Here is a 288,358-nt window from a genome sequence, read left to right on the forward strand (position 1 = left end):
TCTAACTTTTCAAGTTTCACCTGTAGGATTGTTAGGATCTCACTGTGAGTTTGGGCAAGGACACAGTAGCCCCATGATCCCCTGGGGTCAGTAGGGGGACCCATGAGATGCCCCTGGTACCTTTTTCATAGGCTTTTTTGAGTTTGGGCAAGGACACAGGGGCCCCATGATCCCCTATTGCCCGGGGGCCCCATGAGTTGTCAGTCCGCCCCTAATCCTGACAAAGAAATGCAAGATTGATTCAGCCAAGCACCCATGGTTATACCCCTAGCAGTGGCTTCATCTTGGGTAATTGTGCCAGAAGATCTATGTCAGACCACCAGTTTTTTTTTTTATCAAGTTCTGCTGGTGGTAAGCCAACATTTTTGTTGTTCATAGACATGGTACTAACATTTTCTTCACAATGGTATTTCTTGCTTTCTCAAAAGATATAAATGCTGGCTTCCTGCAATAGGAGACTTATGAATACTTACCTCTAGGCAGCAGCCATCGTTAAAGCGGAACTAAACCCATTGATTTAACAGTTTCTAAAAACGATTAAATTCCTGGCATGTTCAAGGAATGCTAACTGTCATATTGGTTTTTCTCTCAACCATACTGTCAAACCATCAAATGACAGGTGTCCAGGGGCGGACTGACAACTCATGGGGCCCCCGGGCAATGGGGGATCATGGGGCCCCTGTGTCCTCGCCCACACTCAAGCCACACCCAAAAAAGCCTATGAAAGGTACCAGGGGCATATCATGGGGCCCCCTACTGACCCCGGGCCCTCGGGCAGTGCCCGAGTTCCCAAATGGTCAGTCTGCCCCTGCTGGTGTCACAACTAATCACATGCAGGGGCGGACTGACCATTTGGAAACTCGGGCACTGCCCGAGGGCCCGGGGTCAGTAGGGGGCCCCATGAGATGCCCCTGGTACCTTTTTCATAGGCTTTTTTGAGTTTGGGCAAGGACAGAGGGGTCCCATGATCCCCTATTGCCCGTGGGCCCCATGAGTTGTCAGTCCACCCCTGATCACATGTGCAGCACCATGGCAGTTCCAGATTAAGATGGCAGCTTCTTTGGCTGAAAATGATAGGAAGGTTTAGTTCCTCTTTAACCACTTGCCCTCCTGAGGATTTACTCCCCTTTCTGACCAGGCCATTTTCTTTTGTGTTACAGCGCTGCATTAATTTAAGTGACAATTGTGCAGTCACCCAAATTAAATTTACATCCTTTTTTTGCCCACAAATTGAGCTTTCTTTCGTTGGTATTTGATCGCCTGTGCGGTTTTTAATTTTTTGCGCTATAAAAAAAAAGACAGACAATTTTGAGAAAAAAACAATATTTTGGACATTTTGCTATTAAATATGTCCAGTAAAAAAATGTAAAAAATCTAATATTGTATGCCAAAATGTATTCTGCGACATGTCTTTGCTAAAACAAAATCCCAATACGTGTAAATTAATTGGTTTTTGTGAAAGTTATAGCATTTACAAATGGCGATATAGATACTGGGATTTTTTTTGACTAGTAATGGCGGCAATTAGCGACTTTTAGCGGGACTGCGGCGAACATTCGGACACTGGGGGGAACTGACTTGGTGTCCGTGACATCCCCAGTGACACCAATACAGTGATCAGTGGTAAAAAGAAAGCACTGACACTGTACTAATGGCACTGGGCAGGAAGGGGTTAATATGAGGGGCAATCAAAGGGTTAACTGTGTAGGGAGTGTTTTACTAGGGGGCGGGGGGGGGGGTTCTTCACTGTAAGCACACTGCTCTGGATGGCTGTGCTGTGCACAGCCATCCAGAGCAGTGTACCCGAGCCGACAGGGAGGAAGACTGATAGTAAACAAAACAGTCTTCCTCCCCATCAGAGATGCTCAGTAATCACCGGGCACCGGTGGGTAATTACCGGCCGGGACCCTGTGATTGACAGCCGTGGCTGCAAATGGCAGCACGGGTAGGGCGTACACGTGCCCCCTACCCGGAAATGCGAAATCATGTATATATATGTGATTTTGCGCACCCTTCCGCCCTGTAGCAGTATATCTGCTATAGGGCGGCCGGGAAGTGGTTAAGTCTTTAAAATTCTACACTTCTATGAAAATATTGAATGCTTGCATCACTCGCTGCGTGCCATAACATCTTCCTTGACCCCTAAGTCATTACGGGAATCAGTGGTTATGTGGGGGCTGATGGGAGTAACCATGGCATATGGTGGTGCAGACCTAAAGCAGAACGAAAGTATGAAATAATAAAAGAAAAACAAAAAACAGTGAGCAGGTTCTCTATTACAGGGGAGACATGCAATCGCTCTTTTACAATAAAATAAACCTATGTGCCTGTTCGAAGTTATCTGTACACTGAATGTACACAGTGCCTGTGTGCCAGGATGACTGTACTCATTGCACATGTACTGACGTGACTTCATCCTGAACCAGCCAATCAAGACGGTCAAAGGTTCGGCATCCTTAACAAGCCCAGGAGAAGATGCTTGCACCAGTAACCTCGCAGGCATTGGAGTGCTGAGGCAGAGGTAAGTATTTTGGACTTTAAGCTGACCATACCTGTATAGATTTTAACTAATTCCTCCATCCACACTAAGGCTGGCCATACACTATACAATTTTCTTACAATTTTCTGTCCAATTGTTGCCCAATTTCCTAGATTTACCTTCAGCTATGTAGTGCAAGGGCCTGCCTAATTGGATACAATTGAAAGTGTTGTTTAGTTTGACCCCGTATTAAATGGTTTTTTGTAAATCTAAAGCAGAATTCTCAATAATATTGCATAATGTAAGGCCAGTATTACAGCACAGATGGAAAAATCCCCCCAGCCGGGCTGTTGTTTTCTGCCAACAGCCACCTGTATGAATTTGAACTAATTCCTCCATCCACACTAATGCAGGCCATAGACAGGGAGAAAACCAGCCGTTTTTTAACAAAAAATGAAAAATCGGTTGTTCAATAGGCCGACGTTACCACCAACAGTAAAAAAAAAATCGGCCGATTTTCTTCCCGTCTACGGCCGGCATTTGATTGCTGCAGAGAGCCCCGCTATTATATTTGACATTAAAAAGTATTGCGGTTGCAACATTGTATCTATTTGTATCCATTTCGGATACAGATGGGTTTTTTCGGATACAAATAGATACATTGTTGCAACCGCAATACTTTTTCATGTCAAATATAATAGCGGACTGGAATTCTTCTTCTTTCTTCTCTTCCTCTTCTTCTTCTTCCTTCTTTCTTCTCTTCTTCTTCCTTCTTTTCTCTTCTTCTTCTTCCTCTTCTTCTTTCTCTTCTTCTTCTTCCTCTTCTTTCTTCTTCTTCCTCTGCTTCTTTCTTCTTCTTCCTCTTTCTCTTCTTTCACTTCTTCTTCCTCTTCTTCTTCCTCTTCTTCCTTTCTTCTCTTCTTCTTCCTTCTTTTTCTTCTCTTCTTTCTCTTCTTCTTCTTCTTCTTCTTTCTCTTCTTCTTCTTCTTCTTCCTCTTCTTCTTCCTCTTCTACTTCTTCTTCTTTCTCTTCTTCTTCTTTTTCTTCTTATTCTTTTCTTGCAGGTCACGGCTCATGCGCCGATTTTTTATCGGTAAAAAGATCGGCGATTTGCCCATCATTACCGCGAAAATCGTTTTTTTTCCAACTTTACCGATCAAAAAAAATCTGACAAAATCCAGAAAAATGGCCGACCAATTAACCCATTAACGGTGCGAAAATCGGCCGATTTTTTTTTTTCGGCCAAAAAATTGGCCGATTTTCAACCCATCTATGGCCTGCATAAAAGGCTGGCCATACATTATACAATATTCTTACAATTTTCTTTCCAATTTCTGCCCAATTTCCTTTAGATTTACCTCCAGCCATGTAGTGTAAGGGCCTGCCTACTTGTATACAATTGAAAGTATTGTTTAGGTTTGACCTCCCATTATATGGTTTTTAGTAAATTTTGGCTATTGTTTTCTGCCAGCTGGCGCCGCTGGCTGTCAGCATGCCCAAACAGTGCCTGTATCTGATTGGATATGGCCAGCTTTAGGCATTGACAAATGCTGGCCATACATTATACAATTTTCTTGAGAATTATGCTTTAGATTTACCAAAACAATACAATAGGGGCTCAAACCTAAACAACACATTCAATTCTATCCAATTAGGCAGACTCTTGCACTACATAGTTGAAGGTAAAGCTAAAGAAAATTGGGCAGATATTGGACAGAAAATTGTAAGAAAATTGTATAGTGTATGGCCAGCCTTAGTCCTCATGCAAACTGGACGTTCTTACAGCTACTGTTTTTGGCTTTTGATGTTTTTTTCTACAGCCAGTAAACCCCCCAACATCTTATCCTATGTGTCCATACACACATAGACTGTAATTAACGTTTTTTGGCTGGAAAACCCAGGTCTAGTTTTTTAGCTGTAAAAACGCTCTAACTCTGTAAACCATGGCAAAAAGTGGTAACACGTCACAAACTGGCGTTTTTGGACTTTTTTTGACCCAAAAAAAATCTTTTTTTTTTCTAGTAAAACAAAAGCTAAAAAACTCAAACGTGGAAAAACGTTGGAAAACGCAGCTAAACACTAATGCAAAAACGCTAAAAAAAGCTGAAAAACTCCCTTTACACAGCTAACGTTACCAGCGTTATAAAAACATCCAGTGTGCATGAGGACTCAAGCTAACAATACTTAGAACAGAATGGAGGGATGTTGTTCCCTCTGAATAACAGATTGAAAACACTTGTAGAACACTTGTTACTTGCAAAATAAAAACTGTTGAGTATTTTGTGCTGAGCAAACTCATCATCATGATAATAAATGTACAGGATATGTGTTGTTATATTTGTGTTCTACACAAATAATTTACACAGTTTCTTCAAAAACATTTTTTTTTGTCACCTGAAAAGCTGGGACCACAATATACTAAAATGTGTGCAATTCATCCTTACTACTCTCTACACTCCATGTGTACTATATGTGTATTGAGTGATTGCTATTCTTAGCAGATTTAGTATTGCAATCACGTTACTATAAATTGCCCATGTTCTATTAGGCCTGAGGAAGGAATATTCTGGTTTGCAGAAAACTGAACTACAATGTATTCACACAAGGGTGTTTTCTGAATTCAGTGGGCTTGTTTGAAAGTTTATAAGATGTGCGCCCTTCCGCTTCCTGGCCTATTTCAATCATATATTTAAACAGTATAAGCAACACGTAAACATTAAATATACCCATAGTAAAAAGCTATAAAGTAAAAACAATGTGACGAAATGTAAACATGCCAAGGATAATGAAAGACCTGAGGCACCCGAGGATAGAAAACAGATACCAGTTCTTCTGTTCGTGTAGCTCACTGTGGCACATGGTTTGGCAACATTTAGCCCTTCCCAATGTTACACCAAAGTTGGATGATCAAACAGAAGATGTGCCTGTTCCCGATAAACATGGCTCACGTATGCTGTAGTCTTTGTACACACAAAGCACTGCTAAAAAGAAAAGAAAGAAATGTCCTGGTATCAGTGTGAGGGAAAAACATGTCCCTGCATCGACTGTCACTGGAAGGAAGCAATGTCCCTGAGTCAACTGTCACTGAAAAGAAGCAATGTCCCTGCATCGACTGTTGCTGGAAGGAAGCAATGTCCCTGCATCGACTGTCGCTGGAAGGAAGCAATGTCCCTGCATCGACTGTCGCTGGAAGGAAGCAATGTCCCTGCATCGAATGTCACTGGAAGGAAACAATGTCCCTGCATCGACTGTCACTGGAAGGAAGCAATGTCCCTGCATCAACTGTCACTGGAAGGAAGCAATGTCCCTGAGTCAACTGTCACTGGAAAGGCAATGTCCCTGCATCGACTGTCACTGGAAGGAAGCAATGTCCTTGCATCAACTGTCGCTGGAAGGAAACAATGTCCCTGCATCGACTGTCACTGGAAGGAAGCAATGTCCCTGCATCGCCTGTCACTGGAAGGAAGCAATGTCCCTGCATCGACTGTTGCTGGAAGGAAACAATGTCCCTGCATCGACTGTCACTGGAAGGAAGCAACGTCCCTGCATCCACGGTCACTGGAAGGAAGCAATGTCCTTGCATCGACTGTCACTGGAAGGAAGCAATGTCCCTGCATCGACTGTCGCTGGAAGGAAACAATGTCCCTGCATCGCCTGTCACTGGAAGGAAACAATGTCCCTGCATCGCCTGTCACTGGAAGGAAGCAATGTCCCTGCTTCGACTGTTGCTGGAAGGAAACAATGTCCCTGCATCCACGGTCACTGGAAGGAAGCAATGACCCTGCATCCACGGTCACTGGAAGGAAGCAATGTCCTTGCATAGACTGTCACTGGAAGGAAGCAATGACCCTGCATCCACGGTCACTGGAAGGAAGCAATGTCCTTGCATCGACTGTCACTGGAAGGAAGCAATGTCCCTGCATCGACTGTCGCTGGAAGGAAACAATGTCCCTGCATCGAATGTCACTGGAAGGAAGCAATGTCCCTGCATCGACGGTCACTGGAAGGAAGCAATGTCCCTGCATCGACGGTCACTGGAAGGAAGCAATGTCCCTGCATCGACGGTCACTGGAAGGAAGCAATGTCCCTGCATCGACGGTCACTGGAAGGAAGCAATGTCCCTGCATCAGTGTTTTCTTACTGTTTTGGGGTTGTATTCGATATGTGCAAAGAGAGTACACACAAATACTTATAAATAAAACATTGATTACAAGAATCTCTCCTTCACATCAGAGTCTCCCCATCACGTCTGGACCTCCCCTCACATCAGAGTCTCCCTGTCACATCTGGACCTCCCCTCACATCAGAGTCTTCCTTTTATATCTGGGCCTCCCTTCACGTCAATATCTCCCCTTCACATCAGTTTCTCCCCTTAATATCAAAGTCTCTTCCTTTCACATCAGAGTCCCCCTTCACATCAGATTCTCCCCTTCTCATCTGGGCCTCCCCTCACATCAGAGTCTTCCTTTTATATCTGGGCCTCCCTTCACGTCAATGTCTCCCCTTCACATCAGTGTCTCCCCTTAATATCAAAGTCCCCTCCTTTCACATCAGAGTCCCCATTAGGAGCAGTGTTTTACTTTTTTTGCTAGATCACCTTCTTTTGTACATAGTTACTAAGAAGTTTGTCCTCCAGTTCTACAGTTCCTTGGGCATCCTATATACCCCCAGACCCTATCCAAGTTGTTAACCTCTTATTAAAAACAACTAACAAAAACAGCTCAAGGACTGTTTTACTGACTCTGGAAATACAAGTATGGAAAATGTGTGTTGTCTGGCCATGCAAAGTATAGGGGGACCCAAACCAAATCCAGCGGCCCTAAGGAGGGTAGTGCTACATATGTATACGCATCTGCAGTTACGGCAAGAAGAACTCACACTGCCACTTTTAAGAAACATGCCGCCTTGTTCTATACTTTCAGAACATTTCATTTGCTCTTTTCTCATGCACTTTTCTAGGTTTTTATTCCAGTTTAACATACCTGATTCTCTGCTGTCAGACAGGCAACCTTTGTGTCCTAAAATGTAGTATTGGAATGTATAATGGAAAATTGTGCACATTCAAATATTCACATATTCTTTACAAGCAGTAAATTACATATAATAAAGGCCCTCCTAGATCTCTCTAGCTGCAGGTATTATGGAGTAATTCATACTCAAAATTTACAGCAGAAGCACTTTTACTTCCCTAGTAAGCATCACAATTTCCCCAGCTCCCTCTTCCAAGCAGTGATTTGGCAACCTGCCCTTTATGTGCTCTTTAATGGCTTCAGTGCTTCTGTTGTGAACTTTGAGAAGTAATTTCTCTAGACCACCTGAAACTACAGAGGTCAGTGAAAAGTGTATTTCCTGTTAAGAATGTGTAAAATCGTTGAATGTCCATAGTCTTGTGATATGTCCACTTTAGGGAAAGAGGGACATTTGTTATCCACATATTTGTATTCTTTGTCATTGGTATTGGTTTGCATGATTCAGGGTGGGTTTTAACTCTGTCTTGATTTGTATGTAATAACATTGAGAGGTGAAAGATATATAATAGTTATAACTTCACCAGAGTAAGACATGAAGACCCTCCCCATGTTTTATGCAATTCAAGCCCCAGAGTAGTTATTATCCTGCATTTCGCAGCTTGTCATCAAACACTTATAGACTAAAGTAACAGATTGAGAGACAGTATTAGAAATGATCCTCTGTCCATTCCACCATTGGCTCAGGTTACACTGACAGTCCACAGTCATCGTCTGATCTCCCTGCCACTGTATTTCTTTCATTACTAAATTTTCAGACGCACAATCCAGTCATGTAAGTTAAATCCCTGGTGGTGTAAACACAGAGCCAAGACTGTCAGGCAGACTGAGGGAGAATGGAGATGTCCAGGGATTCAGTTTAGAAGATGACAGAGTCTGGCTGACAATCTACACTTCTTAGTTCTAGAGCCAGATATTTAGATTTACTGTATGCTACTATACATTAGTCCTGTACAGCATCACATCTACCCAGAGTTTGCTTTGCTGAATAAATCTGCCCCATAGTAAAATGAATATAAATCCTTGTCTTCCTCCTATCCCCATATTACAGCACTAGGGTCATTGGCTAAATAATCATGGTAAGGTCACTACCTGTATGGACTTTGCATGTTCTCCCTGTGCTGGGTTTTGTCCGGATGCCATGCTTTCCTTCCACACTGCAAAGCTTGCTGGTATGTTAGGTAGATGCAGCGTGGTGTGACAGAAGACATGACACTGAGGCTCAGGATGCACAGAAACAATGTATTAGAAACTTGTAGAACAGTTGCAACAAGGTACTCATCCAGGAACTCACAGTCAATGCAGCGGAGAGTCAATGGTGGTAGGCCCATGCTGAAAAGAGTGCTTGCCAAGGGGGGTGGAGTGGGCATGGCTGTCCAACCCAAGAGGCAGCTTAAGGAAGTGTAGGTGTAGGCCTTGCTCTTTTCCTACTCCTCTGGAATCTTTTCCTACCACTAGTACGGTCCCTGACAGATGGGTGAGCTCTTCCTACACTAGCCATTTTGCAAGAGTGTGCCAAAACCTTGGGGTCTCTCTACTTGACCCACTCTACTTGACCCAAGATGGCCTTCAAGGTTATCTGGGTGCAGTGTAGCCAACCAGAACACTGCTCCAGGGGAAACCATAGAGAAACCAGGTTTCTCTTGACTTCCTCTCCAGCTGCAGTACAGCGCCAGTCAAGCACCACCTACAATGGAGAAAACAGTCAGCTAATGAGAACAGGTAGGTTAAATAGTTTCTGTCTAATTTGGCCCTAGAATGTATAAATGTGAGTTAGGGACCTGAGATTGTAAGCTCCTGGAGGGCAGGGACTGATGTGAATGTATGATGTTGGTGCTATATAAATGCATGTGATAAAAGGAACCTACAAAGATGAATAGTATCAATCTTGCCTGACAAGACAATTCATTTTTAGCCTGGCATGTTGCTGTGATCTCTTTTCTGACTATTTATTTATCACATGTATTTACATAGTGCTGTCAATGTATGCAGTGCTTCACAAATATACTCTATATTTAAAGCCTTTCTCTCAAGGAGCTTACAGTCTAAGGCCCCTAACTCACATTCATATATACACATACTAGGGCCAGGAGCCAATGAACCTACCAGCATGTCTTTGGAGTGTGGGAGGAAACCCATAGGGACAAGGAGAACATGCAAATGCAGTTATTCCTGTGGCTGGAATTCAAACCAAGGATGCTAGTGCTGCTAGGCAGAAATGCCAACCACTAAGCTGTCCTGAATATTAGCATGTATTATGCTACTCAGCCCAATCCATATTGATACACTAGAAAACAGGGAGCACTTGACACCTAAGTGCTTCCTTGTAACATCCATATGTATGAGCTTTCATACTAATCATTTCTTACCTGGCTAATGAAAAACACTCTGTCTTGGTTGGGATTCAAACCAAGGACCCCAGTGCTGCAAAGCAGGAATGATAACCACTAAGCCACTGGGCTGTGGGTACCCCTTGCCTGCAAAGCATTGTCATATAGATCATTTTAACATGAGAACCAGGTATGTGGCAGCGCTCTGGCCTAACTGATTCAACATATGAAGTTCCTCTTTAATTAGATATCATTGGTATTTAGCCCGTGTACAAATGATCACACTGAAACATCTGGTTATTGCTGGGCTTTTGTATGTAATTGCTCAATCATTCTCTATTATTCAGGTATTCCTGGTTACGTTTCTAGTTCACCCTTTGATGATGTCATGTTCATGAGGTCACTGCTAAATGGAAACTTAATCATGAGATTGGTTTCAGTGATACACTTTCAGTGACTGTACTGTGGTAGAGAACTGTGAGTCGTTTTTCCCTGGATCTTCCATTGCTTTGATCTTATTAACAGGCTGATTATTTATCCTACAGATGGATATTTCTACTTATGTTACATGTTTCCTTTGTAAAGTGTAACACTTTCTGTTGCAGTTGAAAGTTTTTGTAATAAAAATTACTTAGATGGGGACTTTACTAACTGTCCAGGATGCCACTTAAATCAATACATTTGTTCAAAGCATTTACAAGTACATATTTACCAGCATTATAAGACAGGAAAGACAGTAAAAAATTAGAAGCAAAATTCAAGGATTAAAATGTATTTCCATGTTTGCAGTTTTTATGTGTTCCCATTTACACAACATGCCTTCATTTTTTTTTAATAAAACATTTCTTACCTTGTTTCTCAGGAGTATGTGTCATGGCTGACTGCAAGGTTTTTGAACAATAGTGTAGCGAGCCTGTCCCAGGTCTGTCCTCATTAACATACAGTGCAAGAATCTCAGCCTCTACACCTTTAACTCTTAATTAGGACAGACAGTGTGCAAAACTAGTTACAATTTATAATGAAGATCTGCCTACACAGTACAGACAGGGTTATTTATGCCAATCACAGCTGTCCAGCCCCCCTCATAAGCAAAGAAAACTAAGCTAGAGGGTCCAGAATAGAGCATTTACAAGAAGTAAGTCTAAATATTTGTGTTTTTTTTTAAAGTTATGCTATGTGAATATTGACAAATGTAAAGTAGATGTTATTTTTTTATTTCAGGTACTTATATAGCGCTGTCAATTTATGCAGTGCTTTACATATATATTGTACATTCACCTCAGTCCCTAACCCTCAAGGGGTGTACAATCTAAGATCCCTAACTCACATTCATACATACACATACTAGGGCCAATTTAGACAAGAGCCAATTAACCTACCAGCATGTCTTTGGAGTGTGGAAGGAAACCAGAGTACCCGGAGAAAGCCCACACAGGCACAGGGAGAACATGCAAACTACAGGCAGGTGATGCCATGGTTGGGATTGGAACCAGCAACCCTAATACTGCAAGGCGGAAGTGCTAACCATTTAGCCCCTGTGCTGCCCATATTTTCCCAATTTTGCACCAAAAGTGGAAATACACTTCAAGTCCGGACACTTTCACCTACTACCCATCCAGACCAATTTTCAGCTTTCAGTGCCATCACACTTTGAATGACAATTGCGCGGTCATGCAGCACTGTACCCATATAAATTTTTTAGCATTTTTTTGAGACAGATAAAACTTTATTTTGGTGGTGTTTATTCACTACTGGGATTTTTATTTTTTTGGTATATAAATATAAAAGTCCAAACATTTTGAAAAAAAAGTGTTTTGCAAACTTTTGCAAATAAATAATTTTTCTTCATGAATTTTGGCCAAAATGTATTCAGCTATCTTTTTAGTTAAAAAAACCCAGATTAGTTTATAACCAAAAATTATAATTTTTCAAAACATTTTTTACATTTTATTTTTATTTTTTTTTATATGATTATTTATGGGGTTTTTTTTAACATACGGTCAACCTAGCAGTACAGTGACACTGTACTACTTGTGGGGAGTGATGAAGATTTTTTTTGTTTTGTTTACACTGATTGCTTTTACACCCATAAAGGCTGTAAAAGCAATAATTTCTCCTCTCTGGCTGCATTCTTGCAGCCATTGAGAAATACTGTGAGAGCTGTGATTGGTCACAGCTTGTCACATGGTACAAGGCTGTTGTGAATAGCCTTGTACCACATTACCTCTGTGATCACTCACACATTTCACTAGTAGTAAGCAATGATGTCAGCAAGTGACGTCTTGCTTACTACTATTCATGTTATCACTGATTGGCCAATCAGTGATCACATGATCGGGACCTCACACAGAGGTCCCGTACAGCGATCGGTGTTCCGTTGTGTCCCAGGGAGCGCGCACAGGCAGTGAATGCGGGAAGACATTTAGAAACAGCCACCCGCTCCTGCACTGCTCCCGTCTGGCCGTTTATGTACATGGGCCGGACAGGAAGTGGTTAAAGTGTATGTAAACCCTAACAATAAGAGTATCCTCTTTGGTTTCTTTTGGTCTTTTAATGTTTTGATTCTATATCTGATTGATAAGATAAAACCTGTTGTTCTTGCCAGAAATCTAATGAGCTGATCAGGGGCGGACTGACCATTTGGGAACTCGGGCACTGCCCGAGGGCCCGGGGTCAGTAGGGGGCCCCATGAGATTCCCCTGGTACCTTTTTCTTAGGCTTTTTTGAGTTTGGGCAAGGGACACAGGGGCCCCATGATCCCCTATTGCCCGGGGGCCCCATGAGTTGTCAGTCTGCCCCTGGAGCTGATAACGTACCATATCTGTGCTGTCACATTGCTCCCAGCTATCTCTGTGAACTGGAAAACTTTGCCCCCCCCCCTCCATGTTATGGAGAATAGGAGAGGGGAGGGGTTCCATAGCCTTACCTTGTTTCTGTTGTCCTGATACAGAAGGGTGAGTGAGCATCCTCATCCATGAACAGGACATTTGTTACTGGCAGATGCACAGGGTGAAAAAAAAGAGAGAAAAAAGCCTGAAAGAGAAAGTTAATGCAACCATTACACCCAAGGACTGGTGGACTGGTAAGCTGCTAAAATGGTTGTTTCTGGGTTTAGCTACCATTTTACATACCGTCCTGGCTGCACCCCTGCACACACATCTACATCTCAGATATTCAAATAAGACAAATAAATAATTGTGGGCTTACACAGTAAAATAAAAACTGAAGCTGATTTACAAAGTGCATACACATGGTACCCAATCAGATTTCTCTTTGCTGTTATATGAGTGAAAGAAGAATTGTGATTCGCTAGTATGGGTGTTGGAATACAATGTTCATGTATTTTGTGTGTGACAACTACTGTACATCAGTATTCAGTAGAGATATATTCCTCAACCAGTAGATGGCAGTGGTTATAAGTTTGTAGCTGCATCTATAGTTGTACTCTATTGTCTTTTTTCTATAATAAAGTTCCTGTTTCCAGAGAAGCAGCAGACAATTACATGTGGACTGTGCATTGTCTGTTCTGTAGGGCTATATTTATTTCAGGTACTTATATAGTGTCCTCAATTTATACAGTACTTTACATATATATTGTACATTCTTATCTGTCCCTAACTCTCAAGGAGTGTACAATCTAAGGGCCATAACTCACATTCATACACATACTAGGGCCAATTTAGACAGGAGCCAATTAGCCTACCAGCATGTCTTTGGAGTGTGGGAGGAAATTAGAGTTTCTGGAGAAAACCCACGCAGGCACAGGGAGAACATGCAAACTCCAGGCAGGTGGTGCCATGGCTGGGATTCAAATCCTAGTACTGCCAGGCAGAAGTGCTAACCATTTAGCCACTGTGCTGCCCATATACCCACTTTCTTAACAATGGGGCTCTACAGTTTTTGTATTGACCTTCGCCTTGCTAAATAAGCCATTGACATGCATAGGGAAAATATTTTCTGTGCATGTGTCTAGTGCGGCCCATTTGTTCCTATCTGTACTCTGCAGGATGGCTGAGGGCTCGTGTGTGTGTGTGTCTGTGTGTGGAACACCTAAAGGAATGAATGGAGCCACAGGGTGTGTGCGCACTAAGCAAAGGACTTGACTGGGATTTTTTTTCGTAAAGGTTGCATAGCACCTAGCAGAGCCACACAGTGAAGTATTCTGGAGTGGGGAAGATATATATAGTTATTATTTTACTAAACGTGAGGTTGTCCTTTTAACTTCAATGTTCTCTTTTTTTTTTAAATAATCCTGGGAATCAGACATTTATATATTTATTTTAGTTATGGATTTGGATCAGTTTACCAGTGTGTGTTAATGAATTACAAAACCTTGTCCCCAGTCATTGTTAAAACCATAAATGTAATATACTGCAGTTTACCGATCCTTAGATGTAGTGGCTATATTACTTTTCTTTTTTTTTTAGGCCTTTTCACCTGGTGATCTGGCCAGTAACACACCTCCTGTATTATAGTGTTCTCACTCTGGATGAAGGAGCACAGGGACACCTTCAGACAGCAGCATTGCTAATCCCAGGAGAGGGGAGTGTTAAATGTACTAGCAGATTTAGATACACTAACAAATTGAAGCCAAACTCCAGCTAATACGTTAAAAAAATTTACAGTAAATAATTTTTTTTATTTTGGGATAAAGATTTTACATGAATAAATTTGAGATAAAGGTTTTACATGAATAAATAAAAGTTGATTATTGCAAACACCCCTGTCAGTGGTCAGTGTTTTGTCTCAATACTCCTGAAGTTTTAATAAACCAAGGACCCTGCATTCACTATATCCGGTCTCACACAGAACATGGAAATGCAATTATTTTAGTCAATATAAACTGCTAAATACCTTTTCTCATCAACAGTATACAGCAGTCTTGTGACTTCTATCAGTGTCTGGCCGAACACTGGTTAATCTTGTAGGAGGAGTTTTCATTCTGCTCTGACAGTCCTCTGAAGCTGCATAACCCCTGACCCTCTGTCTGGACTGTGCTGATTGGCCCTGTGCTGATCACATGCACCCTTTCAAAGGAAAAAAAACTCATTAGCCATACACACTAAACTGAGCATGTGCAGTGTGACTCCTAGAGCTTTGCACTATCAGCAGATGGATTGGGGACTGTGGAAGAAGGGGTGAATCAGAGAAGACAGGATCAAACAGCCTTTTTACACAATGTGGAGGGTTAACCCCTTACATTCCACAGTGAGTATAACAAGCACGCTTTATTACATGTACAGACTGATTTTACTGTTGTGGGTTTAGTAGCTCTTTACCTGATACATTTGCAGACAGGCTTGTTCTGTCAAAACAAAAGACTTACTGGCCAGATTACCAGATGAAAGGAAAGAAAGCTTAGCCTCCCTAGTGGTCTGATTATGTCCATATTTCTGTGCTCAATGCGGTACATTTTCTTGCATGGAAATATGTAGTTTTTTTTATTGTAGGCCTGTAATTTTTAGGAATAACTTACTGAAATCTGTCCGAACAAGAGTCTAGTAAACATCCCGGGTATGATAACATTTGGAACACGAAATCATAAATTATAATTTAATAAATAATCATAAAAAATAATAATATAATAATAAATTTAATTCAATAATATAATCAAACCAAAAACACTGACATTTGAAATATAGCGCCAAGTTCGCACATCACTGAGCAAAGTCGCAAAAATTGTTTTCAGTGTCTGATGACGAATTTCCCCACAAATCATTATCACTCAATTCTGCAAGTGGTTCTAATTTACTATCGCTGTTCTCTAGCTGGTCTAAAACTGCTTTTGACCTAAAGGGACGCTTTTTGGACGCCATGGACTTTTCTCAGTTTCCAGGCAGAAAGAACAGTAAAAATGCAGGCAGGGCACAGGGCAAAGCACTAGGGACAAAATGTATGTGAAATGGTTTGATACAGTACTGTAATGTTTTACTATGTGATTTTAGTGAATTTAGTGAATGTCACTTTTAAAATTTAAAAATTTCCCACCAGTTCCATCCCCGTGCATCCTGACGTCGCAGGGTATGGAACCCGGAAGACAGATGCCGTCATCCGCCGGAGGACATTGCCGGGGACACTGCAGGGGGGACATCGCGGGAGCGCAGGACAAGGTAAGTAAAGAAGAGATCCAGGAGCAGCGCTGCAGGATATTCCCGGGTGTAGCTCGGGGTTACCACTTGTGGTGCTGAAACTGTACCCCGAGCTACACTCCAGGGAGGTTAAAAAATAAAACTAATGCAGCCACCACATCTAAGAATGGGTAAACTGCATTATAATAAATGTATAACCTACATGGGAGTGAACGTCTTTGCTGATTACACATTTTGGTTCATTCTAAGCAGTACTGCACAAAGCTGTGAATTACAGATCTTCTTACCTCATTTCAAATCTATCAGATAAGGTCTGCCTGACTGCAAACAGCAGTCTTTAATAACACGAAACATCCACAATGCTCATGGTAGTTGTAGACCATGTGATCTAAGACATCTAGGAGCTCAGGAATGGTAGTTTTCTATTCATGGCAAATGAGAGGTACACTTTTGTAGAAAACAAGAGCCTGGTTTGGTAATGCTGACATGTGCCCTGCTAATTCATGTGAAGTGTGATTATTAATGGTAGGTCAAGTGGATGCTCTTGTCTGAAGCATTCCTCACCCGGTATACCACGCTGTAACTATTTTCTCACTGTCTCATTTATTTTGATATCACTGCTTTGGATCAGGGGACATTTTTAGATCTGGATGCTGTGCAAAAGTGATTTAAGTGTCTAGATATTTCTATGTACAGCAGGCTGGCAGCTTTTGGGTTAATACCCTCACTGTACTCCTGGGTACAGTGTGACTGTGTCAGGGAAGCAGTGCAAATTCAGAGTGACATATTTGGAGCACTACATTAGCTAAGTGATGTTTATTTTATTTAATTATTTAACAGTATAGAGTCGCAAAATCCCAAAAGCAAGGAAGCTTTACAGATGTAGGAAAAAAAAAAGGGGGACTAAATGAATGGTGCCTGGCAAATTCATCATTAGAAAAGTGTACTCAAGACACATGGGGGGTGATTTACTAAGGGTCCTTTTACACGGGGCACACTTGTTTAGCGTATCCGCTTGCTCAGTGGGGGATCTCTCTGCTAATCCCCGCTGAGCAAGCAAATGACAGGCCTGTGTCCGCTCCGCTGCTGCAGAGCGGACACAGAGCAGCTCGCTGTCCTCATTGGGTGGTCGGATGAAAACGGACCGTCTGTCCGTTTACATCCGACGGACGGAAGGGGAATTGGATCCCCATCCTTCTCTTTTTTGCAGGTCTGATCGGATTGGATGTCAGCAGCCAGTGGCGTCCCTAGGTGGGTGCGGGGGGTGCGCAGCACACCGGGTGACACCTATCTCACGGGGTGACACCAAAAAGTTTTACAGCAAGCCAATGATCCCCACAAGATGGATCGGATCTGTGGTAACACATGGTGTCACCCCTCCAGAGGTGGGTGGTCCCTGATGTGCACACACAGCCTGGCTCTTCCCCTCCCTGTGTCCCCGTCGCACCCCCCCCGGACCGGTGTTGCAAGATCAGTTAACCCCGTATAGGTTGCAAGCCAATGATCCCTGCAAGATGGATCAGATCTGCAGATGGGGGAGCATAATTAATAGGACTCCGCACCTGGTGCCACCAACCCTAAGGATAGAGGAGAATGGAGGGTTCCGATCGGGTCTGCCTGAAAAACTGGCAGGGAGACCCGATTGGAATGTCCATGTGAAGGGGACCTTAAGCTGGTCCACTCATAATCTGGTGCAGCTGTGCATGGTAGCCAATCAGCTTCTAACTTCAGCTTGTTCAATTAAGCTTTGGCAATACAACCTGGAAGCTGATTGGTTTCTGTGCAGAGCTGTACCAGATTTTGCACTCTCCAGTTTGAGCGCTGGTTCACACTAATGCAGTGCGGTACATTGCATGCAATTCGCAAAGGAACCGTACCGCATTCCTGTGCAAATCACATGCGATGTCTGTGCGGTGCGATTTGAGCCATACATTTTGTATGGCTCAAATGGCATCGCATCCGCACCAAAAAGGTGCAGGACCTTTTTTTTTCCTGCACCTGATTCACGTTGCATGGGTGTTCACACCCATGCAATGCAAATTCTGGTAATAACACAGCATTTTGCAATCTATTTCAGGGTGTCATTAATTTAACATTGATACCCATACCAGATCGCATGGGTGCTGTGCGATTGCAATGCGGTGTGGGAAACGCACAGGATTTGTTGCATTTCACACACCGCATTAGTGTGAACTAGGGCTTAGTAAACAACCCCATTATGTCATAAAGATGTGTCTAAACGCATTGCCCCCCGGCATTGTAATTTTAAATTATGAGGGCTATCCAAAAGCTCAGGGGTCTCCAAACTCCAAACAAAGGGCCAGTTTACTCTCCTTCAGAGTTCGAGGGAGTCGTATTGTTGCCAATGGGAGCAGAAAATGTTAAAAAGCAGGTAAAGGTGGTCCTGCTCTGGGGGCCAGTGAGGGTCTGAGCATTCGTCCTTCTCATCTCCACTACCTGTAATAAGCCCCTCTCTCCATCTGGGCCCCCTCCCAGCCTCCTGCCTTCAGCCTCACATTCTCTCTCTGTCTTCCACCCGAACTCTCAAGCAGCTGAGCAGGCTCTCACTTTTAACATGTAAGGGTTAACATGAAAGGGTTGTTCTGGCCCCCTTCCAAGCCTCCTGTTGGGGATTGGCCAGGCTCCCTCAAAAGTGCAGATCAGTCACTCCTCAGATCCAACCACTGCTTCTAGACCTTTCTCCAAAGTTCTAGATTAGGGGGAAATTCCAGAGGGCTGGTTTGCACAGCCTCTTAGCTCTGACCACTGATTGACCCCTGCTAGCTATCACACCCAGACTGCTACTCAGCCATCCTAGCTAACAATTGAGGTCTAGCTCCCCCTAGCTGACTAGGAGGGTGCTACACAGCAATGGGCCAGATTCCTCAGAGCAATGTGCTGTCTGCCCACAGTGAGTGTGGCGATCTCTCCCATGCTGACTAATGTAGTGCCCTGGTTCTCTGCTAGTGTTCTAGGTGGCCATCGCAAACCCAAGACACAATAGGCTGCATGTAGAATGGTGGTGGGCCACATGTTGGGTACCACGACCATAAAGACTGTGGTACTGGTACACTAATGACCAAAGGTTGAGAAACACTGCTGTACACAACTGATGGGAAGGAACAAATTACTAGATAGCAAACAGCAAATAAGCAATGTCATATCTGTCTATACATGCAAAAGAAAAACAGCAGGGTGCCAGGTTATAAACTGATAAAATCATCACTTTAATATGTAGCTCAGTTACAAGTAAATACTCAATATACAGCTCCAATGGCCAAGGTGAAAAGTGCACAGTAGAGCAGAGGACAGCAGTCTTAAAAGACCAATGATCAGCTGCTGAGGCATAGGCTGTAGCCCTTGCTCTGGTCATTCGCTGGAAACCGTGGCAGGTTAAAGGGGACGGGTTGCAACACATTTTTGTTTCAGAGCTTGATAAAGGAGGTGGGGCCTTGGAAATGCGTTGCGGCCTGTTCCTGCAACCTGTCATGGCTTCCAGTGAATGGCCAGAGCGAGGGCTACAGATGCCGCTGTTCACCTCCATCTCAGCAGGTGGTTTGCTTATGCCTCTGCAGCCGATCATTATCTATCGAGACTGCTGTCCTCTGCTCTACTGTGCACTTTCCTCTACATGTAAGTGAGCTACACATTAAAGTAATGATTTTATCTGTTTTTAATCTGGCACCCTGCTGTTCTTCTTTTGCATGTATAGACAGATATGACATTGCTTATTTGCTGTTTGCTATCTAGTAATTTGTTCCTTCCCATCAGTTGTGTACAGCAGTGTTTCTCAACCTTTGGTCATTAGTGTACCAGTACCACAGTCTTTATGGTCCTGGTACCCAACATGTGGCCCACCACCATTCTACATGCAGCCTATTGTGTCTTGGGTTTGCGATGGCCACCTGGGGTGCCCAAAATTTGAAATCACATTTCTGGGGAAGTTCTATAGGCCAATAGTGTATAGAAGCCTCCATGTTGCCATGTTGCTTTGAAGGTTACAGAAAATCACAGTGGCTGCAGATTGAAAAGGAAAGGTAATTTTTATTAACAAATTACATTGTGGTTTGTGTAGAAATTGTATGTGCTCTTTTATTTTTTTTAATTTGCCATATTTTTTCATGAAAATGAAGTTACCCATTAAATATTGATATGGCCTATTGATACAATGTTGTCATCTTCTGGAAATCCTTTGTGAGACATCCTTTGTAGCCATCACTGGAGTGCTTGCCTGCATGTAGACAGGAGTTGGCTGCAAAAAGGCTGCATGAGGTCAGTAGCACTGAGGTGCAGTGGTGTATTTAGGTTTTGTGCTGCCCTAGGCAACACAAAACTTGGGGCGCCCCGCCGCCCCGCCCCCCTCCCCCCCTCAGAAAGAGCCTGATATTGACCAAGAACAACCCTGCCTTCCACCCGAGCCTTCCACTACCACTGCCCCCCATACACCAGCCACCATCCCCCATGGTGAGAGAGAGAAAGACACTCACCTTCACAGCTCCGGACATCCCCAGGAAAACACCTATTTAAAAAAGATGACAACTGTTTATGATATACAGTATTTTAGCAAACTAAATATCATTGGTTGTTATTTAATTTAATACCAGAAAAGATATTCCAACCCAAACAGAACATTCAAACATTATGTGGACTGAGCTGTTGTTGGGAGCTGAACTCATGACCCAGCACTGAAAAACCACAGTACTTACCAATGAGCCTGATTCCAACTGTGTGGCTCACCAAAAAATATGAACCATTTCTAGAATACAGATGTGTATAAAGGTGTCTTTATAACCTGAACAAATAGCTACATTTTCAAAATCTAAGAACCTGGAAATCCTAATGAATCTTAAAGTTATATTAAACCTTCAGTTTTTAGGTGCTCTCTGCAACTGATGTAATCACAAGCTTACTGAGTATGAGACTTCTTTACCTTTAATCCATACCTATGTTCCTGTTTAAGCTGATGCCATGACCCTTGCCCCTGGTTTCCAGTTTCAGGCTGGCTTCTTTTTCTGACAGCATCCTATGGAAAAACCATTGCATGCAGGGATTAGAGTTGTGTCTCTATACATTGTGTGCACACTGCAGAGCCCCGTAGTTTGGATGACAAGGCACTCCCCTACCTTTCCCCCCTTCTTCAAACTATCAGACTGACTGGAGACTGCACTGTCCACTGTTAAAGCGGAGTTCTACCCAAAAGGGGAAGTTCCGCTTTAATGCTTTCTCCCCCACACCCAGGGGCAGACTGACCATTTGGAAACGCGGGCACTGCCCGAGGGCCCGGGGTCAGTAGGGGGCCCCATGAGATGCCCCTGGTACCTTTTTCATAGGCATTTTTGAGTTTGGGCAAGGACACAGGGGCCCCATGATCCCCTATTGCCCGGGGGCCCCATTAGTTGTCAGTCCGCCCCTGCCCACACCCCATTAAGGATTGGCACCTTTGGGGAGCTGGTACCCGTATTTGACAGGTACCCACTCCCACATCCGCTGTGATCGCCTAGGCGATCGGAAGCGGAAGTTGTCCTCCCTCCAGGTCCCAGAAGACTACGGGGCCATTCACAAAGTGCAGCACTTCTTGCGCATGTGCTGTGGGCACCCAGCTGTGAAGCCACAGGCTGTCACAGCCGGGTGCCCACTCTAAAGATTCAGGTGCCAGGGAGAGAAGACGGCCGGTGAAACCAACGGTGGTGAGGACACCACTGGACTGAGGGACAGGCAAGAGCCTGTATTTTAAAAGTCAGCAGCTTTAGTTTTTTTACTGACTTTTTTTTCACTCCTTTGACTCTTTTCTGTGAAGACTGGAAATTCAGAGAAGCAGCACCGAGACAGCAGGAGCTGGCAACAATAAATGCTGGGCTACACATCACTATGTTAAGTTAAAAAAAACTCTCAGGTTTAATATTACTTAAAAAATATCTGCCTTACCTCTATGCTAGAATCACGTATATGTTAGTTCTATTAATTTTACAGATCCATGTGCATCTGGATACCTAGTGTCAGGAAAATGAAGCTAATGTTCTTGGTGAAAAAAAAAACTAGAACTACCCTGGGAACAATATTTTTAAGTATGCAGATATGCAAAAGAAAGATATGCAAATAGTCTGAGCTGGTCTAAGAGTCACCTCGTAAGATGCATTCAGAGGAAGAAAGAAAAGTAGACAAACATAAACATGGTGACAGATATCTGGATCTGCAGACTTACAGTGAATGATGTGTAGATTATTCTGGGTATTTTGGATGTGTTTCATGTTGCTAACCAAGTTTGCATTGAAAGAAAATACATTGCTATATAAATGCATACACATTTATCATCAAGTGCTGTTATAATGACATGGGGCACAAACAAGCTAGGACGGGATGTGGCTTTGACTCACAGACATCAAGCAGGGCATAGGAAGGGCAGACTGGCTTCCTCGCCAGCACTGAGACACAGCCTAGAACCAGGAGATATGGTCTCCATAATCCTTGGCCTGTCATTGCAGAACAGTATGGCACTGTGTGCCCGGCTCTGTGTGCCGCCCTGCGTCTGGGGATCCGGTGGGGCTGACTCCGGGTTGCGTGAATTGAAATCCATCAAAGAGCTGTTGAGCTTTGAGTGAAATGTTTGTTCAGTCAACAGAAATGTGAGTTTATATAAAAACATCCATAAAACCTATGAATGGAAACACTGAGCTGATGGAGGAATAATGGTATTTAGAGAAAGGCCAGAGGAAAATGCTGGAAATACATTTTTGATCGCTGGTTATCACTTACTCCCTCTTAAAGGAGGATTCCAGGCAAAACACAATTTTCGTTCACAAACATACAAAGCAAAAAGCTTTTCATCGACGAATCGCCTGTCTGGCAGCTTCTAACTACACACAACCTAGTCTCACAGCTGCAGAGGGCTGATTTGCAAATTGTGACCTTTAGCGTGCAGAATTTCAACTTGTAAAAAAATAAATCAAAGTGAAAAAGAAAGTCTAAGTTTATCGACAAGACCACCACCCATACCTTATTTGGGTGTCTCTGTACCTCTCTTCTTGAAGACCTATAACCCTCATTTCAGTATACTTGCCAGTAAAAATATTTGGTAGCCTGGACCTCCTGGAGCATAGATTGCAACCAAAATCAGCCACAGAAAGATCTCTGTTAACAGGTGGTGGGCTGCCACTTGTGTGGACATAGAGGGCAGCCGAGCTGACCCCAAGCGTAGAACTGAACTTCAGGGCAATATAAAACCTTTGCCCATGGCTCTCTCCTATATGTGGTTGGCAGGTATAGACCAACCCCTGATACGCCCTCCTGGCTGCGTTCGTCACCCCTCACTCCCAGGGGTTCCAGACACTGACCCACCTTCTCCAGACCTGACAACCCGTCAGGGGCGGACTGACCATTTGGAAACTCGGGCACTGCCTGGGGGCCCGGGGTCAGTAGGGGGCCCCATGAGATGCCCCTGGTAACTTTTTCATAGGCTTTTTTGAGTTTGGGCAAGGACACAGGGGCCTCATGATCCCCTATTGCCCAGGGGCCCCATGAGTTGTCAGTCCGTCCCTGCAACCAGTTGACACCGGTAGAAGTCACTACAAAGCCGTAGTGTAATGTAATTTCTTTACTGAATGTAGTGCAATCAGATATAAATAGCCATATATTTGATATTGCCAGGTATGGAGGAGATGGCTGCAGTTGGGCTGAGGTTCTTAGACTGCTTTACCTCTGCTCTCCTCCAATCCCATGTGTGAGTCCGGGCCTAAGAAGGCCTTCTCCTGGCTTAGCCTTCCTGACTTTCAGACAAATTCTGCTGTACTCCTTTCTCCTTTCAGCTTCCAGGCCCACCTGAACCCCCAGCCCCAGAATCACCCACATAATAGGACTCCCTCCCACTCCTCCCTACAAGGGAGGGATCAAACCTAAAGGGGAACTCTACCATACCACCTGCCTACATCTCCACAAGTCCTATTTTAGGTTCTGAAAAATCCAATACGGCTCTAGCACCTCCCCACATGTGAACTACCTCTACTTCCACAATGAACACAGTCTCTCAAACAATAAACTATCAGGCCTCGTTCACATGGGGTGTATGAATCCGCGACTCATGTGAGGGCCCTGTTTACCTGCATGCACCGAACACTTGCATATCCCCGTGCAGGCAGTCCCATTGCTGTCGATTGGGACTCAATGGCTGCAAAGACACAACTGCTGCTCCCAATGTAACATCTGTGCAGGTGCACAGCTCCTATGGATTTATTGCACCAACAGCTAGCATTCAGAATTAAAGTACAGTTTCCTCACTGACCCTGTTTTTACCGTTTGCAGTTTGTCTACTTTTTATATCCTACAACTTCCAATACGCTAAAACTATGGCTGCTCTGTGCCCCCTCTTTATAGTGAAGGGGCTGGCAAATGGCAAAGCTTCCATTAGCGACCCTTCTAAACCAGTTAGAGTAAGTTCAAAGGCCACTGCAGTGCATTATGATTAGAAAGAATGTGTCCGGGTATATTCTGGAATTTGTTTGCTGGGGATTGTTTGAGTCTTTGAACACACAGAATTCACCTTGAAGTCATGGTAGACATGAACCTCTTCCAAAAACTATGTCACCAACTTAAAAATTGGAGGACACAGAATAATCAAATTGAGTATTTTAAATGCTTACTTGCAGTGTGTCTTATCGACTTGCTATGTGTCTCTGAACATGCCGGGAATTGACACTACAGGAAGTGTCAGCTCCCTAGCACTCCTCCATTCCTGGTCCCTCTCTTCTACTCCTCACCTACCTTCATAACCTTTTATGTGGCTGCCAGGAGTGAAGCAATGAGGAATACAATAGCATGTCATATGAGTGATAGCTCTGATTTGGCTGCGACTGTTGGCATCACAAGCACAATGGCAGTGCCCATCAGCTATTCCAGGGGTTTGGTCGCGTACATGAGGGAGGCTTTTACAGGTAAATAACATGCATAAATATGTTAAATGCATATATAATTTTATGGGAAGATTGTGGTTGAAATCAATAGTATGGGGACAGGGTTTCTATAATATTACACAGTTTACTGGAGGGTGACTTTTCTACAGTGGGAGAGTATCAGGGCAATAGCGTTTTTTTCTTATTTTTAGATCTCTATAACATGCCATGCAGGAGGAGTATCATTTCACAGGGGGTTAAAATCCAACTCCCTGCACTTGTGGGTGGCGGCGGGATGCCAGAATAGTAAGTTTCTTTCACAGAAAATGTTGTTACTAAATTCCATCTTGTAATAGAATCAATTACTGGTGTTCTTTAGGTCTCTCAATTAGCTGGCACTGGTATTTAAATCTTTAATGCAATTACAATAATTTAAAAATGACACACTAGATCATTCTGAGCTGAGCTGTGACATTCCGTACCCTCCTGGGAATTATAGGGGTGGGTGACAGTGTGGCAAAAGTCTTGCTGCTCTGAACTTCAATCATGTTAATTAGCAATGCTGAAAGAATGAACAATTCCATTTTTCAGAAATAGAAATATAGATTGTTGTAATAGCAGAGATGAGTGAATTGTCCCTCCCAGTGTGTCCTTATCTGCCACTGGGTTTATTGTATTCAATCACCAATGCCCTCTCTTCACCCTGTGCACTTTTCACCTCCATAGGGCTCTGTACTCGAGAGTTCTAACATTTGGCTATACACTCCTATTGCCATATCTAGAAGACTCCTTTGCTGCAACCAGGCCAAAATTACTGACTGTATGATGAGCAGTGAAAGAAACTGTGTATTGAACTTATATGGTGGTGGATGTGGTCATCATATAAGCAGACATTACATACTGTTTTGTATGCAAGAAGAGTTTGATTTGACAGGGAATCGGGCTCATCACACTGGTACATCTGGTGGAAACGGCCCATGTTCTGTGAATGACTAGTACAGATGTGAGCCAGTAGTAGTTGATATAGAAATTGCTACAAATATTTTCTTAATATCTGCAACCTATAAGCATTCACTAATACGTATTTGCTGCATGTTCCTAAATGCTTATATCTGCGTGTTTTAAACACTCATTTATCAGGGTCTTTGCAAGACCTTGGGCACCCTTGGTTATACTGAAGTGGCCTAAATGGCTATGGTAAAGTGGATTTTGCACCAAAATGCTTATTCCTGAATTAAACATTTGGTGAAAGAATTAAAAAATATACTTATCTTACGCTCCAGTGTTCTCCCATGGTGTCTAGGAGACGGTGATATCTTTGGGTCTCAATGCAGATTCTTGGGAAAGATAAAGATTCCAAACTTCATGAAAATACATTCCAGCATATAATAGTGCACTCTGTGGAATTTTCAACTTTCTCAGGAAGCTGCAAGAAGACCCAGTGATATCACCCTCATCTACTGGGTATGAGGGAAGAGTTTTTTACATTTTCCTACTAATATTTTATTGGCTCACTTCTTTCACATTTTTATTCAGGGTGGGGGCTGCAAGATAAGTGAACCTTGCATTTTCATGCAAGGTCTGTTTCAGTTCCAAGTGTTTGGCCAGTCTTGTGGGGTAGGGTCCTTCCTCTTCTTGTCTGGTGTTGGGCAGTCTTTACAGCTGCACAGAATGTTGCTCATGTAAACTCAAATAAGCACTATTCTGTGCAGCAATGCTGTGAGTCCAGTGGATATGTTTATGGTGGCCTGGGCTCACAGAAAGGAGGTTAAATGATGTTGGACCACCCCCTTCCCCAATACAGGACAACACCCCACCACCATGGCTTGGCATTCTCTATTTCCAGGGAAGTCTCTAGCGTACCTGCCATTTTACATCCTTAATAACAAGCCACTTTACCACAGTGCCCATTTTAATACCAACAACTAAGCACAACTTCACAAAATATGCACAGCTTCTTGTAATAGTGAATACCAGCTATTACATCCTTTGTGACAGATTGTGAAGACTTTAATTGCTTTATGTCTTGAGAAGGATTGTGGCCTCTTTTATTGGTAAAATTCTTTTTTTATTGTGGCTCTGTATGGTATCCAATGGGTTAGACCGGAGTGACAACATGTAGATGAAAGTATTGGAAGTGCTAATTATCACACATAGATTTTCACAACATTTCTCTAACTACTGGACAGTTGTTTTGCCATTGTTATATGAAAGTGTTAACTGAGTGTCACATCTTAAAGTCAATTGATTCAGCTATAAAAGAGTATGGACAGAAACTGCCAGAACCCTGACAATCTATGCATAGCTTCTTTGAAAAAAGATTTGGTCAGTGGTCTTGAAGTACTTTGGTCATGAGTTTAATAGCCACCAGAACTCTATCTGCATAAAGATTGTATGTTTTTTCATGTTGTAGTGCTACCTCCTAGAGAACCGCTGGCTTTGGATCCCCCTTATTCCTTGCACAGCCAGGCAATACACATTTGTTCAGCTTGAATCCAGACACAAAGAAACAGTCCATGGGCTTGGTTTTTCATATTTATTAGGGATTTCAGCTTGGATAAATAAAAGGAGTTATGAGATGCCCAATTTAACTTGAAGAATGACAAAAACTAGGAAAACTTACTTTTCTGGCATACTGCGGAAACAGACATTTGACTGTATTCCCTCTGGAATAGAAACAGTCTTTAGCAAAGTAATCCCCTCATAGGAGTTTTGTGGATTTTTAGCAAGTCCCAACTTGTAGGAGCAGTCGGTCCCCTTAGTGAAAAAAATACCAGCCAAGCTGGCCACAGTATATGATCCCAAGGCAAGGGATTGGGTAAGCACTAAACTGTCGCCTGAAGACTTACCAAGAAGTTGCATCTAGCAGACTTCTCCATTATAGGCCCTGGGGGTGTAGAGGTACTCATACTGTCCTTGTCCTGCAGCTGTGGATCAAACTGCTTTCAGGCTTCCCTCTGGGCTGGTTCTTTTCCAGGCTATGCAGGCTGTCCTTATACCATGGACTACAGGACAGTGGAGCTCTCTCTTTCAGCTTTTCTCCTTCCTCCAACCTCCAGCCTGAAGCCCCCTCCCAGTCTACACAGCAGCACCTCAGCCACCCATCTTCCACCTGACTCCCCTGCTGGCCAGGCTCTGTCATATTTATGGGCCAGCCTGCCACGGTGCCAGGCCTCCTACCTGCGATTGGTCAGACTACCATAAATATACAGATCAGCCCCTCCATGCCTCCACCTACTGACTTTTAGAAGCTTCTCCAGGCTTTTAGAGCAGGCGGAGGTGCCAGAGGACTGACCTGTAGAGCCCTCCAGCCTGACCTAAGTAACCCTCTGACTCACACTCAGGCTTCTAGAAAGCCTCTAACTATACTTAACAAACTATATACACTCGAGGGAGCAACAATTTGTTTCCCTGGGTTGAAAGGTCTAGTAATAAAACATATCAGGAGAGACTTTAGGAACTTAATATGTACGATCTGGAGGAAAGAAGGGAAAGGGGAGTCACAACTGAAACCTTTAAATACATTTGGGGTGTGAACAAGGTTCAGGAGGGCAGTCAATATGATGCTAAGATACAAAAACGTGGGGACATGACCTCACACTAGCAGGAGGAATGTTCAAACCTATCCTTCCAAAGTATTTAATTGAAAAAGTAGTTGATGCTCTGAATAGCTTTAAAATTTGAATGAGATGGTGGAAGGGATGTTAGATACCTCTTTGAAATGGCAGCAAGGCATTGCCAGGATCAGATGCCTCCTGAGGCAGCCATTTTCACTGTTTACTCTCCTGTAGTTTGTTGCTTGGATGCTGGTGGCCAGGTTACACAGTGTCATTGGTTGCTAGGATGCAGGCGTTTACCAATGAAGCTACAGTATGTGGCAGGGGCCACCTGCATCCTAGCAACCAAGGACACAATAAGGGGGTTTACTAAAACTGGAGCACACAGAATATGGTGCTGCTGTGCATAGTAAATAATCTAGGATTGTTTATCTAGGGTTTGCATCTTTCTGCTGTTTCCTTAGAGAAGGTTGCTATGGGCAAATGCCGTGCAGGATGTTATAAGGGGGTCCTGGACGAGAAACCCACATGTCAGCAGGAACCGGTCGAGATTTTAGCCATCTATGGGCAGGCTGATTATACCCAATTCGATTGTTGTACGACTTGGATGCAACCAGCATGTCGGATTTTTTATGTGATTACTGCCAGGGGCTATAGTTGCTAGCAATAATCACTGTGTTCTTCCGGCAGGGATGGTTCCCCCCTGCACTCCCTCACTGGGAGAACACAATAGCTCCCCGGGAGGGACTTCCTTATCAACACTGACTGTGTTGATGGGGGAATCAAGTGATTTTTTTTTTCTATAGCCCGCGGTTGCAGGAAAGAAAATTGCATCATCTGTGGTCGGTGTTAGTACCAAATTTTATACAAACTCGCTCCTGTTCTTTGTGGCCACACATGCTTTGATTTTTTTTTCACCTGATCAATTTGATCAAAATGATTGAATATGCAAAAAATCGAATGGCTATAACTTCCCTTCCGATCAATTTAGACACAATTTTGATTGGATTCAATCTGAAGAGACTGGCCAGGGCAGAATATTATCGATCTTTTTTGTATCAATCAGCAGCACTGAGAAACTTTGTTCATGAATATGCTCGTATTTTGATCGATCAGATTATGAGATTATATGATGAAAACAGAGATGTGATCGATAATTTCTGATTGTAAGTTACAACTGTATCTTCACTATCAATCAAAATCCACTTCCCTGTGTGTGGCATATCGATCAAATCAATAAATTCCTATCTGAAGAGATTGATTGTAAAATAAATTGATCATTTATTGAAGTGTGTATGGCCACCATTAAGATTCCAAGGTGCTTTAAGTTTATATGCTATCTTTTGTCAGGTCTGTTGACATATTATTAATTTCTAAGAACCTGATATTATTTGTGCAATTGTTTTGCTCATTGTCAAAGTGCATCAGAAATCAACAAATCCCAAACATTATGAAGCTAACAAAAATTCCGCCTCTGCAGTGATAGAAGTTCACACAGTTATTAGTGGGTTAAAAAGGCCAGACTTTGACATTTGGACGGAATGAGCTGAATCAGTGCCTATGCCACTGACACTCTCCTCTTTGTTATATCAGTGAGGTGTGAGTCTGTGTCCAGGGCTTGACATACAGCTGTGAATGGGGCTCGTAGGCCGAAGGGGAGAATGTTGACTCTTTCCAGTTCTCTACGCATTGCTTGTCTGGCTGAGTCGCCTTGTATTGTTCAGTCTGGTCATGGAAATAGAAGTGAAGCCTTGGCTATGGGGATGAAGAGATGCAAAGCAGGGAGAAGGTCAAGAACATAAAAGAAAGATGAGGGCATAGATAAGGAGATAGAGCAAGGGGCATTGAGGAAATAGACGGGGTAGAAAGAGAAATAGAGGGGGATAGAGGAAAGAGAGGGGGGTAAAAAGAGAATCAGAGGGGGGAGAGGAAAAAGAGGGGGGTAAAAAGGGAACCAGAGGGGGGAGAGGAAAGAGAAGAGGTAGAAAGAGAGGAAGAAGAAGATACAAAGAGAGAGATGGGTAGAATGAGATAGAGAGGATATAGAGGAATTACCCCAAGAGAGACAGAGGGGGATAGTGAAATGGGGGAGGGGGTAGAAAAAGAGAGAGAAGAATATTGAAAGAAAAAGATGAGGAGGTACAGAAAGAGAAGGAGAAAAAAATATAAATAGAGAAAGAGAAGGAGAAGAAGATAAAAAGAGAGAGATGGGGCAGGGTGTTGCAGCTGGACCCTTGTCAATTCATCTAGTAGAAGAAAATTATATTGTGTTTACATTTTTTTTAACTCGTGTGGCCACTTCTAGATACCCAGAGATGAGTCAAAAGACTCTTTGTGGCTTAAGTAGTGTCCCTTCATTTCCCCAAGCTCTACAGACACTGATTATTAAGGAAGACTCTGCGAGTACCTGTTAAGGACTGGATGATGAGCTTCTTTGGTAAATTAAGGGCTTAAAGTAGTAGTAAACACAAATGTTTTAAGTAATATATTCTCATATAGCAGGTAAACATTTTCCAGTACATTATTTATATGACCCCAAACCCCTTAGCACAGCTTCCTTGAACTTCCTGTCATGGAGATTGCACTCTGTATACTAAGACAGATAGGACTGCACAGTCTCCATCAGCTGTCCACAGGGGCGGACTGACCATTTGGAAACTCGGGCACTGCCGAGGGCCCGGGGTCAGTAGGGGGCCCCATGAGATGCTTCTGGTACCTTTTTCATAGGCTTTTTCGAGTTTGGGCAAGGAGACAGGGGCCCCATGATCCCCTATTTCCCGGGGGCCCCATGAGTTGTCAGTCCGCCCCTGGCTGTCCATCCACAGCTTCAAGGAGGAGTGAGCAGGGGAAAGGCTTGCTACTCACAATGTCTGCTCTAGTCCCAAGGGGAATGAGCAAACACGGGTGGTGCCAATGTTCCTTGCAAGGAAAGGAGCCATCTGAATATAGAGAGTAGGACAGGCATTGAAGGGACCAGGTGATTGTGGGGAAAAATGACCAGTTGAGTAAATGAAGACACTGCGTACACTGTAATTCTATATCTGAGCATTCAAATTTGCTAAAAAAATAAAACGTTAATATTACTATAATTTACCACAATATTTACCCAAACCCTTTTTTTCCAATCATCCTTCATATGGGCAAAATCACATCCATTTTGTCAAGTTACTCCACTCTAGTTCAAAAAATTGAACTACTATTTAAAAAAAAGTTAGTTTGTATCAGAGATATATACATTTTTGTAACATAGATACCCTTTTTAAAACATTTTTCAAATATAAGATAATATACTCCTATTCTTTAAAGAAATACAGGGGTTGGACAAAAATATGGAAATACTACATGATTTGCAGCTTTGAAAGTGACGAGATGTTTTGTGTTGAAAGCGGAAGTGATGTAACATTCTTTTGCTTCGTTGTGTGATGAGACACCTATCTAACAGGTGGAAAGGCTCACTTTTGTCATTCACTGCGTGCGCTGCTAGTAATACAGAGTAATGTCAAAGCTTATTATGGTGCCTCTGTGACTGAAGTTGCCAATTTATTTGTGGTGTCACGAGGTACAGTATCAAATGTTATGACGGCATATAAAGTTTCTGGGAAAATGTTGTCTGATAAGCATAAGCGCGGTCGACATGGTCAACTAACCAAAAGAGACAAAAGGACATTGCACAGGATTATGACCCGGAATAAGAAAACAACTGCTGCAAAAGTGACTGCAGAGCTCAGTCTCAGTCTTCCAAAGCCTGGGTCCACAAAAACTCTGCGGAGGGAATTCCACAAGCAAAACATTCATGGATGAGCTGCAATTGGCAGACCACTAGTGACCGATATTAATGCACAGAAGAGGGGAGAGTGGTGCAACACCCATAAATCAAGGACTGTCGATCAATGGAAGACTGTAATATGATCAGATGAATCGAGCTTCACACTGGACGTGCTTATGTGTGGCAAACACTATCCCAAGCTTACGGCCAGAACTGTCTTGTGCCAACAGTAACGCAACCATGGTTTGGGCAGCCATATCTTAGTATTCTGCTGACACCATCATCACCTTGAAAGGCAGAGCCTATGTACAAATTGTGGCTGACCATGTGCACCCCATGGTGCAGACATTGGGGTTGATTTACCAAAGGCAAATAGTCTGTGCACTTCAAGTGCAGTTGCTCTAGATCTGAGGGGAGGCTCTGAAATGAAGTGAAGCTCTGCTAATTTCTATCATCCAATCATGTGCAAGCAAAAATGCTGTTTTTTCTTTTCCTTGCATGTGATTAGGTAATCTTTGCAAAGTGAAGATTTACCTCATTTACTAAGCTCTGGAGCGACTGCAATTGCAGTACACAGTATATTTGCCTTTTCTAAATCAACCCTATTGTTTCCCGAAGACAATGCCATTACTAAGACAATAATGCTCAGATTCACACAGCTGGTGTTGTCAAATCATGGTTTGACAAGCATGCAGATGAAGTCTCACACCTTCTTTGGATGCCACAGTCCCTGGTCCTCAATATCTTAGAGCCACTATGGTCATTTGTGGAGAACAAGGTTCGGGCTCGTTTTCTGTCTCCGGCATCTCTGCGAGAACTGGACTGATTTTTGCATGAAGAGTGGTATCGTATTCCATTATCCACCATCCAAGACTTATATTTGTCAATTCCCAGGTAGAATTCAGATCTTCTTGGATGTCAAAGGCGTTCCAACACCATATTAGGTAATAATTTTGTTCTTTTACCTGGTGTTTCCATAATTTTGTCCAACACTTGTACATATTACCTACCAATAAACAGAATGCTTATAAGGTGGAAGATGTTATTATTATTATACAGGATTTATATATATTGTCAACAGTTTGCTCAGCGCTTTACAAAATAAAGGCAGACAATACAGTTCAATACAAGAGGGTTAGGAGGGCCCTGCTCCTTGGAGCTTACAATCTAAGAGGAAGAGGCTGGTGGTACAAAAGCTAATTGCTGTGGGGGATGGACTGGTAGAAGGAATAGAAGTTTCTGTTATTAGCTGAAGGCAGGATAGGCTTCCCTGAAGAGATAGGTTTTCAGCGATCACCTAAAATTGGGCAGAGAAGGCGCTAGTCTGATATACAGTATTAGGGTAGAAAGTTCCAGAGGATGGGGGAAGCTCTGGAGAAGTCCTGGAGACAAGCATGGGAGAAGGAAACAAGGGAGCTAGATTGCAGGAGGTCGTGGGAGGAGCAGAGAGGACGGTTTGGGTGATATTTGGAGACAAGATTGGTGATGTAATTTGGGGCAGAGTTATAAATGGATTTTTACGGTTTTGTTAATGTTTTGAATTTTATTCATTGGGCAATGGGAAGCCAGTGGAGGGATTGGCAGAGAGGGGTGGCAGATATGGAATGGTTAGTAAGGTGGATGAGTCTGGCAGCAGCATTCATGATAGACTGAAGAGGGGATAGCCTGCGATTAGGTAGGCCAATGTAGAGGAATTACAATAGTCAAGGCGAGAGATAACAAGGGAGTGAATAAGTTGCTTAGTAGTTTCAGAGGTTAAGAACGGGTGTATCTTGGAGATGTTGTGGAGGTGAAGTCTTCAAGATTTGGAGAGCGATTGGATTTGGGGCTGAAAGGACAGATGGGAGTCCAGGATTACACCTAGCACCCTGGCATGAGGGGAGGGACTGATGGTTGTATTATTGATCTTGATGGAGAAGTCAGGGGAGGGGGCATGGGTTGGAGGGAATAGTTAATGTGAGGAATAGGAAATGTTAAGGTAAACATATTTTTCTTTTACTTTAGTTTGTTTTGTGAGCCTAATGTGAGGCCTTCTCTAACCCTAAGAGCCTACATGGATGTATCCAGCTTAACTGTCATTCCGCATCTCAGAAAATTAATGCAACTGGCAATAAAGTCTTCCACAATCTTACCTCGCTTCCCTTGATACCTGAAACTGTCAGATTAAACAAGGGCAATGCAAACCTTTCTTTTTAACAGCTTTAAATCATAATAAATAATCTAAGTAAATCACTGCTCTTTAGACATAAAAACATGCTGCTAGTAGGTCACATCTCTTAGGCATCTTTCATACATATTTTATGATTTTGGATCTTTTCAAATATGGCTTCTGTCTTTGGTAGATATATGAATATTGTACAAGTATTGTACAAATAGTCATGTAAATATCAAACATGCACAACACAAAGTGCTGCTGTACTTGATATCCTTGGTGAAATGTCATATTAAAGAGCATGGTTTATTGTAACACACCTTTCCACATACAGTATGTATCGTAAAAAAGGGGGCTTGTAAGGGATGAATCCTAAAAGAGTTGAACCAGACTGTTGCCTTATGAAAATTATATGGACTAAAAATGTTCCTAAATAAAATACTAAATATCTCATGCCATCACATCTAATACTCTATCATTCAGCTTCTTTTAGTGCCAGTTCACATCACAATGCAGTGCGGGAGACCGGCATTCTGTCCACCTTTCCAGCACCATGTTCCAAACGCACTGGATGTGTGATCTGCTGCGGATGTCAATAGATTCCTAGCAACACCCCAAATGCTGTATTTTTGCCTGCACTGGATCATATGGTACCGTAGTGCCTTTTGAAAAGTAGTGCATGCACTACTTTTGGTGCAATCCAATGCAATTTCATCCCATTCAAATGAATGAGCTGTAAATTGCACCACACTGACTAACGCAGAGTGCGGTCCTGTGCGATTCTGCTGTGAACTGCCACTTAAAGCTGAACTCCCCACCCACTACTGGTTGCCTGCAGAAAATTACAGGAAGGGGTGGATCCAAGGCCAAGAAGGGAGAACAGTAATGGCTGGTCTTTATCACAGAAAGCCCCTGCACAGAGGCAGTTTCACATTGGATCACTGCACAGATCTGAAAGAAATAGACAAAGCACCCCAAGATCCAAGTAAGAATATATACACCTCTGTTATTTACACAATATTTGCTTATCCTTGGGTTTAGCTTCAACAAATGAGCATAAGACATTTCATCATTTTGCATTTTTCAAATACTTCCTTTGCAGTGCCCTGTATTCAGTTGCATAACATTTTGGAGCCACAAAGGAAATAAATGCTGGAAGACTTCCTTCTGCCGGGTGCTGTGATCACAGGTCTGAACAGAGGGCAGATAACTATATAACACCCACCATGTGTCAATGACTGTGGGTTCCGCTCTGATTGAAGTCTTCATGGGCACATCTTCACTCAGGGCTACCAGCCTAACATTTCCTATATTAAATGTACTGGCCTGGTGGGCAAATGTCTCCTTTTCCAGTCATTCCTTGGTACATGGCCTATATAGACTTTAGCCTAAGGTAGCAATGTTTTAAAGAAGTGACAGATTACATTTTGATGTGTTATCTTGACACATTCCATTATGCATGTATTAACAACAAAAAATAAAATTATTTCCCTTTTCATTACATGTACAAAGTACTTATTTTTATTATATCAGGTGAAAGGAACTGTTTAGCTAGTAAGATTTGTCATCAAAGAAAAGGTACCATGAAGGTGATATGGGATGCCCAAGCTTCATGTCTTGCTTCAGGTGTTTGCTCCAAGTTACTTTCAATATCTCTGAGGGCATTTTGAATAGAGTTGTATCCATCTAAAAGGGCTTCAGTAGCATCAGCTCTTGCTAACCAAAGATTGTCTGAAAGAGACTTCACAGTTAGAGCTCTTTCCTTTCCTTCCAAAGACTTCATTAGATTGTCTTTGCTTCTGAAGTCAGGTTTAACTGTTCCATATCCTGACACCCACACACACATTGTTAATTTTTGCTATGTTTATAATGATTACTTTTTTTTTTTCAGAAAGAAAGTCTGGGGCCAGGGGCCCCCCTCTGGCAGGTGGGGGGGGGGGCAGGGCAATCACCCATTTTGCCTCCTTATAAATCTGGCTCTGCATGCCTATCCATTGAGCTGTTTGATAAACTTTTACTCTGCTGCAGAGCTGCCAGCACCAATCTAATTAGACTCCTACAGAGGGTAACATATAAATTCCCTCCACTGGCCACTGTAAATCATCATCATCCTGCTGATCACCAGAAGGAACCACTGCAGCCAGAATTCTAATGTAAGTCAAAATAATAAAAAAGTGTGTTCCCATTGAAAAGGAGCACCAGTGCCCTAATGCTTTATATATATATATATATATATATATATATATGTATATATATATATATATATATATATATATATATATATATGAAGAGGAGTGGTCCAAAATTACTCCAGATCGTTGTGCAGGTCTGATCTGCAACTACAGGAAACATTTGGTTGAGGTTATTGCTGCCAAAGGAGGGTCAACCAGTTATTAAGTCCAAAGGTTCACATACTTTTTCCTCCCTGCACTGTGAATGTTTACATGTTATGTGCAATTAAACCATGGCAACATCTAATGTTTGTGTAGTATTATGTTCAGCAGACTGTGTTCTTCTATTGTTGTGATTTAGATGACGTTCAGAGCACATTTTATGCCCAATTCATGCAATACTCCACGTAATTCCAAGGGGTTCACATACTTTTTCTTGCAACTGTATCTGGTCTCCCACAGTACACAGAACATGGAAATACAATTATTTTAGTAAATATAAACTGCTAAATACCTTTTCTCATCAGAAGTTAGAGCAGTCTTCTATCAGTGTTTAGCAGAGTACTGGATAAAGCTTGTAGGAGGAGTTTTCTTTATGTTGTAGGAGGATGTAGAACCCCTGACCTCTGTCTGGACAGTGTTGATTGACCTTGTGCTGATCACATGCTCTCTCCCAAGAAAAAAATAAGTTCTCTAGCAATACACACTAAACTGAGCAAGTGCAGAGTGTCTCCACACAATATGTCTTATCAGGAGATAAGAGGGGGGCACTGGAAGAAGGGGAGGATCAGAGAAGTCAGGATCAAATAGCCTTTTTACACAATGCAGAGGATTAACCCCTTAGTTTCCACAGTGAGCATAACAAGCATGTTTTATTGCATATACAGGGTGATTTTACTGTTACACTTTAATTAGTGTGAAGCCCTTTGCACTCTAATGGACGGGACCAGAGATTTGCTCATTGGCTTAGACATAGATAGAGAAATGAAGGGCCCTCTCTTTAAGTAAACTATTGAGCTCTGGAGCTCAAGAACTACATAGCTCTTTATTTTTAGTTGAAAATAAGTACAGGAGATTATAAGCGACCTTGGAAGCGGACAGTTTACCACAAAAAAGCGATACTGACTCACTGATACTTTATTGTGTAGTGCTCGGCGTCTCACCTGTAAAATGTATTCCCAGCCAATTACAAGGCTGAATCCTCTGGTATGTTTCTGTGCCCTGACAGCTGACGAGAAGAATTTCAGGAATGTCTCAGTGGTGATGCCAGCGTTTTTTTTATTTTTATTGTATGCTAATTTGTTTTACCAGCTTGCTTGGCTGAAGAATTTATACTGCTTGGCCTGCTACAAGAGTCGTGTAATTTTCTCACCTCGGGAAGAAAAACATATTAGAGAAAGACAGCATGAAGGAAACGATGTTTGGCAGGTTTCATAACTGCATGGCATTAGGTCCATTATTCGGTATGTCTAATAAAAAGACTTCTGGGTAAATAATTCTTTTAGCTCACTCTCATTCTGTCAATGAGACTTGACTTGATTGCTGCCCAAGCTGGCCAGTTTGGCCTTATCATTGGGTAACAGAAGACATCCCCAGCCAATCTTTGTCATGGTATCAACCCACATGGATTTTATGACCAGCACTGTTGCCTGGTAATAAGGCTACCACTCATCATGTCAAGATAGGAAGTGAGGGGAAATCTCTCTATCAGGACAAATACATTTCAGCAGAATGTGATAGGATAGAACTTTTTATTTATTTATTTAGTATTTATTAGGTAAAAAAACAATATAATCATACTGTACATGTATTAATACAACATAATCAAACCTTTATTACATTTTCCACAATACCCCCCCCCCCACCTCCCTTCCAATTTCACTATCTTTTCCCTTCTAGTAGTTCATCCACCGCTACTAATTTCCTCTTAGTCAGATATATCTTCTTATCATTATATCATTATGTAAACTTTTTATCCCTGACTTCTCATTCCTATATTTCCTTTTACTCTTCTACTCCATCAATTCTGCAAATCTCCGTGTAGTTTTAAATTCTCCCCATGTTTCCCATATTTTCCTGAATTTATCTATTTTATCTTCTCCTCTAAAATAAAGTTCTTCATTCTTATTAATAAATTCCACTCTTTCTATCCAATTTTTTATTCTTGGGATCTCTTTGGTCTTTCAAAACGTAGGAATCAGCCCCTTTGCTGCATTAAGTGAGGTATCATTGTGTTCTTATATTGTTTCATTGTTAAATTGGTTTTATGAAATAAGCATACCCATGGATCTTTTAATATACTTTCCCTCATAATCTCAACTATTTGTTGCATTATCTCCTGCCAGTATTCCGGAATTGGGGCAATCCAACCAAATATATTTTATTGTACCTTCCATCCCACATCCTCTCCAACAATACATAGAATTCTCTGGGTGGATAGAACTTCTGACAATCATTTTAATGCTGTCTGCACCTACCTGTTCAGCAACTGCACTCCTCATTTCCGGTACAGACTTCACAAGGATGGAAAGTAAAGAGATACATTTTTCAATTGGGTCACAAATAATAATACCGTAGGCTTACTTTCTCTCATATCTCCTGACATGTATAAATATAGCTTTTAGTAACAGTTCTGAGTCCAAAAAACAATAATCTATAAGTCTTTAGTACAACCATAAGCTAGCAGTAGCTTGGCATGTTTAATTATGACCAAGTACCCTGAGCAGTGACAGACAGACATGCGCGATCCGTTCCATTACACATCGAAATTTGGACAAAATTTTCACTATTTGGATGTATCCAAATCTCTGAATCACAATAGTAATGAATTTCAACAAATCTAAAAAAAATATAACAGAAACAACAAACTCACTCATATTCATTCATGTCATTCATTTGCAACTTTAGAGAGTTTTGTAAGTTCACTATTATGTGTCACACCAAAGTTGCAAAAGTCACAAGCAAGTTACATTGAAATCACAAGCAATGCAAAGTTGCACTAGAAACCTAACAAATGAATCTGAATTTTCCGAAATAACTTCAGAAAATACAAATTGATTGGAAACAATGAATATACAAAACAAATCCAAATATATGAAACAAACTGAAAACTAATCATTCTAACATAACAGATATGACGAAACAAAACGATTGACTTAACAAATAAATCTGAATTGAAACAAAACACATTTTTTCATTATACACATCTCTAGTGACAGATTAATTTTACTGTAGGCCTTGGGCTGTTTTCAGGTCGCGGAACCTCTGCCAGTTTAATTGTATTATGCATAAGGATTGGTATAAAAAGATATTTGGGATTTGCTTCCAACATGGGTTTATGAAACATTTCTGTAGGATTTTAAATGTAGTATTTGATTTTTTTTATTAAATCTTATGCAGGGATATATTCTGCACAAATTACGTACTCATATGATGACAGCAGATAATATTTAAAGGTTGCTTCCATGTGCAGGGAGTGTGCATAGGTATCGTCTATAATCAATTGGTAATCATAAAGGAAAGCTTTACCGAAAGAAATGCAAAAGCTGCCACTGCTAATCAAAAGCTGAAACTTACTTACTATGACTAGAACAGAAAAACAAAAGACTTTTAGCATCTCCAATAGCCCCTCTGGAGTCTGGGGCCAGGCAGCTGACCATTCTGCCTATAATTTAAACCACCACTAACCATGAGAAAGAAAGTACTGTACATGAGTCCCCTGATTGCCATCACTTTAATGCTGGGCTCAGACTGTTGTCCTGCAGTGATGGTATTCTTAATGGTGGCCCAACACACCTTGCCAGTGCGCCTGCTCACTACCATAACAAGTGCATTTTGATGGTTTGGGAAGCTCATACAAATAAATGGGCTACCTTAACACAATGCCCATTAAAGAGCAGTGTAATGAACTTTAACATTTGTGCACTAACATTCTTTACCTGCACATACTTTCAAGCAAGGTCAAGCTGAATCATGTGCAGATTGCTAGTTATTTTAAGGCATGTCAGTCATGGAAACACTTCAGAAGATCATATTTATAACTGTCCTCCATAATCAGACATATTGCTATAGCGTTTGTACATGACTGCATTGTAAATTGGTAGTAAATTGTTTCCACTTCCATTGGCAAGTTTAGAGAGTACCGTTTTAGGAAAAATCTGGGTTCTATGTTAGTTTTAGATTCCCTTTAGTGTGGGGAAAACTCCTGTCAAGCTTTTATTGCTTCCTGTTTGTGCTGGTGACTCATGTCACAGAGACAGAAAGTGATGGAAAACTCCAGATCTTACAGTTGTCACCAGAACAAAAGACAAGTGTGAATCTGCTAATGCAAACATCTGTTTTGGTGACAACCTACTAAGTCACACCTCCCAGCTCTGGAATTTGGGAAAGGGGAACACCTTGGGATGGAGGGGACTTTCAGCATGTTAAAAATGGGCATGGATGTATTGCATGAGTATTATTACTATTATTATTATACAGGACTTATATAGCGCCAACAGTTTGCTCAGCGCTTTACATTATGGAGGGAGACAGTACAGTAACAATACAGTTCAATACAAGAGGGATTAGAGGGCCCTGCTCCTTGGAGCTTACAATCTAGGAGGGAGGGGATAGTGGTACAAAAGGTAATTAGCTGTGGGGGATGGAGTGGTAGGAGGAGTAGTGGATTCCAGTATTAGCTGGGGGCAAGGTAGGCTTCCCTGAAAAGATGGGTTTTCAGAGTGCGCCTAAAGGTGAGCAGAGTAGGTGATAGCCTGATAGCCTGGGGTAGGGAGTTCCAGAGGATGGTTGAAGCCCTTGAGAAATCCTGGAGACGAGCATGGGAGGAGGAGACAAGGGAGCTAGAGAGTAGGAGGTCTTGCGAGGAGAGGAGAGTACGGTTTGGGTGATATTTAGAGACAAGATCGGTGATGAAATTAGGGTCAGTGTTATGAACGGCTTTATATGTCAGTGTTAGTGTTTTGAATTTTATCCGTTGGGCAATTGGAAGCCAGTGGAGGGATTGGCAGAGAGGGGTGGCAGATATAGAGTGGTTAGTAAGGTGAACGAGTCTGGCAGCAGCATTCATGATGGACTGGAGTAGGGATAGCCTGCGGTGAGGTAGGCCAGTGAGGAGGGAGTTACAGTAGTCAAGGCGTGATATAATAAGGGAATGAATGAGTTGCTTAGTGGTTTCCGAGGTTAGGAACGGTCGTATCTTGAATATGTTGCGGAGGTGAAGTCTACATGAGATTGTCAGTGATTGGACAGTGAGTAGACAGAGTCTGAGGCTACATATTGCATATACTTGTCAGGAATGGACTCAGCACTGGTGGTGGGACTCACCTGCCGTGTGGGCTACAGTACCAGGGCTGACCAGCGGGTGCTCTCAGCAGCCAGAAGCTCACTCCTGTAGTCAGCCAACACGTGGGCTGATTGCAGGAGGTGTATTTAAGGAATGACCAGGCCTGTGATCTGGGCCTTGGTGTATGTTTCCCATGAGCCCCTGTACCTGGTATCCTGTGTTCCTGCCTCGTTGCTGACCCTGCTTGATCCTGACCGTCTCCTGTTGTACCCCTGGCTTGCCTGACCATCCTTCTGCCTGATCCTCGGTACCACGCTGCCCGCTACCTGCTGAACCTGGCTTGTGACCCCGACCATTCTCTGCTTGCTCCTTCTGTACCACGCTGCCCACACGATACCGACCTGGCCTGTTTGACTACGCTTACTTCACCCGACGATCCATCCATCCTGCACGGATCACCTCTAGTAAGTCTGCCTGCCTCTTCCCATCAGACTCCATTCCTGCACTCCCCTGCCAGTACTCTCTACCACGGCCTGACGCACTCAGGGGTTGCGACCTGGTTCCAGTCTGCACCAAGTCCATTCCCAACATCAGGGGCCCTGGTGAATAGCAGGTTGGGACTTAGACCCCGCGCCCTGAGGAAATCCGTGCTGTGGGCTCGGCCTGCCTGGCCGCTCCATCTCTCCAGCCCTGACTGCACTGTTACCTATTAGTTTAAGGTTTATTGCACCTGGTTGTACATATTTATGTAAGTGTTGAGTTTGATTGTTTTCACTGCGTTTATGTTTGTGTCGTCTTTAATAAATTATATTGTGTTACACGCTATACCTGAAGTCTGTGTTTCCCTGTGTCGTCCACACACCTCTGGTCATACCTGGAGCCCTGACAATACTTTACACAGTCTGCAGTCTTTGTGTCCACAAAATGCTCCATAATTAAACAGTAGTATTCATTGCATACTAGCACATTATGAAAGACTTACCTAAAAAAGGAAACAAGATATACCTGTGCTGAAATCCTGATAGCTTGTACATGCATTTATCTATCAGGTGCTAAAGGGGTGTAACCAAGGCTGGCGCTATCGCTAGGCAAACTAGGCAGCCATCTAGAGCGTGCTGCCACCTAGGGCGAAGACATGTCCAGTGCCACATTCCTCTCTTGTCAGCTCCTTATCCCGGGTGGATGTCACCTCTAGAGCTGCTAGCCCTCCTCCACACACTCCTGCACCTACACACAGCAGAAGTGGGCTGAGATCCCGGCAGCAGACAAAGTCTTTCACTGGACATTGGGGATCGCCGTTCACTGCAGTTGAAGTCAGCCCAAAGCCTTGATCACCACCTGTCATTGCCCACCAGCATTGAGCCCAGGGTGGAGGTGTCGGTGTGGCCGGTCTGTAGGAGTGTACCAGAGGAAGAGAGGGAATGTCCACTATGGGGAACCAAGCAGGGAGGAGGTCAGGTGCAGGGTGCAGAGGCAGCTGGAGGATTGAGTGGGGACGAACAGACCATGCATTGCTTGCTGTGTCTGGCAAGGCAGCTCCGGTCAGTTCAATGAGGGGGCAACACACATCACAGGGGGGTATAGTCGATACAGGGCAGTGTATACAGGAAGAAGGGCAGTGTGTGCAGGAAGGGGGGGCAGTGTATACAGGAAATGGGGTGTAGGGTTAAGGGGCACAGTGTATGCAGGAAGGGGGGCAGTGTATACAGGAAAGGGGTCGTAGAGTTAAGATGCACAGTATGTGCAGGAAGGAAGGAAGGCAGTGTATGCAGAAAGGTGGTGTAGGGTTAAAGGGCACAGTGTGTACAGGAAGGGGGGAGGTGTAGGGTTAAAGGGGACAGTGTGTGCAGGAAGGGGGCAGTGTGTACAGGAAGCGGGCGTAGGGTTAAAGGGCACAGTGGGGGGAAGTGTGTGTGGGAAGGGGGGCAGTGCATACAGGAAGGAGGTGTTGGGTTAAAGGTGGGCAGTGTGTACAGGAAAGGGGGTGCAGGGATAAAAGGGCATAGTGTGTGCCGGAAGGGAGGCAGTGTGCACAGAAAGGGGGGTGTAGGATTAAAGGGTACAGTATGTGCAGGAAGGGGGCAGTGTGTACAGGAAGCGGGTGTAGGGTTAAAGGGCACAGTGTGTTCAGGAATGGGGGTGTAGCATTAAAGGGGGGCAGTGTGTTAGGGAAGGGGGTGTAGCAATAAAGGGGGGCAGTGTGCTAGGGAAGGGGATGTAGCATTAAAGGGGGGCTGTATTTGCAGGACAAATAGGGGGCAGTGTGTGCAGGAAGAGGGGTGTAGGTTAAAGGGGGATATATGTGCAGGAAGGGGGGGCAGTGTGTTCATTTTTTTGGGGGGGCAGGGGGTGCTGGTCTTGCCTAGGGCGCAAAATAGTCTAGCATCGGCCCTGGGTGTAACCACATGTTAACACTAGAAACTTTTGGAAAACCCTCTGAACACTGCTATATACCCTTTCCAGCATACTTTGCAATGAAAAACGAAGGATTTTGCAATACATGTTTAGGCTGGCCAACTGCATCAAAGTAATTCCAAGGCTAGGTCTTGCTACTGACATGCAATGCTTCACATAAGTATCGGTATTGTTATGGCTTCTCTGACCAGACCTAGCTGTCACTCAATGCTCTTGTGCGTGATGACGTCACCATGGGTCCTATCATGGTGACGTCATCATGCACAAGACCATTGAATGAACAACACTTACCTTTCACAATGTTCTGTGAACTTTTATAATGTATTCATTTATTAGACTCACTGAACTTTTTGGAGGATTTCTCCCTTATTTCACTTGCTGTTTGGACTTCTATTTATTTATTTATTTTTATTATGGATTTATGTTTTTGGGGGGGATGGTGGGGGCGGGGGTGGTAAGAACACTAATGCCCATAGTGTCAGTGCTGGGTGGCAAGAAAAATAGTGCTTGGGTCAGAGGAAAACAACATTGCTCAGCTGGGCAGTGGAGAGGACTAAAGTGTCCATTTGGCGTTGGAGGTTTAGATTGGTATTAGTGAACAACACTTACCTTTCATAGAGATATGTGTCCTGCACTGCTGCTCTCTCCCACCATCTCTTGCTTCCAGGATTATATAGATTCTGTTTGGCAGAACTCTGATGTACAGAGTCTGCATAGAGCTGGAGCTATCAGAGGCATTCCAGCACTCAGCTCTGAGACTCGGCCTGGATCTGCGGGATATGTAGCAATATAGCCAGAAAGTCATTTCTTCATCATAATATCTTTATTGGCTCACAGTAGAAGATATAAAACCATGAAATCTGACGCGTTTCGGCCACAGCCTTTCTCAAAGCTTACTGGATCTGCGGAATGCCAGGACTGTGTTGAAACCTCTGGACAGTCCCACAGAATCCTGGATGGTTGGGGGGGGGGGGTGTAGAGTCTGAGAGGTGAATTCCCCTAACTTTGTAGAGATTTGCTCTCACTGTTGCATCTCTGGGACAGAAGCAAATGGAAATCTCCCAAATAGGACAGGGGTGCAAAGAGACAAGGAGACAAGCTGCAGAAGGAAAATATTACAGAAAACAGAGGAAGAACTCAGAAAAGGGATGGTGAAAGATGAGAATGTAAGCGGAGTATGGTAAATCAGAAATTTACAGCATTTAAGATTTTATTTATACTTTCATCTATTTAAATCTTCTCTATTTTAGTGAGTTTATTCTGTCCTAATCTTTTTTTCTCATGCCCTTTTTAATTTTTTGGCTTTACTTTTAAATTTCTAATTATGGTAAACATCAGTAGAAATCCCAGATGGATTTCTCTGTCTTCTTTTTAAAGAAAATCTGTGACTTTGCCCATTCTTGAGTAAGAATACCCCCACCTGCTGATACTATTTTCCAATTGCCATTAGAAAGCTCTGTAAATACCTGATCTTTCCAGATCTGAAGGAGCATATGACCTCCTTCCAGGATGCAGTGCTTAGGCTTGAGCAGCCAGTCGTCAGGCAAGATCACTGTCATGTTAGGAAGAGGAGAGAGAAGCTCACTCTGTGTATGCCTTACACCATCTGACCAGGAACTTATGGGGGTTGGATTTAGCAGAATCCAATGGAGCAACATAGTGGTAGCATTGGTAAAGTGAGTAACAGTGGGTGGGTGGTTCTTCTTACAATGGAACCTGTCATTTTGCTCTAAATTGGCAAAGCAACAGTCTCTTAAGGGCCCAACACCTGCCAAAACCTTTTTGTTATTATTAAATGGAGTAGGGAAACTTTTCATTGCTGTCTGTCCCCCCATTTGGGGATTTCTCTGCACTGCAATATTACAGATATCAGATAGAATGGTAAGTAAAAGGAAATTTTACAGACAGGTTTTCTACTATGCCCTTCACTTTTTGGGGGGAGTAGGAGGGTTTGGATGGTGGAGTGGGGAGGACCTTGACCTTGTGGTAGGGTACAGGAGTGGCAGTGGCTGAATGCTCAGGGGGCCCTTGGGGGGACTGGAGTGGGTTTTGTGGGTACCGATCTATATTATGTTTGCTACCTACATTTTTTTGCTATTATTTTTTGTTATTATTTTATAAATTATTTCTGGACGGTAGCTGTTGTAGTGTCAATACCTTTTTTACCTCTTTTTTTTTGGTACAGAGATTTTACAGCCATATAAATGCCAGCAGACTGAAAGTGTTTATCACTGGGGTTGGTTAACTATGCTGTTAATCTCTTAAGCCGGCCATAGACAGTTTGAATCTTGGCCGTTCAGCAGGAATCGGCAGGAATTCAGCAGGCTGAATGTACCAAAGTGATTGATCGATCAACTTGGGTACAACCAGCCTGCCCGATTTTCAGTGCGGTTATCGCCAGTGGCTGTTACAGCTGCTAGCAATAATCACTGTCTTCTCCTGGCAGGGATGCCCGCCCCACCACCGGGAGAACATAATGGTTGCAGGAAAAAAATTCGCTCCATGTATGGCCTGCCGTAGACAGACCAACAGTAATTACCACCATGTGTTTTACTGAAAACATGTACTTTTCACAGTATCTGTTATAGTAAGTCTTACTTGCGACATTCACTGACACACCATCCAGAGACGAAACAGCGTTCAGTGTATAATAGCTTTCTTCAAGAGGCAAGAATTCTTGGACTTTTATTTAGTGCATTTAGAAATAAAGCTTAACAATTTTTAGATATTGTTTAATGAAAAGACAAGAAATTTTACACAGAAATACGCTGTAGATATATGATAGTCGGGATTTCCTTGTGACTGTAAAGACAACAGCTGCATCGAAGATGCTTTCTGTTTTTTACTATTGCAGTATTTTGATGAACTAAATTGTTGTTATGGTTCCAGTATCTGTTGTTCAAATCAATGTACTTTTTAGCAGCCCCTTTCTGAGGAAAAATGGATGCCTTTTTTTGGACTAAATAGCTTGTTTCTTTAACAGCTGACAATCTGTTACTATGAACAGGTTAATAAAACTGCTTAGCTTTATATAAGAATTTTTTTTTTTGCCAAAGTATTATGTCTGTCAGAGAAGAATGTACACTATATTGTCAAAAATATTGTGACACCCCTCCAAATCATTGAATTCAGGTGTTCCAATCACCTCCATGGCCACAGGTGTATAAAATCAAGCACCTAGGCAGACTGCTTTTACAAACATTTGTGAAAGAATGGGTCGCTCTCAGGAGCTCAGTGAATTCAAGCGTGGTACCGTGATAGGTTGCCACCTGTGCTATAAGTCCATCGGTGACAATTCCCTCCTACTAAATATTCCACGGTCAACTGTTAGTGGTATTATAACAAAGTGGAAGCAACTGGGAACCAGGGGCGGACTGACCATTCAAGCACTCGGGCACTGCCCGAGGGCCCGGGGTCAGTAGGGGGCCCCATGAGATGCCCCTGGTACATTTCATGGGCTTTTTCATAGGCTTTTTTGGGTATGGGCGAGGACACAGGGGCCCCATGATCCCCTATTGCCCAGGGGCCCCATGAGTTGTCAGTCCGCCCCTGCTGGGAACAACAGCAACTCAGCCATGAAGTGGTAGGCCATGTAAAATGACAGAGCGGGGTCAGCGCATGCTGAAGCACACAGTGTGCAGAAGTTTCCAGCTGTCTGCAGAGTCAATAGCTAAAGACCTCAAACTTCGTGTGGCCTTCAGATTAGCACAACAACACTGAATAGAGAACTTCATGGAATGGGTTTACGTGGCCAAGCAGCTGCATTCAAGCCTTACATAACCAAATGCAATGTAAAACGTTGGTGTAAAGTATGCCGCCACTGGACTCTAGAGCGGTGGACACGTGTTCTCTAGTGTGATGAATCACGCTTCTCTGTCTGGAAATTCAGTGGACATATCTGCGTTTGGCAGTTGCCAGGAGAACAGTACTTGCCTGACTGCATTATGCCAAGTGAAAAGTTTGGTGGAGGGGGGATTATAGTGTGGGGTTGTTTTTCAGGAGTTGGGATTGGCCCCTTAGTGCCAGTGAAGGGAACTCTTAAGGTGTCAGAATACCAAGATATTTTGGACAATTTCATGTTCCCAACTTTGTGGGAACAGTTTGGGGATGGCCCCTTCCTGTTCCAACAGAGAGGGGGAGTGAGGGGGAGGTGGTAGCATTATAGGTAACGCTGAAAGGACTGCGCACCAGTGCAGAAAGCAAGGTCCATAAAGACATGGGTGAGTGAGTTTGGGTTGCAGGAACTGTGGCTCTGAGGAAGAGGCAAGTCCTCGAAACGCGTCAGTCAGCCTATTGGATTTCTACACTCCCCATTGCGGACTGTTACTCAGCGCGGTGTTGACCCAGCTGTTCTTTTATGATGTGCCTTGACTTTATTCTCATTTGTGAGTACAACACCTATTTTATTTCTTATTAAACATTTTTTATGGTAATGCACTAGGCCTGTGCGCCCTCCCTTTGTTCTTTCCTCATTCAGGAACTTGACTGGCCTGCATAGAGTCCTGACCTCGACCCGATAGGTCACCTTTGGGATGAATTAAAGTGGAGACTGCGAGCCAGGCCTTCTCGTCTGACATTAGTGCCTGACCTCACAAATGTGCTTCTGGAAGAATGGTCAAACATTCCCATAGACACACTCCTAAACCTTGTGGACAGCCTTCCCAGAAGAATTGAAGCTGTTATAGCTGCAAAGGGTGGGCCAACTCAATATTGAACCCTACGGACTAAGACTGGGATGCCATTAAAGTTCATGTGTGTGTAAAGGCAGGTGTCCCAATACTTTTGGCAATCTAGATTATTTTAACTTTAAAACACAAAAGATGACATCTAAAAAGGGGGTTGTTGGACTCACACATAGAACAAATGGTTCAGGCAGCAATAACGAAAAACAGAAAGCATCTTCATAGCAGCTGTTGTCTTCACAGTCACAATAAGATCCTAACAATCCTACAGGTGAAACTCGAAAAATTAGAATATCGTGCAACAGTTCATTTATTTCAGTTATGCAACTTAAAAGGTGAAACTAATATATGAGATAGACTCATTACATGCAAAGCAAGATAGTTCAAGCCGTGATTTGTCATAATTGTGATGATTATGGCTTACAGCTCATGAAAACCCCAAATCCACAATCTCAGAAAATGAGAATATTACATGCAATCAATAAAACAAGGATTGCACATAGAACAATATCGGACCTCTGAAAAGTATAAGCATGCATATGTACTCAGTACTTGGTTTGGGCCCCTTTTGCAGCAATTACTGCCTCAATGCAGCGTGGAATGGAAGCTATCAGCCTGTGGCACTGCCAGGGATGGACTGACAACTCATGGGACCTCCGGGCAATAAGGGATCATGGGGCAGTGCCCGAGTTTCCAAATGGTCAGTCCGCCCCTGGGCACTGCTGAGGTGTTATGGAAGACCAGGATGCTTCAATAGCAGCCTTCAACTCTTCTGCATTGCTCGGTCTCATGTCTCTCATCTTTCTCTTGGCAATGCCACATAGATTCTCTATGGGGTTCTGGTCAGGCAAATTTGCTGGCCTATCAAGCACAGTAATCCAATGAACCACGTTTTGGTGCTTTTGGCAGTGTGGGCAGGTGCCAAGTCCTGCTGGAAAATGAAGTCAGCATCCCCTGCTCGTCTGCGGAAGGAGGCATGAAGTGCTCCAAAATCTCCGCGTAGACGGCTGCGTTGACCCTGGACTTAATGAAGTACAGTGGGCCAACACCAGCAGATGACATGGCTCCCCAAATCAACACAGACTGTGGAAACTTCACACTGGACTTCAAGCATCTTGCAGTGTGTGCCTCTCCATTCTTCCTCCATACTCTGGGTCCTTGGTTTCCAAATGATATGCAAAAGTGGCTCTCATCAGAAAAGAGGACTTTGGACCAGTGAGCAACAGACCAGGTCTGTTTTTCTTTAGCCCAGGTAACACGCTTCTGACCTTGTTTGTTGTTCAGGAGCGACTTGACAAGAGGAATACGACATTTGAAGCCCATGTTCAGGATCCATCTGTGTGTGGTGGCTCTTGATGCACTGACTCCAACCTCAGTCTACTCCTTGTTAAAGTCCCCAACACTTTTGAATGGCCTTTGCCTGACAATCTTCTCCAGGCTGTGGTCATCCCTGCTGCTTGTGCACCTTTTTCTTCCACACTTTTCCCTTCCACATAACTTTCTATTAATGTGCTTTGATACAGCACTTTGGGAACATCCATCTTCTTTTGCAATTACCTTTTGAGGCTTTCCCTCCTTATGGAGGGTGTCAATGATGGTTTTCTGCACAACTGTCAGGTCAGCAGTCTTTCCCATGATTGTGATTCCTACTGAGCCAGACTGAGAGACCATTTAAAAGCTCAGGAACCCTTTGCAGGTGTTAAGGCTTAATTAGCTGATTAGAGTGGGACACTTTGAGCCGAGAGTATTGCACCTTTTCACAATATTCTAATTTTCCGAGATTGTGAATTTGGGGTTTTCATGAGCTGTAAGCCATATTCATCACAATTATGACAAATCACGGCTTGAACTATCTTGCTTTGCATGTAATGAGTCTATCTCATATATTAGTTTCACCTTTTAAGTTGCATTACTGAAATAAATGAACTTTTGCACAATTTTCAAATTTTTTGAGTTTCACCTGTATACTGTTTCTACATTTCTATATACATTTTAATTACATTCTACATTCTACATTTCTGTATACATTGGTCCTGTCACCATGGTCATTCTGTGCAACTTCTTTGTTCTACCAACCTCTACCACCCAATCTCCCAAAAACACAAAAATGTAAATGTATTCTATTTCACAGGCTCTAGGGTACTTCTCATTACATTTCTCAATGTCAGCTAGAACAACATTGACAAAAAGTGACAAAGTGATAAAGAATATTTTAATAAAATTATAGAGTATTCTAAAAGATGCTCTAAGCCATGGAAATAAAATAGTTAAAGTATTACTAAACCCACAACAGTAAAATCAGTCTGTGTATGCAGTAAAGCATGCTTTTTATCTTCACTGTGGAACCTAAGGGGTTATTCCTCCACATTTTGTAAATAGGATGTTTGATCCTGTCTTCTCTGATCCTCCCCTTCTTTGTTTGTCCCCAATGCATTTGCTGATAATACAGAGCTCTAAGAGTCGCTCTGCACAAGCTCAGTTTGGTGTATATGGCTAGAGAGGTTTTTTTTCTTTGGGAGGGTACATGTGATCGGCACAGGGCCAATCAGTGCTGTCCAGACAGAGGGTCAGGGGCTATGCAGCCTCATAGGTCAGTCAGAGGAGAATGAAAACTCCTCCTACAATCTTTAAACAGTGCTCAGCCAGACATTGATAGAAGTCACAAGATTGCTACATACTGCTGATGAGAAAAGGTATTTAGCAGTCTATATTTGCTAACATAATTGTACTTCCATGTTGTGTGTACTGTGGAGGACCAGATATAGTAAATGCAGGGTCCCGGGTTTAGTAACACTTTAACTGTATGTAAATAAGGATGTCTTTGTAGTAAGTATAACATACTGTATATCTGGCCTTGGGTGCCAAAGGTTATGTGTAATTGTTTTTCCAGATAAGAAGAGTGTCCAATAGCTAAAACATACTCTGTCTATGTGAATACATAGATTTGTTTGTTTTACCAGAAAGATATACCATTCAGCTCTGAATCTATTGCCTTTGTTGATTACACTAAGTTTCAGGTCACAACAGTGCGAATTGTCATGCGATTTGATCATTTCATGTCTGCAATGGAAGTGGTCAAATCAGTGCGAATGCTATTCCATCACAGATGCACCGATTTTGAAAGTAGTTCATACACTACTTTTTTGCAAGTTCAGGTGCGACTTGCATAGACATCTGTGCATTAAGTTGCACAGATGTCTTCCATGTTGCACCCGAAGTCGCACTGATATCCAACTTTGAAATTGTGCAAATTCAAGTGAAGTTGCGCGATTTCAAAGTCATATCTGGAGTGACCCAAGCCTAAGTGCTAAAGCAGGGTATATACAGTTGCAAGAAAAAGTATGTGAACCCCTTGGGATTACGTGGAGTTTTGCATGAATTGGGCATAAAATGTGCTCTGAACGTCATCTAAGTCACAACAATAGAAGAACACAGTCTGCTGAACATAATACTACACAAACATTAGATGTTGCCATGGTTTAATTGCACATAACATGTAAACATTCACAGTGCAGGGAGGAAAAAGTATGTGAGGCCCTAGCTTAACCTCTTGCCGACCGCGCATAGCCGAATGATGGCTTCACCGCGGCCGGCCAGTTCTGAGTGGACGTCATATGACGTCCTCCCAGAACGCGCTCTCCTGCGCGCCCCAGGGGGCGCGCACCCGGCGATCTCCGTGATCGCTGTGTCCTACGGACACAGCTGATCACGTGATGTGGTGAAAGGCCGATCCCACCGGCCTTTTACCACGTGATCAGCGGTGTCTAATGACACGCTGATCACAGGGAAATGCAAGTGCCGGTTCTCGGCTGCACTTTCCTCACGCTGTCAGATCGTGAGGAAAGTACTGCCGAGAACCGGCAGTTGTCAGAGCGGGGATCGGCACCGATCATCAGGGCACTGATGATCAGTGCCCTGATGATCGGTGCCCAGCAGTGACACCCGCAAGTTCTGCCCAGCAGTGCGCCCACTAGCCCCGCCCACCCGTTCCCAGCAGTGCCCCCACCTGTGCCCAGCAGTGCCCTCATCTGTGCCCAGCAGTGCCCCCACCTGTGCCACTCTGCAGTGCCACCTACCTGTGCCCAGAAGTGCCACCTACATGTGCCCAGCAGTGCCACCCACCTGTGCCCACCCACCTGTGCCCACCAGTGCCACCCACCTGTGCCCACCAGTGCCACCCACCTGTGCCCACCCACCAGTGCTGCCCACCAGTGCCACCCACCAGTGCAGCCCAGCAGTGCTGCCAGTCAGTGCCACCAGTCAGTGCCCAGGGGTTGTGCCAGTCAGTGCCGCCAGTCAGTGCCCAGAAGTGATGCCAGTCAGTGCTGTCTATCAGTACCCATCATCAGTGTCACCTATCAGTGCCGCCTATCAGTGCTGCATATCAGTGCCGCCTATCCGTGACCCCTAATTAGTGCTGTCTATCAGTGCCGCCTATCCGTGCCACCTCATTAGTACTGCCTATCAGTGCCCTTTAGTGCTGCCTATCAGTGCCCATCAGTGCCGCCTATCAGTGCCCATCAGTGCCGCCTCATCAACGCAAATCAGTGAAGGAGAAAAAATACCTGTTTGAAAAATTTTATAAAAGAAACAAATAAACTTTTTTTTTTTTTTCAAATTTTTTGCACTTTTTTTAATTTATAGCGCAAAAAGTAAAGCGCCCAGTGGCGATTAAATACCACCAAAAGAAAGCTCTATTTGTGAGAAAAAAATGATCAAAATTTCATATGGGTACAATGTTGCATGACCGCGCAATTGTCAATCAAAGTGCGGCAGCGCTGAAAGCTGAAAATTGGCCTGGTAAGGAAGGGGGTATAAGTGCCTGGTAGGCAAGTGGTTAATGACTTCTCCCAGAGCTAATTGGAGCCAGGAGTGAGCCAACCTTGACTCCAATCAGTGTGATGATATTGGATGTGTTGCTGACAGCTGTCCTGCCCTTAAAAAACACACACCTGTTTTGGGTTTACTGGTTTCAAGAAGCACTGTCTGATGTGAACCATGCGTCACAGAAAAGAGCTCTCAGAAGACCTACGATCAAGAATTGTTGACTTGCATGAAGCTGGAAAGGGTTACAAAAGTATCTCCAAATGCCTTGATGTTCATGTGTCCACGGTAAGACAGACTGTCTACAAATGGAGAAAGTTTAGCACTGTTGCTACTCTCCCTAGCCGTGGTCGTCCTGTAAAAATGACTGCAAGAGCAAAGCGCAGAATGCTGCATGAGGTAAAGAAGAATCCCAGAGTGTCAGCTAAAGACCTACAGAAATCTCTGGCACATGCTAACATTTTTGACGACACATCTACAATAAGGAAAACATTAAACAAGAATGGAGTACATGGGAGGACACCACGGAGGAAGCCATCGCTGTCCAAAAAGAATATTGCAGCACGTTTGAAGTTTGAAAAAGAGCATCTGGATGTTCCACAGCACTACTGGCAAAATATACTGTGGACAGATGAAACCAAGATTGAGTTGTTTGGGAAGAACACACAACACTATGTGTGGAGAAAAAAAGGCACAGCACACCAACATCAAAACCTCATCCCCACTGTAAAACATGGCGGAGGGAACATCATGGTTTGGGGCTGCTTTGCTGCCTCAGGGCCTGGACCGATTGTTGTCATTGATGGGAAAATGAATTCCAGAGTTTATCAAGACATTTTGCAGGAAAACGTACGACCATCTGTCCTCCAACTGAAGCTCCGCAGAGGATGGGTGATGCAACAGGACAATGACCCAAAGCATACAAGTAATTCAACAAAACAATGGTTGCAACAGCACAGAATACGCCTTCTGGAGTGGCCCAGTCAGAGTCCTGACCTCAACCCGATTGAAATGCTGTGGCATGACCTTAAGAGAGCGATTCACACCAGACATCCCAAGAATATTGCTACACTGAAACAGTTTTGTGAAGAGGAGTGGTCCAAAATTACTCCAGATCATTGTGCAGGTCTGATCTGCAACTACAGGAAACGTTTGGTTGAGGTTATTGCTGCCAAAGGAGGGTCAACCAGTTATTAAGTCCAAAGGTTCACATACTTTTTCCTCCCTCTACTGTGAATGTTTACATGTTATGTGCAATTAAACCATGGCAACATCTAATGTTTGTGTAGTATTATGTTCAGCAGACTGTGTTCTTCTATTGTTGTGACTTAGATGACGTTCAGAGCACATTTTATGCCCAACTCATGCAAAACTCCACGTAATCCCAAGGGGTTCACATACTTTTTCTTGCAACTGTATGTACAGTTCTTTTTTACCAGCTTGTTGAATGGAAAAAACTGACAGATCCCCACATAAACACAAGTGATGTTGATGCAGGGGTCTCTCTGTAAAGTATTGTATTCTGTCAGGGCTCCCCCCCTCCCGTTAGCCATTGGCAGTGAGCATTGATCGAATGTTGGTTTTCCAGCATGACCAGTCAAGAGAAGTCGGTCATTATACCAGTTTCTGTTGAATAGACAGCAGTAGGCATTTACCAAAATTTGACCGGCTGGTTTTTGGTATGTATGTACCAAGCTTAAGTGTCTCATACAGGGGCAGACTGACAACTCATGGGGCCCCCGGGCAATAGGGGATCATGGGGCCCCTCTGTCCTTGCACAAACTCAAAAAAGCCTATGAAAAAGGTACCAGGGGCATCTCATGGGGCCCCCTACTGACCCCGGTACCTCAATAGGGGATAATGGGGCCCTTCTGTCCTTGCCCAAACTCAAAAAAGCCTATGAAAAAGGTACCGGGGCATCTCTTGGGGCCCCCTACTGACCCCAGGCCCTCGGGCAGTGCTCGAGTTTCCAAATGGTCAGGCTGCCCCTGGTCTCGTATGTTTGTATCTCCTGACTGAAATAACCATAGATATTTCACCACAAAACAGTGGTCCTGAATTCCTTAACAAAAGCAGTGTATCTGTACAAAAAATACTCCTGAAAATATAACTTATTTCTCATGTTTGCCGATTCTTGGGGTGGAGTTTTATAGACAGCATCTTTGGATAAAAAAACCTCATGAATTACCAGTTTAGCAAGTTATTCATTAGTTGCTCATCTCTTATCAGGATTAGAGAAATTTTATAGCTGATTTTAAATGTAAACAAAACACTGCAGGCAACACTTATTAAACTGTATGCAACCCCTAACAATTAACTTCTCTTATTTGCTCCCTTTTAGTGTGTTCAATACTTCAATTGGGAGTGTTTTGTACTCGTATGTCAATGGGCTTTGAACTTGTGTCAATGGCATCAGTTTGAGACACTTCAGAACTCTTTGCAGATGCATCTTACCTGCAGTTGACCTCCTTCTGACCTACACTGGACCTGACTCAAATAAGTTTTGCATTCTCATAGATCTGTATGTAACACATAGATGTGTAGAAGGGAAGGGGGGGGGGGGGTAATTCAGTAGTTTAGCAAAAGGCACCTGGGTAGGGCTGACAACATTCAGTCCATAAAAATGTTGGGTGTTGTCAGCTGAGAGTGCATTACTGGCAGATCAGCAGGTATTTTTCTGAACTTGCAGGGTCTATAACCTCTTCCTAATGACCTGGCTCATATATTTGGCCTCTAAGTGGGTGGGCTTTAAAGCCAAGTGGCCGCATATATGCGTCTATTTGTAAAAAATTTACTGTGCTGAGAACGTGCTCACCGTGTGCTCTCAGCACAACAACTAACATGTAATGGAAAGCTCCCGATGCATACAGTACCTGCAATTGGGAGCTTTCCGATCATATGACAGCCTGAGCCATGAGTAGGCCATTTGGGCACAGAAAAAAATAGCATAATCCAGGTAAAGGGCCAGGAAGTGGTAGCGGGAAGGGCTTAACCGTTTGCTATCCACATAACGCATATCTGCAGCAGGAACAAGGGTGAATTTTAACTCCTATATGCCACATTTACGCGTGCACGGGCAGCAGCCCTTAATCTGTACTAATGATTGGGAACCAGGGGGACCAACTCCCCAACATGTGATCACTGTGTTAGCCAATCATAGTGGTCGCATGACAAACCAGACCAACCCGTGCCCCAGGCATACAAGCTAGGTTAAAGGGACACCAGGGTGAGCAGGAAGGGGCTTTTTGCCTTGCCATATGTTTTGAAGTGTCCGAAAAAATCTGTGTTGTCCATAGCAATCAATTTGTTTTCATATGTCACATTTCTATAGCAGATCAGAAGGGGAGATTGTAATTGAATTTATCTTTGGCCAGCACTACTGTTTTATTGCAACAAATATATCAGATGTACTTAATTCTTACATGTTAGCTTTTTCTTCCATGACTGTAGTAATCACTTGGTAAAAGAAGCTATCTGGGAGAATGGATACTCCAGTGTGTGCAGGGTATATGTATAGAAATAGCTCATTCTGAAAGGGATGATAGTGATATGATGTGACATTGTAATGCACCCTCAACAATTGGGCCATTCTAGCTCTGACATAGTGGCAGGTCTTCAGAGAGGAGAGAGTAAAGAAGATTTCCTGGCCCTCACATTACATTTATCCGCGGAACAGACATCTCGAGGCACCGAGAGACAAGAGAGCCACCACTGAGATCTAGAGAAGTGATTACTGTTTTAATATTGGGAAATACTGTCTCTTATTTGTTGGGTTCATATATTTTTGTATTACCATTTCTTTTACAGAAAAGCTCTGCATTTTGGACATTAATGCTGTTTTGACACCTAAATCATTTAAAAACTGTAATGCTACTGTGTATGATAAAGCGTTAAAACCCCAACAAATTAAAAAGATTTTGCAAACAGCCAGGGCAAATAAACCAAAATGTCCACTACAGTATGTCAGTTGTGATGATAAAAAAATGGTTTTGAAAATGTAAATGTTAGTAGCCCTGTGATGATGCACATGCATCATGCTGCATCCTCAAGGGGCTGGCTGCAAAACTCATTAATAGGCAGCCAAGCCTCTGATGACGCAGCATGGAGCATGCATCATAGAATCTACTATGGTGTTGGGACCTGTGACATGGGTGACCTATGATGCTGTACGCACAATACACATCATTCTGGCCTAGAATAGAAATTAGGAAGTGTGGACAGGGTCCCCCAAAAAAGTTATTGCCCCCCCCATAAAAAAATCTATTCTGTTAAGAGTAGGGAAGTGGGAGTTAAATTATATAAAGTTGCTAGGGAGGGTAAAGAACCACTTTAAATTTTTAATTGAAATATATATTTATTATACAATCTAATAATCCACGGCGACTGCTGTAGCACTCAAGGGCCCCAATACATTGTCATCTCCCAAGGCAGGAAGAGCTCCTGGAACATACAGTCAGACATGTTGCCCCAGTATTTATGCTTTTCTCCATTTTGGAAAATCACAGACCTCATTTGATCTGTGGCATTCTTGATAGCTCTTCAGTGGAATTGTACTGTCAGGCCTTTGGGAGGGTGAAGCCAATGTTGGGAAAGGGGGGATAATGAAAGGAGTTGAACTGAATAGAGGCAAGAGAGAAGTAAATTGATATGGTATTAATGAATAGACAGCAATCCTTTATTTTACAAGGGTAGACAGTGACAGGGTGGTCTCTTGGGATGCCAGAAGGAGAGTGCTTGGTATTGAGATGGGAAGACACTGGGGCGTGTGAAATGGTGGAAAAGGGGACATGTTTCTCCCACAATGCATAAAGACTCGCAGATCATTTACAGACCTACTTTTGTGTTAGTTCACAGAGTCTCTTGCTGCCCCGTACCCTCTGGTCTGTCAGCACACAGTAATCATAAGCAAACTCTTCAGGCTGTCTCATTACTATTCAATGGAATTATACTCAGGTCTCCCATAGGAGCCAGGTGAACTTTCTAATTGAAAAGCACCGTGCTAAACATGTATACACACAATGGTAAGTAGAGAAAAAAGGTAAGGGATATATTTGGTATTTTCTTTTTATAAGATCTAACAGTAATAGAACAAAAAAGTTCTATTCAATAGCTTGTAGCAACTAAGGGAAATATAGTAGCCAGCTAACCCTGAAGTTTCTTCCTTTATTATTGATTTATTGATTTTCTTCCCTCGCTGTTTGGAATTCTACATCTGCATTCCATAGCTATATTAAAATGACACAGTGACAGCAGGGAAAGTGACACCCATACATACACTAATAACAGCTTTGGCTGTGTTTTACTGCATATTGTAATAGGTTACAAGTATACCAGGCCATGGCTGGTCTAACTCTAAATTACCAAGCCAGCAGGTTGCATTAAAAAATAATGACCTGATTCCTGGGGGAATCCTTTCTTCTGAGTTATTGTATTCTGAGAGAGTGGTGACTTCCCTGCTGTCAAAATATAGCCGCCGGCTATAGGTAGCTATAGCAGTGAAAAGCCTGACAGGGTGGTTGTGCAAAAGTTGATTAATAGATTATTAGTTGAGTGGTACTTTTGTATATCTAGCCCGCTCATACATGGATTGAAATTTGGCTGGTTCAGCAGGGACTGGACAAATTTTGATCCATATATGGCTGGCTTAAGTGTCTAGAAAATCTAGTGCTAGAACGCAACAAAGGAATAGCAAAATATGTTCATCTTCTACCCTACATAGGGATCTATCTCAAGGTGGGTCTTGTCACTATTCCAAGTGTGTTTGTTTCTCAGGAGAAGGCCTCATGGCAGACTGCATGCATTTCTGAACAATGTCAGGGTCAGCCTTTCCCAATGGAAAGGCTTGGGATAGGTTGAGTCTCCTCTTATTAATATACATTGATGAAGACCAACTTCTAAATCTTTAAACCTTTGTTAGGACAGACAGTGTTCAAATCTAGTTTTTTTTTTTGCAAGTCAAATCTAGTTTACAACTGGTAATGAGATCTGTAGGCATCTCAGAGAGCAGTACAGACAAGGTTAATTATGGTAACTCCCCAGGAATTTTTAGATAGAATCAAGTAAAATGTAAGCATCAATTTTTATGGATCCTGCTGCTGTCTCTGAGCCTATGAGCTCTTGTGCAGAGTGCTGGATTGAGATTGAGCTCAGGAAACTATACAGGAGACTGGGGGAGAGCTGCACTCAGATAATGTTTTACCTTAATGCAGAAGTAACATCCTCCAGGTTAGTTAGATAGTTAGGTTTTTTTAAACAAAGGCTAAGTAGCAGCCTGGGGATGAGTCAGCCTGGGAAGTGAAGTAGTGAGGTTACCTCAAGACAACCTGGGAGGCTCTAACAGGTCAGGACTTCTGGAGCCCTCCACCTGTCCAGAAACCTGAGAACTTTCTGGAGAAGTGGTGGGGGAGGGAGGAGGCCAAGATCTGCATGTTTGAGGGACCCTGGCCAATCCCCTGGCAGGAGGCTATGCATGGTGACCAGGGCAACCCTCAAATGGGGCAGAGCCTGGGAGTAGGTGGGCAGTGTTTGGTGGAAGATGGAGTGAGGAAGGATGGAGTTTGGAGCCTGGGAGGGGACCCCAAAAAGATGGCCTACCTACAGGCCGTTGCAAAAAAACAGAACCTACACTGTGCCACTGTCACCTGGGGGGGACATCCTGAGCAGCAGGGAAGGAGACAGCCCAGCAAAAGGCATGAAGGCAGCCACCAACCCATTGACAGGATAGGATAGTGTGAGTACTCTTGAACCCCCTAGGCCAGATAAGGGGAGAGGACAGTCAGGGGAAAGACCCAACTAGCTTCTCTAGGTGTGGGCTCGCTCAGGTCCATCTGCCCTTGGTCTATCCATTAAATACATGTGCCTCTACTATGGGGGCTCTTAAAATTGGAGAGTTATGAACTACAGAATACTGGGGTGCCATGACAAGGCTCTGTAGCTTACGCATGTATTTGCAAATGTGTGCTAACTAAACTCCTGTTTTTAACGCATACTGTTAGACAGGTTCATTCGGTTTGTTTGCAGGCTGGCTGGCAAGTTGAGATGGGAATTTTTCTTTTGTTGTTTGACATGCATTGCCCTTCCATGTGCTCCTTGCTGTGAAGGTCAGTTATAGACTGGGGCAGTGGCCATTTTTTGTACTGTTGAATTGTTGATCGAGGGTGCGCAATGGACACCTTAGCTGCCAATGTGCTACATGCTGGGTGTCCAGTGCGCTCCTGTACCTTTAAGGAGGGGTGGGCTCCCTCAGGTCCATCTACCCTTGGTCTATCCATTAAATACATGTGCCTCTACTCTGGGGGCTCTTAAAATTGGAGCGTTAGGAACTACAGAATACTAGAGTGCCGTGAGCAGGCTCTGTAGCTTACGCTTGTATTTGAAAATGTATGCTAACTAAACCCCTGTTTTTAACGCATACTGTTAGGTTAATTAGGTTTGTTTGCAGGCTGGCTGGCAAGTTAGAGCTGGGAATTTTTCTTTTTTGTGGTTTGACATGTGTCACCCTTCCATGTGCTCCTTGCTGTGAAGGCCAATTATAGACTGGGGCAGTGGTCATTTTTTGTTTTTTCGTAGCTTCTCATCTGGGACTGCTTGTGCTAAACTGGCAGTTTCTTGGGTCCCCTTGCCCAGGGAATATCCTCAATGCAGCTGGATGTGAAGAAATAAATATCCTGGGTCTGAGGAGGTAACTATGAAGTCTTTGAAGCTCATCAAGGAAGGAGACTGTTGCTATCCACATTTTTTGTACATAGTTGGTAAGGAGCTTGTCCTCAGGTTCTGCAGTGCCTCGAGAATTCCATATACTACTAGACCCATCCATGTTCCTAACCCCTTAATATAATCACAAAACCAAGCTCAAGGACTGTTCTTTGACTCCAGTGTGCAAGGTGCGGAAAATGCATGTTGTCTGGTCATACAGAGCATATGGAGGACCCAAAACTCAGCAAAAACCCCCAAAACAAACATTTATTATATTGTAGCTTGTCAATTCTTAGATGTGATGGCTGCATTAGTTTCCTTTTTATGCTTTCTTTCTTTTATTTTCATCTGGTGATCCAACCAGCAAGTCAGTTGTTTTTCACAGCACAAACTCTCCAGCAGAATGTATAAGTTTATATGGATTAGACAAACCATTTAACACTGGAAGGGGTGAATAAAATGATCAGCTTTTATTCATTCATGGAAAACCTTTATCCCAAAAAGAAAAAAACTGTTCTCGGTAGCTGATTATAAAATATTAGCTGCTGTCTGTTGTGCCTTTTCTGTTCATTCCTCCAGAGTTGTGTCTCACTAATACCAGAGGTCTGTTGTTGGCCAGATCATCAGGTGAAAACAGAGAGCAAATAAACAAAGAAAAGAAAATTGATGCAACCACCACATCTAATGATTGGTAAGCTGCAATATATTACAATTTTGGTTTTGGGTTTAATACCGCTGTCAGCCTTTAGAGACACTTTAAGCTGGCCATACATGGCCGGTTCTATCATCTACACAATCGAGCGGATGGGGAAATCCTCCGCACACTATGGTGTTCTTTTATGAAACAGAGATCAGCAGCAATCCTGAGGATCATTGATGATCTCCAATCATTAGTGGTTTAGGAACCAGAGATGATCAACGGAGAACATGTCCTCCGCTGATCATCTCAGCACACAGATGGCCAGTAAATGAAGGAGCGATGTCAGCCCTTCACGGGCGATCTGTGTTCTCCCTCCAGATTCTCCAGCTCAGAGCTGGAGAATCGGAGGAACCGCAAACGAAGCAGCGATAATTTACCGCTGCTTAGTAAACAGTGTTTGACTGATCTCTTACTGTAATCTCGTGAGATTATAGTAAAAGCAGCCGTTTTCCAGCGTTGAAAGCTTCAATCAGAGACGCAATCATAAAAAGGCATTCAGAGGAGAACTGTCTTCTCCGAGAATGCCAGAGAACTGAGCAGCGGTCATTTACCACTTCATGATAAAAGGACACCTATGTCCAGGGGCGGACTGACCATTTGGAAACTCGGGCACTGCCCGAGGGCCCGGGGTCAGTAGGGGGCCCCATGAGATGCCCCTGGTACCTTTTTCATAGGCTTTTTTGAGTTTGGGCAAGGACACGGGGGCCCCATGATCCCCTATTGCCCGGGGGCCCCAGGAGTTGTCAGTCCGCCCCTGCCTATGTCATTATATTCTGAAAGTGGAGGAGTCAGCTGATTAAACTAAAATTTTCCAGCATCTCTGTTGGTGAGCAGTCAATCAGTAGATTGACAAGCTCTTGAACAGAACTGGCCATGGATCGCAATTTAGCTGCTCCCTGCCGAACTGACTGAACTTCAATCCATCTATGGACAGCTTTACTCTGCAGAAGGTCTTAACAAGATTTTGTCTTACCATTTTGTGGTTTATATGTATCAGTAAATAAGAAATGTATGTATATGCATGAAAGTTGTCTGCACGTAGCAGGTACACTTGTATTGATAAAATGTGAACATGAACACTTAGCAACATGGAGCCACACCTCCATTCAACTATAAAACTTGTCCATGAATTAGAGATCAAAGCTGTGTCACACCTGGGCTGTATCTGGTTCCTTCCTCCTGGCATAGTAGCTTGGCTTCCTTTTTGTTATCTGCTCTCTTTTATCAGCTGACAATAAGAGGAAACTTTGTACTACAAGGGAATGACTCAATGAACAGAAAGCCCGCCTTTCTTAGTGGAGCAAAAAGCTGGCCTCTGAAGTCCTTTCCCGGACTAAAAGCAGACTTTGCAAAAAACACCAATAATAGGCCACTTTTAGAGAAACATTCCAGTAAATTCACAAACACCCTAATGAAGATCAGTTTCAATGGAAAACTCAATTACATAGCTGTGATTACCTATTGGCTAGTGGAATATGGTTTTAGGTGATGTTAAATGGGATATTCAGCCAAAACCTTTTTTTTACTTATGAAGTGGAGGTGTTTGGAAGGATTTGAATCACGGTTGAGTTTTATTGCTTTTTTGGGACTCTATTAGGCCTCATGCACACAGGGCTTTAAAATGCCTCTTATACAGGCTTTGAGGTTTTTTTTTTAAACCTGTAAAAGCACCTCTATGTAAATTTATGTGTCCATATACACATAGGCATTTAGAGGCGTATCATTTTTTTCACCTATTTATATAGCACTGTCAGTTTATGCAGCGCTTTACATATATACAGTCAGGTCCATAAATATTGGGACATCGACACAATTCTAACATTTTTGGCTCTATACACCACCACAATGGATTTGAAATGAAACGAACAAGATGTGCTTTATCTGCAGACTGTCAGCTTTAATTTGAGGGTATTTACATCCAAATCAGGTGAACGGTGTAGGAATTACAACAGTTTGCATATGTGCCTCCCACTTGTTAAGGGACCAAAAGTAATGGGACAGAATAATAATCATAAATCAAACTTTCACTTTTTAATACTTGGTTGCAAATCCTTTGCAGTCAATTACAGCCTGAAGTCTGGAACGCATAGACATCACCAGACGCTGGGTTTCATCCCTGGTGATGCTCTGCCAGGCCTCTACTGCAACTTTCTTCAGTTCCTGCTTGTTCTTGGGGCATTTTCCCTTCAGTTTTGTCTTCAGCAAGTGAAATGCATGCTCAATCGGATTCAGGTCAGGTGATTGACTTGGCCATTGCATAACATTCCACTTCTTTCCCTTAAAAAACTCTTTGGTTGCTTTTGCAGTAAGCTTTGGGTCATTGTCCATCTGCACTGTGAAGCGGCGTCCAATGAGTTGTGAAGCATTTGGCTGAATATGAGCAGATAATATTGCCAAAACACTTCAGAATTCATCCTGCTGCTTTGTCAGCAGTCACATCATCAATAAATACAAGAGAACCAGTTCCATTGGCAGCCATACATGCTCACGCCATGACACTACCACCACCATGCTTCACTGATGAGGTGGTATGCTTAGGATCATGAGCAGTTCCTTTCCTTCTCCATACTCTTCTCTTCCCATCACTCTGGTACAAGTTGATCTTGGTCTCATCTGTCCATAGGATGTTGTTCCAGAACTGTGAAGGCTTTTTTAGATGTCGTTTGGCAAACTCTAATCTGGCCTTCCTGTTTTTGAGGCTCACCAATGGTTTACATCTTGTGGTGAACCCTCTGTATTCACTCTGGTGAAGTCTTCTCTTGATTGTTAACTTTGACACACATACACCTACCTCCTGGAGAGTGTTCTTGATCTGGCCAACTGTTGTGAAGGGTGTTTTCTTCACCAGGGAAAGAATTCTTCGGTCATCCACCACAGTTGTTTTCCGTGGTCTTCCGGGTCTTTTGGTGTTGCTGAGCTCACAGTTGTGTTCCTTCTTTTTAAGAATGTTCCAAACAGTTGTTTTGGCCACGCCTAATGTTTTTGCTATCTCTCTGATGGTTTTGTTTTGTTTTTTTCAGCCTAATGATGGCTTGCTTCACTGATAGTGACAGCTGTTTGGATCTCATCTTGAGAGTTGACAGCAACAGATTCCAAATGCAAATAGCACACTTGAAATGAACTCTGGACCTTTTATCTGCTCATTGTAATTAGTATAATGAGGCAATAACATACACCTGGCCATGGAACAGCTGAGAAGCCAATTGTCCCATTACTTTTGGTCCCTTAACAAGTGGGAGGCACATATGCAAACTGTTGTAATTCCTACACCGTTCACCTGATTTGGATGTAAATACCCTCAAATTAAAGCTGACAGTCTGCAGTTAAAGCACATCTTGTTCGTTTCATTTCAAATCCATTGTGGTGGTGTATAGGGCCAAAAATGTTAGAATTGTGTCGATGTCCCAATATTTATGGACCTGACTGTATATTGTATTGGAAGAGAAACATTTACAGGCTGAAAAAAAAAACACCCAACGGGTGTTCAGGAGAGGCACTTAAGAGCAGAAAAAAAGCTACATATCGTCTAAATGCCTCTAAACATGCTCAACACTAGACGAGTAAAGCATATGCATGTTAATGCATTCCAATGGCCAGAATAAATTAATATTCTGGCCAATAGAATGCATTAATGTGCAAACATTAGACACGCCTAAACATGGGTGCAATATGTGACTTTTATTCATCTTTTTGCACTGTTTTTCTGACAGGAGTTCTGGCATTCAGATGGGTTTATACAGACATCCTGTGTGCATAAGACCTTAGATTTTCTATCTCTTACGGTGACAAGGGTCTTACCAAACAGCAATACAGGAAGAGAAATGCTTTTTCTATTAAATTCTAAATGTGGCTAAAATTAAAAACAGAAAAATGTGCACAAGGGACAAGGGGCAGACTGACAACTCATGGGGCCCCCAGGCAATAGGGGATCATGGGACCCCTGTGTCCTCACCCACACCCAAAAAAGCCTATGAAAAAGCCAATGAAAGGTACCAGGAGCATCTCATGGGGCCCCATACATACCCTGGGCCCTCGGGCAGTGTCTGAGTGCTTGAATGGTCAGTCCACCCCTGCAAGGGACACAACTTACAGTCAGTAGGAGGTGTACTTTATGCCGATTCTTCTTCTTTTAATTGAAATCCTCATCTGCCCCTGCTCAACAACCCCCCCCCCCCACCACCACCAACGCCACTGCTGATGTAAATTTCCGGTGTAGTGGGGGTGAATACAAATAGGGGGCTGGAGGGTGGGCAGATGATTGAAAGATCCTTCCCATCTATTCATAGATCCTATTTCATTCATAGACACTGTAGTAGGTGGCAAGGACGTGCAAAGTCAAGCCCTTGATTATAATAACCCATGATGCATGCCACTCCTCCTGCCTTCCAAATACCCCCTTTGCATGCTGCTTAGCATACAGACACTAATGTGGGCTCAATCCCAAGCCACTCTGTGTTCGTCTATTGATACACACAATGCAGCTCAGCCCCACCCCCTTTTCTATGCTTACTGGATATGATTGGCAGCAGCGGGATCCAATGGCTCCTGCTGCAGCTGAGCCTCCTGTTTGTAGAGGGGAGAAAAGAGCAGCACTGTTGCATATGGGCACAGCAGACTAAGGTCTGGCTCAGGTACGTTAAGCCTTTACAGTCATTTTAGGTGGGGGAAGGCTAGAACTATTATTAACTTTGCATTGCTATCTGTGTCTGTTGCAGATTTTCCATCACTTCCTTTTTTTTTAGTTTGGCCACTGTAAACTAAAAAAATTGAGTTACTGTAGATAAAAAGTCTATAAGTCTATAAATGTGTATATAGACCGCGCTGCCAAAAATGCACACAGTTTGCCACATGTAAAAGTGCAATAAAAATAGATAAATAAATACCAGCAGAAAATTCAACTAATGTCCACTGTATCAGTAAGCCCCATTCAAATAATAGTTGTTTGAAAACCAAAAGATAGGTGAACGGGTGCTGGTCCCATTAGTAACAGGGAAACAGGTGACCATTTCCAGGTGCTCCAGGTGACCCCATATGGATTTGCACTTACCACAATGGATGGACCTTTTATTATTAGATAGGTCTATGGTTGGACCCACTGTGTGTTTTGCCACCAACTTGACCATTCATATGTATCTGGAATGCGATTGCTTCCAATACAATACACTGCCGCTCAAAAAACAGTATCAGGGAAAAGGTTCATTGCGTCAAGCAGCCAACTTTATTAAAACATATAAAACCTTACAATTAAACTGCACTCACATGTATATGTGCCTACATGGTTCACAAGTGTGGAAGCTAGACACGTTTTGAAGAATGAAGCAGCCTTAATTACATTCATCTGTTTCCTTATTTATGGTTTCTTTTTGTTTTGCCTGTGGCACAGAGTTTGTATTATTATTTGTAGTAAGTGCCATTTTTTAGGTTTGAATGTGTCCTGTTTACATTTAAATGGTACAAAAATCAAATGATAGCTAAAGGGAAGAAAGGATTAGTAAGGACTGAGTAGGTTTAGCAGTGATTAAGAAATTTACTAATTTTTAAGATTTCTAGAACTGACATAATGTGCAACTTCATGGTCACTCTTCTGATCAACACCTAAAAGCACCAATCAAAATGCATTGTAACAATATAACAACATTAAGTGTTTATAAATTAAGCATGTAAGTGCTGCTCGCAAAGTTAATATTTATTTATTTCAGGTACTTATATAGCACTGTCAATTTACGGAGTGCTTTACATATATATTATACATTCATATCAGTCCCTGAACCTCAAGGGGTATACAATCTAAGGTCCCTAGCTTACATTCATACATGCACATACTAGGGCCAATTTAGACAGGATCCAATTCACCTACTAGCATGTCTTTGGAGTGTGGAAAGAAACTGGAGGAAACCCGCACAGGCACAGGGAATACATGCAAACTCCAGGCAGGAGGTGCCGTGGCTGGGATTTGAACTAACAACCCTAATACTGCCAGGTGGAACTGCTAACCATTTAGCCACTGTGCTGCCTTCATTTACACAGGTGTTGTTGCTATTGCTGCTGCTCTCAAAAAGTCAAAAAAGTGAGGCCCAGTAAGTTACCCAGCAGAGTGGATGCCCAGGGTAAGGTATTTGGATGGGATTTTTTAAATGTACCTAATACACCAGTCTATAACTGTTTAAATGGGTTTCAAGAGTTGAATAGAACTTTTCTCTGTTTTATGGTGTGTTTTTTATTTATTTTGGCATTTTTGGATTCAAGCTGCATAACTTTCAATTAAAGGGTGTAATCTCTCCAGTATTTATTTTAGATATACATGCATTCAGCTTGATGTGAGTAATTGTATCAGTGTGAATTAGTGTTTTACAAACCTTGTTTATATGTGTGTGTGTGGATAGATAGATAGATAGATAGATATAGACACACACACACACACATACAGTACATACAGATATGGGCAGCCATATTTGCTTGTAACATGCAGGATCTGCTTTCTGCATTGTATGGCTATATAATCACTGTGCTTTATTGTTCCTTCTCACCATGCAAATCCATAGGTCATCCAAATCATTGGAAACAGTGCACTCCATGGTTAAAATTAATTACACTGAGCTACTAAGAGCTCCCTCTAATTGACAGTCTACACATTTCTGTTGGTATAATTAAAAAAAATAGAAAATGTTTACAAAAATGTCACAATCATGTCAAAAATTGTTTGAAGGTACAAAAAACAACTCAAACATGGGCCTGTGTTAAAAGGTTTTTTTTCCCACTTCAAAGGGGTTTTGTATGCTTATGCAAGTCCCATACAAGTCTGAGATTACAAAACCCGTTGAAACAGGCCGGAATGTGGTCAGTTGCAAGTCAAATACACCTATAAATGAATTCTGAATATTCTCAGTGGCGTCTCAAACCGATAATAATCTGATGCAATCAACCCAAGTCCAAAGCTGGTCAACACAGGCCAACATGTGCTTACAGGCTGTTCACTGTGCTTTCCCTTTAAAGGAGTCTCTGGTCACAGCATATACTTTCACTTTATAACATCGGCATTGTAATAGCAATACAAACAAAAGGTATTATTGACAATCCATTATATCCTTAGTTAAAAAATCTCCTTTCATGTTGTGAGTGCTGCCTGTCTACTGGCCATCTCTTTCCACACCTTCCTGGATTCCCTGAATGCTTTGCAGCTTCCCCTCTGCTGTTTACTTTCAATATCTAAGGACTCCCATGACACCTTGGAGACTACAAGCAGTGATCCATGTACTGACTCCGCCTCCTGAAACTCCTCCTCCCAGCACCTCTGTAGTTCAGAAGGCAGGCTCTGTGAAATGTGTGACACGGCAGTCCCTACTCACAGGGCATAGTGAATATGTGTCACATAATTCAAGGAAATAAGTGTAAATACTTCCCAAAGTAAGTTTATAAACTTCCCAAGAACATTTATAGCAATAGGAATAGGCTAGAAATTATTACAATACAATGTGGAAATGAATATATGATTTTAAATTTTGACCATAGATATGTTTTAAGGCATTTATGCCCAAGTTATCGCTTCAGCCTTTTCTGCATCCAGCTGATACTAACTGTTCCATGGCAGTAATTAGAACAAGATCACACACCAGAAAGCCTCATCAAATCCCTCATCTATTTTTTTTACAGGTTGCTTAAAAGCTCCTATTTCTCTCTCTTTCTAATAACTACTCTCATAGCTTTGCTAAGCAAATCTAGCCAATGGTGTCCTTTGCCAGCACTAAGAGAAAAGGCGAAGAAGTTCTCAACTCATGCTTGGTTGGGGCAAGATGGAGAAGTCTCTATTGTTACTAAATCTGTACTAAATCTGAACTTGGCGGGGAGATCAACTGGCCAATAGAGAAGAATCTGTTGCTAAGGAGGTACCCCAGTTTTGTGGAATTGCACCCTTCTTTAGCCCAAAACTCAAAAACAAAAGAAAGAATTAAGAACCTGCCAAAATGACTGCAGCCCTCCTCTACACAAAGCAACAACGATACCAAAGGAATTGTGAAGTTTAACTGGAAATTCCCTTCAATGAATTGGAAATCTCCATTTAAAAGTAATGTAAAAGCACATTTACAACTTAGTATGTAAGTATCCACTCCTGTACAGAAGGTATGCTTGACGTATGTGATTTCGCCAATATTAATCAATGTCAGCTGCCATATTGGGCAAAATTTGTAAGCAAAATGATTTAACAGCTTTCCTCTAAAATAATGAACTGGATATAAGCTGTGTTTAAAAATATTTTCTACTATGCACACAATATTTCAAATGTCATTTGGTGGCAGCATGGTAGCTTGGTGGTTAGCAGTGCTGAAAAAGGGGGGATGTGAAAAGAGAATCACAAGAAAAGCAGTTACATCATGAACAGAAAGCGATACCCAAAAATCTCTAAAAAATTATGCTTTATTACAAAGAATGCATATATAGACAATTAGGTGAATACCTCAGTTAGCCATCACCACAAAATGAGATCATACAGAAAAATATGACCTAAAACTAAAATATAATTAAAAACAGACGTCATGACCGGTCATGAATATATAGTGCTGTAAATGTAATGACACTTGGTCTAGTACATGAGCAGCACTGACACATAGGTAACACCACCATGTAGGGGATGTATTAAAAAAAATTGTCCATAAGAGGCTATATGTCAGACATGCAATAAGATATACATTGGTACCAGTTAAGGATGGATACAGGAACCCGATGTTACACATAAACATCCAATTAGGGCAATGACCAATGAGAGACATATGCAGTGAAAATTAAAACTACTAATGCAGGCTTAATGTCCTAAGGCTGTGCTATATAACACTCAGAAAAAATGATTGATGAGTCAAAAAAAGGGCATTAGTAGGCACGATGGGTGGTAAGGTCTTATATAGAGACAATCATGTCCATAATTATATTAGGAAATAAACTTAATGACTGTGGTAACATCTCCATATGACATCTGCCATCTGTAGTTGAAGTGGCAGGGCCCTGCTAATGAAATATAGGGATTCTTCACCTCCAGCATGCAGACTAAACAACTCCCTTCTAACTAAAAAAAAGAAAATGAATTCCTCAGGATTGAGGAATTCAATTTCCCTACCTTCTATATAATCCCTAAAATTCATAAAGATCCAGTTAATCCACCAGGGAGACCAATTGTCTCTGCGATACAGGGTCCCCTTGAAAGAACAGGAACATATATTGATCTTTTTCTTAAGGATATGGTTCCCAATTTATCTTCCTATGTAAGAGATACCAAAGATGTATTAGCAAAGATACAAGATTTAAAAATTGAAGAAAATTCCATCTTGGTTGGAGTAGACGTTGAATCACCTTATAAGTCTATTCCACACGAATGTGTTTACGATCAGCTCGATACTTTCTAGATATGTTTTATCCAGAAATGGGTGGACAATTCATGGGTGGATGAATTATTATTGACTTATTGGATTTTGCCTTACATCATAACTTTTTTCAGTTGGGAGCACCTTGGGCCCCGGCGTATGCGTTTTTACATTTAGGATATTGGTAAGAACAATTTGTTTATGTCACGTATGTTTCTCACTCATGTACAGAGTTGGTTGAGATACATTGATGACGTGTTCCTCGTCTGGAGAGGGTCATTGGAGGAGTTGAGTCTGTTTTTGGAGGAGCTGAATAATAATACATTGAATATTAAACGTACATCTGCAGTAAAGGAAATAAGTATTTGATCCCCTGCTGATTTTGAATGTTTGCCCACTCACAAAGAAATTATCAGTCTTAAAATAGAATGGTAGGTGTATTGTAACACTGAGAGATAGAATAGCAACAAAAAATTCAAAAGAAATACATGTCTACCAAATGATGCACTGATTTGCATGTTCATGAGGGAGATAAGTATTTGATCCCCTATCATTAAGCAGGATTTCTGGCTACCAGGTGTCTTTCATACAGGTAACAAGCTGAGATTAGAAGCAGTCTCTTAAAGGGAGTGCTGCTAATCTCATTTTGTTACCTGTATAAAAGACACCTGTCCACAGGAGCAATCAAACAATCAGATTCTAAACTCTCCACCATGAAAAAGACCAAAGAGCTGTCCAAGGATGTCAGAGACAAAATTGTAGACCTACACAAGGCTGGACAGGGTTGCTGGACTGGGCTACAAAACTATCGCCAAGAAGCTTGGTGAGAAGGTGACAACAATTGATGCAATCATTCGCAAATCGAAGAAACACAAAACAACTGTCAGTCTCCCTAGGTCTGGTGCACCATGCAAGATCTCACCTCGTGGAGTGTCAATGATTATGAGAACAGTGAGGAATCATCCCAGAACTACACGTGAGGATCTTTTCAATGATCTCCAGGTAGCTGGGACCACAGTCACCAAGAAAACAATTGGTAACACACTACGCCGACAAGGATTGAAATCCTGCAGTGCTCGCAAGGTCCCTCTGCTCAAGAAAGCACATGTCCAGGCCCATCTGAAGTTTGTCACTGAACATCTGAATGATGCAGAGGAGGACTGGTTGAAAGTGTTGTGGTCAGATGAGACCAAAATCGATCTCTTTGGCATCAACTCAACTGGCCGTGTTTGGAGGAGGAGGAATGCTGCCTATGACCCCAAGAACACCATCCCAACTGTCAAACACGATGGTGGAAACATTCTGCTTTGGGGGTGTTTTTTTGCTAAGGGGACAGGACAACTGCACCGCATCAAAGGGACGATGGACGGGGCAATGTACCGTCAAATCTTGGGTGAGAACCTTCTTCCCTCAGCCAGGGCATTCAAAATGGGTCGTGGATGGGTGTTCCAGCATGACAATGACCCAAAACACACGGCCAAGGCAACAAAGGAGTGGCTCAAGAAGAAGCACATTAAGGTCCTGGAGTTGCCTAGCCAGTCTCCAGACCTTAATCTGATTGAAACTCTGTAGAGGGAGCTGCAAGTTTGAGTTGCCAAACGTCAGCCACCAAACCTTAATGACTTAAAGAGGATCTGCCAAGAGGAGTGGGCCAAAATCCCTCCTGAGATGTGTACAAACCTGGTGGTCAACTACAGGAAACATCTGACCTCTGTGATTGCCAACAAGGGATTTGCCACCAAGTCTTGTTTTGTGAAGGGGATCAAATACTTATTTCCCTCATGAACATGCAAATCAGTGTATAATTTGTTAGACATGCAGTTCTTTTGAATTTTTTGTTGCTATTCTGTCTCTCAGTGTTACAATACACCTACCATTAGATTTTTAGACTGATCATTTCTTTGTGAGTGGGCAAACATTCAAAATCAGCAGGGGTCAAATACTTATTTCCTTCACCGTATACATGATAGATTGCGAATCCCCCTCCTTAACCTTGATCTTAGACTTGAGAACGATAGACTAGTTACTAAAACGTTTAGAAAACCGACTGCAGCCAATACATTACTTAAGGCAAGGAGCTATCATCCACATTCACTGATTACTGGGATACCTATTGGTCAGTTTTTGCGGTGTCGTAGAAACTGTTCTAATATTAATGATTTTAGATTAGAGGCCCAAGACCTCTATCAAAGATTCAGGGAACGTGGATACTCCCATTCACAGATTAGGAAGGCAAGAAAATGAGCATATCAAGTTGACAGGAAAACGTTACTGTCCCCAAAGAAGGAAGATAATGCTGGTAAACAGGCCCCCCAACCAGTCAGGATAATAACCCAATATGGAGCACAATGGAAGGAAGTTAAACAGGTATTTGAAAAACATTAAAAGATCCTTACACAATGCCCTAATTTAAGAAGAATTGTAGGTGATCGCCCTTTTATGGTTGCTAGGAGAGCACCAAATCTTGGTGATTTACTTATCCACTCAGACTACCAACCTGTACAACAATCTACGTGGCTTACTTCACGCACTAAAGGGATGTTTAGCTGTGAAAAATGTCAGATCTGCAAATTTGTAGATCGGACAGATAGATTTTCTGATTCTGATAATAAGGCCCATTATAATATCCAAAGCCTTATAAATTGCTCTACATCTAGAATATTGTATAAGTTGACTTGTCCATGTAAAAAAATGTACATTAGTAAAACCAAAAGGAAACTTAAAGTGCGTATAGGCGAACACTTTAGGGATATAAAATCCAATGAACCTGAGAGCAATTTAGCTCAACATTATTCAAAGTACCATGGCGGTAAATTAGAGGGCACTAAAGTAAAAGGAATCTATGCACTTAATTTCGTGCAGAGAAGGGGTGATTTTGATAAAGAGCTTTTAAAACATGAAAAACATTGAATATATAAGCTTGACACCAGATTCCCTAAGGGGTTAAATGTTGAGCTTGACCTCCAAGTGTTTTTTCCTAAATAGGGTAGTATTAGAAATTATATTCCTTATATTGCCCCTTTCTACTTTTTGTGACTAAGAGTATCTTTGAATGTTTTTTACTCTAGTGACACTGCTAAAGTATTGGATTACTATTCTCTCTATTGAGAAAATAGGCGTGTGTTTTTTTGCCTATATAGGGTAGTATGAAAAACTATATGGACTATATTGCCACTTTTTACCTCCTGTGAATAAAATTATTTTTGAATGGTTTTACTCCAGTGATACAGTTAAAGCATTGAATTACTATTGTCTCCACTGACTATATAGCCTGGTATTCATATGTCTTTCTATGATGACCGCTTCTTTTTTTTCTCCCCTTCCAATGAGATGCGTTACCTCTAGCACATTTACATATATGGGCGGGAATTAGCCCAATATAAATGAATACTGTTAGCTATGCGTCTTATTGGTCCTGACGAAGCTGAGTAAGGTACGCCCATTGGCATTGACGCCACACGTCAGTGACGTCACTACCGGTCAGACGCATTGGCGCCATACAGGCGCCTGCAGGGGACGCGGATACATACGCCTGTGCTGGGCGTCCATCAGGCTGCACATGTATCGGGATGGTAGCGGAGCCCGTCTATCCATAGTCCCAATGCTGGCAGCTGACTCCGGGACTTCGGGCGTGACTTCATCTATGAGAGAGACCATGCACTGTCATTTTTCCTTAGCACGGGTGGTGAGTGGAATACTGAAAACATAAGGAAGGAAATACGTCTGATTGCCGTTACTGTCTTGATATTCTTAGTGACAACCATATTGACTCTCTTTATGTCACCTATGTACTACAGGATGTGGACATCATGTTACATTTCTTAAAGGTGCACAGCACCCTAATTCTACTATACAGCATGGACACCCCTACATTCTGTACTACATAATAAGGGAGTTATTTAGTCCACATGCTGGCGGTGAAGAATCCCTATATTTCATTGGCAGGGCCCTGCCACTTCAACTACAGATGGGGGATGTCATATGGAGATATTACCACAGTCATTAAGTTTATTTCCTAATATAATTATGGACATGATTGTCTCTATATAACACCCATCGTGCCTACTAGTGCTCTTTTTTTGAATCATCAATAATTTTTTCTGAGTGTTATATAGCACAGACTTAGGACATTAAGCCTGCATTATTAGTTTTAATTTTCACTGCATATGTCTCTCATTGGTCATTGCCCTAATTGGATTTTTATGTATAACATCGGGTTCCTGTATCCAATCTTTAACTGGTACCAATGTATATCTTATTGCATGTCTGACATATAGCCTCTTATGGTACAATTTTTTTAATACATCCCCTACATGGTGGTGTTACCTATGTGTCAGTGCTGCTCATGTACTAGACCAAGTGTCATTACATTTACAGCACTATATATTCACGACCGGTCATGACGTCTGTTTTTAATTATATTTTGGTTTTAGGTCATACTTTTTCGTATGATCTCATTTTGTGGTGATGGATAACTGAGGTATTCATCTAATTGTCTATACAGTTGCAAGAAAAAGTATGTGAACCCCTTGGGATTACGTGGAGTTTTGCATGAATTGGGCATAAAATGTGCTCTGAACGTCATCTAAGTCACAACAATAGAAGAACACTGTCTGCTGAACATAATACTACACAAACATTAGATGTTGCCATGGTTTAATTGCACATAACATGTAAACATTCACAGTGCAGGGAGGAAAAAGTATGTGAACCTTTGGACTTAATAACTGGTTGACCCTCCTTTGGCAGCAATAACCTCAACCAAACGTTTCCTGTAGTTGCAGATCAGACCTGCACAACGATCTGGAGTAATTTTGGACCACTCCTCTTCACAAAACTGTTTCAGTGTAGCAATATTCTTGGGATGTCTGGTGTGAATCGCTCTCTTAAGGTCATGCCACAGCATTTCAATCGGGTTGAGGTCAGGAGTCTGACTGGGCCACTCCAGAAGGCGTATTCTGTGCTTTTACAGCAATTGGTTTGTTGAATTACTTGTATGCTTTGGGTCATTGTCCTGTTGCATCACCCATCCTCTGCAGAGCTTCAGTTGGCGGACAGATGATCGTACGTTTTCCTGCAAAATGTCTTGATAAACTCTGGAATTCATTTTCCCATCAATGACAACAATCCATCCAGGCCCTGAGGCAGCAAAGCAGCCCCAAACCATGGTGCTCCCTCCGCCATGTTTTACAGTGGGGATGAGGTTTTGATGTTGGTGTGCTGTGCCTTTTTTTCTCCACACATAGTGTTGTGTGTTCTTTCCAAACAACTCAATCTTGGTTTCATCTGTCCACAGTATATTTTGCCAGTAGTGCTGTGGAACATCCAGGTGCTCTTTTGCATACTTCAAACGTACTGCAATATTCTTTTTGGACAGCAATGGCTTCCTCCGTGGTGTCCTCCCATGTACTCCATTCTTGTTTAATGTTTTCCTTATTGTAGATGTGTCAACAAAAATGTTAGTATGTGCCAGAGATTTCTGTAGGTCTTTAGCTGACACTCTGGGATTCTTCTTTACCTCATGCAGCATTCTGCGCTGTGCTCTTGCAGTCATTTTTACAGGACGACCACGCCTAGGGAGAGTAGCAACAGTGCTAAACTTTCTCCATTTGTAGACAGTCTGTCTTACCGTGGACACATGAACATCAAGGCTTTTGGAGATACTTTTGTAACCCTTTCCAGCTTCATGCAAGTCAGCAATTCTTGATCGTAGGTCTTCTGATAGCTCTTTTCTGCGAGGCATGGTTCACATCAGACAGTGCTTCTTGAAACCAGTAAACCCAAAACAGGTGTGTGTTTTTTAAGGGCAGGACAGCTGTCAGCAACACATCCAATATCATCACACTGATTGGAGTCAAAGTTGGCTCACTCCTGGCTCCAATTATCTCTGGGAGAAGTCATTAAGCTAGGGCTTCACATACTTTTTCCTCCCTGCACTGTGAATGTTTACATGTTATGTGCAATTAAACCATGGCAACATCTAATATTTGTGTAGTATTATGTTCAGCAGACTGTGTTCTTCTATTGTTGTGACTTAGATGCCGTTCAGAGCACATTTTATGCCCAATTCATGCAAAACTCCACGTAATCCCAAGGGGTTCACATACTTTTTCTTGCAACTGTATATGCATTCTTTGTAATAAAGCATAATTTTTGAGTAATTTTTGGGTATCGCTTTCTGTTCATGATGTAACCACTTTTCTTGTGAATCTCTTTTCACATCCCCCCTTCTTTTGATGTCTGATTTTTGGTTACTAGGCAGATAATATACGTTCAGTGATACGTTAAACTTATGGTGCCTCTTGTTTTTTTGTTACTGGTTTTGATGGTTGCCCTGTAGTACTGGGGTTTTTGTTTGGGTCTGCAAGAAGTTTACATGTTCTTGGTCAGGTTTTCTCCCACACTTCAAAGACTTGCTGGTAGAAAATCACACCTGGCGTGACAAACACCCATAGGGCAGCCCATTCAACTGAATGGACTGCCTTATGTGCAACAGGTGAAAAATGCATGCAAAAGAATTTTGAAGAGAAACAAGCATTCCTGCTACACGAAATGTCAATGGGGCCTAATTGCCCACTCTTTAAAACTGAAAATACTATGATATTATAATGAACATACCCAAGATGGTTGTCTCACCATCTGCCCCAGCAGCAGATAAAACACTTTAAGTTCACAGGAAGAAAGGTCCTATAGAATTATAAATTTACATAAAAATTGTTTTAATAATCTTCTGAAATTTTTTCAACCACATCAACACTGCAGCGTTGATCCAGGATCCCTCGATCACTTCCCTTGTCCTGCGCTCCAGCGATGTTCCCCCTGCAGCATCCCGGGCAATGTCCTCCGGTCGATGCCGGCATCTGTCTTCTGGGTTCCATTCCCTGCGACGTCAAGACGTACGGGGACAGAACTGGCGGCAAATTTAAAAATGTGAAAAAGTGACATTCACTAAATACACTAAAATCACATAGTAAAACATTACTATATCAAACCATTTCACATACATTTTGTCCCTAGTGCTTTGTCCTGTGCCCTGCCTGCATTTTTACTGTACTTTCTGCCTGGAAACTGAGAAATGTCCATGGCGTCCAAAAAGCATCCCTTTAGGTCAGGCATGTCCAAAGTCCGGCCCGCGGGCCATTTACGGCCCGAGGGTCGGTTTAATACGGCCCTCCATGTCAGTGTGTCAGTGTGTCTTATGGAGCGAATATGGAGCGGCCGGTCCGGTATTTCCACCGCGGTTGTGTCAGAATACCGGGCCGGCCGCTCAGCTCTGCAGCGGGACCTTACCTGTTCCTCTATCCAGCGGTGCGCTGTCTTCCCGGCTTCTGTAGTGTGGGCGCTGGGCATGACAGCCGGGTGCCAAGTGCGCATGCGCAAGAAGCGGTGCTTTTTGTGAATGGTAAGGCGGTACCTGGGACACATGACAGATCCCAGAAGCCGCCGGACCAATCACAAAGCGCAAGTGCTTCTCGCTCATGCGCACTGGGCACCCGGCTGTCATGCCGAGCGCCATTACAGAAGCCGGGAAGACAGCGCGCGGCTGGATCGAGGAACAGGTAAGATCAAAGAACAACTGCGGAAGTAAGAGCGGGTACCTGTCAAATTCAGGTACCCGCTCCCCACCTATACTAAGATAGTTATTAAAGAGGTTATTAAATATATTAACGTGTCACCCAATGTATGGTCTCCATTCAGTAGCCAAAAGAGGCATACAAAAAAGGAGGGTTGTGAAAAGAGATTCACAGAAAAGCGGCTACATAATGAACAGAACGTGACACTAAGGGAATAATTTCCAAAAATGCTTTATTACACACAAAGAAATATGACATATGGGCATTCGCCCTGGTTTACCATCACCTCAGTATGAGACAATACACACAGACCTAAAACCATTTAAAATGACACAAAAACCGGTCTAAATGTATGTGTAGCAGGGAAAATGGCTACATGAGTCTAGTGTCCCTGCAGCAAAAACACATAGGTGAACACTTCCCTAGGGAGGTGTATCCAAAAATTATGCCATGGGCATACCATAATAGAGGATATGAGGGATTAAACAGTAACCATAATGGCAAATCCCTATCAAGAAATCCAAAAATTATGCTGTAGATATATATATCACATGTATGCAATGAAGCAAGCACAATATGCGTCAAAAAGGAGAGTAGCAGGCCTCAGGCCTGTATGAAGGAAGACATAAATGTCAAATATATGGTACAATACATTCCTGTGCCGGCACAAGTGGTTGGGGCCCATTCATCTGTAATATAGATAGCTGTTTCCTAGAGCTCTTAGATGGGAATATGCCCCATTTATTTCCAGGATGGAAGAAAAGATGCACGCAGCAGCACTCTGCTTGAAATGGTTTCTTCACCACTACATGTGGACTATACACCACTTTTTGTAGGAAAAAACAAGACACATCCCAAAGACTCTTCTGCCTGTTGAAATATATATAGTGGTATATCTTGTTTCCTATACAAAGCACCATGATGTCCCCATCCTGTAGTGAAACAAACAATATGTGGGAAGTCACTGACAGAGCTCACACTCTATAAAAGATATATAGGTCATATAGATCACAGAGGACCATATATCTAATGTCCTGTAACGATCCACTCACCACCTGTGCTATGGATAACGGGAATGAAAAAGAAATCCTTCATAGGTACTGCCATACAGGGCCAAGGCGGCCAAGGAACCACCGCTGACATCCGCCGATATACCGCGGGTTCCAGCCCCTTCTCGGCGCTTGTGCTGCTTAGGCTTGCCTCATGGCTTGTGAAGATGGCTTCCTCCTTATGGGTCAGCGTGCGTTCCACCTAGTGCGCATGACCGGAAGTGACGTATCTGACGTATGACGTCAACGCGTTTCGCCGATGGGCGTATCTCACTCAGCTTCGTCAGGACCAATGAAACAACCGCATTTCAATTTCCTATTTATAGTGGGTAAAGACCCACCCATTTATGCAAAAAGCCAACCTGCAGTTATTCCTAATGGAAGAAAGAAAGGGCTAAATACTTAGCACAGCTGCTGGTCATTATTGAATATAATTAAAAAACAGATATCCGGAGACAACAGAGAGGGGAGAGACTTTAGCAATTTTGACGATACATATATTGATCAAAAAATCATGAATTAAATATATTCGTCAACTAAAGCACCCGTCACATTCTAACCAGAAGGTGGCGATATTAATCAGAGAATCTACAAGTCTATCCACTGAGTCAAATTATCAAAGAAACCCCTCTGAATTACCATAATATACCACAAGATGGCAATATAACCTGAAAATTCTCATTAAGGGTCACTTCAACAGAAATACCCCAATTTTTAAATATCCATCCTATGGTATGATTATTATTAAAGAAAAAAAGGGTACAAAGGAAGAAATTAGCTCAAAATACCGTCCTGATACATTTGGTTTGGAGCTATATTTAAACTCAAAACTTGAGATCATCCATATTATTTTAGTTGTTTCCATATACATACATACTTTTTAAGGATTTAAGTGACATATTAGTGAAAAAAAAAATCCCACAAATTAACCACCACATGGCAATAATAAAGTACATGGCTATAGCTATTTTTCCAAAAATACTTGGAGATCACATTCCACATTTAACCCCTTAGGGTGCAATGTATCAAGTTTATATATCCAATATTTTTCTTTTTTAAGCAGTTCTCTGTCAAAATCACCTCTCCTCTGTGGAAAGTGCAGTGCATAGAAACCTTTCACTTTCGTACCATCCAATTTGCCTCCATGATATTTAACGTAATGTTGGGCAAGATTACTATCAGGTTCATTAGATCTAATATCTCTAAGATGTTCACCTATTCGTACTTTAAGTTGTCTTTTGGTCTTACCTACATACATCTTTTTACAGGGGCAGGTTAAGATGTATAATACTCTTACTGTAGAGCAATTTATGAGACTCTGAATTTTATAATGAGTATTATTTCCTGAATCATGAAAGGAATCCGTACGATCCACGTATTTGCAAATTTGACATTTTCCACATTTAAACATCCCTTTAGTGCGTGATTTTAACCATGTTGTTTGTTTTAATGGTTGATAATCTGAATGAATGAGAAGATCACCAAGATTTGGTGCTCTTCTCGCTACCATCTGGGGGCGTTCGCCTACAATCTTACTCAATCTGGGGCATTGAGTCAAAATCTTCCAATGTTTTTCTAATATCAATTTTACATCTTGCCATTGGGCTCCAAATTGGGTTATCATTCTAACAGGTTGATCACTCAACTTGGCCTTCACATCCTTTTTAGAGGATAATAAGTCCTCGCGGTCAGTTTGATATCCCGCTCCCCACCTCCCCAAAGGTCAGCAGTCATCTGTACTGTCCACAGTCTCTGGTCATCCCTGTGCTGTCCGCAGTCTCTGGTCATCCCTGTGCTGTCCGCAGTCTCTGGTCATCTCCTGTACTGTGTCTGCAGTCCATTAGTTCAGAATTTTTTTTTTCCTGTTTTCTGCCTCTAAAACCTAGGTGCGTCTTATGGTCAGGTGCGTCTTATACGGCGAAAAATACGGTAACTTGGCATAAAATAATTTATTTGCATTTAATTGTAATGGTTCAAAGAATGTTTGGAAAAATGTTCGGCCCTCCACCATGTTCACTTCATCCAATCTGGCCCTCTTTGAAAAAAGTTTGGACACCCCTGCTTTAGGTCAAAAGCGGTTTTAGACCAGCTAGAGAACAGCGATAGTAAATTAGAACTACTTGCAGAATTGAGTGATAATGATTCGTGGGGAAATTCGTCATCAGACACTGAAAACGATTTTGCGACTTTGCTCAGTGATGTGCGAACTTGGCATTCTATTTCAAATTTCAGTGTTTTTGGTTTGATTATATTATTGAATTCAATTTATTATTATTATATTATTCTTTTTTATGATTATTTATTAAATTATAATTTATGATTTAGTGTTTCAAATTTTAACATACCCAGGATGTTTACCAGACTCTTGTTTGGACAGATTTCAGTGAGTTATTCCTAAAAATTACAGGCCTACAATAAAAAAACTACATATTTCCATGCAAAAAAATTTACCGCTTTGAGCACATAAATCCTGACATAATCTCCTAGATTGTAAGCTCCAAGGAGCAGGGCCCTCCTGTCCCTCTTGTATTGAACTGTATTGTTGCTGTATTGTCTCACATTATATTGTAAAGGGCTGAGCAAGCTGTTGGCGCTATATAAATCCTGTATAATAATAATAACCAGACAAGGGAGGTTAAACAGTCTCCAATAAATTTTCTTGTAGATGATAATAGCAATGTGTTGCCCTCCTTTTCAGCTGGCATACAATTGTATTATTCTCATAACAATTATATGCAGATGTCCAGAGCCCCCCAGATCAGATGTGCCTTCTACCATCAGAGGTCAGGAGTCCCCCACCCTGCCTTGCATCACAGTGCACACTCCTTACCTTGTGCTGCTGCCAGGAAGAAGCTGGGAACAGAGCTTGGAAGCAGAAAATGCAGGGTCTAGAGTAGGACCAGTGGAGGGCTGGAGTCTGCTGAATGCTGAAACCAGGGGAGGCAGAGACAATGGGGTGCTGCAGCTGCACAGAGAGACACAGGATCTGTAAGAGGAGTTCTGTCCTCCTCCCTGCTGCCAACTACTCAACTGCTGAGATGGGGGGGTGGCAAAGAAGAGCCTCTCTGAGGCTTCACAGAGAAGCACAGGATCTGGTGGAGGAGTTCTGTCCTCTCTTCTTCTACCGACTGCCGAGACAAGGTTATGGTGGAGATGAGGATGGTGCCACAGCTGCAAGAGAGGTGCAAGGCTCACATGAAATGGCCTGGCGGGCAGAATTTGGCCAACGGGCCTTGAGTTTGACACGTGGATTGGGCATAACTGAAATGAATGAATGAAGTAAAAGCAGGACTCTTGCACTGAAAGTCCTCAGGAACAGGTTATAAGGATACAGAACAGCAGTGACTAGTCATAGGAAATTGCTTCTTTTTCAGGAGAAATTCAAGGTAAAAGGTAGAATTTTCAGGGTGCTGCTTATGCACAAATAACATTTCTAGATGTTCCCTATAATATAGCCATTTTGCAGTTTTTCATTTCAGGACCGCTTTAAATTGCAACAATCCCAGGTTTGCTGGGACATTCCCGCAATCTAGGTGCTCTGTTCCGATGATGCTGTGGCACAAAATTACCCTTTTATGAGTTACCGAGCATGCACAGTATCTCAAAAAGGGTATTAACTGAGGGGATTGCAGCTGCGAGTGGGTGGTTTTCCCCTAATTAGGGATGTGACCACCCAGAAAGTGGGTGTGGTCTTGGTGGGACCACCTAGACATTGGGCATGATCAGGGCACGACCACCCAGAAAGAAGGCATGTTCTGGACAGGACCATCCAGAAGGTGGATCCGTTGAATGTTGGCCATGGCAAGGGGTGACAGTGTCCAAGAGACTGGGATATACAGTATATTTTGGCAAGTATGAAATTATAGACCCCTTTTCACAAGAACTGACAATAAAAGATGAGATAATATATGTGAAGTAGTGTCGCTTTATTAGTTATAGTAAGGAAAATTATTAATAAACTGTGATGTGCTTGATTTGATGTTTGACTGGAATAATATTCTCCATATCCTGTACGCAAAGCAGTATTTCTAATTTGTAGTTTGCTGTGTCAGGTGGGGCTCATATCAGCCACTTTCCCCCTACTGATGTGCTGTAATTAGTAATCATCCCTGCATATCACCTTAGCACACAGAACTCTGTGTCCTGCATTCCTTTCTCAGGCTAGGCCCTATTACATAATGCGTTTGCCAAATAGATAAGGATTGCTATTTCACTACCCTGTGTTAATAGGCAAATACCTGGAAGCCTGCTGACCTGTACCTGTCTCGCCTGGGAATCACCCACCAAGGAACAAATAATGATTCACGACATAGGGGTTAATAGGATCACGGACGCTAAGAACGTTCAAGGCCTGCCACTTCCAGGTGGGTTGTAAAACCGGAAAGCAATGCAAGGAGGAATTTCACTTCATGCAGAGCTAGTTCTCTGGAAGAATATGATGCTTTCTTAATGGACAAGAGCACTTTGAGTGCATCCCGTAAAATCAGGCCTCCTCCTGCCCTCTGCACAACTTTTAATGTGCAATCACATACCAGTAACTAACCCATTCACGCCTCAGGGTAAAACAAATCTAAATGCCTAAGCACAATTTTGCAACGTAGACGTGTTAGTAAAACCATCCATATCATCACAACTACTTTGTACATCCAGGTAGATTATACAGCGTTTTTTTTAAGGCCAAATTGGGCTTTCATTTGGTGGTAAATGGTAATGGATATCTCCTGATTTTTTTTGTTATTGTCAAAGGAAAACTGGCTCAAAATAGTAAAAAAAAAAATCATTATTTTTATTTAGCTGTGTGTTTCTTGTTACTACCATAACCTACCACAAAGAACAACCCAAATTCTCCAGCTCTTGACGATTGCAGCGATACCATATATGTGTATGTTATTTGTTGTTTGTATCCGTAATACAGCCCAGAAACAATAGTGTGCATATTGTTTTTGTCTTTTTTTTTTTACCTAAAACACACTTACACTGACATTGACACCAACACTATTTTTTTTTAAATCCTGACCTTTGACACTGACCTTTGACCTTGACCTTTGACCCTGACCTTGACCCAAACAATAACCCTAGCACTGAACTAGATCAAACCTTAATCTAGGTATTTTTTCTTTTATTTTTTAATATTTATTTATCTTTTTTTTTTTTAAAAAACATTTTTTTTCTCTCTATGTCAGGAGTTAGAGAGATTCAATGTATCTCTCTTCTTCATTCATAGAGAGAGAAAAACACAAGGGGCCGGGCTGCACAGTGACTGATCACTGTGATAGCCAATCAGAGGCTATCACAGCGATCATGTGACCCAGAATCTGGAGTCCCGGGTCCCGATCATTAGAACGGGACCCGGGGCTTTCAGTGACATTGCGGTCTTTGTGCTGGGAGCGCGCTGTGCGGCGCGCTCCCAGCACAAAGACAGGTATGCAAATATGCGGCCCCACGGAAAAAAGCCCAGTTCCATGAGGCCGCATATTTGTGTGGCGTCGGCGTCAAGGGGTTAAAGTGGAAGTTCACCTGAGAATTACTCATTGAATGGTAACCAGCCGTATAACATCTTATTGTATATGTACCTTGATTAATGCATGGCACCATGTTTGACATCTGTCCACACTCTGGCCATCCAGCAATCATTATTGCAAGCAGGCGGCCATTCACCAGCGATACTATGCAACGCATGGGGAGTTATTTACTAAAACTGGAAAGTGCAAAATCTGGTGCTACTCTGTATAGAAACCAAACAGCTTCCACGTTTTATTAAGAGGAACTACAATGCATCTGAGCATCACAAACCAAAAATTCTATTTAATTCATTCTTAATATTGAGAGCAAACTTGCACATCCATCCATGTCTACATGCTTTATTTTTGCTGGGAAAGCACTTAGAAAAAGACCCCTCGAGCATTTCTGGCAGTGACCAACTTGAGTAAGGGCAGATGATTGTTGTAGCATTTACTTCCTGGAATCCCTCTGTCCTTAGCTCAGACATTCAGGCAGGAGGGTGTGCTTGGCTAAAAAAAACTCCTCCCCTCCTGAAGACTCCTGGGATGTTTGACATCATTTGCTTAGGCATGGAAACCAGGAAATAACCAAATAAATGTAAAAAAATTCAAAACAGTAAATATAATATACTTTCCTATCTATTTACTAATGCTTACAGCATAAGGATTTAAAATAGTCAGTTTTGACTGACAGAGTAAAGTTAAAGGTAAAGCTGAAGTTAGAAGCTGATTGGTTACCATACACAGTTGCACCAGATTCTGAGTGCTCCAGTTTTAGTAAATCTCCCCCATGGGGTTGCTTAGTTCCCCCATATGCTATTTATGTCTTTGACAGCATTAGAGCACAAAGGCAGCATGTTCAGGCAGTTTCCAGTTAGGCTTTGCAACTACAGGATGTAGACAGTATGAGGGGGACTGTGTGACACTGAGTTGCATGGTGTCGCTAATAAGTTGCAGGTTTGAGTGCTGATTGCTGGAAAACCAGAGCATTTATCAATGCACATGTGCCATATGGCTGTTTAGAATTCATTGAGCAATTCTAGGATGAACATCCACTATAGTAAAAGTGCTAGTTACCCAGGACAAGCATCCTCTTCTATATATCCCATACAATATAAAGACCCTTTGTTTTTAATGTCAGCTGGCAGTGATGGGGAAGAGGAATATAGTTGGCCAAGGCCAGAGTAAAAAATAGCACTACCATCAATCACTAGTGTGTCATTACAGATTGAAAATGGTACTGATGTATTTACACATGTATTTATCCTTGAAGGCAACTTTCTGGACAAAGGGCCAGTTTACTGTCCTTCTTATTTTAGGGGGGCCAGACTGTGGCCATTAGGAATAGAAAAGGTCCTGACATCAGTGGGAAAAAACAATGTCCTATTTTTGGTGTCAGTGAGAGGAATTGTGCCCCATCAGTGGTGTCACTGAGCCCCATTGTAGGTGTCACTGGAAGAAATTGTGCCCATTATTGGCATCATTGGGAGGAATTTGCCCCATCATCAGTATCATATGCAGGATTAGTGCCCCATCATTGGTCTCAGTAGGGGGGAATTATGCCTCATCATTGTTGTCAGTAGGCCCCATTGTTGGTGTCGTTGGGAGAAATTGTGCCCCACCATTGGCGTCATATGGAGAAATAGTACCCACTGGTGTCAGTGGGGGGGGGGGGGGCAGTATGACCCATCATTGGTGTCATTGTGCCCCATTGTTGTTGTCCTTGGGAGACATTGTGCCTCATTGCTGGAGTCATTGGGAGGACATGTGCCCCATCATTGGTGTCAGTGGGGGGAATTATGTACATTGCTGGTATCAGTGGATGAAATAGTGCCCCAAGGGCCTGGTAAAAGCTAGCGAAGGGCCGCATCTGACCCTTGAGTCACAGTTTGAAGACCACTGCTTTAAGGTAACAATAGTGAAAAGATATTTATTATTACATCTGGCAAAACTGGCCAGCTGTTATATTTGTAAGTACCAGTGAACACGTTTGGCTAATAGTGATCAGCTGATACAAGTGTAGCGCCCTCCTAGGAAATCATAGAAATTTTGGCTGCACACTCCCCTAAAATGTGTGGATTTTTTTATTTATTTATTGATCTTTATAAAGATCAATATTACAGCATATGAGCACACAGGTGATATAATAGCATGGAAAAAAGTTGACGTGAATCACGCTCCGTATAGCTTATTCATAACCAGGGTTATGTCCTGTTGTCTCCGGAGGTAAGCCGGGCGTGCAACTCTGGGGGTGTTGGATAGGATCCTGTCACACCACCTGGAGCAGTGTTTTTTCTACTTGGAGCTAAACTCCAATGGTTAAACTGAGGCTGAGTAGCAGCCTGGGTGTAATACCCAGAGAGGGGTCAAATTGTGGTCAGGCCAGCCCCTCTGGAATTTCCCCCTGCTCTAGGGCTTTTGGAGGAAGGCCCTGTAGGCAGTGGGTGCTAGAGTCTGCTCAGTAGCAGGAGAGTTCGGGTTGAAGACAGAGAGAAGGATGGAGGCTGCAAGGAGGCTCAATGGGATGGGAACTACCTGCAGGCCTGGAGCTGGAAAGGAGGAAAGCTCAGATCTCACCTCCCCCCTGAGAGAGGACCACCGGTATGCGGTATGGCAGTAAAGGAGCAGCCCAGCTGATAGACCTGGCAGCAGCCACCAATCCACAAGTGGTACAATAGAGGATCTGAGTGAGTACACCTACACCCCCTGGGTGGATAGGGGAAGGAGAACTCTGGTGGAAAAACCAGATTAGCCACCTGCCAGTGACTGTTCATCTCTTAAAATGAGAGGAATCGGATCCCTTTATCAGGGATACCTACAGATTGCTGGGTGAAAAGGAGAAGTTCATCTATGGTCTGGGGTGGTACACTAAGGAGATGCTGGCTAGCTCTCCAACTGAGACTGTATTGCAGAGAAAACTTGTAAATAGTTCCAGGACTTTGTCCTCAGTTTAACAGTACCCTTGGGCATCCTGTACACCTCTAACCCTATCCCAGTTCAAATCCCCTAAATAAAACAACAAAACCTAAGCTAAAGGACTGATTTCTGACTCTGGATGCAAGCCTGGCTGTGCAGGATTATACAGTTGTGACCAAAATTATTCAACCCCCACTGAAATTGAGTGTTTTGGCCAGTTTGACATTGCTTTTGATCATTCAGTCATCTTGCTTACATTTACATTAAAGAGGCACTTGTAGGTCAGACAAATATAACATAACAGTTATAATGAAATAACCACAAATGTCTTTTCTGTGCTCACAGCATTATCAGTTTTATTCAACCCCCAAGTGACATTCAATCTTAGTACTTAGTACAGCATCCTTTTACAGTTATAACAGCTTTTAAACGTGAAGCATAGCTTGACACAAGTGTCTTGCAGCGATCTACGGGTATCTTCGCCCATTCTTCATGGGCAAAGGCCTCCAGTTCAGTCACATTCTTAGGCTTGCGCACTGCAACTGCTTTCTTTAAGTCCCACCAGAGGTTCTCAATCGGATTTAAGTCTGGTGACTGCGATGGCCACTCCAAAATGTTCCAGCCTTTCCTCTGCAACCATGCTCTAGTGGACTTGGAGGTATGCTTGGGATCATTGTCCTGTTGAAAGGTCCAACGTCTCCCAAGCCTCAGGTGTGTGACGGACTGCATCACGTTTCCATCCAATATCTCCTGGTACTGAAGAGAATTCATGGTACCTTGCACACGCTGAAGCTTCCCTGTACCTGCAGAAGCAAAACAGCCCCAAAGCATGATTGACCCTCCACCATGCTTCACAGTAGGCAAGGTGTTCTTTTCATCATAGGCCTTGTTCTTCCTCCTCCAAACATAGCGTTGATCCATGGGCCCAAACAGTTCTAATTTTGTTTCATCAGTCCACAGAACACTATCCCACAACTTTTGTGGTTTGTCCACATGGCTTTTGGCATACTGCAGTCGACTCTTCTTATTCTTTGGAGACAGCAAGGGGGTACGCCTGGGAGTTCTGGCACGGAGGCCTTCATTACGCAGTGTGCGTCTTATTGTCTGGGCTGAAACTTCTGTACCCACATCTGACAAATCTTTTCTCAGTTCCTCAGCAGTCACACGGGGACTTCTCTCCACTCTACGCTTCAGGTAGCGCACAGCAGTCGAAGTCAGCATCTTCTTTCTGCCACGACCAGGTAGCGTTTCAACAGTGCCCTTTGCCTTGAATTTGCGAATGATGCTTCCTAAGGTGTCTCTTGGTATGTTTAACATCTTTGCAATCTTCTTATAGCCATTGCCCTTCCTGTGAAGAGAAATCACCTCTTCTCTTGTCTTCCTGGACCATTCTCTTGCCTTCACCATGTTTGTAACCACACCAGTAAATGTCTAGAAGGAGCTGAGTATCACAGTCATTTTAAAGCTGCCTAATTGGTGCTTATTATGCTTGATTGCTGCTCGGTGACATCCACAGGTGTTTTCAATACCTGATGGAAAGCACCTGTATGAACCTCTGTTCTTCAGAGTGGTAGTCTTTAAGGGGTTGAATAATTGTGGCAATGAAGAAACCACATAAGAACCATTTACTACTGTATTACATAAACAATTGATGTCATTTTAGTTGCATTTGGGTAGTTACAACGTCCTTGTAGGATTTGATTCTGAATACAATTCCAAATGTACACTATAGTCCCTAAACCCCTTTACAGCATTGGGGGTTGAATAATTTTGGTCACAACTGTAGGTGGACCCAAATCTTCTAGCGACTCCTAAGGGGGTGGTTCTATGCAAGCAGGCATGTTCATGCCACAATTAAAAAGTGAAATGTTGATAGTCAGAATATTCTCCCATGCCCAACCTTCCATCTTGTATCTTTGGCTAGCTTTACTGGGTCCCTTGAGAGTTAGCAATGGTGGGAGAGAGGCCAATTCTTTTATCAATTAGGATAGCTGTTATTGCAGTCTGGAATGAGATTTTTTTCCCACACAATAGAAGTGTTTTTTTTAGAGCAACAATTTTAAATCCAGCCCTGCTCGAGACTTCCTCAGACACATTTGGTTTACTTAGCACAGGATGTGATTCTTAGAAGTTCAGGATCCTGATGATGAAATAATTGCCAGAAGATGTGACGCTTACCTCATATTGTGAAATATATTTCCAATAGTATGGTAAAGGGCTAAGATGATGTAAAGACATCCAACATCCTGATTTTTATTCACAGAATAAGAACCTTCACTTTGCTCTTTTGTATACTTTTACATGAAATTGTTGCATACACAACCACAAGATGGTTTCCAGGTGATACATTATCATTAATTTACAGGATAAACAGATTTATTTAGGCAATTTCCTGTAACCAATGAAATTCTTACTAAAATATATTGCAAATCAATGGCATATCAAATTAGATCAATCAATGCGTCTTTACAGAAATAGAGTGCAAGCTTCCTGTCTAATCTTCTTTTTCTTATCCCTTTGTGATACACCATAGGACATTGCTTTGTAAACTGACTTTTGGGCCTGAAATAATTAAAATGAGTACTGCAAAATAGTTACCATAATTGGGTATGTTATGTTTGCAAAATTTCTGGGAAAAACTGCTTGGTCTTTATTGGGTTGGCGCAGGGTTTTTCTTCTCAGGGAGGCTTGGGAACCTTTATTAATTTAGTGAACAATGTCTAATCCCCTATTCTGTACTTCCTAGAAGAATAGGAGCCAAACACTACAAGGTTGCTGGTAAAATAGGCTACATTCAAGAAATTATTTTTGCAATGGAAAAGAAGAAGAGATGGAATAAAGATTCCACCAGATATAGCATACAGATTGTAGGAGGTGCAGCATTGTGTGGGCAGAAAATGCACAAAGTCCGGTTGCAGTAACACTTGGAACTTGTATTTAACAGAATTCCAACACTACAGACACCCAGGCAGGAGAGCACCTTTAGGGGAAATAGCTCACAGTTCAATGTAGTCAGATGTAGAGGAAGAGAGGTGCTGACAGCGTCTGTTTAAGAGGGTGAAAGACGGCCTGGCTGGTCCGGTCCCAAGAGGGAGGTTCCTTTTCAGGATAGCAAGTCCCTAATCTTTCCTTCCTCTTCCAGAATCTTTCCCTACCACTGGTTACTTTCCTTAACAAGTGGGGTCTCTCTCCCTACACTAGCCACACACCAGAAACTCGCCAAACCCAGGGGGCAGGGACTTAAATAGACCGCTGAGCGTCACATGGGCACAGTGTAGCCAACCAGAACACTTCTCCATTGACCCAGGAAACCATAGAGAAGCACTGTTTCTCTTGGACTTTCTCTCCAGGCTGAGGTGCCACTCAATGTGACCACCACCTACAGTGAAGAAAGCAAACTGCACCTGCCTACAAGCTTTCTAACACACCTGCTCCAAACTGGGTTACAGTTTGGTTTTCTTGTGCACTCTGCTGCTTGGTTGCTTTGAATTTTCTTGTGCTAATATTTGGTCCAGATTGATCTGAGCTTAGCTAGAGCTGGGCGAAACCTCCAGACAGACAAGGTTTTTACAGCTGGGATGAGACCTGTCAGTGTTCTTTGAAGTCAGTCTTTACCAGAATATGTCAGGTGAAGGGTTGGTTTAAAAATTATATTTTTTGAGGTCAGTGCCTTTGGTGCTACTATGACTGAGTGTTATGTCCTGCCCATGTGTGGTCCAGGTGTCCACTTAGTAAGCTATGTTTGCAAAGTGACTTGGATTAGGCTGCAGAAAAGAATCATTAGAGTCAGCAAACCCTAAGCCACAAGTGTTCTTCAGTATTGGAGGCTTGTCACAACCCTGTTTCACTTCTGTTCCATGTTAGGTTCTCAAAGTGAGTGGTATCCTTCCTGCCCCACATTTGCTGAGGGATTCTCAGCATCTACACCAGTCTTTCTCAGCAACAGCTCTGTGGAACCCAAGGCTTCCTCCAGAGGTTGTAGGGGTACCTCAAGCAGTGAGTAGTAATGGAACAATATTCTGCCTCACAGTGCATGTGTAGTTCCATTAACCTGTAAAATGTAGTGCCATTTCTACTATATATTTTGTTAATAGAGAAAGACTTGCAGTCCAATTTAAAAATGATTGAAGGCCGTTGTCTTATCTGCTGGCATCCATTCCTGTACCTTTTTTCGTATGTGTTTGTACTCTAAAAAAGCTGTTTAAATAAAGAATGTTCAAAAAAAAGATTGAAGGGACACAAACATACTGAGTAATGATAGAAAAAACTGCTGGGACTTGTTAGGAAATCTGAGCCAAACACTGCTATAAATATTTGATGTTACTCAATCAATTAAATCCCATGTTAAGGCTTGTTTCCGCTTACTGTACTGCATATTTTTTGCATCATAGAACTTACAGAGAAATTCCATAAAGTGATTTGATGTAACGTGTAACATTTTAGTTTGGTTAGAGGAAGGAAGGATTACTGGATGTTTGGTTCTTCACAGGGGACATTTTTACTCACAGCTTGTTCCAATGGACACTGTCAAGGACTGGAGAGATCACTTTGGTGCAGTTGCCCAAGAATCCTTGTTTTTATGGAAAAGTTTGCTGGAAAACATTTAGGGATATATATTAGTGTGCAGAGGGGCAACTCAGTATCTTCACTGTTACAGTGTGGTCACACACCTATACAGGTGCCCAGATAACACACAGTAAAGTATTTACATATTCCAGAAAAGCAGTTAAAGTACTTTGAAAGAAGCCCCCATTTACTGTTGTATGTATAAACATTGTGGAGACAATAATTTTCAAAGTTAAAACATAGGCACCATTTTTTTGTATGAGAACAGATCTTGGAAGGCTGCCAGCTCTCTAATGTAATCAACCAGAAGCCGTTTCTAAACTGTTAGAAACTGGCTGAAATCCAACTTTAGAGTCTTTGTTGTGATCTTTGAGGATCTTTCAAAATAAATATCTTCAAAAGCAGCTAGAGAAGTGAGTGAGGGCTTGTTTTACTGCATTTTAATGTAGCACCCTCCTAGATAGGAACTAGAATTTGTATAGTTAGATTAAGTATAGCTGTGTTTCTCTGTTTAAGGCCTCATGCACACTGGATGTTATAAAAATGCCAGTGGCATTAGCTGTAGAATAAAAGCAAAACAGGGCACACTCTCTTCATGCATTAACATAGTAAACCAAGAATTTATTATAAAGCATAAAAATGCATACTCACAAACCAAAGGGGGATAAAAACAGACAAGAAGAGTCCATAATAACAGTCCAAAGTGACGATAGACCCTTAGTAAGGTAAGCTAACGCGTTTCGGAGACAAACTCCCTTCATCAGAGCTCTGATGAAGGAGTTTGTCTCCCGAAACCCTTTAGTTTACCTTACTAAGGGTCTATAGTCACTTTCTTGATTTACTACGTTAATGCACGAAGAGAGTGCGCCCTGTTTTGCTTTTGTTCACCAGTGTCAAGATTTCCAGATCTTTAAGGGCTGCACCTCTACGAATGACAGTTTCAATTATCTTAGTCTGCATGAAGATTTGAGTGCTGGTTTTGTTTGTTCATTTAGCTGTAGAATGCCACAGTTAAACTGCGAGTTTTGTTGCATTTTTTAGAATTTTTAGGGTTCTTGCATTAGCGGTTTTTAGCAGTTTTTAGCATTTGCATTTTTTAGTAAAACACAGCTTTTGTCAGCATTAGAGCATTTTTACTGCTAAAAAACCTTCTAGTTCTGGGGGGTTTTTCCAGCCAGAAAACACCCCTGTAAAAGAACTGCATGGACACATAAGATAACATGCTGGGGAGTTTGCTGACTGTGGAAAAAAACTCCGGAAGCCAAAAACAGCTGCTGTAAAAACGCCCAGTGTGCATGAGGCCTAACAGAGAGGCTGTTAGGAAAATCTATTTGGGCTCTCTGCTTAAAGCGGAGCTCCACCCAAAAGGGGAATTTCCGCTTTAAGTCTTTGTCCCCCGCTCCCCATTAAGGATTGGCACCTTTGGGGAGTGAAGGGGGGAATTTGACAGGTACCCGATCCCACTGCCGCTGCGAGCGCCTACGGCGATTGGAAGCTGCAGTTGTCCTCCCCCCTCCCTCCCCGTAGTCTTCTGGGACATGTGACAGGTCCCAGAAGACTACGGGGCCATTTATAAAATGTAGCACATCTCGCGCATGCACAGTGGGCAAGCTGTCACAGCCGGGTTATCACCCTGATGATGCCGGCGCCAGGGAGAGAAGACGGCCTGTGAAACCAGCGGTGGTAAGGACAGGTAAGTGTCTGTATTTTAAAAGTCAGCAGCTACAATTTTTGTAGCTGCTGACTTTTATTTTTTTCAGCTAAAACTCCGCTTTAACAGAGTGCTGTGATTGATTAATCAGGTCTGCTAATGATGCTCTGGTACTGCTGAGTTTGACTTGAGTTCTGCCCACCTTCAGGAAACCTGGAAGGGAACTAGGCAAATGAACAGCATGAATATGGATTGCAGGGGAGGGCAGTCCCGTTGCATGCTGGGAGTGGTATTTATGTTCTGTGAGCACATGGGTTCGGTGTCTTTCCCGGGAGAGGATTGAATTGAACCAGGCTGGAGGCAAGCTTGCCTCGCCTGGCATGTGCTACCATGTGGCTTCAGGTGGGTCGACCGGAGGGCCTGAAGTTAGAGAAAGTGACCCTGGTTCAGTCAGTAGGCTGACTGAGGGGAGCTGTCTGCCAACGATCTGCCTGGTTTCACTGGAGGGTTTCGCTTGGAAGATTGGAAGGAGGCAACCATTCTGTCCTTGGGCCTTGCGAGTACTGATATTGAGGTATTTAAGGACTCAGTGTGCTTGCTATCCCTCTGGTGCTTGATAGTCAGCATGGTTCTGAGAAAAGGGAGCACTGTCTAGTGTGCTGAAGAGCTTGTCGAATTGTCGCTACTGGAAAGGACTTTGCTCAGCTACTGTATGTTACCTTTGGGCTGTCATAGTCTGTCATAATGGGCTTATACCTGAGGGGCTCAGCCCTGTAACTACTACTACCGCAAAAAGGGACTTTGCTCACTCCTAAACTACTTGCTGCTACAATAAAACATATATGCGGCACTAATACATCAAGTGACTATGTGCATAACACGCAAGTATGAGACTTGCGTAAAATTGGTGGTTTCCAACAATGTCAACAAGGTGACTAGTGCAAAAGTGAATGGATGAACGTATCCTCAATAATTAAAGTGACAAAATGACTGTGAATATTTCATAACCAAAATGAATCCTAATATAAAACAATATTGACATAGGATAAAATATTGTAAATGAAAGTTTACAACAGCCCTGTACCATGTGACAAGCTGTGACCAATCACAGCTCATACAGTAGTTCTCAATGGCTGCAAGAATGCAGCTAGGGAGGAGAAATGATTGCTTTTACAGCCTTTATGGATGTAAAAGCAATCAGTGTAAAAAAAAAAAAAAAAAAATCTTCATCACCTCCACAAGTAGTACAGTGTCACCATGGTGACACTGTACTGCTAGGGTGACAGTATGTAAAAAAAAAACATAAATAATAATTAAAAAAATATTTTAAAAAATGTTTAAAAATTATAATTTTTGGTTATAAACTAATTTGGGTTACTTTTTTTTTTTTACTAAAAGATAACAGAATAAATTTTGGCCAAGATGTATGATGAAATACTATGTATTTGCAAAATTTTATAAGAAAAACATTTTTATCAAAATTTTTTGACTTTTTCATTTACATAGCAAACAAAATAAAAATTACAGTGGTGAATAAATACCACCAAAATAAAGCTTTATCTGTCTAAAAAAAAATGCTAAAAAATTCATATGGGTACAGTGTTGCATGACCGCGCAATTGTCATTCAAAGTGTGATAGTGCTGAAAGCTGAAACTTGGCCTGGACAGGAAGGGGGTAAAAGTGTCCGGACTGGAAGTGGTTAAAGGGTGAAGGAGGTACTCTCACCTCTGAAAAATATGTTGTCAGTTGTAACATTCCTACTTATTGATTGTGTTACTGTTATGGAACAGGAAAAAAATCCATCCAGATTTTATATCAACAATTTATGCAGTGCTTTCACATACTGTATGTTTAAATCAGCCCCTGCCCCCAAGAGCTTACAATCTACTGTATGGTCCCTATCTCACATGCATACACACTAGGGCCAATTTGGATAGGAGTTTGAATGAGGGAGGAAAGCCACAGAAGCACAGGGAGAACATGCAAACTCCATGCTCCTGGTTGGGACTTAAACCAAAGACCCAAGTGCCTTAAGGCAGAAGTGCTAATTACCTTTGCAAGGACTGTCTTATAAAGTGGAACATTAGTCAGAAAATAAATGAAGTCCTGCTAGACAAGTTCAAGCTGCCCCCCTTTTGCAGCTATAACTACAGTATGTAAAACGTGAAAAATAAATGCTTATACGAGTTAAAATCCAGTAACACACTGGGGTTGAATTACTAAAGGCAAGTAGACTGCACTTTGCAACATGAAGTTGCTCCAGAGCTTAGAGGTAAGACTTTGCAAAGAATACCCAATCACATGCAAGGGAAATAAAAACAGCATTTCTGCTTGCACATCATTGGATGATGGAAGTCAGTAGAGCTCCCCCTTTCCTAAGCTCTGGTGAAAAATGCCCTTGCAGAGTACACAGTCTGGTTGCCTTTAGTAAGTCAACCCCAATATTTACTTTCCCAACATTCTTCTGCTATAGTAATTAATCTTTACTTAAGTCTGGTACACATGGGCCAAAAATCTCCTGGTTCTGAACTGGACAACTTTCGGTTGATTGGATTCACTAAGCTCTGTAGCAACTGCTTTTGCTGAGTGTAGCTCTACTTTGCAAAGTACACAGTCCATTTGACTTTAGTAAATCAACCCCAAGGTCTCACCTGGTTATGCACATGTTCAGTTGCATTCTACTTTTCGGCACTGTGCCAAAAATGTAGAGGTCGATCTGTTGACATCCTATTATTATTATTATACAGTATTTATAAAGCGCCAATAGTTTGCTCAGCGCTGTACATTACAAAGGGGGACAGAACATGTGACAGAACAATACCAATGCAATGCAAAACATGAGGGGATTGAGGGCCATGCTCTTTCGAGCTTACAATCTAGGAGGGAGGGGATAGTGGTACAGGAGGAGATAGCTGTAGGGGATAGAGTGGTAGGAAGAGTGGAGGAGGTCGGCAAGTTAGCAGGGGGTGGGGTAGGCTTCCCTGAAGAGATGGGTTTTCAGTGTGCGCCTAAAGGAGAGGAGAGTAGGTGATAATCTGATGGGTTGGGGCAGGGAGTTCCAGAGGATGGGTGACATCCTGGAGAAGTCCTGGAAGCGGGCATGGGAGGAGGAGATCAGGGAACTAGAGAGAAGGAGGTCTTGTGAGGAGCGGAGTGTGCGTGCTGGATATTAGGTCAGTGATGTAGTTCGGGGCAGTATGGTGGACAGCTTTTTACGTCAGAGTTAGGATTTTGAATTTGATCCGTTGCGCAATCGGAAGCCAGTGGAGGGATTGGCAGAGGGGGGTGGCGGAGATGGAGCGGTTGGAAAGGTAAATGAGTCTGGCAGCCATATTCAGGACTGACTGAAGCGGGGATAGCCAGTGGCGAGGCAGGCCAGTGAGGAGGGAGTTGCAGTAGTCGAGTCGTGATATGATGAGGGAGTGGATGAGCTGTTTAGTGTTTTCTGGGGTTAGGAACGTGCGGATTTTGGCGATGTTGCGGAGGTGGAGTCTGCACGAGTTTGTTAAAGGTTTACTGCTGCTCAGGGGCTCTGGGATACAGCAAAATGGCAGCCTCTGGCAAGAAAACACAGGAACAGTGCTGGAGGCAATGTACAGCACACATTAATTTTGGTAGCATAATTATTAATGTGGAATGTATGTTCCTTGCTAAAAAAAACATTCTTTTTTATCAAGTTTACTACTTTATCACCGTATTCACAAATATTATGAGTAATGCTATCATTAACTTCAGTTAGCAGAGATGTGGAATAGACTACTGTCTAGCAGCTCATTGATTGTAGCTTCATGAGCATAGTTAGCGTGACCATGGGCAATGTCACTCATATATATTTGAACACGGGATCCATGTCCTCATTGCTTGCTGCATTGATTGTCCATTATATCAATTCACTGCTCTGTCACCCAGCCACCCATGTGACTGATTACCACTGAGACTTCACTACATGCTTTTTTCCATCTAAAAATAGCCTCATATACTGTAAAACCAATACTACTCCACTATAGCATCAAATACTATCAAAAGCATATTTTTTCTCATATGTACATGATGTGAACAATTAGGAACTTGAAGATTTCAAATACCGGTAAATAGATATTTGTGGCCACACTTCAGAATGCCATAGAAGAGAAATTTTGAGCTATAAAATTTGGCTCTCAGTAGGGTCCTGTCACATTCTTCTCTGGTAATTAGCACACACATTAATGTTAATTTTCCTAACACAGTGACAAGAAAATTAGGAGCAGGATGGAACATTTGGCAACAGTAAATTTGGTTTTGGTTCAGGAAAGTCCGTTCATTCCAAAATGGAATGCAAAAAGCATACGAAATTCTGAAGGACGTTTGAATGACACTTTTTGCACACTCTGCTCGTGTATGGTTAGCTTTAGAGTTTTGTTAGAATAATAAATAAAATAATAAATAATAATAAAAATAAATGAGCAGACTCAATGGACCACTTGGTCTTTTTTCTCCCATCACTTTTCTATGTTTTTGTTTCACTTAAAAAATCCGAATCGTGGCACTGTGTGGAGTTTGCATATTCTCCCTGTGCCTGCATGGATTTCCTCCAGGTACTCCAGTTTCCTCCCACATTCCAAAGACACAGTAGGTTAATTGGCTCCTGTCTAAATTGGCCCTAGTATGTGTACTATGCATGAATGTGAGTTAGCGACCTTAGATTGTACACTCCTTGAGGGTTAGGGGCTGATGTGACTGTACAATATATGTAAAACACTGTGTAAAATGATGGCACTATATAAGTACCTGTAATAAATAAATCCAGTAAATAAGTAGTGACCACTGTATTCCATAGTGGCTGCTTGAATACTGTTCCATAAAATAATTTTTATTCTGTTCTGCAGTACACAGTGGGATCTGTTTACTAAAGCTGGAAAGTGCAAAATCAGGCTCAGTTCCGCATAGAAACCAATCAGCTTCCAGGTTCTATTGCCAAAGATTAATTGAACAAGCTGAGGTTAGAAGCTGATTGGTTTCTATGCAGAAATGAGCCTGATTTTGCACTCTCCAGCTTTAGTAAATAAACCCGGGGGGTGGAAATAATGTGATGAAGGCCAGTTTTTTTTTATAGCCTGTAATGAGAGAAATAGAGTACGGAGCTATGCTCTACATTCTGAAAATGCACCTTAGTGGACAAATGTCTATGAATTTTCATTATGCGAGAGGAAAATGTAGCATTTCATGCAAAGCTGCATAACAATTTTAGGACTGGCTGATCAAAACCAAAATAAGATGGTTGCATATTATTTGGTAAAGCTTTGTTTCTTATTTACCCCCGGTTCACATATATGAGGCTGTGCGGGCTGAGTTTTGCATAGGCATGAGAGCCCATTCATTTGAATGGACTCCCGTGCCCATGACACGCAGGGAAGAAGTCCCTGCACTGCTTTGGAAAACGCAGCCCGCACGGGAACCTCGGTTCCCAGTATGGTTGCGTTTTCCAGTGCGGAAGGCGTGCCATTAGAACTAATGTCACCCGCCCGCGGGTCCACATTTCTCTGTGTGGGTGGTGCAGCTACACGGATTTTCGTGCGGATCCGCAGCAGCACCACCCGCGCAGATGTAAACCTAGCCTCAAATCATTTGCAATCTTTTTTTTAATAATCACAAATTTGGAGGTTATTGGTTGACATACTTTCAGTTTCAGACATAGTTATTCATTTTATTTTAAATAAACAAAAGACGAAAAGACAGCTGAGTACAAAAATGGTGTTTAATATCCAAGGGTTTTTAAATAACTAATATTCAGCCAATCACAATGACACATAATTGCAATTAATTTAGAATACAAATAAATTAAACTTTAAATATTACCTTTTCTTTCAGTGCAAGATATACATTAAAGTTACCATTTCTACAAAGTGACTGGTTTGTTGAAGTAAAAAACAGATCAGAAAAACATTTTGTTGCTAATACCTGGGGCAGGATTTGATAAAAACGGAAAGTGTGGGTTGGATTAACAAAAAAGTAATATTTTATTAACCAGGGTATAGGAAGCCTTACAGAATTTTTGCAGAGTCAATTTTGGGACAAAGCTGGGCAGCAGCCATAAGGTTCTCTTACCTCAACAGTATTTTTGGGTTTTATTGTATCTAGGTAGTCCTAGGCTTAGGCATGAGACAAAACCTTCAATCCAAAAAAACTTCCACCCTCCACTGTCATTCACTGAATGACCTATCACCAAGCCCAAGCACTGTAATGGTTATAGTCTTTATGGTGGCATCTGCTCAGCATCTTCCTTACTTTAAACTCCAAGAATAATTACAGGCGTACTTTAAAAGATAATATTTTATGCACCTTTTGTGATATTCTGAGTCAGGGAAACAAACATTCAGTTGGTAAATTATATTTATTACCTCTGTTGCCTACTACTAGTTTTGGCTGGGGCCAGCTAATACTAGCTGGAAATTGTAGACACAACATTAAATGCTACTTGAACATTCCATACTGAACTGGTTACTGTTGGCTAGAGACACCATGCTGGTAAGCAAATTTGAAGCCTTTTGATTGGGCACAGCAGACATGCCAAAACCTATGCATAAGTGTACTAGAGTGATATAGGTAATAAATGTTATTTACAAAGTTGATTATTTTGCTGTCCTGGCTCTGAGAATCAGCATAGCCAAAAATTATATAAAAGTGGATTAACCCTTTAAATCCTTTAAGAGGGACATTCTATTCATACTTCAATTTCTAATATCTCTTGAAGAGTACGGTGGTGAGACCTCTGCATCTTGTTTTTCAGTTTTACCAAACTGTTGTGTCCACTTTATATCTTCTTCTTTGACGTCACTTTATTTTATACTGTTAAGAATTAGCAGGAGGGTTAAGACTCCTCTAGCTGCTGCAGAATGAGACTCTATGGCAGGTAAAGATATAACTGGATCTATAATGCTAAGATCTCACCAATGTAGTCCTTGAGAGATCTAAGATGCTAGTAGTTCATTCTGACCACAAGTGTACAATCAGATACTGTAACTAAAATATCCCTTTTGCATCACTAAACTTGCTGCAAAAAACAATGTTTTAATAAGACACCTTTTTGTAGGAAAAGTTGCATTTTAGACCATATCTAGAATACTATTTGTTATACAAATGTGAGAAGACAGCCATTTTGTCAGTTGTATTTCTATGTAGGAGAACTCATCCTAATAGCATATCATGAACAGTGAAGTGATATTTGTCAATGCTAGGTGCATTTTAGCAATTGTGTAAGAACTGAGCAATGGAACTAGTGACATAGACAACATACAAAATAATCTTTTTTCATAATGCAGACACCTGTGGCAATAGTAATCATTTATATGATACCATAAGTCAGCAGGTCACATAGGAAACTGCTGCAGTTCTGTTTCCCAACTTCTAAAACTGTCTACTGGCTCCAAGATTTGGATGTCTGGCTTCCAAATGCTGCAATCATTTGTCCATCCTTCCACATACTGTATATATAACATGCAGGTATTCCAGAGCTCTATTTTGATCAGTAGTGACATAGATAGTAGTACGATAGTAAGGGTTACCTAGCTGAGTAAGCAGAAGGTAAAGGCAAAGGCCTACATTTTGACCATTTGTAAGATTCTGGGTGCTGGGGGAAAACTACCACTGGACAACTTCAAGGACAAATAGAATTTTGTTTCAGATAAAAAATATTTTCAGTTTTGGGAAGACGTTCACTATATGCTGAGGCAGTGTGTGGACGGTCACCATTTTGTTGTAGTCCTTAAAGTAAAACTAAAGGCAAAGGTTTTTTGTTGTTGTGAATAGACTGGAGATGTATTAAAATACCTATTAGGTTTTTATTGCTGTCTGTAACCCCGTTAGGGAGATTCACCCTCTCTATTTGTCCTATTTAGCATTATCATTGAAAGTAAAACTCCCAAGAGAAGTAATAGAGGACAAATCTTCCAATGGGGACACTACTTCTGGTGACTTGGGGACCTCAAGGGATTCCCTTAATTTGCAGAGATTTCCCTTCACTTCCTGTTTTGGCTGAGGAACAAGAAGTGAATGGAAATATCTCCAATGGGTCACAGATGGCAAAAAACTGACAGGGGTTATAACCCTCCCTTACTCTATCCAAAATAAAAAAAAAAGTTTTGGCTATTCAGTACTTCTACTTTAAGGAATTAAAAATATCACTGAAAATAAGAGAGAAAAATTCACCCTGGTGGGGATCTCAAGGGCTGGTTCACACTAGTGCAATTTCAGATTCGACTTGAGTTGCACAGAATCAATGACCATGGAAAATTACATTGTTTTCAATGCTGTCCATTCATATCAATACAACTCAGCATGGAGCGATTTTGCAACTATTTTGGTGTGTTCCAGTGCGATTTTGGCCCAACAGAATAAACAAACCTTATCAAAGTTTCATCAAAGTTGCATCCAAATAGCACTAAATAATCGCACTGAAAGTCGGATCAAAATTGTATCACAGTGTGAACCTAGCCTAACTGTATTCTTGTGAAGAATAAACTAATAGCATATTGAAAATATTTTGGTAGTGTTATTGTCATAATTACTCCACATTGGAGTTTTAAAACCTTCCATTCACTTAATTATATATAAAAATACAGGAAAATGTGTCTGGCCATTCAGTCAAGCTACACAGAAACATATCCGTCTTATAAATTCGTACGCACCTCTTCAAGATATTCATACTGGATAAACATTTTCTTTTTGGTTTGGACAACAAAGTTGCTTTCCATTGGGTTTGGAGGACCTTAGCATACTCCATCAGAAGTACATCAGCTGGGTTGAAAATGTTTACTGTTATCTGCATCACAGAATGTGTCTTAAATATCACTGATTGTATTACATTATTGCATTCAAACCCTAACTAATATTTCTGTACAGTCTACCCCAAGAGGCAAGCTTTCCCTAAAAACTAACAGTGTTTAATTACACTTCTACATGTCCAGCAACAACATAGGCTAAATGCATTGTTTTATCTTATGTTCCCTTATAGTGTTTTAGCTCATTCCTTACAAAATCAGAGTTTTCCAATCTCATGAACTATGGCCATGAGCTGCTCTTAGAGTACAGTAACCTTCAAAGAACAGAAAGGGTCTGGCATGAATAAACTACAAGGATACAGCACAGATTAGAGTAATGTAATAAAATGCTGACAGTCCTTAAAGATCACAAAACACAATGGGCCTCAAGACCAAAAGTGTCTGATGAAGAATCTCTTTTAATTACCATTATAACCAATCCAGTTCTCTCTTCTATGTCTCTGATGTATGAAGGAAAGAAAGATCTGAGTTGCTCTGGGAAACATGGCCAGTTCTTCTTTCAAACACTTTCAATCAAGAGGACCAATATTCTGAAAGTTCACCATTGATGCAGAGAGAATCTCTGTCATATATTTAATTTCATTATTGCTACCAGAATATAAAAATAAGATGTTTCCCCTGAAGAGGTTTCCTACTCATTCTTTGATTCCTAAACACTGGCATTATTAGACATGCTGGAACCTGCTTCCCTGCATTGACTATGACCTCAGACACACGTCATGTCTTTGGAATGGACAGGAGGAAACATTAGGTGGGAAAGAACTCAGTAATGCAGACCACATAAGGCTCATGTCATGAACAAAACAGCTGTTCTTATAATGCCTGGCATACTGGAGTGGGAGGATAAAACCTATTATTTATGACTGGACAACTTAATTTCTTCTATGCCTACAACAAAACTCTATAAAAAAGGCATCAAACAAGTCTACTAGGGCTGAAGCCAAAAACTCCTCAACTATTAAAACTTTTGATGCACTTTCAGGATGATGATGACGTGAGGAGTTTACATAATGAATGTCAGGAAGGAGCATAGACAGGGAAAATCTGCAGAGAGCCTTAAGCCAGCCATAGACGGTTCGAATCTCATCTGGTTCAGCAGGAACCAGAAGAGATTAGACCCATGTATGGGCAGGCAGAATGTACCGAGTTTATCAATTGATCAACTTGGGTACAACCAGCCTGCCAAATTTTACATGCAATTATTGCTAGTGGATGTTATAGCCACCAGCAATAACCATTGTGTTTTCCCAGCAGGGACAACTTCCCCTGCCAGGAGAACACAATAGCTCTGCAGGAGGGATTCCCCTGTCATAGCTGTCTGTGTTGATAGCAGAAATCAAGCAAATTTCTTTTCTGCAACTTGTGGTTGCAGGAGAGAAATTCACTCCGTCTATGGCCTGCCTTAAGCTGGCCATACAGTGTTAGTTTTTTTTTTTTGTTCAGAGGATTAAATAAAAAAAAACACACACAATGAACACATTCCTCCATACACGCAAACGAGCTGGATGGCAGAATCCCCCCTGCCAGGATACTGTGTTCTGACAACAGGACCTGTGACTGTCAAAATACTCTGATCAGCAACAGCAAGTTTTCCAGCATGTCACTTTGGCAGAAGTCAATCAAACAATCGACATTTGTTGAGGGGACAGCCGAACACTAAACAAAATTTGTCTGGTCCCTGCTAAACCAGCCAGCTTTACTGACACAAGCTAGAAATCCACTGAAAATAGAAAACTATTGTTTGTGAAACCTGGAGAAAATAATATACAGAATTGGACTTGTGAATAACCTAAACTCACCTTTGGACAGGTTTCCTAATTTGACAGAGGAACATTTAAAAATGTGCAAAGAAATAAAAAGAATAAAGTGTTTGAAATCCCAAATTCACATCATGCCTCACTGTATACGGTTTTCTTGAACAAATTTGTTTTTACAAATGTGTTACAAAGTTTATTTTCTGGAGATCCTGCCAGTAACAGCACCTCCAGTGCCAGGCTGACAATGTTAGGCTGCTGCCCTATGATTAACCATCAGCGTTGTTAGTCTCTTGTACAAGCTCCTTCACTTGGCTGTATGGCTGCCTGTCAGGTCAGATGGACAACCTAACGGCCAATTGGAGATGCGCATGACAGGCTATTAAACTGTATACAGTGAGGTACACATTTTACTTTAATACATTGTCCATTTTATTGAACTCTCTTTAAAACAAACTATACGGCACAACTATTTGTACATGGTCACTCTGCAATGCCTTGATGTATTTCACTCCACATTTCTTTAGCTATGACACTTATATCACCTACAAAGCAAATTACGTGAAAGTATTTTGCCCTTTCTGTATTTTTTTTATAGATTAAAAGGTCCCTATACTGCAAACTGATATTTTTCAGTCATACATTTTCTGTTTCTGTAGTTTAAGTCATTTAATATGAGGCTATGTTCAAGAAGACAAGGCAAATTGTGTGCCAAGGGTCATTATTTCAGCCTTGCAATTGCTTTCTTTTTAGCTTTCATTGGCTCTTGTAGTTGAAAATAATAATTGTTATAGCTTAGATGTACTTCAGTTGGGAGGATGAGGAATTATTCGCCAATGGTGATTCAAATGTCATAAACTAATGCTAAACAATTAAACATCAGAAGGTGTACTTAACTGAATATTAAATGTTGTCTCATATAAGATAGATGGCATCAATGATGCCCTATAAAATAATGAGGCTTAAAAAAAAAGTTACAAAGCACTGTTATTTTTTAACAAAAAAGTGACCAGCCATTTCTCTGAGACATTGGAGACCTTTCTGGTTACTGTAGAAATGCTGTGTCTCCTCTCAGGCTTTCCAAGTTGCTTTCCTATTACAGCCCGATGACACTATACTATGGCAACACATACGTCATGATGGGTAATGAAAGACTCATGTATGCCTTCCATTACCCTTCTCTGATTATGTGATGTCATGGTAGCGGGAAATCAGTTACTCTTAACAGGAAAATACTGTGTCTTTGGAGACTGGTGTAGCAATGTCATACACGGAAAACTGTTGGTTGTTGTATCACTATGTGCTTCTTTACAACAGCACACTATAAGGGGCAGTTTAAACTATAGGTGCATAGGCAAGGTTGGGTTTAAAGAAGAACGTTGATGAGTACCATGTGCATTTAAATGGACGCATTACATAATCCCAATACAGTTTATGAGAATGAACAATCCTTAGTGATTACTGGTTCTCAACACCTCTAGCTGCCATATATATATATATATAATAATAATTAACAAAAAGTAGGTCTATGTTGGGATACCTTACTTCAACATTTTCATAAAAAGTCTGCTCTCTAATTCTGGTAAGTGTAAGCTGTTCTGCTCAGTTAGCAAAATGTAGTATAGGGTTTCCCAATGTCTGGAACTTGTATCACTGTGGCTCTGCATAATTTTCAGAAGGGTCTTTTAAGACAATATTTTTATTCTAGTGTTAGCCATTAGTGGCATGGATAAAGATGTTGTCTGGACTTGTACTTGTTCCAGTTAATATTTTGGAAAAGATTGTACCGTAACTGGTCGTCAGCAGGTAGGTGGGTTGATTATTAATTGCATAAGTGTCCTTAACTGGGAAACACTGATGCAATAGAAGAGGTGGGTAGTGATGCAAATTATTTAGGTTTGTCAGGTAGAAGACTGACTATTATTTGCTTTTGACATTTCCTCACTTTAAAACATGACCGTGCTTTTCCATTATTCTGAGATTCTACCCAAGTATTTAGAAAACTTGCATACAGTACACGCTTCCAGAGCGTGACTAAGGTTTAACCACTAATAAGTTTAAGCTATGGACGAGTTCCCTTCTACCAGCACTTCTTCTGCTATTGCTAAGCCTGAACTGGATCACCTGTATTCTGCTAATGTATATGAATATTACAGACAATAAAATGAATAGTTTAGAGTGACGTTTCTAGTGGGGTTATCACCCAACACCCAGCAATCTGCATGGAATCAAGCAATGAAGCATAAAGATCTGAAAAACATCAAGTCCACAATGTCCATGCTAAAACCAAAAGCCTTCGTGTGACAATCCAAAGCCATGAATGCTGCTGGAGACCAGATGATGAACTTAGAAGAAGAAGCATTCCAGTTGGTCATAATTCTCTGGTTGTTGTGGACATTTCCAAATGTTAAATAGGAGGTACATTTGCCAGCTCCAGTGGGACTGGATATTTCCAAAACAGAACTAAAGATAGTTTTTAAAGCCGTCCTGTAAGTTTAGCTAGAACTGTGAATATGACCAAGTTAAGAGGTTCTACGATAAGTTAATACTAATGCACTGTATAGGTAATCTGAATTTCAAACTTAAAAATAGCTTTCTGCTCTTCAAAAAATTAACTCAAAATGGATTTTCTACTCCTGTGGATATCACCAGGCTGTCCCTAGATATAATTCTATGTATACTGAAATGCCAGCAGCATGGTATATTAAAGAATGGTCCATGTAAAGCAACATCTTTGCAGTCTTTTTGAAGAATATAAAATATGAATATTCTGCCCATCTTGCCAACAGGTAGACCTATACGGCCACGACTTACAATGTTTAGATGACCCACTTGACAGATGGGTCGTTAAAAGAACAATCAAACCCAAAGTAGACCCTTTGTAACAAAAATAAACTCAACACTTAGAGGGTCAGTCCATCCACCGCTGGCCGCACTCTATGATCCACCCAGACTACTTAGAATCCAAACATGTCTCAATTTCCAGTGTGAAGTGAGCTCCTCCTAGGATCACTGCTTCACATTGTGCAGGGGACGTTGGGTAATGAGTTCCCATTAGTCATCACAGAGTCCAACATGTGTCCGGTTACAATTATGAGTCCCAGCTGTAGTCTGAGAAGTGAGTTGAGCAGGCTGGATCTCTAATATTCTGTAGCCAAGAAGATGCCTTTGGACTCTTGCAATCTCTTTCAGACCACTGAAAAGCAAGACAAAAAAATTAGAGAAAATTATGAGTTACTATGTATTACTTTACATGGCCCAAAACATGTGGATACCTGACCATCACGCCTGCATATAGCTATGTAGATGCTCCTCTAAATTGTTGATTACGGATGTTTCCTGTGAATGGTACTATTAATGCTAAAGCATACAAAAGACATTTTAGACAACTGTGTCTTTCCAACCTTGTGATAACTGTTTCAACAAGATTCTTTTTTAATTCCAGTAAGCCTATGCTTCTGTGCACTCCACTAGATCCATAAAGATGATTTTCATGTGGAGGAAATTAAGTGGTCTTTACAGGGCCCTGAACCTAACCCTAATAAACACCTTTGGGATAAGTTGGAATGTCAATTCTGAGCCAAATCTTTCTGTCCAAAATCAGTACCTGGCCTTATAAATGCTGTTTTGCTTAAGGAGAACAAATTCTCAAAGATACGCTCCATAATCTTGTGGAAATTCTTCTCAGAAGAACAGAGAATGTTATAGACTCAAATGGGGCCAAGTCCATATCACTGACTATGGTTTTGGAAAAGAATCTCAAAGAAGCTCATATAGGTGTGATGGTCAGGGGTCCAGAAACAAAAAGACAATTTACCACAACATAAATCAAACGAAAATGCTGATTTTGTCCAAGAGCTATACCAGGTCCTATTAGTTCAAGCCACATTAAAGAGAATTAGTCAGGATTTGAGTAATGCAAGAATTAGAATTTTCAGTTATATTGACAATAAGCAATTTCTAGTGATTTTTGCTACTCTCTATAACATTTCCTGGAGTGCATTAATTTCATTTTTGGAGAATGCATATACTGCCCCCAGGAACTGTTCCTAGGGGGTCACAGTTTAACCCTGTATAAATAACAATAGTAGCAATATTATTATTATAACAGGAATGTGAAGAACTGTGAGAATTAGTAATTGGTATCTTCCATTTTGTTAATGGTTATTGCTGTTGGTCATAAAGTTCTTGGTGATTCCTCATATAGTTATGGTTTTTGTACAAATAACACAGTAGTTTCAGAATCAGTCTAGGCTAAAGGCCGGTATTAGTGTAAAATACATAGAAAATTCATTATAGGTGTGTCATGAAGCTTATTAAAAGCTGGACTGGAAATGATTCTAAACAGTATAATAGGTCATTCTACTATTGGAATCTCATCTCCACCCTTAGAATCTACTGGTAAATACCACAGCTGACAAACTGCCAACCAATGCATATAGTACTCGTGAATAATAATCAGATGGTTTCTTCATGGCAAGAAAATCCTCTCTCTACAGATGAATGGTTCCTAAGCTGCTTTTTTTGAACAGATCTCTGTTCAAGAACACGGAGCTGGGAAACCAATAAAGAAGGACACCTCAGCCAAGATGCTCCACCATCCCTGTGCAATCTAACGCTGTCTAATTTCACTTCTTGGCTAACTTCTGCTAATAAACAGAGAGAAGCTGTCATACTGTACATACAATAATTATTACAAGATAGAAAGATAAGTGTACATAAATGTATGTTTGGAGAGAGGGAGAGACAGAAATGCAAATATTTGCACACTGTATTTTCTGATGCTCAAAAATGGCTCCTAAGTTCTCCACATCCAGTTTCCCTTCACCTTCATGGGAACGCACTGCAATTATCAGATTACAGTCATTGCATTCTCCTGCATAGAGACTGCTTGTAAGTAAAGTGTACCTGTCATACATGACCACTGCCAGCATCGTTTTTATAAAAGCCCCGCAAAACCGACTGGAGCCACTAATACAGAATGATACATATTTTCCTGACTCAGGAGCCATTTAATACATGGTGACAGGTCTGTGAATCATGTTGTGACTGTTCCATTTATCTTTACATTAAACTGGAAAACAGCAGGTGTGACTTGGCTGATGCAAGGAGGAGATGAAATCACAGCAATATGTATTTGACCATTTGTGTGAATGCGGCGGCTCAGGAAGGAGAGGGCTCTTTCCACATATCCACATGTTTCCATAAGAGACAAAGTAACCTTGTGCAAGTCCCCATCTCACTCGACCTCACAATGGCTGCGTTATTTTCACGTCGGCAGTTAAACGTTCCTCCTGTGGATACTGTAACCTCTTTTTTAACTACATTTGGCAAGATGCCATGGATTTATGGTCTAAGCTGCCCTTTTCACCCCCTAAACCATGAACCTCCCTGGCTTTCAGGCTCCATTTTATAGAACATCCTGTTTCCACTTTCCACTGTACGGCAAATGTTGTGTTGGTTTAGATTAAATGTGGCATACATGGAAAGCCCTTTCTTCTGTCTGTTACATACTAGTTAAAGGTACTACAAAATTTCAAGAGACAAGGATGCTAGATGAGCCCATTTTTAAATTTTAGATTTTATAATATTTTAAAATAGTTTTTTTGCTTTTGCTGTTGATGTTACATTGGAGAAATTCCCATAATTTCCTGTCCTGTAGACACAACAGGAAGTGGAAGGTAATCTCTTCAAAATTAAGACAATCAACTCTTAGTTGTCTCTGTAACAAGTTTCCCATTGGAAGATTTTCCCTCTATTCTAGTTTCAGTGACAACTCAAAATTTTAGATTTTTGTTCACTTTTTGAGTCCTGGTGACAAAGATCAGCAGAACAAAAAATATGATTTAATCAGCGACTGAGAAGGGATTCTAAACCCTCACCACTCTATTAAAAATGTTTTGGTTTTTATATATTTATATATCCAACCTGCTTCTTATACTTGGAGGAAAACTATGTTGCTCTGTCATTTTTTTCTGTTCCCCACCCAACTGTTTTCCATCCAAAATTTTTATTGAATGGCATTGCAATAGGAACACTTCCTGTCTGCAGACATCCAATTTTACAATGTGAAATGGTAAAATAACCCTCATTCTCCTACTCAAGGTTAGTAGTTTACCTGTTTCTGACTTGCAGCAGGATGCTCCTCCTTTGAAGACACCGTCTGGTTTCTCGTGTCGGCATAAAACTGATCGACACCACTCACACTGTTTCCTCCAGCTACAACAGCTACAAAGCACAAGGGAACTATTGTTAGTCAGCAGTAAACTGAAAGGTAAACCTTGATAACCTACAAAATTGTAATTGAATTGGCAGCAAAACTCACACAGACGCAGGATACAAACCTGAGATTTATTTAAATAATTTCTAAATTCAGGATTAGAATCCCATCCTGGGATTGGACACAAGTTAGATGGCATGCTAAGGAAGAACCTGCCCACTTTCATGAACAGTCAATAAAGGACCTCTAATATTGTGGGGGAGAGTAACTAAAACTGGAGAGTGCAAACTCATGTACAGCTCTGTATAGAGACCAATCAGCTTTCAGGTTTTATTGTCAAAGCTTAATTGAACAAGCTGAAGTTAGAAGCTGATTGGCTACCATGCACAGCTGCACCAGTTTTAGTAAATCTCTATGTCCTGTATCACCGGGTCTATGGCTAGTCATACAGATACAGATTTCTCTTTTTAGTCTGTAGGTTGAACAACAGAAATGTAATAAATTCCTTAATCAATGCTAAACATCTGACTGGATGTAGTCAATGTTCAGACAATTTTCCACAGGGCTCCTTGAAAATTAACTTTTTTTGAGCCAGTTGGTGCTGACAGAGCCAACTATGGCTCGAATATTGGCTGATTCAGCAGGAAAGCTGGCATGTAGGGCTACACTGGCTTGTAAAAAGTACACACACATTACTAGAATTGAAGGTAGCCCTGTCTTTGTGGCATTCATCTGATTTTAAATGGCTAGTCTTTGTTCTTTTTCATTCTGAATGAGGACAAACAAGCAAGTAAATTAATTTAAACCAGGAAATAATTAATTTATGAGTCCATGGGGTTGATTTACTAAAACTGGAAAGTGCAAAATCTGGTGCAGCTCTGTATAGAAACCAATCAGCTTTCATTTTTTTTTGGGCCTAATTGAACAAGTTAGAAGCTGATTGGCTACCATGCGCAGCTGCACCAGATTTTGCACACTCCAGTTTTAGTAAATCAACCCCAATAAGTACTACTGTGTCAAGGCCAAAAAACAACAATAATCAGTACATCTCTGCAGTACATGCACATTTCCCCATGTTTAAACCATTTTAAGAGCATTCAAGTACAGAAAAATATGATCCCCTTGTATAAAGACACATACTATTCCAGGGGTTGTCCAAGGAAATTCTCCAAGATTTGGAATATATGGATAGACTCCAGTGCTACTGTTACTTAATCGATTTCCTTGAGGTATACTTCACACCCTTATAATGGAAGTTGTCTGGATAGTTTTATTGTGATGAGAACCTTGGCCTCCCCTTTGACTAGTCAAATTTTATGTACTGTAACATGTAACACTCTACCCTATATTTGTGTGTTCCCCATATGTTATTGTGATAGACACGTTTTACTCCTATGTCTTGCTCCTCTTTGCTGAACTTTGTGAACTCTGAGCACGTTTTGATGCCCCTTGGGCAGATTTCAACTAGTTCTTTGTTTCCTTGTTGTTTTTTTGTACCACTATATGCACTCAGAACCAGGGTATGCCCCGTAGGCTCTGTTTTGTAGCCCTCTTCCATATAAACCAATAAAAACGAATTAAGCACTTGCCCTCCAGAGGATTTACCCCCCTTCCTGACCAGGCTATTTTTTTGAGTTATGGCACTGCGTTACTTTAACTGACAATTGCGTGGTCATGCAACGCTGCACCCAAATTAAATTTACGTTCTTTTTTTCCCACAGAGCTTGGTGGTATTTTATTTTTTTGCGCTATAAAAAAAAAAAAAAAAAAGACTGACAATTTTGAGGGAAAAACTATATTTTTGACTCTTTGCTATTAAACAGTGATCAATGCTAATAAAAAGCACTGACACTGTACTAATGGCACTGGGCAGGAAGGGGTTAACATGTGGGGCGATCAAAGGGTTAACTCTGCTGTGTGCTGTTTTACTGTGTTCTATGTGTGTGTGCTTCACTGTAAGCACAATGCTATGCATGGCTCTGCTATGCAAGCCATGCATAGCAGTGTGCAGGAGCTGACATGGGAGAGACCTCTATTGTTTACTTACAGTTCTCTCCCTCCATCTGTAATCCTCCTTGATCACCGGGTGCCGACGAGTCATAACTGGCCGAGACCCGATGGTTGACAGCCGAGGCCGCGAATAGTGGCGCGGGTAGGGCGCATGCGCGGCTCAAGCTCACCCCCTACTCGGAAATGCAAAATCACGTATATATACATGATTGTGCGCAGTCGTGCCGCCCTGTAGCAGTATTACTGCTATAAGGCGCATGGGAAGCGGTTAAAAAATGCATTCAGCTCCTAATTTCCCTGTGTAGGCTGACAGCACACATTTTCTGGACTAAAATAGCAAGTCATAGTGTCAGCCCTGTCCAGTTGTCTTTTGCTAAACTACTGAATCCCTCACCTTCTTCACAACATAGGTCTAATTGTTTTGTAGTCCTAGATAAGAACTACAAGGGCTGATAATACTGCTAGAGATAGCAAAGGAAATATGTGCAAAACACAGAACAGCTCTAAATTTCTGACAGGACCAACAGGTATTTTCTGCACTTGTTGAACCGATATAGCAAAATGCTTTCAGAGGTATATTTAACAGCATAAAAGGGAGCAAATAAGAGTTATTCATTGTTAGGGTTTACATGCACTTTAAGAAGCAAGGGGACATGTATCTCTACTCAAGGCTTACAAACATTAGGCACCAGGAATTAACAATGACTACCTGGCTCCTGGAATTTCAACTGAGCCACAGTAGGGTACTACAGTCAAAAGGTACCATAATGCAGCCAAAAAGTGGCAAAAGTGGTTTTTCATTACAGAGCATCATATGTTTCTTTCAGATACAATTCTAAAAGTAGGTGGAAGATAGCAAGCAAAGTACAATCTTGTTGAAGTTGATTTACTTACTGCATTAATATACAGGCAACAATCAGCAGAGCTGTGGCTACCACTGACACCACCACTAGTGCAGTGATGGTCTGTTTCTTCTGATTTGCTGCCACTACCGCTAGGAGGTCGGCATGCTCACAACGTATACCCACGTAGCCTGGAAGACATCTGCAAAAACAAAACATAAAGAAGAAACTCAATGAGAAAATCATTTTTTTTCTCAGAAAGGCAGTTGTGAATAGCCTGGTAAACATGTGAAAAGGAGCCTAGAGTTCCATGAGCTAGCTGAAAATTGTAGATATGATATTTTTGTATGCAATATTACCCTTATGAAAATATTTTTTAAAAATGAATGTACACAACATATACATGTAATATAATTATACGCCTGTGAATAATAATCCGCTCTCCCGACTACATTGCCGGTATGTGAAAGATAAATTTTACTGTCTAGTGACATTTTTTTCTATTGTTTTTCATTAATACAAGCAAACAACTGCAACAGTAGCCAAGTAAATGACTTAGAAGTACATATAACCATATCATTGCTGGGCTTTCATAGCTCTTGGCACTGTAGAAAGGCAAAGGTTATGAGTTTTATTGGGGATATTCTGAAGATTAGATGCGACGGTGCATTTGAAGATCATGACGAAAGAGTTTTCATACAGCAGGTCACAGACAAATCAATGAAACTACTGATGATGCGTCTTCATATCACAGTATCTGTACGTCAAATACATTTTTCAAGAACGGTTTATTACAGATCAAAGTGGAGCTTGTTTCTGATAAATTACTACTACTATACTAGTTTCTACAACAGCACTTAGATTTTGATATTTAAAGCTGAACTTTAGGCATACTATTAGCTACACACACATAAATACATAAAAGAGAGATCTCGTACCTAGCTCTTTCACGCAGTACAGCCATGTCTGCCAGGCAAGGAGATCTGATTTTTCTCTACTGCAGTTAAGCAATATTGACAGGTCTTGTCCCTCCCCCACCCTCTGACTGGGCAGTGAAAGGAGAAGTAGCTCACCTTTCTGTTACTCTCTCCTTATCAGCATGTCCCATGTTTTCATATGACCACTGCAGCACAGCTGACTGGCTCCTTATGCTGCTTCTATTACTCACAGTCTAAACCCTGCTGTACATGGACTGCAAGGATCTGATAGCAACTTACACTGCTTGCATTCAGAAAATACATTTAATGACCGCCTGTTTCCAAGGCTGATCATATGCAGGTAATCACTCCATGAGTCCTGCTGGGAACTGCAAAGCCGCTGCACCAAAATCTCCTTCCTGGACTCTTGTTTCATGGAAGAATAGAGTTGATTCTTATAGGAAGAGTGTCTATTATGAGTCCTGGTGGTAGACAGCCTCTCTATAGAATTTAAGGGATCATTTTCTGTGCAAGCAGTGGAGGCTGTGTGGCTTCTAGCAAGGAGCATTGAAGGGAACCTATCATGCTAGAAAAATGGAGCTTGCGTTATCTACCTGCTTTTAAAAATTCACACTCCAAGACTGGCATTCTTTGAAAATACTTGTTATCTAGCTGTTGTACTGGCCTCTTAAGCAGGCCATAGACGGGCCAAAAATTTATTGAAATTCCTGTTGATCGTCAGGTAGTTCGATTTTGGATCATTAGTGTGCCAGCAGCGACACATGATTTTTGTGCCACAATCGCAAGTGCCTGATCCTACATGCTGGATTTTTTTTAGAAAACAAAACAAATGATGGCACAATCGTATGCGCCATTTTAGTTTTTGATCGACAGACCATTCAGTTTTTAACTCGTCTATGCCCGGCTTTCCTGCCACACTTTTTTAGTTAATGACTTGGAACAATCATGCAAATAAGGAATTCTGACTTTTTTCTGACACATCTGATCTTCAACTGGCATGTTCAGAAGGAAATCAGTAGGACTGCTGGCCTAGTAAAGTGACCCCACATCTGTCAGAAGCAGCATTTCATGCAATCATATGAGCGTTCTTAGTATTGTGAGCTGGGCACAAAATGATGACTTACACACAGGATGGTTCTGCCTCCTGCACTAGAAACCTGCAAGTCCCATGGAAGCAGAAGTCATTGTGGGCTTCCGTGCAGTCTAGAAAAGTAGATCTCACTGCTGCTGCAACTGGAGGATCTGCAAATAAACATACAAGAGAATGTATTAGAGATGAAGGCTTTGAGGCTGTCAAAAACTTACATTTAAAGTAGATCTAAGCAAAATGACTAAAATATTATATAAGCTTTACCACTTGTCGGCTGTCTCCTAACTGTACTCCTGTGCTGTCACCCTATCACTTGAACGTCAATTGAAGACTACAATTGGCTGACATACATTCCGCAGGCCTGTTCAGTTCAAAATAATGGTATGAAGATGAGGCAAATGCATGTAGACAGATAGTGACTGACAAAGGATGGGCACAAATAAAGCTTTTTTTATGTTATTTGTTGTTTATGTAAAAAAAAAAAAATAACTCTGAAATAGGTATTGAGGATCACCTATAAGGAAAGCTCATATCGCTTAATGCGGAACTATACCCTCCTATCTCTTTCAGTCAAGGAAGCTGCCATCTAACCCTCTGTTTGATCTGTACAAGCAAATGTGACAGATGCTGGAAATTTAATTGTATGGTTTTGAAACCATTAAATCGATGGTTTGGTTCCATTTTAAGTTTTTTTTTAACAAGTATTGGTTTAGAGCGGGGGTGTCCAACCTGTGGCCCACAGGCCACATGCAGCCCAGGACGGCTATGAAAATCATAAACTTACATAGAAATGTTGTAAGTGCATTTACACTTCATTAACACATGCAGCAGAAGAAAATATTAACTGTGTCACTTTACAGGCCTTTTATAAGTTTTATCTTCCCAAAGAAAAATAACCCACTCTTCACAATCACTCCTTATTCATGTCCTCAGTTCCTAGCAGCACCAAAATTCGTTAACAACTATTTTCAAGGATGAAGCACACAAAGGGCAAAATTAGAACCAAAATATCTGATGACCACCTTGAGAATTAATTGAGAATTGCTACTACATCCATTGAACAAAATATTGATGCATTATTTTATCAAAATCAGTGTCAAATATTGCACTAGCTTTATGTTGCCTTCTTTTACTTTTATAATAAAAAAAATTACAAAAACTGTATGTTTTATTACATTATCTATATCAGTGATTAGTGTATTTTATATGTGGCCCCAGACAATTCCTCTTCTTTCAATGTGGCTGTCCAAGGTTGGACACCCTTAGTTTAGAGCAGGGGTCTCCAAACTTTCTAAACAAAGGGCCAATTTGCTGTCCTTTAGACTTTAGGGGGGCTGGACTGTGGCCATTGGGAGTAGAAAAGGTCCTGCCATCAGTGGGAATAAACCATGCCCCTGCTTTGGTTTTAGTGGGAGGCATGGCACCCCATCATTGATGTCATTGTGAGGAATTGTGCTCCATAATTGTTGTCATATGGAGGATTTGTGCTCCTCCATTGGTGTCAGTGGAGGGAATTATGCCCCATTGGTGTATCAGTGGATAAAACAGTGCCCCAAGGGCTGGATAAAAGCAAGCAAAGGGCCACATCCAGCACTCGGGCCACAGTTTGGAGACCAGTGGTTTAGAGTATCAAATTCAGCCAACATGTTTCAGGGGAAAGGCCTCCCACTTCTTCAGGGCTTGAGCAGTAAATGTTATTAGAAACACAATGTAATATATCAGAAGACCAATGTAAGGGCTTGATAAAGACTGTAATTTCTTAAGCTAACTTGCCGGCTGAGGGAAACAGATGAACTAGGTGTAAATAATTTGATCAAGATAGTGATTTTATTTTTTTTACCTTGTTTATATATATAATTTTAATTGTATGTGTATATGTGCAAATCCATGTTTATTCATTACATAATCAGACTCCTGCTATGCAGTGCTATAAAATGGGTATGATTTAAGGCAACCATAGATGGGGAGATTTTCTTTCCTGCAAGCAGTGGTTGCAGGAAAGAAAATTGATTGAATCCCCCATCAACACTAACCTCCCGAGGAGCCACTGTGTTCTCCCGGAAGGAGGGCGGGAAAACACATGTAAAATATAACAGGCTGGTTGTATCCAAGTTGATAGATTGATCAATTTAGGTACATTCATCCAGCCTATACATGGTTCTAATCTCAGCCAGTCCCTGCTAAACCAGCTGAGATTTGAACAGTCTATGGTCGGCTTTACTGCCCTTTCCCACACTGCAAGTCTGTGAGTCAGCCAACTAATTGAAGATGCACTCCCCAGTGGGTGAGATCTTATCTCAACCATTACACTGGAAGCAGAATGATAGGACTGAGCCTGAGAGGTCGCGTGGTCTCTACTGATGCAAAGAATAATTTTTTGCTGAATACAGGTAATTGAATCCAGTTATGTGTTCTTTAAACATATTACATGTATTTTCTAAATACAGGTAGTATAAATGGTAGAGAGAATGGCAATATTTCACTGACCAGTCAGCAAGCTGGAGACAAGTTTGTAGGCAATATATTTCAACGAGAATTATGGAGTTTGTAAAAAAAAAAAAAAAAAGATTCATCTCCTTGTCACAGTATCCATTTGATACTGTATGGTGCCATGCTGATCAGTCAGCTGTTGGTTTGCTCCCATAGAGAACAATGACTGTGAATCACCGCACCCCTCTCTGCCCCTCCAGCACACACTAGAGTGACAGGTTGGTGGAGGGGTGACTGGCCACAGCTCTCACTGCACACTGAAAGGTGGAGCCAGCTGTCAATCAGGCAGCCGGAAGGATCCTGACAATATTGCCAGGATCCTTCCATCATATGGCGTAACTCTGCCCTGTCAGCTAATAACAGGTAGTAGCCCGGTATCAGCTGACTCTGGGTTACACAAGTAAGACAGTAAATGTGTTCAGCAGTTTGAGCTACAGTAGCTCTTCTATTGGATCAGACTATCAATTAGCCTTGGCTGTTTATGACCCTGTTCTGGTTTGTCAGTTGTCCTTCCTTGATGCACTTTTGGTAGGTCCTGACCACTGCAGACCGGGAACATCTCACAAGTGCTGAATTTTTAGAGATGCTCTGACCCAGTTGTTTAGCCATTAAAATTTGACCCTTGTCAAAGTTGCTCAAATCCTTACACTTGCCCATTTTTTCTGCTTTCAATACATCAACTTCAGGAACAACATGTTCACTTGCTGCCTAATTTACTCTACCCTATTTCAGATGCTAATTTAAGGAGATAATCAATAATATTTAATTTACCTATCAGTAGTCATAATGTTATGGCTGAGCAGTGTATATATACTGTATGTATGTATATATATATATATATATATATATATATATATATATATATATATTCTGTGTCTTTAGCCTAGGGTTCAGCTGTTTACTATGCAAATGATCTCCTTGGTCTAATATATTGAAATAGATTTCTCCAACATACCATGTATGATATAAAAGTACCGTAAAGGCCCAGCAACTGTCTAGATATCTTTTATTTGGAGAGGATTTTGTTACGTCAATTGCATGGGTTAACTTCACCCCATTGTCATTATTTCAGCCACACTTTGCGGTTATATTGGAATTCGCTAAACAGCTTAAAGGTCCCTGGGCCAGGCAGCTGATAAATAAGTAATCGTTTTATACGCACAGGGAGAGACCAGGACATTCCACAACTTCTGCTACAAAAACTTGGCTTATTTTCACAAGATTACAGGGTCAGTTTCTTGTCACACATAACTAAAGGGTGTAAAAAGGAACAGCCATCGCTAGAACAGGTAAAGGACTGGTATCTGAGTAATATAGCCTGAAAAAAGCACTATATACACTGGTATCAACAGTATTTAAAGAGCTAAAAGGTACTGAAATATACACTGATTAGCCACAACTTTATGACCACTGACTGTTTGAGAGAATAAAATTGATTATCTTGTTACAATGGCATCTGGAAGTCAATGGGATATATTAGGCAGCAAGTAGACATGTTGTCCATGAAGTTGATGTGTTGAAAGCAAAACAAATGGGATACACAGTCTGTTGTGTATGGGGCTGGGTAGCCGCAAGCCGGTCAGAGTGGCCAATCAAACTTGTGTCCACAGCCAAAAGCACCTACTGTAGGCATGTGAGCATGAGAACAGGACCATGAAGCAATGAAAGAAGGTGGCCTGGTCTGATGAATGACATTTTCTTTTACATCATATGGATGGCTGGGTGTGTGTACATTGCTTACCTGGGGAAGAGAGGGCACCAGGATGTAGTATGGGAAGGAGGAAGCCAGCGGAAACAGTGTGATGCTTTGGACAATGTTCTGCTGGGAAACCTTGGGTCCCGCCATTCATGTGGATATTACTTTGACACAAACCACCTACAGTACCTAAACAGTGTTGCTGACCAAGTACACCCCTTCATGGAAATTGTATTCTCTGGTGGCAGTGGCCTCTTTCAGTAGGATAACACACACTACCACATTGCAGAAAATGGTTCAAGAATGGTTTGAGAACACAACATGAGTTTGAGGTGTTGGATTGGCCTCCAAGTCTCAAGATCTTAATCCAATCAAGCATCTGTGGTATGTGCTTGAACCATGGAGGCCCACCTCGAAACTTACAGGACTTAAAGGATCTGCTACTGATGGCTTGGTGCCAGATACCACAGCATACATTCAGAGGTCTAGTGGAGTCAATGCCTCAATGAATCAAGGCTGTTTTGTTGGCAAAAGGGGGACCTACTCTATATTAGGTGGGTGGTCATAAAGTTATGGCTGACTAGTGTAGAGTATCATTGATTCTATTTGCCATTTGCCATGCAGTAGGTGCCATGTGAAATCTCACTATAAAAATATATAATCATTTTTTTTACTGAGGATGACAAATTTATAAAAATGTTTGCAAGCTGAAAAAGACACTTGTCTCAGCTAAGCTTAGTCCTTCCAAGAGGCAATGGACTGCTACATTTTCAAACTGAAGTATAAAGTCAGCAGCATGCCTACAAAGTATTCACCAAGAACTGGGTTTATTGGCAAGGATGGTACATGGATCTAGGAAAGTGGACTTTTTACTACAAACAAAATGCAAAAAGGATTTGGAATGTGAACAAGGTTGAAAGTACACCTGTCCAGCACACCTTTGTGGCATACCCTAGCAGCAGGATGTGGTCCATTGCTAGGATACAGTAGAGGAACCTGGATGGATCCTTCTCATGCCCCAGTGTGGTAATGCAAGTGTCTGCTGCCAACCGCCCTGCCGCTTAATCCCCTCTGACAGCTGGTTCTTTCTTGCATCGCTCTGACCCTTCATTTACAGTGCAACAAATGCTTAGAGTGCTGTATTTAACTTAAAGGGAAAAGCATGCTGAGTTTAATTTATAGGTTTTATTATTTAATAATTCGGCATCAAACTTTTTTCTTTCTTTTTTTTTTTAATTTATAAAATAAATTAATAATTCGGAATCAAACTTTTTTTTCTTTCTTTTTATTTTAATTTATAAAATGGACAAATGATCTTATCATTACTTAAAAAGAAAAAAACGAAAAGCACCAGCATATTCATAAAGCAGAGTGATATGCTTTAAAAATGCACTTAGCCTTTTGTTTGCTTTATGACACTAAGGCAAGGGAAGTCCCATTCCGTTCAATAGATGAAATGAAAAGTGATGGGAGGGGAAGGGACTGGTCACATGACATTGACAAGTCACCCAGTGTTCTCTGTCACCATATACGAAGAATACTCCACAAGATACAGCAAGCTCCACACTACAGCCTGCGTTTTATAAAATGCATGTGCGCGTGGACTCAACACTGGAGAGTCCGGTTGAGAATGGATGCCACTATCTACATTATAAATAGACATCTAAGTAAATATAGTTAGCTTCTTAGCTTCTTTTATTAGTGGGAAAATACACAGATTTTTTAAGTAATGGCTCTGATCAATTATTCTCTTTTTACTACATTAATTACTACAGTATATTTCATGAGGATGTTGGCCTGTTATCATAACAGTGAAATTTAAACTCCTCCTTGGGGGCTTCACAAAGATTACAACAGATCAAAAATGGCTCCTGCAGCAGGTTTCTCTAGTGCAGTCTTAAGCCGGCCATGCCTGGGCAGGCTGATTGAACCCAAGTTGATCAACCTGGGTACAACCAGCATGATGGGTTTTTCATCTGATTATTGCTAGCGGCTATAGCCTCTAGCAAGAATCACTGTGCCCCCGCCAAAAGAACCCAATAGCTTTGTGGGAGGAAATCAAGAAATTTTCTTTCCTGCCACCCATGGTTGCAGGCAAGAAAATCTTACCATCTATGGACAACTTTAGTAGTGTATTACTACATGTTGTGCTGTTCTACATCACAGGTGGGTTGGGGTGCCATTCATAACAAATACATTGCAGCACACATACAATCTTTAAAAGTGTAGATGCTCTAACATGTAAAGCCAAACTCCAGTGAGAAAAAAAATTAACCCTTGCAGTGGGGCTGCACCCACACTGCAAGGTTTGATAGCTCTATTTGTCTAGGGGAGAGGAGACACAGTTTTACTTACCTGATCCTCCGCTCCCCCTGGAATACTGCGCTCACCTACCATCTGGTGGTGGACTGCCCCTCGCCATCTTCACGTGCAATGCAGGGATATGATCCCTGCTCTGGTCTTGATGATGCCAGGACCCAAGATCGCTTGAGCGTGCAGATGCAGAAGCTGTGGCGAGCGGACTAGCTGTAGGGAGGAGTGGTGGGTTGGGTTGATCCTTTTATTATTCCTTTACCAACTAACCCTTGCAGTGTGGGAAAAATTTTTATTTGCCTGGAGTTGGGCTTGAAAGACCAACTTCATTCCCAAGTGATATTTCAGTTTTAATGGGTTTCTGGCTAGCTGAATGGCAAGCTCATCTCTCATGGGTTCCAGTTGTCAGATATCCTCGCCAAATTCCCAGTAGCAGCCAAATGGCTTGTGTGTTAAGTCCAAATAGCAGTGCCAAAATACTGGCATTTCAGTTAAACAGTATACAGCCAAATCTTATGTACAAATGGCATAATATTTCAGTAACTTTAACAAAATCAGCTTGAAGTAACACACGATAAAATACACCACACTGAAACACAATGGGCTTTTGTGGAAAATATAAGGCAGCTCGTAATGGCAAGCAACCAAAATGTTTCTTTTAGCATAATGCAAAAGAGAAATACCTATTGTTCTTTTACATTTATTCAAGTTTTAAAAATGAAATTCACAAAAGCATACAGAACAGACTCAACAACATGCTGTATATAAACATTCATTGATGCTTGTTGGTCCATGTGTTTTAATATACGGTACAGTTCCAGATATCACATCCCAGAAGAAAGATTGTCACAGGACACATTTTGTGTCTGATGAACTACAATTTATGGGACTGCTCAGGACTGTGGAGACCAGTAACTGGCTTTCTGTTCCATACTCACAAAAAGGCCTCAGAAAAACCACAGTAGATTAGTAACTGGTTGTCTCAAATGAAGGGTTTATTTTTTTCTAGGGCTGTAAGTAACTGAAGAAAAATCTAGAGAAAATTTTCAAAATGTACAGCCTATAGCAAGGTGACCATGCATAGCATGTATAGCAAGATGACCAGTTGACAGGTTATAGAAAGAAAATATTTAACAGGTGGGGGTGTATAAAACCTTGGTAGAGCCACAGTCTGCTAAATACATTTTCACATGCAATATTCATGGTTTCTCAAAGTAACAAATCACAATAGTACAGTGTAATAGAATTCTGTGTGCCCGGGCACTTGTTAGACCAGCCATTCTCAACCAGGGTTCCATGGAACCCAAGAGTTCCTCCAAAAGTTGCTAGGGGTTCCATGAGCTGTGCATGATTGACCTCCCATCTGATGGTCCCTGGGTAGTTCTGTATCCAAAGCCACTTGGCAGAGCCAGCAACATGGCACTAATGATCTTTAAAGCTATATTGATAGTTGGCATTCTGACTACCACTGTAAGGTGGCCATTCTTCTCTGACCACAAATGTAAAGAGTATCTTCACACTGGGCCACCATAACTTCATTTTAGCAGAGGTTCCCTGAGATATAAATGTTATTTCAAGGGTTCCTCTAGGGTAAGAAGTTTGAGAAAGGCTAGGTTAGACACTCTATGTGTGGCTAAATGCATGCAAGTGCATCTAAATGCAACTAAACCTGCTTTGGCACATTGAAACACAGGAAAACGTAATCTGGGAGGTTTCCCAGATGACTTATGCATTAAAAAGATGCATAGTGGGGTTTATTTACTAAAAATGGAAAGTGCTAAATCAGGCTCACTGCTGCATAGAAACCAATCAGCTTCTAACCTCAGCTTCAATTAAGCTTTAGATAAAACCTGGAAGCTGATTGGTTTCTATTTATATTTCTGATTTTGCACTCTCCAGCTTTAGTAAATAAACCCCAGTGTGATTGAGGCCTAAAGCCTGGTACAAATGATGAAAAATTCAGATGAATGACGTTCATTTTTCTTTTTGAATGCTAGTCTCATATCGAAAATGAAGAGGTTACTGAAGTTACAAAAATGCATCAGAAAACAACTTTAGAAGTGATGTCATGTGTTGTATTGTATTGTAATGTAATGTATTCTTTTGTTTCTGAGCATGTGTGGTCTTGCTCTTTCAATTTTTTTCAGACAAATACTGTACTAATTAAACAAAAATTGTACAATCTGGAATCGTACGGAAACATTTTTTCGTGTTTGTCCCTTTGAATAATTTCGGACGAAAGCTGATGATCAGATTATCGTACGATCGCCTTTAAAAGCGGTATTTTTCATCTGACTTTCTGATCGTGTGTCCTAGGCCTTATGCTACAGTTATATGAGAGTTTTAGTATTTCAATTATGCTATAAAAATTTCTAGAGACTAATCACTAAGAGTAGCAATTGATCACTAAGTGGATGAAACAAATGGATCTTTATTGATTAAGCTATACAAATAGAATGTTATAATAATCAATTTTGTATGATCTCACAATACTTCAGGTTCTGTCAATGTCCACTTATGTCCATTTTTTCTTTTCAATAGTGTTTATTCATTTTTTCATAAGAAAGAAGTTACAAACCTGTACAGAGAAGATATACATCAGTTACCCCCCTCCACCCCATACAAACTGCAGCCCTTTCAGGCCGGAACAGGTGCAAAATACAATTTTTCAAAATAATTATCTGTTGATGGTGACCAAAGGGGTCCCTTAGGGACCTGTAGATGGAAGATCTGCAACAACAAGATAACAGAAAAAAAAAAAACCTGAATCTAATGTAAAACTATTTGTCAGGCCTGGTGTCTCAGACCACCCTGACCCATATAAAGTGGGCAATCGCCCTCAAATGTTCAGCAGGCCCTTGGTTAGTTGGTTAATGTTCAAAACCAGGGATGTTTACTAGACTCTTGTTCGGACAGATTTCAGTTATTCCTAAAAATTACAGGCCTACAATAAAAAAAATACATATATCCATGCAAAAAAATGTACCGCTTTGAGCACAGAAATATGGACATAATCAGACCGCTAGGGAGGCTACAATGCACTGTACTCTGTAACGCACTGGACTCCGCAATGCACTGTACTCTGTAACGCACTGGACACCGCAATGCACTGTATACTGTAACGCACTGGACACCACCATGCACTAGACACTGTAACGCACTGGACACCGCAATGCACTGTACTCTGTAACACACTGGACACCGCAATGCACTGTATACTGTAACGCACTGGACACCACCATGCACTAGACACTGTAACGCACTGGACACCACAATGCACTGTACTCTGTAACGCACTGGACACCGCAATGCACTGTACTCTGTAACGCACTGGACTCCGCAATGCACTGTACTCTGTAATGCACTGGACACCGCAATGCACTGTATACTGTAACGCACTGGACACCCCCATACACTAGACACTGTAACGCACTGGACACCGCAATGCACTGTACTCTGTAACGCACTGGACACCGCAATGCACTAGACACTGTAACGCACTGGACACTGCAATACACTGTACTCTGTAACGCACTGGACTCCGCAATGCACTGTACTCTGTAATGCACTGGACACCGCAATGCACTGTATACTGTAACGCACTGGACACTGCCATGCACTAGACAGTGTAACGCACTGGACACCGCAATGCACTGTACTCTGTAACGCACTGGACTCCGCAATGCACTATACAGTGTAACGCACTGGACACCGCAATGCACTAGACACTGTAACGCACTGGACTCTGCAGTGCACTGTACACTGTAACGCTCTGGGCACCGCAATGCACTCTCTGTAATGCACTGGACACCACAATGCACTGTACAGTGTAACAAACTGGATACCACAATGCACTGTACACTGTAACATACTGGACACTGCAATGCACTGTACACTGTAACACACTTGGCACCGCTATGCACTGTACACTGTAATGCACTTGGCACCGCCATGCACTGTACACCATAATACACTGTACACCACAATGCACTGTCCTCTGTAACGCACTAGACAACAAAATGCACTGTACACTAACGCACTGGACACTGCAATGCACTGTACACTGTAACTCACTGGACACCGCAATGCACTGTACACTGTAATGCACTGGACACCGCAATGCACTGTACACTGTAACTCACTGGACACCGCAATGCACTGTACACTGTAACGTACTGGACACTGCAATGCACTGTACATTGATACACTGGATACCCCAATGCATTGTACCTGGTGCCTGGTATGCTCTCCTTCTCTCTTGTCCTGTTGCTCCTCTGGCTGCAGCAGGTGAAATCTGCGGCTTGCAGGCTGCCTCGTGGACGAGGACCCAGCAAGCAGCCTAGCTAGTTGCCGGCCAGCTCCGTTTTATTTTCAGATTTTTTTTTATCCCTGCTGGCCCGATAAATGTCTGTATCCAGCCCGCGGGCCATAGTTTGAGGACCCCTGGTCTATAGGGTTGATTTACTGAACTGAAATAGACTGTACACATTGCAAGTGCAAGTAGACAGCTTTTGACAATCTCTAGAAGCTAAACACAGATAGTGGATTAAACAACCCCAATTATTTTAAGGATATAAAATGTTTCAAGCCTATATGAATAATTATAGGGCACTATATTGCCAAAAGTATTGGGACGCCTGCCTTTACACGCACATGAACATTAATGGGATCCCAGTCTTAGTCCGTAGGGTTCAATATTGAGTTGGCCAACCCTTTGCAGCTATAACAGCTTGATCTCTTCTGGAAAGGCTGTCCACAAGGACAGGAGTGTGTCTATGGGAATGTTTGACTATTCTTCCAGAAGCGCATTTGGGAGGTCAGGCACTGATGTCGGATGAGAAGGCTTGGCTTACAGTCTCCACTCTAATTCATCCCAAGGGTGTTCTATCGAGTTGAGGTCAGGCCAGTCAAGTTCCTCCACCCCACACTAGCTCATCCATGTCTTTATGGACTTTGCTTTGTGCACTGGTGCGCAGTCATGTTGGAACGGGTAGGGGCCATCCCCAAACTATTCGCACAAAGTTGGGAGCATGAAATTGTCCAAAATGTCTTGGTATGCTGATGCCTTAAGAGTTCCCTTCACTGCAACTAAGGGGCCAAGTCCAACCCCTGAAAAACAACCCCACACCATAATTCCCCCCCCCCCCACCAAACGTTACACTTGGCACAATACAGTCAGGGAAGTACCATTCTCCTGGCATCCGCCAAACCCAGACACATCCATCAGATTGTCAAACAGAGAAGCGTGATTTGTCACTCTAGAGAACATGTCTCCACTGCTCTAGAGTCCAGTGGTGGCGTGCTTTACACCACTACATCAGACACTTTGCATTGCACTTGGTGATGTAAGGCTTGGATGCAGCTGCTCAGCCAGGGAAACCCATTCCATGAAGCTCTCTAACACTGTTGTTGTGCTAAGCTGAAGGCCACACAACGTTTGGTGGTGTTTAGCTATTGACTTTGCAGACAGTTGGCGACTTCTGCGCACTGTGCACTTCAGCATGCGCAGACCCTGCTCTGTCATTTTAATTTGGCCTACCACTTGATGGCTGAGTTGCTGTTGTTCCCAGTTGCTTCCACTTTGTTATAATACCACTAACAGTTGACCGTGGAATATTTAGTAGCAAGGAAATTTCATGGATGGACTTATTGCACAGGTGGCAACCTATCTTGGTACTTGAATTCACTGGGTTCCTGAGAACGACCCATTCTTTTACAAATATTTGTAGAAGCAGTCTGCATGCCTAGGTGCTTGCTTTTATACTCCAGTGGACATGGAGGTAATTGAAACACCTGAATCCAATGATTTGGGGGGGGTGGGGGGGTGTCCCAATACTTTTGGCAATATAGTATACAGATATATATATATACACACACACACATATATATATATATATATATATATACACACACAGGGATATGGTATTTGTAATGCATTAAAACTTTGTTTCCATTTGTTTGTGTGAGTGGTTAGAAAAAAATGCATCAAAACCCGTGAAGAATGTACTTCAATTTGCATCCAAAATGTAGCTACTCTGTGCCAAGGTGTGAACAAGGCTGCTGTAGAAACAGGAACTCCTGAACATGTCCTCCTTAATGATGGATTTATTTGCTTTACAAGTGATTGGCCCTTTATTCCTTCCTGTGTGCAATGTGCTATAACATGGTGGTCTTGGCTGGTTCAGGAGGCCACCTACAAGTTGTATTGTCTTACCTACCTATTCTTTCCTCATTCCATCAACATTCCAACAATAAGCAAACTCTGAACTCTCCATAGCCACCTGTTTACAGCTGCTTTGAACTTTATCACAGTAGACTGTTTCTTTGAAGCCTTTGCTACCCTTACATAATAACCTCATTTGCCACTCTATGGGATTTAACCCCAGCAATACCATATCGCCAATTCAGAGATCTCGGCAATAGGACACATCATTTATCTCAGTAACAGCTTCTATTCAAAGGAATGATCTGCAGGTCTTCACCCACTAACCTTTGGATCTGATGCAAATGATAACATGAAAATACCTTTAGTTTTAGGAAGGCTCTGCTGTAAAGTCTCATTGACCCGTAGTAGCACACATGCCTAGGTGATAATAGCTCCTTACAGATTCCTTCTACAAACACAGTAAACTGCAGCACATAGATAAGAAGCAGTCACATAAGAAAGAATGGGATTTCTAATAGAAATGTATTTTCATGCAGTGAAATAAATGTGTTTTATTGCAGAAAAACATAAAAGTATGAATAGGCTGTACAATTTTCCTTAAAAATCAGTCCTAGTGTGCCAAGAGAAACACAAAGTTCTCAAAAACAAAAATTGCCAGTACAGCCAGATCCAATGGCAAGTTATAATAAGGATTGAATTATTTATTTCAATTACTTATAGAGCGCTGTCAATTTACGCAGCGCTTTACATATATATCATACATTCACATCAGTCCCTAACCCTCTATCGAAGGTCCCTAACTCACATTCATACACACATTAGGGCCAATTTAGACAGGATCCAATTAACCTACCAGCATGTCTTTTTTATTGTGGGAGGAAACCAGAGCACCCAGAGGAAACCCACACAGGCACAGGGAGAACATTCAAACTCAAGGCAGGTGGTGCCGTGGTTGGGCTTCAAGCCAACAACCCTAGAACTGCCAGGAAGAAGTGCTAACCATTTAGCCACTGTGCTTCCCTGATTGTTCTATCAATTTTGAACTAAATTCTACTGATGTATGGACAGCCTTAAAACATTAATGAATACCTCATAGATAAAATAAACACAAAAATATTAGCGCTGCACTTAATTTTCACTGAATTTTTTTGTATTCATTTTTTTCTGTGGCGTTATAATAAGGGCAGAATAGGGAGGTTTCAGGAGGCCAGGGCTATTTTATTGCTATTTTGAGCAGGTTAAAGCCCCATTCCGGGCAGCAGAGAAAAATATCCTTGCAGTGGGACCATGTGTACTGCAAGGGTTAAGTGCTCATTTAGTCTTGAGGGACAGGAATATGCAGTTGTACTTATTTATTTCTAGCCCCCCACAAGCTTCCTCCAAGCTGCGCAACCAGTACCCAAACCTGATCCTCTGAATCAGATGAGCATGAGAACGTTGATGGCCCACAACTCATTCCATAATGTCAGAGAGAAAAACAAGGAATGAGATAAGTATTAATGCTTACTGTAATCACCCTAGACCACATGTGTCAAACACAAGGACAGTGGGTTGAATCCTCCAGGCCATTTCATGTGGCCCTCATATTTCTCCTGCAGCTGTAGCAATCCCCTTGTCTCTGCCCAAAATTGTCTAAGCAGTTGGCAGCAGAGAGAAGGAAAGAACTCCTCCTGCAGATTCTGCACTCCTCTGTGCAGTCACAGAGAGGCTCATCTCTGCCCTGTCTCAGCAGTTGGCAGTGGAGAGGAGGACTGAATGCCTCCTACATATCCTGCCCCTCTCTGTGCAGCACAGCTACTTCTTGTCTCCGCAACAGGGGCGGACTGACAACTCATGGGGCCCCCGGAAAACAGGGGATCATGGGGCCAAACTCAAAAAAGCCTATGAAAAAGGTACCAGGGGCCCCTCATGGGGTCCCCTACTGACCCTGGGCCCTTGGGCAGTGCCCAAGTTTCCAAATGGTCAGTCCGCCATTGCTCCACAATCAGCAGACTGGCAGCTTACTCCAGCCCTCCTCTTGTTTTCCTTCAGACCCTGCACTTTCTTCCTCCCAGCTCCACCCCCAGCTTCTGCCCGACAGGGGGGGTACACTGTGATGTGATCAAAGGGTGGGGGATCCTTGACTTTTGATGATGGAGAGGCTCTTGACATCTGATGTGGGGTGCTGTGGACATCTAGTCTTTCAGATACAACAAGCACTTTGAGGGCAACCAAAATGCTGATGTGGCCTGCAATGAAATTGAGTTTGACACCCCTGCCCCGACAAAACAAGCCTTTAACCCTTGCAGTGCGAGGGGCGTTTAGGGGTGCACAACAAGGGCCATTTTTACAGTCGACTGGCGTTCAGCTCTGTATTCACTTTTGCAAATCTTAAGACTTTTTCCGGAGGTGCAAACATCATTTTTCTCCCAGTAGTGGTCTTCTCTTACATTATGTTTATGCATTATCTAATTAAATCAGTGGGAGGCCCATAAATTACAAACGGGCCTGAGCTGACGATACAATGAATCTACTACTGTCCACACCTTAGGACCTGGTGTAAAGTTGGGGTAGCTCTGATTTTCAACACACAGGATAACATCTGCTAAAGGCATTAATTTTCAAAAACTGCTAAACCCCCCCCAAAAAAGTGCTATTCTAGAGATATCCATTTGTAGCTTTTATCTACCAGCTGTAAAATTCAATATGACATTTTATAACAGTGGGAATTCCACCAATCTGCATTACTTTTCTAGTGCTAAGGGCCAACCTATGTTTGATGGATTGTATATCTTTCACTGATAAAGTGGAAAGCCTCCCAATAAGGTAATACAGAATGGGCAGAAGGGTCACCCCACAAGGATCAGCTTTTTTGGGGTTGATATATAGCACCCCTGAGACAAATTCTGTGGGGGTGCATCATCAGCTGTTCAGGGTTGGCTGTGCTGTCTGGTAGGCCTGTGTAAATCTCCAGAATAAATGTACAGAAATACAATACCATTAGCAGGTAAAGCAACACTTGCATATGTATTTATCTATGTATTCAGCAGTTTGCCTGGCTTTTAGGCCAGGTTCACACCTGTGCATTTTTTTATGCATTTTGCAGGAACACAGTGCATGCCATTTATCATGATTTCCTATGGATCACTTTCACATCTATGCATTCTTTTGCCGGCGTATTTTTTTGAAAAGGATCAGGGAGCAGCAGTTTGCGTTTTAGTCCAATAGACTTCAATGGAGCTGCATTTAAACCTTCAAACGTTTTTGATGCGTTTTGCCCAGTCACAAGTTGGGCAAAAAAAAAGTATAATGCATCAAACCCGCGTCCAAAACACACAGCAAAAAGCACTGCAGAAACAGATGAAACCCAAACTGCAGAAGTGTGAACCTAGCCTTATGCAGGCCATAGATGGGGAGAAAACCGGCCGATTTTTCTTTAAAAAAAATGAAAAATCGGTCGTTCAAGCGGCCAACATTACCGGAATGGTAAAAAATAAACCGGCCGATTTTCATCCCGTCTACAGCCGGCAAAAAGTGTCTGCTATTTCTTTGACAGTGCTTTGACATTTATAGCGGCTGCAACAATGTATCTATTTGTATCCATTTCAGATACAGATGTTTTTATTCGGAAACAAATAGAAACATTGTTGCAACCGCTATAAATGTCAAGGAACTGTCAAAGAAATAGCGGAGCTCTCTGCAGGGACACTTTTTGCCGGACTGGAATTCTTCTTCTTCTTCATCCTCTTCTTCTTCCTCTTCTTCTTCTTCATCCTCTTCTTCTTCTTCATCTTCTTCATCATCCTTTTCTTATTCTTCATCGTCTTCTTCTTCTTCCTCTTCTTCATCCTCTTCTTCTTCTTCATCCTCTTCTTCTTCTTCATCCTCTTCTTCTTCTTCATCCTCTTCTTCTTCTTCTTCCTTTTCTTCCTCTTCTTCATCCTCTTCTTCTTCTTCCTCCTCTTCTTCCTCTTCATCATCCTCCTCTTCATCCTCTTCTTCTTCTTCTTTTTGTCTTCCTCTTGCAGGTCACTGCGCAGATTTTTTATCGGTAAAAAGATCGGCCGATTTGCCCATAATTGCCTCGAAAATCGGCCGATCAGCAAAATCAGCCGATCTTTTTCCAACTTTACCGATAAAAAAAATCTGCCAAAATACCGAAAAACAGCCGAACAATTAGCCCACTAACGATCCGAAAATCGGCCGATTTTATTTTCGGCCGAAAAATCGGCCGATTTTCGACCCATCTATGGCCTGCATTAGTCTTAGAGCATATCTAAACCCAAACAAAAATGTAATATATTACAGGTTATCAAGTCTTAGATATGGTGGCTGCATTCATTTTTCTTTTTAAGCTTGTTCCCCTTTATTTTTGATTGTTGATCCTGCCAGTAAGTCTGTTATTTTTCTACTTCCTTTAGCCGCCCAAGCTGCACTTAAAGTGTTACTAAACCCACAACACTAAAATCAGTCTGTATACACAGTAAAGTATGCTTGTTATATTCACTGTGGAACCTAAAAGGTTAATCCTCCACATTGTGTAAAAAGGCTGTTTGATCCCGTCTTCTTTGATCCTCCACTTCTACTGTCACCAATCCATCTGCTGATAGAGCTCTAGGATTCACTCTGCACATGCTCAATTTAGTGTGTATTGCTAGAGTTTTTATTTGTTTGGGTGCATCTGATCAGCACAGGACCAGATATAGTGAATGCAGGGACATGGGTTTAGTAACCCTTTAATTTGCTGGGATTATTATTATTATTATACAGGATTTATATAGCGCCAACAGTTTGCTCAGCTCTTTACAATATAACGGGAGACAATACAGCAACAATACAGTTCAATACAAGAGGGTTAGGAGGGCCCTGCTCCTTGGAGCTTACAATCTAAGAGGGATGAACCATTTACCACTGAAAGGGGTGCATACAATGGCCAGCTTTTATTCATTTGCTTAAAACCTTTATCCCAAAAAGAATAAAACAGTTTCAGTAACTGGTAATGTTGCTCCTCCATAGATACAGTGCAGGAGTGAATGTAGCCACCCCAATACAAAACTGTGTTACTGGTTGGATCGCCAGGTAAATAAAATAGAAAAAAAAGCCTAAAAGAAAACTAATGCAGCCATCATATTTAAGGACATTACATTTTTATAATGGGGTATAGATACACTTCATTAAATACTAAATTAAATCTGCCTATAATTCTTTAATGACAGTGGTCAATAGATTCTGCTGCAGCAAAGCCCTCTCGCGTAGGAATATTACATTTTCTTCATTTAAAGTGGAAAGCCCATTTCAGTATCCAAGTGAGAACATATAAACATGACTACATTAGAGAACCCGCTGGGTGAGGGGATTCCAAGCCATTACACCCGCACTCACTAAACAAATGTAAGGAAATTGAAATGAAAACAGAGAAAGAAATGTTGCTTATTAGTTTTTTAAACCCTTTAAGTTCCCGGGCTGCCCTTTCAGAGGTGAGGATGCCCCAAACCTTGAAAAAAGGCCTATTTATTGCCCTGCCAGCAGACATATTTGCAAACGGATCTTCCAAAAGACACAGCCTACTTTTCAACATCACGCTGAGCAAACAAGCCGGGGCTGTTAATGAAACGCTCTTTGAACCCTTCGGAAAATAATTCAACTACAAACAAGAATACATGCCTGCCTTGTTTAACCTTAATGCATCAACTGAAAAATAAAAGTCAGGAAATTCTGCGTTTATTGGCAGCCCCTCCTCCCGCCCATGGGGGAATCTGCGGGAAGAATAACACGGATTATCTGGGTTTTTTTTTTTCTTTATTTTAATTTCTCTTAGTGCTGCATATTTATTAGTGGAGGAAAGACGTAAGAAAACCCCTTTCTTTTAAAGCAGGCGCCGTATAATCGGAAACACAGAACGGTTAGGAGTTTCGGATTTCAGCTCCTGACTTGAGATGGGAGGTTTATGAATGAAGTCTGTGATAGCTGGGAGAGTGTATAGAGGCATGTCACTTGTGATTATGGAGCCGAGTCCTCACCCAGTGAAAACGTATAGGTTACATGGTGCAGCTACAATATGAAGGGCAGAGGCTGCAGACCTCCACCATTCTACTGGCCAAATGTTTTCTCTGCTAGAGACGCCATCACAGCCTTGGAAGGCACTGCGTCTTATACATGTCAAGTGACACGAAACACGGGGCCAAAGGCTGATGTGACAGATGGCTGTCTATGTATAAACAGGCCACTGGCACAAGGTGTAGCACTTAAAGGGTCAGTCCACTGAAAACTAGTATTGAAGTTATTTGTACATGCTAGAAAGTTAAAGTGGTATTAAAGGCGATTCTTTAAAGAAAACAAAAAAAAACCAAACATGTTATACTTACCTGCTCTGTGCAATGCTTTTGCACAGAGCAGGCCTGATCCTCCTCTTCTCCGGTCCCCCGCTGGCACTCCTGGCCCCTCCCTCCTGCTGAGTGACCCCAGAGGAAGCAGCTTGCTATGGGGGCACCCAAGCAGACTTGCTCTGCATGTCCATTCACTGCTTGGACACACCCCCTCTCTCTCCTTATTGGCTCACTGTGATTGGCAGCAGCGGGAGCCAATTGCTGTCCCAGCCAATGAGGAGAGAGAGTCCCAGGAGAGCTGAGTCTCTCGTGCACACTGCTGGTATTAGGGGGCTGCTGCACACAGAAGGTTTTTTACTTTCATGCATAGAATGCATGAAGGTGAAAAACCTTGAGCATTCACAACCACTTTAAAGTGGAGATCCACCCAAAAGAGGAAGTTCCGCTTTAAGGACTGCTCCCCTGCTCCCCATTCAGGATTGGCACCTTTGGGGGGGCGGGGAGCGGGTACCTGAATTTGACAGGTACCCGCTCCCACTTCAGGTCCGATCGGCTAGGTGATCAGAAGCGGAAGGTGTCCTCCCTCCCTGTAGTCTTTTGGGACACGTGATAGGTCCCAGAAGACTACAGGACCATTCATAAAGTGCAGTGCTACTTGCGCATGCGCAGTGGGTACCCGGCTGTGAAGCTGCAAGCTGCACAGCCATGTGCCCACACTGAAGATGCCGGCCTCCTGGAAAAAGGACGGCTGGTGCAATGGGCTGTGGGGGACACACCACGGGACCGAGGGACAGGCAAGTGGCTGTTTTTTAAAGTCAACAGTTACAGTTTTTGTAGCTGCTGACTTTTATTTTTTAATAGGGTGAGTGGAACTCCGCTTTAAGGCATATCTAACCCCAAAAACATAAATATATTATACTGCAGCTTATCAGTCGGGTGGCTGTGTTCATTTTATTTTTTTTAAGGTATTTTTTTCCATTATTTGCACCTTGCAGTCTTATAAATTATGCCCTTTTCACATATATGGTACCATCAGGACAAGTTTTTCAGGCTGATCTGATAGAAAGCTCCCAGAGGATGTAAACAGATGTGCGTTCGTTTACATGAATGTATTCGTTTACATCTGTTTACTCCTGAGCCCATCAAGGTTGGGAAAAAATGGAAAGAGTCTGCTTTCTTTTCTGTTTTTGCAGACCAAAATGTCATGGGTCGGAGGTTTGTTGTCATCCAGCCACTCATAGATCTAACAAGGGTCCATACAGCTCTGGTTTGTAAATGCAAAAAAACTAGAAAGGCTCAGATGTACAAAAGTAACATCCTTCTTGTTCTACTCCAATCTGCCAAGCAGTCTAAGGGTGACATCACCAGACTTTACCAGCCATTGTCAAGCACACTCTCCTCTCCCCTGCGGTGCTGCTGGCTGAAACAGAAGAGGCTGTTCTGGTCCAGTCACGTGATTCTGTTCCTCTATGTCAGCCAGCGGCAGCCTCAGGGGAGGAGAAGGAGCACAGACAACGGATGTGCCATAGCTGTCTAAGGGTGACATCACCACTCCAGGCTTTACCAGCCATTGTCAAGCAAACTCTCCTCTCCCCTACGGTGCTGCTGGCTGAAACAGAAGAGGCTGTTCTGGTCCAGTCATGTGATTCTGTTCCTCTATGTCAGCCAGCGACAGCCTCAGGGGAGGAGAAGGAGCACAGACAACGGATGTGCCATAGCTGTCTAAGGGTGACATCACCACTCCAGGCTTTACCAGCCATTGTCAAGCAAACTCTCCTGTCCCCTGCGGTGCTGCTGGCTGAAACAGAAGAGGCTGTTCTGGTCCAGTCACGTGATTCTGTTCCTCTATGTCAGCCAGCGGCAGCCTCAGGGGAGGAGAAGGAGCACAGACAACAGATGTGCCATAGCAGCCTAAGGGTGACATCACCACTCTTGTCAAGCACACTCTCCTCTCCCCTGCGGTGCTGCTGGCTGAAACAGAGAAAGCTGTTCTGGTCAGGTCACGTGATTCCATTCCTCTATGTCAGCCAGCGGCATCCTCAGGGGAGGAGAAGGAGCACAGACAACGGATGGGGCAATGGGGCATAACAGCCTATGGGTCACGTCACCACTCCAGGCTTTACCAGCCATTGTCAAGCACACTCTCCTCTCCCCTGCGGTGCTGCTGGCTGAAACAGAAGAGGCTGTTCTGGTCCAGTCACGGGATTCCATTCCTCTATGTCAGCCAGCGGCAGCCTCGGGGGGAGAAGAAGGAGCACAGACAACGGATAGTGCATAGCAGCCTAAGGGTGACATAGCTACTCCAGGTTTTACCAACCATTGTCAAGCATACTCTCCTCTCCCCTGCGGTGCTGCTGGCTGAAACAGAGAAAGCTGTTCTGGTCCAGTCATGTGATTCCGTTCCTCTATGTAAGCTAGCAGCATCCTCGGAGGAGGAGAAGGAGCACAGACAACGGATGGGGCATAGCAGCCTATGGGTCACATCACCACTCCAAGCTTTACACTCTCTCCTCTCCCCTGTAGTTCCACAGGCTGAAACAGGGGAGATCACATGACCGGATCGGAGCAGGCTGAAAATAGGTAGGCATAAATATCTTCCTTACACAGATAAGTCAGCATAGGTTTAGTAGGGGGAGGGGACAGTTTTAAGAGTAGTTAGGGTTAAGATGGAAGTCCACTTTAACTCACTTTCGTTCATAGGGTGACTTCACTCACTGTTTCATTGTATGCAGACAGGGAGCCAAAGTTGTTACCTCCGGATTGGACAACAAAAACTTCCGCCTCTATATCTATTTTAAAGAAGGGGCGGGAGAAATAGTATTTTACAAATGAAAACTTGGAATGAAGATAACATTGTTTATGATTTCAGTTTAATTCACAGGAAATGACATGGGCAGTTAATTTCTGACAAGATCAACAGTTATGTTTCTGTACTTGCTGCAAATGTTCTTAGCCTGAAAAAAAGAAAACTAATACATCCACCACATCAAAGGACTAGTAAGCTGCAATATGTAACATTTTTGTTCAAGAGTTTCAAAATCCTTTAAAAATACAAATGCCACAATAAGTTTATAGAAAAACAATGACTTGACATGCTATAGTGCACTTTGGCCCTCTTTCAAGGCCCTGATTATCTAAGGTGTAATATAAGAGAAACAGGAAACCCCCCAAAATGTCTAAAGTCTCAGCCTTTATTGAAACAATCCTAATCCATCTTCTTTCATTTACTAGACAAACAGAGGCAAAGTCCCAATTAGTCTTTGCCATCTCTAGGAAAAGTGGGTTTAATATACAGGCGTACCTCAGTTTACGTAATTTTCGGTTTACAAATGAAAATCCATTGAAAATACTGGCTCGGTTTATGAATTTTTTGCGCAATACGAACGGATTAATTGGTTTTCAATGCATTTACAAATTTTTTTTTAGTCATGTCCCTGTACAGTATTATGTCTTTAAAGTGCACTCTATAAAGAGTTTTGAACAGATAAGACTTTTGTTGAATTTTTTCTGACCTTCGGAACGGATTAATTGGTTTTCCATGCATTTTTAAATTTTTTTTTTTAATCATGTCCCTGTACAGTATTTATGCCTTTACAGTGTACTTTATAAAGAGTTTTGAACAGATAAGACTTTTGTTGAATTTCTTCTGACCTTCGGAACGGATTAATTGGTTTTCCATGCATTTTTCAAATTTTTTTTTTTAATCATGTCCCTGTACAGTATTTATGCCTTTAAAGTGCACTTTATAAAAGAGTTTTGAACAGATAAGACTTTTTTTTTACTTTTTTCTGACCTCAGGAACAGATTAATTGGTTTTCAATGCATTTACAAATTAATTTTTAATCATAGCCCCTGTACAGTATTTATGCCTTTAAAGTGCACTTTATAAAGAGTTTTGAATGGATAAAAGACTTTTTTTTAAACTTTTTTCTGACCTCCAGAACGGATTAATTGGTTTTCAATGCATTCCTAAGGGAAACTGTGTTTCGGTTTACACATTTTTTTAAATATGAAAAGTCCCGCAGAACGCATTAAATTGATAAACCGAAGTAAGCCTGTAGTTCAAAGTATAATGGAGAAACCTATGGCAACCATAATTCAGCTTTAGGCTGCATAGAACAGGCACAATGCTAACATTTCACTGGATAAAACCTTTCCCACTACGCCAAACTTTCTCAACCTTTTTTTACCCCAGAGGAAGCCTTGAAATAATGTTATGGTCTCAGGGAACCCCTGTTAAAGTGAGTTTGTTGGGAGAATAGTTGGAAGAATGCCTCTTACATTGGTTTTCAGTATAAAAAAAATCCCCCTTACTGCAGTAGTTAGACTGCCCCAAAGCTACAAAGACCTGGCCGTGTTGTTAGATTTGGAACTATGCAGGTGCCATCAGATGGGAAGTCAACCAGCCTCAGCACAAGGAACCCCTAAGGAACCTCTGATGGAGAATGGCTGATCTACACCAAACCAAGCATATTTAATACATATCCCTATTGTGCTTTCAGTCTATACCTACACTAACTGTGCTGCTTGCTCTTTTATTCCTGCTAAGTGCTAGTCTACATGCAATGCTGGCTTGTACAGATTCATTTAGGGCATTTTTTATACTTGCCAATACTCCTGTAGAAAAACCCCTTTGAGCAGAAATTTCATTTTCTACAATGGGGTTGGTTGTAGTTCTGGAAATAGAAACTATAGCCCATTCACACCTATGTGTGTACCACAGGTGCTGCAAGCACACCAAACAGTGTTTACCTAGCCTTAAATGTCACTGAACAAAATTATTCCAGGTTCCACAAGACATTCTTTGCATAGTGTTTTATGCAATATATTTCACCATAGATGCGGACTGCGCTCTCTAATACAGAAGGCTACTAGAGGGAGCATCTACACATCTGCAAATAAAAAATAGTAACGAGGCACCTGTCTAATGCTCAGAATTACTAAATGAATCCTATAACATTTCTATAAATTATTCTTTGTAAACGATCGTATTGTATGTACATGTATATGTGTGCCACTGTTTTTTCCTTTGATCCCACACGACAGGTTTTCTTGCTTTGAAGCAAGGCAATTACATCCAAATTTTCTGTGCATGGCCACATCAAATAGGTCCAGGGTCATTAATCATGTCTGTTAGCAATTGTGAAAAACACAGAGGAACTCAGACAATGTTTGTTTTTTTTCTGGTTGGAAAAAATATGAACAAACACACAATTACAAAATGTGACAGCAATTAAAATGGCATACCTGCATTATTCTGCCAATTATGACTTTAGATTCTACAATCTCCAGAAAATTGACCCGTTATTAGCTTTTCAGTAAATTGGTAAGGGTCACCAGGAAATGTTGCTTCCATTTCTGAAATCTGATATAACACTGCAAACTCTTTGGTAATGGTTATTGCCTAAGATAGACTATATGGCAAAATATTTGTAAAAACCTGTCACTATGTAGTGGACAGCCCTCCAAATTATTGAGTTCAAGTGCTTCCCGTAAAAGGCACTGTTAATATAACAACATACAAAGACAATGTAGACACCTGTGCATGTCCAACCTTGTGGCAACGGTTTGGGGAATGTTCTTTTCTGTTCCAACATAACTGCTCTTGGGAACAAAGCCAGATCTATTAAGAAATGGTTTATGTGTTTGGTGTAGAGCAGGCATGACAACCTCAAATGAAACTGTTGGCCAAACTGAGTAGAAGACACTTTCAAAAGGGCAACAATACATCTATTAAGGGTTGCATCTTAATTTCAAAATTTTTTTCTTAAAAATAATTTATCATTTTAGTATATCATAGTAACAACTGCAATTTACAAAATGTTTACACAACTAAATTACATACAGCAGTATATATTTTGTCAACTAGAGAATAGCTGGGCCCTTTTTCGGTTACATTGCTTAAACCACTCAGGGCCTCAAAAAGGGCTGAATGTTGTCCAAAAAAAACCCATCAAGTTTATATTATTGGTATAGAAAAACTTGAGTGGCCTACACAGATCCCTGACCTCAACTCTACCAAACACCTTTGTGATTATGCCAATTGCAAGCCAGGTCTTCTCATACAACATCAGTACCTTGGGGTGGGTATTGAGGAGCACCTAGTACAAAAGTTCATATTACTCAGAGGTCTTTTTTTAACATTTATTCATTAAGAACATCAAATACAGCCAAAGTGTTTCAGGGAAAGGACCCTCCCCCACTTCCTCAGGGCTTGACCAGTGGATGTTATTAGAATCAAAATGAGATGCAAAAGGAGACCTATGTAGGGCTTGATGAATACATCTTAATAGTACTGAACTGCCAGTTGTGTTTATAAATGGCCTTATAAATGTCTTTTGGCTGAAGGAGAACACATTGTGGAAACTGTTACAGCCACAAAGAGAACGTGGAGAACTTAACTAGAGTATCAAACTCCAGATTAAATAAGCACCTACAGAAACTGTGGTCCTTCAAGGTAGGCACACGTGCAAAGAGCACACAGCACTCATGCTGGAATTTGACTCTGCTGACAAACACTGGAGCCCTTCACAGTGTGCAAGACAGAGGTGTTGAGAATCCAAGGGAAGCAATGTCTGTGGACAAGGAATGATTGTATTTTAAATTCTACTTGGCATGAAAGTCTCAATCCTGCTGAAGATCTGAAGGCACAATAAGAACTTCCAAGTGTTAGATGTGCTTGTTCCAGATCACTTAGATTGTTCACCTCCTGGCTGACAGAAGGAAGGAACAGAATGAATACAGTGACAGTTTCTTAAAATTGGCCATTTACTAAGCCGATTTTGGCCAGTTCCTGGTGGGTGGGTGACCCAGCCGGCCCGCTCCATACGTCAAAAGATCTCTCAAACAAATGTTGTTCAAGTCAGCTGCTGGAAATTTTTCTAATGACCAGCAGCTGCATCCAATCAGATACAGGCACTGTTTGAGTATTCTAACAGCCGTCAAGGTTGACTGTTACGCTACGTTCACACTAGCGTTGTGTGCAGGCGGCAGAGAGGCATTTGGGAAGCGTTTTTACGGCTTCCCAAACGCCTCTGACAATTCTGCACATTGCAGCACGTGGTGCTGTTCTAATGGGAGTGTTAGTGTCGCGGCAAAACGGATGCCTCTGGTCGAGTCAGGAGGCGTTGAAGCCTCCTATTCTAGTCTATGGTGCCGCGGTTGCGTAGTGTTTTCGGAGCGGTAACACCATTTAAACTTCATTATAGGCGTTTGCAGAGCGTTTTTAACACTCGGCAAACTCCTAGCAACTTCCGCTAAACTGTGCATGCGGCGTTTGTGGAACGTTTGCCGAGCATTAAATAACACTCCACAAACGCCGGACCAACGCTTGCCAAATGCTATAGGGGCGTTTGGCAAGCGTTGGTAAAACAGTCAAGTGTGAACGAGCCCTTAGAATACAATAACACAGTGTGGGAATTTGTCTATCCATGCAGATAGATATCTTTTGTTCCGTTTGTCGAAAGAAACCTCAGAGTGTATGGCCAGCTTTGAACTTCTACTGCATCACTGTCTAGTCAGTAAACTAGGGTGTGATTTATATTAAGCTGTGCTAGTAATGCAGCAGGGGGATCTGCTTTTTTTGCCTGGCAGTATTATCTCAAACTCAAAACTGGCAGAACAAAATTAAAATTCTTTTGCCAGGAAAAACAGTTAAAAGTACTATATGTCACCTGTGTATTTAGCTGCTTGCCTGTCATTCAGCTTTAATTGTTCTGACTGCTCTAAACTGATGAAAGAAGAAAGCAGATTAGTTTTTATGAGTAACTGTCTTCTAATTACCACTTTTGTTTTTTGCATTGCCTAATCAAATACATCAGATACAGATTATATTGAAATGTGGCTAAAAGGCTCAAAAAAATAAAACATCACAATAGTTACATGTATCCAAACTGTTTAAAAATAGGTCAATTGAAAACCAAAATCTAAAAGCAACAATATCGTTCATACAGCACTTGGAAATCCCCCCAACTAACTACAAGCCTAAAACCCAGCCCAGCCTCAGTTAAATCCTCAGACATAATTTTCCCTTAAACTACTAACTGCACTTCCTTCCCCAATCAGTTTAGCCGCAGGATTATCAAGGATCAGCAAGATTGTGAAGAAGTAATGAGAGGGGACCTAACAGACACAGCCATATTACAAGGAAACCTTTAATTAGGATTAAAAAGCTGATTTATTTGTAAGAGACAGTTCTTAGATACACAAGGGAAATACACAATTACTTTTCTTTAGCTTTCCGTGGCTTAAAGGACACATAAAGGAAGGAAACATACTCTACTGATATTACAACATTTAATGAACTAAAATTGTAGTTATGTTTTAGGCCGACTTGTCAGCTGCAATTCTATGGCTTCAGTAATATTCACAAACTTAAAATAAAGACAAGATCAAAAAGCAGTGACACCATTGAAACACCTCACACTACTCCACTATAAAACATAAAACTGCATTTTTTGCTTACCAATGGACAAATATGGCAGGTTTAAACTATGTTGGGTGAGGATCCACATAGCAATGCATAGTTACATAATTACATAGTTAGTCTGGCTGAAAAAAGTCAAAAGTCCATCCAGTTCAACCATTAAAAAAAAAAAAGTTATAATCCTATGCCCACAGTTGATCCAGAGGAAGGCAAAATAAAACCCAGCAAAGCATGATCCAATTTGCTCCTGCAGGGAAAAAAATTCCTTCCTGATCCCCCGAAAGACAATTGGATATTCCATGGATCAACTTATATATGTTAGTATCCAGTTATATTCTGTGTATCTAAGAAAGAATCCAGGCCTTTCTTAAAGCAATCCACTGAGCTGGCCAGAACCAACTCTGTCAGCTCTCACTGTGAAGAAACCTTTCCGTGTTTGGAGATTAAATTTCTTTTCCTCCAATGCAGAATTATACATACGAGAATGCTGAGAGAGAAGAGAATGCTAAACTATCTTGTTGGATGTGTAGCACCCTCCTAGTATAAGTGCTAGGATGTACATAGATTAGTGTACTTTACTCTTCTGCCTAACGGAGTGCTGCAATCTATTAGTCAGGACTGCGCATGATGCTCTGGTGCTGTGTAAAGTGGCAGTAAACTCCCACTGGACACTTACCTACAGATCAGTCTATAAAAAAAAGCTTACCTGTAGGTACAAGGAATACTTCCTAAACATGCACAGTTTAGGAAATACCCAGTGTCCCTGCAGCCGGTGACATCACCCATGGCATACTACTCATGCCATTCCTTCAGAGATCTGTGCCGAGACTCCAGTGCACATGCGTGGGAGTGACATCATTGCGGCTTGCCCAATCAAGCGGCCAGAGCCCGCACACCCGGAAGGAAGACCAGGTGAAAATGGAATCCCTATCAGCGGTGACAGTGCGCTGCTGGAGGGCTTCGTTCTAAGGTAAGTCTTTCATAACGTGTTAGTATGTACTGCATACTAGCACATTATGACATTACCTTGCAGGGAGAAGATTTTTTTTTTTTAGGCTAAATTTACTACCACTTTAAATTTGCCTGGGAGCCACTGCCACTAGAGCTTCCCAGAATATAGGTAAGAGCTAGGTAAATGAACAGCATGAATATGAATATAACTCTGGCCAATAACTGGGAAGGGTAGCCCCATTGCATGCTGGAAGCTGATATTTATATTCTGGGAGCACATGGGCTCAGGGTCCTTCCCAGAGTGGATTACACTAAGCCAGGGTTGAGGCAGGCCTGCCTCCCCTGGCACCTGCTGCCAATATGTCTCAGGTGGGTGATTTGAGGGCCTGAAGCTGGATTCAAAGAGTGGCCCTGGCTCTCCTAAAGATGAGGGGAGTCAGCTGAGATTTCTCTCTGGTATCACTGAAAGAGGCTGCCAATTGCTCTACAAAATCCCGTGAGTACAGAAATTGTGGGATCTCAGGGACCTGGTGCTGTTAACTCCCCTCTGCTGTCCTCTAGTCAGCAAAGGGCCCAGCTAAAGGGATTACTGGCTAGCGATCCAAAGAGCTCTGTCTACCTGCCACTTACTGCAAGGGACTTTGCTCAAGCTTTTTTATTACTACACTGCCATTACAGGCGAAGTCTGCCATCTGTTCCCAGCAAGGGACTTCACCTAAGGCTCTATTTTAGAACAGCTAGTGTCCTCAAGTTATGAATAGTTTTGTTTTGGAGTATCCCACTGCAACCCCCTAACCCTATCCAAATTCCTCTAAAATAAAAACTACAAAACAACACTCTTAGACTGGTCTTTGACTCCATCAAGCCTAAAAGTGTATGCACCTGGCTGTGGGAAAATACCTTGTCCCTTGCTGTCAACATAGTACTGGGGAATACTCGGGCAATACTCAAGCAGCTCCTATGGGGGTAGTACTATAGATGCTATGGGATAAATTACAGTATGGTGATAAAATCCTAACTCTGCAATGGAATAACCTTCAGATATGAAATGGCGCCTATGCAGTTTGGAAGAGAAAGGTTGTCTTCCGCCACCCCTCCTGATACGTATCACTCAGACATTGAATGCTCAGGGTAGAAGATGCAATCGTTCTACAATTGTGTGTATATTGTCTGTGTTGTTTTCATACAATGAGTTTCGCTGGCACCATACCTACACCAAAAGTCCAAACCATCACCATAGATGGCGCAATTGACTTTGGGTGGTACAGACTGCAGACAGGAAGAGGAACCTGATCTGCTTATTTATGTAGGCCTAATTAATTGAATTCAAAATGTTTTAACTTGCAACGTAAATTAAACTGGTCATACTTGTAAAGATTTTGAGAGAAATCCATAAATTTCATCATCCAAACGAAACAGTGTGGAATCTCCCGCTGCCAGGATTCTGATAGCCAGCATCGTGTCTGTCAGAAAATCCCAACAGTGATTGCAGCTGTTTGGCCCACTTTTTTTCAGCTGACCCAGATTTTGGCCAGTTCACATGAATCACACTCTTCCACACCACAACTCACAATGCTTAAACCCTAATTCCAAATCAGGTACATGTGAGACTGATGCTCGAAGGAAAGCCCCTGTAGGCTGTCAAATGCCCATAAAATCCAAACCACTCGACACATGGCAGGATTATATCAATCAAAAGAAAAGCCTATTCCAACACTGGGTTAAAATCCAAAATGCAAACCCACTTACGTGCTTCAACCTTGTTGGCTATAATCATAACTCACATTCATAGGAATTGGCTGAAATTCAGGCCATGTTTGGCCAGCTTGACATTTCAGACTACCTTTAGCTTAATGAAAACAACCATGCTGCAGGATTAGCATTAAACCTTTGGTATAATTCAGAAGCAAAATGGCCCCTATCTGTAGGTGGTAGATTGGCTTTATAATATCTGAACATAGGACCAAAGTTTAAATATTTGCATGAGTATTAGTGTATAGCGCAATGTTATATAATACTTTGTATCCTTCACCAATTCCAGGAAAACTGAAAACACGATGTTCTCACATACAGGAGTGCAATGTGTTTTAATGTTCATTTTACTATAAAAACCTCTTACAGAAATCAGTATTTTCTTCATTTACACAACAGGATCATCGTGTTCTTTGGAAATGGCTATGGCACAGCATAGGTACCTACTATGTGCTCTCTAAGTGGGAAAAGCCTAAACCGAGAAGAAAGCAGAGCACCTCGTAAAATCCTGTGCCTGGGGAAGAGCTAGAACCAGCTAGCCAAACAACACGTGAACAAACACACATGAGAGTGCAGCTTTTAAGTAAGCTGACAATGTTTGCTCTGCGAATTCACATGTAAAGATCTGTCGTAGTTCCCATAATAATCCTTTCAAGACTTTATCAATGCACTATTTGGAAAGCGTTATAGAACTGTGAGGGAAATTGTCATTTACTGGTTAACTAACATTTTGTGTGGTCAAACTTAAGGATTAATAATATAATACGTAAATTACATTTTGGTTTTCACAGTACACTTCCGCTTCCCCATTGAGGGTAATGCCTAAGCCAGAGTTTCATTTTGCTACTGGGGATTCTGCCTCCAGTAGAGATTTCTCCTCATCCTTCCTGTCCCACTCTGCACCTCCTCTGCTTTATTGGCCAAATAAACTGTAAAAAAAAAATTACTGTGTAACCCCTGAAAAGTCCACCCTCCAAACCACTAAGGTCCCAAGTGTCTCATCTCTCTTCCCTGCTCTTCTATCACTATCCTCACCCCCATCTAGACCACCCCACTCCATTATTGGCCAATGAACCCCCACCCAGACCACTCCTGGCGCAATCCCACCAAGACCGGTCTGCACCCCTGCTCAGTTGCTCTGCTACCTCTGCAAACCATGCACTCCTATGTCCCACTGTCTGCTTCTGTACCTGTTGTGGTGCTCTCCATGTGGAGGACCTGATCTACAAACAGGTTCAACTGATGAGCTGTGAGTGGATGGAGAAAGTGGTACTGCAGCAGATGTCTCACCTGGAGGAGGCTGGGCAGGAGGTATAGCTAGGAGGAGATGGTCAATGGCTGATCATGGCAATACACAGTGATCTTTGTCTCAAGCCTTCAACCTTCTTGCCCAGTTATTTGAAAGTAATTAGATGCCTGACTTTCTCTCTGGATTATGAAGCCCCTTCTCCTGTATTCTACGTAAAAGTTTTCTCTACAGCCCCTCCCTTCCCTCACCACCATTCATGCCTAGGCACTCCTTCCCTCACAACCCACTATGTACCTGGGCTCCCCATCCTCACTATCCACCATGCCTAAGCCCACATTCCCTCATCACCCACCGTGCCTGCAGCACCCCTTATTTACCACCCATCAAGCCTGTACCTCGCTTCCCTCACCATCTACCATGTCTGAGCCTTTCTTCCTTTAGCACTCGCCAAGCCTGCAGCTCCCCTCAACACTGTACTGCACTCCACACACTATCCTTCCTTTTTTCACCACCACAGGTGGACCATCACATCTGGCTCATGCCTTTACCACCATACCTGTACTCCTTTTCTCACCAAAACTGTGTGCACTTCCCACTGCTGTCACTCCATATGTATATGGTCCCCAGCTTTCGTCCCCCCCTTTGAGACACAATGCCCCTCAACCTTACCTTATACTTGCTATGACCACGATGCCTACAATTCCCCCCCCCCCCCCCCTTACCACCCTTTCCAACCACACACACTGATTCCCTCACTATCCAAACCTAAAAAAGAAAACATCTAGGTGGCCTTGAGGTGTGTAAAAATTTTACTTTTGGACCTGATACAAAACTTATTTAATAACTCAACCTAACACTGATGGAATGAAGCATCACCTAGTTTGCTTATGAACACCTAACATGTTGCAATCCGAAAGTTCTTTAGATCTCCCAACAACTAAGTAGTGTGAGGGCTTTCGCTTTCAGGACCAGATACAATTGAATGGATTGTTAGTTTGGCTCTTGCGTTACACATTAGTTTTGGGGTACCTATGCAATAGGAAATCAGTATGTAAAAGGTATGGCCAGTTTAAGGTTAAATAGGTAGCTGTCCATTTATTCTCTGTGATGCTCTCAAAACTAGAATGGTTGGGCCTTGGACCAAAAGTGCAGTTAGGACCACTGGATTTGCCAAAAATGGTGGCATATAGGCTTGGAAATGAATCCTCTTATTTCACTTAATCCTTAACCTCCGCAGCCTACAATAGATCCAGGGTAAACAGTGTAGTTTGCATTTTTTTTAAGATTATCTGTGTTACTCAATAAGAATACAAATTCCTAATTAGAGTAATACATGGTATGCAATCAAGAATCAGTATGATTCCTATTCTGAGAGGTTGTTATGTATTACTACACATACTGTAAAACAAAACAATTTACTGAATTGGGTAGAATGTGGTGAACCAAGCCTTGTTTTAGAACAGCCTTTCTCAAACTTTTCAACATAGAGAAACCCTTAAATTAACTTTCCGGGCTCAGGGAACCCCTGCTCATAATTACTGTATCCACAGTTCACTGTACATTATTGTGATGGTCAGTGGGAAGAATGCGCCTTACATTGGTGGTCAATGAGAAGAATCCCCCCCTTACAGATAGATAAAAAGATCATTGGTGTCTGTGGGAATCTGAGAGACAGTAGTAGCTTATTTCTCAAGGAACCCCTAGCAGCCTTTGGAGAAACCCTGGTTGAGGAAGGCTGTTTTAGAATGTGTAAGGGTACTTGCACACAGTACTAATGTATGATCATCAGATTCCTGACAGAAAATTCCTGTGTAAAAACGCAAGGATGGACTTATAGTAAATGCATTTTGGTGCATACGCATACACACGCATAAAAATACTTCTAGCTTTTCTTGGATTTGTGTGCATATGCATGTATGTGCGTAAAATACTTTTCAGCAACGCAGATTTTTGCATTTTTTTTACTGATATATATGCAGCGCAAGTATATGTTCCTGTGAGTTCAGGCACATTACAAATAATGGGCTAAATACAGACCAGTAAAAAAAAAAATGCCTGAATGAAAAATATATTTGCAGGCATTTTGACTCATTGGAGATTTTTCCAAAATTTTTACTCGATTTACAAAAGATTAACCTGTTTTGGGTGGACTGGATCATGGCCACTCCTTCCCCAGGCTGATAACCCAGGGATTTTTTATGGAGAATTGGGGAATCTGATAGCAACACTGTATCATAGATGGACTTGGTCTTTCATTAAACAGTGCAAAGACCAAAAATATTCAGTAACCCAAAGCTAAGCACTATAAATAATTTTGTATTTAATTCCTGATTTTTAGCTTTTACTCCCTACATTCTCTGCTTGGCTTTACAGCTATGTACAGTAACACAGCCCATGTGAATGTATAGTGTTTGTGTTAGGTATGCAGCCCATACATTCTTCTGTGTGACAGGACAGAGATCTAAGTGTCTTTTTAGTTACTAAAAGATAAAATGTATGAGGGCAGGGTATCAAGCTTGGGATTGGATTTCTGTCTTTCTGTATAATACACTTATATAATGTGATGTTGGGTTCTTGATTGGGTTACGCTTTTCTCACACAATGCCCCTGGGGTAAACGCAATAAGTTCTAACCCTTTCTAATATCTATGAAACAGCCCATAGATGGAAAGAATTTCAATTAGGAAAAGTCTTAGGAAAATTCGTACCCAAACTTTCAAAACATTCAAATGTTGTTCGAAAGATTTCTTTTGATTTTAACATATGATTTTGGAATTAATAGACTTTGCCAAACAAACACCACATAAACTGATAGAAATTTGTTTCTTTGAGAAAAATTTTCCATCTTGTTACTTCGAATTTTCTCATTACTGCAGACGAAAACGAACGATGATTTGATCCCAATAGTGATCAGAAAAATCAACTAACTTTTTTAGAACTTTCTTTTTCTAAGAAATTTTGTTTGAAATTATAGCCATCAATGGCCAGCTTAACAGTACTGTAGGCAAAAAAGGCACAATTTCTAATGGTCTGTAGGACAGAAGTGAATGGTGGGTTGTAATAGCCTTACCTAGCCAAAAGCTAGCCTTGCACACATACAGTAGGTTACTCTAATAGATTTCTCCTTCCACATTAGTGGATGGAGGAATGTTCCCTGCCAGATTTTGTATTTAGACAGGCGCTACTCCCACAACTTTCCAACTATATAAAGAGTGGCTGTATCTGATTGGACTGATTTTTAACCCGGCTCCTTTAGTTTTTCAAATAAAATTTGACGAGCTGGGTGGTGCTTATATATCCACCCATGGCTTGAATTTAAACTAATTCCTGCTGAATTGGCCTAAATCCGAGCCATGTATGGCCAGCTTAGTAAATCTGAGTTGACATAAGAAAAAGAAGGAAAGATGGTCTCTTTACACACACTAACCAAACTCTGATCATGCATCTCATATGTTCAGATCATCAGTATTCCATTAGCAAATAAAACATTCAAGCTATCATAAGCTAACAAGCATAATAACAAACACAAATCTCTTAGAACCATTGTGCTATGGTAATAAATACTTTAATAAGTGCATCAACGCAGCACATGCAAGTGCATGGTACATGCTTTGGTGTTCTGCAGTCCAAAAAGTCCTAATAGCACCCCAACACAGCAGACATCTGTTGCAGAAAACCATAATGTATGGTAATGTACTAATGTGTGTTTTGATGTGATTCTTTTTTATTTTAGTGTTTTTAGTTCATTGTCTCTGAACAATGGAGGTTAATACATGACGTTAACGCCCTGCATACAATGTGAACCCAGCACTGAAGTAAGCACATATTAAGATAAACATGATGATATCAAAGATATAAAATATTAGTCCTCTGGCTGCCTCAGGTTTCAATCATTTCATTGCAAGCATGCAGCAAGTCAGACCAAGGGGAAAATTCTGAAATCTTGATCTACAAACTTGTTCTGGGATCGTAGCTCAAAAATATTGAAAATATTGAAGCCGAACTCCAGGAAAATGAAAAAAAATTATTTAGTCTATGGGGCTGAAAAATAAGATGGCAGCTCCTCCAGTTGTACTCCAGCTTCCTAATCATACAATACAATCTCCCTGTATCATCCATGATAATGCCAAGGCTCCACCCATAGACTGGAGCTTTGGGTTGAAGAGGACAGTGCTAGAGCCAGAAGGAATGAGGAAAATGATAGAGCTTGTTCTGCAAACCCCCTAGGGATAATGAGCAATTAACCTTTGCAGAGTGGGGGTGGGCACTGCAAAGGTGGAATTTTTTAATTTTCACACAGTTGGGCTTTAAAGCCTTCGGATCAATAAAACAACCAGGCAAACAAGCATTTACAAAAGTGAAGCTTGGCAATAGCAATCTGTATATTTTCTCAGCTATGGTTCTCTTTAAGAGGTATGTCAAGGCAAAAAAAAAAAAAAAACTTAAAATAAGTTCTACTCTTTAAGGCTCCATGCACACTAGGCTTAAAAAATCATTGACATAGAGCATCTTTTTACACAGTTTAGGTGAGTTTAGTGTTTTTTTCTGCCAGAAAGCTGCAATCAAAAATGCAACCCAGAAGGGTTTTTTCCCTGCCTCTAAACGTTGAGCTTAAAATATGCCTGTAATCGTTGTAATGTACATGAACACATAGGATAACATTGAGCTGCTTCTACAGGCAAAACATAAAAATCCTGTAGAGTTTGAGCCAGTGTGCACACTAGAGTTTTTTAAGCTCAAAAAACGCTGGAAGAAAACGCTGGATAAAAAAACGCTGGTAATAGCGTTTTTAGTAGCATTTCAGTAGCATTTTTGTAGTGTATAGGAGCATTAACTTTTTATTAGTGTTTTTACAATACATGTAGGAAAAAAGCTAGAAGAAAAACTGTTAGGAGTGTTTTAGTAGCGTTTAAGAGCATTTAGTTGCGTTTTAGGAGCATTTAGTGTTTTTTTTCTGCTTTTCTGCTGGAAGAACGCTCCCAAAAACTCTACAAAACAATTTTTTTTCTGCTCCTAGACACTGAAGCTTGAAAAATGAAATAGTGTGCATGGACACATAGGATAACACTAGGAGCAGAAAAAAATAGAGATAACAGCTCCAAGGAGCTTAAAAAAACGCTAGTGAGCCTGGAACCCAAACACGCTTCAAATACAGAAAAAAAACTACTACTGTGCAAAAATTATATTGTGCTCTTCGTTGACATGACAACACAGTGTAATTTTAGCCCCCAAATGCCTTTTCATGCATTGTCAGCCCTGTCTACTTAAATACAAAGAACACCGACCTCTCCTCATCTCCTCCTGTCTCCTCATCTCAATAACGCATCTCCATAACCCCTCCTCATCTCCATAATGCCTTCTCATCTCCATAACCTCTCCTCATCCCAATAACTCCTCTCATCTCCATATCCCCTCCTCATCTCCATAATATCTCCTCATCTCAATGACCCCTCCTCATCCCGATAACTCCTCCTCGTCTTCATAATGCCTTCTCATCTCCATATCCCCTCCTCATCCCAATAACTCCTCCTCATCTCCATATCCCCTCCTCAACTCCATAACTCCTCCTCATCTCCATGACCCCTCCTCATCCCAATAACTTCTCCTCATCTTCATAATGCCTTCTCATCTCCATATCCCCTTCTCATCCCAATAACTCCTTCTCATTCCATATCCCCTCCTCATCTCCATAACTCCTTTTTATTTCTATAACCCCTCATCTCCATAATGCCTCCTTATCTCCATGACCCCTCTTCATCCCAATAACTCCTCCTCATCTTCATAATACCTTCTCATCTCCATATATCCTCATCCCAATAACTCCTCCTCATCTCCATATCCCCTCCTCAACTCCATAACCCCTCCTCTTTTCCATGACCCCTCCTCATCTCCATAATGCCTTCTCATCTCCATAACCTCTTCTCATCCCAATAACTCCTCCTCATCTCCATATCCCCTCCTCATCTCCATAACCCCACCTCATTTCCATAACCCCACCTCATTTCCATAACCCCACCTCATTTCCATAATGCCTCCTCATCTCCATGACCCCTCCTCATCCAAATAATGCCTCCTCATTTCCATAACTTCTTCTCATCTCCACATCCCCTCCTCATCTCCATAATGCCTCCTCATCTCCATGACCCCTCCTCATCCAAATAACGCCTCCTCATTTCCATAACTTCTCCTCATCTCCACATCCCCTCCTCATCTCCATAACCCCTCCTTGTGCACAGGCAGAGAGCACAGAAAGTTATCAACTTCCAAGATTTCTGTCAAAATTTTCATATTTGACACTTTCCGAAGAGCTATAACAAAGCCCTTTTAAAAGATATATTTAGCAGACCAACAGGAAGCAAACAGGAGAAGTTCATTGTTAGAGTTTACATACACTTTAAGCATGCCGGAGACTGTTTATTATGATTTTGTTGCCCATTAACAAATTCCACCATGTTTACATAAACGTTTAAAAAACAAGTGACTAACCTTGTGTTATCAGCGCATACCATTCAGAAAGCCCCTTGCTCATCAGGCTGAATACTTATAAATATGAGCTTCAAAGATCCTTCTTGATTCTTATAACTTTTTAAAGATTTTTCTATACTTCAATATCGATTTACAGCAATATACAGCTTACTACCACCTTACTCCCTCATCCACACTCAGATCATCACCTATATGGACTAAATATATGGATTTGTAGGCCTACTTACCACTCAGCACAGCTGTTGTGTTCTCCAGTGCATGGCAAGCAGCAAAAATGAACCCTAAAAAAGAACACAAATATCTATAAGAACATATTTTACATAAGCTCTCCTATGATACATTTTTTTTAAGGGTTATTCCAAATAAAATGGACATTTCAGTTTTTGATAGTTGAGTTCCTGTGTGTTCATGTGTACTGTAACCATTATGGGGGGTTCACTCTCACTGTGAGATTTTTTTTTACATTTTTAAATATACTATGGAGAATGTGACATCAGATACTGGAACACACATCATGTAGCTGTAAACACGATCCTTGGAATTAATAAAGAATGTCATAGATCTCATGGTACTATGACAAATGGCAGAACTTGTGATAGATTCAGGAAGGGTATACAGTGAAGGAAATAAGTATTTGATCCCCTGCTGATTTTGCAATGTTTGCCCACTCCCAAAAAATGATCAGTCTAAAAATCGAATGGTAGGTGTATTGTAACACTGAGAGACAGAATAGCAACAAACAATACAAAAGAAATGAATGTCTAACACATTATGAACTGATTTGCATGTTCATGAAGGAAATAAGTATTTGATCCCCTATCATTCAGCAGGAATTCTGGCTACCAGGTGTCTTTCATACAGGTAACAAGCTGAGATTAGAAGCAGTCTCTTAAAGGGAGTGCTGTCAATCTCATTTTGTTACCTGTATAAAAGACACCTGTCCACAGAAGCAATCAAACAATCAGATTCCAAACTCTCCACCATGGCAAAGACCAAAGAGCTGTCCAGGGATGTCAGGGACAAGATTGTAGATTTACACAAGGCTGGACTGGGCTACCAAACTATAGCCAAGCAGCTTGGTGAGAAGGTGACAACAGTTGGTGCAATCATTTGCAAATGGAAGAAACACAAAACAACTGTCAGTCTCCCTAGGTCTGGTGCACCATGCAAGATCTCATCTCGTGGCGTGTCAATGATCATGAGAACAGTGAGGAAAAATCCCAGAACTACATGTGAGGATCTTGTCAATGATCTCCAGGCAGCTGGGACCACAGTCACCAAGAAAACAATTGGTAACACACTACGCCGACAAGGATTGAAATCCTGCAGTGCCCGCAAGGTCCCTCTGCTCAAGAAAGCACATGTCCAGGCCTGTCTGAAGTTTGCCACTGAACATCTGAATGATGCAGAGGAGGATTGGTTGAAAGTGTTGTGGTCAGATGCTTCAAAAGTGTTGTGGTCAAAATCAAGCTCTTTGGCATCAACTCAACTCGCCGTGTTTGGAGGAGGAGGAATGCTGCCTATGACCCCATGAACACCATTCCAACTTTCAAACATGGTGGTGGAAACATTCTGCTTTGGGGGTGTTTTTCTACTAAGGGGACAGGACAACTGCACCACATCAAAGTGACGATGAATGGGGCAATGTACCATCAAATCTTGGGTGAGAACCTTCTTCCCTCGGCCAGGGCATTGAATTGGTCGTAGATGGGTGTTCCAACATGACAATAACCCAAAATACACAGCCAAGGCACCAAAAAAGTGGCTCAAGAAGAATCACATTAAAATTCTGGAGTAGCCTAGCCAGTCTCCAGACTTTAATCTGATTGAAAATCTGTGGAGGGAGCTGAAAGTTCGAGTTGCCAAACGTCAGCCACTAAACCTTAATGACTTGGAGAGGATCTGCCAAGAGAAGTGGGCCAAAATCCCTCCTGAGATGTGTGCAAACCTGGTGGCCAACTACAGGAAATGTCTGACCTCTGTGATTGCCAACAAGGGATTTGCCACCAAGTACTAAGTCATGTTTTGTGAAGGGGATCAAATACTTATATCCCTCATGAACATGCAAATCAGTGCATAATTTGTTAGACCTGCATTTATTTTTAATTTTTTGTTGCTATTCTGTCTCTCAGTGTTACAATACACCTAACATTCGATTTTTAGACTGATCATTTCATTGTGAGTGGGCAAACATTCAAAATCAGCAGGGGATCAAATACTTATTTCCTTCACTGTATATGAATCTGACGCAAGTCTGAAATAACATTTGCAATCATCTCTCCTATAAAGTGGTGACGTTGTACAGAGAGGCTTTTTGGTGAAGTTGGGAGAGTAATGTAAAAGTATCAAATATTGGTTCCAGAGGAACGTAAAGACAAATTTTGCAGCACAATTGTCTCATTGCAAAATCAACAATTTCTTCCAACACAACAGAGGTCTTATTCACTTCCATTTTCCTTATCATTGATATGGAGGTATTTCTTTATGAATTTGTTGAAATAATAGTGTTATAGAATAAAAATGTCGCCATTAAGAATTACTTGAATTTGTCGCATACCTCTGTGCTAACAAAAAATTTGTCACAGGGTTCTCAAGCATTTAGTGCAAGATTTCTGACTACATACACAGCTCCAGAAATGTGTCGCAAATACTCTATTGAATCGGCCCCAATATTCTAAGGTGGACAGAAACAGGAGTCTAAATCTCTGGAAGAAGAACTTTATGTTTAAGTGTCCAAGAACAAGAAAGGTCAGGGGCTGACTCAGGCCACCAGGCTCCATTTATATTTATATAATTATTTATTTTATATATATTTATTAATTTTGGGTGGACTAACCCTTTAGGTGAATTAAAATGTAATGCATGTAAATAATAACAATGCACTCTTCTTATTTTTTTCATTTTGGTATGTTAAAAATACAGTTGAAAGCATTTTAATATCTGCTTGATAAGTGCTCTGTCTGTAGACTACAGAACCCCCTCCTCCCTTCCTTCCTATGTTATGGAGAGGAGAAAAGGATATGTGTTCTGTAGTCCTAACACACCTCTTTTCCTATGGTGGTAACACTGCTCCTCCATAGATACAGTGCAATAAGTGAGCATTGTTATCTTAGAACAAGATGTGTTACTGGCAGGATCACAAGGCAAGCTAAAAATAAAGAAAAGAAGGATGAAAAAAACCCCAAAAACAAATAAGGCCACCCCTAGGACTATAAGCAAGCTGCTGTGTATTAAGTTGTTTTTTTTTATTTAAATACAGTTGCATTGACATTAATATCAGTCCATCCCCCCCAAAAAAAACTGTAGTACAATTTACTAGATCCAATTGACAATACTTATAAACCTTCAAACCCCTTCCTATGCAATTTTATAGCCCGACTACAGACCACAGGTCAGTGGGTGTTCTCAACCAGGAGCCACAGCCTACATTATGAAGGTTATTACTCTGGTCATCCAGGTCTGATACTGCAAATGACCACCCATGTCTCATTATTCCCCTTATCCTTATCATTTTAGATAACTTAGCAATACTTAAAAACATCCCACATGGAAGAAAAATATATTTGAAATATATTTTAAAAATATTCTTCCCAAATATATTCACATATATTTGACATACTACAATTTTGGCCATATTCAATATATTTCAAAATATATTTCCATGTATTTATATATATATATATATATATATATATATATATATACACATATACATATATATACATACATACACTGTATGTTGAAATGCGATTTTATTACAAAATATCTGAAAAATATTTTTAAAAATACATTTTCAAATATACTAGTATGTCTTTAAAAATATCTACATTTTTTGAATGCATTTACAAATATATGTAAAAGTATATGTTAAAATGACTTTTTATATGTTAAAAAAAGAATATATATTAAAACTAGAAAAGCTACAATTTCTGGGGAAATTGTGTGAAGTGTTCTTGCCTCCACCAGTAGTCTACAACTGGAGTGGGCAGAGCAACTGAGTGTAGTGGCTTGAAAATGAGGGAGTGATGGCAGTTTAGAAATCATGTCCTGATTTTTCAGCTCACACTCTAGCTTTTGTCAGCTCCCACTCTAGTTTTGAACATTCCACCATTCATTCCTAGGGGACAAATTTCACCACAAAAACACTGATATTTCGTGAACCATTCGGCGAAACGTTCCACAAAGTAATAGCACACCAATCGGGAACAATCCGCACGTTTCGGTATATTACTGTCTATGTAGTGTAAAAACTGTGGGAGGAGTTAGGGTGGTAAATTTAGCTATAATAATAAGAATATATATGTGAGATAACAGTAAGTGGTCTTGCCATGCAAGAACACTTAAATATATATTTTTAAAAATATTTTCATATATTTTGTAATATATAAAAGACGCATTTCAACATGCAGTATATATATATATATATATATATATATATATATATATATATATATATATTTTTTTTACTAATTTATTTATTTATATTTTTAAATATATTGAATATGGCCAAAATTGTAGTATTTCAAATATATGTCAATATATTTGGGAAGAATATTTTAAAAATATATTTCAAATATATTTTTCTTCCATATGGGATAACAAGCAAGCTTATCCAAGACTCTAAAATAATAAAAAAAAAAAGTACAAATGATATGACACTACAGAACTATGGGGTGTATTTATAAAAAATAACAGAGATTTCCATTTGTTCTGTTCGAATGGAGAAAAAATGGAATGTTATTAAGTTATTCCCTCTCCAGGTCAAATAGTATACATTCATACAGAATAGAGTGAATACGGAATATACTGCAATATGGTTGCTAGATAAACCTGATGATTACTGGAATAAATACTTATTTACTATGATCGTCAGGTTCATATATGGGCCGTAATGCGGAATTTTCCAAAACCAATCTAAATTTCAATGAATGAATAACAACTGACCTTAAGAAAAAAATTAAATATTAATCAATTTTGCCCCATTCGCAAAGAACTAAAGTAAATGCAGTTTGACATGATGAATAGCTCTTTTTTTATAAACACACTCCTAGGAAAACTATATTGAAAAAAGTAGTATTCCCCATAGCAAGAAATGTTCTATTTTTTGCTGGAAAAGGACATTTGTTTTTTTATTTTTTGGAAAATAAAAACAAATATCTAACCCATTGCTACTGGCAACAAAACATAATTTTACTTTAGTTTTTAGGACTAACATCAGAATAATCTGCATGGTAGATTTTTTTCCAGCTTAATAATATTACTTATGAAGGGCTATGCAGATTTGATAAGTACGAACACATGTTTCCTCTAACCAATAAAAAACATTCAGAAAATATGTTTCCATGGGTTAAATTGCTAAAAAGCTGACATCCGATTAGTAACTGCCCATCACATGTCTTTGCACTAAAATAATGAATTGAACCCTATATGTATGTAAAATTCCTGCTTCCACCCATTCACTACTGTTTGTAAAGTAAACTTTGTTTTCCCTGTGGTTATTAGTCATCCGGAAACGCTTATTTGCATGGGTGTCACAAGCCGACTTCACCGCCGTGCAGTTTGTTATTGCCAATCAAGCATCATCTTACTTGGAGCTCAAACGTATATGACACATGCCACATGCCTGGACACAATTTATACCTCTCTATAGGCTTTTAGCTAGCTCTCCACCCTCTTCCTTCACAAGAATCTCACTTTCAAGCTCCATTTATGTGTTGGAAATCTTACATAGCCAGGTGCTGTCTGTATCATAATGCCATTCAGGGACATTTACAGATGAGATTATATCTACTCCTTTTCCCCCTAGTGCCCAGTACTGGGACTGCTACATCACTTCCTGTTAGCAGATGATCTTGGGACCTGTAGTTTTATAGCCAATACATACTGTATTTCTGAGTGCTGACTGAACTACAACTACCAGAGAGCTAGGGAACGAGAAGGATGCTGGGAAAGCAGAGATATCCTACAGCAAGGGACTGTCTCTCTCTTGGCATGGGATTCATAGCTGAACACAGGGGTACTGCCGTTCTCCTCCAGAGACTGATTGCTGGCCCACTGTGGTGGAACTCTGCACATCAGTTCAGCACAGCGGTGATGCCAATCGCCACACCAAGATCACACCAGCTTCTTTGCATTGGGACTGTCACTATCCAGTCTTCACACAGACATCTCTGATTGCCGCGCTAACAGGCCGTCAGGCAGTAACTCTGCACTTCCCTGCAAACAGCCGAGAGCCTGGGCAAGAACTCTTGCTCCTTGCTCTTGTTCCTTGCTATCCATAGGATTGGTGAGCTGGTGGATGCCCAACCCCTTTCTGTCATCACTCTACAGACACTGCATGCAGATGCCTTTACACCTCAGCTATCAGGAGACCTTTGCTTTGAGCAGTACCATGGCTTAACTGTTTACCTTCATTGAATTACTAGAATTCACTTTTCCTTTTGGGCCCCACTATTGCTAGCAGAAGACAGTGCATACCACCATATCAGGAACTTTAAATATCTCAGGACTCAAGTTGCAATCTCTATTTAAAGGGACGTTTACTCTTCTAAGGCCATTGTTATTCAATTTAGGTTATTTATATCTATTTACGTCAGAGTATACATTTACACAATTCTCTGTATACCCTGTTGCGGGGCCGGTGGCACAGAGAGAGCTGATAAGTCAACAAACCTTTTCTTCTCCCTCTTGTTGTTGGTGTTGCAAATAAATAGTTGAAGAGTACAACTGTGAACAAGGCTTTTTGCCAAAACAAGTTAGCATTTTACTTACTCCTGTGCAAGCAACAAAGAAGTTTATACGGTTGCTGGAGTTGCCATCCACATTTTCTATTTCATTGGATTTTGGTGGACTGGGGACACTCACGTGAGTCAAAACACTCTGGATTACATGTCTCATTCATGGATCTGTTACCTGCATTGAGCGCTGTATCTGTTCTCATTTCTAGTTGAAGATTACTAGTCATGACTGTATACCCTGTTAAATGTTGCTAATTAATTATTCCTGTTTTATCAGTGTTCTGCTTTTATGTGTTAACTAGGGTTGTATATCCTAAGCCCATTATTCAAATAACCTACTCTTTTGAACAAGTCTAATATAGAGGTGTTACTAAAGAATTGTGCCTCTTGCAACCACTGGGGACAAGCATTATCAAGCGGCCCCTGCAGAGGTAGCACTATACTTATGTGCATCACGGTTACATGTGACTAAACTCCAAAGCATCTGATGTTGCTAAAAATTGTTATCAAAAAGGTTTCTTTTTTGAAAAACTATTTCTATATACTTCTACAAAGAGAATAATGCTCAGTGGGGTAGGAAGTTCACACAAAAGCTGGGCATACTCTACAAATTTTGGATGGTTCCTTTGCTCAGAGGTTGACCTTGCTGGCTGCCTCTTGCCCCACATCTCTCAACTAAAAAAACAGAAGATTACCCGGGCTTAGATACTATCCCCATCCAGTGGATTTAAAAAATGTTACCCCAAAATTTCATATTTCTGATATGTGTCTACTGTGCCATGTACTACTCTTTTGCATTGCTCCCTTCGTGTGAAATACCTAGTGTTCCTTCTGCTTTCCTATTAAAAACTGACTACACTAGACATAAGAGCACACAGTGGTCAGTTCTCCAGCTGTGCTGAGAACTCAGCCTGCTCTCCTCCAATGATCAGACTTGTGCTGACACACCCTCCCCCATACACAGCCATTCAGTAGGAAGACCATTGTGCTACTGTCTCTCTTTCCCTAGCTCCCTGAGCTCCTTATGCAGGTGAGAAAAAAGGGTATGTGATCACATATAAAAAAAGGTGAAAAAAAAGGATTTATAAGGCTTTTTATATGTATGTACATGTTTTGCCTTTCATTTCTATTTTAAACTGAATGGGTTGTTTTACAAGGTGAGGGTTCACATATATGTTAATGTGCCAATCAGCAGATGCTGACACCTTTCTGAAAGCTGTGTTTACCTCTAACACTGCATTCCATAGTGCAGTAGCTTGTCCAGTACCATTTCAGTGCTTTTATAAGGCCATTCAACCACTTACATCTATAGCCCAACTCCAGCCAATTTTTCTTTCCTTTTGGACAAAGTGGGGAAGGGTTACAACTTCTTGTAGGGTTTGATTTCTTTCTGTGTCCTCACTGGGGATATTCCAATCACTTGCTATCTCCCTGTTAAGGACACCAGGGGAAATTTCCCCAAAGGGGCAGTAAAAAATAATGGTAGGAAATAAAAGCTGTGTTCCTACTAGTGAGCTTTGAATATGGCGCATTTTTCCCTATCATCAAATTTTCTCCTACAGGTGCTGAGGCATGTTGTATATTACATACTCCCGAACCCTGCACTCTATTTTGTTTGTTACATGATTTAGACTCCTGCACTATGTTGTATGTGACATATTTTATATTAGGCTCTTGTTCTGTTAAATCCCTCGTCACACAGCACAGAATTTCAGCACGTGGGGCCCCCACTTTAATCTTTGATTACGGCCCCATTTTCTCTAAAACTAGTCCAGACCTCATCAAGGAAGTCTCAAACAGCAGTAAAGAACTGTAGTAGTTGAAACCTTTTCAACTCTATTCACAGAAAAGTTTTGACTAGAGTATGACATTTATATGCTGCAAATCAGTTTAATAATATGACAAAGTCATACTTCATTTGAGATAGAGTTGAGGGTTGTGCTTAAAAATACTCAGGGAAAAAATGATTTAGAAAAGATGTACAATTTAATTTGCCATAAATTCTGCCCTGCTTGTATGTGGACCTCCAGTTGCTTGGGAACTGTGCTGTATCTAAATACTTACAAGTTTTACAATTTTCCACGTCAGCGAAACTCTGCTTGTTCCAACAGATGATAAGTGGCCATGCCAATAAGCACAAAGGGTATCCAAGATACAATGAAAAATCTCCTCAGAAATGAACTCTCTGCAGATATGGACAGCCATATAACCGGGCTATCAGTGGTCACAATGCAAAAGATTTGATGGAAATGCATTTCAATCCATGAAATCTTAAAAGGGGAAAGGTTTACATGACTTCGATTTTGGTGAATATTTTGGATGAATTACCACCTGAACATGCACGTGTCTCCGTCATCCTCTGTTCTCTTTCCCATTCAGAGCGTGATGACGCAAAATCGTTTTGAAAACCCAGACTGTCAAAATGCTTCAACGTCATAGCAGTCTGTTTTTTTGTTGTATTGCAACATCGAAAAACCCAAACTGTGATAACATTGCAGCATCAAATCCCTAGACTGTAATGACACTGCAGTGTCAAAAAGTCTAAACTGTGATAATACAGCAGCACCAAAACACCCATACTGTGCTAATGCTGCAGGGTTGAAAAACCCAGACTACAATAATGCTGCAGTGCTACAAAACCCAGACTGTAAAAAGGCCGCAGTGCAAAAAAATCCAGACTGTGATAGTGCTGCAGCATTGAAAAACCCAGACTGTGATAATGCTGCAGCATTGAAAAACCCAGACTGTGATAATGCTGCAGCATTGAAAAACCCAGACTGTGATAATGCTGCAGCACCAAAAAAACCTAGACCTGTAGCACCAAAAACCCAGACTGTGATAATGCTGCTGCACTGAAAAATCCAGACTGTGATCATGCTGCAGCATCAAAAAACCAGACTGTGATAATCCTGCAGCACCAAAAACCCAGACTGAGATAATGATGCTGCACTGAAAAATCCAGACTGTGATCATGCTGCAGCGCCAAAAAAACAGACTGTGATAATGCTGCAGCGTTGAAAAACCCAGACTGTGATAATGCTGTAGCACCAAAAACCCAGACTGTGATAATGCTGCAGCACCAAAAACCCAGACTGTGATAATGCTGCAGCACCAAAAACCCAGAATGTGATAATGCTGCAGCACCAAAAATCCAGACTGTGATAACGCTGCAGCACCAAAAACCCAGACTGTGATAATGCTGCAGCACCAAAAACCCAGACTGTGATAATGCTGCAGCACCAAAAACCCAGAATGTGATAATGCTGCAGCACCAAAAACCCAGACTGTGATAATGCTGCAGCATTGAAAAACCCAGACTGTGATAATGCTGTAGCACCAAAAACCCAGACTGTGATAATGCTGCAGCACCAAAAACCCAGACTGTGATAATGCTGCAGCACCAAAAACCCAGACTGTGATAATGCTGCAGCATTGAAAAACCCATACTGTGATAATGCTGTACCACCAAAAACCCAGACTGTGATAATGCTGCAGCACCAAAAACCCAGACTGTGATAATGCTGCAGCACCAAAAACCCAGACTGTGATAATGCTGCAGTGCCAAAACGCAGACTGTGATAATGCTGCAGCGTTGAAAAACCCAGATTGTAATAAAGCTGCTGTGCCAAAAACCCCAGACTGTAACAATGCCGCAATGCCAAAAACCCCAGACTGTGATAATGCTGCAGCACCAAAAAACCCAGACTGTGATAATGCTGCAGCGCCAAAAAGCCCAGACTGTAATAATGCAGCAATGCCAAAATCCCCAAACTGTGATAATGCTGCAGCACCAAAAAACCCAGACTGATAATGCTTCAGCATTGAAAACCTCAGACTGTGATAATGCTGCAGTGCCAAAAAACCCAGACTGTGATAATGCTGCAGCACCAAAAACCCAGACTGTGATAATGCTGCAGCACCAAAAAACCCAGACTGATAATGCTGCAGCATTGAAAAACCCAGACTGTGATAACTTTAAATTAATTTTAAAAACATATATGAACAAATATTCATATGAATGCACCTTTTAATTCTATAGCATGTTAGATGCCTATTGGCTGAAAGCTAATTCTGCTCATTAACTCCATTACTATGCATGGTTTATAAACTGTCTTTAGGTTTAAAATTAAAAATAAAATACATGTACATAATAGGCAGCACATATATTTGTATTAAATATACCCCGACATGCTCTCCATTGGTAATGATCCAACTTGTATGGACCCATTTCTATATTATTATAAAGCACTGAGGAAACTGTTGGCACTATAAAAATAGTGTATAATACTTACAATAAAAATAATAATGATAATAATTGTACATGTATTGTTTCCACAGCACAGGAAGTCAGGTGAGGACAATACAAATGTCACTTTTTCATTTTTTTTTTTTTCTCAATGTTCTGATCTGAGACACCCAGACATTAAACGGCAGCAGTTTGATCTCTCTCCAAGAAATCTATTTGAATGTTTCCCCTTAAGGTGGAAAAAATTCCCAGCTTGCAATTTAATCCCATTTGCAACGCTGGATTTAACCCTTTAACCCTGTCACAGCCGGCTCAGTTACTCCAGAGTTTCATGCATGTGTATTTTTCAGTTATCCAAAAATATATCTTAAAAACCATTGAAGAATTTGTCTACCCTGAACAGATCAGAACTGGGCAGACAGCAATGCATTTCATAATCTACCAACTGCACATGAAGCTGTTGTGCGGTGGTAAACACAGCTCCCCACATCAGCTCTAGCTCACTGCTTTAATATCCAACCTGGCTTTTAGTGGAATGACATGGCTCATGCACAGGAGCCAGATCCAGACTGTACTCAGATTTATGATGATGAATAAACAATCAAACCACCCAAGATGTGGTCTATCAGAATTGGGGGGTGGGGGGTCAGTTGGATAGGATTGATATGCTTCACTGCTGAAATTATTGAGATCAAATCACCAAAAGGAACACTGCCACCATATTAAAATGATGCTTAACGATGAACTCCAGCCATACCTTTACTGCACACAGTGAGTTTCTCGCAGTATGTACCAGAATCTGCAGCAAGTCAGAGTCTGCCTAATTTCCTAGCTGGAGGAGTTCTTTCCTGCCCAGCCTAACTGTCCCTGGCCATCCTTTCATTCATTGGATTCCAGTTATTTCAATCATGGGGCTCAGTATTACATGTGGGTATTATCTAGGGCAGGGTTTCTCAACCAGGGTTCCAAGGAATCCTAGGGTTTCTCCAGAGGTTTTCAGGAGTTCCTTGAGCAATGAGCAATATCTTCTTCTAAAATACCTTCACACTAACTCCATTCATCCTTTTAACTATCTGTAAAGGGATAATTCTTCCCAATGACCACAAATGTAAGGAGAATTGTTCCCACTGACCATTGCACTAATGCATCATCAGATGTAGATTTAGTAATTTTTAGCAGGGGTTCCATGAGACCAGCAAGTTATTTCAAGGGTTGAAAATGTTGAGAAAGGCTGACCTAGGGTGCTCTGCGTGTAAATACAGTTGAGGGAAATGGAAAAATAGTACTGGACCCGTAGAGTTATCCCATTGGCATTGCTATTGCTAAGTATTAATGTTGGTTCCCAGGCAGGCGGCTTCTACACCTCAGAGTATCTCCACAGTCTCCTTGGCTTGTAGTGTAATGTAACAAAAATAGAAACTGAAACTCCACATCACTGCTAAGAGATCCAGATACAACTTTATATCAATAATAGTCATCGGGACAATTCAAAGAGTATCCAACACACTTGGGGGGTCCAAAAATACCCCCTTTATCAGGGCTTGATTGACAAAGATGTGAATAGACTATAGAATAGAAGGAAACCTGACCTTCAGTGTTATTTTTCCCAGTACGATTACAAGCACAGGTCTTGCCAGCAGCTGGCTGGCTACTTTTTGGATTGTCCACCTGGCATTTATTGGAATAAAGTTGTACCTGGACTTCTTAGCAGTGGTGTTGTGCTCCAACTTCCATTTTTGTCGTTTGTGAACACAGCCTGCCTAGGAATTCCCTCTCCTCCAGACTGACATCCTCACATCAAAGCACTGTGAAAATTGCATATCTCCTTTCAGAACCTTCGAAATGCTTACAGGACTGAAAGCCCTGAGTGCGCAGATGCACACACACAGAAACTGGGGTGGGGTAAATGAATATCCAGATACGTGAGAGGGAAGGGTGAGGAGGCAGGGCACGTTAGTTTAGGGTGAAGGTCCGCTTTAAATCGACCCAAAAAAGCTGATAACTTCGAAAAAGAAGTACTGTGGGAACAGCTCTGGATTAAAGGTGAATATTGCAGCAAAAGCTGTTTTTTTTTTAAAATTTGCCATTTATTTTTATTTTTGACTGAATGTCTGCTTTAAGAACCATTGGTCTACATACTACAAGTAGACTATACAAACCTACACATAAGATGGGGAGCATTTGGACTGTATATCTTCAAACACTTCTGCGGGATATCTACCTCAAAGTGAACGTGAAGCTTAATGTGATATTTTTTTTCATACAGGTAAAACTAGCTCCATGCAGCGATCATTTTTCTTCTACCGTCTCCTTTAGCTAATTACACCACTGTCGGTAGCCAAATCAAACAAGAAGAGGAGAAAGGTCCTGCTTTACTTGTGTTCTAGGTAACTGCCGAAGAAGTCGCTTGGGACTTCAGGTTCCAGCCTTTGAAGTGGCTTTTCTTGGCTTGTGCCAAGTTACAGAGCAATGTATTTTCTTGACAGGCATATTTAAAGTGCAAGCTCTTTGCTGCAAGACCTATAATGTGAATTTTATGGAGCAGTGGTTGCTAATGGTTGCTATTGTTTACCTGTTTTCCTTGAGAAGGAACAACCCATCTTTTTTGGCTAGGAGTCCACTGTGGGAGCTGATTTATAGGCCAATACTAAATTATAGCCTGGCTGTTAAAATTAAGGTCATTTTAATGCTTGAACAGCCATAAAGGTATGACTTGAATTTAGACATCATAAGAGTATCTATGGTCAAAATGTAAAATCCTTTATTAAAGTGTTACTAAACCCACAACAGTAAAAGCAGTCTGTATATGCAGTAAAGCATGCTTGTTATAATCACTTTGGAACCTAAGGGGTTAATCCTCTGCATTGTGTAAAAAGGCTGTTTAATCCTGTCTTCTCTGATTCTCCCCTTTTTTCTACTGTCCCCAATCCACCTGCTGATAGTACAGAGCTCTAGGAGTCACTTGGCACATGCTCAGTTTAGCATGTATGGCTAGAGAGTTTTTTTCCTTTGGGAAGGCAAGTCCACACATGCTCTGTTTGGTGTGTATTGCTAGGGAGGTTTATTTTGGTAGGGTGCATGTGATCGGCACAAGACCAATCAGCGCTGTCCAGACAGAGGGTCAGGGGTTATGCAGCCTCATAGGACAGGCAGTGGAGATTAAAAACTCCTCCTACAAGCTTTAACCAATGCTTTGACGGACACTGATAGAAGTCACAAGACTGTTATATACTGCTGATGAGAAAAAGGTATTTGGCAGTTCATATTTACTAGAATAATTGCATTTCCATGTTCTGTGTACTATGGGAGACCAGACATAGTGAATGCAGGGTCCTGGGTTTAGTAACACTTTAATTTCTTCACTGTGGGGGTTATTTGCTAAAACTGGAGAGTGCACAATCTGGTGCAAATCTGCATAGAAACCAATCAGCTTCCAGGTTTTATTGTCAAAGCTTAATTGAACAAGCTGAAGTTAGAAGCTGATTGGTTACCATGCACAGCTGTACCAGAGATAGAAAATCTCACCATGTATTTCAATTATTTCTAACCTATTCCTATTTATCTGAACAACCTTGAAGTTTGTAAACTTTCTATGCGAAGATCCTACACATTTACTGCCTTGAATTTTGTGACATGTATTCACAATGTCCTGTGAGTAGGCACTGCTGTGTCACACATTTCACAGAGCCTGACTTCTGAACTACAGAGGCTCTGAGAGGAGATTCAGAAGGCGGAGTCAGTACAGGAATCACCTCTTGCAGGCAGCAAGGTACCATGGGACATGTAGTCCTTAGAAAGTGAAAGTAAACAGCAGAGGGGAAGCTGCAAAGCATGCAGGAAATCCAGGAAGTTGTGGAAAGAGATGACAAGCAGGCAGGAAAAACTCACAACATGAATGGAGAGTTTTCAAGTAAGCTTATATTGGATTGTTATTGATAACTATTGTTTGTATACTGTGACCAGTCATGTAACAAACTCAACAATGCCACTTGGCCCCTGTACAAGCCAAACATGCATTGCAGTTCATGTGCTGAGACAGGGATTGGGAGTCGCCACAGATAAGGGCCACATTTATACAAGGATACCAGCAGGGCTGCTGTTTAAAACCATGGGGTGCCAGACAGCCAACCAAACAGCCCCCTGGAAAAAAAACTTCAGTTATGAATGAACATAGTGAACAATTGGTACCAATCACTCATTGTGTACATTCGGGACAGAAAGGGGCTGGTAAATGTGACATATTTACTGGATCCTTCCCCCACTCTCCATGCTGAAGGATCCTTTTGTGTGCTTGCAGCTGCCGGTAGGAAGCAGAGGAGGGAAGCCAACGTGTAGGGGTGGGGGCACACACGGACACCTTGGCAGCATGGGAAAATGAATGGTGCATAGGGAGGGTGATGGGTGCACGAGGGGGGGAGAATTTAGTGGAACCGATCCCCTGTATGGCTCTCTCTGCTGCAGGTGAAAGCCAGTGGGAGAAGGAGGAGAAGCAGCCAGCTTTAATTGCTGAAAAGAGAGCCACACAGGGGATCGGTTTCAGTAATTGTACCCCTGTGGCAATCAACCTCCCTGCCCACATCCAATTCACCCAACTGCCTGGGCCCCCCCTGCTGGCCTGGGCCCCCTACAAGAGGACTGGTGGTACCCAGTTATCCACAGTCCTGGATACCGGGCTATAGACCTGTGCAAAGGGCCATCTTTGCCCGCACACTGTCTGCATCTGGTAATCCGCTAAACTGTTAAGTTGAGACCAGCGGCTGTGAGCACTGCCTCTCAATAGCCATGAATGAGACTGCCTGCATGTGGATGCATGGAACAACTGTGCATCCCTTGTGGGTAAGGGTGACCCTTGGCAGAGATGTATGGATAGGTGGCCCCTGTGAATGAGACCTGGTTGCAGTCAGAACGCATAGATGCGGACAAGGACTGCTATTATTTGATATGGCAGCTGCCTATCTAAAAGATGCTGCATGCACGATATTGGGCTCAAGAAGGATTACAAGCTGTGCTGGCCCTGGACAGGTAGCCAGTGATAAACTGACATCACCTATTCGCTGACATTCAGTACCCCAAAAAACATTTTGGTACTGTTAAAACACATCCTACTAAATTGTATCCTTTCTTTACCACTTATCCTCCATTATCTCACTTCCTCCTGACAGCGCTATCCTTCTTTTCTTTGTAACTGCAGTTTATTTTTTCCCTTTCACTGAATTTAGCTGGGTGACTGGCTCATGGAACATTAATATAAAATGATGTTGTTTTATAATTAGCCGTGGCTGCTCTTTCGTGGAAAATGCATATCGGTTCTTCATGTCTCATTTCCCCCAGTTCCTTCGCAATGCAACCACTAGTAAGCAGGGCTCCCACACATTTTGTTCTATTGTATAAACTTTGAATATTTTACAGTAACCCCAAATTTTGAAAAGTGGTGACCCTTCGCACAGGTGTACAGATAGGTATGACCCTGTGAATGAGATCTTGTTGCAGTCACGCTCAGGGGTGAGGAAACATTTTCACCTAGGCAAGTATCCTGCACAAAGCTCATAAAAAAAGCCACAGTGGCTAAATGATTAGCACTTCCCCCTGGCAGTACTAGGGTCGTTGGTTCAAATCCCAACCATGGCACCACCTGCCTGGAGTTTTCATGTTCTCACTGTGCCTGCATGGGTTTCCTCTGGGTACTCCAGTTTCCTCCCACACTCCAAAGACATGCTGGCAGGTCAATTAAATCCTGTCTAAATTGGCCCTAGTATGTATATGTATGAATGTAAGTTAGGGACCTTAGAGTGTAAGCTCTTTGAGGGTTAGGGACTGATGTAAATGTACAAAATATATGTGAAGTGCTGCATAACTTGATGGCGCTATATAAGTACCTGTAAAATATAAATATACATATTTATATATAGTATGCCATCAACATCAGCTTTTAGAGTCCTAATAAACACTGACAGCTTCCAAATAATGGGGAACATGCGATATTAAAGTGTTACTAAACCCATGACCCTGCATTCACTATATCCGTTCTCCCACAGAACATGGAAATGCAATTATTTTACTAAATATAAACTGCTAAATACCTTTGTTCATCAGCAGTATATAGCAGTCTTGTGACTTCTATCAGTGTTCAGCAGAGCATTGGTTAATCTTGTAGGAGGGGTTTTCATTCTCCTCTGGCTGTCCTATGAGGCTGAATAACCCCTGACCCTCTGTCCGGACAGTGCTGATTGGCCCTGTGCTGATCACATGCACCCTAACAAAAAAAAACCCAAAAAAACTCCCTAGCAATACACACCAAACAGAGCATGTGCAGACTTGCCGCTGCTGCTCTAACTAGGGCAGATAGATTGGGGACAGCAAAAGAAGGAGAGGAACAGAGAAGACATGATTAAACGTTCTTTTTACACAATGCAGAGGATTAACCCCTTAGGTTCCACAGTGAGTATAACAAGCATTACTGCATATACAGACAATTCTAGGGTTGTGGGTTTAGTAACATTTTAACCATACCTTCCAACAATGTATTGCTAGCTATATGAGTAGCCCATTGTCAGGCCCCCATAACTGTCACATGAGAACAGACAGGGTCTTGCTGAGCCCTGTGCAGTTTTCAACGATAAGTAGTATTGTCAAAGTACAGGTTTGCTTCAATGAACAATCCTAATTAATAGAAAAATAGTGCACAAGACATCTGTTAGTAATAGTGTTAAATATTTTTATAAAATGTAACAAAGTAACTTCAGTTTGGCTTCACTGCTTATGGGAAAAGGGTAATAACGCACTCACTAAACCAATGGTGCTAAACTTTCTTGATATGGGGGGGGCCCAAAATCACCAAAGAACTGCACAGTGAATATTCAATGAATATCAGAGACAGCAGACACACAACAGGATATAGTAAAAGACTTTAGGTATGGTACAAGAGATGAACAGAGCCTGTGAACATAATACAAGAGATGGTCAGAGATTGTGCACAAAATACAAGAGATAGTCAGAGATTGGAGACATGATATAAGAGATGGTCAGAGATTGGAGACATGATATAAGAGATAGTCAGAGATTGGAGACATGATATAAGAGATGGTCAGAGATTGGAGACATGATATAAGAGATAGTCAGAGATTGGAGACATGATATAAGAGATGGTCAGAGATTGGAGACATGATACAAGAGATGGTCAGAGACTGTGGACATAATACAAGAGATGGTCAGAGACTGCGGATATGAAATAAGAGTTGGTCAGAGATTGTGCACAAAATACAAGAGATGGTCAGAGATTGGAGACATGATACAAGAGATGGTCAGAGATTGCAGACATAATATAAGAGATGGTCAGATACTGTGGACATGATACAATAGATGGTCAGAGACTGTGGACATGATACAATAGATGGTCAGAGACTGTGGACATGCTGCAGACGACTGTCAGAGACTGTGAACATGCTATAGGAGTCACTGGAGACAGGACATATATCAGGAGGCACATTACATAAGACTGCTAGAAACCACTACTATAACAAAGCAAAAGAAAAACACAGATTAGTGTCTGCAGAGGCCCTGAGGGCCACACAAAAAGTGGCAAAGGCCAAATGTGGCCCCGAAGCTGCAGGTTAGGCGCCAAAGCGTTAAACCGTTGGCAACAGAAATATAAAAGTAGCTATGTGCCACATGGTGTTTAGGAGCTTTGGTATGGGGATCAATGCCTGAAACCAAGTAAAATGATTTGGACTCAGCCGCACCTCAAACTGTAACTGTCTGCTACTATTTAGGAAGCCTAATCCCTTTCCTTCCAGGTGAAACCTTTTATCTGCTGGTATAGCAGGCCTGGAAAAATGTCTAATGAGCCATGTATCTAACCGGAACTTAACCCTTTCCTCTTGGTCCTACTGGTATAGAATGTTTCTTAGCTATTCAATATAGCCTGCTGTCCTTTAGATGTCACTCTGTACTTGAATTATGGGTAAAATGTGACCGTGACATCTGGTAAGCTCCCAATGCACTGAAAATGGGCTTTGTTTTGGACCCCATTCCTGGTCTTGGCAGGCCAAAGCCAATTTTACACTTAACAGCAACCAGAAAAGCTCTGTACTGCTATTTTCAGTCAACTTTATATTCATAAGGAATTCCATGGTAGGTATTTATAAGACGAGTGACAAAGAAACCGGCTTATGTTTTGCATGTATAAAATTCTGTCTGCCTATCGAGGCTGACAGATAACATTCCAGCCGCTCAATGCAAATCCCTTCAAAGGTAGCAATTATTTGATAGTTCTCACCTGTGGATCAAATTAATTATTTGTGAGATGAAAACTTCAGTCTCAGTCTTCCTTTAGATGTACAAGGAAATGAGGAACAAAACTGTAAAACCAAGCTAAAAAAAAATCCTTCTTCAAAAATCACAAAGATCATGCCAAGGTAGAGGTTGATTGGAATGTTAATGATCTAGGTCATTCTGCCTTTGCTCTCCAGTTAAACTGATTTATCTATTTAGGGCTGGATCCATTGAACACTGGCATATTTTAAGCCAGGGGTGGGTAAACTTCAGTTGTACTCAAGACATGGACAACCACTTCATTTATCATGTATATTCAGCTAGTTGATAAACCATTAATAACCTCTAATGCCTTTATCGTTATCCGTATCCACAAGCCTGCTGCTCCAAATGAAGACATTCACTCACTGGCCACTTTATTAGGTATACCTTGCTAATGCCAAGAAAATATCCCACACGCCATTACACCACCAGCCTGAACCATTGATACAAGGCAGGATGGATCCTTGGTTTCATATTATTTACGACAAATTCTGACCCTACTATCTGAAACAGTCTGCACATTGTACTCTGACCTCTGATATCAACAAGGTACTTTCGTCTACACAACTGCCGTTCACAGGATATTTTATCTTTTTCGGACCATTCTCTGTAAATCCTAGAAATGGTTGTGCGTGAAAATCCCAGTAGATCAGCAGTTTTTGAAATACTCAGACCAGTCAACAACCATTTTGATGACACGTCTACATGCCGAAATGCATTAAGTTGCTGCCATGTGATTGGCTGATTAGCAATTTGTGTTGCCAAGCAATTGAACAGGTGTATCTAATAAAGTGGCCGTTGAGTATACTTCCTGGAAACCTGTATTTTGTCTCATCCGTGTGCCACATCAACAAACACATTTAAATTCACATGGCTACTTCATTATGTATGGTGGCGATAAGGAAGGTCCTAGGTCTGGCATATTTATGTCAGTCTTTTCATAAGTGAAAAGCAACAAGAAGCCTGTGTTCCACCAAGCAGGACTGTAATAGGAACACCATAATACTTACTTGTGATTGACCAAGTTCTTTTACATGAGGCTGGGGAAGGAGTCCATAACCCCGTGGAAACTCCGACAATTCAATTTGAAGTTTATGCAAGGCTTTCTTTTCCTGGTTCGGTGGGGCAAATGGAATGTTGCAGGACCAAGTAAAGGTGAGTATGTACTGCTGGAAATTGGGGAACTTAAATGACGCTTTTAGTTTGCCCTGAATTGGCAAGTGAACCTGATTTGGCCTAATGCCTAGTATACACCATAATTTTTTGTTTCATTCAACCCAGCGGGCTGAACAGAAAAAAAACTGAAGAGCTTGGAAGGAGCTCGCTGTAACTATCCGATGTTAGTACAGCGATCTCCCCGCTGAGCTATTGAGTTCTGACAGGGGGACCAACCCCTGCTAGAACACACTGTTTGTTCAGCCAGCTTCTGTCGGACAGACTGGTGTACACATGGCCAAATGTCGGCCGGTTTCTGACCTGGATGGTACCAGCCAATATTCGGCCCATGTGCACGGGGCTTATGATACTCCCAAAGTAACAATACTTTTGTATTTTTGCGAATCACCAAAAAATACAATTCAAGGCTATACATAGGGCAGGTATGTCTGCAGGGGTCAGGCCCCATCATCTCTTTGAAACATTCATACACATTGATAATATGTAATTCTGACAGACTCAGCATGCTAGCATTTGTATAAAGTAAAGTAAAATCCAATCTAAGGACCAAGGGCGGACTGACAACTCATGGGGCCCCCAGGCAATAGCGGATCATGGGGCCCCTGTGTCCTTGTCCACACTCAAAGCACACCCAAAAAAGCCTATAAAAAGGTACCAGGGGCATTTCACAGGGCCCCCTACTGACCCCGGGCCCTCGGGCAGTGCCCGTGTACTCGAATGGTCAGTCCGCTCCTGCTAAGGACTCTACAGGTAATATTTAATGTGATCGAGCACTCAAAGTATTCTATATGTTTGTTATTTTAGAAGATTTCTAGCTTGAACTTTATCTTCTAAACACCAGAAAAAGCAAAGCAACCCTACCATAAAAGAGGCCCAATCCACAGCTGGATATGGTTTGAATCTACCAAAGTTTGAGTAGTGGGTGGCCCTGCCGACAACACCCAGCATGACAGACTTCAAATCAGCTGTAGCCACTGTTTGGGTATTCTGACAGCCACGGGCACCAGCTGTCCAAATACAATAGCCAGGATTGGGAGATCTGCTCATCCAAGTTATTTAGTATGGATGAGGGAGTCTACAGTATATATTTATCTTGGTCAGCTTTCTGGGCCGAACAAGAAGAATCTTTATGTATATAGCCAGCTTTACTGATTAATCACAATTCCCCCTAGTGACTACAGGGGTATTTTTTTAGTTAAATACCATATAAAATGATTACTATGGAACACGGTGGCACCACAGGCAAATGTTAGAAATGAACACATTAAAATCATTGTGTTATCTTTGAGTCAGCCATACTTAGGTGTCAAATACATCACAACCAAGTAACCCCAAATTGATTGAATTTGGGGGGAGATTTATTAAAACTGGAGCACTCAAAATCTGGTGCAGCTGTGCATGGTGGCCAATCAACTTCTAACTTCAGGTTTGAAGTTAGAAGTTGATTAACTTTGGCAATAAAACCTGGAAGCTGATTGCCTTCTGTGCAGAGCTGCACCAGATTTTGCACTCTCCAGTTTTAGTAACTAACCCCCATGGGGTTCTAATACCGAGCTGAAAATAAATTTAAAAGTAACTTTGATTTTTTAAAAACTGAACCCCAGGAACCTGGGCACTTTTGACCCTTAGCTTTTTTCCCCATACACAATAAAAGCACTTTTAAAAATGAAAAAAGCCTTATTTTTTGAGCAATTAATGCTCTGATTTTGTGTGAGGTCATCAGATATTTTGGCTGATTAAGCAGGCATAAGCTGAATTTTGAACCATGTATGAGCACCTTGGTTGTACACAAGTCGATCTATCAATCGACTTGTTTACAACCAGCCTGTTGGGTTTTCCCTGAAAGATTAGTACCGCTGGCTATAGCCGGCAACACTGATCGTTGGTGTTAATTTACTAAAACTGGAAAGTTCAAAATCTAGTGGAGCTCTGCATAGAAACCAATCAGCTTCCAGGTTTTTTTATTGTCAAAGCTTCATTGAACAAGCTGAAGTTAGAGGCTGATTGGCTACCATGCACAGCTGCGTCGGTTTTTGCACTTTCCAGTTTTAGGAAATCAACCCCATCTGTGTTCTGCAGGCAGGGAAGGCTCCCTGCCGGCAGAACATAATAGCTCTGCGGGAGGTATTCCCCCATTATTTTACTTATTACAGGTACTTATATAGCGCTGGCAATTTACACAGCGCTTTACATATATATTGTACATTCACATCAGTCCCTAACCCTCAAGGGGTGTACAATCTAAAGTCCCTAACTTACATTCATACATACACATACTAGGGCCAATTTAGACAGGAACCAAGTAACCTATCAGCATGTTTTGTAGTGTAGGAGGAAACCGGAGTACCCAGAGGAAACCCACACAGGCACAGAGAGAATATGCAAGCTCCAGAAAGGTGGCTGGGATTTGAACCAATGACCCTAGTACTACCAGGCGGAAGTACTAACCATTTAGCCACTGTGCTGCCCTATCAACGGACTATGTTGATGGGGTAATCAAGCAATTTTCTTTCCTTCTACCCGTGGTGGAATGAAAGAAAACTGCATAATTTTTGACCTGCCTTACTTTACCTTGGTGTCTAGGCCAGGGGTGTCAAACTGGCTGCCCTCCAGCTGTTGCGAAATTACGAGTCCCATCATGCCTCTACCTTTGGGAGTCATGCTTGTAACTGTCAATCTTGCAATGCGGACTTGTAGTTTGGCAACAGCTGGAGGGCCGTCAGTTTGACACCTGTGGTCTAGGCAGATGGAGAAAGTCACATCCGATGGAACAAGGATGGAAGAGTGCACTTTAGAAGCAAATAAAAAGCCTATTGGGCTTATACAGGAATCACTGTGATAATGACATTATATTGCTGCTGGCTGGAGTTGAGCTTTAAACTTGGTCCTGAACAACAGGAGTATTTAAAGTTGATCCAGGGAATATCCGATTGCCTCTCGGTGGGGATCAGGAAGGATTTTTTTTCCCAGCAGGAGCAAATTGGATCGTGCTTTGCTGGGGTTTTTTTGCCTTCCCCTGGATCGACTGGGCAGGGGCGGACTGACCATTCGAGCACTCGGGCCCGGGGTCAGTATGGGGCAACATGAGATGCCCCTGGTACCTTTCATTGGCTTTTTCATAGGCCTTTTTGGGTGTGGGCGAGGACACAGGGGCCCCATGATCCCCTATTGCCCGGGGGCCCCATGATTTGTCAGTCCGCTCCTGACTGTGGGTATATAATTATAACTTTTTTTTTTCTATGGTTGAACTGGATGGACTTATGTCTTTTTCCAGCCAGACTAACTATGTAACTATTTACAAAATGTCAAGTGTTGGTCATGAATACCAAAAATCACCTGTACATGAAATGAGTATTTTTCAGAAAATGTTCATTCATAATTGGGTTTCTTCTATGTATTGCTAAGGCGAGTACACTGTAGCTGTTCTGGCGATTCCTGAACAGTCACACACTGAGTGCATGGTCTGCGGTATAGACCTGTACACCGCAGGCCGGGAGGGAAAGTGATGCATGGCACTTGGTAAACACACTAGCACAAAGGTCAAAGTCAGCTTGGGCCTCTCTGTAAACCCTGCAGTGTAACATTCACGTTTAGTAGTCAAATTTGCAGACAGGCCAGACTGACCTTGTTCTGCTGATGGCACATCAGAGGTACATTTACAGTGCAACTGTGATGACACCTCTATGATGTATTGAGGATGTAAGGTGTGGAGTCTGGAGATGAAGAGCAGACAGTCCACGCCTACACCTGTGATTCACAAGACATACACCTCCTCCTGTTCTCATTCCCAAAGAGGGGAGTTGTCCCTAATCATCATCTCCTCTGCCCCCTCCCAGCCACGTGCTGCCAGGGCTGGTGAGAAACTGCGTGCTTGTTATCAAAGGAATGCAGAGCGATATGTCAGACATATATAGCTAGCTGCATTCTGCAAAGAACAATCAGTGTCTTGCTCTGCCTGTGTATTTAAAAACAGAACTCATGGCAAATATTTTTTTTTATTAAAATGTGCTGTGTGATGAAAAGTTATGGAAAGTCATTGAAGAGGGTGAAGGTCTGCTTTAACTCTCAAAAGATGTATGCCATCTACAGCATCACTGCCCTTTCTTTAATATTTACAGTTTTAAAGACAAATTTGTCTTTATTATTTTGCATAAATTTAACAGTCATAACATGAGAAGTATAAAGAACTATAAAAGAAGAAGTATAAAAAACATGTACAAGTAAATAAACAAAAAAAAAAATCACAGATGAGATTATGATCCATATTGATGTATGAAAATGATGCAGTAAAACTGCAAGAGGAAAGGATCAATAACTTATATTACGGAGGTATAACATAATAAAGTATCAGGGAGGCATCCCCATATACAGTTTTATTCATGCCGGCAAATACAACTCTCGCTATATTTCTGGCCCACTGTGGCTATAAGAGCTATGGTTCACAGTAGTGTCATTTACCCTCCCCCTCTTCTCTTGTCCATTCACAGAACACCTTGTATTTTGTCAACCATTCACAAAATACAAGGCATTCTGTGAATGGACAAGGGGAGAGGTGGCAAATAAATGATAGTATGGCTCCTGTTTGAAAGCTGTACTTCCTGGTGTGATGGACCACCTGGGTGCTTCCGTCAGAGAACTGCTTACTTGCCGCTGGGACTCAGGACCAAGTTAATATAGCTGGGCATTGCACCCAAGGACTAGACAACAATAGCTTAGGTGAAACTGAAACTCTTTACTGAACTGAAATACAGGTTTTTATACACTTCAGAAACGGACAGTCCCCACATGAACAATAAAAACAAATATTACCCATTGGGATAAACATCCCACACTGATTAGGTAACTAGGTGAAGTTGATACCAGACTGATCCTGTCATGTAGGAACCTCCAGGAGGACTAGCCAAACGACAACAGCGATGTAATCAACAGTGAGCTAATCAACAGCCAGGTACCCTGGACAGGCAGCAGCCCACCCCAGACAGCCCGGCACCTCTAACCCTGAATGCACAAAGTACATTATACATGCTGTCTTTTAGGTGTCTGGCCCCCACCTGTGCAAAATGTCCATCATGAGACAAAACTCATGCAATATTTCAACAGTCCGAAAGAGTGGAATTAATTTATCTTCATAGATTTCTTGAAGGGGATTGCTGACAAACATTACTTTCCCAAGTGGAGGAGCTTCTCCAACCCAGTATGCAAGAGGGCCATCATGTTTCTTCTGACCATTAACCTGTGTAAGATTAATATTACACCTTTCCAACCATTCCAGAAAAGGTTTGTTGCAGGTTCATTCAGAGAATTAATCCAAGCCTTGGTCTCAGCATTCATCACGTTATTATCCATAATCACAGACTGATCCGCTCTTTCCATATGATCAGAAGCTGAACCAAACTCTTTTCCATGCTCTGACCGGGAGAAGCAGACAAAATCCCCGGTCTCCTCCATGGGCCATAATCAGTGGGTAGAAGGCTAACCCCTAGTCCCCTGGAATGATTGAAACTGTAAATATTAATGAAAGGGCAGCAACCCTGAAAGTGGCATACACCTCATGAGAGTCAAAGGAGACCTTCAACCTCTTCAATGACTTTCCATATTTTTCATCAGCCCTGGCTGTTACACAAACATTTATATTTGAAAATGTTTTTCAAAATACTCTTGTATAGGACCCAGTCCTGCACTTCCATATTTCTTGCCTAGGTGAGAATGACTTCCCCTGCTACCAATACCACCTGAGATACTCACGTCACCCCAGGAGACTTTGGGGATATCTCCACCACACTGTGAACATGTTGAGGCCAGCTACAAGAACCAGGAGGAGACAGCCGGCCCCTGAAGATGTAACTAGAGAAGATCACAATGTGGGACCCAGCGCGGGGAGATGGAGTGGTGGATTACACCGGACAACGCTAGATTATGTGGGTATGTTTTCTGAGGACAACCCAGCAGAAAGCAAAGCTTAATAAATCATCTTTTAAAAAAAATGGGGGAAAAAAAGCTCTTCTGTTTGCTACAGAGCACATTTAAATAAAAAACATTTTCTGGAGTTCGGCTTTAGGTCTGTTTATAGGAACATACTGTTTATCTATGGGCCACATTTTGCATCTATCTAGGCTAAATGTTTTGAATCTATCAGTCCATCCTCCATGTATATGAGGTCGCACAATATTATAGCAGTGAGAGTCTTATTTCCAGTACTGGAGCTTGTAGGCACACAGCTTTTGTTGTCCCGCTGCTTGGATCACCCCTTCTACCCAAAGCATTTACTTTTTTCCTGGTCCTAACCTGGCTTAGAATTTCATGACACATAAAAACCTTATCTGAAGTGATTTTTTTCTACTGATGATGGTAAAAAAATGCATGGCCAAGAATTCTACAGGAAAGAGCCATCTTTTTACTCTTGCCACCTATCGGCACAGGTTTAATGTGCCTAATTGTAAATCCACCCCAGAACAATTACATGACCATATCAGATTAATTCAGATTGGATCACAAAGATATGCCAAATACCATTTTACTACATGGACATGGCGTCTTATATAACATAGGCTATCATTTTACAGCAGTATACCAACCATGTGACTGACTTTAAAAATATTTGACTTCATTCAAGTATTGTACTGGTACATTACAACTCTCCCGAAGAAACTGATATCACTTCTAAAAAAATAAAAGATAATGTATTTTGATCAATGTCTTCATGGATCAATAACGACAGAGAAAAAGTGAAACATTATTCATCAAAGAACTAAAGAAAACAGTGTGTTGAATGGTAGAAATCACTGCCACTGTTCTGAAAAGTACAGATGTACATAAAAGTTTGGGCTAGTATATGAAAACTTGAGTGAAGGAAATTGGAGGGTTTTACCATCAACAATTTTCTGGAATACTGAACTCCCAACCTATTCTGGTATCCTAAAAACTTTGATTCGCATTGGAGCTCTATGAATTGCAATCTGGGGAATGCACATATCATACACAAATGTTATAACTCCAGAGGAGAGGTGCACTTAAAGGGGAAGTATGGCCAAAGCTCTTTTGGCCATAGCTCTCCTGTAGTTCACAGGAGTGCACTTAGTTCTGAATTACTGTGACCCAGAATCAGCCAACATCACAGAGCCAGTCCAGGCTCTGCAGGGATCCTGACAATAATGTCAGGATTCACCCAGATTCATGACTGACAGCTAGCTCAGCCTCTCAGCACGCTGCTGAGAGCCTGAGCGAGTTGCTCCCGTCCCCTCCACTGTCCGACGCTCCAGTAAGCACTAGAGAGGCAAAGCAGAGAGCAGATGACTGCCAGTCCCCAGATCTCTGCTCAGTAAAGACCAAGAAATGAGCAATCAGCATTCTTTGACCACTCAGTGCTTAGTTTAGAGGAGGCGGGGAACAGCATCAGCATCTGATCAATGCCGCATCTACATAGGTGAGTATGAAAGTTAGTTTTTTATCGAATCCCGCACTTCTCTTTTAATGTTTCGAATATTATGACACACAGACATCTGTTGTTTCTTTGTTATTCGGTTTTCTCACATTGAGCCCTGGTTCACACTGATGCAGTGCGGAATTCCCAGCGTTTTCAGTGCGAATTCCGCACTGCAACAGAATAGCAACCCGTTCATGCGAACCACTGTGGCTGTGTAAGTTAAGTTAACAACACGCCGAAACGGTCCGCAAAATGTGGTGCAATGTGCAGAATCAGATTGCATAGGTGTGAATAACCATGCGATCTGATTCTAGTGTGGACCCAAAAAAGGGTCCTGCATGTTTTTGGTGCGGGTGCGGTGCAAATAGAGCTGTACAAAATGTATGGCTCCAATCACACCGCACACAAATCGCATGTAATTTGCACAGGAATGCGGTATACCACACCGCACAGATGTGAACCCAGGCTGAACGGGCACAAATTGACCACTTTAACCAACAAGCTCAGCTTAAAGTGGACCTTCACTTTCAAAAAATGAGTGCGCACCACTGTAAACAGTTTGTTTTATTTACGTTATTTTTTTTGTCTTCAGCCCTCTACCTCTATTTGTGCCTAGGCTAGAATGACTTGAACACTGCTCCTGGTGCCTCCTGGGACATACATGTCGCATATCCCATGGGACATCGGTTTGACACTGTGGCTGGAGAAGGCAGAACTTGGCGGTGTGTCATCAGGGGCCGAATGGCAGTCCCAACTCCTGATGACGTAGGAAGGAATATGGTGAGTAGCAGATCACAACAAATCGAGGCTGCATTTGCGGGTCATGTTAGTATGTTTATAGTGGATAAGCAAGAAAAAATTGTAGGCGGAGGATATTCAAAATAAAACCATTTTAGCGCTCCTTCCCCTTCGCCTCACGGCCTTCTATGGTAGGGAGGGGTGTGATGCTTCGGTGTCCGGCGGAGAGGGCGTGAGACACATGCTACCCCCCTCTGTCATCCATCCTCGATAATTTAAGTTATGTTTCTTAGCACTCATCTTTCCCCCACCCTCTCGCCTTCCCTACTCTTCCCTCCTTTCCTACCCCTCCCTCCTCTCTCTCTCCCCCCCCATTTTTTTTTCTGTCTCTCTCTTTTCCTTTTCTTTTGCTGGGACGTGCTTCCGGCATGCTAAACTTAACATCTTCATACCTGACCTAGAATCACATTATCAATTAACGTACCTCAGTGAAATTTCTCCACATCCACCGGTCTCAAAAATGTTCTCTAATGTCAATGATTCCATGTTCTGATCTATCATGAATGTACGCACGATATTGACAATAGGTTCTTATGACCATAGTTACTCAAACCCTCTTTATTTTTTGTCCTTCTAGATTCACATCCTCCTCTTAGTTCTCTAAGTTGTTGTTTGGGGTCTGCCCCCTCATTCTTCTGTGTTCAACTTCCATACCAAGTTTTTTTTTCTTTCTTTTTGCCTGACTTACTCTCGTTCTAAGGCTAGATGTTTCTAGCAAACTGTTGTATCGATTCAACCCATGCTTTTGTCTATGTTTATGTTTTTCGATGCTTAATAAATCTTTATTGGAAAAAAAACTAAACAAAAACACATTTTGGAGGAGGGTGAAATACATCTGTAATTACAGTGTTATACAGGTGTAACAAGCGCTGGACACACCTCCGGGTTGCAGCATCACCAACAGTCTAACGTAACGGTGTAGTCCGGAAAGAATTATAGTCATGTAATAACATACATTTATTTTACAGTTTTCAGTCAACTGAGCTTAATAAAAATGCCAAGGTGATTAGTTCTGTAAAGCCGGGGAGGGGCTGTCCTTTAGCTGCACATTACCTGACACCTCTTCCAGACTTTACTGCGTCTGTCTCATAAAACCAGGCCTTCAGCCGGCCTACGTCACTCATTTTATACACACTCTTAAAAATGAAGATTCTCTAATAAACTATAAGACAGTCATCCAGCTTTTAACCACCTAATTGCTGCATAACCACCAGCTAAGGTCTCGAGTACACGATGGCACGAGCAGGGGCAAAGTGCCACTAAAGACTGAAAACGGGTCACGTGGTCGAACCTCAATTAGGCCTCTGTACTGGAGGGGGTCCAGGTCTGGGATGGCTTTTGCCACCACTTTACTGCTCATCAGCATAGATGGTAAACAATGCTTCTGAAGAGGATTTACTGCAGAGTAGCCAGTACAGAGCCAACAAAGAGGATGGATGAGGACACATGAGGCGTATCAACAGTGGCCCTACGTTTCCCTGCATAGTTCTTCTGTGAATCATTTTCAGAAAAAACATCTATCTCTGTTGGTGATCTGCATAGCTGTGCCCCTTCTACCTGGGCAGTAATGTGGGGGGTCCCGGTCCACATTTATTAATAGGGCCCCAATACCATTGACAGCATCCAATCAGAAATCATTTGCAAACAACTCTGAGTACAAAGAAATCAGATTAGTTGCTCTGAGATACTGTACTCTGCATATTTCTGAATAAGGCCATTCATTGACGTGGACCAAATGGGCCACTTGCCATGTAGGTAACATAATGAGGTTCAGAGTCCTGACCCTTCAGAAGGTATCATCTCTGCACTATACATGTTCTCCTTTCCATTGTAATCCACTCTATGTTCATCCACCTTAGAAACCGTATGTTGTGTGACCATTTAGAGTTCATGCTCACGGATGAATAAGACTCTTTTCACACAAAGGGTCTGATCTGATTTTTCAGGTGGACCTGATCAGATGTTCGATTTACCCCTATGGACTGGCGGGTGTAAACTAACTCGTGTCTGTTTAGAACCACCTACCTCCAATCTTATCCAGTCCGCTAAAAAAGAAAACAGAAGGGGATCTGTCGCCCTCCGATTAGGCGAGTCAAAGGACAATCAGGTGTAAACGGACTTGTCCTTCTGCTCCTGGCCACCCATAGAGCAGAATGGACTCTGTTCGTTCATGTCCGCTCTGCATAAAATGAGCAGACATGGACATGTCATCCGCCTGCTACACTCTGATCAGCGGGAGCCACAGGTGTTATGTACTTCCTGCGTACAGCTATATCTTGTATGCCACATGTGTCAAACACAAGGCCCGTAGGCCGAATCTGGCCCTCCAGGCTATTTCATGTGGCCCTTGCACCTCTCCTGCAGCTGAGGCACCTTTCTTGTCTCCACCCTCACCTTGTCTCAGCAATCGGCAGCAGGAAGGAGGACAGAACTCCTTCTACAGATCCTGTGCCTCTCTGTGCAGCCGCAGCACCCCCTTATCTCCACCTCCCCTGGTCTTAGCATTCAGCAGACTCTGGTCCTCCTCTGAACCCTGGACTTTTTGCTTTCCTGCTTCGCCCCCAGCTTCTCCAGGTAAGGGGGTTGCACTGTGATATAAGGGAGGCTGGGGGACTCTTGACTTCTTATGGTGGGGGGCTCTTGACATCTGATATAAGGGGGTGAGGTGAGGTGCTCTGGACACCTATTCTTACAGATACAACTGGCCCTTTGAGGGCAAAGGTAATGATGATGCAGCCCCTTTTGAAATTCAGTTTGACGCCTCTGTTGTATGCCTTAGAAGTCTTAAAGATGAATTCTAGATATGGCAAGTTTTATATAGTTCTATTTGTCCAGCTTGGACCAAACAAAGCATGCATGTGCCATACCTGTGGGGTCCCTGTGGAAGTTGGAAATCATTGTAGTAAGGCACCACTTCTCCAGTGATCTCCAGGTTTCAGGTCCCATGTCTGGGCGACTGCCCTACTGCATTCTGAACACAGAAGGTTGGCCGCTCAACACAAGTGCCATTCTTTGCACTCTCAATGAATGCAAAGTGTTCTCTGATTGTACAAGGGGGAGAAACAGGCACAGTGATATCAGGATCTCCACTTCACCTAATCAAAACTTTCATTCATTGAAAAAATGGAAAGTGTTCTCTAAATGGTGCCAGAGTGTTCAGTAAGCAGCAAGGCAGCTTTATGGCACAGGATCTGGAAAGTAGTGGAAATTGCTTTATTAGCAGTGGTACTTCAGTGATTTCCATCTTCATCAGGGATCCCACAGGTATTACACATATGAGGGACGTTCAAGTCAAACCGGGACTTTTACAGGTATAAAAAGGGATCCTAGCGTGGCAGTACTACATGCAGTAGTAAGTGGCAAGTGTGTCCTATTACTGATAGGTGGCGCACATGTCGCGGGCCAGTCCAAAGACCGTTAATCAAGATAGCAGACAACAGTGTTAGTGTGTGCATGGAACAGTGTGTGGTGATGAAGATTCTTGTGAATGAAGGCGTAAAACCCGATGATATCTACAGAAGACTTCAAGCAAAGTACGGTGATGAGACTCTCAGCCGCAGTAAAACATCTGAATGGTGTAAACGTTTCAAAGTAGGCCGTACATCCGTCAGAGACAATTCCAGCCATGGTGGTTCCCAGCTCACAGCAGTCATTCCTGTGAACATTTAGCACATGGAATGCCTGATCCTGGGGATAATCGACGCATAACCTGTTGGTAAATTGTACTAGTGATGAATCTTTCTGTGCGAACGATGAACACAATGATGACGAAGTGAAGCAAGCTGTCCTAGGATGGTTCAGGCGTACTGATAAATCTTTCTATGCTGAAGCTTTCCAGGGATAAGGTAAACAGTGGGTAAGGGTATAAATGAAGCAGGGAAGTATGTTGAAAAATAAATGCAGTTTCCACTCCTTGAAATTTGCTCTATTATATAAACTCAAGTCCCGGTTTTACTTGAACGCCCCTAGTACATATTTATGAAATATTTCCTATACTTGGAATTCAGCTTTAATCACATAAGGATTCAAATGAATATGATTTCCATCTCAGAGGGCCTCTAACCACCATTAGGTGGTCAGTTCCGGATAAACAAATACTGCATGTGTGTACTGCCTATGCTGGATTATGGGAATTCATAATGTATGTAAATCTAAAGCTGGCCATAGATGGATCTTTTTTTCTGATCAGCCAGCCAGTTTATAAAAAAAAAAAACTGATTCCCCATCCACAGGTGGATGGGAAAATTCTCCTCGCTGCATATTTGTATTATATCAGCAGGAATCCCCACTGCCGAAATACACTGATCAGCGCTGCAGCCCATTGACTGCAACTGCTTACAAGATCGACTCCTCGCAAACAGGATTGGCCACAGATGGATCCAAATTTGGCCAGTTCAGTAGGGCCTGAAATTTCGATCCATTTATGACCAGGTTTACTTATATGAAGTGCAATTACCAAAGCAGCCAAGGAGAAATTAATTTTTATTGGCCAGTTTACACTCCACTTCTGTATGCTGCAAACTGATTGGGCCCTCTAGTTTCACTTACACTGTCCTTTGCATTGTTATGTAATAAAGCTCTCCGGTCTTTCCAGATTTCACAAGTGAGGGAGTTGATGTCCATGACAGGTGCAGAAAGTCAAGGGTTAACATTCTCCTCCGTGGTTGTGTCGGTTTTAATATCTCCAAATTAAAAAACAAACAAGAGCCACACCTCTGGTGTCATCCTTTCTCTGAGTCACCGGGATATGGGACCAAGAAATATACGTGCTTTATTTCCCAGATGAGAAGAGCACTGGGCTGACCACGGAGGAAACAAAAGGAAACCTCATCCCATGTAGTCTATAGCAGAGCTGTCCTTCGAGCCTTTTACACTGTGCCTTAGGCACCTTGGAACTGGGCATAGTATTCTTAGCCCTCATCTGCCTGAGAAGTGGCTTAGGAGGCTTGTGTCTAATGTTATACAAAGTACCTGAACTCCAGGTATGATCTTTATTGTATACTTACATCAGTCCAGCTTGGCACAAGGCAAGTATACACTCACCAGCCACTTTATTAGGTACATCTGTTCAATTGCTTGGTAACACAAATTGCTAATCAGCCAATCGCATGGCATTCAATGCATTTAGGCATCTAGATGTGGTGAAGACGACTTGCTGAAGTTCAAACCAACCATCAGCAATGGGGAAGAAAGGGGATTTAAGTGACTTTGAATGCATAATGGTTGTTGGTGCCAGGCGGGATGGTCTGAGTATTTAAAAAACTGCTGAACTGCTGGGATTTTCACGCTCAACCATCTCTAGGGTTTACAGAGAATGGTCCGAAAAAGAGAAAATATCCAGTGAGCAGCCGTTGTGTGGACGGAAATATCTTGTTGATGTCAGAGGTCAGAGGAGAATGAGCAGACTGGTTCGAGATGATGGAAAGGCAACAGCAACTCTTGTCAATATGGACCAAAATCTCTGAGAAATGTTTCCAACAGCTTGTTGGATCTATGACATGAAGAATGAAGGCAGTTCTGAAGGCAAAAGGAGGTGCAACCCGGTACTAGCAAGGTGTACCTAATAAAGTGGCTGGTGAGTGTACATATCTCATACACCTGATGGGCCCTTGGGAAAGATGGAGTAGTCAAAGCTATTACAGTGATCACAAAGCGACTTCCCCTCTGCACAATGACCACAGGGGGTCACTCAATCAGCACTGCCTCCATTCACAGAACCCCTTGTATCTTTTTTCAATGAATACAAGGAGTACAGTCATGGGATTCCTCCGCAAGCTTAAACACAGCAGCAGACGCTTAAAGCCCAACTCTGGCTCAAGAAATAAAAATGAACATTGCAGTGCCCCCCCCACCTGAGAGGATTAACTGCTTGTTAAGTCTAGGGGTACAGGGATAAGGAGTTAGGGCTCACAGGCAGTTGAGCTGTGGTTTTACTATCCCCTTACTGCCTACCTTAAAAGGTCATGCAGTCGCTCAGGTCTGTACAAAGCAAAAATTAAAACTGCATGTCACAGTTGTTGGGTCGGTATCACCACTGAATTTGACCTTTTTAATAGTATGGGACCAGGCTACAACTGCGTGCAATGCATGCAACTGTGGCACGTTGGTTCAGAGGGCTGCCCCTCTAAATAGAACAAGCCCTAATACTGAGCCCTCTGGAATGAGCTGTAAGGCTGGGTTTGCACTGGTGCCTGGCTGTATGCGCCATTACCATGCATTTATGCCATATTTTTTAGCCACGTTCCCATTAACTTTAATTAGGTAGTGCTCCTTTGTCAAGTTTTCTGAAAGTTAAGTGTACCAAAGATGCGGCACGCAGGACTATTGCTTTGCTTTCAGAAAACGCAGCAAAACATGCGGCCTAATAGAAGTCTATGGGGTTGCAGCTAAAAACGTACAGAAGCTGCGCATACACCTGTGTTGTGGCCACAATGCAGAGCACCAGCATGTACCTGGCTTCTTACCTTACTCCTCGCTCCTGGCCTGATTCACATTAGTGCAATTTCTGATCCCACAGAATCGCATGACTCAGCTGCAATACAACTTTGAGGAAGAGTCTCGTGTGATACAGTACGATTTTGTGGCCCATAGATTTCAATGAAAAAACGCATCAGAAACGCGTGTAAATGTTTTTCCACAAACAATAGTAGTAGTAGTAGTCCCAATCCATAAAAGCATGCCCAAAATGCACATACCTAAAATCACATGACAATCGCAAAGCAATCGCACAAAAATTGCACAACACCTTGCACTGCATTATCCCACCTCAAGTCGCATTTAAAATTCATTGCACCAATGTGACCCCGGCCTAAGGTGGTTTCGGCTCCTCCATATACAATGTAGGGTTACCAGCCCTGGATTGTACATGGTGACACCGGGGGATCGCCCGCAGCCCACAGTGGAGGAGAAAAGAGGACACATTTAACCCTTGCAGTGGGCTTTTCATCTCCACCCCGGAGTTTGGCTTTAATAAACAGTCTAAGGACTTTGGACTAGGAGGGTTAGGCAACGGAATGCGTTATGACATCATACACTGAATATGTTTATCTTTACTCATCTGGGAAGTACAAAAAATTGCTGTGTTTATAATCATTTAAAAAAATATTACTCGATTTCTAGGTGTTTTATTTGTCATTTAACAAAACAACTATAGGACAAGTGGTTATTAGGAACGATTACACCAGCAATTATCGGCAAGGTATAAATCAATGTCTCATCCTTTCCAACCCAGATTTGATGATGATGATAATAATATCCTTGCCTGGGTTACCTATGTGCCTTTGAGGCACTTTCAGCTGTAGAAGCAGTAAAGGTTGTAGACTGTAATACATGATAGTGGGGGCTCACCTGTACAACGCAGGAGAAATACACAGCAATTTAAGAGAAAACACATGGGCCTGTATTTATTAAAAAAAACTGCGACCTCGAGGTATCCCCAATGGCACACAAATGGCAAACAAAAAAAAAACTGACGGGTTATATTTTATTTTATTACATTATCCAAAATGAAAAAAAAAATTGGCCTTTAGTTTTACTTTAGGGGAAAAAAAGAAAAATGCTGCATTTTACTGTGCGAGCTAGTGTGAATAAAGCCTAAAGAATTTTTGTAAGTAAGCGGTTTCACTCATATCTCTTCTGAATGGTTGTGATCTGCTACCGGCATCCGCTACAGATGTCACCTGCTCTGATCTTTGCCTGCCTGTCTGGGCCTTTACCTCTTTACAGACTCCTCTGCTTCTTGTGGATTTGGTAGGTGTGACCTAGGAGCATTATTGTGTAAAATCTATACCTCCCTTCAGTGGTTCTAGACGAAGACTGGGCACTTCTCAGACTCAACTGAATTCACTAAGCTACACTGATTAGCCATAGCATTATGACACCCACCATAACCTGTGGAGGCATGGTCTCTTCTAGACCTCTAAAGGTATGCTGTGGTATTTGGCACAAGCCATTAGTAGCAGATCCTTTAAGTCCTGTAAGTTGCAAGGTGGGTCCTCCATGGATCGGACTTGGATTCCCAGCACATCCCACGGATGCCTGATTGGATTGAGAAAATGTGGAGCTCAAGTCAACACCTCAGAGTCATTATGTTCCTCAAACCATTCTTGAATTCATCAGTCAAGGACACCTTCTTCCATTGCTCCGTTGTCCAGGTCTGACGTTTACATGGCCATAGGCACTTTTGGCTATGGCCATGGGCCAGCATGGGCACCCTGACCGGTCTGTGGCTACACAGCCCCATACACAAGAAACTGCGATGTACTGTGTGTTTTGCCACCTTTCTATTGGAACTTTTTAAATTAACTTTTTCAGCCATTTGATCTACAGTAGCTCTTTTATTTAATCTGACTACACGGGCAAGCTTTCACTCCCCACATGCATCACTGAGCCTTGGCCACCTATGACCCTGTTTTGCAGGTTTTCCTTCCTTGGACTAATTTTAGTAGGTCCTAACCACTGCAGATTGGGAACATCCTATAGTTGCAGTTTTGGAGATGCTCTGACTCAGTTGTCTGGACATTACAATTTGGCCCTTGTCAAAGCCACTCAAATCCTTACACTTGCCCATTTTTTCTGCTTTCAACACATCAACTTCAGGGTCAACATGTTTACTTGCTGACTGATATATCCCACCCGCTTTCAGATGTCATTGTAATGAGATAATCAGTGTTATCCATTTTACTTGTCAGATGTCATAATGTTATAGCTGATCAGAGTATATTGGATGTGTGATTTGCCATAACAAATAAAACAATTATATATGAATATAATTATTATTATTAATAATAAATATAAAATATTATACTATATTTTGTGTGACAGTTATTTCCAACCTTCTCTGAATGGTTAAATGTCACGCCTTGGGGGAACCCTTTCCTGCCAATACTGGCACAGAGAATCTACATGAGGCAATGCCAACTTTTAGCTATGGCTGTTACCATTGTTTGGCTTCTTTTAGCTGACCCTGACCTTTCTTTATACATTTTCTAGTATGTCTAAGCAAAATGAATACAGATTGCCGAAAAATGATGTCAATGTGAAGAATTCAAGATTTGTTTCATTCTGCACGACCTGGGGGCTTGAAGTCTACCTGGAACTTCCTGTTTTGCTGCAGAAATTCAGTCCAGAGGCAAAGGATATGAGTTGGAGAACATAGACTGCACTGTCGGAAGGAAGCCTCTCCTGGGAGAGAGCTAGAAGTGGCGGTACAGATAGACACATGGGAACCTTATGGAAATCATCAAGAGGTGTCAGTCTTAACCTAGGTTCACACCAGTGCTTCTGCATGATGATTCACTTTTCAGGGATTTTGATAGTGCGACTTTGTGTGTTTTTAGCACATTTTTCATGCTTCATGCATTTTTTGTTTGAGAAGGAGACTGGATTTTATACACAAACGTACTAAGGCCCCATTTCAATATCATATTGCGGGAACAGGCATAATCGCTTGCGATTTTGAAAGTGCGATTTACACGTCTTCACGTGTTACGCATAGGGCAGCCCATTCACTTCAATGGGCTACCCTATGGAAGTTTGTCACCCAAAACCTTAGCATGATTTTTTAACGCACATTACCACGTGGTTCTGTTGCGTGACAATCGTGGCAGAATCGCACCACTTTTGGGGGTGCCGTTAAGAAAAAAAACACTGCATCGCACCAAAGAAGCGCCTGTGTCTTTTCAAAAAACACAGCTGTAGCTGCGCTGCATTAATGTGAACGGCCATAGAGAATAACATTATTTCCAGTGTCATGCAGTGCAGCACAACAGTAATCACAGGATAAAACGCATTAATATGAACTGGGGTGTAACAAAAAGATAGGATATAAAATGTCCTAAGAAGTAAGTGATAAAGAGAACTTAAAGTTCTTCGGTAACAAACAGTGAGCACATTTTTTATTACATGGTACACATGCAATGTCTCAACTGTAATATACCCATACCTGTCTGCTCACTGTCTTCTCCGGAGCTGTAAACTGAGTTGCGAGTGCACAGGAGTGAAATCATGCCATGCACAGAAGAAGATGTTGGTGCCGACGAGAGACTATTGGGACGGTAAATTTAACAACTTAAGCCCCAGTTCACATACACTATATTGGCAAAAGTATTGGGACACCCGTCCAAATCATTGGATTCAGGTGTTAAAATTAGCTCCATGGCCACAGGTGTATAAAATCAAGTACCTAGGCATGCAGACTGGTTCTACAAACATTTGTGAAAGAATGGGTCGCTCTCTGGAGCTCAGTGAATTCAAGCGTGGTACCGTGATAGGTTGCCAACTGTGAGATTTCCTTGCTACTAAATATTCCACGGTCAACTGTTAGTGGTATTATAACAAAATGGAAGCAACTGGGAACAACAGCAACTCAGCCACGAAGTGGTAGGCACCATAAAATGACAAAGTGGGGCAGCACATGCTGAAGCGCACAGTGCACAGCTGTCTACAGAGTAAATAGCTAAAGACCTCCAAACTTGGTGTGGCCTTCCGATTAGCACAACAGTGCGTAGAGAGCTTCATGGTATGGATTTCCATGGCCAAGCAGCTGCATCCAAGCCTTACATCACCAAGTACAATGCAAAGTGTTGGATGCAGTGGTGTAAAGCATGCCACCACTGGACTCTAGAGCAGTGGAGACAGGTTCTCTGGAGTGACGCATCACGCTTCTCTGCCAATCCGATGAATGTGTCTGGGTTTTGTGGTTGCCAGGAGAACGGTACTTGCCTGACTGCATTGTGCCAAGTGTAAAGTTTGGTGGAGGGGGGATTATGATGTGGGGCTGTTTTTCAGGGGTTGGGCTTGGCCCCTTAGTTCCAGTGAAGGAAACTCTTAAGGTGTCAGCATACCAAGACATTCTAGACAATTTCATGCTCCCAACTTTGTGGGAACAGTTTGGGGATGGCCCCTTCCTGTTCCAAGATGACTGCCCACCAGTGCACAAAGCAAAGTCCTGACCTCAACCCGACAGAACACCTTTGGGAAGAATTAGAGCAGAGACTGTGAGCCAGGCCTTCTTGTCCGACATCAGTGCTTGACCTCACAAATGTACTTCTGGAAGAATGGTCAAACATTCCCATAGACACACTCCTAAACCTCGTGGACAGCCTTCCCAGAAGAGTTGAAGCTGTTATAGCTGCAAAGGGTGGGCCAACTAAATAATGAACCATACGGACTAAGACTGGGATGCCATTAAAGTTCCGTGCGTGTAAAGGCAGGTGTCCCAATACTTTTGGCAACACAGTGTATTTTCGAATTTGGATGAGCTTTGAATTGTACCAACTCGCATGACATGTGAACCAAAAGGCTTTTCTGTGGAGCGCGTTTACATATTGTATGAGCAGGCCAAGAGCAGTGTGATTTGAAAAAGAGTCCAGTCTGGTTCAGGTGTGATTTTCAGTCTCCTACACTTTAACAATTCACATTGGAATCACACCTGAACCACTGAATGAAATCACACTGGACATGGCTTAAAATCACATTTCAAACTAGCCCTGCTCATATGTGAACCCGGGCTTAGTTCCACTTTAAGATAAGCATACAGATTATACATACACACCCACATGAGCTGAAGGAGAGAGATCAACATGATTGCCCCATGCACGCTAAACCCCATGGATGGGCAGTGCCGGCTGTTTTATTCCTAAGCTTGATTGACATGGGTGTACCAATCCATACGACTATGCGAAGGAGACATCTTCATAGACCTGCATAGATCTCTGTGCAGATCCCAGAGTGTACATCCATGCAGGTCTGATCCAAAGATCAGAACACAGTCTGTCTGCATCCTGATTCATCCATCAGACCCGCACAGATTTATACTCCAGGATGCACGTGCATCCCGCGCAGGTGAAGACGGTCCTTTTGCATGGGTGTGTGAATCGGTACGCCTTTGTGAATGAGGCCTTACAGACGGCGCCCATGGATGTGCGAATATCCAAACAGTTCCTGCATCTGATTTGATTTAGGTGCTGCTCAGCTGAGAATTTTCTGCCCAGCCCTGACAAAAGTCAACTGAAAATCATCTTTGGTCCAGCCGGATGGTCTCAACAGGGCAAGCCTCAGAAACAATTTCGGCCATTGAAGCAGGAATTGGCCAAAACCAATCCACATAAGGCCAGATACTTTCTCCTGAGGAGAGGGATCAAAAGATAGGTGGAGGTCAGGAGGTCCGATCATACAGAATCTCAAAGTAGTGGCATCTGCCATTTGTTACATTTTACTTGTCAACCGTCTATAAGAAATAAAAACCCTGTGCTCAGAATCACTGCGGTCATACATGAATCGAAATTTGTCCAATTCAGCAGTGACCAGACGAATTTCAATCCATGTCTGTGTAGGATGGTTATACAGAAATCTATCGCTGGGAAGAAAAAAAGATTAAAGTATGGCCAGTAAACTACACACACCCAAGATCAAAATCCGCCAATTTAGTTTGATCAGATCATTTATGTGTTAGCAGTCAAATTCCTAGTCAATCAAATTATTTTTCCCAGACATTAACTTCGGATGAAAATGTGACTCCATGATGACTGTATATGAGTATTTACTGGCACGGTACATATGATCTCAGGCTAACCTAACCTATTCATTGGATTTATCTTCTCCAAGAATGAAAATTGTGATTGTGATTATCCACACCCATCAAATTTGGCGTACAACTGTGTATGGTGATATCTCTGAAAACTGGGCTACTAACCCCAAATATAGGTAAGATCATGACATGCATGGCCCAGGAAATAAAACAGTAAAGCCCTGGTGCCCAACCTGTGGCCCGAGGGCCACATGCGGCCCTTTGGTACACGATCTACGGTCAGTCTGTAGAAGGAATATACAGTCTTGACAGTCTGTAGAAGGAATATTGCTTGGGGTAATAGCCTTGATCTCTACTAATCTCATGTAGCATGTTCCCAGTTTCGTATTGTCGTCTGTAGCATATCACCAGCCAAAAATTCATCCTGTCCACACTCTCTGAACCTCATTTCTTTTATTAGGTCTGTAGGTTCTGACAGAACTCTCGAGTACTACATACACTTTCCTCTTTATTAGGTACACCTGTTCAATTGCTTGGTAACACAAATTGCTAATCAGCAATCACATGGCAGCAACTCAATGCATTTAGGCATCTAGATGTGGAGAAGACGACTCGCTGAAGTTCAAACCAACCATCAGAATGGGGAAGACAGGGGATTTAAGTGACTTTGAACGCGTTATGGTTGTTGGTGCCAGATGGGCTGGTCTGAGTATTTCACAAACTGCTGATCTACTGGGATTTTCACACACAAACATCTCTAGGGTTTACTCAGAATGGCCCAAAAAATAGAAAATATCCAGTGAGCAGCAGTTGTGTGGATGAAAAATGCCTTGCTGATGTCAAAGGTGAGAGAAGAATGGGCAGACTGGTTTGAGATGATAGAAGGGCAACAGTAACTCAAATAACCATTTGTTACAACAAGGTATGCAGAATACCATCTCGCACAACACGTCGAATCTTGAAGCAGATGGGCTAAAGCAGCAGAACACCACACCGGTTGCCACTTATGTCAGCTAAAATCAGGAAAGGGAGGCTACAATTCACACAGACACACCAAATTTGGACTATAGAAGACTGGAAAAAACGTTGCCTGGTCTGATGAGTCTCAATTTCCCTAAAGATGGTTGTGCGTGAAAATACCAGTAGATCAGCAGTCTGTCTGGCACCAACAGCCATGCCATGTTCAAAGTCACTTAAATCCTCCTTCTTCCCCATTTTGATGCTTGTATTGAACATCAGCAAGTCGTCTTCACCACAACTAGATGCCTAAATGCATTGAGTTGCTGCCATGTGATTGGCTGATTAGCAATTTGTGTTACCAAGCAACTGAACAGGTGAACTTAATAAAGAGGCGGGTGAGTGTATATTGAACATTATGGTGATGTCAGGGGTTGCATCTGAGGCCCTCTTTAGCTCATAAATTGACAACCACTGCAGTATAGGCTTGATCCCAAATGATGTGTAACATCTAAAATAATTCTCAGGTCTCGGAAAACCCTTACTAAAACCAATTCATCAGGGATCAATAGGAAAAATACCCCTTATGTTGGTGGTCAGTTGAAAGATTGCCCCACCTCCTGACAATGGTGGTCCAGACAGCTAATTGGTGTCATGCTGCTGGCTTTGCCAGGTGGTGTTGTCCCTAGAACTATTCCAGTGTCATCAAATAGGAGATAAAACAGCCACAGCTCCAGGAACCCCTAACAACCTCTGGAGGAACCCTGATTGAGAAAAGCTGGTCTAGATCTATAAGCCTGGTGCAACATATACCGAGATTTCTATTCTAAGATCTCTGAACTCCTCCAGGCATCTAGCAAAACATCCCAACCATTCATAAATCAGTCAATACGCGGCTACGCACACAGCCCCTGCCGAGACTCCCACCAGAATAAGTGAAGGAGAAGTCACCACATGCCACTCTAGCTGTCACCAGTAAACAGGAATTGGACCATGTCCAGCTCTGGATGTCTGTCTACTAGGACCCAACCTCTGATGTTCTCTATACACCATACACTGGGGGGACCTGTGTCTGGGCAGATGAGGGACTAATACTTCCAGCATGTCCTCCAGGTCCTATGACGGACAATCCAGATCTTATTGAGTAGGAGAGACATTTGGACCCGGTAGGCTGGGGCTTCTAATACTCAAGGAGTCGGAGTACCAAGGATGCCTGATGTCTGTCTACTAGGATCCAGCCACTGATCTTCTCTATACACCATACACTGGGGGGACCCGTGTTTGGACAGATGAGGGACTAATACTTCCAGCATGTCCTCCAGGTCCTATGACGGACAATCCAGGTCTTACTGAGTAGGAGAGACATTTAGACACGGCAGGCTGGGGCTTGTAATACTCAAGGAGTCGGAGTACCAAGGATGCCTGATGTCTGTCTACTAGGATCCATCCTCTGATCTACTCTATAAACCATACACTGAGAGGACCTGTGTCTAGGCAGATGAGGGACTAATACTTATAGCATGTTCTCCAGGTCCTATGAGGGACAATCCAGGTCTTACTGAGTAGGAGAGACATGTGGATACGGGAGGCTGGGGCTTGTAATACTCAAGGAGTCGGAGTACCAAGGTTGCCTGTTGTCTGTCTACTAGGATTCATCCTCTGATCTTCTCTATACACCATACACTGGGGGGACCTGTGTCTGGGAAGATGAGGGACTAATACTTCCAGCATGTCCTCCAGGTCCTATGATGAACAATCTAGGTCTTACTGAGTAGGAGAGACATTTGGACACGGCAGGCTGGGGCTTGTAATACTCAAGGAATCGGAGTACCAAGGATGCCTGAAGAGCTTACACATCACCTGTGATCTCGGTGTGTGTGTGTGTGGGGTGTTATTCTATGTCATCCTCGTCTAATGAGCCGTGATGTCAGCATTTATTATTAGTCCCAGTGATGAGAACATTTCCCAGAGGATTAGCATACTAGAAACCTTACTCATGGATGGGAATCTTCAATGAGGCCATCAGCTCAAGTCCTTTCCGTCTGAGTAGACAAACCTATACAAACCAATCAACCAGTCCCACAACCCACTACATTACATAGTTGTTGGTAGATCTAAAGGAGATTGTACAGTGTATGGTCAGCATAACAAGGTGCCATAACACATCGCCAAAACCCGACTCTTCATACAATCAATGGCATAGCACCAGATAACACTTATGTTCACTATAGGCAGTCTACTCCACACATTACTGATGATGATGTCATTGCTTTGATGTGGGCACACATGTCCAACACAATGTCATTGACCCCATGTTGTAAGCAGACGCACAAATATATGAGCGGAAAAACAACGTATCTGATTTCATCACCACCAAAGACAGCAAATCATCGATTTTTGGAAAGGTGCCCATACAATTACAATCTGATTCTACAACCTCCTTTTTTAGAAGTATGTAGTAGGGGAACCTACCTGACTGTACACTAATAAATTGTTCAGGTGGGACTTCTTCTACTACTTAGGTGTGGTAGATCTAGCTAAAGCTGGCCATACACTATGCAATCTGATTGTACATTCTCCTTTAGACTGAATTCACACCGAAGCGACATGGAAATGTTTCTGCCCACATTTCTGGAATTGCATCAAAAACGTGTTGCGTTTGCGAGACCATAATATTTTAATGTGGGTAGCAGTTGCCCGATAATGGTACTTGAGCTTCTTTGGCGCATTTGTTGCGCCACAGGCAGATCGTTCAAGTCCATAGGCTGATCTGCAACGCAAAACGAGATGTGCCACATCGCTCAGGTGTAAACGCAGCGCTAAAGATACCAAAACTATATAGTATGGGGACAAACCTCAACAATCCAATTGATTTGTATCCAATCATGCAGGGCCTTATATTACACAGGGCAGATTGTACAATCAGATCTATATATATATAATATAAGGTCAGATCTTTGGTGGCCGTACACACTTTGATTTTTTAAAAATCTGATCGACTTGATCAATTAGCCATAACTTCCCTACCGACTAATTTAGACCAGATCATAACGAGTCGATAGGGCAGAAGGGAAAATATCGATCGTACGGCATCTCAGCTGATAAGGTCATAAATTTGATTGAATTTTGATTGGCTTGTGAGGTTGCCCAGCAGGCACAGGGATAGGATACATAATTTATGATGATGTCTTCCAACTATTGATCGAATTCCACTGTGTGTGGTATATTGATCGATTGGGTTATCGATCAACTATTCCTATGGGGAGAGATGGATCAGAAAAGAAATTGATCATTTCTCACAGCGTATATGCCCCCCCCCCCCCCATTAGACTCCGGCAGAGATTTCCATCATAGACCTGCGATGATCGTTGAAAGAATTAATCCGATTCTGTACAATCACTGGCTGGCCGGAAGGTGGCCGCAGGACCTACCTAGGAGCAGCAGCATGACGTCCCCGGCAGATGACAGCACCATACTCCTGCCGATCCCCGGCGATGGACTAGTCCGCCCTCCGACTGTCACCGAACTGTCACTTTTTTTCTGCCGGACGACTCTCCTTCCACTTACAGGGAACACACATCCATGGGACAGTCCACGGCAACGATCACCGCCCGATCCCAGCCCAGGATCACTGCCCGATCCCAGCACAGGCTCCGGCCACCATCCTGGGACGATCTCAGTGACACCTTGTTCTGGAGGTGACTCCCATGGTGTCAGGTGTGTGGACAGATCGGGGTGTTAGCAGATCACATCCCCCACCGGAGCTCTCCTTCTCCTCCTCCTCCTCTTGGTCTGCCTGTCCCGGCCGAGAACTGAGTGCTGAGCTGAGCGGTGCAGGTGAGCAATGAGAAATTGGCCCCAGAGCTGAGCTGTCCGGGGGCCCCGCCCCTCTCTGAGCTGTCACACTGCGCTCCACCATGGAGGCGCTATTGTCACCCAACTGTCCGGGGAGGGAGTGACATCCCATTCTGATCAATGGACACATCACTGGAGAGACTGATTCAGGACAAACATCTGACTGGGTCCTATAATCAGGGCCCGTGCTAGTCGATTTTGCGCCCTAGGCAAGATCAGAGACATGCGCCCCCCACAAAAATAATTTTTTTTACAACCATTAAAAAATATTAAATCACCAAAACCTGAAACTGCTAAATTTCTTTTAATTTGCAAAAGTAAGTGCCATAAGATGCCACCAGCACCAATATTAGAACCTTCATGCCTGAGGGTAAAGCGAATCTTAAAGCCGAAGTAAGATTTTACAACTTTGACTTGTGTTAGAAACACCATACATATCACAACTACTTTGTACATCCAGGTGAATTATACCGCGTTTTATTCCAGGACAAATTGGGCTTTCATTTGGTGGTAAATGGTAATTTTTATTATCAAAGGAAAACTGGCCCAAAATTGTAAAAAAAGTTTGTTTTTTATTTTAGCTGTGTATTTCTTGTTACCACTATAACCTACTACCAAAGAACAACCCGAAATAAATCTTCCAGCTCTTGATGATCGCAGCGATACCATATACGTGTTTGCTGTTTGTATCTGTACTACAGCCCAGAAACAATAGTGCGCATTTTGTTTTGTTTTTTGTTTTTGTTTTTTACCTAAAACATACAGACACTGATACCGATTTTAAAAAATAAAAAAAATCCTGGCCTTTGACCCTGACCTTGACCCAAACACTAACCCTGGCACAGAACTAGATCAAACCTTGATCTAGGTATTTTTCTTTATTTTTAATTTTATTTATTAATATTTAGCTTTTTTTTTTTACAAACAGTTGTTTTTTTTTCTCTATGCAAGGATGGAGAGAGATACAATGTATCTCCTTCGTCCATTCAGAGAAAAAAAAACAAGGGGGGCAGGCTTCACAGTGACTGATCACTATGGTAGCCAATCAGAGGCTATCACAGCAATCATTTGACCTGGAATTGGGAGTCCCGAATCCCAATTTTTAGAACTGGTCCCGGGGCTCTCAGTGACACCCCAGTCTTTGTGCTGAGAGTGTGCTGTGCGGCGCACTCCCAGCACAAAGACAGGTACTCAAATATGAGAAAAAAGCCCAGTTCTGTGAGGCCACATATTTGTGTGACGTTGGCGCCAAGGGGTTAAAGACAAAATCAGTGTTATGGATGGAATGTATCTGTGGCTGGCAGTGGCAGGGTGACAGTTGCAGTGAATGGAGGATGATGGATCCACACCAGGGGCGGACTGACCATTTGGAAACTCAGGCAGTGCCCGAGGGCCCGGGGTCAGTAGGGGGCCCCATGAGATGCCCCTGGTACCTTTTTCATAGGCTTTTTTGAGTTTGGGTAAGGACACAGGGGCCCCATGATCCCCTATTGCCCGGGGGCCACATGAGTTGTCAGTCCACCCCTGATTCACACTCTGACAGATCCTAAGCTGCAATTCCCCAGGCAATGGGGGGGGGGGGGGTAAAACACTGTGACAGCAGGCAGCCCACACACACACAACACCTGAACTTAGTGATCCCACACAGTGACAGATCCAACACAACACACCACCACCAACACTGACACAGATCAGCAGGCATTAGAAGAGCAGGCTGTGGGATCGTGATGATGTCATCACTCACTGACACATTGCACATGTGATCGATGTCCAGCCGGGTCACACTCACATAAACACGAGACATCAGAGTCAGACATTACCTTCCTCCATAGATGCAGTTCTGCCTCTGCTAATGAATGGGAAGAGAACGGCTGGAACTCCACAGTGATCAGCAGCCGCCAGTAAAGGACTGAGTCTGAGAGGAACACTGGAAGTAGTGGCAGCTCAGCTGCTACACTGGCTCCAGACACCCCGACATCTACCTCTGTCCTTTCTTTCTCCCCTCTGCCGCCCCTCCCCTCAGCTGAAGAATCATTCATAATGTGTTGGCATCCCACACAGAAAGAGTGCCAGCCTGTACTGCACCCAGGCACCCCTAGGTGGCAGTGCGCCCTAGGCAGCTGCCTAGTTTGCCTAGCGGAAGCCCTGACCCTGCCTATAATCAATCCATTAGAGTGGATTCCAGTATTATCCCATAGCACTCCAAGCAAACTGATACAATGTATCCATGTGACAGTCACTTCACCTGTCAAATAATTTCTATTTCTGTCCCTGCAGAAAGTTTGGAGTTTAACCCTTTTGCAGCCAGAGCTTTTTGTTCTGCACACATAACCGCCTGGACTCTAGAGCAAGTATTTTCATTTTTGCACACATATAAAAACCTCCTTTTTTTGCTATAAAATGACCTACACCCCACAGAACATGAAATATTTTCTGAAATCAGAGGAACTGTAGAATAAAAAGATAGCAGTTTATTTTTATTTACTTATTTCAAGTACTTATATAGCACCGTCAATTTCACAGCGCAGGGACAGTGCTGTCACTAGGCAAACTAGGCAGCTGCCTAGGGCTCACCAATGGCTGCTGGTTTACCTACTCTCTGCCGGCTTCTGAACATTCAGCTGGCTTACCACTGCTGCCGAAGCACTGCTGCATAGGCATCTGGTCCTGATAGAATGGAGATCTATACCTAAAGGAGAGGTGAGAGATGCTCATAATACACCTAGGGGAAAGAAGAAAGGGATACTCATGATATACCTACCGGAGAGGAGAGAGAGATGGTCATAGTACATCTAGGGGACAGGAGAGAAGGATACTCATGATATTCCTACCGCAGAGGAGAGATAGATGCCCATAATACATCTAGGGGAAAGGAGAGAGGGATACTCATGATATATCTACCGGAGAGGATAGATGCTCATAATACACCTAGGGGACAGGAGAGAGGGATACTCATGATATACCTAAAGGAGAGGAGAGAGGCTCATAATACACCTAAAGGAAAGAAGAAAGGGATACTCATGATATACCTACCGTAGAGGAGAGAGATGCTCATAATACACCTAGGGGACAGGACAGAGGGATACTCATGATATACCTAGAGGAGAGGAGAGAGAGATGCTCATAATACACTTAGGGGACAGGAGAGAGGGATACTCATGATATACCTAGCGGAGAGGAGAGATGCTCATAATACACCTAGGGATAAGGAGAGAGGGATACTCATGATATACCTACCGGAGAGGAGAGATAGATGCTCATAATACAGCTAGGGGAAAGGAGAGAGGGATACTCATGATATACCTACCGGAGAGGAAAGAGAGATGCTCATAATACACCTAGGGGAAAGGAGAGAGGGATACTCATGATATACCTACCGGAGAGGAGAGAGAGATGCTCATAATACAACTAGGGGACAGGAGAGAGGGATACTCATGATATACCTACCGGAGAGGAGAGAGAGATGCTCATAATACACCTAGGGGACAGGAGAGAGGGATAATCATGATATACCTACCGGAGAGGAGAGATGCTCATAATACACCTAGGGGGAAGGAGAGAGGGATACTCATGATATACCTACCGGAGAGGAGAGAGAGATGCTCATAATACACCTAGGGGAAAGGAGAGAGGGATACTCATGATATACCTACCGGAGAGGAGAGAGAGATGCTCATAATACACCTAGGGGGAAGGAGAGAGGGATACTCATGATATACCTACCGGAGAGGAGAGAGAGATGCTCATAATACACCTAGGGGAAAGGAGAGAGGGATACTCATGATATACCTACCGGAGAGGAGAGAGAGATGCTCATAATACACCTAGGGGAAAGGAGAGAGGGATACTCATGATATACCTACCGGAGAGGAGAGAGAGATGCTCATAATACACCTAGGGGACAGGAGAGAGGGATACACATGATATACCTACCGGAGAGGAGAGAGAGATGCTAATAATACACCTAGGGAAAAGGAGATATACCTACCGGAGAGGAGGGGGGGAGTGCAAGTAGCTGGTCTTGCCTAGGACCCAAAATAGTCTAACACCGGCCCTGATGCAGTACATTCACATCAGTCCATAACCCTCTAGGGGTGTACAATCTAAAGTCCCTAACTGACATTCATACATACACATACACATACTAGGGCCAATTTAGACAGGAACCAGTTAACCTACCAGCATGTCTTTGGAGTGTGGGAGGAAACTGGAGTATCTGGAGGAAACCCACACAGGCACAGGGAGAACATATAAACTTTAGGTAGGTAGTGCTGTGGTTGGGATTCGAACCAGCTACCGCTAGTACTGCCAGGTAGAAGTGGTAACCATTTAGCCACTGTGCTGACCCATTGTTTACATATCCATGCTCTCCCCAAGCTTCACTGTTTATATATGGGTTATGTGCGGGGATGACAGGGTGCTTTAATTTTTCTATTATTTTTATCGATTTTATGTAATTTTTTTTTTATAGTTTTTTTTTTACTTTATTGCTATCCCAAGGAGGTTGTGTGATAGCATGGGCAGGTGACAGGTACTCTTTATGAAGACATTAGGAATCTATGTCTTTATTGTTAAAGTGGATTTGAATACAATCACCACATTTTCTAGAAGTTTTAATATTTTTGTTCACTCCCGTCAGTTTGTTTTGCCTTTACTTTGTGCCCTATAGACACAACAGAGAGTGGGAGGAAGTGAGGGAAATCCCCTTTAGACTGTTATCACTGTAAGGCCCCATGCACATAGTAGAAGTTTAGCAGCAGAAAAACACAGTAAAAGCTGCGTTTTTGCATGCACGCTCACGCCTTAACGCATTTTATTGGCCTGAATGTTCATTTATTCTGACTATTTGAATGTATAAATACAGAAACGTGCATGAACACGTCTAGCTTTAATGCTCATCTATACAGGTGTAGGTGCTTTTGAGCATTTTTTATGTTCAAAGCTCCTCTCCTGAACGCAACCAGGGGCGGACTGACAACTCATGGGGCCCCTGGGCAATGAGGGATCATGGGGCCCCTGTGTCCTTGCCCAAACTCAAAAAAGCCTATGAAAAAGGTACCAGGGGCATCTCATGGGCCCTTTACTGACCCCGGGCCCTCGGGCAGTGCCCGAGTTTCCAAATGGTCAGTCCGCCCCTGCACGCAACTTTGGTGTGGGGGGGGCTCTGCCCCTAAACTCCCATATACACCTATAGTGTGCATGGACACATAGACTAACATGGAGGGGCATTTAGAGGCAGAGAAAAAAAAAAAAGCTCAATTGCCAGTAAAAGCAGTGTTTTTGAGCTCAAGTGTGCATGAGCCCCAATAAGTGACCCCATTAGAAGATTTCCCCTCCATTTATTTTCTGGTGACAACTCAAAAGTTTGGATTTCCCCTCACTTTCAGTCCCAGTAATAGTAATCACCAGGACAAATAAAGAAGGAGAATCCCTATAATGGGGACACAATCAGCAATAAAAATGCCTTACCAGTCTATGCGAAACTAAGCAAAAAAAATGTTTTGCGTTTGATACACTTTATTGTAATTTCAAAAGTTGTCTTCAAAGTTCATTAAAATAATAACTGTTACTCCTGCAATGAAGGTCTATATTTTGGCACTTCCTGTTATGGGGTGATAGGTGTCTCCCGATTGTGCTCAGAGCTGGATTGAGAGGACATATATACATTGGCCATGATTTTTTTTATCATGTATTGATACCATAGTATCAATATCTGATAAGGCCCCCTTATACAGGTTTTAGGATCAGGTCCACTTGTCAGTTTTTCAGCCAGACCTGATCGTTACTTTCATGCAGGTCTATGGACAGGCTACAGACTTGTGTTTATTTACATCCTTCTATCTTCGAGTTCTTCCATGTCCAGGAAAAAACAGAAAAATACTGTGTCCTTTTCCGTTTTCTGGACCTAAACATGACAGATTGGAGGTAGCCTGATGTAAATGGTCACAAGTCCATTTACATTCAGCAGCCCATAGATCCAACACAGGTTCACCACAGTCAGCTGTCAAAATGTGGACAAAAACTGAACAGGTATAGATGTCATAAAAGTGATATCCATCTTCTTCTGCTCCAATTCATTAGGAGATCTGTTGAGGGTATGAATGGAGCTACCCTTATTACTGTGGCTACTAATATTACTTCTGCTGCTTTCATACTACTACTACTACTACAACTACTACTACTGCAGTAATGTAATTCATAATTCCTGTATTTCAGTTCCATGTCATTTACAATGTAGTTTATACCTATGTGATGCAACCAAAAATGTTACTGCTGTATGTAACTTCATCTGGTGCAAGGTTCTTACTACTAACAGTTATGGGTAGAGTATAATTGATGATTTACATAATTTCCATTGTTGCTTTACAAAGTGTGTAAAATAATATACAAAACATTGAAAACATCTGAACAGTAATAACATTCCACGCCTAGCAAACCATTTACTGCAGAAACAAGATGCATTATAAGTGAAAGCCCTGTCCATCAGAGCTTACAGTCTAAAGGAATAATTAATAGAAAGAAACACAAGATGGGGGAATAAATAACCTGTGTATACTGTAAAGTCACAGTGTGTATTTCAGAGAATGGAAGTGTAAGCAGTGGTGGATAAGTGACCCAACAGAATGCCATAGGGCAGATCATAGTCTTTTCCGTAGAGGTCAGTTTTTAAACTGAAGTAACTACAGTATAGGTAAGTATGGGGATCTTTTCTTTACAGGGTTAGATAGAATAGCATTAGAATATAGGTGGGAGTAGGTTTAGCCTACGTTAGCTTTTGACTGGAATTCCTTTAAATTGCATTTGAACGGTTTGAGCAGCCATTCTCAACCAGGGTTCTCTGGAACTCTAGGGTTCCTCAAGAGGTTCTTAGGGGTTTCTAAAGCTGACTGACCATCCCACCTGATGGTGCATGCATGCTTCCAGCTCCATTCTCATTTGGCAGAGCCAATAGCATAACACCAATGATATTTTAGGTGACTTTAAAGGTGGCATTCTAACCACCACTGTAAAGGGGCATTTTTCTTACTGACCACCAATGTAAAAGGTATCTTCCTAAAGATTAATCTTAGTAGGAGTTCACTGAGACCTGAAAATTATTTTAAGGGTTCTTCTGGGGGAAAAAAGGTTGAGAAAGGTTGGGATAGAGAGTGCCAAAGAGCATAAGAAAAGCAGATCAAGACAAGAATTGCTATAGGAAATTGCGAAGGTGACAGTGTGGAGAGGTGACTAGAGAGAAGAGAGAGGGTGCTGTGTGGAGCAGAAGCTGCACGTGGAGTATAATCTGGACATTTTTAGGTGATCTATGGAGTAGCTGTGAAGAGTGAGCTTTGTAGGATGTTGTACTGTATTCCCTGTAAACCTCATAGCCAGGTGAGGAAATAAAGAAGAATACCTAACTGGCATAGAATATTGTGAGGATGTGAGAGATGACTACCTTTCTACTAAGGAGAAATAAAACGTTTGGCCAATAATAACATAGGGCAATTTTCCTCTTTGCTTGTGGAGCCTATAGGCAGAGATGTACTCTGCCTACTGGTAAATCCAACCCTACGTGTAGCACTCCCAAATTGGGAGAAGTGAATGAGTTGAACAGTGACGTTTAAAGTAGTTTGGAGTAGTGGTGTTAATTAGGCCAGCCATAGATTTGGCCAAGATTAGAACCATGTATGGGCAGGCTGATTGTACCAAAGTCCATCCATGGATCGACTTGGGTACAACCAACATGTCAGATTTTTCATGTTTATTGCCAACAGCTATAGTTGCTAACAATATTCACTGTGTTCTCCTGGCAGGGACAGCTCCCCCTCCGGGAGAACACAATAGCTCTGAGGGAGGGATTCAGTGTTGATTCAGTGTTGATGGGGGAATCGAGTGATTGCATCATCTATGGCCTGCCTTAGTCTGTTCATTAGTGGGCAACATAGGAAGGTAAGAGTCAAGCAGGTAAGCCAGGATTATGGTAGCATCATGTATCACTCAAGTTCCTAAACTTTCTTATCCAAGGACCCAATAAAAGAAATTTGTTGCCATACCGGGACCCAAGAAGAGAAGTTTTACCAAAATGGCAATAAAGCCAAACAGAGACACGTGACAATGCCTGTATAACACATTGTGGGCACTTACTTTTATCCATTTCTGTAAGCTTTATAAAAAATAAGAAATACATTTTTGACATATTCAACTAACCTTGTATGTGTAATCTAGTCATGTGGCGACCTAAAACAAACACTTCCATGACCCATTCAGGGTCTTGACCGATAGTTTAAGAAACACTGATGTATGAGATATGGGTTAAAGGAACATATGTGAGAAGTGGTAGCTAGGGAATGAAGTTGCAATTCAAATGAGAGAATAAACCAATATTACCCCAAGAAACAACAAACTTGAAGTGCTGGAGATTCTGATGTATTATCTGCTGTAACTTTTATTTCAGGCAAAGAGGAAGATTAAGATGGGAAATTGACAATTTTTGCTGATGTTGTTTCCAAGGAAGCAAGAGGACATAAAATATGAGAGAAGCCCATAAAAGAGTCAGAAACAGGAAATAATACAGAGGAGAGCTGATTTCATTACTACATATAAATTATAATAGAATGTAAATGAGCTAATAAACTGGCCAAGACTATAGACTATAATGGCTGTGGAGATATTACTACTCTGATACTAATATAATTACATTGATACCATTATTATTTCTATTGCTGCTATAAAAATAGCAATAACAATATAATATTTATAATAATGATGTGGCACTTTATAAATAACTGATACTGTGATACTACTACTAATAGAGATACTAATACAGCTACAGTGATACAATTTAAAGTGTACGTAAACTTTAACAGTAGTTTTGTTCTTACTTGGTCCCTTTTAGTCTGTTAAATCCAATATACCATTTAAAGTGTTTTAATATGCACTTCCTGGCAGCCTACCTCCCGGTACGTGATCCGGCTCTTCCAGGTAGGGGGCAATACTTGCCTGGCGCCCCTGGTGTGCTGTCATTCACTACAGCACATGCCAATCAGCGGATCACGGCCAATGATTTGGCCGGAACATGCTGATTGGCTCAGCGAATGACAGAAGAGAGTCCTGTTGTTTGGTAAACAACAGAGGGCTCTTTAAAGACAGCAGTGATGTGCCATTATTTTGCTTCCTTTAAAGCAGGGAGTAAAAACCGGCACATTACTTAGTAAAACAGTACATACGGTAAACATTTGTAGGTACACAGCTAACTTTGATTGCCCCTAAACGTTAAACCCTTCCCATCCAGTGTCATTAGTACAGTGACAGTGTATATTATTAGCACAGATCACTGTATTAGCATCACTGCAGATGTCCGTGTCATTTAGTCAGTTGCCCAGGCATCACATGCCTGATGAAGGGGCCCTGCATGGCTCCAAAACATTGCGCCTTTCCTTTGTCATATGATAATTCTTCAATAAAAGTAGCCTTTTGGATGACATTGGTGATCCATGGTGTGCTAGCAAATGTGAACTTTGACCTATTATTGTTCCAGTTTCCAGCTGGATGTTGCTGCAGCGTGATGTGTGTGATGGAAATATTAACATAATTTAGTGTCAGATTGCACTATAACAGCCCACCATAAGTCACTGATCGCTGCCATTACTAGTATAAAAAATAAATAAACATTCCAGTATATATAGTATCTCACAGAAGTGAGTACACCCCTCACATTTTTGTAAATATTTTATTATATCTTTCCATGTGACAACACTGAAGAAATGACACTTTGCTACAATGTAAAGTAGTGAGTGTACAGCTTGTATAACAGTGTAAATTTCCTGTCCCCTCAAAATAACTCGACACACAGCCATTAATGTCTAAACCATTGGCAACAAAAGTGAGTCCACCCCTAAGTGAAAATGTCCAAATTGGGCCCAGTTAGCTATTTTCCCTCCCCGGTGTCATGTGACTCGTTAGTCTTACAAGGTCTCAGGTGTGAATGGGGAGCAGGTATGTTAAATTTGGTGTTATCGCTCTCAATCTTTCATACTGATCACTGGATGTTCAACATGGCACCTCATGGGAAAGAACTCTCTGAGGATCTGAAAAAAAGAATTGTTGCTCTACATAAAGATGGCCTAGACTATAAGAAGATTGCCAAGACCCTGAAACTGAGCAGCAGCATGGTGGCAAAGACCATACAGCAGTTTAACTGGACAGGATCCAATCAGAACAGGCCTCGCCATGGTCAACCAAAGAAGTTGAGTGCACGTGCTCAGCGTCATATCCAGAGGTTGTCTTTGGGAAGTAGACATATGAGTGCTGCCAGCATTGCTGCAGAGGTTGAAGGGGTGGGGGGTCAGCCTGTCAGTGCTCAGACCACATGCCGCACACTGCATCAAATTGGTCTACATGGCTGTCGTCCCAGAAGGAAGCCTCTTCTAAAGATAATGTACAAGAAAGCCCGCAAACAGTTTGCTGAAGACAAGCAGACTAAGGACATGGATTACTGGAACCATGTCCTGTGGTCTGATGAGACCAAGAGAAACTTATTTGGTTCAGATGGTGTCAAGCGTGTGTGGCAGCAACCAGGTGAGGAGTACAAAGACAAGTGTGTCTGCCTACAGTCAAGCATGGTGGTGGGAGTGTCATGGTCTGGGGCTGCATGAGTGCTGCCGGCACTGGGGAGCTACAGTTCATTGAGGGAACCATGAATGCCAACATGTACTGTGACATACTGAAGCAGAGCATGATCCCTTCCCTTTGGAGACTGGGTCGCAGGGCAGTATTCCAACATGATAACGACCCCAAGCATACCTCCAAGAGGACCACTGCCTTGCTAAAGGAGCTGATGGTAAAGGTGATGGACTGGCCAAACATGTCTCCAGACCTAAACCCTATTGAGCATCTGTGGGGCATCCTCAAGGTGGAGGAGCGCAAGGTCTCTAACATCCACCAGCTCCATTATGTCGTCATGGAGCAGTGGAAGAGGACTCCAGTGGCAACCTGTGAAGCTCTGGTGAGCTCCATGTCCAAGAGGGTTAAGGCAGTGCTGGAAAATAATGGTGGCCACACAAAATATTGACACTGTGGTCCCAATTTGCACATTTTCACTTAGGGGTGTACTCACTTTTTTTGCCAGCGGTTTAGACATTAATGGCTGTGTGTTCAGTTATTTTGAGGGGACAGCAAATTTACACTGTTATACAAGCTGTACACTCACTACTTTACATTGTAGCAAAGTGTCATTTCTTCAGTGTTGTCACATGAAAAGATAGAATAAAATATTTACAAAAATGTGAGGGGTGTACTCACGTCTGTGAGATACTGTATACATCATTTGTAGATGCTATAACCTTCATGCAAACCAACGAATATACACTTATTGGGATTTTTTTTTTTACCAAAGACATGTGGCAGAATAAATTTTAGCCCAAATTTATGAAGAAATTTGACTTTTAAATAGATATGGTTTATAGCAGAAAGTAAAAAATATAGTTATTTTTCAAAATTTTTCATTTAAATATATAAAAAAAACCCAGTGGTGATCAAATACTACCGAAAGAAAGCTGTATTTGTATGAAAAAAATAATATAAATTTCATTTAGGTATAATGTTGCATGACTACGCAATTGCCAGTTAAAATGATGCAGTGCTCAATAACAAAAAATGGCCTGGTCATAAAGTAAGTAGTTATATCTGTTCGACCCGTGCAAAAAAAAAATCTGTTCATCCAGCCAGAAATCTTGTGAGCTGATAACTCCCTCCGGTCTCTGCCGCTCTCTGCTATCTTCATGCACTACAAAACACCTCCCCATATTATGGAGAAGAGCGGGAGATGCTATATAGTCCTATAACAGTGTATGTAGTCCTAACACATTCCCTGCCTTAGGGTGACAATGCTACCTAGTATGTTTGTCACCCTAGGTTTACCAGGCTAAAACAAAGAAAAAAGCTGAAAAAAATGAATTCATCCACCACATCTAAGGACCAGTAAGCTTCATTACTATCAATTTTGTATTCTTGGGTTCAGATACACTTTACATTTATAAAAGAGCTGGTTCCACAGATACTAATGACCAGAGAGGAGATTTGTAACTCTGCGTGGCCACCAATACAATAGGAGAAATAATAGAAAATACAATATAAAAGTAAGTGAGGGGGAAACCAAATGATTTTGGGTAGGCAATGCTTCCTAAGGCCTCCCTATGACATCGACATTGGATTCCAGGAAAATATGAATGATATAATTTTGGTGTTTAGCACTGAAAATGTGTAAGTTTCCAGTGTTTAAAATTTCCAGGGACAAGCTTAGACTGTTCCAAGAAATAAGGGTTAGACGGGGACTATGACATTAGCAATAGGGGTCCAAAACACAAATACAAATCTGCTTTGAGCACTTCCATCATAAACTCTTGTTTCATCTGCAGGCAATGTTGTCACTATATAAATAAATTGGTTAATGTCACTTTTTTGGTCCGTAGGAAAATGACTCAAGTAAATATCATGCTGGTGTCTGTATTTACATCATTTATATGGTCCAGACAACCATTCATTACAGTGTTCTTTATGTTCCTTTAGTACATTGCAGATCCAGTATTCCTCAGATGTGAACACCTCAAAAGACTGAGGGAGACATAATAAATAGCACTTTCGCCCCATTAGATGGAGACATAGAGGAGCCTTGTATAAAGTGGAAATAATTAGTATACCAGAAACTTCATAGTATAGGTAGATTAATGCAAAAATAGGAATATGGTTTTTTTTTCGTTTTTTTTTAAAGTAAATCCCATCTAAAATGAAAAGTTTAGTTTCAATGTCATACACAACCCTGAATATAAGATGGTAGTTGTCGCTGATTGTCTGTAGGTGGCATATGGCATATGATCTCAGAGAACAGTTGATCAACTGGGTAGTTGTTTTTCCAGCCAACTGCTAAATTCCCCGGCAATAAGACACTCTGCATACAGTCTACCCACTTCGTGGTCATAGACACTTGGGTGAAGCAAGTCTGCATTCCCTTGCATTTGTAGTTAAAGTGGACCTGTTTTCAAATTCAAATCTTTGCTGGAATAAAAATATAAATCTGAAATACTTGCCTTTCCTGTAGAAAATATGTTCTATGTTTAAATGACATAATACTTTGGGGTAGGTTTACTAAAGGCAGATAGTCTGTGCTCTGTGCAAGTGCAGTTGCTCCAGAGCTTAAAGCGGAGCTCCACCCAAAAGGGGAAGTTCCACTATAAGGCCTTGTCCCCTGCTCCCCATTAAGGATTGGCACCTTTGGGGAGATGGTACCAATTTTGACAAGTACCCCCTCCCATTTCCGCTTCGATCGCCTAGGCCAGGGGTCTCCAAACTTTCTGAACAAAAGGCCAGTTTACTGTCTTTCAGACCTTGAGGGGGCCAGACTGTGGCCATTGTGAGTATAAAATGCCCTGAGTCAATAGGAGTAAACAATGACCCATCAATGGTATCAGTTGCAGGAATATTGCCCCAATGCTCCATCATTGGTGTCAGTGGAAGGAGTTATGCCCCATTGTTGGTATCAGGGGATGGAATAGTGTCCTATCATTGGTGCAAGTGGGAAGAATAGTGCTCTGTGATTGGTGTCAGTGAGAGGAATTGTGCCACATTATTGGTGTCAGTGGTAGGAATAGTGCCCTATTGTTGCTATCAGTGACAGGAATTATGCCACATTGTTGGTGTCAGTAGGAGGACTAGTGACTTGTATCAGTGGGAGGAACAGTGCCCCAAGGGCCTGATAAAGGCAAACAAAGGGCCACATCTGGCCCCTCGGCCACAGTTTTGGAGACCACTGGCCTAGGTGATCGGAAGAGGAAGTTGTCCTCCCTCCCCATAGTCTTATGGGAAATGTGACAGGTCCCAGAAGACCATGTGACCATTCACTTTTGCGCATGTGCAGTGGGCAACCGGCTGTGAAGCCGCAAGCTGTCACAGTCGGGTGACCATACTTAGGATGCAGGCGCCGGGAAGACAGGACGGCCGGTGAACCCGGCTGGTATGAACACACTGCTAGATCTAGGGACAGGTGAATGTCTGTATATTTTAAAGTCAGAAGCTACAGTTTTTGTAGCTGCTGACTTTTATTTTTTGGATTTTGACTATTTTGACTCCACTTTAATAAATGAGCTGAAGGTTCACTTTGCAAAGAATATCCAATCACATGCAAGAAAAAAAAAACAGAATTTTTGCTTGCACATGATTGGATGATGGAAGTCAGCAGAGCTTCCCTTTATTCACTAAACTCTGGAGCAACTGCTCTTGCAAAATGCAATCTATTTGCCTTTAGAAAATCCACCCCGGTGGCATTTGGTCCTGCGGCTAGCACTGGAAAGATCCTGTAGCAGCATTCCTCCATGGGCAGCACAGTGGCTAAATGGTTAGCACTTCCGCCTGGCAGTACTAGGGTTGTTGGTTTGAATCCCAACCATGGCACCATCTGCCTGGAGTTTGCATGTTTTCCCTGTGTCTGTGTGGGTTTCCTCCGGGTACTCTGGTTTCCTCCAGCACTTCAAAGACATGCTGGTTGGTGAATTGGCTCCTGTATAAATTGGCCCTAGTGTGTGTATGTATGAATGTGAGTTAGTGACCTTAGATTGTACTCCCCTTGAGGGTTAGGGACTGATGTGAATGTACAATATATATGTAAAGCGCTGCGTGAATTGACGGTGCTATATAAGTACCTGAAATAAATGAAAGGTCATTTTTCAGTGCTTCTAATACTCCTACCATCATCTGTAACCATATGCAAACCCACTTTGGCTCGGTTGACAGTCCTGCAACTTAAGATCCGAGTTGTGAGATTCAAAGTCACAGGATATGTGAAATGCCATGTATCTCTATGAGAGCCATTCCAATTGACACTACTGAATTCAGAAAAGTTTCCTACACTACTTTGATATGACTTTGACATGGCTTCAGTCCCAGATAGTATAAAAGTCGTATCAAAAGTCACACCAAAGTAGTATCAAAGTTGAACTCCAGAGTTGCACTCCAATCGTGTGACTTTGGAGTTGGCTAGGGTGAACCAAGCTTTAGTGTATAGTCACGGGCCTATGCAAAGTATAATGACAAAATGTAGAAGCTGGACAATCATCCATAGCATGAGAGTAGCTAAATGCAGCACCTCTAATGTAAAGGGTGTTTTGTATGTGGACTCTGAAATTGTAGCCATACCTATTATGTAAGTTATATTTAGAACTGCGTGAACACTTGTCTGGATGTATTTCATTTGTTAAGATGACTAAAGTAGCTTTAAGTTACTGAGTGTATTCAGTGCTCAGAAAGAGCCCACGCATGTGACCAATATCCTATATCTGTGTAACAATAGTCATAGTAGCCCACGTGGCAGCTATAGGCCCTGGGGTAGGAAGAGGGAGCGTTAAGCAGGAAATACACTATTACTTTTTTTCATGAATGAAAAAAAAACCCAGATACCTCTATCCACACAAACAAGGTGGAGGGAGGAATCCCTTCCCAGCAAAATATTATATTCTGACAGTGGCACCCACTGCTGTCAAAATACACTGATCAGTGGCTGCAGCAGACTGGCTACAGCCAATCATGAAAAATTTTCAAACAGATTGATTTCTATCTATTGAGGACATGTCCACACACTGATTATATCTGGCCAGTTCTTGCTGAACTAGCGATTAATGCAAAAGGCATTTCTTGGGTTTCCCAATCGTATGATCAGTGACAGACTGTCACAGTGATCACATGATCAGGAACCCATCTTACCAGCTTTCGGTGGTTCCCATATAACCAGCGACAGTACAGTCACAGTGCTAGGTACACCCTACTGAGCTGCCCATGAATGGGTAATTTTTTTTGTACAGCCAGCAGACTATATGAAAAAAAACCTGATTTCTGCATCCACACTAACGAGATGGATGGAGGAATCTCCCCGATGGGACATTGTATCCTGAAAATGACATTCTCCGCTATCAGAATATAGTGATTAGCGACTGCAGTTACTGATTAACATATGTTTTCCAAGACTGCCATTCAACAGAAGTCGATCTAATGATCGGCTTCTGTCAAACATGGACAACCACACATGAATAGAAGTTTGGCTGGTCAATACTGAAATGGCTGAATTTCAATCCATCTATGGCCAGTTTTAGAATTAGTGGCAAACGGGTTGGGGAAAGGCTGCTGTTGGTGCAGGCTTTCCACCCAGCTAGGTATGTAGGTGACAGGTTCCCTTTGCCAGATAGGACTGCAGTCTACATGGGGACTGCAGAAAGGAAGAACAAAAAGATCATTTTCTATAGACTAAAAAAGGGAATACACAGTTAGAAAATCGACCGATCGGTCATCCGATGACTGAGAGGCGTTCGTCTGTTGGTCAAAATCGTGGCCCACATTAACCAATCTATAAAAATCATTCGTCGGGCAATATTTAGTGTTGACGTCTTCCGTACAAGCGGAAGTGATGCAGTGTGCATGTGACCTTGTAGCCACGCCCTTCCGGGCAGAACAAGCGCTATACACAACAATTACCAGCAATGAATATAATATAGTTTATTACATTATCTATATTATTATTATTATACAGTATTTATAAAGCGCCAATAGTTCGCTCAGCGCTGTACATTACAAAGGGGGACAGAACATGTGACAGAACAGTAACAATACAATCTATATACATAATAGCGATACATAAAATATAATATGCATCATTCTGGTTTCATTATCTCATTAAGCCAATCTACCTTTAACATTTGGATTTTTCGTTCGTGTTTACGAAGACATAAACATCCGTCATACCACCGCATAGAAAATAGGTTGTTCGTATGTGAAACGACAACATTGTTGACTGTTGTTCAACTAGATTTTTTCATTCACATTATTGTTATCGGTTAAAACATCCTGCTCATCAACTCATCAACGAAGAGAAAATCGTTCGATCAGTGGTTCTGCGAAATATTTCAGACGATTTTCTTATGGTGTGTTCAGGCCAGTAGGCCTCTTGATGAACGTCTTGAACCTAAAAGTCTGTATTTTCCAACCTGTCTGGTACAGATAAACAAACTGACTGATTTCATGGAGTCATGAACTAACCATTTCTCATTGCATATATTCAGAAATTCATGGATCAGAGAAAAATGTGCATTTCGCCAATTTGCCTGATCTGATTGATTATCTCTGATTATCTCTGCTGATTGGTGATCTGTGCATGGCCACTGTCAGTCATGATTTGGTTCACATGCCATACACAATTTGTTACTCTTTAATCTGATATAAAAAATGTGATCTCTTTTAACTTTCGGTTTATTTTTCCAGCACGTCTGAACCCATGCTTAAAATTTTGATAACATATATGCAGCTAAATAATGTCCATCCGTGGAATGTTTTGCTGCTGGCATTTGTCCTTGGGGAATTTTCACTCATTCATGATGTGAAAAGCTCCTTCTTATCTAACACGTGCAAATCCACCACACAACAGTACAGTACTCCAAAGCAACAAATCTGGTTATTACTGTTACTGACCTGCCCCCTAGTGGCCACAACATCCCAAAGCACTCACTATTTTGACTAAGCTGGACCAATATTATGCAGAACACGTATTTCAAAAGTGAAACAATATTAAGCAAACTACAAAAAATAGCACCCCAATTCTGATATTTTTTCATCTGTAGAATACAGAACTCCAATGATGTGTCTCAGTTGATGTGTAATATATTATTTATTTGAGGTACTTATATAGCGCTGTCAATTTATGCAGTGCTTTAACATATTTATTGTACATTCACATCAGTCCCTAACCCTCAAGGGGTGTACAATCTAAGGTCCCTAACTTACATTCATACATACACATAGCAGGGCCAATTTAGACAGTGTCAAGTAACCTACCAGCATGTCTTTGGAGTGTGGGAGGAAACCAAAGTATCTGGAGGAAACCCATGCAGGCACAGGGAGAACATGCAAACTCTAGTCAGGTGGTTCCAGGGTTGAGATTTGAACCAACAACCCTAGTGCTGCCGGCTTGAGTGCTAACCATTTAGCCAGTGTGCTGCATATATATGTTCCTAATAGAAGAGAACATCATTTCAATAGCAACACCAAAGTGGCTGCAGAGGAGGCAAATGCCCCATTAAGTGCAGGAAGAATGATTATGACTACATAAGATGCAGAGTGAGCAAATATACCATGAAGACAGGAGGTCCAACTGTGACTACAGGAGATGCAGAAGCTGCAAATGTCACATTGTGAACAGGAGGCCCAAATATGGCTACAGGATTTACAATAAGGGCAAAAGTCTCATGAGGAATGGAGGCTCAAGTCTAACTACAGGAAATGCACAGGGAGCAAGAGCCCCATGAGGCCAAGTGGCCCATATGACTACAGGAGATGCAGAGAGAGCAAATGTCCAAAGATGACAGATAACCCAAGTGTGACTTTATGAGCTGTAGAGAGAGAAAATATACAGTGACAACAGAAGGTCCAAGTGTGGCTATAGGAGATGCAGAGGGAGCAATTGTCCAAAAAGGAAAAAATGGCCCAAGTGTGACTTTATGAGCTGCAGGGGGAGTAAATGGACAATGAGGGCAGGAGAGCCAAGTGTGACTGCAAAATATTTATTGGGGCAAATTTTCCATTGGGGAAGGGAGGCCAAAATGTCACTACAGGATTTGCAGAGGAAGCAAATGTCCCATGAGGACAACAAGTGCGATTGCAGGAAATGCAGAGGGGGCAAATTTTTCATGGGGAGAGGAGGCCCAAGTGTGAATAACAGAGAGGCAGAAGGGAAAAATGCCCCATAAAGACCAGAGACCCAACTGTGAGTACAAGAGATGCAGAAGGAGTAAATGTTCCATGAGGACAGGAGGATTCAATTCATTACAGGAGAAAAAAGGAAGGCAAATGTCCCATGAGGAGAGGAGACCCAAGTGTGACTACAGGAGATGCAGAGTTGAGGAATGTCCAGGGAGCATGAATGGGCCAAGTGTGACTGCAGATGCCCTTTGTTTGCCAGCACCACATTCACACATAATTTTATTCAGAATATAATATATTATATAATTTTATTTTGGTTACATCCTTTTCTATTTTGCTGTGTGCTAATCAAGTTTCTGTTACTGGTTTATTACATAAATTCTCTTAATATATGTAGCATTACCATCTTAGAAGGCACTGAAGTTTTGGGTCCCCCTATAGTCCTGCACAGCCAGGCAACACAAATTTTCTACAGACTTGCTTCCCAGAGACAGAAAACAGTCCTTGAGCTTGGTTTTAGGATTTATTAGGGGTATTGAACTTGGATGGGGTAAGGGGTGTATGGGATGCCCAAGGGAACTGAGGACAACTTACTGGCAACTATGTACTAAGTCTTTTGACAACAAAAAGAGTATCATCCCAGACCAGGGGTGTAGATAAGTGGGGGAGTCAGGGAGGTCTGAATCCCCCCCCAGAGGACAGTTGCCAACCATCCCTGCAGTCCTCGAAATATCCACTTGCCCGCGAGCGGTAAAAATGCAGCTAGCTGCGAGCTGAACCTCCCCCAGAAAAAAGAATTATCTACAGCCCTGTCCCAGACACCACATTAATCCTTTTCTCATCCAGCAAAGGGGATCCAGTGCCTTTCACTTTAAGTTGAAACAGTCCCAGGCAGGGAGCTAGTCATTTCTTTTCACCAGAATGCTGCTTTCCCCTTAACTGGCCCAGGGGGTGTAGGATTACACACTCTTCCTCTCCTGTGTGCTTGTTGGGTTGGTGGCTGCCTTCAGGCCTTTCGCTGAGCTGGCTCCTTCCCTGCTGCACAGGTGATCCACTCTCATAGGACTCCTAAGGTTGAGTGATCCTCCTTTCCAGCACCTCAGCCTGGAGGTAGGCCCATTCCCACTGAGCCCCCTCCCAGGCTTCTGCATTTCAGCCTGCTTCACATCTTCCACCCAAACTTTCCCTACCTCTGAGCAGGCTCAGTCAGTCTTAAGGGCTGTCCTGAACCCATGCCAAGCCTCCTGCCTGGGAATTGGCCAGGATCCCTCAAGTGTGCAGGCCAGCTCCTCCTCACCCCCACCCACTGAGTTCTAGAGACTTCTTCAAGTCTCTAGATCAGGGGGAGGTATCAGTGAGCTGATCTGCAGAACCTCACAGCCCTGACCCAAATCTGACCTCTTTGAATATTACCCAGGCTGCTACTTAGCCATCTAACAAAAAAAAAAAAGCTAACTCCCCCTAGCTAAATAGGAGGGTGGTACAGTAGATAATGTGAACATGAGAATATTTTGGATTCTCTACTTTTTTTTTTCATTTTCACAGTTCTATCTATTTTTTACTAGTGGTTTAATTTTACTTTCAAATATAGTACTTTTAAATTAACATATTTGAAAAAATGTACATGAATCAATATTCATTATTACTAAATCACGACTGAATCTTTATTGTCGTGAATAGAAGGCAGTTGTTCCACAGCTACTAATGTAGTCAGTCCAAGTAGTTTTGTCTATGCACCATTACAGCAGAGTGTATAGTCTTCAATCAGCGGTGACATAAGAGGACTGTAAAATAGAAGCCATACATACAAAACAAAGTTTTTAACACATTAACACACATTAGACTAGTTCACTTGAAATGAGGTGGCCTCTGTTTAGAACTTGTATCAAAGTCCTGTGGTCCTGAATTGTTTTGAGTGGGGTGGAAATTGGTTTACAGTAAACAATCTCTCAGAACATGATCTTTACAATTCACAACACGTTTATACTCAATAAAGAAAAAAGCAAAGAATTGCAACCAACAGCAATCAGGCTCAGTTCATGTTTCACTTATCTGACAAGTGTAGACAGCAATCTGACTGGTTGCTTTGAATTTTTGTACTCTGCATATGATCATTGAACATTATACCTCCTTCATAAATTGGCCTTTATGGACATGTGAACCTCATTAGATAATGCTCTACTGCACATTTCTGCAAATCTGAGTTTACAACAAAATGAAAAATAATCACTGTAAGAAAAACAATATAAATCAATGACTTATGAATATATTTGGTGTTCTGAGTAACATTTTTACCTTTTAGAGGCTGCCCAATGCCAAAAGCTCATAATTTTCATGCTGCCATAAAGAACCATCAAAAAAGGTTGGTAACAGTAGGGACAAAACATCTAGACAGAGAGTAGCTAGAAAACAGAAAAATAAAAGAGGAGTAAGACATATAAAAGAATAATGGAAGAATAGAAAAACTATTGAAAATAAAAGAGAGAACCACATTTAAATGGGGAAAATAGAAATTAGGAAAAAAAGAAAAATTGAGGAGGAAGAATGGAAATAAACATTGATGGAAAAGAAAGAGGGACAAAGCTGTAATGTTAGGTGAAGGTTTAAAACTAGGACATCTAGAGTGCGCACAATATGGATGAAACCTTGACCATGGCAGATAAAGTCATCACATGGATCCTTTTTCCCTTTGGACCTAGTCCCAGTGGAGACCACTATAGAGAGACATATAAATATTTTACTGAGTGGAGGCTGAAATAATAACTACTACCCTTGCCTCATATGTGTGTGTGGTAGAACAGTGGTTTACATGAGATTGTACAGTCTGCTGGTTAGCAGGACCAGGTGTATTCCTTGTACAGATCATTTATGAAAGATTTATTGGCAAGCTATAGTTAATGTATGGGTAGCTGGGCACTGCCAGGGGGAACATGTGCTAATGCTAATAAAAAATACTGATACATGGGCAGAAGGTTTTCTAATGCAGCATAAGAGGCAACTTTGAAAATACACAAATCATTTAAATAACATGCTTGGGGAATGCCTTCAAATTACAAGTGAAGATGCAGAACAGTAGTAGAGTTAATGCTTTAAAACTAACAAAAAAAAGCCACTGCAAAATGATGTATTCCTGGCCAGCTTCTATTTGTAAACTAAACAGACAGAGATCTCTCATTTAACTGCTTTTGCGCCACCCTATAGCAGAAATACTGCTACAGGGTGGCACAGGTGAGCAAAATCACGCACACACACACACACACACACACATATATATATATATATATATATATACAGTTGTGTTCAAAATAATAGCAGTCAGACCTCACTAACCTGATAACCTGATCGATCACTGTTTTTGGTAGAAATTATATTTCTATATGGCAAATAATTTCCTAGCAGGTGTAGTAGAGTAATAGAAATCCAACAGATGCAACAGTCATGACATGCATGCTGCTGATTCTGTGTAATTAAATCACTAATTGAAAGGGGCATGTTCAAAATAATAGCAGTGTGGAGTTCTATTAGTGAGGTCATTCATTCTTTGAAAAACAGGTGGCAATTATTGCCCTTATTTAAGGAAGGAAGGCAGAAAATGTTGTACATGCTGGTTACAGTGCATTTCTCTCTGAAATTCTGAGGAAAATGGGTCGTTCCAGACATTGTTCAGAAGAACAGCATACCTTGATTAAAAAGTTGATTGGAGAGGTGAAAACATATAAAGAAGTACAGAAAATGATAGGCTGCTCAGCTAAAATGATTGCAAATGCTTTAAAATGGCAACCAAAACCTGAAAGACGTGGAAGAAAGCGAAAAACTATTATTCAAATGGATAGAAGAATAGCCAAAATGGCAAGGACTCAGCCAACAATCAGCTCCAGGAAGATCAAAGAAGGTCTAAAGTTACCTGTGAGTACTGTTACAATTAGAAGACGCCTATGTGAAGCCAAGCTATCTGCAAGAAGCCCCCGCAAAGTCCCACTGTTAAAAAAAGACGTGCTGAAGAGGTTACAATTTGCCAAAGAGCACATTGACTGGCCTAAAGAGAAATGGCGCAACATTTTGTGGACTGATGAAAGTAAGATTGTTCTTTTTGGGTTTAGTGGCCGGAGACAGTTTGTCAGACAACCCCCAAACACTGAATTCAAGCCACAGTACACTGTGAAGACAGTGAAGCTTGGTTCCAGACCAACAAGATTGATGTTATGGAGTGGCCAGCCCAATCCCAGGATCTCAATCCAATAGAAAACTTGTGGGGTGACATCAAAAATGCAGTTTCTGAGGCAAAACCAAAAAATAGAGAAGAACTGTGGAATGTAGTCCAATCATCCTGGGCTGGAATACCTGTTCACAGGTGCCAGAAGTTGGTTGACTCCATGCAACACAGATGTACAGCAGTTCTCAGAAACAGTGCTTATACAACTAAATATTAATTAAGTGATTCAAAGGAAAGCAAAATCTTCAAACATTTTTCAGTTTATATCGTGAATGTTTGAGTTTGTAAAGAAGAATACAAACACTGCTATTTTTTTGAACAGTCTAATATTCACTTTTCTTCAATTTGTTTTAGAGGAACAACACAAATTTGATATATTTTTCTTCATGTTTTGATTTGGAATAGAACGTGTCGTGTTCCCAATGCATTTGTGTGTATGGAAATAAAAGCTATTAGAAGGATTTTGAGCTTTATTCACTTTTTTTAACACACTGCTATTAGTTTGAACACAACTGTATATATATATATATATATATATATATATATATATATATATATACGTGATTTTGCAAATCCGGGTAGGGGGCGTGCGCGTGCCCTACCCGTGCCGCCATTCGTGACCTCGGCTGTCAATCACCGGGTCCCGGTTTCTCTCTGGCACCCAGCGATCACCGAGTATCTCCGAGGGGGGTGAGACCTGTGTATAAACAACACAGATCTCTCCCCTGTCAGCTCCTGCACACTGTTTTGTATGGCTCTGCATAGCCATACAAAGCAGTGTGCTTACAGTAAAACACATGACACAGCCTCATAGTAAAACAGCACACAGCACACAGTTAACCCTTTGATCGCTCCAGATGTTAACCCCTTCCTGCCCAGTTCCATTAATACAGTGTCATTGCTTTTTATTAGCACCGATCACTGTATTGGTCAGTTCCCCCAGTGTCAGAATGCCTGCCACAGTCCTGCAGTCCCGCTATAAGTCGCTGATCACTGCCATTACTAGTAAAAAAAATAATAAGAAAAAAATTCCAGTATATATACTGCCATTTGCTAATGCTATAACTTTCATGCAAACCAATTAATTTACACGTATTGGAATTTTTTTTAGCAAAGACATGGAGCAGAATACATTTTGGCCTAAATTTATGACAAAATTTGATTTTGTAAATTATTTTACTGAACATGTTTAATTGCAAAAAGTAAAAAAAAATATATTTTTTCTCAAAAATTCCAGTCTTTTTTTGTTGATAACGCAAAAAAACAAAAAACACACAGGCGATCAAATACAACCGAAAGAAAGCTCTATTTATGGGAAAAAAGGACGTAAGTTTATTTAATTGTCAGTTAAATTAACACAGCACTGTTTTAAAAAATGGCCAGGTCAGGAAGGGGGGTAAATCCTCTGGAGGACAAGTGGTTAATAGCAGTAGCACTACCATACCATATTTGGTCAATGATGTCACCATGTCACCTAAGATCATTGGCTGGTTGTTTACAAACAGCAGCCAGCCAGGGATCTGTCGATTTACAGTGGTAGTGCAGCAAGGTAGATCAACAGCTTCTTCCCTTGAATGGTACCATCCCAATGTTGAAGGCATGTGGCCTGGTATGGGGGAGGGGGTTAATAATGGAATGTATGCACCCCTCTGCACCACACCAGGTCACATGCCTTCAACGTTAGGAAGGAACTAAATCCTCCCTCCATTGCAAGCACCTTGTCCTGGTGTAGAGGAACAAGAGCCAAATCTCTACATTTAGTGTCCCAATAAGATGAGAGCATTTGCAGAGAGGGAGTGGACTGGAATCTGGAAACCCCTTTATAATGAGTGGGCTCCAGGATATTGGGCCCCCTGTGGGAATGAGTACTGGGTACATTAGTACCCCTTCTTATGCACTTACAGTAAAAGTCACAAGCCTATAATAACAAAGTTCTTCCACCCCCCAAAAGAGTAAATATTGAAGGTGCTGCCACGACAACTCACTGCCTGACAAACTGTCCAGGGATGCCAAATGATGTCATTATAAATTATGGTCACCAGCTCGTTTATTTGAAAAGGGAAACCAGCCAGGAATCTGTCATTTTGCAGTGGCAGTGTTACTGTCACCAAATGACAGATCATCAGCCTTATTGCTTACAAAGAGCAGCCAGAGATCCACGCTAAACTGCAAACAGCCTGGGTTCAGATTAAACTCATGACAACCTGAACCTGAACTTCATTCCTGTTCTCCACAGGTTTCATTTCAATGTGATAGTGGTTCTAAAGTCAAAACATGCTTTACCTTAAGGTAAAACTTGTCCCAGTAGTTGTATTCTCTCCCCCCTTCCTCGCTAAATACATACTGAGAAATGCTGTTCTCTTTTCCTCTTCTCACAGGACACAGAAGTAGCAGTGGGATCCATTGGTTCCTTCTGTTGTCAATCAGATCCTATTAGAGGGAGCAGGGGGCATGGCCAAGCTGCACTGTGTGTGTTTATGGATGCACACAGCCACGAAGGTATAACATCTTTTTTTTATTTTAGGTTAAAAAAAAATTACCTTTACATCTATTTTAAAAATAAAGGCAGATTTGTGTACTTTTAAAATGTTCTTTTCTAGATTTTCAAAAGAGGACCAGAAAAGTAAATCATTGTTACATACTTTCGATTCAATACTATATTTTCCCACCACATTTGTGAGACAGTGGGCCTAATTCCTATCTCTGATTGTGAAATGAAAATATTTGGAACGCTGACCAAAACCAAAGTGAATCTTTGATTGCATTTACAGTAAATAGAGCAGTGATGAGAAACATCCTCATGTAATCAGTTTAACCCACAGTTGTCAGCAGTGTATGTCTTTTAATGTGCCGGCCTGATGTATACCTTGTCTTGCAGCAACCTTGGTTTAATATGGGGATGACTGAAGGTTTGCAGGCAACCACTGATAGTTGTCAAAATTGCTGTTCATAGACATCACAGATTTTTTTTCTGTCTTGCTCTGTAATAGATATAACAGCAAGAGAGATCAGATTACACAAAGAGCAGATTCTGAAGGGACACATCTCATTTCTGTCTCCTAGCAGAGATGGAACCATCTTGTGTAGGCAGTTATTCCCAGGCTTCCAACAAGTGTGCCTTAGAAATTGAAAGTTATGGATGCACCTTGTATTAAATGTCTGTTTGCAAAATCAAGATTTTATCTGAATAATATTGGTGATAATGATAAATGTCAGTTTATAAACAGAAAAAAAGGACATTTTTAGAAACTCATAATGCCTTCCATTGTCATAGAAGGAGCACTGCAACATGAGGCAGTAGTGCAGGATACAGAGTGTGCACAGGCTAAGTAATACACTGATACCAATGACCCCAATTGCTTCAACAGACACCCTCAGTGCCCCCTATCCCACCACAGAGTAACAGTGTTCCCTCTCTCCTTCACCTTCAAAGCATCAATGCCACCCTCCCCCCCGTCCTCTTACCCCCCTCTTAGCACCAATGCCCACCCTCCCCGCACTGAGCAACAATGCAACTTCTCCCCCCACTGAGCATCAATGTCCCTCCCTCTCCCCCTACTGAGCACCAATGCCCACTCCCAACATCAAAGGTCCACCTGCACCTTAATGAACACCAATATCTTCCTCCCCCCCATTGGGACATTTTTCCTCCTGCTAACATCAACACCAAGCATTTTTTTCTTCCCACTAACCACTGACTGTCATTTTTTCCTTCCACTGACTACTGACTCTGGCCTTTTTTCTTCCCAATACTGGGGATTTTTTCATTTCCTTGACCACCAACTCCCTTTGACCATCAACACTGGACATTCTTTTCTACCCTTGACCACGAACACTAGGCATCTTCCCCTCTTCACCTTGACCACCAATGCTGGCAACCTTTTCCTTCCCCTAACCACTGCCACACAGAGTTTTCCCCACCCTTATCATCGACACTGGTAAATTTGTTTCTCCTATTGACCACGGATGTGGTCAGTTTTTTTTCCTTCCAACCAGCAATATAAGAGGCTTTAGGACACATAATGTTGACCACCGCACTCTGTACATTGTGTTATACATGGAAAAGTGTTTATCATTGTACATTACAAACCATTGACCTAAGTGTTTATTGTATCAGCATTTGCTGATTGCTAAGCTGTATGGCCAATATGTACTCCTATTTTCTGTAATGGATACTGTAGTGCATGTATTTGGCACATGTTGTGTGGATATGGTAGAACTTCATAGTCCCTGAATTGATTAAGTACCTGCCCAATCTTCCACTAAATCACTTGAAACACTCATGTTAGAGGAAGAGATTTCATCTAAGCTGTTATATTAAGAGTAATCAGTTGGCAGAACTGCAATAGCCTTGGCAATATTTATAAAATTTCTATAAAAAATAATATATATATATACACTCTGGGCATGCTGCAGGCATACTGGAGTTGGAATAATAATAATATATTTGTTATGATACATGATTAAAACATATTCTTAAGAACCTACACAAAACCACTGTGAAAATCGGAAGCAGTTTAGACAAAATATAGCTGTTATAATGAAAGCCCGTTTCTATTAGGACAGGATTGGCTGAAATAGAAACAGAAAGATCTTTGTTATATTGATATGAAAATGTAATTCCAAGCAAGTATAATCATTGCTTCCAGCCCACAGCAAATCTGCAATACATATTTTATTCACAACATTTTGCATTGATGGACAATACTTGCACCCTGCCCTACCCCTCTAAAAAAAAGTGGCTGTAGAATTTGATCCAAAATTTCCCAACAGACATGACTAATCTCAATATGTATGGTGGCCTGACCTATAGTTGGCAATATATCTTTACAGTGTTGTATCTTGCGGCTTAGTGACCTGTTTTTGAATTCCAAATAACAGTATCATAATAAAGTAGGACATGGTTCACTGATAGTTCACTGAACATATGTGGTTTACCTTGGGAAATCTTGTTCATATAGGGTGAACAACTAAAAGTTTTTGTGTGAAAGACACTTGTGCATTTTCACCTTATTTTGTTCTATTTACATTTGTGATTGTAATACTAAAGACTTCATTGGATCTCTGGAGTAAGTGGATGCTGGTCAACCAAGGCAAGAAGGGATGCAGGAATATTTGTTGGCTCTATACTAAAGACTTTACAGGAGCAGAGATAAGATCATGTACATAAACAGAAAGAGACAGAGGTACCACAGTATAGTTACTATAGCCCATTTGACACAATGTTGCTAGAAACTTAAAGGGACAAAACAGTATAGGATAGATAGCTAGATAGCTAGGTAGATAGATAGATAGATAGATAGAAATAGATACTGTAGACACATAGATAGCTCCAACACACAAGTGATCAGTAAAGCATGGAAAACACGTAAACTTTACCCATTGACACTGCAAAACAGGGAATAGCTCCCCGAGTCATCCACCCCACCATCCCCTCTCCTTCAGCATAGGCACTTTTAAAGCATCATTCCACACATAATATTTTACTTAAGTGAAGTCTAATGGGCTGAATCACCAGCCGGCTTTTTATATTTTTTGGAGACTCGAGCAGTGAGGTCTCCAAACCGTATATCCTGATTCTTTTCCTGCCCACACGGGGATGTTTCTACACCTCTTGTTGCCTTTCTTATAGTATCAAATGAATTTAAAACCCAATAGAGAGAATCAATGCCTCTTGTAATGATAGCTGTGCAGACGTAGGCACTTTTGCCACCCTTAGACCTGAAGAGGAACAAGAAACTGGGAGGCCGTTTTAAGTTGCCAGCAAATACCAAATCCAGAAATATCAGTTTTTGGTGGACTGACCCATAAACATCAGAGATGATTGCCTCTTGCTTATTTTGTTGGTCCTAAAATAAGGTAATATGCTATGTTTGGACCTGGCTATTGGCCACTTTGGCTTGAGTAATGGATCCTGGGAGGAAGGGAAAAAGGTCACATGCTCTCCCATTACTGTTAGTAAAATGCATTGCTGAGGGCTCTATCTACCAAATGCAGTAGTGTGGTTAGTGGGAGGTGGTGTGACCCATTAAGAAGACCTCCTACTTTGCCCCAAGTAGACAAAGTGATAGATTCTTTTTAAACACAAAGGTGTGCAATAGGGTTGATATCCCTGGAGGTGTATGTAACATGGAACATGATTTGGCATTGCTGAAAGATTGGTCAAAAAAGTGGAAATTGCAGCTCAATGTTTCTAAATGTAAAATAATGCACCTAGGGAAAAAAGAATCCCTTATGAGAGTACTACATTGGGGGTACATTTTTGGCCAGCACTTCAGAGGAAAAGGACTTGAGGGTACGTATTTCAGGTGATTGCAAAATGAGCAAACAGTGTGGCCAGGCAGTAGGAAAAGCAAATAGAATTCTAGGATGCACCACTAGAGGGATCACCAGCAGGAGGAAGGAGGTCCTGATTCCCCTATATAGATCTTTAGTTAAATCTCATTTAGAATATTGTGTCCAGTTCTGGAGACCTCACTTACAAAAAGATATTGATAAGACAGCATGGCCCTGATTCACTATTGGGCGTGGGCGCATATTTATGGGCTTAAGCCCAATTTTCATGGGCGTCTGTCCATTTTTTACCCTGCAACCTAATTCACTATTGACCAGAGCCCATAAGCAGACGCCCAATCTAATTCACAAAAAGACACACGCCCGGAATCAGACTCACAAAAGCAGACTTGCTAAGAAGCAAGTCTAACACCATGAAAAATCACTGTAGAGACATGTTCACTTAGAAATTTGCTTTGCCAAATATCAGGACTTCACTTTAAACAATATCTGCTATTTCCAAAAAAATTAAGAATGTGTTAAAAATCGTTTTTTTCAAGGAAATCGACACAGTAAAAATCTAGATGCCCGTGCAGTGTCTTTGGCAGATAGAACTGAGCATGTGCAGAACACCTTTTAGACCTCTGCCATGGGCGTTTGCTTTTTAGCCACTGACTAATAGTGAATCTGATTGTGGATTCCTCTGACAGCCGGCACTCGGTCGCGACTACTGTGTTTAATAAACAGCACTCGGCATATCTTCATGTAATCTAATTAGATTTCCTTAGTTTTAGTGATTCTATTTTTGTTTCTTATCCTTTATAATTATTTCTGTTATGATTTTACTTATTTTGAAGGTCTAGATAATATTTATTTTGAAAGCTGAATGTAAAAATAAAGGTCCGCAATAAAAAAAAAACAAAAAAAAAAAACAGCGTGGGTCCCCCCTCTCATCCATACCAAGCCCTTCAGGTCTGGTATGGATATTAAGGGGGAACTCCATGCTGAAATTTAAAAAAAAAACAGCGTGGGTCCCCCTCAATATCCATACCAGACCTTTATCCGAGCATGCAGCCCGGCAGGTCAGGAAAGGGGGGGGGACGAGCGAGCGCCCCCCCCCTCCTGAACCATACCAGGCCACATGCCCTCAACATGGGGGGGTGCTTTGGGGCAGGGGGGCTCCCCCCCCCAAAGCACCTTGTCCGCCGCGATTGACGTTGGATCTACTTCGGGGGACATTGTTTTAATAAAGGACTTGTCAAAGACCCTGTACTGTGTTTTTTTTACACCACACTTAGTTTTTTTGTGAATAAGTCTGCGGGACCATGTACCGCAGACTCGTTCACGTAGGGGGGGGGGGGCGGGATCTGGGGGCCCCCTTGTTAAAGGGGGCTTCCAGATTCTGATAAGCCCCCCGCCCGCAGACCCCCACAACCACCGGCCAGGGTTGTGGGGAAGAGGCCCTTGTCCTCATCAACATGGGGACAAGGTGCTTTGGGGGGGGGGAGCCCCCCCTGCCCCAAAGCACCCCCCCCATGTTGAGGGCATGTTGCCTGGTATGGTTCAGGAGGGGGGGGGCGCTCGCTCGCCCCCCCCCTTTCCTGACCTGCCGGGCTGCATGCTCGGATAAGGGTCTGGTATGGATATTGAGGGGGACCCACGCTGTTTTTTTTTTTAATTCCAGCGTGGAGTTCCCCCTTAATATCCATACCAGATCCGAAGGGCTTGGTACAGATGGGAGGGGGGACCCCACGCTTTTTTTTTTATTATTTATGCAATAAAGGGAATTATTTTACATTCAGCTGTCAGTGGGGAACCCCGCTGACAGCTGAAACATTATGGCTGTCGCTGTCGCTCCTACAATCCCGCATGAGTTATGTTATCAACTCATGCAGCATTTTAGTAGTGAAAACCAATGCAGCGCTCATGTTTCAGCTGTCGGCGGATTTCCCCACTGACAGTTGAATGTCAAAGTATTGCAGTGATTTATAAACAGTTCTTTAAATAACTGGCGTGGGGTCCCCCCTCCCATCCATACTAAGCCCTTCGGGTCTCGTATGGATGTTAAGGGGTAACTCCACGCTGAAATTAAATAAAAAACAGCATGGGGTACCCCCCTAAATCCATAACACATACTTATCCGAGCATGCAGCCCGGCAGGTCAGGAAAGGGGGGGGGACGAGCGAGCGCCTCCCCCCCTCCTGAACCATACCAGGCCACATGCCCATACCAAATTATTCAAACATTTGTAAACAGACCAATTAACTGAAATGGTTTGACATTTGTACCCCAAATATGACGTTCCCTGAGGCGTTGGTAAACCGAGGTACGCATGTATTAGTATTGCAATCCTTTGTATTGGGATACATAGAACCAACATACATGTGAATTGGCAACATAGCACAACATTTGTGTCACATTGGAGATATCTGGTAGTTATACTGACCATGCCCAGGGACCTAGGATTGATTCACAGCACAGAAATACAGGCTGGATTAGCAATGTAGCTCCGTGGGTTAGTGGTTAGCACTACTGCCTCATAACTCTAGGGTTGTCGGTTTGAATCCCAACCCCGGCGAGGTAGTAGCATGATCTCCGTGTGTGGCTGTCTTCACATACATGTTCTGGCAACATCTTTGCTTTCTGTCTAAATGATCCCTAAAATGTGAATTAGAATGAGGCCTTGTCTGTTGAAACACCTTCAAAGCTGCACCTTATGTGAATGTCATACAATGGTATAAGATAAGGGCCTGAATCACTAATAGATTTGATAATGATGGTTTACACTCCACCCACTTTTGTGAAGGATTTGGCAAGCAAAGAGCTGACAGAGAGAGAGAAGAGTGAGCGAGAGATACATATGAAGAGTGATAAAGAGAGACATTCAGAAGAGTGAGCGAGAGAGAAGAGCGAGCCAGTGAGACAAAGAAGAGTAAGCGAGAGATACATACTGAAGAGTGATAAAGAGAGACATTCAGAAGAGTGAACGAGAGAGAAAAGACTTGGTTGGTGAATCCACACATCAAACTTGTCACAAATCCTGGCGTGCATTTTTCCCCCAAATGCATAGCAGACCCTTATCCCAGCAGGCAGGTACCGCACGCCTTCAAAGATTTATTTCCTTTGTTGATTTTCCTGCTTCGCTCACACTATATGCAATTGAAAATTACTCTTTAAGTTGCCAATTTTACTGTGTTTTCTAGAGAATTACTATCTAGTTGTGTTTTCAATTGTGTGTAGCATTGCGATTTCTATTTGAGTCTAGATGTTAAATTGCTAATAAATGGCCACAATTCTCATATACCTTTGAACTCTCGCTGCAACAAATGGTGTATGTTAATACACTCACATTCATTATATCCAATATCAGGTACGATGTCAATGCACAAATCGCACCTGAAATTGCACACCCTGGATGTGACTTGTCATGTGATTGGCATGGCCAGCAGCTTGCTCTTTGCATGGCAAATTGCACACAATGTTACTGGGGGCCAACACCACTGTCACATCTAATCCGATGCGGCAATTGTCCAACTTACAGTGAAGTTCCACGAGTTCACAATCCAATTGGATGTGAACAGAGCCTACAGTGGCCAATAGGGTGCGACTTGGTCTACGATTTGCAAGTCGCCTGTCATGCCAATTGCATGGCAATCGCAAACAATGTTACTGGGGGCTACCCGGTCACATTAAAGCAGATTTCTAAGTGGTGTTATTGACACCACAGTCACATCATGTGACTTGCATAGAAGTTGCATGATTTCAAAGTCGGGGTACATGGTGATTTCAAGTGCAATTTGCAAGACATTCGACATCGATCTCTCAGCAAATTGCATGAAAAGTAGTGTATTCATTACTCTATTATTACTTGCGGCTCCAACCAAGTTTGAACCACAACAATATGAACGCTCCAATAGCGTGCACATTGAGTGGGACTTGGCATGTGATTTGCAAAACATGCAAGTTGTAAATCGTCTGCAAAGTCGCACCCTATTGTCTGCTATTAGAGTGACCACATGGGTGCGTTTCAAACACTGATTTCTATAGTAGTACATGTACTACTTTAGTGGCAATTTGCATAGAGATCTGTGTCAGATGTCTTGGAAATTACATTGAAATGGTCAACTTTACTGTAAGTCGCATGATTTGTAAATCCGCTTTGCCCAGAGTGTAATGTTTGGTGATGTTTGATTTCTGGAGTGTTTTACCAATTGATGGGAAATTCACCATACTAGTCAAATCGATTTGTCATTTTCAGTATTGCATACAAGATGTGGTCATGTGACTGTCTTAACTCATGCGAGAATCTGGAGGGAATTGTGACCATAGTAGCAATAACGGTTCCAATTGGGGTTCCCTTTCACATCCCTGCTCAATGTTCTGTTGTATGCTGCACACGTACATTTCACTGTATATTTCTTTCTGATTTGTGGGGCCTGTATACCAAGGGTTAATGCAGGTAGGAAGCGGATTCATCAGGTGAAAACACTTTCACTGACCAAATTAAGGTCAGTGGTGGGTGTGGCTTCATTGGGTGTGGGGCCTTGTTTGGCGCGCTCCAAATACAACCTAGCTTATATAAAGATGTGCAGTAGGGAGTGATTTGGCCTGTTACTAGGCCGGGTGGTTTGTGACTAAGTCCTTGCTTGTAGTGGTTTGGGGGAAGAAGAGATTTTGTGCTGAATTGCCCCAGACACCACTCAGGCTGTGTTTGGAAGTGGGCTGGAAATGTTTGCATATTTTTGGCCTTGTAAAGTGTTTGTGTGTTATTGCACAATGATTGTGTTTTTTCTCTTTGCATTGAAAGCCTCACACATGTCAATCGTTTTGTTTAAAATCTGCTCTTGTTTTAATTTTGCTTGCTTATTTAGACTCCAATGCATTTTTCTTACAAACCTGCTGACAAATGTATGTGTAGGGGATTTGTAGAGGTGGGAGGGGGTTTGTAGAGGTGGGAGGGGTTTTTCACATATGTCTTGTTTTCTTGATATTTTGATCTGTAGACTTTTTTTGTGAATGGATCTTTATACTAAGTGATTGTGTAAGTAAACCTTATGTGCATGAAAATGTTACTTGATTCATCTTCCCCTTTGTTTCCTGCTATAACCTGAGCACACACAGTTCACTAGAAGTATCTTTAGATTGTAAGCTCTTATGAGCAGGAGTGTTTTATTTTTGCCACATCAATCCTATTTTTGTGACTCGCCAAGATATTGACTGTACCTACTTGTTCCTGCTGACCAAATAAATGAAGATATATTTGATCAATAAATGTTTCACCGATGTTTTTGTGTTTATTTTATGTTCAATATATGAACAACCTTAATAGTTACTTTGTATACTTAATATAATCTGCTCAAATGTAGCTTGTAAGAGTGTGAATATGCAAGTGTGTGCAAACTGGCTTTTTCAAAACCAAACAAAAAAATAAAAAACCTGCTTGCACCACAATATTGTTATGTACTAATGAATGTCACATTCACTGTGCAGCCAGCTACAGGTTTTCTACAATTTGATTTACAGTAATAAAATAGTCCCCACTGTATGTTGATTTTTGGCCTTTGGCAACAAATTTATATTAGCCAAGGTTTAAAAAAAAAAAAAAATCACTAAGAAACACACATTCGCGAAAGCTATCATAGCCGTGCATAGAAATGAGCGATCGCGCACAGATATGCGCGATCGTGCACAAATAAACGCCAAACAGGTATCCCCCATGGCGCACGAGCAGCTATCCTCCCGGAAGTCCGTCATCTGGTGCGCGCGCACCCAGAAGTGGTTGTGGGGAGTGTAAGTGGATGACAAGTGGTTGGAGGTTTTGTGTTGGTTGAAAATTTTGATAACCTTATTGGCATTTGGACATGGCGAGAGCACAGTTCTCAACTGAGGAGATGATCCTTATATGTACAGTAAGTGTGGCCATTGCAAATATGTTTATAACATGTGAGGGACAGGTAATTGCAATTTTGTGGGTGGGGCCTAGCAGAATCTCACTTGGTGCACATGCTACTTATCTGTACATTAGCTCCTGGGTATTGATGGGTCAATGATATTAACCACTTGCCTACTGGGTACTCCTACCCCCTTCCTGTCCTGGCCAATTTTCATCTTTCTGCACTGTTACCCTTTGAATGACAATTGTGCGGTCATGCCACATTGTACCCATCTTAAATTTGTATCAGTTTTTTCAGACAAATAGAGCTTTCTTTGGGTGGTATTGACTTGCTGCTGTGAGTTTTACTTTTTGCTCGATAAACCACAAAATAGCTCATAATGAATAAAAGTCTGTTTATATTATAACATTTGGTAAACTGGTAATTTAGCAACACTGATGTGCGTTGATGAGGCAGCACTGGTGGGTGGCACTGCTGGCCACAGGTGGGCGGAACTGTTGGGTGGCACTGGTGGGCACTGATCATCGGGGCCGACCCCTGCTTTGATAACTGCTGGTTCTCGGCAGTACTTTCCACACATTCTGACAGCGTGATGAAAGTGCAGCCAAGACCCGGCAAATGCATTTCCCGGTGATCAGCGTGTCATTGGACATGGCTGATCACATGGTAAAAAGCCGCTGTTATTGGTCATTACCACATCACGTGATCAGCTGTGTCCTTAAGACACAGCAATCACGGAGAGTGCGTTCTGCCAGGATGTCATATGACACCCTCCCAGAGCTGCCTGGATGCAGTGTAGCGTTATTCGGCTATCTGCGGTCGCCAAATAGGAAACCAGCTAGGCCTTCATGGCTAATCTTTGAATATCTGGACATGTATACTGCGTATAATGCATTACATTCTACAATGTGTTGGTGTACATGGTATTACAATGTGCAATGCGTTGCTGGATTCTGCATGACAGTGGACAGCGTATCACAGTGTGCAATGCGTAGCTCCAGCCTGCATGACAGTGTACAGTGCATTACAGTCTACAATGTGTGGGTGTACACGGTATCACAGTGTGCAATGCGTTGCTCCATCCTGCATGACAGAGTACAGTGCATTACAGTCTACAATGTGTGGGTGTACACGGTATTACTTTGTACAGAGTATTACAGTGTGCAATGCGTTGTACACTGCAGTGTGCACTAAAGCATTTTACACTCATGCACTGTACACACTAACGCCTTTGACATTTCTAGTGTGCAATGCGTTAGTGTGCAATGCCTTGGACAGTACAATGCATTTGCAGTATTGGTGTATGTTTATGAAGCACAGATAATTAATCTGATTTTAGTTATCAAGGAGAAGTCTTCTCTGTCCCCCTGTTTATGAGGTGGAGGACAATTGTTTTCCGAAGAAGAGAGGAGACTTTTTTTCAAGGAGATCTGTATAGATTTCCAGAGATATGTGTAGATGGTTGAGGGGCTGCATGTGATCTCCGGAGATAATTGGGATTAACGATCACCTGAGTTAAACCAGTGAATGAAAAGTGTAAAAAAACATGGATTGAAAATAATCTGCACTGACCACTGTGCTTTGTCAGCCACATATTGGCACATTCTGGTGTCACACAGATGCGATGTGAAATTTGCAGTGTTTTCTGTGCAAGCGCTGCACCGCATCACAACCGCAACCCCTTCATGCCACCTGCTGCGGCTTTCTAGGTGAAGTTACCAACACACCAATATTGGTACACAAAGCGTAGTGCGATTTGCCAAATTGGATGGCATGCCTATTCACACCCATGTGCATACCCTGAAAAAGGGTCCTGCACATTTTTGGCCCGGATGCGGTGCAATTTGAGGTGTGCAAAATGTTTGTCTCTAATTGCAACGCACACAAATTGCATGTGATTTGCCCAGGAGTGCGGTGTTAGACCACAATGCATGTATGTGAAGCCAGAATAAAAGGATGTGGATTTTGTCTACTTTTACTTGCGCATGTTAACATTATGGAAGTGCATTTTTCTTCTGTTTAACATGCTATAGAAATGCAACATGCATTTGGATGTAGTGTTTTTGTATGTGCATTTTGGAAGTATTCTAAACACACATTGACCCTAGGGCCACACCATATCTTATGCAGGCCATAGATGGGTCGAAAATCGGCCGATTTTTCGGCCGAAAATAAAATCGGCCGATTTTCGGATCGTTAGTGGGCTATTTGTTCGGCCGTTTTTCGGTATTTTGGCAGATTTTTTTTTTTCGGTAAAGTTGGAAAAAAACGGCCGAATTTGCCGATCGGCCGATTTTCGCGGCAATGATGGGCAAATCGGCCGATTTTTTACTGATAAAAAATCTGCACATGAGCAGTGACCTGCAAGAGGAAGACAAAAAGAAGAAAAAGAAGAAGAGGATGATGATGATGATGATGAAGAAGAGGATGATGATGAAGAGGATGAAGAAGAAGAAGATGATGAAGAAGAAGAAGAAGAGGATGATGAAGAAGAAGATGAAGATGATGAAGAAGAAGATGAGGATGATGAAGAAGAGGATGATGATGATGAAGAAGAAGAGGATGATGATGAAGAAGAGGATGATGATGAAGAAGAAGAAGAGGACGATGATGAAGAAGAGGATGATGATGCAGAGGATGATGATGATGAAGAAGATGATGAAGAAGAGGATGATGATGAAGAGGAAGAAGAGGATGATGAAGATGATGAAGAAGAAGAGGATGATGAAGAAGAGGATGATGAAGAAGAAGAAGAGGATGATGATGAAGAAGAAGAGGATGATGATGATGAAGAAGAAGAAGAAGAAGAGGAAGAAGAGGATGAAAAATGAGAGGAATTCCAGTATGGCAAAAAGTGTCCCTGCAGAGAGCTCTGCTATTTCTTTGACAGTTCCTTGACATTTACAGCGGTTGCAACATTGTATCTATTTGTTTCCGAATAAAAACATCTGTATCCGAAATGGATACAAATATAATGTTGCAACCGCTATAAATGTCAAAGAAATAGCGGAGCTCTCTGCAGGGACACTTTTTGCCGGCTGTAGACGGGATGAAAATCGGCCGATTTTTTTTTTTACCATTGCTGGTAACGTCGGCCGCTTGAACAACCGATTTTTCATTTTTTAAAAGAAAAATCGGCTGTTTTTCTTCCCGTCTATGGCTTGCATAAGCATTAGTGTGCCTGGGGGAAGGGGGGACCTTTGGCCTTTCCAAACACAGTAGATGCTCCAAGAATGTTTCCTTGAACTCTTGAAATGGTTAAAAAGGAAAGACACTCTAGATAGCCTGCACTGAGAATTGACTGTCATGATGACGTGTCAATGATTATTTGCTCTCATTTTTCAGGAGTGGTACTGCTTGCGGTTGAAGCTGGTAGAAATCCACCTTCACGTCCTCCACTCACCTTCACTTGTGGCCAGTGGATATTTTGTGGCCGCAGGCAAGAACTGGCATCGAGGACCTGCATAATGACCCTGGCATGCCAGAGGTGGTTTGGAAGCAGCACAGCAATTTGACCATCCCTTTCCTCTATGTTGGTTTTAGGGTGCAGAATTGCTTCTCGTTCGTAAACGGACTGTCGCCGGATATCAGAGTCCCCATATTTTCAAGATATGTTTTAGCCATGTTGGCTTATTTTTATGTTATTTTCCAAGTGTGTCGCACCTAACCGCACAGTAGTGTGGTGCCATGCGTATTTGTGGCTGTGAATGGGGCTGTTTTTAATAGACGTGTGTAGGTGCAACAACGTTTTCATCATGGTACCTGCGCACATCTACATAGGGCATTGCATTTCTTTGCTGTGCTGGAAAATGTATGTTCTTGCATGCGTTTCTGCACCACCAATGGTGTGAACAAGTCCTAAGGGCTGGTTCACACTATAGAAACAGTCTAGATGTGTTCCTGATGGGTTTTTTTCATGCCCTTTTGGCATGCATGTTTAGTGTGTTCCAGTACATTTTGGATGCGTTTTGGACATGTTTACATTGCATTTTTGTATCCCTTCCACTTATTTTTTTCTATTTTCTTTGTATTCAATGTAGTTAGGGACATGTGCGTTTTAGTACATTCAAGGACGTTTCAATGTGTTCCAGTACAGTTCTGTGCAGAAACAATGCAGCGTGGTCAACTTTGTTTACAGCACCTGCAATGCATTGAAAATGCAAGCGCTGATGTGAACTATGACATTGACAACCATATAACCTTCTTTCTGTGCGTTTGTGATGTTGAAAAAGCAACTGAAACACATGTAGTGTGAACTGGCCCTAAAGGTTATTAGAGGTCAGGGAACAGGACTGACCAGGAATTGTGAATTCAATCAGACTAGTGGTGAGATACAATCAGCAATTGTATAATAATGTGAGATCTGAGCTGTAGCTGATAGAATATGAGACACATTCACTTGATCAGTAAATAGATAGTTAAAGAGTGGGGCGGTGATCCATAGATTTGCATATGGGACAGGTGATGATGGGGTGGGGGAGGGGGTCAAGTTGTATAAGGAGACAGATTTAAAAGAGAAAAAAGTTACAATGAAATATACACGGCATGAAACTTGCACATGACCTAATTGGCAGAAGAACAGTACGCAAGTAACATTCATCCACTTTCTAGTCATTAGGCAAAATCATAAGTGATTGATCAATATTCCTGCCACAACCCAGAAAAGTGATCTCCATTTTTTTGGGATGTTGCCAAGACTGGGATTAGAACCCATGACCCAAGTGCTGTAAGTTCTGAGCTCTAACCACTAAACCACTGTGGGAGACACAGTTTGAGTTATAATGTAGAATAGTTACATTGTTTAAAAATGATAAAGCGAGCACTGGTCAAATGATATAGACTAGTAAAATGGTATTACACAAGATAAATATAACCACGAACAGTAGTGCATGAACTCGTGAAAGGTCATCCACCCCTGTGACAGTGTACTACACTATTGAGCACCTTTCTGGCTCCTGTGGCTGAGCTAATTCCTCCCCAGGACCATTTGGGCACCCACCCTGATGGATGGATGGATGGAGCTGGATGACTAACCCATAGCTGCCAGCATACCGCTGCACCCCCAGATGTGCGATGTGTATAACCCATGCACATTAATACTTTTGTTCTGGTGAGTGTAGACCAGTCCCAAGGGTGGTTTACCTTTCACGAGTTCATGCACTACTGTCCGTCACGGAGAGAACACACGTGCCATTCATAGGCACTCTCTGAGTTGGTACTCTCACACCAAGGACATTCCATTATTCAGGAATAATTATATGAACTTATTTTAGCACCATTTACCAGTTTACATCATTATTGCAATTCTTTACACTTTTTGGTTTTTACATGCGTTCATTATTGATCACATGCATTTATAGCGCTGCACTTGTCTTTAACATAGAATAGTTATGTGATTAAAGAGAATGAAGATATATAACTATATTGGGAAATTAGAAGTATATAAATTATTTGAGATATAAGTGTGAAAATGTTTAACATTTGAAAATAGAATGTATGACATTCATTAGTAAATGCAATACTTTCCTGATCATTTTGGATAAACAGCAAAAAAAAAAAAATAGCAAAAGAGAATTTTCAGAATGTAATAGTACAGCTGTATTAGAATTTTCTATCAGAAAAACGCCAATGTTAATAAAGCCCGCGCTTGTGCGCCATCTAGCGAATATATCCGGTATTGCACCTAAAAATGTGCCAGACGGGATACCTCATTCACTAATGGCAAGTAGTCAGTAGACGCTCGTTAATGAGCTTGCTAGACGCTGGTCAGACGACTGATTGATTGACCGGAGTCTGCCTGAATGGTCAGTCTCTGCTAGTACACTCACATCTTAGTGAATCAAGGCCCATGAGTCCAGAGACTGGTAACAAAAATGGTGAAGGGTCTGAGGGATAAAACATCAAAATCGACTTTGAGAACTTAACATGTACAGTCTGGAGGAAAGAAGGGAAAGGGGAGACATGATTAAAACCTTTAAATACATCAAGGGAGTAAATAAGGTTCAGGAGGGCAGTATTTTCAACATGAAACCAAGATCAAGAACACAGGGACATGACCCTAAACTAACTAGAGGAAAGTTCAAAACTAATCTCAGAAGGTACTATTTTACTGAAAGAGTAGATGATGCTTTTAATAAACTTCCAGCAGAGGTAGTGAGCCAGTCAATAGCTTCAAACATGCTTGGGACATGCTTGGGACAAGCATAGATCTCTACTCTGACAAAAAAGTAAAAAAAAACAACAACAAAACAGGCAGACTCGATGGACCACTCGGTCTTTTTCTGCCGTCACTTTTCTGTGTTTCTATGGTTTTTACTAGAGCATACTAAAACCCACTGTCACACTAACATGGCATACTAAAGCCCACTGTCACACTAATACAGCATACTATAGCCCACTGTCATGATACTACAGCATACTATACCTACTGTCCTAATACTACAGCACACTATAGCCTGATATCACACTACTACAGCATACTATAGCCCATTGCAACACTACCACAGCATACTATTCCCCTGTCATACTACTAGAGCATACTATAGTCCACTGTCACAACACTAGGCTATGGATTAGTGAAAGGTATTTCCATTGATCATGTTTCTGTAAGTGAAAACATCCTTTTAGGATCATGTGAGAAAACCACAGGGTCACCCTCTGCCCCTATCACTGTGAGAACCAGGACCAATTGCTTTGCTAGTTAAACAAAGTTATCACTTCTCTTTGTCGCTTCCCTCACATTAAGGCGAGGCCGATGTTTCCCCTTGAAACTAGATCTCCTGAGAACCCTTTTGATGAAGACAATGCCATGTCCTTCGTTATTCAAGTGGGGCTCTCAGTCACAAGAAAGAGATGCTTTGCCCTCACACAATCGTGTTTGGTATCACATTTTCATCCCAGTGGGCCTTTCTTTATTTTCATCCCAGTGGGCCTTTCTTTGTCATACATCATTCTCATTCCACTAACCCCAAAGGTTTTCTTTACGTAAGCATCTGATTTCATATCTTTATATCCTCCATAATTAGTGTAGTCAAAATATTATACTTTCATGGCATAAGGTGTGAACCATTGAATAAGGGTCAGTTAACCAATTTAGGTGTTAACTAGAAGATCATAAATAAATAAAAAGTGTAGCGCTGCACCTATAACAAATAAATCTGTGATCAACCTGTGTATCAGAACACCATATATCCACAAAAAAACGATAAAAAAAAGAGTACTGTATACAGTCTATATATATATATATATATATATATATATACATATATGTGAAACTCAAAAAATTAGAATATTGTGCAAAAGTTCATTTATTTCAGTAATCCAACTTAACAAGTGAAACTAATATATGAGACAGACTTATTACATGCAAAGCAAGATAGTTCAAGCTGTGATTTGTCATAATTGTGATAATTATAGCTTATAGCTCATGAAAACCCCAAATCCACAATCTCAGAAAATTAGAATATTGTGAAAAAGTGCAATATTCTAGGCTCAAAGTGTCCCACTCTAATCAGCTAATTAAGCCTTAACACCTGCAAAGGGTTCCTGAGCTTTTAAATTGTCTCTCAGTCTGGTTCAGTAAGAATCACTATCATGGGAAAGACTACTGACCTGACAGTTGTGTATAAAACCATCATTGACACCCTCCATAAGGAGGAAAAGCCTCAAAAGATAATTGCAAAAGAAGTTGGATGTTCCCAAAGTGCTGTATCAAAGCACATTAATAGAAAGTTATGTGGAAGGGAAACGTGTGGAAGAAAAAGGTGCACAAGCAGCAGGGATGACCGCAGCCTGGAGAGGATTGTTAGGAAAAGGCCATTCAAAAGTGTTGGGGACTTTCACAAGGAGTGGACTGAGGCTGGAGTCAGTGCAACAAGAGCCACCACACACAGACGGATCCTGGACATGGGCTTCAAATGTTGTATTCCTCTTGTCAAGCCACTCCCGAACAACAAACAAAGTCAGAAGCGTCTTACCTGGGCTAAAGAAAAACAGACCTGGTCTGTTGCTCAGTGGTTCAAAGTCCTCTTTTCTGATGAGAGCAACTTTTGCATATCATTTGGAAACCAAGGACCCAGAGTATAGAGGAATAATGGAGAGGCACACACTGCAAGATGCCTGAAGTCTAGTGTGAAGTTTCCACAGTCTGTGTTGATTTGGGGAGCCATGTCATCGGCTGGTGTTGGTCCACTGTGCTTCATTAAGTCCAGGGTCAATGCAGCCATCTACCAGGAGATTTTGGAGCACTTCATGCTTCCTTTCGCAGATGAGCTTTATGGGGATGCTGACTTCATTTTCCAGCAGGACTTGGCACCTGCCCACACTGCCACAAGCACCAAAACCTGGTTCGATGACCGTGGGATTACTGTGCTTGATTAGCCAGCAAACTCGCCTGACCTGAACCCCATAGAGAATCTGTGGGGCATTGCCAAGAGAAAGATGAGAGACATGAGGCCGAACAATGCAGAAGAGCTGAAGGCCACTATTGAAGCATCCTGGTCTTCCATAACACCTCAGCAGTGCCACAGGCTGATAGCTTCCATGCCACGCCGCATTGAGGCAGCAATTGCTGCAAAAGGGGCACAAACCAAGTACTGAGTACATATGTATGCTTATACTTTTCAGATTGTTCTATGTACAATCCTTGTTTTATTGATTGCATGTAATATTCTAATTTTCTGAGATCATGGATTTGGGGTTTTCATGAGCTGTAAGCCATAATCATCACAATTATGACAAATCACGGCTGGAACTATCTTGCTTTGCATGTAATGAGTCTATCTCATATATTTGTTTCACCTTTTAAGTTGCATTACTGAAATAAATGAACGTTTGCACGATATTCTAATTTTTCGAGTTTCACCTGTATATATATATATATATATATATATATATATATAGATAAAATCAATAAATTTCATATAATAAACATATTCACTAAATCAAGTGCTATATTATTACGTGCAAATCATCTCTATAATTCATGTCCAACTTAAAAGTAAAAATATAATAAATCAATACGGTGATACTAAATAATTAATAAGGTGTAGTCCATTTCAAAATAAATTAAATAAAAATTCAATAAAAGGTGCAAGCCATCTAAGTGCTTCATATCCCACTTTTATTTTGTATATGACTGCTAAACCCTAGTGCTGTAAAGACTTGCTTAAAATGTGCATACACTAGCTGTGTTCTTAGGTGGCCTCTAACTTTCAAATTAGACCACAAAGGTCTAGTGGCGGTTGTATTTAGCCCAATCAGTCAATGATCTAGGTACTCAAAGTCATAGAATTCTGGCCATAGTGTAGTGTAAATAAACCAGCCATGTCTAATAATATTTATTAAAACATATTCAAAGCACTCACATTTCACCAGCGATAATCATGCAGATTCAGAAAAATAGACATGAGCCAGTAGGTAATCCCTTCACCAGCCTCCTAATAATACCAGTCCTTACCAGAACCCCACCTCCAACTTGCTGGCATCTGAGCTGAAGTAGAGATCTGTGTCTGTTACTGATCCAGCCACAGACCCATCCATCTGGTCCATCAAGAGTCCCTCTCATCTCATCAGTCCATTAAACATTTGAAAAATCTGTCTTCAGATATTTCTGGGCTCAGTCATGACGTTTCAACTTATGTGTCTTGTTCAGTGGTGGTCAGGTTACAGCCTTCCTTACTTTGGTCATACCTCTGAGCACTGAATACATTGTACTTCTTGACACTCCAGGTGGTTTGCAGTTCTGAAATATGTCAGCACTGGAGGATAATGGGTCCCTAGTAGCTTCAAGTTCGATTCTTTTCAAAACTTTAACAGTTAACTTGTGTCTTTTTTTCTCAACACGTTTCTTGCAACCATGTTGACTATTTGCAACAAAACGTTTGATTGTTCTGTGATCATGCCCCAATGTCTTAGCAATTTCAAGAGTGCTGCATTCCTCTGAAAGACTTTTTACAATTTTTGATTTTTCAGAGTCAGTTAAATCTCTATTTTGGCCCATTTTGCCTGAGGAAAATAAACTGCCTAATAATTATGCTCACCTTGATATAGAGTGTTGATCTCCTAAAGCCACACCCTCCCTTATTACACAAATACACATCACCTGATATGCTTAAATCCAATAAGCATTCAAGTTTATACAGCTTGGAGTTGGACAACATGCATAAAAATAATGGTTTGGTCAAAAAAACTCACCTGCCTAAGAACTGTGCACACAATGTGTGTGGTATCACTGCGTTCATCAGGAGTAAGAGAATTAATTTAGGGTTAATCTTTGGTTTTAATTTATGGTAACATTTTTAACATTTAAAAAATTGGGTTTTTTTTTACAGTTTTGGGCCAGATTTTCTTTGATAATAAAAAAAAAATCAGGAGATATCTATTACTATTTACCATCAAAAGAAAGTCCAATTTGTCCTGAAAAAAAAACAAGGTATAATCCACCTGGATACGCTAAATAGTTGCGATGATATTTATAGTTTTACTAACGCGTGCCAAAGTTGCAAAATTGCGCCAGGCATTAACATTTGTTTTACCCTTAGTCACCAAAGAGTTAATTATTTTGTGATTTTACTGTTTTTTGCTTCTCTACAGCCAATCCTAAATTGAAGGATGACTTTAATGCGTTGTGCTGCTGTCACATGATTGGTTTATTGGATAATGGCATACATTGGCAGGTGAACAGGTATTTTCTAAAAATTATTCAGTAACTGTGTATTCTGTATATTCTACATATACTGTATTCTAAGTAACATTCTGTATTTTATGTAAGCCTAAATATTCTTGTTGCAGCTTACCTAAATTTGTATGGAGTCTGGCAGCATACAGATACAGTAACAAAGGACTACCAAAAATTCTAAAAACTATATATTTTAAAAGATATTTATATCTCAGTTTTCAGTGAAATCATACAGTTAACACAATAGCAGCTTGCAGTAAAATACACAGCTGGAGAGTATGAATCAACGCTACATTTCCAACTGGGTGAGGAGTTTGTAATTTGGTGACACAAGACACCCAACTAAGACCAGTTGGTGACATTTGTGTCACACTGGCTGGTTGGCATTGGGTGACTCAGTGTGAGATCCAGGGGAAACTATGTGGGTGAGGATTCCAGACGGAACATGTCTCATTCAGTATAAAATATAGAGTGTAGGAAAACACTATAGGCAAAATTTGGCAACCCACACACAGGCGTCATGTCTTATAGCTGCAAGTTCCTTGTAACTAAAAAGGATCTCCATGCAAATGTACATTAATTCTATTTTGCCTCCATAAAGTGAGTAGGGGACAGCTTTTAATCAGGTTAAATCAGAAAATGCTGTCTGGGACCTTCTTGATTTTACATATAGGGGTGAAACAATGCATCTTATGATATCAAAGGTATTGGAAAGAAAAGAGGTTTTAATTTTCAAGTATTTTAGAAGAGTTGTCTTCTTCTGGGCTAATGTACATGTTTTCACTGCATATCAGTAGATGTCGTTTGATTTCTGCTAAAGCCTTTAGTGTTGATGTGTTATTGTATGCATTATGACTTCCATTCTCCGATAGGGTGAATGCAGACTACTGTATATTGCATGCACATTGTGGGATGATAGTGCAACACATCTAAAGAGATAGAAGGGTGCAGCTCTCTAGAGTGTGCCAGTTCACAGAAGCCTAGTTGGGAACACAGTCATGGATAGCCACAACTGACAGTCAAAACTGAGTGGAGAGCAAATCTTCTCCAGGGTGTCACCCATCCTCTGGAACTCCCTGCCCCAACCCAACAGATTATCACCTACTCTCCTCTCCTTTAGGCGCACCCTGAAAACCCATCTCTTCAGGGAAGCCTACCCCACCCCCTGCTAACTTGCCAACCTCCTCCACTCTTCCTACCACTCCATCCCCCACAGCTATCTCCTCCTATACCACTATCCCCTCCCTCCTAGATTGTAAGCTCGAAAGAGCAGGGCCCTCAATCCCCTCATGTTTTGCATTGTATTGGTATTGTTCTGTCACATGTTCTGTCCCCCTTTGTAATGTACAGAGCTGAGCGAACCATTGGCGCTTTATAAATACTGTATAATAATAATAATAATCCATAGATAGATAGTACAGCAATGTTGGGTAGGAGGACTATGAGTGATCCATTGATATAGGTGCTCCTACTATGGAGGCTAGGGAAATTTTAGAGGTAAGTTCCCAGTATACAGAGGACCCTTGACGTGGGACTGTGGCTTACACATGTATTTGCAAATGTGTGCAAACAAAACCCTCTGTTTTTAACGCAAACTGTTAGACGGGGCCAAATTGGTTGTTTTGCAGGCTGGCTGATAAGTGCTTCTGGGAAATCCTTCCATGTCTTTCCATGTGCACCTTACTGCTAAGGCTGGTTATAGGTTTGGATGGTTGCCATTTTTTTTGTGCAGTGGACTATAAGTGAGTTCAGTACAAAAGGAGAAAGAATCATCTGTTATTCTGAGCAGCAAAATGCCTCATTCAGCAAATTCTTTGTGGGACAAATTGAGAGTGCCCTTAAAACAGGAGCTTGTCAACACTGTCATGCACCAGCCTCCACTGATGCAAAGATGTGCTCAGCAACCCCTTGAAAGGAGATTCAAGGCCATAATGTCAATGCTGAACTCATCTGGTCAGAAAAGGCAATCAGAAATGCAGAAGAACTAAGCTGAGAGAGCCATAGAGCATAAAGAACCAAAAAGAGATCTAACACAGTAGAGGAAACCAGAGATAGGGAGGCAGAGGTGGACCTGCCAGAAGGATGATCTAGTGAAATCTGACCTGTGGCTGACTGCTTGGCATCTGAGTACATCCCAGACAGCCACCCCAACCACCTGGCTGGATGAATACAGTGCAAGTTCCTGGCAGGTAGGCTTCCTGTGTCTATTGTGCTTAACACATTTAATATGCAAACTTGTTGGCTCACTAATCACTTACTCAACCTGTATGAATATAGCTCGTCATAGCCGCTAAATGGTTTTTGCATACAACAGTGACTCAGGGACTCTCTATGAGTCATTACCAAAGACTGGTGTGGGCAAATACAAGCCTTCTGACTCGTAAATTTGTGAACTTTTGCTGATACCAGGTGTAAGTGTGCTGCCTGAATCAGCATCTCTCTGCCTCAATTCATTAGTCAGGTTCTACACACATGAGTGTTTTATTATACACTGCTCCAAAAAATTAAAGGAACACTTTTTAATCAGAGTATAGCATCAAGTCGATTAAACTCCTGGGATATTGATCTGCTCAGTTAAGTAGCAGAGGGGATTATTAATCAGTTTCAGCAGCTTTGGTGTTAATGAAATGAACAACAGGTGCACTAGATGGGCAACAATGAGATGATCCCCAAAACAGAAATGGTTTTACAGGTGGACGCCACTGACATCTTTTTCCCTACTCATCATTTTTGACTGTTTTTCACTAGTTTTGCATTTGGCTATGGACAGTGTCACTACTGTAGCATGAGGCAATACCTAGACCTTTCAGAGGTTGCACAGGCAGTCCAACTCCTCCAGGATGGCGCCCTCCCAGCACAAAGACTGGGCTGTCACTGAGAGCCCCAGGTCCCATATTAACAATCATGATTCGGAACACCCAATTCCGGGTCACCTGATCGCTGTGACAGCCTCTGATAGCCCCCGTGTTTTCTTTCTCTCTGATTGTAGGAGAGAGATACATTGTATCTCTCTCTCAGTGCAGAGAGAAAAAAAAAGTGTGTAAATAAAAAAGAAAGAAAAAGAAAACTATAAAAAAAAAGAAAAAAAAAAGAAAAAATACCTAAAAAATAAATAAAAGATGTTTGATCTAGGTCAATGACAGGATTAGAGTTTGGGTCTAAGGTCAGGGCGAAAGGTCAAGGTCAAAGATCAGGATTTTTTAAAATTAGTATCAGTGTTAGTGTCAGTGTCAGCGCACTATTGTTTCTGGGCTGTACTATGGGTACAAACAAATAACACACTCATATGTGGTATTATATCGTTAGGAGCTGGAGAGTTTATTTTGTGTTGTTCTTTGATGGTAGGTTATGGTAGTAAAAAGAAACACACAGTTAAATTTGAAAAAAAAAAGTTTTTTTTTTTTTACTATACTTTTTCCTTTGATAATAAAAATAAAATCAGGAGATATCCATTACCATTTAGCACCAAATGAAAACCCAGTTTGTCCTGAAAACGACAAGGTATAATCCACCTGGATACACAAAGTAGTTGTGATGATATGTACGGTTTACTAACACGTCAAAGTTGCTAAATTTTACTTTAAGATTTGTGTTACCCTTAGGCGTGAAGGGGTTAAACTCCTTGTAAACTTTGTTCATTTCTATATATATTCCAGTTCTGGTACTCCCATAGCTTAGAAGACTTAATTCCAGAATTATTTGTCATTTTGTGTGGCTTCTACTTACAGAATATTTGTAAAATATTGCTTTCACACTTTTCATTATTTTTCTGCATCTCTGTGCTCTTATCCCCTTCACAACTTTCTATTTACATGCACTAGCTCCAGCATTGGCTGCGCACCACTGCTCTGCACCAGCTTTCTGGTAATTACAACATAATGCAATGCATGTATGCATAATGTACAGTTGTGTTCAAAATAATAGCAGTCAGACATCACTAACCTGATCAATCACTGTTTTTGGTAGAAATTATATTTCTACATGGCAAATAATTTACTAGCAGGTGTAGTAGAGTAATAGAAATCCAACAGACCCAACAGTCATGACATGCATGCTGCTGATTCTGTGTCATTGAATCAATAATTGAAAGGGGCATGTTCAAAATAATAGCAGTGTGGAGTTCTATTAGTGAGGTCATTCATTCTTTGAAAAACAGGTGGCAATTATTGCCCTTATTTAAGGAAGGAAGGCAGCAAATGTTGTACATGCTGGTTACAGTGCATTTCTCTCTGAAATTCTGAGGAAAATGGGTCGTTCCAGACATTGTTCAGAAGAACAGCGTACCTTGATTAAAAAGTTGATTGGAGAGGGGAAAACATATAAAGAAGTGCAGAAAATGATAGGCTGCTCAGCTAAAATGATCGCAAATGCTTTAAAATGGCAACCAAAACCTGAAAGACGTGGAAGAAAGCGAAAAACTACCATTTGAATGGATAGAAGAATAGCCAAAATGGCACGGACTCAGCCAACAATCAGCTTCAGGAAGATCAAAGAAGGTCTAAAGTTACCTGTGAGTACTGTTACAATTAGAAGACGCCTATGTGAAGCCAAGATATCTGCAAGAAGCCCCCGCAAAGTCCCACTGTTGAAAAAAAGACATGTGCTGAAGAGGTTACAATTTGCCAAAGAGCACATTGACTGACCTAAAGAGAAATGGCGCAACATTTTGTGGACTGATGAAAGTAAGATTGTTCTTTTTGGGTCTAGTGGCTGGAGACAGTTTGTCAGATGACCCCCAAACACTGAATTCAAGCCACAGTACACTGTGAAGACAGTGAAGCATGGTTGCACAAGCATCATGATATGGGGATGTTTCTCATACTACGGTGTTGGGCCTATTTATCACATACCAGGGATCATGGATCAGTTTGAATACATCAGAATACTTGAAGAGGTCCTGCTGCCTTATGCTGAAGAGGAAATGCCCTTGAAATGGGTGTTCCAACAAGACAACGACCCCAAACACACCAGTAAACGTGCAACATCTTGGTTCCAGACCAACAAGATTGACGTTATGGAGTGGCCAGCCCAATCCCCGGATCTTAATCCAATAGAAAACATGTGGGGTGACATCAAAAATGCAGTTTCTGGGGCAAAACCAAGAAATAGAGAAGAACTGTGGAATGTAGTCCAATCATCCTGGGCTGGAATACCTGTTCACAGGTGCCAGAAGTTGGTTGACTCCATGCAACACAGATGTACAGCAGTTCTCAGAAACAGTGCTTATACAACTAAATATTAATTAAGTGATTCAAAGGAAAGCAAAATCTTCAAACATTTTTCAGTTTATATCGTGAATGTTTGAGTTTGTAAAGAAGAATACAAACACTGCTATTTTTTTGAACAGTCTAATATTCACTTTTCTTCAATTTTTTTTAGAGGAACAACACAAATTTGATATATTTTTCTTCATGTTTTGATTTGGAATAGAATGTGTATTGTTCCCAATGCATTTGTGTGTATGGAAATAAAAGCTATTAGAAGGATTTGAGCTTTATTCACTTTTTTCAACACACTGCTATTATGTTGAACACAACTGTATATTGGCACTTCGGCTTGTAACTAAATAGCAGGGGGACAAAGCAGAAGCACAATTAACAGAGACGGTTCTCACCCCACATCAGGAAATACTTTAAAGTATATGAAAACCCTCACCTTGTAAAACAACCCATTCAGTTTAAAATTGAAATGAAAGGCAAAACATTGATGTACACATATAAACATTATAAATATCTGTTCCCCCATTTTTTATAATTGATCACATACTTTCTGCCCTCAGCTGCATAAGAACTATTGGAGGAGAAACAGCAGAAACAGAACTTCCCAGTGAATGGCTGTGCAGGGGGGGGGGGGGTTGTGAGTAAACATCTGGTCTTTGGAAGAGAGCAGCATTAGAAAACTGACCACAGTTTGTTCTCATGCCTAGTGTGGTCAATTTTTAATAGCAAAGCAGAGGTACTGGCAGGAACAGCATGGATTTCACACAAAGGAAGCAATACAAAGGGAAGAAGATACTTTTTCATACAAGTACATGGTACAGCTTAGGAATATGAAATGTTTCATTTACATATTTTTTTAACAAAGACTATCATGGCAGGATCATCAGGTTTTTTTTTTAAAGCGGAGCTTCACTTCCCCTCTCCAATTTTTTTCCTTCTTACCTTGACAGCTGGAGTGCGCCAAGCGGATTCTGCCTAGGCCAAAAAGCCATAAGTGCAAGGCTGGGACTCTAGGAAAAGGTAGTAAAAATTATTATCAGAAAAAAATGGAAGTGACAGATGAAGCTGAAGGTCCACTTTGACAAAAGCTGCATATATTATAGAGAGATTGAAAGCCACTTTTGAAACTACATTAAAGTGTCACTAAACCCGCATCATAAAAAACTATCAGTAAATGCTGTATTACATGCTGTTCATACTCACTCAGTCATTATGGGATTCGATTTCTGTATTCTGCAAAAACCTGTTTTATCCTAATGTTCTCTATCTCCCCCTTCTATCCACATCCCCAATGCAGCTGGGGATTTTGCAGAGCATTGTAGGCAGCTACTGCACATGCTCAGTTTTCAGGGAGTTTCTATGCTGAGCATTTCCTCCCTACAACATCTGAGCAGTCCATGTGACCTATGGCCTATAGACTCAAGCACTAGAGGTATATTGCCATATGTGAATTGTGTCGACTGTGATTACTGGTGGGAGGAAGCGTCCTCTAATGCTTGAGTTCTATAGAACTATTTAGTCCTCTCTCGACTATTCATCACTATGTCCATGGGCCCTGGGAAGATGCCTGTGCGGACAAAATGTATAGGGAGGAGTTACTGTGGTGAACACCTAATGGTCTGTTTGTGATATACTGTCAAGTTGTCTAAATGTGAACATATACCTGGTTTTATTAAAGGTGTTTTTTAATTACTGTACTATGGGCAATTCTCCTTCCTCTTTTATGCAATATATGTGGTGATTTTCACCACTTTGGTGCCCATGATGTGACCGGGTTGGAGCGGTGAAAGGGGCTAGTCAGAGAGGCTGGGAGATTGAGGATTAAACATCCATCCATCTGGGATTTCTCCTTACAAGTGCTGTTATACCTATATATAGTATAGGAGGTCTAACTGTCTGGTAAGTAGCAGCAATGAGCTTTCAATAATTACCTTTTGTGGATGAACTTCATTCTTACTCCAACTGTTGTATTAGGGACTTATCCCTTGCTGAGACCTCTATGCCTGGCCTGTATAAGAAGATACAATAACTGTGGACAGGCTTTATCAGATAGCTGAACTCACCAAACTCCTGTTTTCTCATCCATGAAATCCTTTATTGAATGCCGCTGGTTATCAGCAGACAACAGATGCAGAAGATGATTGAAAATACAGTATTTGTAGGTCCAAACACGGTAATGTGTCCCCTGATGCGAGCAGATTACACATGGCCTAGAAACTCGTAGCCATTTTCATCCCAAAAAAAGAGAGTGACAAGGAAGCCGACGTGATACACAAGTGGGAGGGAACACAGAAAGCAGAAAAGGATGGTGCAATAACCAAAATATCTACAAGATGGCAGTATCTTAACTAATATACTAAGGTGAACAAACAATACAAATTCTCAATTCACAGTAATATTAACCATGCCTATGCATTGTATTATATTTGTACGCAAGTATAACAGCACAAACTTTTTTTTCTTTTTATATATATTTAAGCACATGTATTCATTTGTTGTTTTCTAATTATTTATTCACACTCACTTATATATTCACATTAATGGTCTCTATTCACCTATGAATTGAGTGATATTAATTAATTAATTTATTAATTTATTGAAAGCACTACTCAATTTCAGTATTTTTTTCATCATACACATAACCTTCTGACCGTACAATATTTATACAATCAGCTTCAAATTTGCCAAATGAGGTCCTACCTAAGCTTTCCAATCAATCTGTATCCAATCTGGCAAGCCCTTGCACTACATAATTGCTGGTAGATCCAAAATAGGTTGTACAGTTTGATTTTAACATGTGTGGTGAGCTAAACATTGTAGATTCTGAGTTATTGGTTTTATGTGGTCATTGTGAATTGTTCCTCCAACATATACATTTTTCTGGTTGGGAATTGATTGTGCTTTCCCTCTCTTATCTCTCACTCTGCTGGAGCATAATTTGCATAGACTTTATGTGCACTTAATACCCTGTTTCTCTGAAAATAAGACCTACCCCGAAAATAAGACCTAGTTGTGATCAGGGCTTTTTTTCAGCTGGAACATGACGGAACGCTGTTCCGCTACCTCCGGCACTGGCCCTGCACACACCCATATCTACTGTCTCTTATAAACACAGAAACGCGGCTTTTGTGTTTGCAAGTGACAGTCCCTCTTGTAAGTGACAGCACCATCCGCTCCCACAGAACCTCCATACCTCTGTACTCACTGTGGGACAGGGAAGGGACAGACATCTGCAGGTGCAGTGTGCGGTGTCTTTAGGGGTGGGGCGAGGCATCTTATCCTGCAGCCTAAAACATGGAAGCCAATGCCCCAGGGGTGATCACCGGCCAGGGGGGAAGAGGCGGAGCGGTAAGTGAGTGCGTTTGGTGCATTCTGTGGAAAGATAGGACCCGAAACGGGAGTTACTAAAGAGAGGGGCCAGCTGTTGACAGTTGTGTTTTGCAAGCTAACTAACCATATGAGGGCAGCGGAGGAGGGGGGATGTGCAAAGGTGAGCTGCAGTCAGGTATTGCAGAGGTAAATTGACAGGTGAGTTGCAGACAGGGTGCATAGGTGAGCTGCGGCTGGGGGGTGCATAGGTGAGCTGAGGCTGGGGGGTGCATAGGTGAGCTGAGGCTGGGGGTGCATAGGTGAGCTGTGGCTGGGGAGGTACAGAGGTGAGCTGAGTTGCAACCCACCTCTGCACCCCCTGGTCTCAGCTCTGCACCCCCTGGCCACAGCTTGCCTCTGCACCCCCCGGCCACAGCTTGCCTCTGCACCCCCAGCCACAGCTTGCCTTTGCACCCCCCAACCACAACTCATCTCTGCATCCCGTCTGCAACTAACCCCTGCACCCTGTCTGTGGCTCATCTCTGCACCCTTTCTGAAACTCTCCTGTCAATTCACCTCTGCAACACCTGATTGCAGCTCACAACTGTCATCAGCCAGCCCTCTCTATAGAAACCCTCATCCACAACTCCCTGCAGCTCACCTCTGCACCCCCTGTCCACACTGTACATTAAAAAAATAATTTTTTGAGCCAAAATAAAATAATACAGTGTCTTATTTTTGGGGAAACACGGCATTACTTACAAAGGAAAGCTGTGTGATATTCATTTCATTAGATGCAGCATTACTGAATACAGGCAAGGAAGGGTTCAGTCCTCGTTCAGCCGTTTATCCTGTTAATGTGCTCTCAGAAAGGAGAGAGAGGGGTCAGCTTCATTGATTCCACTGTATTTGTGACTTCATCTTCCACTTGGAAACCTTGAGCATTCCTCTGGCAGAGGACACACTGAGGCCTGTGTTCTTCGTCTACCGTCAGAGGTCTGGAGTCACCCCCGTCAGTGCTTGCAGGGTCAGGGCTGAACATTCAGAAATAAAGGTTGTTGGATGAAGTCAATGCAGAAAGGACAATACGACCCGTAACACTATGCCTATCCCCTCTGGTATCAGGCCACTCTCTGGGTACTAATCAAAGTTCAACTGCTGCCAATAATGACTTCTACTGGTGACTGAGCCAAACCCATTGCCAATTCATTAAGCCACCCAGAAGGGTAAGGACCAAGCAAAGAGTTTGACACATTATATCGTTCAGCTTCTCAGATCCTGAAATGCTGACCTTTTCAGACAGAGACACAGATTTAATAAGATCTCAGTGAAGCCTGCAGATACAATGTAAGAGTGTCCATTGAACATAAGCTGCAGACTGATTTATGTAAAGTGTCAGTAATATTTTATAAATGAATTTGTGTAAGCTCCCCATACTTGTCACCACTACTGAATATATTTATTAAGATGATCAAGATTGGAAATTTAGATTTTTAGACATTTTTTAAAGTTTTATGTATTTAATTTGTGCAACCATAAAGTTAAACTTTTAATTATTTCCATTGCAGGCATACATTGGTCCAGCTTGACACAATGTAAGTAAGCATATGTCATACCTGATGGACCCGTGTGGACATGGGAAATTACTGTAGTAGTTGGCACTACTACAGTGATAGCTACAATCATCTGGGACCTGCTCAGGTTCTATGTGTGCAGCTGCCCCACTATACACTGACCACAGGGGGTTGCTTGCTCAGCACTGCCACCATTTATAGAGTGCCTTGTATTTTTTGCAATTTCTGATTAGATGAGGTAAAGAAAAAAGCAGTGACCTCACAATCTCCCCCTCATCCAATCAGAGAATGCCTTGTATTGATTAATAATTAGCAAGAATTCCCTGATAGTCAGTGTGCAGTGGGGCAGCTGCTTGCATGAAACCTAAGCAGGACCTAGAAGATTGTGGCTATCACTGTAGTAGCATCAACTACTACAGTGATTTTCAGCTGCCCTAGAGGCCCATTGCAAACAAGATATGCATACACACATTGTGCTAAGCTGGAAAAAGTAAGTATGCAATACAGACCATTCCTGAAGTTCAGCTTTAATTTTGTGAAATTTTGTAGCAGGCTGACACAGGCAAATGCACCGTTTTAAATGCCCATGTTCAGGTAAATTCAGTTTCAAATGTGACATGCATCAAGAATGTGTTTTCATGTGTCTATAATGGTTGTAATGTATCTTAGTTTACCCTCCCTAGCGGTCTGATTATGTCGGTATTTCTGTGCTCAAAGCGGTACATTATTTTTAATGGAAATATGTTGTTTTTTTATTGTAGGCCTGTAATTCTTAAGAATAACTCACTGAAATCTGTCAGAACAAGAGTCTAGTAAACATCCCGGGTATGATAAAATTTGAAACACGAAATCATAAATTATAATATAATAAATAATGATAAAAAATAATAATATAATAATAAATTTAATTCAATAATATAATCAAACCAAAAACACTGAAATTTGAAATATAGCGCCAAGTTTGCACATCGCAGAGTTCAGTCGCAAAATCGTTTTCAGTGTCTGATGACGAATTTCCCGACAAATCATTATCACTCAATTCTGCAAGTAGTTCTAATTTACTATCGCTGTTCTCTAGCTGGTCTAAAACCGCTTTTGACCTAAAGGGACGCTTTTTGGATGCCATGGACGTTTCTCAGTTTCCAGGCAGAAAGAACAGTAAAAATGCAGGCAGGGCACAGGGCAAAGCACTAGGGACAAAATGTAGGTGAAATGGTTTGATACAGTAATGTAATACTATCAGATTTTAGTGTATTTAGTGAATGTCAAATTTCTACATTTTTGAATTTCCCGCCGGTTCCGTCCCCGTACGTCCCGATGCTCGCAGGGAACAGAACCCGGAAGACGGATGCCGGCATAGGCTGGAGGACATGGCCGGGGACGCTGCAAGGGGGACATCGTGGGAGCGCAGGACAAGGTAAGTGCTGCAGGGATTGATGGAGAAGTGCGGCAGTGTATTCCCGAGTGTAGCTCTGGGTTACTGCTTCTGGTACTGAAAGTTAACCCCGAGCTATGCTTGGGAATACCGCCAGGGGGGTAAATATGCTTGGTAGTTGTATGTCCTGTAAATGTAGCCAGGTGCTGCTATATCATTATGCCATTCAGGGACATTTACAGACTATAATTATTCCTTTCCCCCCTAGTGCCCAGTACTGAGACTGCTACATTGCTGCCTGTTAGCAGAGTGGATCCAGTTCTTCAGACAGTAGAGGATCTTGGAATATTGTATATCCTAAACCCATTATTCATGTGGTCTACTCTTTTGAACAATTTTAATATAGAGATGTTAATAAAGAATCATATCTCTTGCATTGTTATTCTATACTGTTGAAATATGTCTAAACCCACAGTGTCAGAGGTGTCAGGAGGCTTGTAAGGTCAAACAAACCCATCTCTTGCAAACGAGCGTGTAGGCTGAGTGGTACCACAGCCTGGAGAGGAAGTCTTGGAGAAGTCACAGTTTCTTGATGGTTTTCTGGGTCAATGGAGCAGAGTTCCAGCTGGTTACACTGTGGTCATGAGACCCTTGGCACCCATCTTGGGTCAGAAAGTTCTTTATAAGTCCCTGCCCCCAGGTTTTGGTGCACATTCAGCAAGTGGCTAGAGTAGGGAGAGAGACCCCGCTTGCTAGGGAAAGGAACTACTGGTAGGGAAAGGTTCCATATGAGAAGGGACAGGCTAGGCACTTGCCAACCAGGACAGAAGCCTCCCCTCTTGGGACAAGATTGGCCAGGCTGCATTCTCTATGAAAATCTCCCGCTAGGGTGTTTATGACATTGACATACTATTTAAATCAAGTTTCAAGTTTTTACTGCAATCAGACTGCTTGTTCACTGCCTGCACCATGCTGCACCTTCCCACACTTGGCATAGTCAGCAGGATATGTTCCCTGCAGCAGGTGTGGAAGGAGGACTGGGACTGATGCCTAGGAGACTTCAATGGTAATAATCTATCTCGATGATATCATCTTCTCCAAGACATTTGAGTACCATGTCAAACATCTGGACTAGATGTTAGTAAAGAACACAAAACACACACGAGGTAGCAAGGGTGGTGGGGCAACCTTTTCCACCTACCCCTGTCTATGACCTGTTTTCTGACGGGCTCAACCCCATTAAAAAGCGTTTGCACCATAATATGTTGGGGCCTTGTGTACTAGGTGGTGAATACCCCAAGAAGTCTACTTAGGAGCAGAAAGCTTTCAACCCTGGAAACCTCCCTCTGGTGCAGGAAGCACCTCTGGACTGGTTCCGCCAACCTTAAACTGGAGCCTTAAGTCCCCAGTGGTTGTGAGCCTAAGGGCTCTGAAGCGAAAGAGCTAGACAACCCAGTCAATGCCAAAGACAATGCTGGTTTGAAGGAAAATTCTACTTGGAGCCCAGGTGAAGAGCAACTTGAGCATATCGATGACCCCACGCCACCTATGGCCTCTGAGTCACTACCTGAAGATGAATCTTTGCCAACTGACTCTGATGAAAGCCCACCAACTGCCACCCCATGTGGCTCAATTATGGGCATCTACCTGCAAGATTCTTTGACTATGTTGTTTAACTGTGTTTACTGGTCCTGCTTGAAATAGTTTTTATTGCCTTACTAGAGTAGGGAGAGAGACCCTACTCTAGTAACTTAATGTTATGTGATTAACTTAATGTTATTGTGTTGCGATACTGGGGACAACATCTGTTAAAGAGGAGGGAGTGTGGGCAGGTGCAGTCTGGTTTCTCCTTTGTAGGTGGCGCTCCAGTGATCCAGCTGGCTACACTGCGGCCATGAGACCCTTGCCACTCATCTTGGGTCAGCAAGGTTTTTATAAGTCCCAGACCCCAGGTTTTGGTGTGCATTCTGCAAGTGGCTGGTGTAGGGAGAGAGACCCCGCATGCTAGGGAAAGTAACTAACAGTAACAGCCGAGTGACTTGATAACCTGGACAGAAGGTTCCCCTCTTGAGACCCGGACCGTCCAGGCCACATTTCACCCTCTGAAACAGACTCTGTCAGCAGCTCTCCTCATCTACATCTGACTGCATTGAACTGTGAATTGTCTCCCTAATGGGCACTCTCCTGCTAGTGTGTTTGTAATGTTTGCATTCTACTTAATACATGTTTCAAGTTTTTACTACAACTGGACTATCTGCGTTCACTGCCTGCACCATGTTGCACCTTCCCTACAAGTGTAAATGCATGGTAACACTAGGTATATTTATGCACATTCACACAGTAATACATAATATTCTGGCCAATAGAATGCATTAACCCCAAACGTGTGAACGTGCATGTGCCTGTAAGGAGAAAAGAGGTCTAAAGAATACAGTATGCATGTGACCTTAAAGTACATGCATAGCCTAAAGTTTTCTTTTTTGTTTTGGATAAATCCGTGGAGGGGGTGGTGATGGGGAGATTGTTAAACCTGTCTGTTTAGTTTTTGCTGTGTGTGTCCCGTTGGGGAAATCCCCTTCACTTCTTGCTCCGGAGATGCATCAGGAAGTGAAAATAGATCTGTAGGCGAAAGGAATTCTTATTTTCTTGTTCTGAAGACTATTTTAAAATCTTGGCTTACCGATCACTTTTTTTCTCAGTGACAATGTTTACCAGGACAAAACAGAGAGGTGACTCTACCCAGTGGGGACACAGATAGCAAAACAATTATTGACAAAGGGTCTAATCCATCCCTACTCTATTAAAAAAATAGTTTTGGCTATACGAAACATTAATGAAGATGATTAATGCTGAAATCCAGGTAAGCAGCTAAATACACAGCTATAATGCATACTGTTCTGTGACAAAGAATTTGTAATTATGTGTAGACAGGTTTGTGATGGAGGCACCCCTGCCAAAGAACACAGGGAGATACTCAACCTGCAGCAATGCAGCTTGCTCAAAAACACATTACACACTCCAGGCTCATTCACAGGGGTGTACTATAGCACAAACTGTCTGCGTTCAGGACCATACACCCACACCTGCTTGGATGTCAAATTGTGAAAAGTGGCTGTGTCCATGTAGCCAATGCATCCCAATTGACATGACTAGGACCACCAGCATGGGAATACCTGTACATCCCCATATGGGAAAACACAGCCCGCACATAGGCCTATGCTTTACTATGCCCCTTTTTTTATTTATCTGTATGGCGTATAGTTTAACAAAAATTTTTATATCTATATATATCTATATATCTATATATATATATATATATATATATATATATAAGTCTTTTATATTGATAATGTGGTTCAATACAGTAAGTCCCTGACTTATGAACGAGTTCCATTCCAGGAGAACATTCCTAAATCGGAATCATTTGTAAGTCCCACAAAGTGAGTCTTATACATCTTTGACAAAAATATACAATGTAAAGCATAAAAAACCCCAAACACACACAAAAATACTGTAAATAAATTAAATCTACTTTAACAGCGATTTGTTCGCATCGACAAATGTTCCTAATGCAAGTTCCGTTTGTATCTATGAAAGTTCGCAACCCGAATGTTCGCAAGTTAGGGATTTACTGTATTTAGGAGAAAACAAAATAAATAGAAAATAAACTACAATAAAATGCAGTGTTATGTGAGCATGAAAAAAACAGAGCAATACTGCCATCTTGTGGCACAACACACTTTCTGACCCAGATAAATCCAAAGAAATGAAAACTGCCAAGGACAATACACTGCCCCTACATAGACTACATAAATTATGCATGTCTCATGTATTCATCCATCTAGTTACACAAGGCTTAATTTGCAAAACAAACAAGACAGAATAAGGATCCTTATTTTCATAGAAGTGACAGTTACCTTCAGCAAATCAAATATGAGAATTACAGTCACATAGCTGAGAATAAAGATCCCTATCGTCATGTTAAAGCTTTGTGATTCCTGCCTATAGTCATCTTTCTACCATTTAAAAGGTCACTCTATATCAAACTGATATTTAAAGCATAACTAAAGTCAAAATCCCCAGACATGGTAGATAGGCGTGTCATTCCACTGGGGCTTGTGTGTATTTTTGAAGCTGAAAACCATGCCGTCGGTAGTTTTACAACCAGCAGGGCCTCCCATGACAGACGTGTTTTGGTGGAGATACCAGAATAACGATGTGTCACCCATCTGGGCAACAACAAACAGACAGTTTTGAAGGTGGAAGATCAATGGCAACATTGAACTTCCACTGTGCAGAAGACAGGCCGGGCAATCTATTTCTGTATTATGCCAAGAAAACATGATGATGTTGAGACAACATTGAGAACTGTCGTATAGTGCTGGAAGATGGCCCCCCTAGGTCGATATGGATCAAAGCCGACAGGACTTTCTGAAGTTAATGTTGCTGGACAGAAAAGGGAGATCAAAAGCTGTAAATTCATTATTAACATGGGAACACAAAACATACAAAGTATGAAACAAGGAAATTTTTAATTGTTAAAGATCAAATGGATAAAGGCAACAACGATTTGTTAGGAACCAGTGAACTCAAATGGACAGGACAGGGACACGTTAAATTGAATTAACATTAGATATGCTATTGTGGTCACGAAACTTACAGGAAAAATCGGGTGGCATTCATCCTCAACAATGAGCTTTCAAAGATGGTACAAGAGTGTATTAGTGACAAAGTCATGTCAATTTGTCCAAAGGGAAGGTCTATCAATGTCACCCTGATCCAAGTGTATGCTCCAACAACACACACAGAAAATGAAGATGCAGAATAGTTTAATGAAAAATAGATCAAGAGGAGAATCATGATCTATTAAGTATCTTCAAAGCAAAAGTAGGATGTGCATCCAAAGATGCAGTGGTTGGAAAGTACAGCTTAGGACAAAGAAATGAAACTGGTGATAACTTACACAGATTTGCTAAACTAACCAGCTGTCGGTCATGAACACACTATGTCAGCACAACAAGCTTTGGCTTTACACATGGACCTTTCCAATGGTATGTAAGTAGCAACCACAAGCTTTTGACATACAAGAGCAAGGTAAAGCTTTATAAGAAGAAAATCATTAAATGCCCTCCAAGATATGACAATGAATATATTCCACAAGACTTCTAGATTAAATTAAATAATAGATTTGCTGTTCTTGATACAGGAGATAGAATGCTCAAAGAGTCATGAAATGACATAAAAACCATAAATAGCGAAGAAGCAGAAAAAACACTACAGATGATGGAAAAAGCTAAGAAGTCACCTAGAAAAGTGGCAGAACAAAGAAGACATGCCAATATTTCTGGTGACAGAGTGTAAATTGCACAAATGAACTGAGCCACATTTGGACAGATAAAGAACTATATCTCAAGGATATTTGTCAGAAACATGAAGCAGAATATGTAAAAGGAAAAATCAGACTAGCTTTTCAGGGCATTAAGAGATTGGGGTAGAAATTGCAGCCTAGATTTGGGATGTTTAAAGACTCTCACGGATTGATATGGAATGATCCACAGAATATAAAAAAAGAGATGGTACGATTGTATGGAACATATATTTAAAAAAGCCATTTGTATAACATTGTATAAACTGAACAGGAAAGTGATGCTGAAGATAAACCAGATATTCATAGTCATAGCAGCAATTAAAGCTTTATCAAACAATAAGTCACCAGGTATCGATGGTATTCCAATTAAAGCGTTACTAAACCCGGGACCCTGCATTCACTATATCTGGTCTCCCACAGTACACAGAACATGGAAGTGCAATTATTTTAGTAAATATAAAATGCTAAATACCTTTTCTCATCAGCAGTTAGAGCAGTCTTGTGACTTCAGCAGACCACTGGTTAAAGCTTGTAGGAGGAGTTTTCTTTTTGCTCTAGGAGGATGCAAAACCCCTGACCCTCTGTCTGGACAGTGCTGCTTGGCCCTGTGAGATCACCGGAGATGGAAATAATGTTTGGGAAGATCAAAGAATCTAGGCAAAAAAGGAGACCAGCTACTAGATGGATGGACAGATTTACCACAGCTGTGGGGATGACACTGGAAGATCTTGCAAGACTAGCACAAAATCAGCTTCTGTTTAGATCTCTCATTCAACCCAAGTTGAAGGCACTTAACACACCATCAAAAAACAAAAATGAAATACATGCTTCAAATTTTAATTCTCAATAGTTTCATTCTAAAAGAGCAGTTGACCACTACACATCTGTGAAATGTATAGAGATGTCATTGCTCCATGCCTGTATAAAAAATCCCTCACCTCTGGAACTCTGAGTGCTGAGTGTGAGAAGTCCAACAATGGTCCACAAACTCAGCAGGAAGTCACACATAGATCTCTGTGATCAAGCCTGTATTGGGTGAAATGTAGAGAGGGGCAGTGTGCAACTTCCTGATTTCCCGCTACTCATCCATGAACCTTCATACTTCTCAGACTCTGAACTCTAATCTGTATCGTATATCTCTTACGATATTACGGTATGCAGGTAAGTAAGGTAAACTCCATAACAAGTTGTCATGCAGGAGAAGATAGACACCACACACTCTTGTATTACAAAGTCCAGAAGGCTAACAAGACACATTAGACTTCTTAGGAGATACATACATTAGTAATATTACATATATGAGATCTAACAATCATAATTTCATTGTTAGATATGTTTGTTGTCAATTTGTGAAACCTTGATAGATGGAAATACAGATGAATTTAGGATAGGTGGACTGGGAAGGGGGGGTGCACTGGACTCTAATTGAACATTCCAGTACACCTACATCACACCCCCAAAACTTTATACTTGGGTGGAGCCATTCTGTGACACCCATCAAGGGAACAAGAAAAGACTGACTTCATTTTCAGCTGTAAACTCTTGTTTACCATTTAAACTATGGAGGAATTCTAAGAGTCTATTATAGAAACCAGTGACTGTCATATCAGATAAGACTTTTTCTGCAAGCAAATCTACATGAAACCAAAGACTAGGCAAACTTTAAGTGTTTTTTACTTTTAAAAACCTTTAAAGTGATTGTAAAATGTATTTTTTTAAAAGCAGTTGCCCAGTCTCCTGTGAAAAAATGTAAACAAAAACTGTAGCTGCTGACTTCTAAAAACAGCCAGTCACCTGTCCCACGATCCAGCAGTGTGCACACCTCAGCCAGTTTCATCTGCTGGTTTCTTTCCTCGGCGGCAGCATCTTAACTGTGAACACCCGGCTCTGACAGCTGTGGTTTCATAGCCAGGTGCCCACTGCGCATGCTTGAGCAGCAATTCACACTGTGATTGACTCCACAGTCTTCTGGGACCTGTCACTTGTCCCAGAAGACTGTGGCGCGGGGGGGGGGGGGGGGGGAGAGAACTTCCAAAGGCCTAGGCAGTCAGAACGAAAGTGGGAGCGGGAACCTGTCAAAATCATGTCCCTACTCATCAAAAGTGCCAATTCTTCAAAAGAAGTGAGGGAAGACTCCTTACAGTGGAACCTTTTGGGCGGAGCTGCGCTTTAATATCAAACATGGTATACTTACCTGTTCTTTGCAACAGAATTTGGGCTTTAGAACCACTATAATTTTACTGTTGCTTATTGTCCTGTTTTATAATATATTTTTGTAGATATTTCTTGCACTGTTTTTCTTTTCTTTTTATTAAAATCAATAAATTGAATCTCTGAATGCTCTAATAAGATATTAAAGAACTATAACTGTAAGGAGCTACCATATTGTAAACTCTGATACAGTCCTGTCTGGGCGGTGCAGCAAGTGACTTTTTTCTAAATATTCTGAATTGAAACAGCAAATGCTGTAGCTGGTGTGTGTTTTTGTTAAAACCTGTGGTGAGGGCTACTATATATGTGTGTAAGGGGTTAACTCCTCAGTTAATCTGTCCCAGTGATCACTCTCAGTCTCCTGATGCTTAGATTGGTGTCCTAGAACAGGAAAATCTCCGCACTTCTGTGGGATCTGACATTGTATCCATCACATTAATGGTATACTACTCCACAGTATGCAACAATAGTTCAGTTCTCATAACAAGCAAAACTGATTGAAGCTATAAATCTGACAACCTTCATGCTGAGCATGTATTTATACTTGGGATAGCTGTGAAGGATACCATTTGATTAAAAAATACCAACATGTGTGTTCCCTGCAGTAACTCTTGCTAAATTATCCATGGCATTATGCATTTTCCTCATTATATCTAAAGAAACCATATTCGACATGTAATAAAAGATGGTACCATGAGGAACTACTTTTTATCTATAATTGGCTTAAGAATGAAAAGCCAAGCTTCGAGGAATCGTTTATATATCTATGCACATATTCTGACAAATTTTGAAATGCTTTTTATATTTCAAATAAAAATGACTTTTTTCTTCATGAACTTTTGTGAAACATTTGATCATCATTAAAGAATATCTCCAGTGAGATAAAAAACACATTTTGTACTGGGTTGATTTGTGAAATTTTTTCCCGTTGACGACAGCATAATAATAGATGCACAGTATGTGCTGATACAAATTCTACTCCCATTTTGTAATTTGATGGACCCATTCAGATATTTACAGTAGTAAGTACATTTTAAAATTAACTGGTGTCTGTAGCTGCAGGCACTATTGAGCAATTCATACTCTATGTTCATAGCATTGAAATTGTTCAAGTCATATATCAGCACTCTGTTGTCTTTCCTCTTCCTGTGCAAATGCTCTGTATCTGTATTAGATATTTGAAGACTTGCAGGTTGCCGAGTCACTTCTGGGGGAAAAAAGGGCTTAAGCAACATTCACACTTCGTAATTTTGAATTGTGGGCAGAATCGCAGAGATTTAAAAACAAATCAAAATCGCACTGTAATTGTGGCAAAACGCACCACACATTCTTAATAGGACCTCAAACGCAGTGTGATTTTTCTGCATGGCAAAATTGTGTTGCAATTGTGGCAAAATGCATCGCATAAAGCTTGTCATCCAAAAAGGAGCAGCAGCTTCTTTCTGGCGACAGCTTCATGTGATATAACTGCAGAGCAATTCTGTCACTCAAAAATCATTGCAAAATTGCTGTGCGTTTGGGGTGCCAAAAGGATTAAGGGCACCCAAACGAGCATGATGTGTTTTGTCCAGGGGCGGACTGACCATTTGGAAACTCAGGCACTGCCCGAGGGCCCGGGGTCAGTAGGGGGCCCCATGAGATGCCCCTGGTACCTTTTTCATAGGCTTTTTTTTAATTTGGGCAAGGACAACGGGCCCCATGAACCCCTATTGCCCGGGGGCCCCATGTGTTGTCAGTCCGCCCCTGGTTTTGTCACGATTGCAATGCAATTTGAAATTGCGGGCAGATTCACAGAGATTCTGCCCACAATGCAAAATCACACCACGTGAATGTGGCCATAGGGTGAGCTGAGCTGCTGAAATGAAACTTAAGGTTTATATGCTGTAAATATTCAAAATGATTTACTCCACAGTGCCTGTGGTTATAGCATAAATTATATACAGTATAACTACAAGAATCTCAAAATGTTTCTGCACTTTTTTAACCACCTCCCACCCACCATATAGTAATATGACGGACTCAAGGTGGTTCTCTCGCTCTGGGAGGACATCATATGACGTCCTCCCTTTCTCATCGCGCATGCGCAGCTCAGGGAGCGCGCAGCGCGGCGATCGGCGGTGCGCTGTGTCCCTCGGACACAGCGGATCACAGATCTTGGAAAGAGCCAAAGATGTCGGCTCGGTCATGTGATCAGCTGTGTCCAATCACAGCTGATCACATGTAAACAGGGAAATGCCGGTTATCGGCATTTCTCTCCTCTCGAACTGTCACCCAGTGCGGAGCTCACTCCCTGCACTTGCCTCGGGATGACACTAGGCAGCTGGAGGAAAGGTTAAGCAGGGATGTCCCTAGGTTTGGTGTCACCCGGTGTGGAAACACTTGGTGTCACCCCTTTGACGATCCCCTCAAGATGGATCGGATCTGCAGATTGAGCATAATGGATCTGAGTCCGATCCATTATGCTGCCCAATTCGCAGATCTGATCCATCCTGCGAGGATCTTCGGCTTGCAATCTACCGTATACGGGGTTAACTGATCTTTCCATGAGATCCACGAGAAGGTAAGTTTTTTAAAGCAAGCCGACAATCCCCTCAGGATGGATCGGATCTGCGGATTGAGCATAATGGATTGGAGTCCGATCCATTATGCTCCCCAATCCACAGATCCGATCCATCTTACAGGAATCATCGTCTTGCTTTAAAACTCACCTTTTTGTGGATCGGATCCAGTGTCACCCCGTATGATAGGTGTCACCTGGTGCGACGCACACCCCATGCACCTGCCTAGGGACGCCACTGGGGTTAAGAGAATGGGTGCAGGGCAGTACACCTATTCTTTGTCCTGCATTAGCAGCAGGGGAGGAGCACCATTCCTTATCCTTGCCCTAAGCACTGGCTAAACCTATCCCAGTACTGGATGGTATCCAAATGGATGGATGTGTTGCCATGTATTGAGCTAATGTGTGATAAAACACACATTACCACAATAGATACATTAACTCTGAAGGAGGCCTGAAGACTAACTATAAATTCATTTAACACCCTTACTTTAGATCAGCAGGTGATGCAGTCCAGGAGTCCTTACCATACTGGCTGACTCTCAATTGGCCCATAAAGAACTTAGTACTCCTGGCACTCTGCACCCTAACATTGCATCTCCCTACCAACCAACACACCTACCACTGAACCCCTGACTCTGAACTTCCCTGCCTCCCAGCACCCCAGTTACTGCACCTTTCTGCCAGTCAGCACCTCCTGAAACCTACCAACTTTGCCCCTACATACTCTAACAGTGCTCCCTCTATCCCTGGTAACCCCGTTATTGTTCCCATGTCACATCATTTCCTCTACAGTGCAGGCTGTAGATGCAGATCATCTCCTAGACCAGGGGTCTCCAAACTTTCTAAACAAAGGGCCAGCTTACTGTCCTTCAGACTTAAAAGGGGGCCGGATTGTGGTCACTGGGACTAGAAAAGGTCCCAACATCAGTTAGAACAATGCCTTATCTTTAGTATCAGTGGGAGGAATAGCGCCCCATCATTATTGTCATTGGGGGGAATAGTGCGCCATCTTTGGTATTGGTGGGAGGAAAAGCACCCCATCGTTGGTGTCATTGGGAGGAATTGTACCCCATTATTATTGTCATTGGGCCCCATTGTTGGTGTCATGGGGAAGAATTGTGCCCCATCTTGGTGTATGTGAGAGGAATTGTGCCCCATCATTGGTATCAGTGAATGAAAATGGTGCCCTAAGGGCTGGATAAAAGTAAGCAAAGGGCCACAGTTTGGAGATCACTGTCCTAGAGACTCAAAAGGTTTGCTTAAACCCGTAGGAGACCTGGGAGAGGACCCACAAAGCCAGCTGTCTCTCACATTTCCAGGTGACTTGGCAGCTTGGCAACACTGCTCTATGGTCAGTCCTCTGGCCTCTGAGGGACCTATGCATGCTGTGTGTACCCCTAGGGCAGGGGTAGGCAACCTGCGGCTCTCTAGCTGTTGTGGAACTACATTTCCCATGAGGCATTGCAACATTACAAAATTGACAGTTACAGCTATGACTTGCAGAGGCATGATGGAACTTGTAGTCCTGCAACAGCTGGAGAGCCGCAGGTTGCCTACCCCTGCCCTAGGGAAAGGGAGAGGAGGTGCACACTTCTGGGCAGATGTGGATGTGAAGCCAAACATTGACATATTATTAGAAATCCATCACCTCTGTTACCACTGCATATTTATTCTTTAACCCCTTCACGCTGGCGCCTCCCAGCCCTTTCAGGGGTTTCTGACGCTGGGAGGCAGGGCAAGGTTTTGGGTCATATGACTGCCGTGATTGGCTGTCACAGCGGTCACATGATTGGAAAGTTCACAATCGCAAGGACCTTTCCATGGGACGCTGACACGTGCTGGGAGCGCGCAGGACACATGCTCTCAGCACATATTTGTTTACAAATGGTACACAAATATGTGGCCGCTCGTGGCCCAGTCGCCGAGAGGCCACATATTTGCGTACGCTCAGCATGAAGAGGTTAACATGGGACCCCTCCTTTTTCCTGTGTCCAGGCTCATTTCAATCAATGTTTAACCACAAGTCCTGACACTTTCATCCCCTTCCAGTCCAGGCCAATTTTCAGCATTCAGTTCTATCACACTTTGAATGACAATTGCGCGGTCATGCAACATTGTACCCATGGGAATTTTTTAGCATTTTTTTGAGAAAGATAAAACTTTATTTTGGTGGTATTTATTCACCACTGGGATTTTTATTTCTTTGCTATATAAATGAAAAACTCCAAAAATGTTGAACAAAAAAGTGTTTTTCTTATAAAATGTTGCAAATAAATAATCTTTCATAAATATTGGCCAAAATGTATTCAGCTATCTTTTTAGTAAAAAAAAATAACCCAAATTAGTTTAAAACCAAAAATTATAATATTTCAATTTTTTTTACATTTTTATTTTATTTTTTTTACATTATTATTTATGGGTTTTTTAAATTTTTTTTTAACATACTGTCACCCTAGCAGTACAGTCTCACCATAGTGACACTGTACTACTTGTGGGGGGTGATGAAGTTTTTTTTTTCTTTTTTTACATAAAGGCTGTAAAAGCAATAATTTCTCCTTCTCTCTGGCTGCATTCTTGCAGCCATTGAGAAATACTGTGCGACCTGTGATTGGTCACAGCTTGTCACATGGTACAAGGCTGTTGGGAATAGCCTTGTACCATATGACCTCTGTGATCATTCACAGATTTCACATGTAGTAAGCAATGATGTCAGGAAGTGACATCTTGGTTACTACTATTCATGTGATCACTGATTGGCCAATCAGTGATCACATGAATCAGGACCTCACACAGAGTCCCCATACAGTGATCGGTGTTCTACTGTGTCACAGGCAATTTATGCGGGTGACGTTTAGAAACGTCAACCCGCTCCAGCACTGCTTCCGTCCAGCCATTTATGTACATGGATCGGATGGGAAGTGGTTAAACAGTAACAGTAAGGCTCCATTCACACTGAGCTGAGCATATTTCAGGCATTTTTTCAAGCGTTCTTTTCAGGTGTCTTTGAACGTTTTTTCAAGCAGATTTGCAAAAGGTTATAGGCATTTTTGCAGGCATTTTTCATTTAGGCATTTTTTCTGTGGCCAATAGAAATAGAAACAGCTGCTGTTTGAACTGAAAACGCCTGAAAAAACACTTGAAAAAAATGCTTGAAAAAAACGCTCATTCCCACTGTTCAGGCGTTTTCCATTCAAGTCTATAGGAACAAAATGCTCAGATCTGCCTGAAGAGTAGCGTAAGTACTTTTTGGAGCAACAGTCGTTTTGCTACAGGCGACAGAATGCTCAAGTGTGAACAGAGGGCCAATGGAAATAATGGGATTTTACTTGTTGAGCGTTTTTGAGCGTCGAGCTTCGAGCTGAAAAAAGCTCAAGTGTGAACGGATATTAGAAAACATGTTCTGTGGCATGCTATGGCAAATGGTGGGAATGACCAGATTGTGCATAACAGTGATAGTGGCTTAAAGGGGAAAAAATAAACAGGAATTGTGCCTACTTGCTGCAAGCACTGCATATGCCACAGTTCTTTTACCCACAAAATATTATTAATTACTGTGCTACAAATGATGTTCTCACAGACACACATAAACCTCAGGACAATTGATCATTTAAAAGAAAAAAAAAACATTTTAAAGCCAGACAATGCTGGCTTTGTGGTCCTGCCTAGATCATGCCCTATTTCTGGGCAGCCCCTGCATTAATAGCAGCTCCAGTACGCCAGTCAATACCCTTTTTAAGTTACTGTGTACTGGTGACACAGTTACAGTGATGCTGTTATGATGCTGTTATCTCAAGGCACAGTATCATTTGGACAGAGCAACTAGATACAGGACTGTCCTGGCAAATCACAAAGTATTCCATAAATAGTAACTCGAATGGGCTATATATACAGTCGTTTATTTTGTTTTTAAACAATACATTCCAGGAATATGCATATTTAGAGATGTTTTCCCTACTTGCTGAGAACTTATAAAGCTGCTAACCAGCAAAAACTTGTAAACTGCTAGTTACCCCCCTTCCTGACCAGCTGATACAGCGCTGCATTACTTTAAGTGACAATTGAGCGGTCATGCAGCGCTGCACCCAAATTAAATTTGTATCCTTTTTTTCCCACAAATGGAGATTTCTTTTGGTGGTATTTGATGCTTGTTTGGGTTTTTTTGTGCTATAAACAAAAAAAAAGACCAATTTTGAAAAAAAAAAACAATATTTTAGAATTTTTGCTATAAAACATATCCAGTTAAAAACATTTAAAAAATGAAACTTGGTCATAATTTTAGGCCAAAATGTGTTCTGCTATGTCTTTGCTAAAAAAAATCCCAATACATGTAAATTAATTGGTTTACGTGAAAATTATAGCATCTACAAATGGCAGTATATATACTGTAATTTTTTTTTTTATACTAGTAATGGTGTCAATCAGTGACTTATAGCGAGACTGCGGCGGGCATTCTGACACTGGGGGGAACTGACTTGGTATCACTGACATCCCCAGTGACACTAATACAGTGATCATAGTTACATAGTTACATAGTTAGTCTGTATGAAAAAAGATAAAAGTCCATCCAGTTCAACCATAGAAAAAAAAAAAAAAGTTATAATCCTACACCTACAGTTGATCCAGAGGAAAGCAAAAAAACCCAGCAATGCATGTTCCAATTTGCTCCTGCAGGGGAAAACATTTCCTTCCTGATCCCCCGAGAGGCAATTGGATATTTCCTGGATCAACATTACCTATGAATGTTAGTATCCAGTTATATTCTGTGTATCTAAGAAAGAAGCCAGGCCTTTTTTAAAGCAATCCACTGAGCTGGCCAGAAACATCTCTTGAAGGAGTCTATTCCACATTTTCACAGCTCTCACTGTGAAGAAACCTTTCCGCGTTTGGAGATTAAATTTCTTTTCCTCCAGATGTAAAGAGTGCCCCCTTGTCCTCTGTGAACCACTGATGTATGTATACATGTTGATCGTATCCCCCCTTAATCTCCTCTTCTCATGAGAGAATAAATTCAGTTCCTATAATCTTTCCTCATAGCTGAGCTCCTCCATGCCTCTTATCAGTTTGGTTGCCCTTCTCTGCACTTTCTCCAGTTCCCCAATGTTCTTTTTGTGAATTGGTGCCCAAAACTGAACTGTATATTCCAGATGAGGTCTTACTAATGATTTGTACAGGGGTAATATGATATCTCTCTCTCTGGAGTCTATACCTCTTTTAATACAAGAGAGGATTTTGCTCACTTTAGAAACCGCAGCTTGTCATTGCATGCCATTATTAAGCTTATGATCTACCAGAACTCCCAGATCCTTCTCCAACATTGATTCCCCCAGTTGTACTCCCCCCCCCCAGTATGTATGATGCATGCATATTCTTAGCCCCCAAGTGCAGAACCTTATATTTATCAACATTAAGTCTCATTTGCCACATAGTTGCCCAATTAAACAGTGCATTGAGGTCGGCTTATAAATTGAAGACATCCTGTAAGGACGTTATTCCACTGCACAGCTTGGTGTCATTCTACAAAGACTGAAATGGGATTTTTAATCCCAGACCCTATATTGTTTATAAATATATTAAAAAGTAAGGGTACCAACACTGAACCTTGGGGTACACCACTGACAACCCTAGACCATTCAGAGTATGAATCATTAACCACTACTCTCTGAATACAATCTTTTAGCCAGTTTTCTATCCATTTACATAGAGTTTTCCAAGCCCGTAAACTTTACCTTACACATTAGCCGTGTGTGGGGAACTGTGTTAAACACTTTTGCAAAATCCTGGTATACACCATCCACATCCACCCCCCTGTCCAAGGTTTTGCTCACCTCCTCATAAAAAGAAATCAGATTTGTTTGACAACTTCTGTCCTTCATGAATCCATGCTGTCTGTTGCTTAAAATATTTTTTTCCAGCAATAACTCACCTATGTGGTCTTTTATTAAACTCTCCAGTTTCTTCCCAACTATAGACGTTAAACTAACAGATCTATAATTACTTGGTGAAGATTTTGACCCCTTTTAAATATTGGCACCACATTGGCCTTACGCCAATCCAGTGGTACAATGGCAGTCATTAAAGAGTCCCTAAAAATTAGAAACAATGGCTTTGAAATGACAGAGCTCAATTCTTTAAGGGCCCCGTGGTTGTATGCCATCCGGTCCAGGTGCTTTATTCACCTTTATTCTAAATATTTCTGGATCATATCAATTGTGAGCCAATGTGTGCGTGTATATATACGTGATTTTGTGCAGCCATGCTGCCCTGTTTTCACAGATTGGTATCATAGCAATGATAATAATGTTTGCAGCTCAAACACATTTCCAGCTGCCAGGGAGAAGAGGTGAAATGGCTAATAATGGATCATGTGTTCTCTGTCCTAATAAATTAACACTCACAGTTCTGCCTCCTATGGAACTATGAAATAATTATATGGTGGGTGGTGTCAGAAGAAGAGGTTCTAATACAGACTGGGTTAAATGACCCAGATTCTTTTTCTGCAGGAGCTCCCCTTACTAAAGTATTTATTGCTTGCTGATATATTTATATCTTGATAAGGTGCTTAGAGCCTGCGATGGTGACCTATTTGAAAGATCCTGAGGAAATGTTGTACCTGTAAGAGCAGACAGAGTTCACCATCAGTGAAAGCCTTCTTATATTTATGAGTTTCTGCATTACAGCAATTGGCATATATTTTTTACCTGGGATCTTTCTGCATAATTGCATGTTTAACTTTTCTTTTCAGTAGTGAACAGAATTTTACCATGATTATATTTGGCAGTAGGCATTACTATAATGGCAAATGTTTATAAAGAGTAGGTTTTGGCACAAAGAGCAAGTTATATTTTAAGTGGATTTCCAAACATCATATATTGTTGAACAGGGGAGTAATATGTTGAGCTGGTGGCCCTGAGTGGAGGTATTTCTTATAAAGTGATAATGAGACATGACCAGGGGCGGACTGACCATTTAGAAACTCGGGCACTGCCTGAGGGCCCAAGGTCAGTAGGGGGCCCCATGAGATGCCCCTGGTACCATTTTCATAGGCTTTTTTGAGTTTGGGCAAGGACACAGGGGCCCCATGATCCCCTATTGCCCGGGGGCCCCATGTGTTGTCAGTCCGCCCCTGGACATGACAGTCTGATACATACTGTGGGTATTTTATTTTGCTCAGACCTGTGATCCACAGTGTCTGTCAAAGGAAAGTTTTCTATTAAAGACTTATTTTCTGGCTTTGAGATTTCAAGTGCCTGAATACCCAAAAGCCACAAAGAAAGCTGATGCTGGAAGATGTAAAATGTTATGTAACATTCAACCATGTCTTTTAGCCCTGGTTCACACTACCACTATTTCTTTGTGACTTGCAACTTCTGGGCGACACAGAAAGTCGCAAGACAGGTGAAAACACATTGATTTTAGAGTGTTACTAAACCCACAACAGTAAAATCAGTCTGTATATGCAGTAAAGCATGCTTGTTATACTCACTGTGGAACCTAAGGGGTTAATCCTCTGCATTGTGTAAAAATGTTGTTTGATCCTGACTTCTCTGGTCCTCCCCTTTTTCCAGTTCTTCCTCTTATCTCCTGATAAGACATATCTGTGTGGAGACACTCTGCACATGCTCAGTTTGGTGTGTATTGCTAGAGATTTTCTTTTTTTCTTGGGAGAGTGCATGTGATCAGTACAGGGCCAATCAGCACTGTCCAGGTCAGGGGTTCTGCATCCTCCTAGAGCAGAAACAAAGCTCCTCCTACAAGCTTTAACATGTACTCTGCTGGCCACTGATAGAAGTCACAAGACTGCTCTAACTGCTGATGAGAAACGGTTTTTAGCCGTTTATATTTACTAAAATAAAATAATAAAATAATTTCCATGTTCTGTGTACTGTGGGAGACCAGACAGAGTGAATGCAGGGTCCGGGGTTTAGTAACACTTTAATGGGTGCTGTCCTAATTGAGTCGCTGCGACAAAAAAAAGTTCCTGCATTACTTTTTTGTGACTGCAGCACGGCTTGGCCCCATAGACTTCTGTGTTATCTCACAGGTGTGTTACACTCAGGTGCAAATGAAATGTGCTTGGGAAGAAGTTTTTAGACAGCAAGTATGACCAGGATGGAAAGGCGAGGGTTAAAAAAAACACGGATACATGAAGGTCGAAATAAAGTTGCATTGAAGTTGCACTAAGTCACAAAGCAAAGTTACACTGGAAGTCGCATGACTTTAAAGTTGCAGTAGTGTGAACCAAGCCTTAGAAGCATCGACCTTTCATCATGCTTAACAATCAATGTTGCACTAAGGCACAATTTGCATAGAGCACAGGAACTGGTCCCTATCATGAAAGGGCCACTTGTTTGTATTTGCACTTTAGGCCAAAGGTTCCCAATCCGCTTCTATTGTTGAAACAGAATATTCCTGAAAGACAGCAAAACCCAGAACAAGCAGACTGGTTGTATTAACTACCTCTGAGGTGACTTTTCTACATGTAGCACTTATCCTTGCATGAACTGCTTGAAATGACAGGTCCTGCTGATTGTCTCTCAGCCACTGCTAGGTGGGAGGATGGAGGGGTGAAGAAGAGAGCAGGGGATTCTCTCTCAGAGCCACTCTGTATGAAAAAAGATAAAAAGATAAAAGTCCATCCAGTTCAACCATAGAAAAAAAAAAAGTTATAATCCTGCACCCACAGTTGATCCAGAGGAAAGCAAAAAAACCCAGCAAAGCAGGTTCCAATTTGCTCCTGCAGGGGAAAAAAGTTCTTTCCTGATCCCCTGAGAGGCAATCAGATATTCCCTGGATCAACTTTACCTATAAATGTTAGATGGCATCAAGTTACCATCCGAAATTTGCTGAAATTTTATTGAATCCATTTTTCCTTCTACTCGTGAGATGCTCCCTGTGCCACTGGCTCCAACACAACCCCAAAGCATGATTGATCCAACCCCATGTTTAACAGTTGGACAGAGGTTGTTTTCATTAAATTCTGTGCCCCTTCTTCTCCAAACGTACCTTTGCTCATTCCGGCCAAAAAGTTCAATTTTAACCTCATCGGTCCACAGAACTTGTTTCCAAAATGCATCAGGCTTGTCTATATGTTCATTTGCAAAGTTCAAACGATGATTTTTGTGGTGAGGACGTAGAAGAGGTTTTCTTCTGATGACTCTTCCATGAAGACCATATTTGTACAAGTATCTCTTTATAGTGGAATAGTGTACCACAACTCCAGTGTCTGCCAGATCTTTCTGGAGGGATTGTGCAGTCAAACGTGGGTTTTGAATTGTTTTTCTCACAATCCTGCGAGCTGTTCTGTCTGATATTTTTCTTGGTCTTCCAGATCTTGCTTTAACTTCCAGTGTTCCTGATGACTGCCATTTCTTAATTACATTCCGAACAGAGGATATTGACATCTGAAAACGCTTTGCTATCTTCTTATAGCCTTCTCCAGCTTTGTGAGCGTCAACTATTTTCAGTTTCAGTTTTCTAGACAACTGCTTAGAAGAACCCATGGTGCTGATTATTGGGGCAAGGTCAGATGAGTCTGGGCATTTAAAACCTTTGAGATTGACATCACCTGGTCTTCCCAGACGATGATTGAGAACAATCCATGACACTGGCAGGTCTCAGCTTGGCAAAGGGGGCAGTGCATGCTATAAATTCTGTGGGGTGCCCAAACTTTTGCAGATGCCATTTTTTGTTTTCCGTTATTTTGAAAGTGTAAATGATGGAAATAAAATCTAACTTTTGTTGATATATTATAAGAATGTCTAATCTGTAATTTGATGCCTTTTGGAGATTTTTCCATCTTTCCTTGGCTTCTTTATGCACATTAATACAAATTTTTAGCTGGGGTGCCCAAACTTTCGATCCCCACTGTAGGTGTCAAGAGAACACCACTTGAACACTTGAACATCCATCATAGTACATATCCTCTTTATATTTCAAGGTCATTCTCCTGCTGAACATTCAACAAAATAGTCTAGCATGTCTAAAATAGTAGCTTGGAGGATGTGACTCCATTTTCCCTCATAGTGGAACACATGCTGGCTTCTTGGAGTTTTGCAAAGTAGTGGTGCTCCTGCTAGAGGCCAAACTAGTTCTTCTGAGTGGCGGGTCAAGGCACGTGTAAATGCAAGGTCTGTGCTTTTTCATGTTATTTTAGCTGTATGAGGAGCTAGACAGCTGGATTCTGTCCTTAGTGGTTGGTTACTGGTCTGTGTGTGATGGAGAGGAGATAAGCTTCTGGATATTGAGGGAAAATCTTGGAGAGGAATGTTTATGTATAATAGCACTTATTGACCTACTTATTCACAGAGATCTGGGATTTTTGGTGAATGATTTAACCTTAAGGTTCACCTGCACAGAAGTACAAAAAAATAGTTTTTTACACTTTGGACACGTTGCACACGGCACTTAAAGACACTTTTCCCATATGAGCTTTGTGGATCTCATATGAGCTTTGGTGTAATTATTTTAAATATTTATTCATAATTATATTAATGTATACATGTGGATACGCATATTATTTAATGTGTTGCAGCACAATTGCACTTTACATTTTGGAGTTTTTAAGGAGTGATTAATTGCACAATATTATAATTTTAGTGCACTTAGTTCAAGCACATTCACACGTTTAATTCGAGCACTTCAGTCATCAGCGCTATTATTCATTTTGAATTTTAAATATCCTTGTGTGCCCAAGCTGATTAGATTGTACTGCCCACACACATAAGATGTATGGTGGTCTTAGTTCTGTTTGACTGACATGGTTAATTGAGTAAAGAGAATCCTTATATATCTAAACACTGTACACCACCTCTGTTATTTTGTCTTTCCTTTAAAACCTCTGCCATCCAGAGGACATATACTGTATATTCATTATGGTGTCATAAAACAAGCTTTGAATTCCTGCTCCTAGAGCATCAGAGGATTTCTCACATATGTAGATTATGGGTATCACATGGCTGCACTCCATAGGAAAACACTTTATCTCACTGTAACAGTGGTGCTTGTTATTGTAGTAGCCCATTATGTGGAAACAGATTCATGTTTCTGCATGTGTTCTACAGAGGCAAACATAATAACTGTAGTCTCCACAGTCTTCTAGTTGTGAATTATCAATGGTGATCAGCCTGATAAATAATATAATGTCCCCAAGCATAGACAAATCACTACTGCAGAACGTCATAGGCTTAGAAGCCTTCAATAACGCTTCAAGCAGATGTGTACACACAGCTGTAATCAAAAAATTCCATAAGAAAGATCAGATTCTAATCTGTAGTGGTCTCTTACCCATATTGAATATATACAGTATATCACATCAACATCATGGGGGACCAGGGGCGGACTGACCATTTGAGCACTCGGGCGCTGCCCGAGGGCCCGGGGTCAGTAGGGGGCCCCATGAAATGCCCCTGGTACCTTTTATATGCTTTTTTGGGTGTGCTTTGAGTGTGGGCAAGGACACAGGGGCCCCATAATCCCCTATTGCCCAGGGGCCCCATGAGTTGTCAGTCCGCCCCTGTGGGGGACTGTCCTCTTGTAATCAGTGGAAAGCTGCACTTATGCTGGCTCTGTTCAGTGTTCTCTGGCAAGTTAGCACTACCCTTGTAGGGGCCGCTGAGTTTGATTTGGGTCCCTTTCTGCTCTGCACAGCCAGACAACACACATTTTCCACATTAGCACATCCAAAGTCAGTAAATGGTCCATGGACTTGGTTTTCTTTGTTTTATTAAGGGACTGAACTTGGATAGGGTAAATGGGGTTATGGGATGCCCAGTTTGATTAAAGAAATGGCAGAATTAGGAGAAACAACAGACACTTGACTGCGTTCCAGCCAGAACCAGTACAGTGCTTAGTAAAGTAATCCCTTTCTAGGAGCTTTGTGTCCCCAGAGTGGATTCTTAGCAAAGTGACAATATGTAGGAGCTCTTGGTCCCCTTGGTGCACTGAATACCAGCCCACCTGGCTACAGTATCTGATCTCAGGACAAGGGATTGGGTAAGCTATGAACTGTCCCTGAAGACATGCCAGAACTTGCATCCAACAGACCTCTCCCTTTTAAGCTCTGGGGGTGTAGAGGTACTCACACTGTCCTTGTCCTGCAGCTGTGGATAGAACTGCTTTCAGGCTTTATAGCTGAGCTAGTTCCTCTCAAGCTTTGCAGGCTGTCCTTCCCTGGTAGACGGCAGGGCAGTGGAGCTCTCTCTTTCAGCTTCTCTCAGCTTCCAGCCTCCAGCCTGGAAGCAGAACCACGCTCCTCTGGGGATCCCTCCCAGGCCACACAGCAACATTTCTCAGCAATCCATCTTCTACCCAACTCCCCTGCTAGTATGGCTCTCGAATATTTAAGGGCTAGTCTACCGCACTACCAGGGCCTCTTAGCCTGGGATTGGTCAGACTCCCATGAATATGCAGATTGAGGTCTCCACCCTTCCACTTACTGGCTTCTGGAGGTTTCCATGGACCTCCAGAACCAGGTGGATGCGACAAAGTCCCAACCTGCTGAGTCATCCAGCCTGACCTTACACTGAACCCACAGTAATTCAAGCTCACTCACTACCATGAGCCAAAAATAAATTTACTTTACACTAGCCCAACCTAGTGGGCGCTACACAAGTGTGGCCTCCATATTTGTCTATCTTTCCACCTGACCGATTTCATCTGTAAATTCTGGCTTCCTCAGAGGTGTCCACTGTTTCCCCAGTGATGTTTCTTTAAAAGCAGTGTGGGGCTACAAGATGTCAACGCAGTGGCCTCTTATACTAAAGTGCATGCCCACCTCTTGGATCTTTGTGTCTATATCAATTTTCATCCTCCACCTCGCAACCCAAGTATGCAAGCATGGCCTGTAATGTCAACCCCCTAAGTCTGGCTCACATTACTACCTCATCTCTAATCTCACCATCAGGAAAAAGGAGACAGCCTCGGCTGCAGCCAGCATACTTGTACACTACCAGTCACCTGAACCTATCTTACTTACAATTTCAATTAAACAGTCTTCCCTTCTCTTCATCTTAATGTCCACTCCAAATTTCTGGGAAAGAATAAGCTGCTATGTCATATGAGCTGCAGACTGGAAACTTAAACGTAATGCATATAAAGATGTTTTCTAAATCATAAAGCAACCTAATGCATATCTATTACACTTTCTATTATAACTCCAGCACCCTAGGATAACCTATCTTTACTCTATAGGAAGGAATCCACCCCTGTAGCAAAGATTTCACAGCTTGATATATGGGACCACAGTGGATCTACATGTGCACCAGATGACTGTTTTGCAGGAGAGTCTGTATATAAAAGAGGTTGTGTGCAGCATTAAAACATACTGTATAGGGATCATCTTTACTCAATTAGCTGAATGTTGGGGCCAAAGCACAAGTCCCTGGCCTACTCCTGTCCTTTGCTAGAATACTTTCCCACATGCTGAGGCCAAACCTTCTACCATATTGTGTCCACTCTATGCCGGAGGCCTCCACATGACACTTCCAGACATTGACCCAAGGAAGGAATGTCCACACATGGATAGAGTTGCTGCACTTTTAGGATGGTACTTAGGAAATGGCATAACAGTCACTTCACACTGACATAGATTATGCAGTCACTTGACATCACATAGGCAATCATGTGTAGTGAACGGTCTGCAGCAGCAACATGTAAAAGCATTTGTAGCACTTTTAGCAGCCATCTCCCTCTAAAAGTCTCTCCTTCCAGCGTCATTAGTACTCACTAGAATGAGATCCCTGTAGTCACATCCTCTATAGGCATACCTCTCCCAGGACCCTCCATGGGGAATAGCCTCACTCAGTGAACTCTTGCCTAGTCTAAAAGACCATATGTCGCCCACCCTAGTCCTTACCTCATAAGGGTCAGGAAGTCTACAGCCGGCTCTCCTGGGTTCAAGCCTACTGCTTCCCAGACTCCAGCCTCATCCAGGGCCTCCACGTGCTGGTTGCATCTGTGTTGATGTGGGGTGTTTAGATCCCATGACCTAACTGCCCTAAGGCTCCTCCCCACGTGTCTTATATATGGGTCCTGACTCATCGATGACATCACTACAGGAAGGACTTCTCTAAGGGTAGCTATCACTGGCTTGTAACTTCTTTTTTTACTGTACTATTTTAGGACAGTGTCACCTAGTGGTAGACTAGCTAACTGCATCTGCTTACATGCCCATGTTAGAAAAACAGATTTAAGACTACCAAACATCTTAAATGTATGGACGATACAATCTAACAAGGATTCTTGTTGAATGGCCAGCAGGAAAACGACTTTGGAAGTATAAAGCGCATATGCACTGTGTACAATGGAATTTCAAGTGTTCAAATAATGAATGTTTTTATAGCACTTATTTGGCCAAGGGTTTAGAGCATTGACTCCATTAAAATTGATCAATAATGTATGTTCAAGAATTTGTTTGATGGCAGTTTTTCTATAACTGATGGGTGTAAGAGGATATAGTATATGGCTCAAAACTCCATTTATCCAACTGTCCAAAATGTTTTATTGTACTGTGGTATGTGATTTTAAACCGTGTATAAATAGTAAGCTCCAGTTATGCTTTTTTTTATTAGTGAAAATGATATTGATAGCATTTAGAGAGATTTACTGTATGGTCCATAGAAGTCCATAAAATGGGATTGTCCTTTCTGAGGTTATTGGATTATTTGTATGGAGGACTCCAAAACTTTGAGGGGGTTGAATAGCCACTAGGTAGAGAGTTGCATCAGCAAGATCAAAAGTGTGACATGGAACTTAAACTTTCAGAGAGCAGTATTATAATTTCACTTCAAACCTCTTTCAACCGTATTATTTATTGAATAGCGGCATTCATATGCCAGAGTGTATTGAACAGTACTCTGATTTTCAGGGTCAATCTTAGGTTTTTATGTGTGCTCCTGTAACTTTTTTTCTTGCATAAAATGTCCTTTATTTTAGTATAGCAGCTATGCTTTGAACTATTTAATTTTCCACATTCTAAATTCCATTTTTACTTTTTGCTAATGGTTTTTTAATTATACTGTTTGAATCAAATACAATTCACATTTAAATGCAGAATCTCAGTCAACGAGGCCCAGGATATTTAGATTTGGATAGCCTTTTGCAACTTCCTGTTGGCTTTTTACACAAGGGACAGGCTCAATAGCTGAGATGGAGTTCCTGATTTTCATTTCTGAAGCAAGCCTTTTTTTTAAAAAAGTAATGTGTACTTTAAAGTCTTATTGAAAAGCAATGCTAAAATGGATCTTAAATCAAATATTGATCATAGACCCACTACACTATGCACCAGTTACAAAAATCCACATGACAGCATTGAAATAATCCACAAGAGAGCTGAAATAACTGTCAGCCATTGGCCCGTTACTTTGGCAAGAAGTGGCAGGAAGTTGAAATTATTAGGATAAGTGATTATTGACTGCTGGCCCTCCATACTAGCCATACTGAGTGCCCGCTATGCTGGCTCAAAAATTATACAGTCTCTGTTGCCTTACAGAATGATCCAGTTGAAGGTGTATAGTTCAGGTGAGGACCTGAGCACTTGACAGTTTTTTGCAAAAAGCACTGTCTGTCAACATGTTTTTGGGAACAGAAATTGCTTTACATTGGGGGAGATTTACCAAAACTGGTGCACAAAGAATCTGGTACAGTGTGCATAGTAACCATCCAGCTTCTAGGTTTTATTGTCAGAACATATCATTGTGTCCAGCTACATGGTTTTTGCAATCACTTTTGTTCACACTTTCGAAACTTATAGCTCTAGGCTGTTATAGGTCAAAACCACAAGTCCCACTGCCACTGCAAATGTAACAGGATGGGCAATCAGCTGAATGATCAGACAGAGAATAACTTTAAAATGAAACTTTACTCATAACAACTTAATACAAAATACTGCTCTTTAGCAAGGAACATACATTCCACATTAATTTTTATGCTAGCAAAATTAGTGTGTGCTGAAAATTGCCTCCAGCATTGCTCCTCTTTCCTCTTGAGAAGGTCCCTTTTTTGCTGAAGCCCATAGCCCCTGAGCAGTAGTAAATCTTTATGCTGTAAGAATTTAGGCAGTTGCAGTCTGTTTTCTTCACTGCATGTACAGCTCAACTGCAGCTGCATTGTAGAGAGAGAAAAAGTGAAAAGGAGCCAAGTTCTTCTATGATTTCCTGGATTACAGAGGGCAGCTACCAATTGGATGCTGGTGCCTCTTGTGACTTTGAAGGCCATCTTGGGTCAGGCAGAGTCTATGTAAAACCCTGGCTCCTGGGTTTGGTGCTCATGTTTCATATGGTTAGAGTAGGGACAGATCTCTCATCTGTCAGGGACAGTTCTTAGCATCAAGGAAGGGTTCCAGAGAAGTAGGTAAATTGCAGGGACATACCATCCTACCTGGAAGCCTCCACACTTGGTTACGGACTGGCCAGGCCACATTCTGCTCTTCTAGACAGATGCTGTTGATGTATCTGGGACCTTCTACTACTGATACATCACTGTTACATCCTGTGAGTGCTCCCAGTTGGATTCTGCTTTTCTTCCATCTTTTAAAGGCAAATGTGTCTTTATTATTTTACGTACGTTTAACAAACAGAACATAGGAAGCATAAAACAAAATGAGTACAAATACATAAACAAATGAATAACATCAGAGAGGATGTTCTGATCCAAGTGGGCAAATGAAGAAGTGCAATATTACAGTAAGAGGAAGGATCAATAACCCATATTATGGAGGTAAAACATAACAGATTGACAGGGGGGGGATCCCCCAGCACGATGTATGGACCAATATGGAAGAACTCCGCATGACCAAAATGATAAATCGTAATTGAGGAACAAGAGAGAAAGGAAAAGAAAAAAGGGGAAGAGGAGAGGAAACAGAAAAACAAAGAAAAGAAGCATCAGTGGAAAGGATATCGAAGGAGAAAAAAGAAAGGGGTGAGGAACGGGGCCGGCAGTAAGCAGCAATGAGATAGCTTCCCCCACGTGTCTCATGGAAACAACCCTGACGCACATAGCAAGACATGCGTCACAACCAGCGGATAAGCCGGAATGAGATCGAGACGGGAGGACAAAGCACAACTCCACTAGAGCGCAGCAGGGGCGCACATATCAGGGAGAGTCGTAGAGGAGGAGAAGTGAAGCCAGACCCACCACAACAGCTTATGTTTATCATAGGTGTCATTAGTAAACGCCAGCATTTCCTCCATACGCATGGCATCATTGAGCACAGAAACCCACATCGGGAGAGGGGAGGGGCAGCCGATTTCCAAAAGAGAGGTATTAATTGACGGCCGCAGACAGGAAGAAACGCAACAAACATTTCCTCTGTGATGCCTGCGAGCCCGGTAATATAGAAAGAAAAGCATTAAGATCAGCCAAAATCAGAACCCCCAGGCAGGGGCGACCTGACAACTCATGGGGCCCCCGAGCAATAAGAGGTTTAAAGATGGCTGCCATGTGGGGGAAGTGAAAGAGAGAGAGAGTGGAGTGAGAGGGTGAAAAAGAGGAGGGGTGTGAGAGAGAGAGGGAGAGGAGGAGTGAGAGAGAGAGAAGAAGAGATGAGAGAGGAGGGGTGTATTTTAAATTGGGCTAAACATTGGGCATGGATTAAAAGGGGTGTGGTTAAATAGTGTCTGAGATGACTTATATAGTGCAGAAGGAGGTAATGTTAAATAGGAAATGTACATTGTGGAGTGTATGACAGTGGGTAGTATGTACAGGGAGAGGAGTGCGGAGTGTATGGCTGTGGGTAGTATGTACAGGATGGTTTCAGTAGGTGGTGTCATTAGTTCTTCATTATTATTAGTATTATTTTTTTTTTTATTACAATTTTGTTATTTTTTTTTTACAAATTAATGTTTTATTATTTTTATCATTTTTTTTCAAAATGCTTTTGGGTGGCCAGTGGATGGTGTCAGTAGAGCAATGGCGTGGGTGTCAGAATTTTTTAATTTCTATCATCTAATTTTTTAAATTATTTTTTACAATTTATTTCTGTATTATTTTTTTCACAATGATTTTGTGGGGGCAGTGGATAGTGTCAGTAGGGAGTGAACAGGGAGCACTAGTATATGTTGGGCTGTCATTAGATTGGGATAAATAAACAGAACCTGTACCCCCTTATATCGGAAGGAAGGGAATGGATGGAGGGAAGGAAGGAAGAGAGAAAGAAAAGGAAGAGAGGGAGAGAATGGATGGAGGAAGAAAGGGGAGGGAAGGAAGGAGGTGTGGGAGGAAAGAATGAAGGGAGGGGATAGAGGAAGGAAGAGAAAGAAGAAAAGGGAGGGAAGGAGGGAGGGAATGGATGGAGGAAAGAAGGAAAGAAAATGGATGGAGGAAGGAATGAAGGAAAAGGAGGGAAGGGAGGAAGTTAGGAAGGGAGGGAGGGAATGGATGGAGGAAGGAAGAAAGGAAGAAAAGGGAGAGAATAGATGGAGGAAGAAAGAAAGGGGAAGGCAGGAAGGAAGGAGGGGTGGGAGGAAGGAAGAAAGAAAAGGAAGGGAATGGATGTTGGAAGGGGGGGAGGGGGGAAGGAAGGAATGATTGAAGGACAAGGAGGGAGGGAATGAAAAATGAAGGGAGGGGATAGAGGAAGGAATGAAGGTAAGTAATTAAAGGGAGGGAGGGAAGGAGGGAATGGAGGAATGAAGAAATGAAGGAAGGAAAAAAAATGGATGGATGAAGTAATGAAGGTAAAGGGGGGAAGGAAGGAAGGGAAAGGGAAGGAAGGGAGAAAAGAAGGAAGGAAGGGAGGAAAGAAGGAAGGAAGGAGGAAAGAAAAGGGAGGGAATAGCTGGAGGGAAGAAGGAAGGAAATGTATGAAGGAAGGAATGAAGGAAAGGGAGGGAAGGAAGGAGGGGAGGGAAGAAGGAAGGAAATTAAAGGAGGGGAGGGAGGAAAGAATGAAGGGAGTGGATGGAGGAAGGAAGGATTGAAGGAAGGGGAGGGAAGGGGGAAAGAAGGAAGGAATGATTGAAAGATGAGGAGGAAGGGAAGGAAAAAATGAAGGGAGGGGATTGAGGAAGGAATGAAGGTAAGGAGGAAAAGGGAGGGAGGGAATGAAGGAAGGAAGGAATAAAATGGATGGAGGATGGAATGAAGGAAGGGGAGGGAAGGAAGGAGGGGAGGGAGGAAGGAAGGAAGGAAGAAAGAAAGAAAAAGGAGGGATGAAATAGATGAAGGAAGGAAGGAAAGAAGGGGAGGGAGGGAGAGCGAAAGGAAGGAAGGGAAAGAGGGAGGGAGAGAAGGAAGGAAAGAATGAAGGGAGGGGATGGAGAAAGGAAGAAAAGGGAGGGAGGGAATGGTGGCGGAAGGAAGGAAATGGATGGAGGAAGGAATGAAGGAAGGGGAGGGAAGGAAGGGAGGAAGGAAGGAAGAAAAGGGAGGGAGGGATTGAAAAAGAGAAATGAATGAAGGAAGGAAGGGATGAAGGAAGGGAATGAAAGGAGCGGAGGAGGAAAGAATGAAAGGAGGGGGTGGAGGAAGGAAAGGAAGGGGGGAGAGAGAGGGAAGGAGAGAGGGAGAGAGAGGAAGAGAGAGGGAGAGAGATGAGGAGAGGGAGAGAGAGCGAGAGAGAAATTAAGGAAAAGGAGGGAAGGGAGGAAGTTTGGAAGGGAGGGAGGGAGGGAATGGATGGAGGAAGAAAGGGGAGAGAGGGGAGGAAGGAAGGAAGGAAGGAAGGAAAAAGGAGGGAGGGAATGGATGGAGGAAGGAAGGAATGAAGGAAGGAAAGAAAATGGATGGACGAAGTAATGAAGGTAAAAGAGGGAAGGAAGGAAGGGGAGGGAAGGAAAGAAGGGAGGAAGGAAGGAAGAAAGAAAAGGGAGGGAATAGCTGGAAGGAGGAAGGAAGGAAATGGGTGGAGGAAGGAATGAAGGAAAGGGAGGGAAGGAAGAAGGGGAGGGAGGAAGGAAGGAAATTAAAGGAGGGGAGGGAGGAAAGAATGAACGGAGGGGATGGAGGAAGGAAGGAATGAAGGGAGGGAGGAAGGGAGAAAGGAAGGAAGGATTGAAGGAAGGGGGGAGGGGGAAGGAAGGAAGGAATGATTGAAGGACAAGGAGGGAGGGAATGAAAAATGAAGGGAGGGGATAGAAGAAGGAATGAAGGTAAGTAATTAAAGGGAGGGAGGGAAGGAATGGAGGAATGAAGGAAGGAATGAAGAAAATGGATGGAGGAAGGAATGAAGGAAGGGGAGGGAAGGAAGGAGGGGAGGGAGGGAGGAAGGAAGGAAGATAAAGGAGGGAGGAAATGGAGGAAGGAAGGAAGGAAGGAAGGAAGGAAGGAAGGAAGGAAGGAAGGAAGGAAGGAAGGGAGGAAGGGAGGAGATGGAGGAAGGAACAAAAGGAAGGGAGGGAATGGATGGAGGAAGGAAGGAAATGGATGGAGGAAGGAAGGAAGGAAGGAAGGAAAGAAGGAAAGAAAGGGAGGGAGGGAGGGAATGGATAAAGGAAGGAAGGAAGGAAGGAAGGAAGGAAGGAAGGAAGGAAGGAAGGAAGGAAGGAAAGAAGGGAGGGAAGGAAATAAGAAAAGGAAGGGAGGGAATGGATGGAGGAAGGAAGGAATGAAGGAGGGGGAGGGAAGAAAAGAAGGAAGGAAGGGAGGAAGAAAGGAAATTAAAGGAGGGGAGGGAGGAAAGCATGAAGGGAGGGGATGGAGGAAGGAAGGAATGAAGGGAGGGAGGAAGAGAGAAAGGAAGGAAGGATTGAAGGAAGGGAAGGGAAGGGGGATAGAAGGAAGGAATGATTGAAGGATGAGGAGGAACGGAAGGAAAAAATGAAGGGAGGGGATAGAGGAA

General features: G+C 41.8%; 1 protein-coding gene across 1 annotated transcript; it reads right to left on the reverse strand.

Moving 5' to 3' along the window:
• Positions 1 to 100,377: 100,377 nt before the first annotated feature.
• TGFA (transforming growth factor alpha) lies at positions 100,378 to 200,207 on the reverse strand. The gene is made up of 6 exons (XM_089687191.1): positions 199,774 to 200,207; positions 154,391 to 154,444; positions 116,366 to 116,483; positions 114,356 to 114,505; positions 111,350 to 111,459; positions 100,378 to 108,427 (listed from the first exon to the last, which is right to left on the reverse strand). Exons 1-6 carry the CDS (start codon positions 199,814 to 199,816, stop codon positions 108,420 to 108,422), a joined length of 483 nt encoding a protein of 160 aa, XP_089543317.1. The 5' UTR covers positions 199,817 to 200,207; the 3' UTR covers positions 100,378 to 108,419.
• Positions 200,208 to 288,358: the final 88,151 nt, after the last annotated feature.

The sequence above is a fragment of the Staurois parvus genome, unplaced genomic scaffold (assembly GCF_062004578.1).
Source record: "Staurois parvus isolate SC_StPar_1 unplaced genomic scaffold, SC_StPar_1.0 ptg000420l, whole genome shotgun sequence".
NCBI classification, from domain to species: Eukaryota; Metazoa; Chordata; class Amphibia; order Anura; family Ranidae; genus Staurois; species Staurois parvus.

Bases quoted from the DNA above. Each gene is read 5' to 3' on its own strand.
- TGFA (XM_089687191.1), bottom strand. From the start codon at position 199,816: ATGGTGCTGTCATCTGCCGGGGACGTCATGCTGCTGCTCCTAG. The intron at 154,445-199,773 runs GTAGGTCCTGCG...GTTCTTTTTTAG, and splicing joins CGTCATGCTGCTGCTCCTAG to GGTTCATTTTTGCTGCTTGC. The intron at 111,460-114,355 runs GTAAGTAAATCA...TGTGCTTTGTAG, and splicing joins GTTGCCTGTATATTAATGCA to CTGTTGTAGCTGGAGGAAAC.